Source organism: Moschus berezovskii, chromosome 9, assembly GCF_049115385.1.
Source record: "Moschus berezovskii isolate FMDL1 chromosome 9, NW_MosBer_1.0, whole genome shotgun sequence".
NCBI classification, from domain to species: Eukaryota; Metazoa; Chordata; class Mammalia; order Artiodactyla; family Moschidae; genus Moschus; species Moschus berezovskii.
The window spans coordinates 55,912,526-56,199,658 of NC_142468.1; the positions used below are offsets into that span (position 1 = coordinate 55,912,526).

The following is a 287,133-nucleotide window of genomic DNA, read 5'->3' on the forward strand; positions in this document are numbered from 1 at the left end:
CACATGTCAGACTTCTCCACTGAAAAGTAACTATTTCTCCATTTGTATTTAACAAACATTGGGAAGAAGATACTTTGAGACTACGCAGAAATCCTGGTTCTCTTTAAACTTTCCCCCTCTTATTTTATTATCCATTGGTAGAACTTACTTATAGAAATTATTATTGTGGCAATACAGTGGTTTTAAACGTGAATTTCTATTTCACTCATTCTTTATTTATTAAGTAGAATTCTTTACTTATTAAGTGGAATTCTTCCCTATGAAAGAGTTATCTCCCTGCATTTATCAGTTGCTTTTCATGTGATTATGGACTCATGCTTATTTATTTCATTCTTTAGAATATAATCCAGTGCTATCCTAATCTACTTTTGGTTAAATTTTTCCAGCTCTGACCACTAGGAGTTCTTTGAGATTGACATCTGTGCTCAAAACACTCCCCCCCCCCTTTTTTTTTTGGTGGGGGCTGGACTTCCATACTTTTTGTTATAGGTTCATCTTGTTTGTTCCCCAAGCCTGCTCTGGAATCTGCCACTTCTCCAAGGAACTCTGACTTCTTTCTATGGAGCAGTGTTTAAAAATCAAGATGTGGATAGCAGGTTTGCTCATTGCTCCTAGGATGTCACTGCTCTGCTTCCAGGCCCTTTTCATGCACCACAGAAGAAAGTTAAATGCATATACATTAACCCTTGTGTGCACACACATCTATATTTGTGTATCTGTGTATTTACATGTGTATGTGTATATTATATACACACTAAGAGTTACTAATAATTTTCTGAATTCAATCCAGACACCACAGGATTCAATCTATACTTTTCTCACGTTTAACTTCTTCCTCTTACAGTAAGAAAGCTCTTGTTCTCGACAATACTTTTACTTATTTGTACCCTAGTGTACACAGAAAGCGCTTTCAGAATTGCTAACCCAAATCTCCATGGGAAAATCCCATGTGTATGAGCAATACTTTCTGTCTTTAGCTTTACAGTATTAAGTCAAAAACACAGATTTCCGAAAGTACTTAAGTCAGCTCCTTTCTTCTCAAACCTCCTTCAGTGTAGTTATGTCTGTGGCTCTCAAAAGGAGCTATTTTGCCCCAGGGCACATGTGGCAATGTTTGGAGATATTTTAGATTATCACAACCAGGGATGTGACACTAATATCTAGTGAGTAGAGACCAAGGATGGGCTTCTTTGATGGCTCAGCAGGTAAAGAATTTGTTTGCAATGTAGGAGACACAGGTTCGATCCCTGGGTCAGGAAGATCCCCTAGAGGAGGGTATGGCAGCCCACTCCACTATTCTTGCCTGGACAATTCCATGGACAGAGGAGGCTGGTGGACTGGAATCCATAGGGTCACAGAGAGCTGGATGCAACGGTAGTGAATGAGTACACATAAACACACAGAGGCCAAGAACACTTAAACGGTAATGCCCAGGAGAGCTAAGATAAGAATTATGTGGACTTAAGTGTCATTAACGGAGAAGGCAATGGCATCCCACTCCAGTGTTCTTGCCTGGAGAATCCCAGGGACGGGGGAGCCTGGCGGGCTGCCCTCTATGGGGTCGCACAGAGTTGGACACGACTGAAGCGACTTAGCAGCAGCAGCAGCGTCATTAAACTCAAAAATATATCTTTCTCTTACAGATATCCTTTTAATAGAATCTGGATTTTTTTGTTGTTGTTGTTGTTGCATATTCTAACATCAGGAAGTAGAGAATTTTTATTGATATAATTATATATCTTATTGCATTCATTTCATAGTCTACTAATCTTCATCTGAATTTTCTCATAGTTCTTTAATAAATGAAGATGACAAAAAAAGATACACTTCTTATAGGCCCAAATCTTGAATCTGTAAATTCTTACTTGTTTATTGCCATATTCCAAATGATCTTTACAAATTGCAGTCAGACTGGCATATTTCCAGACAACTTTCCTTTAGCAGAATCTCCAACGTGTTCATGGCCACCCCAGGCTCCCTTGACACAAAGGGAAGTGTGATAGAGGAGAAGTTGAATGGAAAGGGACTGCTTTTAACCAATGGCTGTTAAAGTGTCTTAGTTTTACAAATTTTACAAAAACGTGTGAACGTGCTGTTAGGGCTTCTCCTAAGGCCTTGGATGAGATCTGAGATGAAGGATCGTCAAAGCTTACACTTCATTACTTCCAAAGAATTCTTTTCCACCCAAAAGACAGAGATGGTTACACAAAATCCAGGCTCTCAAGGAGCTTGTGGTCTAGGGAAGAAGGCAGATCCTGTTCAGAGGTGTCTCATAAGGCCCCTGTGTGAGGGTACAGCCCTTCTCTTGCCTGGGTCTCCTGCATTCCAGGCAGATTCTTTACCATCTGAGTCACCAGGGAAGCCTCTATGAAACTCAACCCCTGTGAAATTTTTGTTTCTGACTGCTCCCCATCATCCACCAGCAGACAGCCTCTTCACACTGACCCCTAGGTGGCTCTGGAGGCCAAGGCAAGACCTGCTCCTAAATTTTCTTTTGTCCTTTCATTTTTACACAGGAGTGCAGAGTAGAGTAAGAGCTTGAAAGAAGATAGAGTACATCAAAAATATCATCATCCTAAATACTGTGATTTGAAGTCATTTTTCACTGCCAAGAAAGGGGGAAAAAAACACAGTAGTCATGCCTCTGAAGGCAGTGTTTACTCTTCCAGGGAGAGGCCATATGGGAAAGCTTCTGACAAGACTGTCAAAAGTGTGTTCAGCAATTTAACTAGTAATAATAGTGAAAAACAACAAATAAAGCTTTGAATTAATCCAGCATCTTTCATCTCCACATATCAAAGGGTGTTGCCAATGTTCCTGCTAACGACACGTCTGTGAAACACGGAAGTGGCGGTGGGCACCGTCATTCCCTGGTGACAGATGAAAGAACAGAGAAGCTGAGAAACTCTCCCCTAGTGAATCAGCCAGGGACCCACAGGGGTAGATCAGCTCCTCTCCAAGGAATTAGCAACGCATCCCTGGGCTGTCAGAGCTCTTCCTCTAAGGGATTTGGGTTTGAGAAGGGCCTGAATGTGAGCTCCACAGAGCATCTGTGGAGGGCATTGAACCTCTGTTCTCCAGCATCTGTCGATAAAATGCATGCATGAAGATAGTTCTGTACCTCTGCGGGTGGGTCAGCAAGACGTTTTTTTTAAAGGTCAGCTGTTCATGGATCTGGAAAGGCACTGGCCCCACAGAGCCTACTGTTGGGGAGTTTGTGATACATGGAGCCAGTAAAGGGAAGATACACACATACCCCTCAAACCCCACACTCCAGCCACAGGAAGCTGCTTGCAGTTCCCTCAAGTGCAAAAGCATGAGCTTCTGTGCCTTTGTTTATGCTGTCCCCTCTCCTTTGCTCATCGCCCCCGTGACACTCTGAAGTGTCACTTACTCTATCAAACCATATACACAAACACACCTTTCCTTCCTTTCTGCAGATTCCAGATGCTATACACATCTCTGTCGGGACCCTGTTAACTCTGCTGCAAATACTTGCTTACATGTCTATACTCCCTACCAAATTCTCAGCTCTTTGTTAGGGGGGACGTGTTGTATCTTCGTATGTCCAGTGTCCAGCACGGTGTCAAGCTCATACCAGATGGTCAGTAATGGTTTCTGGAAAGAAACAAGGAAGGACAAGAGGAAGGAGTGACAGGGAAAGAGAGGGAACTAATATCTACTGTGCAGCTAGCATTTGTGTGCAGAGTCCTGTGCCAGACATACATTTGTTCAGTGTTTAGAATGTGCTTTTCGTTTGAGGATTTGTATCTTTTTTCAACTGCAGAATTTTCTGAACTATTAGTTTTTTGAAAACTGCTTTTCTCCTATTCCTTCAACTCCCGGCCTCTGGAAGCCCCTCTGTTAGAGACTCTGTCTGTCCTCCGCGTCTCTTTCCAGTTTCCACATCTTTGTCTGTGTACCACATTCAGGCGACCACCTCAGCGTTACCTCCCAAGTCCCTGATGCTCTCTTGGGCACATCCAGTCCAGGGTCGATCTTGTACCCTGAATATATCTTTATTCCAATTGCTTGGTTTTTTTCACTTCCAGTCCCTAATTTGTTCATTTTCACATACACCTGTTCTTGATTTCTACCTGCCTGTTTTTGTTTCATGATTTCCTGCTGTTTAGGTGTTCTTCCTTCCTCTATATCTTCAAGGATCTCAAACATACTCATTTTATTTTATTTTTTTTTAATTTTTATTTAATAAATGGTACAAAGCACAATGCCAAAAACATTAACAGTTAAAATTTCACCAAATGAAAAAATACTATAGAATACACAGTTGTAAAAAGCTACATTAAGTTATTTTACAACTGCCTCAGGCTGCAAAAAGAAAAAAAAACCCAATGCCATACCTAAGCTTTCCCTCTCTCAAAATAATGCCATTTATGTTATAAACCATGAGCACCCCATCAAAAGACGGGAAATGCTTTTGTTAATTAATATATATACATATATGACCGTATCACTTTGCTATACACCTGAAACAAACACAACACTATAAATGAAATATAGTACAGTATAAAATAAAAATAAGTAACAGACCTTTGGGGCTTTACACTGAGTTAGAGTTCCTATCAGAGGGACAACAGCACCACAGCCGCACTGAATCCTCATGAAGGAGGCACACGAATGACTGGGTTACAAGAGTTACAGGAATGAGAGCTGCTCACTTCCCAGAAACTACAGCTCACAGAAAACCAACAGAGGCACGAGATACAGACCATTCACTTATGAATGTGTAAAACTCAAGAAAGTCCACATTATTTCTACAACATGTTGAAAGTGCTTCAGAATTCACACAATACTAATTTTCTTTTGGTTCCGGTTAAATTTGGTTCTATTAACCAGAACATACTCATTTTAGAGTAATTTTCAAATTGCTCTATTCAGCTTCAATGGGAGTGAATTCTGCTGATTTTTGACCTTGTTGGCTGTCTTTCTCGATATCAGTTTGCTTCATGGGCTTTGGGACTTCTGTTGGTAGGTTCATTTGGAATGTTTCTCTCCTTTCATCCCTCCCTGTCTGGAAGTTGATCAGTTCCCCTCCTAGGACTCCTAGCCCAGAGTCAGCTCTGGTAATGGTGGCTCAGGTTTCCATTTCCAAGGTGATTCTAGGGGTATCACAGATCTAGTCACTGGGCCAGCAATAGCTCCTGAGGTGGTATGGCTTCCTCAGCTTCTTCCCTCTACCCAGGCATTTAGCGCTGCAACATCCTGCATCCCCAAGCAGTAACTAGTTTCTTCTAGTCTTTTCTGAAGAGTTGGCAGTGAGCCCTTCAGTTTTACCCAGTGAGCTCAGGTCTAGTCCCCAGTCATGAGTCTAAAGCTTCTGTCATCTCACAGCAGCTGTACTACAAGCCTCCTCTACCTATTCCCTAGCCCCAGAGCCCAGTAAGTCTAATGTGCTGTTTCTGGCCCACAGAGGTGTTCACCTTATTGAATGTGGCTATATTTGAGTTCTTCTTAAATATTTCATCTCACATTGCAACGTGTTTGATATCAAGGGAACTTTCAAGCATGAACTCCCAACACCGTCTTGACTTCAAGTCCCACTCTAGGCATTTTCACAGGGTCAGTGAGTCCATGAGAAATGATCCCCAGAAGACCAAGATGTACCCAGTCACCTACAGGCTCAGTTCTCCAGGCCTTGGTCCTGGACCAGTGAGAGACAGACCTGGGAACACAGAGCCCTACCCATGAGTGAGCGTCATCTGCAAATAGTCCCCAGCTCTCCTGCCTGTGCACCTCAAGGTGGAGCCAGCTCAGTTCCCCCAGAGAACTCAGCTACAGCATCCACAAAGCAGGAACACAGCATTGGTGCCCACATTGCCCAAGTCTGCCCAAAGGCTCACTCCCCTCACCCTCTTGCCTAGCCTTGTCTGGATTTTGTCAGACTCTCAAAAAAAAAAAAAAAAGATTTCGACTTAATATTATCGCCTTTAGGACTTCTCAGAACAGACCCCAGAGCATGAACTTGAATCTACTACTCCCAGCCTTGGTCCAGACCTCAGGCCTTCTCTCAGATGCATACTATACTCCTCCTGGCTTGGTCCTAGCTGATGCCTTCCCCTGGCAGTTCTCATCCCCATGAAGATGTCTACGCCCAATTACATCGTGTGTGTGTGTAGGGGTGGAAGTTCCCACACATCCAAACAATGCTCCCCACCAGCTGCGTGCATCCGTGCTCAGTTGCTTCAGTTGTGTCTGACTCTATGTGACCCCATGGATGTAGCCCAGTAGTTCCTCTGTCCATGGGATTCTCCAGGTAAGAATACTAGAGGGGTGGCCACGCCTGCCTCCAGGGGATCTTCCCCATTCAGGGATCAAACACTCATCTCCTGAGGCTCCTGCACTGCAGGCGGGTTCTTTACTGCCAAGTCACTGGTGAAGCCTTCCCACCCCCTGGGGGTCCTACAATTCAACTCAGTTCTCACACTGCCTCCCTCCCTGGAGATGGGATTAGATCCCACAGGTGAAGGGTTCATTTCTAACCAAACTGCCCCCACCCTACTTCAGACACCAATCTCAAGTCCAGGTTGTCACCTATACTTCTGAATGACTTTCAGTCTGGTCAAGGGTTCCAATGACCCCCTCCTTGGGTTGGATTAATTTACAAGAGCAGCTCACAGAACTCGAAGAGATACTTTACTTAATAGATTACTGGTTTATTCTAAAAGGATATAACTCAGGAACAACCAGGTGGAAGAGATGCATGGGGCAGGGTATCAGGAAGGGTCACAGAGCTTCCATGCCCCCTCCAGGCACACCACTCTAAACTCCATCTTTGGGGGGGTTATGGAGGCTTCATTACATAGCAGCAATTGATTAAATCACTGGCCTTGGCAATTGAACTCAGTCTCCAGTCCATTTTCCCTCCTCAGAAGTTGGGGGTGGGCTCATAGGGGGGTGGGGACTGAAAGTTCAAGCCCTGTAATCACAAGGTTGGTTCCCCCAGCAACCAGTCCCCATCCTTAGATGCTTTCCAAAAGTCACCTCATTAACATAACAAAAGACACCTTTATGGGCCTCACCACAGACAATTCTAGGGGTTTGGGGAGATTTGTGCCTGCAAAGGCCTCAGAGACCACATATATATACATTTCTTATTACAAATCACAGTATCACACCCAAACATCAGGGACTAGACAAGAGACAGCAACTATGCATGCATGCTAAGTCGCTTCAGTCATGTCCAACTCTTTGTGACCCCATGGACTATAACCCGCCAGGCTCCTCTGTCCAGGGGAATTCTCCATGCAAGAATACTGGAGTGGGTTGCCATATCCTTCTCCAGGAGATCTTCCCAATCCAGGGATCGAACTTGTGTCTCTGACATCTACCTACATTGAAAGGGGCATTCTTTACCACGAGCGCTACCTGGGAAGTCCACATTCATGCATGTTCTCGTGTAATTCTCACCACAGTTTTGATATTGTTACCACTTTTACCTATCATAACTACAATGAGTAATATTTATTTTCTGCTCAGTGTTCCAGGATCTGCACCTACTACCTCACCTGCAGTTTACTTAATCCTTGCAACAATCCTACATTGGCTACTACTATCATCTCCCCATTCTACAGAGACAGAAGCTAAGATTCAGGCTTAGTATTATATCTCTAAGACCCTAGAAATACTAGGTACTGGAACAAAATTTTGAACCCCAGTTCATCTCAACCCAAAGCCCATTCTCTTAGACAAATGCATCTCTGTCCAATCCATCTAAACATTGATCTAAACTCTTTTAGCAATTGACACTATCACTGGTGCCTGCCTTCTAGAAGTGCCTCCTCCTTTATGGGCCTCTAAGAAACTGACCTGCACAGAGTTTCCTCTCACCCTGATCTCTTTCACAGATGCTCCTTGTTCTGCCCACAAACCCTAATGTTCCCCAAACATCCACCTCAATTTCCACATTTTAACATGTTGTGACTTCACTTTCACTTTTCACTTTCATGCATTGGAGAAGGAAATGGCAACCCACTCCAGTGTTCTTGCCTGGAGAATCCCAGGGATGGGGGAGCCTGTCTATGGGGTCACACAGAGTTGGTCACAACTGAAGCGACTTAGCAGCAGCAGCAGCATTCTGAAGAAACCTGTATGCAGGTCAGGAAGCAACAGTTAGAACTGGACATGGAACAACAGGCTGGTTCCAAATAGGAAAAGGCGTACATCAAGGCTGTTTTTTTGTCACCCTGCTTATTTAACTTACATGCAGAGTACATCATGAGAAACGCTGGGCTGGAAGAAGCACAAGCTGGAATCAAGATTGCCGGAAGAAATATCAATAACCTCAGATATGCAGATGATACCACCCTTATGGCAAAAAGTGAAGAAGAACTAAGGAGCCTCTTGATGAAAGTGAAAGAGGAGAGTGAAAAAGTTGGCTTAAAGCTCAACGTTCAGAAAACTAAGATCATGGCATCTGGTCCCATCACTTCATGGCAGATAGATGGGTAACAGTGGAACCAGTGGCTGACTTTATTTTTTGGGTTCCAAAATCACTGTAAATGGTGATTGCAGCTATGAAATTAAAAGACACTTACTCCTTGGAAGGAAAGTTATGACCAACCTAGACAGAATATTGAAAAGCAGAGACATTACTTTGCCAACAAAGGTCCGTCTAGTCCAGGCTATGGTTTTTCCAGTGGTCATGTATGGATGTGAGAGTTGGACTGTGAAGAAAGCTGATCACCGAAGAATTGATGCTTTTGAACTGTGGTGTTGGAGAAGACTCTTGAGAGTCCCTTGGACTGCAAGGAGATCCAACCAGTCCATCTTAAAGATCAGTCCTGGGTGTTCACTGGAAGGACTGATGTTGAAGCTGAAACTCCAATACTTTGGCCACCTGATGTGAAGAGCTGACTCATTGGAAAAGACCCTGATGATGGGAAAGATTAAGGGCAGGAGGAGAAGGGGATGACAGAGGATAAGATGGTTGGATGGCATCACCAACTCAATGGACATGAGTTTGGGTAAACTCTGGGAGTCGGTGATAGACAGGGAGGCCTGGAGTGCTGCGGTTCATGGGGTCGCAAAGAGTCAGACACGACTGAGCGACTGAACCAAACTGATTCTCAACTCATTACCTCTGTTCCTGGCAACACCATCCACCCAGAAGTCAGAGTTGGCCCTACAAAGCCTTGTCACCTCATCTCACAGCCCCTCAGTGAATGTGGCAGATTCTGCCTCCTGAGAGCCCTGAGGCTGTCCTACCTGATATCCCCACCACCTACAGAAGAGAGCCCCAGGCCTCCTCCAGGCGGTCAGGGTCCACTTTTCCATCCCTACCTTTCACTCCCACCATCCACGCCTAGAGCCCTAGCTGGTCTCCATCACTTACCGCTTCCCACATGGGAAGTGGGGCTCTCATGGCCCCAGGTCTTTTCCCTGCTAGTCCCTCCACACAAAGCATCATTATCCCTTGTCCCCCACTTTTAACCCAAACATCCCCTGCTTCATGAAGCCATCCACAAAACCTTTCTCTTGGATTCTGAGCCTTACAGGGCACTGATGTCTCTGCCCTCAACTTCCCAGAGCCTCACCAGGACAGCCTGGTTGGACCTTCCTGTGATCCTTCTGCTCCAACAGCCTACTCCAGGCATCAGCACCCCTCCACGTGGCCAGGGAGCACAAAAACTCCCCCTCCCTTTCTGCCTCCAGCCTGCCCCACTTCTAGCCTTCATTCAAAATTTAGGTAATTAACTGACAACTGGCAACAGATACAAAAAGGCAATTTCTCACCCCAATGGGGGCGTGTAATGTTCCATTCTATTTTTCTAAGGGCAGTGATCAGAAGCCTGTGTGCACAGAAGAGACGCTTTGACAGAGTCATCAACATCTGAAGTCAGCAAGGAGGCTTAAATAAAAGAATTAAGAGAAACAGATCTCAGTTGGAGCTCTACACAGAGGGCTGTGATGCTAAAATTTGCACTTAATAAGGACCACATGGCAGAATCGTTCTATCATAACTAAGAGTGCCACAGAATGATACCGGAGTGAGTCCTCAGTTCCCTAAGGCTGTGTTCCCACCCCACAAACACACAACTCCCCAGACATACCCTATACCTCACACACAACTCCCCACACACCCCAGAATGAATCAGTTTCAAAATTCTGACTGACTGGCCCGCAACAGGTTGCTAAACTGCATCTCCTGCTAATCCCAGTCTACTCCTTAGCAGCACAAATCCAAAAGTTGAAATACTTCAGGTAGAAAAGGCAACCAAAAAAGAAATACAAATGGCTAAAAAACATATTTAAAAATTCAACTGTAGGAGTAACGAAAGAAATACAAATTAAAACATGATATTATTTTTCATCTATCAAATTGGCAAAGCTAAAAGCAATGATCAATGAGGAGAGGATGTCAGTCCCCTCCCAGCTGTGCTGAGTGTAGGTGATGAAGGACACGCCCACACCCCAGGGCAGAAGAAATCTCAGTACCCCTTCAAAGGTCTTCAAGTCAACTCATCTGTCCTTAAAACACTTCACTGTCAGCAGAGCCTTGACAAGCATGAGGTGGGTTGTGTGTATGCTTGGGAAGGGTGAAGAGAGGAGTGGAGGGAATGATACCCCCAACACACATAGACACCCACACTGTCTTACCATGAACAGGGCCATGCTTCATCCCACCTTGCCACACTGATCTGTTAAGGAAGGCATGACCAATTCTGCCTTTATAGGCTTACAATTTAAAAGTGGAGCCAAGATTCATACCCAAATCCATAGAAAATAGGCAAACAGAATTAGATACTGTCAGAGAAGGAAAACTGCTGGGTACTTTCAAAAAAGAGAAGATTACTTCCAACTAGTCCATCAGAGGGAACAGAATTTTGTCAGTGCTATAGGGAGAAAAGTATTGTAGGGGCAAAGGAAAGATTAAGGTCACAGACAAAGACATTTCAATATGCATTAGTTTAATCACTGAGGTCCTTCCCAGCCTTTACATTTTTATGATCTGATACTTTCCCTCCCGTTAGTTGGGTGAGTTCCAAAGACCCCAGAAAATGGATGGACACTGCTAGACACTGTCCTTACACATTGTTGAGATAAGCTTGGTTAATTCTCAAAACAGCTTTAGAATAAGTATCCTTAGATCTGCTTTACAAATAAGGAATGTGAGGCTCAAACAAGAAGACTTGAATTGCCGAAGATCAAGAGCTTGCCAGTGCTTGGAGGTCAGACATGAACTGATGTCCACCTGACTTTGAAACTTCCATCCATTCTTTCTTCTATACCATACAGCCTCACTTCAAGACCACTTTCCTTTTTTAAAAGTAAAGCCCCCAAACTGATCTATAAATTCAATGCCATCTTAATCATATCCCAGTAGGCTTTTGTAGCCAAAATGACAAATTGATCCTAAAATTCATATAATAATTCAAGGGACCCAGAAGAGCCAAAATAATCCTTAAAAAAAAACAAAGTTGAAGAATTCACACTTCACAACTTCAAAATTTCCTACAAAGACACAGTAATCAAAACTGTGTGACATAAAGTGCTGACATAAGAATATACATATAGATCAGTAAAGCAGAATTAAGAATCTAAAAATAATCCCACTCCTAGGCATATACCCTGACGAAACCAGGGTTGAAAAAGACACATATATCCCATTGTTCACTGCAGCACTATTTACAATAGCTAGAACATGGAAGTAACCTAGATGCCAATCAACAGATGAATAGATAAAAAAGTTGTGGTACATATACACAATGGACTATTACACAGCCATAAAAAGGAAAGCATTTGAGTCAATTCTGATGAGGTGAATGAACCTAGAACCTATTATACAGAATGAAGTGAATCAGAAAGAGAAAGATAAATATCATATTCTAAGGCACATATATGGAATCTAGAAAAATGGCCCTGAAGAATTTATTTGCAGCGCAGCAATGGAGAAACAGACATAGAGAACAGACTTATGGACACGGGGAGAGGGGAGGAGAGGGTGAGAAGTGTGGAAAGAGTAACACGGAAACGTACATTACCTTATGTGAAATAGATAGCCAATGGGAATTTGCTGTATGGCTCAGGAAACTCAAACAGGGGCTCTGTATCAACCTAGAGGGGTGAGATGGGGAGGGAGATGGGAAGGAGGTTCAAAAGGGAGGGGATATATGGATAACTATGGCTGATTCATGTTGAGCTTTGACAGAAAACAACAAAATTCTGTAAAGCATCTATCCTTAAATAAAAATTTTTTTTAAAAATCCACACCTTTAAAAGGAAGTTGATTCTTGACAAAGGTGCCAAGACAATTCAAAGGGAGAAAAAAAGATAGACTTTTGAACAAATGGTGATGGACCAACTAGATGCTATGTTGTGCATGGTCGCTCATTCGTGTCTGACTCTTTATGACCCCATGGGCTGTAGTCTGCCAGGTTCCTCTGTCCAGGGGAATTCTCCATGCAAGAATACTAGAGTGGGTTGCCATGCCCTCCTCCAGGGGATCTTTCCAACCTAGGGATTGAATCCAGGTCTCTCGCATTGCAGGTAGATTCCTTGCCTTCTGAGCCACCAGGGAAGCCCATACTCACATGCAAAAGAATGAAGCTGGAACCTTACCTTACATCATATAAAAAGATGACTCAAAATAAATCAATATAAATGTAAGAGCTGAAACTATACAACTCTTAGAAGAAAACATAGGGGTAAATTTCTGTGACCCTCGATTAGGTGAAAGTTTCTTCGTATCTAAAGAACAAGAAACCAAAGAAAAATTAAAAATAAATAAATTTGAATTTTGATAAAAATTAAAAACTTTTGTCTTGCAAAAGATATTTTCCAGAAGGTGAAAAAGACAACCTAGAGAATCTGAGATAATATTTGCAAACTGTATATCTCATATGGGTAGAGTCTCCAGAATATATAAAGAGCTCTTATAATGCAACAATAGAAAGACAAATAACCCAATTTTAAAATGGGCAAAGGATCTGAATGGAAATTTCTCCAAAGAAGAGATACAAATGGCTAATAATTACAGGAAATAGTATTCAATATTGTTAATCATTAGGGAAATGCAGATTGGAATCACAGATACAAAATGGATACCATTCAATACCCATTGGGATGGCTAGAATAAAAAAGGTATGAAACAACAAGTGTTGAGAAGATGATGACAAACTGGAACCCTCATATACAGCCGGTGGGAATCGAAAGTGGTAGGGCTGCTGGGGAAAACAGTCTGGCAGTTCCTCAAAAATTTAAATAGAGAGTTACCATGAAAAGTGAAAGTTAGTCGCATGGTCATGTCCGGCTCTTTATGATCCCAGGGCCTGTAGCCTGCCTGGCTCCTCTGTCCACGGAATTCTCTAGAATATGATCCAGCAATTCTACATACACGTAAACAAACCCAAGACAACTGAAAACAGGTATTCACACAGAAACGTATACATTAATGTTCATAGCAGCATTAATCATAACAGCCAGAATTTAGAAACAACCTAAATGTCTGTCAACCAATGATGGACAGAAAAAAATGTGGTATATCCACATAATGGAATATTATTCAGTCATAAAAAGCAATGGTGTATCAATACATGGTACATGATGAACCTTGAAAACGTAATTTCAAGAAAGAAAAGTCAGTCACACAAAAGCACCTACCTATCATATGATTCCATTTTTATGTAATGTCCAGAATAGATAAACTTAGAGATGCAAAGCAGGAGTTGGGGGGTGGATGCAGAAAACAGGGAATGTTACTCAGTGGGTATAGGGCATCTTTCAGGGATAATGCAATATTCTAAAATGGATCGTGATGACTGTACAACTCTGTGAATATACTAAAAAACACTGATTCATATGCTTTAAATGGATGAATTATACGGTATGTGAGTTATATCTCAATAAAGCCATTTAAAAACAGGCCAAAAAATTCTAAAGTAAAATAGCACATGCTCACTGACAGTTGGAATATAGGGAAAGATGTATCAGAGGACAGAGAAGTCACTCATGATCACCAGAGCTAAGTGTTGCTCATATTTTGGTTTATTTCCTTCCATAATTTATTTTCAATGGTTATGTTAATAGTTGAAATTACAGGTGGACACTGTTTCACCTGAATTGATTTCTTGCCTCAGAATAACCCCTGGTGCTCTTGTCCCTAGACACACAGTCCAACCTTTGTCCCCACCTCTGCCCCACCAGTTCCTGAGGACCATGTTCTAATCTAGGTGATGTCCTCTGACTGGAAGGCCCTTCCCCTGATATCCTGGCTGGAAACTTCCCACTTTTCCCTCACTGCCTGCCCTAAAGTCTCCTCGGTGAAAGTTTTTCCCCGGCGTCTTCAGCATTTGCTTCTATTGGTACTTCTCTCATTGATCATTGTTTATTCCTACCACTGGCTTCTGACCCTAACCTGGGCTCCTCAGGCACAAATTCAGGATTTATTCCCATTAGGAGAGCTGAAAGGAAGGAGAACATTTGTGGGAGAGTCTGGTATGGGGAGGCTGAATCTCCTCTCAAGAGCCCCTCCTTCTTCCTGGCTGACGTCCCTCCAGGCACATGACAGGAGGGCCTGGCAGCCTTAGCCCCAGACACCCCTCCCCACCCTCTAGCTCTTCCTGGATTTTCTGCTCCTGCCCCACCTAGACACTGAACCAGTAGCTGACAGGTTGGCCTCCCCTTTCCCTCTCTCTAAGGCTGATGCCCGGTGAGCACTGGTTTGAGGGACCTAGGAAGAACCCAGACCACAGGCTTAGTGGCCTTACCAACCCCTCAAGTTCCAGGAAAGGGGCCAGGCCAGTCAGACTGAGTCCTTTAGGCACCTTCTTGACCACAGAACTCTGGGTCCAGTGTATTAGCAACAAGAAGTCTACCCTTCTCTCTCAACAGAGATGGAATGTACTCTCAGATCTCAGAACTCAGGAAATAGAGCCCATCTCCTTGTTATCAGTGTAAAAACTCAGCTGAGCTATTTGTGATCTAAATCAAAATAGAACTGTGTCTGGCAAACTCATTTTTCTCAGGCCCCGGCAGCTCCCCAAGATACATTGTCTACTGATGGGAGGGTGAGGGGGGTACAGACAATGGCAACTGCCAGGAGCCATTGATCACTTGTTTTATGTGCAGAATGAATCCTTAATCACTGTCGCTTCAGAAAGAAAGGGGAAATTGAGATGGATTCTCATGTGCCAAAGGCAGGGAGCTTGGTAATTGTAGCTCTTTCATTAAAACTTTGGAGAGTAATAAGTTAGCCAGTGGCTGTGCATCTCTGTCCACAGACCTCAACTTGGCTCATTGCTAAGGAACAACTAGGAGGAGTCCTGAGAGTCACAGGTAACTCTCCTCCTATGAGCCAAGGGGTTCAGAATCTCATAGATCACTGAGACTGGACATCTCAGGCTGGCAATTGAAGACCTACCTAATCACTGGACCCAACTGACCCATCCAATCCTATCCTTTACTGCTCTCTGAGCCTGGTTTCCTAATTTGTATGTGTTAAGTCACTTTAGTTGTTGTCTGACTCTGTGTGACCCTACGGACTGCAGCCTGCCAGCCTCCTCTGTCCATGGAAATCTCCGGGCAAGAATACTGGAGTGCGTTGCCACGCCCTCCTCCAGCAGATCTTCCTGGCCCAGGGATTGAACCTGTGACCCTTACGTCTCCTGCATTGGCGGGCAGGTTCTTTACCACTAGCGCCACCTGGAAAGCCCAAATCTGTACATGAGAGCAAAGCCTTGCACTGCCTCATTCACCTATGCTATATTCTATTCTGCTGCCCCATTTCTTGCAGTAGCTTTTTCTACTAGTGGGGACACTTATTTATGTATTCATTCATTCTGCAAATAATGATCAACAGCTTATTATGGGCTCAAGAGTTAGCAAGAAGAGTCTCAATAAGAGGCAACATCGCCCTTTGGTTCTGGGGAGCAGAAAAATATCACACTCTTTTTATGTATGAAGCCCAAGCTTACATTCAGTACATACACAGATATGCAGCTTCTTTTTACTTTCCGTGAAGGAAGGTCAGAATGATTAAGAAAAAGACGTCTGAAAAGGTTCCTTAGAGGAGAAATAATGAAAAGAAAGTCACTTGTCCACACTGGCTTTCAGTGACTTTCTCCCCTTCTCATCTACCTCACGCGTCAGAACTAATAAACGTGTCTGCCTCCAGGAAACTTTCCCCAGTTGACCCCCATTCCTCTTTTGCCCTCCTCTTTGCTCCCCTCAGGATCTTCATGCAGCTAGTTCACAGCATCAGCCTCTGTGCACCCAGCTATGACTCCGACCCATGGCTCCATCTCCCACACCGGTCTAGAGGATGCACTCAGACAAGACTCTTATCTTCAGTTCAGTTGCTCAGTCGTGTCCGATTCTTTGAGACCCCATGAACTGCAATACGCCAGGCCTCCCTGTCCATCACCAGCTCCCGGAGTTTACCCAAACTTATGTCCATTGAGTTGGTGATGCCATCCAATCATCTCATCCTCTGTCGTCCCCTTCTCCACCCACCCTCAATCTTTCCCAGCATCAGGGTCAATTTTAAACCTTTAAGGCCTAGAAGCATAGCCTACATAGTAGCTGATCAATAAATACTGAACAAATGAATCAATGAGTGACTGACAATTCATATCTCACTTTGCTGTTCTGAAGGTCCAGAAAAGAGGAGTCAAGGGAACCAACATTTATTAAGACCCTCCATGATAATCCACGGCACAGCCTACCTCATGCCCATATTTACCATAACCTTGGAGATTCCAAGGCATAAACTATTACCTCTGTGGAAATGAAGATTAAACAGTATTCCATGCAGCAGTGAACAGAAGCCAGTCCCTGTGGCTCACCAGAGCCTACTAAATTTTAAAAAATTTTCAAGCCAGTTTTTAAACCATTGACAGCTTGAAATCAGCCATGACGAAGTATTCACCATGGAAATTGGCAAACATTATAAATCAAGGCTATTTCTTTCCCCTTTGAGACCTAGTTTACTAGGTTCCATGCCTGGCCAGAGGTCTCCAGGAGAGAGTAGAGTTTTTCCATTGTAACATGTGGCCTGCCTCTCAGTTGCAAGTGGGTGGTCAAAGGGAAATATCCATCTCTGCATCATAGGACTTCATCCAGGATCTCACCTGATACCTCTTGTCTTTCATTGAAATGCCTTCCCTTGCCTTTTAGTTAATTATTGTTAGGGAATGAACAAGGACCCTTGAAATTTGCCCTTTTGAAAACATGGGGTCACCACCACTTTCTAGGAGGCAGAGATCAGATGGGAGATGGGAGAATTCTGGAACTCTTTTCCATAATTGATGCCCCAAAGCCAAAGTCCAACAGGCCTGGCAGTTACCCTCATGGAGAGCACTGGAGAAGCTTCACCGAGGGATTGCAATCATATATTTTTTTCCCTACCTCTCTTGAGAGCATAGGTTCTTTAGAGCAGGGACCAATAGTTTTTGACTTCTGCATTCATCTCTAGAAAGAGCTGTTACAGAGTTGGCACCCAGTGCCTATGTGTATTGAACAACACCCACCTGACAGCTCATCAGGGGACTGTCCCATACTTAACCCAGGTAGTCCAAGCAACGCTCCAGTGGAATTTAACCTACTGAGTCAACCTCAAAACTCAAACAACTCTCTTAATTCCTTGACCCTTTTGCATTTCCCATAAGACTCAAATGAAATTGTAAATGCCTTGAGAACACTCTAGCTGTATGTTCTAAATGCTAAATGTCTTATTAGACAAAGGAGTTTGGGTCTGACTCCGCTAGAATACAGATCTGCTTGGAGAAGCATCAGCAATAGCTGGTGTTTCAGCACGTCACAGTATCATTAGCAGCCAGACAGAGTTATTCAGCACATACCTTTTAATGTCAAGTCTCCGTTTTCTGACTGCTTGACAAGCCAGGGAGGATAAATAAAACAGGCTCCTGGGGCATCTGGTTTTCTCTCACATTAGGTTCCATGATAGGATCCCTGATTTAAGACCAGGATCCAATTGAGAAGCTGTGCTGATAGCACAATAAATACTATGGAAATGTCAGGCCTGAATTGGCGTTCTGTGTTAGTCCAGGACCATGCACTGTGTCATTATTTATATCAAGCAAACTCTTACTTTGGTCTCTAGAAAAGGGCATCATAGGGAGAATTAATATTGAAAATGGAAAGAAAAAGGCATTCATGAGAGCAAGAGTGTTTGTCCTTGTTGGGGAATAAGAGTCAACAGGTAAAACTATTTTCTATGGACGTGTTTAAAATATTCATAAGGGACAGAGAAGTTTCCGCTTTTCCCAGCTGCTTTTGTCACGATCTCTACCTAAAGCCTCTTGCAACTGACATCAGTAAAAAAAAAAAAAAGAATTAAAAGGATTCCTTATCAACAGTGATCAAACAGTCTAGAGGTTTTTTGGGTTTTTTTTTTTTTTTTTGCACAATATTCCAAAATACTTTGAGTCTTTGAAACAAAGATTAGTCATTAAATTATACCAAAATAGAGTTTAATTCTGTCCTTTCATAAGACATTTCACAGAAGTATATTCACAAATTAGAAAAAAAAAAAGATAAGCTAGTTTTTAAAGAACTATATGGCCTCCATATTTTTATTCACCCTTTGGCTGGCTTCCTCTCCTTTTAAAAGTTGCATAACAACCTGTGGGGTACACTGAGAGTCACAGACGCAGGTACTGGGGTGCAGAGAAGTTGAATTAATTACAGGAAGTCTCACAGTCAGCAGGTGCTGAAGCTGGGCTTCCATTCCTCAGTGACTGTCTCCAAGCAAGGGGCTCCCTCATCCTTACTTCCTCCTGCATCCCAGCCCCTGAGACCTCTCAGTCCCAATTGAAGGAACACTAGAGGGACCCTAGAGATGCCCCTCACCTCTTTCTCCCTCAGGGATCCTGCCACTTCCCAGAAAGCCTGGGGTCCACGTCTGTTACCCCAGTTCTTCCTCACAACAACTTTCTACAGTAAGTGGAATCAGAGGCCCCTGATTTGTATAAGGCAAACGAAGCTCACAGGTGTGTGGAGTCACTTCCCAAAGTGAAAGTCGCTCAGTCATGTCTGACTCTTTGCGACCCCATGGACTATACAGTCCATGGAATTCTCTAGGCCAGAATACTGGAGTGGGTAGACTTTCCCTTCTCCAGGGGATCTTCTCAACCCAGGGATCGAACCCAGGTCTCCCACATTGCGGGCGGATTCCTTACCAACTGAGCCACAAGAGGCCACATGCAAATGGCAGAGTCAGGACTCAAACCTACCTTGGGGATTCCAAGTTTCCTCCATTTTTGCACGGTAGTAAAAAGTCCCTGTGCGGGCAGCTTGTGGGGTGGAACGGCTGCTTCTCCACAACTGTACAGTTAGACAGACTATTGGCTCTGGAGGTAAAGGCCCAGGGGCAAATACTGGCTTGAGACCAGGGCAAGTTGCTCAGCCCTGGGTCTGGGTCTGAGTCCCTCATTCCTCAAAAAAGGCAGAAACACCACCTGCCTGGACTGTTGCAAAGCCCTTGGATGACACCCCTGATGCCCCAGCAAGGCTGTGGACAGGCACGGGGGGGGTGGTATGCTCACAGGTCCCTGTCAGATCCCCACCTCCAGCTGGGACCTGGGGTGTGTTTAAAGCAGCAACCAGACGGGAAGCCTCAGCCTGTTAGAGGGAAGAGTGGGCACACACCGGCCCTTCTCACCTGCACAGAGTTTCTTCTGAGGAACCTCATCCAGCTCTGACAACGGGCCTCTCCTCGAAGGAATATCCCAGTCAGAGGCCATCTCTCTAACCAAGGAGAGAAAACAAGGGAGCCAGAGCCAAGCTGACATGGGACATAGGGGCTGGAGATGTAGTCAGCCGTCGCTTGGGGCCTAATTATCCAGCAGTCAAAGCCCTGGTGACATCTGAGATCCCTATCAACCCTGAAATATCTTCCGCTGCCTTCCAAGTCTGAGTTATCTCTCCAGGCATCCAAATTAAACAAGGCACAAACGAGGTGGCTATGGTGGACTCCAAGGGCCATTTTCTAGCAAGCACCCTGTAACTCCCGAGCTCCTAGAGAAAGCTACGGGCTTGGGTCTGCAACAGTGAGGTGCCATCAAGCAGGAAAGACCCAGAGACATAGAACAGGAGCCCAAAGCACATCCAATTAAACTTCCTAAATTAATAGGTGATGAAACTAGGGCTGGGAGAGGGAAGTAAAAATAAAGCACAGCTTAAACGGTGGTGCAGCTAAAGCCAGAGCCCCCAGCCCAGCTTTTCCCTTCTCCATATTGCCTCTTTGGTACTTAGATTCTGCCCTTGGCAGAAGCTCTTCTTCCACTTGGAAGCCATTGCTGGATTTGCCATCACAAAGATGAACTTATGGCTCACTTATACCCTACCATCCTCTGCCCAACATGCCCAATGACTCTTCCATGAGCTACTCAGTAAAGAATAAAATGCCTAGGCCAGCATTCAGGGGTTTCTCCTTTGGTGCAGCTTGATACAGTATTTCTAGCCTGATTCATTCTTCCTCTTCATTCATCCATTCCACAAATATTTATTGAGCAGTAAATTGAAGCAGGCACCAAAGAATAAAGCATTCAAGAATAAACCTCTTTCTGCCCTTGTAAAGCTCCTGTGTGTGTGTGTTAAGTCACTTTAGTGGTGTCTGACTCTAGCGACCCTATTGACTGTAGCCTGTCAGGCTCCTCTGTCCATGGGATTTCCCAGGCAAGAATCCTGAAGCTGGTTGCTCTGCCCTCATCCAGGGGATCATCCTGACTCAGGGACTGAACCCACATCTCTTATATTTCCTGCATTGGCAGACGGGTTCTTTACCATCTGGAAAGAACTAGTGCCATTACTACTGCCAGCTGGGAAGCCCCTTCAAAGTTCGTAATTTAGTATAAGAAACAGCCACATAAACAAAAAAGTACCATTATAATGTATTACGACTCAGAGACAGATACTTGCAGACCCATGAACCCAGAGAAGGAATTCAATCTGAAGAAGGAAGTTATATCTAGGAGAATCTTCCAGGAATAAAGATGCCTGAGTTGAATTTCAAAGTGGGCAATGACCAGTTATCAAGGAAGGACCCGAGAGGCACCACGAGAGGGCATAGCCGAAGCAAAAGCAAGCCATGGAGAATATAAAGCCCACGTCACATTCTTTTTCACCTCTGTGCTTTTGTGACTCAGAATCTAAGAAATCCGCTTCTTCATAAATGGTCACCAGGTAAATGGATGAGGCATGAGAGGAGTTTCAGGAAGGTCGAAGCTGTTGTGACACCAAAGAGTGAGACAGATGGACATGACTACAGGCGAGGCAAGCAGCAGGGCCACAGGCGAGGCTATGGAGGGCTAGGTGTACATTCAGAAAGGCTTACACTTGATCATTCAGGTCAAGAATTTAAAAAAAAATTTTTTTGAAATACAGTTGATCTACAATGTTAATTTCTGCTGTACATTCTTTTTCATACTCTTTTCCATTATCACAGAATACTGAATATGGCTCCCTGTGATACACAGTGGGACCTTGCTGTTTATTCATCCTGTGTGTAATAGTTTGCATCTGCTCATCCCAAAGGTCAAGGATTCTTGAAGCCTGGCCTTCAGGGTCAGAGTCCTTTCCCCTGAAGCTGTTATAAAGTTTTATGCATGAATTCAGTTTTTATCAGATTTCAAAAGGGATTCATGACTAAAGCATGCAAAGGATAATTGGGACAAGGGTTGAAACACATTGGAAGGTTGTAAACCAGAACGGGCCAGGGTGAGATTTATCATTTATATGGATCTTGCTGATTTATGAAAATGGGGTCTATGTCTTTTTCACTGTTGTATTCCTAGTACCTATCACCACGCTTGGCACACGAAAAGTGTGCAATAGGGAGAGTGACGACATTATGGAGGTTAGGCTTGAGGACAAGAACCAGAGGCATGAAATCTCTTCGGGGCTGCTGGCTGCTGAGTGGGGCAAGGGAGAGAGGATGGTTGTTGGTGTAGAGTAAAAATGACATCTTTGAAAATAAGTTTTGGAAGTAAGGAAATGGCAACTCACTCCAGTATTCTTGCCTAGAGAATCCCATGGACGGAGGAGCCTGGTGGGCTACAGTCCATGGAGTCGCAAATAGTCGGACACGACTGAGCGACTTCACTCACTTTGGAAGTAAAATTAATAAGACCTGGGGGAGATCAATCCTGGGTGTTCATTGGAAGGACTGATGCTAAAGCTGAAACTCCAATACTTTGGTCACCTCATGCAAAGAGTTGACTCACTGGAAAAGACTCTGATGCTGGGAGGGATTGGGGGTGGGAGGAGAAGGGGACGACAGAGAATGAGATGGCTGGATGGCATCACTGACTCGATGGACATGAGTTTGAGTGAATTCTGGGAGTTGGTGATGGGCAGGGAGGCCTGGCGTGCTGTGATTCATGGTGTCGCAGAGTCAGACACGACTGAGAGACTGAACTGAACTGAAATTTAATGAATATGGTAATTTAATGAAAACAGATGAGGAAACAGTGTCAGACTATTTTTGGGGGGGCTACAAAATCACTGCAGATGCTGACTGAAGCCATGAAATTAAAAGACACTTACTCCTTGGGAGGAAAGTTATGACCAACCTAGATAGCATATCAAAAACCAGAGACACTACTTTGCCAACAAATGTCCATCTAGTCAAGGCTATGGTTTTTCCCGTGGTCATGTATGGATGTGAGAGTTGGACTGTGAAGAAAGTTGAGCACCAAAGAATTGATGCTTTTGAACTGTGGTGTTGGAGAAGACTCTTGAGAGTCCCTTGGACTGCAAGGAGATCCAACCAGTCCATTCTAGAGGAGATCAGCCCTGGCGGTTCATTGGAAGGACTGATGCTAAAGCTGAAACTCCAATACTTTGGCCACCTCATGCAAAGAGTTGACTCACTGGAAAAGACTCTGATGCTGGGAGGGATTGGGGGCAGGAGGAGAAGGGGACGACAGAGAATGAGATGGCTGGATGGCATCACCAACTCGATGGACATGAGTTTGTGTGAACTCCGGGAGTTGGTGACGGACAGGAGGCCTGGCAAGCTGTGATTCACGGGGTCGCAAAGGGTTGGACACGACTGAGTGACTGAACTGAACTGATAATTTAATGAATATGGTCGGGGGAGAGGGGGCAGGCAGTGAAGGAAACAGAGAACTCAAGGATGACTCCCACTTGTCCAGCTTGAAAACCTAACTAAATGGTGGTGCCATTAACAGAAATCAAGGAAACAGGAAGCGGTGTGTTAGGAATGACTGGTATTTGGTTCTGTTGGGATGTGGCCAGCAGAGGGTGCCTGGGTGTCATCCAAAGGGAGATACAAAGTAGGCAGTGTCCATGAGGCTGGTTTGGTAGTGAGATTTGAGTTGGGGACAGAGTGGTGGAGATCAGGAATATAAAACCATTGAAGCCCTGAGAGTGAGTGAGTTCACACAGGGACACTGTAGAAGGAATAGGGAACAGTCTAAGGACAGAACCTTCTGAAAGAACCAGCATTTGGGAAGTGCAGAGAGGATCAGGGACCTGTAAAAGAAAGAATTTCCACAGGAGATACAACAGAAACAAGGGAAAGAAGCACTTGACAAAGGAGGAAGCATCCAGTTCAGGCTGATTTGCCTGAATTGTCACTGATTTGCCAGTAAAGAGGTTATCAATGCCTTTAAGGAAAGGGATTTCAATGGAGCAGGAGACGTGAAAGTCAAATAGTGTGTGATTTGATGGACAATGAAGAAATGGCTATCATTCAAAGATCACCTCCTTTCACAGAGTTTACATGGCCAGAGGTGGAAGGAATTAGATTATATCAAGAGTGGACCTCAGGATAAAGGATAAATCTTTTTCAGATGAAAAGAACTTGACTTCTTGCTGTATTTCTCTCACTACATTGTAAATTCTTTGAAAGCAAGGACAGCAGTGCTTTTTTTAAAATCCCCCTTCCTGTGATATCTAGTAACATCTGCAGAGAAAATGTGAGTGCTCATTCATTCCTTATTTATTGAGCATCTACTATATGCCAGGCACTGTTCTAGGCACTCAGGCTAAGTCAGAAACCAACAACATAGACTGCCCCTCAGGGTGCTTAATTCTAGGGAAATGGTAGAATTTCCATTTTACATTGAGAGTAGGAAGCAGTGGGCCTCATTGAGAAAGCATGATTTAAACAAAGACCTGATGGGAACAAAGGAATTTGTTTGCCAGGTTGGAATGTTGGAGAATAACGTTCCAGAGAAATGTAGAATGATCAATGACCTCAGTTTACCCAGGACTGAGGGGTTTCCCAGGATGTAAGACTGTCAGAACCAAAAGCCTAAGAAGGAGACCAGTTAAAGGGCCAAGGCAGGAGTATGGGTAATGTGTCCAAGGAGGCCAGTGTGGCTGGAGGACAGGGAATGGGGTTGGCGGTGGGGGGAAGAGGCAGCACAGATGCTCCACAGGCCCTGGAGCCATTCATAGCCCCAGAGCAATGAAGCCCCTATGCGTGTCAGATATGTATACAGAGCCCAGAGAATATTTCCATTAATAAAAACAGGGGGGATACAAGCTGCAAACAAGGATGAAGGGCTGTGATGAACCTCAGGCAAACACACTCACCTTTCTCAGCAACAAAGTAGCAAACCTTAGATTAGGAGGCTTCGCCATTCCCTGGAAAACATCTGGGAAACTAGTTATGAGATGCAGATTCCCAGGCCCCACCCAGGACCTTCTGTGTGGGTGGAGCCGATGAGCAGGTGGAGCAGGTAGCCTGTGCCATAGGAGGGCAAGAATCTGCATTCACTGAGGACAGGTAGAGCCCAGGTGATTCTGTTAGAGAGGACTGACAGAGAAAAGTCTGGGGAACCCTGGCTGGGACTTGAAAACTCCTCCTGTGTCATGTGTCGCTGGACCGTGGGGCCGAGGCAACCTCCCCCACCCCCTTGACCCTGCTGCTCCTGACTCATGGTGCATGTTTGTTTCTCTAGTTTCTGAAGGGAAAAGTGATGTATGACAATTTTCAGAGTTTTTCCAAGAGCTTTCAAACCAAGCCCCACTTCAGAATGGATTTTACCACCGGGTTCTGTAATGGAAATGCTGACCTAATCTTAATTATGAGAGAGAATTTCTCTCAGATGGAAATGTGGTGACCTAGAAGACTCCATTTGCAAGTCCTCCTGACCTGTAAAAGAAGATGCCTGGTGGAATATTTTGGGTAATATATTATGCATCTACTTATCCTATGATCCCCATCTGTGGGCTTTAGCAAGGCAGTATTTTGAAGAAAGGGAGGGAAAAAAAAAAATGTGAACACCAGGCTTGAGAACACTCGCCTGGATCACAGACCAGGGTGAGCTTTCTACTCTGCAGTGTTTTGCATTTCATATGAAGTGAAATCTATTTCAGGTGCTGCTGAAAATGCAGGAAAAGTACCAGGGACTAGAGCCCTAGGAATTAAACTGGCCTCAGTTCAGAGACACGGAGTGGTCTCATACCATCTTTTCTGCATATTCATAATTCACCAATGTGAAGAGGTCTTTGTTACCAAAAAAAAAAAAGAAGAAAGAATGAAACAAAGTTCCTTGGGAAGTGTCATCTCATACAATCCCCTTCACCCCAACCCTGGAGGTTCCCATGTGTTATCAGCATTTGACTTTGTGTTATACACCTGGCAGTCACTTCTTTGTCAAGACAGGGATGGTGTGGGCTGCAAGTGGCATATATTTCTCAGAAACCAAGGCTGCTTCCCCAGAGACTGGGGCAGTATTTGCATATTTAGCTCATGGCTAGGATAACAGGGCAGAGCCCCAGGCAAGGATGGATAGCCACTGTGATTCTATTTCATAGCAGAAAGCATAAACTCCTGAGGCCACGCCCTCCTGAGAGCGAGGAGTCATTAGTACCCATATAGGATGGGCCACAACTGTTCTGAAAGCCCCCAGCTATGTCACCTAAGTAGCATTAAGTCAACCCAAGATTTTTTTTAAGCACACAGTTCAGTGAATTTGGGCAAGTCTATATGTTCACATAACAACATGAGAATGTTGCCATCAGCTCGGCATGTTCCCTCGTGCCGTTTTTTGGTCAATCTCCCCCTCTCCACTGCACCACCATTCTGATATCTATCCCCACGGATGAAAGATGCCCGTTCTAGAACAGTGACGTCAACAGAATCAGGCCGCCTGTGCTCTTGGTGTCAGCTTCTCTCATTCAACATGACGTCTGTAGATTCACCGTGCCTTGGTGTCTGTCAGCCATTGGCTCTGGACCACTTTGTAAATGTTGGGAGCTCACTAGACAATCCCACTGCCCACAGGGGTACTTGCGTTCCTGAGCAAACAAAGCCTTGGCATCCCAGGAGCTTCGAGCATCAAAGCAGCAATTCTTCTAGTTGTGGAGTTCATGGGGATGTGAGGGACCTTGGCTTTCAATGAGTCATTAACTTCCTGCCTCTTCTCCATCCTTCCCCACGGCCGCTCCCCAGTTCTGATGCAGAGCAGGGGTTTCCCAAGCAGCCTCTTGCGATCCCCAAGTAGTTCAGGATCTTGATACATGTGCAGTGAGCAAGGAGGGTAAGAATGTGGAGGAGCTGACGGCGAAAGGTTTTATTAGCTGTGATGAGAAGCCAGTGGTGGGGACCAGGGAGGGTACTGCTTTCGCAGGCCTGCAGAGTCTGTGCTAATTTATCCTTCCTCTCAAATTGCCTCCAAACTTCGGTAATAAGCATGCTGGTAGTTCGCTGATGAAATATATTCTTCCAAAGCAATTTTAAAATAATCGTAGTGTGTGCTAAACCCTTAAGAAAAAAAAAAAGGGAAGAAAGAAAGAGAAAACCCTGCAGCCAAGTCACCCTAGACTGAGCGGCAACGACAGAATTTCATAATTAGGAAATGCAGTGTCATTTCTGAACGTTATTGCACCTTTGAAAAACGGTATCAAACTGAGGCCTGCATATTTGATACCCGATTGATTTCAGATTGCAAGTCAACTGCAGCAAAATAATGAGCTGCCTCTGCCCTGAGCGGCTGAGCTTCAGCTTAGAGGGCCTGGGAGGGAAGGTAGGAAGGGGGACGAAGCCCCAGGGCTCCAAGACCTCTGAAACAAAGCTGGGGGCCACTGGCCTGGCAGGCAGGCAGGACCGCACACTGTCTCCTGTGCTAATTTTTTTGCCCAAGGGGCTGATTTTGAACTCTTCAATTGTGCTTCAATTTTGCTCACCAGGGTTGATATTGGGAATCAGAGGATCAAAGCCCTAGATGAGAATGGCCTGCAGTTCCCCTGCCTCTTATCCAGGGCTGGCCCCAGCCCAGGGAGCCTGGGAGACTGTGTGCACAGCACAATCTCACAGACCCCTAACCCTTCTCCATCACCACCAGGCTCGTCACCCAATACTGGGTACTCCAACATCCATTTGAGTTTCATTCATAAAATGAGAGCATCTTGGACCTGGAAAGGAATAGTGTGTCATTCTTTCCAACACCCTGATCAAAGCTAGACTGTCTCCACAGCATTTCCCAGATCGAGTCCCTCAGGTCCTTATGCTGGGGGCTATAGATTTGTGACGTCACCAATTCATGGCACTCCAGCTGCCAGCAAAGGCCTTGTTCCTTCCACCTCAAATTTGCTTCCTGTTATTCTCACCCACATCACAGCCCTTCAAACATCCAAGGATGATTGGATGTCTGTACGGCACATGTGTTGGTGCCACATGTCTGTAGAGCCTTCCCACTATCGTTGTCCCAGCTATGGGCCTGGGGTTCTCTCTGAAGCCTTGGCTTGACCCTGAGCACAGCCCCCAGTCAACGACACATGCCCCAGAGAACTCACCCGCTAGATGGGATCACTGAGATGTACGTTCTATGCCATTTCCCAGTTTCTCTGCAGAATTAAGCCCCAGGTACCCACAGTGGGAGCTGGCTGGCTGACATCCATCACTGGTTTCCTCACCTGCACTGTCTTCCCTCCCCACTTCCCTCCGTACTTCTCAAATATGGCGCACACACCCAGTGCTTGTTTTATGGTCCATTCCGGGGAACCCAGCTAAAATGATGTTCTATTTAAGTGCTCTTGCTCAGGCTGAATCGCCCTCCTGTTCCACGTGTGATGCTGTTCACAGACCTGCAACTACCCTGGCCAAGCTTCTTGCTGACTATTTCACTTGCAAATTTCTCTCCTACAATATGGAGCTGGGACGGAACACGATGCTCCCAGAACATCTCTCCAATACAGTGCAAGTCCTAGGGTGTCTCATGCTCTGAGCACACACTTCTCTTCCTAGTCTTTCATGATATCACACTCAGGGCTTATAATCATCTCCTGCTTGGTGTGACACTCCCAGCCTTCTGCCTTGAACTGCTAAAATGCCCAGCCTTATTTTACACTGGACTGGATGGCCATGCTCTCTGTCTTTATCCAAAGATTTGATGTAAATGCTAGCTAAGACAGGCTCCAAGACTTGACCCCACAGCACAGTACTAGAGATCTTCAGTTCAGTTCAGTTCAGTCGCTCAGTCGTGTCCGACTCTCTGCGACCCCATGAATCACAGCACACCAGGCCTCCCTGTCCATCACCAACTCCCGGAGTTCACTCAAACTCATGTCCACAGAGTCGGTAATGCCATCCAGCCATCTCATTCTCTGTCGTCCCCTTCTCATCCCACCCCCAACCTTTCCCAGCATCAGAGTCTTTTCCAGTGAGTCAACTCTTCACATGAGGTAGCCAAAGTATTGCAGTTTCAGCTTTAGCATCAGTCCTTCCAATGAACATCCAGGATTGATCTCCTTTAGAATGGACTGGTTGGATCTCCTTGCAGTCCAAGGGACTCTCAAGAGTCTTCTCCAACACCACAGTTTAAAAGCATCAATTCTTCGGCGATCAGCTTTCTTCACAGTCCAACTCTCACATCCATACATGACCACGGGAAAAACCATAGCCTTGACTAGACGGACCTTTATTGGCAAAGTAATGTCTCTGATTTTTAATATGCTATCTAGGTTGGTCATAACTTTCCTTCCAAGGAGTAAGCGTCTTTTAATTTCATGGCTACAATCAATTCATTAACCATATCCTGTGGGAACAGTTCATCAGACTATAACACCTATAACTAATTTTTATCATCAAATCCACATTTTCACTATCGGATACACAGGATATCACAAGAGACTTTGCAAAGGCCCTACCAAAAGCCCAGACCATAGTATCTAAAAGACTAGACAGAGAAAGAGAAATATCATAGGATAGGATATCCCTTATATGTGGAGTCTGAAAAGAAATGATACATTTATTTACAAAACAGAAACAGACTCACAGACTTAGAGAAAAACTAATGATGGCCAGAGTAGGGAGTTTGGGATGGACATGTCCACAAAGCTGTATTTAAAACGGATAACCAACAAGGACCTACAGTAGAGCTCAGGGAATTTGCTCAATGTTATGTGGAAGCCTGGATGGGAAGACAGCTTGGGGGAGGATGGATACATGTAAGTGTGTGACTGAGTCACTCTGCCTTGCAACTGAAACTATCACAACGTTACTAATCGCTATACCGCAATACAAAATAAAAAGCTTGCAAAAATAATACAAAAGCTTGATTTTTACTCATGTCCTCCATGAGTGAAAAAATCTAACAATAAACAAACAAAAGCTAGAAGAAATCCCAGAAAGTTCCACCATGCCACATGTCCTGTCTCCCCTTGTTTTCCCATGCTGCATGGTGTCACCCCCCACCAGCTACTCCAATATCAAAAGTGCTTTTTATATTTTGTTTCCCAGGTTCTGACATGGTTTCATAAATGTTCTCTAGTAGGACAGTAATTGTTAACATAGGAGCCCCAAAGGAACTGACCACGAGGCTAGAGAACAGGGGTCAGCATATTTTTTCTGTGAAGGGCCAGAGAGCAAATATTTCACGTTTGCGGGTTAGACAGTCTCTATCACAACTACTCAACTCCATTTTTCTTGCCCCAAAGCAGCCATCCTCATGCGACGAGTTGACTCATTGGAAAAGACTCTGATGCTGGGAGGGATTGCGGGCAGGAGGAGAAGGGGACGACAAAGAATGAGATGGCTGGATGGCATCACCAACTCGATGGACATGAGTTTGAGTGAACTCTGGGAGTTGGTGATGGACAGGGAGGCCTGGCGTGCTGTGATTCATGGGGTCGCAAAGAGTCGGACACGACTGAGCGACTGAACTGAACTGAACTGAAAGCAGCCATGGACGGTATATAAACAAAGGGCATGGCTGTGTTCCAACAAAACTTTATTTATGGGCACCAAAATTTGAATTTCATATCATTTTCACATATCGCAAAATATTTTTTTCGCAACCATTATAAAATCCATTCTTAGCTCACAGAACATACAGAAATAGCCAGGGGCCTGGATTCAGCCCATGGCCATAGTTTGCCAGCCCTGGTGGAGAGTAAGAAAAGGAACATAAGCTCTACTGATGTCCTGGGTCCTAAATGTCCAGCTGCAGGATCTCAGGCTGACTGTGTCCATGGCCTCTGACTGTGGTTTGCTCCCAGAAGGGATACCAAGGAGAATAAAGAGAGGCAGCCCCGTGCCCACGGCTGGGAGGGCAGGGTGAGGAGTTCCTATGCACAAGTGGGTGATCCATCTCAAACCTGTTACCCCAGGCTACCTCCTCCCTCTGCAACTTTCATTTCTAAATGCTCAGAATTTAGTTTCTGAGCAATTTGGCTTGTAATTTATTTTAGAAATTGGCTAACGATTTATAGCCAGTTATGTTCCCTGCATGAAAAGCTGAATGCTACTCTGCATCCCTCTCATCCCCTCTGGGCTCTCTGTGATCTCTCTGAATTCTCGACAGGAGTTCACCAAGCACATCCCCAGAAAGTTGCAGCAGCCTGAGTCATAATGGGTCTCAGCTGAGGGGCTGGTAGACTTCAAGGTGTGCAGGTCTCTCTCCTTATCTTCAGCCTCAGATTTCTCTCATTTTTTATAACCTGCTTTGTTTATTTGACCAAATGTTGTAGACAACATCTATTCATTAAGAAATCTTCCTATCATTTTTAATGGTTGCATAGTATAGTATTGCACTGTGACAATATCCCATAATTATTCACTTAATATCCTTTTATTAAGATGTTTAGGTTCTCTGCCTGTCTTACTATTATACACAAGGCTTTGCAACAAAATCTTTGGACATATCCGTGATGACTCCCTCAGGAGAAATTCAGGACTGTGTAATATTAGTAAAATGTAATTTAAACAAACAAAAAACGCCCTGTTTCCCAGATCTTCAGTCATTCTTACATACAAGCTGAAGCTGATGGTTTTCAACTCTGACAGTACATCAGAAATAGATGAGTAACTTTCAGCATCTTATGTGGTATCAGATCTCTCTTACACGCTCAGGCTTTCACTATCCAGGTTATAGAGATTCCTCCTCAACCAAGAAGAAAGTGATCTGCATTCTGTTATACTCAGTGCCCCCTCTATCCACCACACACTAATCCTCAGTGTCGCCACCATGTCCTTTCACCCACTCCCCACCTTAGCCTTCCTGGGGTTCATCCTGTGGCCAGGCAGTGTTCTTGAATTTGTCCTTGGCTACATGTTTCTGGTGCTGGTTACTTACCTGTCAATAGGGCTAAGGTATGGTGCCCCATTTTTGGTTCAAACACAAGTCTTGATGTTGCCTGGTTTTTAGATGAGAGTATGGGGTCGAAAAGAGTCAGACACGACTGAGCGACTGAACTGTACTGAACATTTAAATAAATACACTTTGAGGAAAGGCGATTCCGCTCCATATTGTTTGTGGGCCTCATCTAATAGGTTGAAAGCTTTAAGGGCACAGACTGAGGTTCCCTAAAGTAGAAGGAATTCTCCCCCAGGCTGCAATGTATGAACTTTGCCCGAGTTTCCAACCTGCTGCCCTGAAGAATTTGGACTCCGGCCTGCAAAATCAACTCTCATCTGAACTTCCAGTCCGGCTTGTTCTATGGATTTTGGGCTTTCCAAGCCCGCAATCACAGGAGTCAGTTCCTTAAAAGAATTACGTGGATGTGTGTATATAGGTGTGTGAGCAGGTTTGCGTGCACACGTGTCTGTCCTATTTGGAGAACTCTGACTAAGACACTCCTGCTCTCCTTTTCCATGTGGCGGTACTGGCTTCTTTGCGAGCCTTCTCCTCCTCTTTCTTTCTAGGTCACTTACGACTACATAAGCAGAATGGCCGTCAAGAGGCTCCTGCCCTTGCAACCAGGATCACCTTTTAAAAGTTTAGGGAGAAGAATCACCCCTCTTCTCTCTGACACCTTTGCACCAGGTCCTGTATGACTAACATGCCACTCCCTTCTCAGCCTCTCTTCCCTCCTAGATGGACCCCAAGGCTGGGGCCACAGTCTTCAAGATTCTTGTCTTCTACCCCAAATAGACTCCTTCTTGTCCCAATTACCAGTTTTCCTCTTTGCTTTCTCTCCCTTTGGAGATGAAATTGTCAGCAAGGCAAGACAAGACGTTATCCGTTTTTAGCTGCCTGAGACTCCGGCTGATGCCCAGATGGCTGAAGCCTTCCTTCACTCCTGGATCCTGCCTCCATGCCAGCTTTGTGTTAGGCCTTTAAAAAGTATGATCCATAGACTCCGAAAATAGGACTCCTGTTGCTCTCCACCAGCACCCGCCCTCCAGGTTGGGATGCGCATTCCAGTGAAAATTTGCTAGATTCCCACTCCCCTTCTTTGAGTTCTGATTCTATTACTGTTAAACACATTATATGATATTCTTTCCCAGTATTCCATTGCTGAGTCCCAGAATCAGAGGACCCCAAGGTTAGAAGATGTTTTACAGTCATCAGACCCTGGGATTCTATCTCCTTTGTTAAAACCCCATCAAGAGGGACTTCCAGGACTTCCCTGGTAGGCCAGTGGTTAAGAATTCCCCTTCCAAAGCAGGGAACAAGGGTTCAATCCCTGGGCCGGGAAGATTTCACATGCCATGGGGCAACAAAGCCCATGCACCAAAACTACTGAACCCACATGCTACAACTACTGAAGCCTGCACCCCTAGAACCCATGTTCCAAAACAAGAGAAGCCACTGCAACGAGAAGCCCAAGCACAGCAATGAAGCCCGTTCACCGCAACTAGAGAAAGGCCAAGCGCAGCAATGAAGACGCAGTGCAGCCAACATAGATAAATAAATAGTAATATTTTTTTTAAGTAAAGAAAAACCTTAAAAAAAAAAATGGAGAGACTTCCCTTACAGACCAGTGGTTAAGATTCCATGCTTCCAGTGCTACTTCCAAAGCTACTACCGTGCTTCCAATACTTCCATCCCAAGTTGGGGAACTAGTACCACACATGTCATGTGGTGTGGCCAAAAATAAATACATAAAAATAAAGAGCTGTCTTCCACTGGAAATCAGGTTCCACCATCAGCCAAGACATGTTGATCAAAGCCAGTAAAAACTCAACTTTAAAAAACAACACATTAAGAGGTTTGAGCACTTCAGTGACTAGAAATTCACTTTCTGCCATCCTGTTGTGGCCCCTTCCTTTTTTTTTAAAAAAAAAGACTTTTTCTCACCAGGGCTTGACAACAGTGGCACAGCCTAAAGGAGGACAGATAGGGTGCTCACAGTTGGAACAGTCGAGCCAAGGTTTTCAAAATTGGTCTTTTCAACCCTAAAGATGAATAGAGAAGGTAAGAAAAGACTGGAGGGCTTTTTGCATTAACTTCCCCCATAACAAAATCTGGCCAGACTTCCACTTGGCAACACCTATGAAATGTATGTTTCTACTTTGTTACTTTTTTTTTCCACTTTGTCACTCAATCTTTATTTACTGGTATCTCTGAGGTCCTACAGATTTTTCCTAGCTTTCTGCAGCATTAATTTAAATACAAGAATATGGGCAAAGAATTCAGCAAGGATGGTACATTATATAAAAACTCAGGAATAGAGAAAACTGAAATGACTTAACAGATTTTGCCAGATCAAAATGAAAACCTTATTTGAAAAGTAAAAAAATATAGTGAAATAGATTATAATGCTCAAAGTGTTTATATATCTTGCACGAAAAGATCTGTAACACATGTATAATAAAAGTACTTCATAGAAAAACCAGGTAGAGGATATGAACAGAAGAGGAAATTTAAATGGCCAGTAGACACATAAGAAGATGCTCTAATTCATGTCAAAAGGTAACCAAAAACAGTAGAGTGAAAGTGAAGTCGCTCAGTCATGTCCGACTCTTTGTGACTCCATGGACTGTAGCCCGCCAGGCTCCTCCATCCGTGGGATTTTCCAGGCAAGAATACTGCAGTGGGTTGCCATTTCCTTCTCCAGGGGATCTTCCCAACCCAAGGATCGAACCCGGCTCTCCCACACCGCAGGCAGACTCTCTACCGACTGAGCCACCAGGGAAAAACAATACGGATGTTCCTTTAAAAACTAAAAATAGAGCTACCATATGATCCAGCAATCCCACTCCCGGGTATATATTTGGAAAAGGTGCAAACCCTTACTTTCAAAAGATCCGTGCCCCGTAGCTTCCACAGGAGCCCTGTGTATAATAGCCAGGATATGGAAGCAACCCACGTGCCATCAATGGATGACTGGCTTGAGAAGATGTGAGATATACATATATATATTATATTACTATCATATCATATATCATATTACTTAACCATAAAAAAATAAAATATTGCCATGTGTAGCAACATAGATCGATCTAGAGATGATCATACTAAGTAAACCAAAGGCAGACAATTATTATATAACTTATATGAAATCTAAAAAATAATACAAATGAATCTATACACAAAACAGAAACACACTTACAGACATTGAAAACAAACTGATGGTACCAAAGAGGGAAGGGGAGAAGGTATAAATTAAGAATATGGGATTAACAGATACAAGCTACTATACATAAAAATAGATAAGCAATGAAAACTTACTATGTAACACGGAACTACAATGAATATCTTATCATAACCTACAGTGGGAAAACATGAAAAATACACACATACATCTGAATCACTTTGCTGTATACCTGAAACTAGCCCAATATTGTTAATCAACTATGCTTCCATTTTTAAAAAGATCATTGAGATGCATATTCAACAAAATACCAGTTTTCACTCGCAAGTTCAGCAGATCTTTTTGAAAATGATAATTTCCAATAATGTCATGGTCTTAGAGAAACAGAATTGCAAATAGAAATTGGTAGTATCTTTTTGCACATTAATTTTGCAGTATTTATGAAGATAAACTGTAGCTAGATTGTGGTCCAGACACCCCCATGTATAAGAATTTACTCAGCAGAAAGATATGTAAAGATTTTTTTACATATGTAAAAAAGATTTAATAAGACGCTGTAACGGCAAAATGATAATAATAATACCGGAAACAAGTAAATTACCAGTAAGCGAGAGGTAGAAAAATTATGCTGCATTTGCACATTGGAAGGCTAAGCGGAAGTTGAAAGTATCAAGATCAATATTCAACAATCTGGGAAGTAGGACGTCTATATATGCTAAAAACAAAACGAGACAAAAATAGTTGCAGACCAAACATATGTTTGAAAGACGTGTCTGTTATTGACATAAATATATCTGTGTTCTGTGGGGGGAAAATCAGGAAGTTCAAATCCAAAACTACTGCCTGAAATCCTTTTGGACCACGACACTAGATGGCCAGATGAAGGTAGGGGGCTCTCCTATCTAACTTCACAGAATCATACCCACCACCCTGGAAGAGCTGGGGATTACAGGACCTTTTAATTTAGGGTGTTTTTCTCCATTTTTCAAATTATTAAAACATCTTACCACAGTACCTGGCATAACACAGGTGTTCAAAAGAGAGTAGCCATTCTTTTGACCATTATTGTCTCTCATACCAGCACAATTTCATTCTTCTACACCATTCACCTGGTCAGCTGCTATATTCCGAACACTACTGTCTTCTTATATAGTGGTATTTAGTGAGCGGCAAGTGTGAGTTTCTCCCTGAAGACGCTCAGTCTCTGACTTAAGATTTGCTTCCCCTTCTCCATTCCCCTTCTGCAGCACCCATAGAGTTGGTGCATTTTTTTCCCCACGGATCAAAAAGAAAGGGAGGGGGGACAATTGGTTGGATCAATGACTTTGCTAAAGACTTCATGCCGCATCAGCGACGTCATTTAGGAAGACTCCAGGTTACACCAATACTCTCCATTAACACAAGCTCTAACACGAGGAGTCTTGGAGCAACCACCTTTGGGCTCTTGCTTCTGAGGCTTCCTGGGGCACTGGAGGGACCAGCACATTCCAGTTCGCCCAAGGCTTTCCCCATTTTACCGCTGAAAGTTCCACAACATGGCTACCACTTAAGTCCCATGCAACCCTGGCCAGTGAGCTGTCTTTTTGAACATTATGTCTGGCTCTGTGCTCAGCATGGGAGATGGCTACAGAGACAAGCAGTCTCAAACTGTCCAGTGCCCTAAACAACCAGCCCCTTCTAGACGGGATTCCCCTGGTGGAGGCACACGTGACATGCCTTGGAGAGGAACCACAGGGAGGAGACGAACCCTGCCTTCTGAGATCTGATCTTCCCCATGTCCTTGTCCTCCCTGCGCCATTACCTCTTTCTCCTGCTGGCTCAGCTCCTGGGTGCTTCTCCCTCAGCACGTCAGGCCCTTGGAGAATGGTTCCTCCAGTCAAGCCAGCTGCTGCCTGTTAGAGAGAAAAGGAGTCAGGCCCTGGGGGTCACTGCAATGGTCCTAGACTTCTAGGTCTCTTTCTAGCTAGATTCTTTTGAGGGCCACCCTAGGGGCTATGCCTTGGGAAACTGGTCTCTGGGTCCCAGAATTTCAGCAGGCCCAGCCCTGGCTCCTTATCCTCTCCCTGGAAGCCAATTAATTCGTTTGCATGATCCCCCAGGGCTCAAGACTGACTTTCTTTAATAGACACTGTCTCCTCTCTTGGAGACAATCTTCCCAAATGCAACCCTCACCTTCTCCCTGTGTTTGCTGTCCCTCCTCCTTCCCAGGCCTTCCCCGGTGATTCAGAGATAAAGAATCCACCTACAATTCAGGAGGAGCAGGAGACTTGGGTTGGATCCCTGGGTCAGGAAGATCCCCTGGAGAAAGAAATGGCAACCCACTGCAGTGTTCTTGCCTGGAAAATTCCGTGGATAGAGGAGCCTGGTGAGCCACAGTCCATGGCGTTGTGAAGAGTTGGACACGACTGAGCATGCCCGCCCCTTCCCCCACTCATTAGCAGTCATTTTCAGCTCTAGGTATCCTCCCTGCCCCCACCAGTTAAATCTGAGTCACAGGAAAGGGACTCAGGCATAGGTATGATTGAAAGCCCCCCCAGGTGATTTTAATGTTCAGCTAGGGCTGAACTCACAGGCCTAACTCTCTTCTGCTTTGCTGAAGGGTAAACCGCCCAGGTGATGCACCTTGGCTCCTCCTACCTGTTGACTAGATGACTTTGAATGCTGTGTCTTCTCACCTGTAAAATGTGGCGAATGCCAGCATTTTCCACGAAGGGTGATTTGGAGTATTAAACAAAATAATGGAGGTAAAAACACCTAGCATAATGCCTCCGTCCTATACTCTTTAGTATGAACGTGTGTGTAACCCTTTTCTGACAGATGGTCTTGAAAGGGGAGGGAGAATGAGGAGTCTGTGTGTCTTAAGGAGGGAACATCCCATTCAGGAAGAAGGTGAGGGAAGGACTGCAGGCCAGCTTTGCTGATGTCACAAGTTTGGCTCAAGGATGTCATTTGCACTGATTTGCTTTGTCGCTTTTTCAGGTCACCTTCCCTCTCTGCTTCTCTCATTCTTTTTTTATGATTTTTTTTTTGACCCTGTTGCATGCAGGATCTTAATTTCCCAACCAAGGACTGAACCTGGACCCTCTGCAGTGGGAGTGAGGTGTCTTAACCACTGGACCACCAGGGAAAGTCCCAGGTTCTCTCATTCTTGAGGGCAAAAGTATTCCTGAGGTAGAGAAAATAATGAGAAACAATGTATTTTCTAAGGAGAATTATCGGCAGGGCTGTGTTGATGGGCGCTTCTCATTTCTTGCTTGTGAGGTCATTCTTGTGGACAAAGAGAAGAAACCAGAACTTGGCCTGCCAGAGACCCAGAGGCACCAGGCCAGTTCTGAGCTCAGTTTAATTTGACGAGCCACGAATCTTTTTCAATGTCGTCCAACATATTACAGGCACTTGATGAATATTAAACAATAACAATAACAAATCACTGTCCTCCACCTGCAGAGCCCCCTTTCAGCTCCAAAACCAGAACTCGGTCATGCATTTTTGGAAGGAAATCCTGCTTAGCTCCTTGTCCTCCCAACACTCTACCCAGGGCCAGAGAGCTGCTAGGCTACAGTGATTATGTACCATGGCCTTGGCTCACACTGGACAGGGTCCAGCCCCTGCAGAAGTGGGCAGACACCCAGGGAGGACTGAGAAAGAAGCACAGCAATGGCCCCAAGGACTGCCACCCACGACCAGAGACTCTTAGTCCTAAAGTCAGTCCACGAACCCCACCATCAGCCAGAAGGCCTCCTTCTGCACAGAAACCATTTTGCCCTGGCTTCCCCTCCACCCAGGACGGCCAGTTCATTTCATATCACCTGTCAGTTCTGATCTGTCACCATACTTGTCTGGAGAACTGAACCAAGAAGGAAGTTGGTGGTGGGTGGTGATTTCCTGGGAGAGGGCGGCGAGGTGGCTTGGGAAGCCAAGATGCTACAGAGCAGGACCCTGTGGGGCTCCTGGGCACAAAAACCTTTTGAGCTGTTTTGCTGAGACTGGGACTCCCTCCAGGTGTGAGAAGGTAGCGGTTAAAGACGGGTAAGCAGCCCACAAGCATGTAGACCCCAGAGTGTTAGAAACAAAAGGTTGATGATGCTGATTCCCAGTGACCCAACCACAACCAATCAGAAGAATGTCCACAAGCTGATCACGCCCTCTTCGGACCATTACTATGGAACTCCTCACTACCCACTCTAGCTGGGACACATGGTTTTGAGGGTATTAACCCACTGTGGTCCCCTTTGCCTGTCAGAGTAATAAAGCTATTCTTTTCTATTAATACTTCACCCAAAATTAAATCTCTGTTTCTGAGATTTAATTCAGTGTAGGGTACAGAGGCCAGACTCAGCTTCAAGGAAGGCATCTTGCTTGAAGATGAGCATCTTGCTTCTGGTCTGCCTGCACTTTTGCATCTTGCTGAGGTTTGGGTTATGGGCATATATTATCTATTAAAAAAAAAACAACTAAAATTGAAATGCTTTAAAGGCAGGATGGAGAAGTTGCCTTTAAGAGAAATGGGACAGGGAACTGTGCTCTGTTACAAAGTCAGCCACTGTGGAGGGAGGGGCACAAGACAGAGATTCGCTGAATTTTAGGTTCTTCTTCATGGTTAACCAGAAAAAAAAAAAATTCTGGTTGAGTTACAGATGGCAATGTGTGTTTGTCTTAGATCCCACCCCCTCCGTGTGCAGACTTTCAAATCAAGCAGAATCATCACCCATCATTAATGAAAGTATCCCATCTCTGCCCTGTGTTTCTGCTTCTCCCTCTGTGCTCAGGGGAATAAAGGATAGAAGAAATAATCCAAGCAGGGAGATTAAAAAATAAAAGGTTCAGAAGAGGCAGGAAGCAAGGGAAACCAACGTTCAGAGTTTAGAAAATGGAAGAATGTGTCACAAAGGAGCAAAGAAGAAGAAAAAAAGAAAAAGCCTAGTGCCCTAAGGCATCGGCTGCTTGTAGTGAATTCACTGCTCTCCTGTGGACCCAGAACAGTCCTCGTTAGGAACCATCCCGGGCACAGTTGAGAAAATTGTCACTCAGATTATTATCTGTGTTCCGTGGTTCCCAGGAGGGACCCAGTGGAGAGGGGTTACATGAGACCATCCAAATAAGCAAAAGGGGCTCATCCACACAGGACAGACCCAGATTTCCCAAGAAGCAGCGGGGCCACGGTACAGAAGCACAGATAACAGTGATGGAGCTGCCCCCACTCTGATGAATATTTATGTTGTTTTGGGTTTCTTCCAGACCAGAAGCTCCGTGGGGAAATGGCCTTGCTCACCGCAGGTTCCCCCAGCACCAGCCTGGCACGGGGAACACAGGAAGTGCTTAGTAAAGACTCATCAACAGAGATGAGCAGTGGCCCAGCATCAGCAGACCTGAGGAACACTAGGATGGCTGGGGTTACTCAGCTGAGGGAGCCAGAGGAAAACCCATTTTATAGATGCGAGAATGAGGCCAGAGGTAGAGCAGTCTCTCCCCTTCTCCTCCAGCCAGTCAATGAGTACCTGGTAGATGGCCACACATCTTGGTCACAGCTGCATCCTCTAGAGCCAGCCAGGATCTGGCATCTATCTGCCTGTTGTCAGAGGGCCTGTAGGACATGGGGTTCCAGAGAGAAATCCAGGGGGAGGGACACAGCCAGGGTTGTCACCGTGATCTTGGAAGGAGGTGACTGATGCAAACACAGGCAGCATGACCAATGCCAGGGAAGAGCCTCCTGAGGAGTGGCGGGCCCCCCTGGCCCTGCCATGAGCCCCGCCGTACCTGTGTGCTTCCTGGCTGTCGTGTCTCACTCTTTGCGACCCCATAGACTGTATGTAGCCCGCCAGGCTCCTCTTGTCCATGGGATTTTCCAGGCAAGAATACTGGAGTGGGTAGTCTTTCCCTTCTCCAGGGGATCTTCTCGACCCAGGGGTCAAACCCAGTTTTCCTGAATTGCAGGCGGATTCTTTACCAGCTGAGCCACAAGGGAAGCCCATGAGCACCACAGATCTCCCTTTATGCAGACTTTAAGCTCTAGGCACTGCAGAAAATGTGCTTTGGGCTGGGCATGGGTGGGAGAGGCCCCAGGCTTAGGGGCTTCTACCCAGGATGTCAGCACGACCAGTCAACTAGACGGCCAGCACAGGAAACTGAGGAGTCTATGTATTTGGCTGAAGGAAAGGGTGTCACAGAACGTGAGGCCCCAGAAAGCCCTCTGTAAGGCAGCAGGACATGGTCGGGGAGTGGGTTGAGAAGTTTGCTGAGATCAGAGCCAGCCAAGTTCAAAGCCCACCTGAACTTGGCTCCTGGAAGTTGTGCCTTGGCTGTGTAATGAGAACGGACAACCTGGGGACACTCCAGGTGCTCTCACCCGGGGAGACAGGGAGTTGGAGGCAGGCAGGGGACACAGTGGGAAGGCGTGGCTGGACACTGCTGCAAGCCAGCCCCACAGGGTAGATCCTTTCTTCAAGGATTACACTGCCCAGACACACCAGCTGGACACACTGACACTGGCCAGGCCCACTGAGGGAGGCAGCATGGCAATTTTTCTCCCTATTTTACAGATTTGAAAGCTGAGGCCCCAAAGGGTAAGAGAAGCTGTTCGAGGCCTCCTGGCCAGCAAAGAGTAACTGGACACTCAGGCCTGGTCCCTGCCCTCCTGGGGGGTTCTCCCCATCCCTCTGGGACTGGTCCCCTTCATCCTGTCTCCACCTCTGTCCAACAGATACTTTTGGGGTGCACCCCTGGTACCTGGCACTCCCTGCCCATAGGGTCACTCACTGCCCATCAGCCGCTGTGGTCCTGGGCCTAGGCCAGAGGAAAGTCCCGTGGGTCTCAGCTCATAGTCCTTGGGAACCTCCCTGAGGGGAACTGGCCCATCCTCTGGCCAGAGCTTAGGTCCCCCATTCTTGAGCCAGGGAACTCAGGACACAGCTCCCTCCACACACCTTCAGCGCCTGGGGCAGGTATGGCCCCGGGAAGCTCCAGCTCACACATGCACACAGCACCCTATCGGGGGTGCCTTTACCCCACGGGTGCCAGCGTGGGCCTGTGTCCCCATTACCAGGACCTGGAAGGCCACATGGGGCTCCCCGACCTGGGGCTCTCCCAGAAATGTGAGCTCAGCCCAGCTCTCAAGGACAGCCCCTGACGCCCTACCAACCTGGTGACGGGAGAAGGGGCCCTCTGTGTATCTGAAGTTCACACTCTCCTTAGGGAATTTCCGTTTCTGACACAGAAGCGATGCCTCAGGAGGATGTAGGCTCCCAGCCAGGCCACCCAATCACACCTGGGGCCACAGCCCCCTCCCTCACCCTTCACCTAGTTGGCGAGAGCGACAGGGTCATCTCTGAGCTAGCTCTATCACCACCTACCCCTCCCTGATGGCCACCAAGATGGGTCACCTTAGCTCTCCCAACTCCCAGGAGATCCTGTGTCCAGTTCATTGCAGTCCCCCTTAGCTGGACCGTAAGCACATGGAGGATGTCTGTTAAAGAGGATCCCAGGGGACTTCCTGGTGGTCCAGTGGCTAAGATTCCATGTTCCCAATGCAGGGAGCCCAAGTTTGATCCCTGGTCAAGGAACTAGATCTCACATGCTGCACCTAAGACCCGGCACTACTAAATAAATAAAAAGTGAAAGTGTTAGTTGCTCAGTCACGTTTGATTCTTTGCAACCCCATGGACTGTAGCCCACCAGGCTCCTCTGTCCATGGAATTCTCCAAGCAAGAATACTGGAGTTGGTAGCTATTCCCTTTTCCAGAGGAAATAAATAAATACATATATATTTTTAAAAAGAATCCCGGAAAATTTCACGTGACAAAGAAAGGGAAGACTAGTAAGGCTGTGTATTCATTGAGTTCTTTGTACGCACGCGATGAAAAGCCCTTTATGCCCATTGATTTGTCCTGACGACAGTTCACTGATGTGGGGACTGCTCTCATCCACGTACTGGGATGAGAGAACGAAGGGAAGGGCACAGGAAAGAAGAGTCTAGGCCAGATTCACAGCCAGGCAGCGTCGCCCCAGCCTCACATGCTCAGCCGCACGGCACAGCCCTGCTTTTCCTACCAAATAAAGGACCAATTCCCACGGGTCTTTTTCTAAAAATAAGCATGGCTCTGATTCATTTTAATTTGCGTGGCACACAGTAGGTGTTCTCTGAATATCTATAAAAGATTAATAAACAAATGACATAAACATGGACACAAAAGCAAACACTGGAGGAGGGAAGAAGCTAAATATACAGTCTCTGTTCTGAGACTTCAGCAGCAACACCTCCCCCGTTGTGTGTGTGTGTTACAGACGTGTGTGTCTCATACACAAACGCAGGCACACACACAAGTCTATGATCTCAAAGTCGAGAAGATGAATATTAATCACTTCTACAAAAAACATTTGAGACTCCTCCATCCTTCAAGTTGTGCTTGAAAAATGTTCCCACGGTGAATTTCAACATTGCTTCTGCTAATCTTGCTAAGAGGACTAGAGCTAATGGCGCTAAACCTCTGCTGTCTTTATATAGCGGCTTCCGGGCTTGGTGAAACTGCAGGAGGTGAAAGCTCAGGGCTTCTCCGCAGGCCTCCGTGGGATCCGTCCGACTCCTGGCCTCTCCATCTACCTGCGGGAGGCCAGGAGGGCCTGAAGCATCCAGGGACAATGGCTCCCACCTGCACTGTGCAGCTCACAGCCGGCATGCAGGTGGAAGGGGCTTCTATGCTCCCATTGTCTGCGTGCGTGCACGGTGCCTGCATGTCCCAGGGAGTCCAAAGCAGTCCCACATTTAAAGATTCTCTCATTATTCCCTTAAATACAGCCATGCATGTTAGAAACATACATCCAAATTTGGGATTCAGAGATGGATTGTTGCTCTATCTCGGCTGGCCTGTGCACTCTCCTCCCTCCTTACTTTATACACACTTTAGCCTTTAATAAATAATGATTTTAAAATGGGGACAGGGCTTCCCAGGTGGCTCAGTGGTAAAAGAATACAGATTTCCATTCCTAGTCTGGGAAGATCCCACAAACCGCGGAGCAACTAAGTCCATGGGCCACAGTTGTTGGGCCCGTGCTGTAGAGCCTGGGGGCCGCAGATGCTGAAGCCTGTGTTCCCTAGAGCCTGTGCTCCGCCACAAGAGAAGCCACTGCAATGAGGATCCTGAGAACCACACTAGAGAAAAGCCCCAAGCAGCAATGAAGACCGAGAACAGCCAAAAATAAAATAAGTAAAATTTTTAAAAATATGAAAGTGTTAGTTGCTCAGTTGTGTCCAACTCTTTGCCATCCCATGGACTGTAGCCCACCAGGATCCTCTGTCCATGGGGTTCTCCAGGCAAGCATACTGGAGAGGGTTGCCATTTCCTTCTCCAGGGGATCTTCCCAACCCAGGGATCAAACCGGGTTTCCTGAATTGCAGGTGGATTCTTTACAGTCTGAGCCAACAATTTAAAAAAGCTCAGATGGAAGGGAACCCAGAATTCTCCAGGACAGAGCTTGCTCAGCACCCTCCAGGTCAAGGGTCATCAGGTGTGTCTGACTTGGCTACTTGGAGCTCCTTCCAAGGTCCTCTTCTACGGCTTCAGAATCAAGCAGTAGATTGATCTCACTTCTTCCTGACACTGATGTTCTGGAAACAGAGATCCTTCTGCTCCCTTTTTAAGAGGTTTATAAATGTGAAGTCCAGGTTACTCTAAACAAACTCCTAGTTGCTCCATTTTGCTCCCTGTGACGAGACTAGCTTTATGTCCTGACACCGAAAGGCGAGCAAGAAGCTTAAGTCACTCCGCCACCCTGTGGCCACTGAGAGAACTGCACTTTCCACACGGGTCAGAAGCTGGTTCCAAAACAATGAAGCCTCAGAGCCGAAAACAATTTTTTAATCTATCATAGGGATGAGCACCTCATAAAAGGTAGTTATTAATTGGACCAGAAATTGCCTGTTTTCATACAATTATCCATAAATGTTCTTGCGTTAAAAGGGACTGATTCATATCAGTATGGTTAGAAACTACCTCCAGGGTTTGTCCAGTTAACCCTCCTGCCTCAAGGAAGGATGTCCTTCAGCCTTTCCAGGAAAAAGATATCGCTGCCATTTTCTGAAGATGATCTGGAGGGATGTCACAATCTCTTGCTAACGCAATGTTCAGGTCAGAGAAGCAGAGGTTTTCTCTGAAATCAATCCCAAACAAGTACAATCCCTTTCAAATCAGATTATGTGAGTTCAGGTTGGAGTGTCAGCACTTACTTGCTCTGAGCCTTGTTTTTCTCATCTGTGAAGTGGGAGGGCTCCAGAGTCATGCCTAATGGTGGTGTCAAACAACATGCATGCAAAATTATGTTGTAAAGCACGAAATGCAGTGGAAACTAGGCTCCTGGTCATTCTCATCAAATGTTGCAAAGTGGCAGAAGTATTTCACACAGGGGCAGGGGGCTCAAAATTAGGTCCTCAAACACAGAGCCAGGAGAAATAAAGAAGTGGAGAGACATTTATCATATATCCTCCTGTTCATAAAGCACGCAGAGTGGGAGCCCACTTATGAAACAGTGACCTGTTAATTAGAATTCTAAGTCAAGAGTAATCACCCTCACCCACAGCAACACTGGCAGGGGGCAGGGAGACCCAGGGGCTCCGTGACAGAGGACTTGCCCTGATCAGGGAAAACATCTGTTCTTGATTTTCTGGAGTTCTGGTTTCAAATATTCCAGTCTATTGCTCCCAAAAGGACATATGTGTTTGGAGCGGTCTGGCAATTGGGGTGCAGGAAATATAGTCCTCGAAGCCCTGGAATCTGTCATAATTCACCCCTGCAGTGCCCTTCTGAAACAAAGAGACAGACAACTGAAAATGAAAAACCCTCACTGGGGTTTCTGAAATCCCAGTCCTGAAGTGTAGGGCCCTCAGGGTCTCCACCCTCACTGGGGAGTCTGAGGGTGACCTCTTGAGGAAGCAATGGACCCCAGGCTGGACCCAGAATCCTCTCAAGTCTGTAGCTGACCCCAACTGTCTCTTAGGACCAGGACGGGTAAAGACCCCTTCTTGGAGCACAGGCACAGCTGATAGCTGGGCGCCCTCTAGTGGACGATGAGGGGAAGACCGTCTGGAGAGATGCAAAATGAAACCTAACCATCCACAAGCCAAGTTGAGTTTTTCTCCCAAATTTTCTTTCCTCTGCTACAAAATTGCCAGCACACATCTGCTTCCACGTTGACTGGCAAGCAGATTCCGGTCCCACCTATGATCCAGTTCAGGGAACGACCTTCAATTCATAACAAATCACAGAAACCTTGGAAATTTTTCCAAACGGCAGCTCTCTCCACCTCCAAGAAAAACAATGAAGTTGGGTTTGGGGAAGGCTGGCTCCCTTGATGTGTTTCTCACATGGTTCTGCTGGTTCAGGGAACTTTCAAGTCTGGGCATCTAATCCAGGCACAAGCTTTCAAATAGGAGGTCTGAAAACCGAGACAAATAGTGGCTGTTCTTTCTAAAACACATCACTTCATTTGCAAAGCATTTTGGTCTTTTTATTAGTCCCTTTAAAGCATAAAATCCACTCTGCCGCGCACACCCATTCCTGTGAAATAGATTCCAATAATGCTTCAAGCAGACACACTCTTCCTATTTTGTGGGCATGCACAGAAGAAAGCCTACATTTACATGGAAGTTTAAAATTGTCGTCAAAATGGAATTATTTATATAAGTGTTATTAATCTTTGTTTATATTTTTACAATTACTTTTCCCATGGTTTTTCAATACTGATTCAATCAATTAAATGTAATAACAGCATTTGAATATGGATAGTTAACAGGAATATTGGATCAGATAAGAAGATCAAAGACCACTGGGATTTCATTATTAGTCATCTTATACTTGGTTCCTCTGAGCATTGAGCACCTTGTCAGACTCCTACATACATAATCTCGTTTAAACTTCCCAACACCTCCATGAAGCAGGATATTTATTTCCATTTTATTGTTAAGGACACTAAACAGAGCCACTAAATGATCATGCAGGGGTTCACACCACACCCGTCTGGTGGAAAAGCCTGGGATCTTTCCACCCTGCTTTACTGACTCCTCTGTAAGTATTATCACTGCTGGTAAGGACAGCCTACTTCTAAAGTACCCTAAACCAGAGGAAGCTGACTGAATAAAAAATATTTTTGAAGACAAATAGAATTTCAACTCAGAAAAAATCAGATTAAAGATTAAACTAGAAATCAACCACTGAAAACGAAATGAGGAAAAAAAAATTACATGGAGACTAAACTACAAGCTACTAAAAAACCAATGGGTCAACAATGAAATCAAAGAGGAAATTTAAAAATATTTACCTTGAGAAAAATGACAATAAAAATACAAATATACAGAATCTACAGGATGCCGCAAAAGCAATTCTTAGAGGGGAGTACATAGGGATATAGGCCTTCCTCATAAAACAAGATAAATCTCAAATAAACAACTCGACCTGAAAGAATTAGAAAAAGAAGAAAAAGCAAAACCTAAAGTCAACAGAAGGAAGAAAATATTAAAGATTACATAAGAAATAAAATAGAGATTAAAGAAACTAAAAAAAAAATTTAAAAACCAAGAGCTGGTGCTTTGAAAGGATAAACAAAGTTGACAAAGCTCTGGCCAGGCTCACCAAGAAGAAGAGACAGGGGACCCAAATAAACAAAATAAGAAATGAAGGAGAAAGAATAAACAATACTGCAGAAATATAAAATAAATGCTTAGAAGAAAAAGACTGCAGTAATTACATTCAGCAAAATGTTCCCATACAAAGGTCTTTGCTGCTGCTGCTGCTAAGCCACTTCAGTCGTGTCCGACTCTGTGTGACCCCATAGACGGCAGCCCACCAGGCTCCCCCGTCCCTGGGATTCTCCAGGCAGGAACACTGGAGTGGGTTGCCACCTCCTCCTCCAATGTGTGAAAGTGAAAACTGAAAGTGAAGTCGCTCAGTCATGTCTGACTCATAGAGACCCCATGGACTGCAGCCCACCAGGCTCCTCCGTCCATGGGATTTTCTAGGCAAGAGTACTGGAGTGGCTTGCCATTGCCTTGTCTTTAGAAATGTCCTAAATAGTTTCTCCAACCCAAATTACACAAATACACTCAGAAACTTGAAGACCAAAATCAAACGGTACACAAAACAGTGGCACGTAACCCAAGAGGACACAACATCCAAATTCACCAAAAGCACAACTTTTAAATAACAGATTTGAAAACATCAACAAATGCTCTACGCAAAAAGAAGACTTTGGCTTTTCTTTGGAGCACTTACTAAAACATTATAAATAATGTAAAAATAACTTAAAATGATTAATTAAACTTCACCTTTCCTAAAATTAAATGCCTCCAATCTAAGGGCCTGGCTGCTTGATCTGGGAGGAATTTCGTTAGCATTTATAAACTATCAGTGTAACTATCTCTTCAAGAGACACATATGATTATTTTAATTCAAGAAGCCAATTCAGCATTTATAAAAGTTAACTGTCGGCATGCCCATCCCTTTTCTTTTTGTATGAGTAAGACTGTGCTTCCTAATTTAATTCTGAAGTGTATAATTCTTTAGATTAATTATAATTATGCATATATTAATATGTTTATTTTATGGCAATAAATTAAAATAAGGAAACTGTTCTCAAAATTTCAAGAGCAATGAAAATGATGCTCGTTAGATCTGATTTTTTCTTCCTTACTTTGGTGCTTCTCTTGGCCAAATGGCCCCGATAATGGCAAGCCACTCCAGTACTCTTGCCTAGAAAATCCCATAGACAGAGGAGCCTGGTAGGCTGCAGTCCATGGGGTCGCTATGAGTCAGACCTGACTGAGCGACTTCACTTTCACTTTTCACTTTCATACATTGGAGAAGGAAATGGCAACCCATTCCAGTGTTCTTGCCTGGAGAATCCCAGGGATGGGGGAGACTGGTGGGCTGCCGTCTATGGGGTCGCACAGAGTCGGACACGACTGAAGTGACTTAGCAGCAGCAGCAAGCAGAGACTGGTTACCCCTGCATCCCCACCCAGCACAGGATTTAACCCATGGTTGGGACTCAGTTTCTTTATGCACCTATAATAACAACTTCTGGGGTGCAGGTTTGATCCCTAGCAAGGCCTCTAAGTATCACCAAGGACAGACATACCTCCAAGCTCATTGCAATCTGGCAATAAATAAGGGCTTTCAGAACCAAACTGTTTGGTCCCCATCAGGTGGACAGGCTCAGAGAGGTGAGGGCAGCCCCGAGCCCCCTACCCAGGCCTTCCCACTGCACACTGGCACTTCTCTCTTAGGCCTGTGCAGCTGGGGCCTCGAGGCATGCCCACCTCCCAGAAAAGCAGCATCTTCAAGGTAAATCCCAGTAACTCTTCTCTTCTACAATGGCTAACCAGCTGCCACGTTCTCTGAGTGGGGTAGCCCAGGCAAACACAACAAGCAGTGTGATGAGCCTTGCTTCATGTCCAGGTAGGTGAGTGTCTTCTCTTTGGTGGCTGGCAACTGGGAAAGGGGGCAGATTTTAAACAGGGGAATTTCAGGGAACAGAAGTGAAAATCAAAACGTGCAGTGACTTCCCCAGTGGTCCAGTGGTTAAGACTCCAGGCTTCCACTGTGGGGGGCACAGGTTTGATCCCTGACTGGGGAGCTAAGATCCTGCATGCCGTGTGGTATGGTCAAAACATAAAAATAATAATGAATGTCTTTTTTTAAAAAGGGCAATTGAATGCAGGTCATGGAGATTTGTCAGCATCGCCCCTAATCATACCCTCCACCAAGGCCTTGTGTTGGATTGGGTCTCTGGACTGGGACTCCCATTTGGGTGATCAGCCCATGAAGACAAGGATCACTGTGGAAGTAAATGTGCATCATTTCTTTGCACCCTATGTCTTTTGTCCCAGGAAGAATAAAAGACACGGCAAGCTTCCTCATAGAGCAAATGAGGGGAAGATTATCTTTCCACAGGAGGCCACGTTATCCGTGTTTATCTCTGTTTTGACAAAGAAGTTGAATCAAAAGCAAATGTTTCTAGAAGCAACAAGCTAACTACCCAAAGCCTTGGTTTCTTAATTAATTAATCAGCTCAGCCCAAAGACAGACATGTCTGTTTCCAATATGTGGGTTCTGCTTGAAAGAGGTAGATAGTTCCAGTGGAAATGTTTAATCAGTGGCTAAACTGAGATAAACTTGGGGCTGGGCTGCCAATGGAAATACTAATGAAGGTCCGCAGAAGGCCAGACGTTTTCCAGATTTGAATCAGATTCCAGTCAGACCATACCAGATCCAGAAATATTTTCTTATCCAGAAAACCTTCTTAGCATGGATCACTGAAGTGATTCAAGCCAGGCCTGGGCTCTATCAATGAAATTAAAAAGTTAGGGGGAGCTAATTAAGAGGGTAAAGTATCACTTAAATTACCTTTCAAGCATTCTCAATTACCTTGGAAGCAGCAATTGACAACCAATCGCTATATGAGATATGAATCAACTTTTATCTAATTCATTAAAGTGGGTTCCCCAGAGCCTTGGCTAGACCATACCTTGATAGCCTAGTTTAAAGGACTGAACCATTTGTACCTGAAAGTAAAAGAATTGACTTTCCTCAGATGCTGCCTTCGGCACAGTCTGACTTAGCATATTTTTATTTTACAGCCTATCTTCAAGAGAATAGGCATCTCCATTATGTGTAGTAGCAGATATCTTACTTCTTTGCTGAGTTCTCCTGGGCAGGCCCGCCTTCCCTGGGACTGAGTTCCTTGCTCTGAAAAATGAGGGGCCTCATCTCCCAAGTTCATGGGTCCCCTTTGTTGCAGCTGCCATCCCATGTCCCAATCAGACCCAGCCACTTTTTCTGGGAGACCCTCCAATGTCAGAAATGTCTAATGCTGACACCTCCAAATGTTGGAAACCTCTTGGGAAAATCAGTTTCTCCAGAGGAAAAGAATGTCCATTCAGCGTCTGGGGAGCCTGAGGAAAGAAGGGGAAGCAGACGTGGGTCTGCTTCATTAAAATGCTAATTCCCCCTCCACAGCTTCCCTTTTTCATTGTAGCACAAGCTGAGGTCAGGTTCTCCAGAGCAGTAAGTGCCTCAAGCACCACAGCCCTGCACACCTGCTTCCTTCAACGTCCAGAGAAGAGATCAGCCAGCTCTGGGAGCCTAGAGAGACGAGATGGACGGAATCACGCATTTCAAGACTTCCGACATAGTCTCCTCTGTCCAGTTCCACCCCAAACACGGCCTTCTTTCCCCTCTGAGGCTTCCAGTGCTCCTCAGTGCCAGCTCTCACTCTTCTTTGGCATCCTCCAAACCCTCCTGAAACCATCTAAGCAGCGGCTCTATCTGCTTTGCTAAACCAGTTAGTCAGATCTGTCACGTCTCCATCACTGTCATCCCCTGGTAGGTTTGTTCCTTTTTCTTTCCGTTGCCAGTTAGTTACCTGGGTGGGACAGTAAGGAGAGAACCTCCATGCAGGTTTCATCTTGCTTTAAGACATCCCAGGCGTGGGATCCACGGTGTATTTGGTCCTACCCCCTCTTCCCTGCTTTCCCTCCTTGACATTTGCCAAGACCCAGAGTCACTCAATATCTGCTCTCAGCCCCCACTCTCACCAGGAGCGCCCCCACCCTTGCAGGTCTATCTTTTCTTTGGAGTGCATGGGGCTCCCAAAAGACAGAAAGCTCTTCTGTGTTCTGGGCTCCCTTCATCCAGGGATGAGGGTATCCAGCTTCTCCAGCTGTGCTAACAGTCCTCCAGTCCAAATATTATCACGGCCACCAAGCCATGTTTTTCTTCTTTCCCTCTCTCTTTCCTTCCTCCCTCACTTCCTTTTTTTAAAATGTGAAATGTTTTGTGTACATGAAGTGTGGAAAATAATCTTATAAACATTCCTGTCCTTATCACCTGGATTGAACAGATATCAACATTTTGCCATTTTTTGCTAACAATCTCTCTTTTATTTGTGATGGAACAAATCATTGCAGATACACCTGTCTGGGTTCAACTTCCTTTTTCCTGAATGTCATCCCTTAGTGATTTTTTAAAGAAAGGATTCCATTTTTCCCCCTGAAAAATGGGATTATTTAACCCTCATTTTTGAATGATAATTTAGCAGATTAAAGACAACTAGGCACTGGGACTTCCCTGGTGGTCCAGTGGTGAAGACTGTGCTGCCAAGGCAGGTGGCACGGGTTTGATCCCTGGTTAGAGAACTAAGGACCCACATGCTGTACAGTGTGGCCAAAAGATTAAAAAAAAAAAAAAAGACAAACAGGCACACAGTTGGTTTTCTGTCAATAATTTGTAGATACGTCATTGCCTCCAGGGAACCATCATTGAGAATTCTGCTAATTGCTGATCTTGTGTCAGTCATCTTTTTTTTTCTTTCAATTTTTTCTCTTTGTATTTGCACAGTCTCAACTCAATATGTGTTAGGTTTGGATTTATTTTTATTTACCCAGCCCTGGACTCCACCTTATTTCCTACAATTATCAAATCAACTCTTTCTTAAATTCTTCTGGAATGTATCAACCGTTTCTTTATATTTTCCTGCTAGGATTTAGATTAGAATTATGTTAGATATTCTCAGTCCTTTATGGTGCTTAACTTCTGTTTTATATTTTCCATCTCTTTTTCTCTGCTGCACTCCAGGGAATACAATGAGTCAGTTCTAGCTAGCGATTCACTAATTTTTCCTTTAGCTGTATTGTGGCTGCCAACTGATTATTTTTATTTCTGGAAGATTTGGTTCTCATTCTAATTTGCCTCTTCCTTTTTCAAAATAATGTCTTGTTTTTAATCCTTTATATCTATGTAGCCTTTTTTACCGGATATTCTGATTTCTCAGTAATTCAATCCTACTGTTTTGCTGATTTGGTAAATTAACTTGTGCAAATTCATCCGCAGGTAATACTTGCAATCCTTTCTCCAAAGGAAGGACTCCAACAAAATTTCAGATGACGGGGATGGGCAGCAAGGGAATCTTTGAGTGGATGACTGTCTTGGTCTATTTGGATTGCTGTAACAGAAACACCATAAACACGGTGCCTTATAAGCAATAAAGTATTTCTCATAGTTCCATAGTCTGGAAAGCCCAAGACAATGGTGCCTGCAGATCTGTCCAGTGAAAGCCCACCTCTTCACAGGCAAATGGTGCCTTCTTGTGGTGTCCTCACATGCAGGAAGTGGGCAAGGGTTCTCTTAGGGTCTCTTTCATAAGGGCACTAATCTCACTTGTGAGAGCCACACCCTCATGACCTAGTCACCTTCCAAAGGCCCCAACTTGTAATACTATCACCCGTGGGTTACAGTCTCAGTAACTGAACTTTGGATATGAACATAACACATTCAGTCCATTTACAGCATTACCTCCTGGAGGGCCGAGGCAGGCCTGGCATTATGTAATGCCCACATTACACAGCCTGGATGGTCAGACAACTAAAGGGCACTATGAAGGGTAAGGCTCTCAGAGACACAACCAGGATTCCATTTGCAGAGCAACAGGCAGGCTTTAGACTAAGCATTCCTCTTCACAGACCGTCCAGGGGGCTCTCTCTCAGCTCTCAGTTACCAGATCATTCTACACACAACAATCAGCAACACTACTACATACTTCCTCTTCCCTTTCTATTAAAGGCTTTGTGGTTTAAAGAACTCACTGATCATTAAAAATACATATATTTAAGTTCTACAGGGATACTGTGGGAAAGAGGATATAGGAATACCTTCAAGTCACACATCTCACACTCTGATTAACAATGATAAAAACCCATCACTTTTTCCGTATCTATAAAATCCACACAGAGCACAAAAAGGCAGATCTGGTCCAGAGGTCTTACTTTCAAATGAAGAAACTGAGGCTGAGAAAGGTAAAGGGATTGGGCAGGGGAGGGGATCTTTTGATTTTAAATTTATAGTACCACACAAGTTCACTGTTATGTTTAATAAAAGATAAAAGGGAAAACAACAATATTCTCAAGTAAAAGTTATGAGATTCATACATTATAATCATGAGGAAAAGTAGTACAATAATGGGGACATTTTACTTTATGTAAGTTATTACTCTAATAGGTTGGGATCACTTCAGTTCAGTTGCTCAGTCGTGTCCGACTCTTTGCAACCCCATGAATCACAGCACGCCAGGCCTCCCTGTCCATCACCAACTCCCGGAGTTCACTCAAACTCATGTCCACAGAGTCGGTGATGCCATCCAGCCATCTCATTCTCTGTCATCCCCTTCTCCTCCCGCCCCCAATCCTTCCCAGCATCAGAGTCTTTTCCAGTGAGTCAACTCGTCGCATGAGGTGGCCAAAGTATTGGAGTTTCAGCTTTAGCATCAGTCCTTCCAATGAACACCCAGGATTGATCTCCTTTAGAATGGACTGGTTGGATCTCCTTGCAGTCCAAAGGGGACTATACTTATTATTAGAAAGGTAGAAGAAAATATGGGATTGCCCAGGTACCACTCTGCCTAAGTTCTCTCTGGCAACACTCATCCAGATCAGGTACAATATCTAAGAGAGACATGGATTAACTGTTGTATTTAGGGGAGGACCATCAAGATGATGGGATGACCTGAATTTATGTCTAATCAGGGATGGTTTAGGTAAAAGAAATGAGAACTTGAAGACTTATATGACTTACTGAATGAATGGACCTGAGTTCAGCCTTCAATTCTATTACTCAGTGCCTCCACATACAGGCTTCCATTTATAAACAGTCATTGTTTTAAACAATCACGTACTGGGACTTCCCTGGTGGTCCCAATAAATGGGTGGCTAAGATTCCATGCTCCCAGTGCAGGGGGCCTGGGTTTGAACCCTGGTCAGGGAACTAGCAGGCTTTACAGGTGGCTCAGTGATAAAGAATCCATCTGCCAATGCAGGAGACATAAGAGGAGCGGGTTCAATCCCTGGGCTGGAAGATCCCCTGGAGGAGGGCATGGAAACCCACTCCAGTATTCTTGCCTGGAGAATCCAATGGACAGAGGATCCTGGCAGGCTACAGTCCATAAGGTTACAAATAGTCGAACATGACTGAAGTGACTTAGCACACAGCAGACAGACAGTAAATGGTTTCCAAGTCTTCTATTGTAAAAATGAAAATTCTCAGAGTTTAAGGAACATTCTTTCACAGAAAACAAACCTGTATTTCTTCTCTCTGAAATATTAACACATATGTACTGCTGGGGGGAATGCATCTCATGAGAAGGACACCAGCCAGGAGAGGAAAGATTAGTTATAACTGGGCTTTGTCTATATAAAAAGTCATTCTTACTTTCAGGGCCCCAAGGATTGGGACTGAGTTCAACAGACGGAAGCCACAGGAAAGCAGAGTTATGCTTAATGTAAGGACCTTCCAACCACGGACTATTATAATTGTGTGCATTTAAGTACAACTAAAACAAAGACTGCCAAGGGAATTACTTTTTCCAAAAAGTGAATGATAATACTAATTAAAAATTAATCCATTTGACATAAAAGCAAGCATTATTGGTGCTTCTAAAAGAGCTGCATTATAACTCAACATTAATTGATTTGAGTCATTAATTTTAAATAGAAGGGGCGATATATTCTTATTCACCAGTCTGAGTCATGGGTAATCAGTCTTCATGACCTCTACAAAATAGTGTTTTTAATAGTAACCATTCACCATCTGGATTGTAATAATGATCATGCAAAATTTCCACTCTGTTCATTTGGGGTCAGTTCCAAAGGAGCATTTTCTAGGTCTCTAAGCTTTAAACAAAGGAATCTACACAGGCAAGCAGTTATTTCCTGCACAGTCAATAATTCCAGATATATTAAAATGTCATACAGACTTTACAACTAAGTATGACTCCTTTATCTTGGCTTAAAGAAAAAAACAATCTACTACTTACATTACACAGCTGCTGATACTTGAATGACTGCAGAGTCCAGGAAATCTTTAATGAAAAATTTAACTCGGTTAATACTCTAATTCATGCCCCCCTCCCTTTCCTTCCCCACTACTTTTGAAAGTGTGAATCACTCTGAATTGAATGAAGTAAGATTTGATCAGAAGAGTCAAAGTGGGTTAAGAATCTCTAAAAGAGCTCCATAGAGAAGGGAGATGCGTCCTGTTCAAGTGTGGCTTCTTAATTTAAACCCTCAGTAAGTGCATGCTTAACTGATTTACAGCAGCAACCTCTGGTGAAGTGTAAAGTGTGTGTTCACTCCTATCTCAGTGCATGCTATCACCCTTGTTCAGTTGCTCAGCTGTGTCTGACTCTTGGCGACCCCATGGACCACAGCACACCAGGCTTCCCTGTCCTTCACTATCTCCCAGAGTTTGCTCAGACTCATGTCCGTTGAGTCAGTGATGCCGTCCAACCATCTGATCCTCTGTCACCCCCTTCTTCTCCTGCCCTATCTCCTTTATCACCCTAAAGGATCATGTTGGCCTGTTTCATTACCATTCTAATTATTTTTGCACTAGGGGTCAATCCTAAAAACATTTTGTTCACCAGATATTTACTTAATTAACAGAGAAGAGGACAGAAACCATAGTAATGTTTCAATCTCCTATATGATGACACCAATTACTTTGAATTCTTCACCAAAACAATTTCCCAGCAAAACTGAAATGAAACACTGACATGGTCTGAAGAGGGAAGAAAATTCTGTGGTTCTTCGTGGCTTCTCTTGTTTTATGATGTTTCCAAAATTCAGGATGGAGCTTTAATAAACAGATAATTTTGAGGTTATACAGACCTATAATTTATCTGAAATCCTTGGGACCAGATGTATCTCACAATACAGAATTTTTCAAATTTTAGAAAGGCAATATGTTTCATATATCACAGAGCTGGTACACCTCTAAGGAAGTCTAGAGTGGCACCCCATAATCAAATACATTAATTTTACTACAGACAAACTCATTGACATAAATAGAATTAAGACCACAATAGCCTCATATCAGTTCAGTTCAGATTTTGCTGTCAAATGTCTCCACTATAAACTTATAAAAAACCTTTTGGCTTTCAGAGCTTTGTGAATCTAGGTAAGGGATTGAAGGTCTGCAATACGTAAAAAACAAACAAAATGTGTTTCCAAAGGCTTTCTCAGTTCAAAAAGAAACTCAGTGCTGAGAATTAAATTCAAAAACTGTAAGCATAAGTTCTACTACATGCAGTTACTAAGAGAAATGGGCTCCCTCTGGCCCATGGAGTCTCAAATTTCTTTTCAGAGCCAACATACACACACAACACAGAACCCACTTTCATCAGTATTAATTGTCATCCTTGCAGTCATTCTCAACCACAAGGGCTTGCCCCTCAAGGATTTTAATATGAATAATCTCCTCAGTTCAGTCACTGAGTCGTGTCCGACTCTTTGCGGCCCTATGGACTGCAGCACGCCAGGCTTCCCTGTCCATTATCAACTCCCGGAGCTTGCTCAAATTCATGTCCATCGAGTCGGTGATACTACTCAACCATCTCATCCTCTGTCGTCTCCTTTTCCTCCCGCCTTCAATCTTTCCCAGCATCAAGGTCTTTTCCAAAGAGTCAGTTCTTCGCATCTGGTGGCTAAAGTATTGGAGCTTCAGCTTCAGTATCAGTCCTTCCAATGAAAATTCAGGACTGATTTCCTTTAGTATTGACTGGTTGGATCGCCCTGCAGTCCAGGGGACTCTCAAGTGTCTTCTCCAACACCATAGTTCAAAAACATCAATTCTTCAGTGCTCAGCTTTCTAGAATAATCTCCAAATCCTTAAGAATTTCTAGACTAATCACCTACCCCTTAAAAGCCTCTGGTTTGGGGCTTCCTTGGTGGCCCACTAGTAAAGAATTCATCTGCCAGTGCAGGAGACATGGGTACAACCCCTGATCTGGGTGTATTCTACATGCCACCAAGCAACTAAGCCTGTGGGCCTCAACTACTGAGCCTGTGCTCTGGAGCCTGGGAATCGCAGCTATTGAACCCATGTGTCACAACTAAAGAAGCCCGTGTTCCCTAGAGCCTGTGCTCTGCAACGAGAAGCCACCGCAATGAGAAGCCTGCATGCTGCAACTAGAGAAAAGCCCAAGCAGTAACAAAGAGCCAGCACAACCAAAAATAAAAATAAATAAAATTTTATATATTAAAACCAACTTTGGTTTTCTCCCCAGTAAAGAGATGATTCTTCTAGCTATGGCAGTAACTGCAATGCTGTAATTTAACTGGCACTGATACCTGCAGAGTTCTTTAAGAGTTTAATTACTTTAAATCATCAGTATTAACTTTTTTAGTCCCAGTTGTATCTTAGAAATACACATGGAGCCCTGTTAAAAATACAGGTGTCCAGGCAGCACCACATCAATGCACTTAGAGGCCACAGCACCAAAAGGGTGACAGTCCCCTCCCTTACACATAATTCAAAATAAAAACAATACTAAATCATGAAACACATGTAAAGAAGTTCACCCTAGGATCGTTGGTACCACCTTTCTAGATTTCATATATATGCATTAATATCCTAGATCACATTTTTCTTATGAACCTTGAATCTTTTGTCCTTTTTTTCATTTTGATGGCCCCGGTTTTGCTATATTCCTCAGCCAGCACCTGTTCTTCATAGTGGATAACCCAGTACTGTGAAAGCCTTCAGACCTGTAGTCTGAGCTCCCAGTGTGATGGGGTGGAGGGTGGGAGATAAAAAAGAAAAACACAGACACGGACAGACTATGTGGAAGCCTCCCAGACTGCTGAGTGGTCTAAGAAAGGTTCTGTAAATCCACTGAGGAGTCTTCAGGCCAAAGTCGGCTATCAGAGGAGCTCCCTGTCTCCCAGGAGGGGGCAAGCCCCAATATCCTTGCCATCCCCAGTTCGTGACTGATAGAAAGCATGGACACAGCAAATGAAGCGATAAATTCGTAATGTGGCAGCCAGGTCCATGGTCACAGAGGTTCTCTGTATTCTCTAGGCACTGAAGATGCATACCCCCAGGAAAAACCTTCTCCTGCTTAGCATCTTTGAAAGCTCTTGAGAACTATATTCAATATCCTATGACAAACCATAATGGAAAAGAAGAAGAAAAAGAATATATATGTATATATACAAGCTGAGTCACTTTGCCGTACAGCAGACATTAACATGACATTATAATTCAACTATACTTCAATGGTGATGGACAGGGAGGCCTGGCGTGCTGTGATTCATGGGGTCGCAAAGAGTCGGACACGACTCAGCCACTGAACTGAACTGATACTTCAATAAAAATTTTTAAAAAGCTTTCCATAACTATTAATCTAACGTGTCACAAAAAGTAAAAGCAAATATTATTGAATATGAAACACAAACCCACAAGGTTTTCACACCTGCAAACAATGCACCAAATGTTCAATTTCTCTCAGTAGTTCATATGTAAGCAGTTGACTCCCAAAGCATTTTAAAAAACACAAAAGACATTATTACACTTTACTAATGAATTACTTCTCACCCAGGGGATTAAATCAAACAAAAACGGTACAAATATTTGGAAGTTTATTTCTAAGCCAAATGAGATGATGAATTTCTGGGTTTCCGTAAATTAATTTTTCTTAGTTCAATATTTTGTACATGCCATCAATAAAATATAATTTAATATTCAGGATATTGTCAATAGCTGTGATTTTAGAAAAATATAACTAGATATCTCAAATTCCTGATTAAGTCACTTTTAAAGACACAAAATATAAGTACACTTGAATAAACTGCAATTAATAACTGACACAGAAATTCTGCTTAAAAGTTTCCTGACAGAAAAAAAGTGATGTTGAAAAGGCAAAGACCACAATACTGAATCAAATATTTAGGGCATTAGTATACCTTTTGTTTTGGAGCCTACAGTAAGTTTATAACTAGGAAGACTTTTTAAAGTTTTAAGGCCAGTCTTAAAAAATACGAATAAGGATAGTAGAAATATTACCACACATATCAACAAAACAGAGTAAACCAAGTTTGTGCACAACTTCATTTCATTTCAGTGACTTTAAGCAAACGTCATGTTAAAAAACATGAGTAAATTTTAGGATTCATCCACAGAAATGAAAAACTTCTGAGCATTTTTAAAAAAGCTCTTATAGGCAGTGCATCTCTAACCAGCATAAACAAGATGCAGAAAGAACAAAAATGAACTGAGCCTGCTCACTCAAAGGACACATCAATGATTTTCCCACAGTGTTGCTAGATGCCTTATTTTATTCATATATAAAACAACTAGATTTTTCATTCTTCCTACAAAGTATTTAAAATACATTTCTAGGTATGTGTTAAAATTAAATGTTAAGTTATGATGCCCTTAAATATCTTTCAACTAATAAAAAAAAACAAGTTCTAGGTATATAAAAATATTAAATTTTTCATACCTGACTTGAAAAACTTAAAGTGCAATATTTTCATGCATCAGCACATTACAATTGTGCCACATAAGTTCATGTAAATAATACCCAAAACGTCCAGAGAACAGAGTACAGATATTTTAAGGTTTGATTTTCATTCTTCTTTATAGTATAGTGCAAGGAAGAAAAATAAGCACCAGAGCAAGACATGTTTTTATTAGGAGAAAATAATGTTTTCCCAGGAAAAAAAAAAGAAAGAAACATGTCATTTCTCAATGGTTTTTCTTAAGTCAACCACTCAGTTACCAAAAATGTTACATCAGTTCAATTACTGAACAAAATATACAACATTTTGTCCAAAGACACAATTGTCTAAAAAGCTCTCAGAGAACACTAGTCATTCTAAGCTCCTTTCTTATTTTTTATTAGGGATTTTAATTAAAAACAAGTTTATTACCCTTGTTCCACAATTTTAACATTCATGGAAATGTCACTCTGAAGTTTAAGTGGTATTTCTTTAACAGGACCATCAGGCGGCGGTGTAGACATGGACTGCTATCAAACACACAGTCAAACTGGAGCCAAAACTGGGGGGAAATGGAAAACGAATTACTCTAGAAAAAAAATTCCAAAATTAAAGGATTCCTTGAAAAATTCTCTTTAGCAAGATAACGAAGAGTGGTTTACAGACAAGATGGTGATTGGTTTTTCTCCCAGCAGCAGTCCCTGGGATCTGTGATTAAGACAGTACTTGGGGCCTGAGAATTCTCAGTGATGATTGCTTCATCAATTTTTGCTGGTGTCTCATTAACTGTCCTTCCTCAATGGCATGACATGCTCTCTGGAAAACAAAATATTTATCACAAATGGTAAAGACAAGTACAGGCTCACATGGTGGAGAGCTCAAGGGTATGAGCTGTTCACACAGGTCCAAAAGGAAGAATTCACAGTCAGTACGTGTCATGCGAAGACCGGTCTGCCCACAATATTTTATTCCAAGCTTATCTATCCATCCAAAGCTTTAACTTGAAGATCTTTTGGGAAAAGTAATGACTGTTGCTAATTATAACAGATTTTTCTTTTGTCTTGCAGCTAAAAAAAGGAGGGGGCATTCTTCAAACCATTTACCTCTGCTGTGGTGCTATCCCGCAGGTAAATTTTCTGAATGTAGCCTTGATTGGCACTATCTTTTCTTTGGAACAGACCTTGTTTCTGTTTCAAAACAAATAATGATAGAAAAGAAATTATTATGGGGAAGGAAAAAAACCTATAACCTTTAATTGAGCACTTAAATGTCAACTCTATTTTATAATCAGCAGACTAACCAAATACACATATTCAGGTCTGATAAGAAATAAATCATTTTTGGTACAAGGATAGTGACTCCATATGTGAGTTGTTAGAATTTATGAAATTAGATGAGTATACATCTATCTGCAAAAAATGATGGCTTTCTGCAGGCGATGATAAATAGCATACAGAAATACCACTTGATAACTCATCACATCTGACAAATCAAAAACCCTCCCTTTATTTCCTTGACTGATGGATAAAATTTGTACATAATGTGAAATACACTGAGTCAATTCTCACCACTGATGTCAAAGGAAAGTGATAACTGAGAGAACTGTAATATACATGCATACTAACAGGGAAGACAGTCTTTCAGTGGTCTGAAAACTATGTTTCATATACCAAGACACTCTTTCAGTTTTGAAATTCTGCAATGAGGTAAGGCTGAAATACAAAATGGCATGGTTTCATAAGTGGTTCCTCTTACTTATAAACTTCTATGAAAAGAAAGGAAACATAAATTAAAGGATAACAGTACTTACATCTCTAACTATTGAATTTTATAATTCAGTAACCATTTTTCAGATAGTTTCAGTAATAGAGATAACATCATTACTGCTTAGGAAAAAATATAGAAATTACCATTAATTCCTATTTTTTTTAAAGGGTGAAAATAGAATTATATCATATATAAGAAAAATTATACATTACAAAGTAAAATGAGTTTGAGAATTAAGCAAAAGATAGGGTATCATTTTTGCTAATTACGTGCTATACAATTAAAAAGTTTTTCCACAGAAAATGGAGAGGAAAAGACATGAAAGCATTATTATATACTTAAAATGCATTCAGTTCAGTTCAGTCGCTCAGTCGTGTCCGACTCTTTGCAACCCCATGAATCACAGCATGCCAGGCCTCCCTGTCCATCACCAACTCCCGGAGTTCACTCAAATTCATGTCCATCGAGTCGGTGATGCCATCCAGCCATCTCATTCTCTGTCGTCCCCTTCTCCTCCCGCCCCCAATTCTTCTATAAATGCCAAACATTACTATATGTGAGTGTTCTAGACATAATGTTTATAATAATCTCCTTAAATCCTAAAATGGGGACTCTTCCCAGAAGTATTTTATATTATAGCAAAATCATATCCATATGAAGTAAACCAAACAAACAAAAAAAAGCCACTTCTATTCACTTCCATTCTTCTACCAAAAAGGAACCTAACTCTTTCAGTGAACAGGTTTAATATCTCACTCAGTGCAATCAAGGACTGCCAGAAAACGAAGTAGAGAACACAAATTACATTTTCCTTTACTTTTCAGCATATGATAATAATAATAATCCTTCAAATACTTTATGCAGTTAACTGTAAAACAAGAATCAGAAAGCACGCCTGGTTTCTAGTCATTTAATAAATTTTTGGCTCTAAAGGTGTGTGATTCATGTTTTCTTACCTCAACTGATATTTTGAGCACATTTCCATCGACAGTGGGAGACTGTACAAAATCTTCAAATAGATATTGCCAGTCTACGGACATATGGCCTAGGATTTCAACTTCCTTTACACACAAAACCCGCCTATTTTGCAAAAAGAAACAGAAATATATAGGTATTGATAAAGACAGTCAATTATTCTAATATTTCAATCTACTAGATGCCATAGATATTACCTGCTTAGTAAGCAATATAACCTGGCACACTACAAAAATGTATGCTTCACATTAAAAAAAAAAAAAAAAGATAACTGTCAAAGAGGAAACATAGCACAACCAACAGCAGAACTTCAAAAATCCCCCTTCTGCCAATCTTGCAAAATTCAGGAAAGTGTCATTTTTAAAAAACTGAGCAGAAAACTGAAATCATTCTCTTTAAAACACATAAGGAACAGGCTGTACTTTCATCCAGGAAGTAATAAAGGCAGAAGCTCCTGAAAATGTTTTACTTGGAAAATTATTAATTGCTTTTTACTGTCAATCATGTATGCCTTCTAATCAGGAAAGAAATGTCACAAACTTCAAACGTCAGCAAAGATTCATGTTAGGCCTACTAATAAATATCAGGTTTGAACATTTTAATACTGATGTACTATATCACAGAGTGAGCAGCTCATCTTACTCAACAGCAATTAAAAAAAAAAAATCACAGAATCCTTAAAGGGCATCCACACTGATTTCCCAGTGTGTGATTCAGACTAGGTACTGATATAACTATACTTGATTCCAAAGTTTCTGTAACAGCAAAACTAGGAAAGGAGCGCCGTTGAATCTACGAATGTGCACGGTGCTGGAGAAGCAAAGACTCGGCTTTCTACTTGAGATGTATTTATAGGCTAAAAGGGGAAGTGAAATTCACTCTGTCACGTCAGACTCTTTGTGACCCCATGGACTACACAGTCCATGCGATTCTCCACGCCAGAATACTAGAGTGGGTAGACCTTCCCTTCTCCAGGGGATCTCCCCAACCCAGGGATCGAACCCAGGTCTCCTGCGTTGCAGGCAGATTCTTTACCAGCTGAGCCACAAAGGAAGCCCAAGAATACTAATGGAGTGTGTGGAAAATTCTCCTGGCACACAGGAGGGAGGGACTGACTGTTGATAAACTAGGTAGGGTAAGAGCTGATTCTTGAAAGGAGGAAGTCTTCTAGGTAGGAAAGGGAAATTATACTCTAGACAAAGGGAAGACTACAGTAACATATATGGTGGTACAAAAAAGTGGAGGTCTGCAGCTGGAGTACTAGACATATACAGAGGCGAGAAAATTAGCTTGGCGCCAGCTCTTGAAGGTTTTTTCCTTTTTAGGTGGGTGGGGTTGAGGGGGTAGTGGAGGTTGTTAAGAAATTTTGACTTTAATCTACAGATGACAAAAATGATATGATAAATTTTCTTATTGAAGAGTCATGGCCAATGGAGGAGAGATGGGGTAGACAATGAAGCTGGAAAGTGACCATAACAGTCCAATCAGGAAACAGTGAGAGCCTCATTTAAGGTGGTGGCTGTGAGAAGAAGAAAGAGATAGATTCTAGATGTTTAGAAGGTAGGGGTGAAGGAACTCGGTGACTGAAGGGCTAAGGACTGATACAGACCCTGGGCACTGTATCTTTCTGCACAGGTGCCCCTGAAATTGTGGGCGTACTTGGGACTGTGTCGAGCACTGTAGGAAGTGCAGCATTCATTCAGGGCCCCAGCCTACCAAGTGCCTGCAGTGCCTTCAAACACTGCGACAACCTCCAACACCCCTACCCATTCCAAAGTCTTTAGGAGGTGTACTCCGGCGCCCCTACCCCCAGCTTCCTGCCTAGTAGAGAACCAGAAGATAGAGATAAGAGTTAAAGATAACTAATACAAATCACTGCATCAAACGCAATTCACTGTTTTGACTGTCTTAAAATGCTACTCTTGACCATTTTGACAATACTATTGTCCTCCTGCTGCCCTCAACCTCCTTAACTTTTTCCCTCCTGCACCACGTTTCCCGGAGTACAAATCTTGTCTTCTGAATAACACATTCTCTCAGGATGGCCTCTTGGATCTCAACTCCAGATCTTTATCCAAACTCCAAGTATCTACACCTATACCTATTTCTACACATCTCCTTGACCTTTACTTTGATATCTCAAAGCTATGTCAAACTCATTAAGTTCAAAATGGAAACAAGTCATCATCTTTTCCACCAATCTACTGTAGATGGCACTCAAGCCAAAAACCAGTGAAGTCATCTGGTATTCCCTTTTCTTTCATATTCGGTCATCCAACCCTGGTCTCTAAAGGCTGCCCCTTCAGACCTAAGGGAGAGTAACTCACTGTGCTGGTCAGGAATGTTATTTTACTAATTGTCTCCTGAAAATCTCTACAAGTGATCAGATTTGAAATTATTATTTTTCTACTTACAATTTCAAATTACTATGATTTTTCAACTTACTTGAAGAAAAATAGATGTATAATGTACATGTTAATATTCCTACCAAATGCCTAAATCAAACAACTACTAAAATATTACATACAACCCCCAAAAGATAGGTTTCCATTGCTTAGCGTGGAATTACATAAAAAAAATATATAAAAACTACTCTTTAGATTGTTTCATGAATATTTTGACTTAATTAGTGGGCAAATCAGAGGACTAGCTAACTCTCTCTTAGAAACAGTTTGTAGATTTAAGCCTGAATTCTAAAGTTTTCCTTTCTCTCCTTCCCACCTAAATACATTTAAATGCAGTAGTAATAAATATAATATATAAATGTTACCTACTATAAGTGCTTTGCTTTAGTCCTAAAAAATACATAACTTAGAATGTTTTGAAAATTATTTATCTGTAATTAGAATAAGTGATGTAGGGTAGATCTCAGGAAAATAAACTTAGTAGTTTAGTCCAAGTTCTTTTATTGGGAAAAATTATCCACCACTCCCAAGATATTTAGAAAGAAAATGAAACACACAAAGATATAATAACATACTTTTAAAAAGGTATGCTCAACCTCCAAAATATAACCTAGTGAGAAAAAGTAAATTCATCCTCCATAACTGGATGTACAGTTCACATATAAAAGTATCACTACTGCACTGATAAACTCTACTCGATTCTGTCTCTCAGAAGTTGTGTAACTTGGTTAAGCCTCTAAACCATGCTTAGTCTCAGTTTCAGCATCTCCAAAACAAGGTCAGAACAGATGATCTCGAAGGAACCATCCACACCTGAATTTCTGTGATTCTATGATAACGAACAGGGCTTCCCAGGCAGCTCAGGGGTAAAGAATCCACCCACCAATTCAGAAGATGTGGGTTTGATCCCTGGATCAAGAAGATCTCCTGGAGAAGGAAATGGTAACCCACTCCAGTATTCTTGCCTAGGAAATCACACGGACAGAGGAGCCTTGCAGGATACAGTCCATGGGTGACAAAGAATCAGACTCCACTTAGTGACTAAACAACGACAATGAACACTGTGCAGCTGAAGCATGGTTATCTAAATCCACTGTCATTCTCGTCTCCAAAATTCTTATATACAGTTAGCATTTGAAAAGATGTCACTTGAAGTCAGTACCTATTTGTAACCATAAGGCTTGCCTTCTTGTTCCCAGGAATAGCACAGTGGTATCGGTAAGTCTCTCCTTCCAACTTTTTGACATGATTCTGAAAAGAAAAGAAGACTCAAGATTTGTGTTGTAACATGCATCTGAACAGTATTTCCAATACTCTATATTAGTGCCAGTTAGGAAGAAATTATTAAAACCAAAAGCACAATTCTACAGATTGGCACACAAAGCTAGAAAAATGTTCACAGCATTTTTATAAACAAACTTTTCACTGAGCCTTAAAAGTGAAGTAACTATTAAATGCTTACTAAGCAATCTTCTAATAAAATACACTTTGTTGCATGATAATTCTGAAACTTTTAAATAGTTTTACCAGAAATAATCACAAATTTCATTTATATGAACCAACACTAGTATAAAACTGGACATTAACATTCCAGAGGTCCTTAACCTGGGGTCCTTGGAAGCACTTTGGAAGGCCTATGAAATACCATTAAAAAAATACAAAATTTTGAAAATGTGTTTCTGAACTTGTTTCCAGAGGACAGTTCATATTTTTCACCAGATTTTTAAAGGGGTCTGTTATCCTTCTCAAAGGTTAAGAACCACTGATCTACAATAATAAAAATAATAAAATTTCAAGATAACTAATATTGCTGAATATTTGGTCTTATATATTAAACACGCATGAGGAGTACGAGTACGTACTAGAATTATATTCCTGGTAGAAAAGAAAACTTAATGGCAATCTTAACACAAACATGAAGAATTTCTAAGATTTCAAACAGCTGGCACAATTTATTACTGAATACAATTACAAGCATAAAATAATTCAAGTATAAATAGTAGCACATTAAAATACATTTTTTTAACTATCTCAAAACTATTGTGACCTCAATCAACAAACATTAAATATCAATAAAGTTACATTTACAATTAATGCTAATGAAATATTATTGATATTATATATAATGCATAATTAGAAATTAGAAGAGAAAATATATGAAAATATAAAACATAAACATACCTAACAAATAAGATAATAACAATTTATAACCAAGAATACAATATCAACATTATCAAAAGGATAATATAATCAATAATAATCACAAGCAGAGAAAGCACACTTGTTTATTATTTCAATAGTAAAATACACATTTTTTTTTAAAGATCCTTGGTTCCCAGTCATTCTTTGACCAATTACGAAAAGCCATGAACAACAAAGATGACTCCCTAAAGAACAGGGGTCTCAACCTCAGAATGGATTTCAGAGAGAAGTGAAGTGTAACAGTTACTTGTCTCACATCTTCCTCACGTGCATTAACTAATATCTTTTAATATTTATACCTTAATTCCTTCAAAATGAATGTAAATGAATAGAAAATTTAGCATATTTATTTTCAGCCTTGAAATTTAAATATGTTAAAATATTTAGATTTGAGATGAAATGTACAATACTACTCACTTTCCATCTTCTACCATCTTGTATGCATTTTCATTAGTTACAAGCTTTGCACTTTAAAAAATAAAGCTTTTAAAGTATATTTTGCCACCATAACACATTACAGAAACCTAGTTTTCAGCACTTCTGAAACCCACTACACTCTAAGATTCAGTCTCTGTGGCAGATGAGTTTATGAAATATTCACTCTTCCTTCCCAAAAATGCAACTGGAAGAATATAATATTTAGCAAAAGCATTCAATTTTTTCAAGTAAATTTGAAGGAAATAATACAAGAAATGAAAAAGCAACGTGTATAATGATGTTTTTTACATCATTATAGTATCATAGTATCATTAATGTAAAATATATTATACATATATATAGTATCATGGTGTCATTAATGTAAAATAATGATAACAGCTCTAATGTCACGAATTGGGAACAGTCAAATATATGAGGTAAAGTTAGCTCAACAGATGATAATGAAAGAATTAAAAATGAAGCATTTCTAAGAACCAGGAAAAATATAATTAAGACACAAAAGCAAGGAATGCCATTTTAAACATTATATAATCATTAACTATGGGAAGCAAGATGAATATTAAACAAAACCTGGCTACACATATATATATATATACTTCATATATGTCTCTGTGTAAGTACATATATGTGTGTGTGTGGATGGTAATTATCCTGGGAGAAGAGAGGATAAGTAGAAGAGTATATCCTATGAAAACACAGTATATAATTCAGTAACTTTCAAAGCTCACTCTTAAAGAATGCAGAGCAATACTCAGGAGGAAAGAAAAGGGGGTAAATCCAAAGATTCCCAAATTATTCCAAATTATTTAGAATGTACCCTATTACAGCAAGCACTAAGGAGGATATAATTTTACCCTCTAATGCTCTTTAATATTTACACATTTTGTTATACTTGGTCCCTTAAGGACAGACGTCTCATTTCATTTGGATATCCAGCACAGTCTACATAATCAAATACTTTGTTCCTAACTAACTGATTACAGCAAGATAGCAAGGGATGAAACAGCCTAAATTTCTTAACTATCCATGCCTCTTGATGAAAGTGAAAGAGGAGAGTGAAAAGGTTGGCTTGAAGCTCAACATTCAGAAAACAAAGATCATGGCATCTGGTCCCATCGCTTCATGGGAAATAGATGGAAAAACAGTGGAAACAGTGTCAGACTTTATTTTTTTGGGCTCCAAAATCACTGCAGATGCTGATTGCAGCCATGAAATTAAAAGACGTTTGCTCCTTGGAAGGAAAGTTATGACCAACCTAGATAGTATATTAAAAAGCAGAGACATTACTTTGCCAACCAAGGTCCGTCTAGTCAAGGCAATGGTTTTTCCCGTGGTCATGTATGGATGTGAGAGTTGGACTGTGAGGAAGGCTGATCGCCGAAGAATCGATGCTTTTGAACTGTGGTGTTGGAGAAGACTCTTGAGAGTCCCTTATACTGCAAGGAGATCCAACCAGTCCATTCTAAAGGAGATCAATCCTGGGTGTTCATTGGAGGGACTGATGCTAAAGCTGAAACTGCAATACTTTGGCCACCTCATGCGTCGAGTTGACTCACTGGAAAAGACTCTGATGCTGGGAAAGGTTGGGGGCGGGAGGAGAAGGGGACGACCGAGAATGAGATGGCTGGATGGCATCACCGACTCTGTGGACATGAGTTTGAGTGTACTCCGGGAGTTGGTGATGGACAGGGAGGCCTGGCGTGCTGTAATTCATGGGGTCGCGGAGAGTCGGACACGACTGAGCGACTGAACTGAACTGAACTGATCCATGCCTACCCTTGCTACCCATGGAAAAAAGTTACCAAGCTCTTTTGCTAATGTACAATCATTCTATTTCTTCTAGTTCTCATATCTTAACAAAAACTACTGGATCACACACAATGACTATATTTAGCTAAAATAAAGTTTCTTGAAGTTTTGTGCTTACTGACATGCTGTTGGATAAAAGGGAAATCATGAGGAAAAGAACAATGTAAAGAACTACACACAAAAAAGGAAACAATGAAGAAAAAAATTTTCCCAGAAGTTTCATTAAAATTGTATTAATAATATTTCCAGGAAAATTGAAAAATATTACTTTTACCTAAGAAGAAAGAATAATTATTAGTAATGACTTAAGACAAAATCTTGAATTAGTTACTGTGTTTGATTCTCATAAAAACTGTATATGAGGCACCATTTCTGCCAACCTTCAATTATCTCTAGGCACAAGAAAAGTTTGTCAGCTACAATTTTAGGCTAGTCTTTGGATGTCATTCTTCTATTTTAAAGTGCTTGTTTCAAATAGCAAGCTTCCCTGGTGGTTCAGATGGTAAAGAATCTGCTTGCAATGTAGAAGACCTGGGTTCAATCCCTGGGTCAGGAAGATCACCTGGAGAAGGAAATGGCAACCCACTCCAGTATCCTCACCTGGAGAAGTCCATGGACAGAGGAGCCTGATGGGCTACAGTTCATGGGACCACAAATTCTTCTTTAAAGTGCTTGCTTCAAATATGAAGCATTCAATTTATTATTTTGATAACTATAGTTTAAAAATATATAATGCAACTGAATAGTTGTATGTTAACAGCTTCATTCTCTTTAAAAGTAAAACATAATAAATCTAAGTTCATAATTTGTTTTCTGTTTTGGAAGGAAACATGAAAGTTGCTAGATAAGATACTGCTAAATCTAACATTTTTATCAATTATAGAAAAAAAGAGAAATCAAAATATAACATGTTGAAAATTTACTCTAAGGTTGCTAACTTCAAAATCATAGTTTATATATTTTTAAAATTTCCATTAGGATTATGCATCATCTTGAAGGATTTAAAAGCAAAAGAGATTGGTTTTTAAATATAAAGACATCTATCAATTCAAAAGCCACATAAGTAATCTGCTTAATTACATGTTCAACTTCTATTTTAACAACTAATAATTGTGAAATAAGCATAACCAATAAGGGGACTTAATTTTTAAAAAGTACAAATATGAAGGGCTAAGACTGTACATAACATAATTAGAAAATGATTGCAATTTATCTAGCAAGAGTACTGAGAAATTAAAATAGAAAAAGAGGCAAGGGAATACATTCCCAAAATTGATGCGCCAACACTTATTTGAGGTTGAGGGACTGATCCAGAGCAACTGACTGTTGTTTAGTCGTTCAGTTGTGTCTGACTCTTTGTGACCCCACAAACTGTGGCCTGCCAAGCTCCTCTGTCCACAGGATTTCCCAGACAAGAATACTGGAGTGGGTTGCCATTTCCGGGGGATCTTCCCAACACAGGGATTGAACCTGAGTCTCCTGCTTTGGCAGGCAAATTCTTTACCACGGAGCCACCAAGGAAGCCCAGAGCAAGTGATACTTCATTTCTTAAAATATATGCCGCAATCAATAGTTTCATAACTTGAGTAAATTTATGGTGATTTATGAAACACAGTTATGTAATTCTATCGGCAGGACTCATATACATAAAGAACACACAGATTGGACATAAGAATTATTCTTTTTCTTTTTTGCAACTTTACCAGAAATGCATATGAATACCATAAGAAAAGATGAAATTCTTAGGATGATAGTAAAAGTTCAATAAAGTATCCCTGCAACTAAATGTAAAACAAAAGTTGATTTCCTGCATCTTTTCATCTTTTATATTGACCTCTTATTCCTGTACAATATTACCAGGAATATCAGTTTTTATCTGTGGCCAAGCCACTACAATAAAAAGTTCAGAGAGGTAAGAAATGTAAAGATAATTTCATCTAAATGGACTCTCACTCTAAATAAATCAGGACAGTCAATTAATACCACAGTTTGTTTTGATTTTTAAGGATGAAATCAGTAGTAGTATACAAAACATTTACTCCTGTATTTCCAGTTCTTGCTGTGTAGGCAGAAAAAAGAAAGAAAATAAAGTTAGAAGCATGCAGAAAGATAAAATGTAATCACATACTATAAAAACCAAAGGCTAAGAATAATGAAGAGTCATTTTATTTTAAAGTCAAAGTAGAAAAATATTAAAAATTTTATTTTGGAGGAAAGCTAGTCATAAGAGAATAGCATTTTACATATGTGTACATTGTTTACATTACAAAATTAAAACTAAAATATAAGCCAAAAAAAATTCCAAAAAAGTTTCAAGGTTTTAACAAAAGATTATAATTGTACATAATCTTTTTTTCTCTCCTCCAGCTTCTGTTTACCTGAATAAATCTAGATTTACAATACAGGCCAAATAAAGTAATTTGGTTGAGAGAAAAGGAAGCAGCGAAATTCCAATAATTAGCTATAAGCAGAGGACTGAAGTTTAAGAACATAAATGAAAGGCGCTCAACACTAACAGTAATAAAGCCTATGACTACTTTCAACATTATCCTTTCTGCACTAAAAAGCTTTGATCCTGTGCAGAAAAGAAAAAAAATGATGAGTTACTCCTATTTAATACACTATGCTAATAAAATAAAACAAATAAATAATCAAATTCTACCCTGCATACCAATGTTTCCTGTGTAATCTGTAAAGAAGTTCATGAATCAGGAATTTTAGGAACCAGCCATGAAGCTCTGACCGTAGAAATCTTTAAAATTCAATTTCACTCATGACCGTAAAGAACAGAATTTATACCTCAAATATGTCATAGCCCTCAGACTCCTGTCGGTCATAAGGGCGAATGATGCCATCTTCATGGATCAGGCGAGGGGAACGGAGCCTGGACACATCCTCTGTTGATTCTGCCACCCTGTGTAAGTACATATAAGAAAACACATGAGAATCTCTCAAAATAACATAAATGTATTATTGTATTGATTCAACCACTATATTGTGTAACACATGAACCATGAATACTGTGCTGAGTTTCGTCAGACTCTTGTGACCCAGGGACTATAGCCAGCCAGGCTCCTCTGTCCATGGGATTTCCCAAGCAAGAATACTGGAGTGGGTTGCCATTTCCTTATCCAGGGGATCTTCCAAACCCAGGGATCGAACCTGGGTCTCTTGCATTGCAGGCAGATTCTTTACCAACTGAGTTACCAGGGAAGCCCCACTATGTAACATAATATATCAATATTTGATAAACAGTAATGTTAAATAACTTGCCAAAATACTGTGACAAGTATTAAAACCAGGTCAGTTTGACTTCATGTTCCCCCACCTTTTCTTAATAATAAAGGTGGGGAGTAGGCCATCTACTCTTTGTATCCATGGTGTCTAGCACAGTGCCTGGCATATAGTAAGGACCAATAACTGTTCGTCAAATAAAAGAGAAACTGAGCCATAAAAAAAGTCTCTTCTTCCACCTCTCTGGAGGGGCTCTACCTTGTGCACCAGTAAGAGCTCTCAATCAGACTTTCAGGTCCTTAAGGGCAGGCAGAGTATTTAGCATACTTATGTACTCCTAGCAACAATCAGCACATAGACACATGGCCTGTACATGGTGTACATTTAATTACCTCTGAATCCCCTGGAAGGTGCTGCTGGCCATATCTATGATTCCACCAGTTGGACGAGCCACAGCACCCACAAGCCCTTTTCCAATCCCTTTGAAGAATCCAGCAGCTCCTTCCTTTTTGGCACCTTCATAAAACCAGACAATGAAAGTATAAAGATTTTAAAATCAGCAACTTCAAACTCAACAAACGTCTAAGTCAAATACTGAAAGGTTTTACCCAGGAAGTTCCTAGAATTTGACGTTCTAAAGAGGTTAAATTTAATCCTAACCTGTGATAAAACAGTGGTTTTCAAGGTATATTAAAAATGCAAAATTATTAGGCCCCACTCCCAGCCAGTAATCTGCATTTTTACAAACCCCCAAGGTAATCCCAAGGCATACTCAAGTTTTACAACTAGTGATCCAGGAGTTTAGTTAGTAACTATAACCAGAGGACCTAAGAATTGACCAGAAAATATTGTTATTATTATTGACAACCATCAGGAGATTTTTCAAGAAGTGTACTTTTTAAAAAACATAAGAACTTTATAAAAATATAATTCACATTCCATATAATTCACCCATTAAAGTATACAAATAAAACATTTTATAGTATATTCAGTTCAGTTCAGTCGCTCAGTCATGTCCGACTCTTTGCGACCCCATGAATCACAGCACGCCAGGCCTCCCTGTCCATCACCAACTCCCGGAGTTCACTCAAACTCATGTCCATCGAGTCGGTGATGCCATCCAGCCATCTCATTCTCTGTTGTCCCCTTCTCCTCCCGACCCCAATCCTTCCCAGCATCAGAGTCTTTTCCAGTGAGTCAACTCGTCGCATGAGGTGGCCAAAGTATTGGAGTTTCAGCTTTAGCATCAGTCCTTCCAATGAACACCCAGGACTGATCTCCTTTAGAATTAGTATATTCAGAGCTGTGCAACTATCACCATAATCAATTTTAGAAAATTTGCATTATTTCAAAAAGAAAGCCAATGCCTATTAGCAATCATTTCCCATTTTCCCCCAAAACCTTTTCCCAATTCTCTGCAATTTACCTCCTTCCTCCCTACCCTGCAGATCTAGGCAATCACTAACCTACTTTCTATCTGTATGGATTTGCCTATTCTAGTCAAATAGAATCATACAATATGTGGCCTTTTGTGACTGGCTTTTTTTCACTTAAATTCATGCTTTCAAGATTCATTCATCTTGTACTTGTATCAATACGTGACTTCTTTTTATAAATGGATGTTAACCCATTTGTATGGCTTATACCACATTTTGTTTATCCATGCATTAGTTGATAGACATTTGGATTGCTATTACATTCTGGTTATTATGAATAATATTTTTATAAACATTTCTGTACAAGTTTTTGAGCAAACAGAGGCTTTCAATTCCCTTGGGTATATACCTAAGAGCGGAATTGCTGGGTCACATACATAAGCTCTATCTTTATATCCAGTTGTCCTAGTACTGTTTGTTGAAAAGACTATTCTTTTTCTATGGAATTACCTTGGCACCCCTGTTAAAACTCAATCGACCATAACAATAAAGATACATTTCTGAAATCTGAATTCTACTCCACTGATCTATATGTGTATCCGTATGCTAGCAACACCTGTCATAGCTACTTTAACTTTACAGTAACAACAGACTGGTTCCAATAGGAAAAGGAGTGCGTCAAGGCTGTATATTGTCACCTTGCTTATTTAACTTCTATGCAGAGTACATCATGAGGAACTCTGGGCTGGAAGAAGCACAAGCTGGAATCAAGATTGCTGGGAGAAATATCAATAATCTCAGATATGCTGATGACACTACCCTGATGGCAGAAAGTGAAGAGGAACTCAAAAGCCTCTTGATGAAAGTGAAAGAGGAGAGTGAAAAGGTTGGCTTGAAGCTCAACATTCAGAAAACAAAGATCATGGCATCTGGTCCCATCACTTCATGGGAAATAGATGGAAAAACAGTGGAAACAGTGTCAGACTTTGTTTTTTTGGGCTCCAAAATCACTGCAGATGCTGACTGCAGCCATGAAATTAAAAGACGCTTACTCCTTGGAAGGAACGTTATGACCAACCTTGATAATATATTAAAAAGCAGAGACATTACTTTGCCAACAAAGGTCCGTCTAGTCAAGGCAATGGTTTTTCCCGTGGTCATGAATGGATGTGAGAGTTGGACTGTGAAGAAAGCTGATCGCCGAAGAATTGATGCTTTTGAACTGTGGTGTTGGAGAAGACTCTTGAGAGTCCCTTGGACTGCAAGGAGATCCAACCAGTCCATTCTAAGGGAGATCGATCCTGGGTGTTCATTGGAAGGACTGATGTTAAAGCTGAAACTCCAATACTTTGGCCATCTCATGCAACGAGTTGACTCACTGGAAAAGACTCTGATGCTGGGAAAGGTTGGGGGCGGGAGGAGAAGGGGACGACCGAGAATGAGATGGCTGGATGGCATCACCGACTCTGTGGACATGAGTTTGAGTGAACTCTGGGAGTTGGTGATGGACAGGGAGGCCTGGCGTGCTGTGATTCATGGGGTCGCGGAGAGTCGGACACGACTGAGCGACTGAACTGAACTGAAGTTTTAAAATTGGATAGTATAAGTCCTCCAGCTTCATTCTTTTTTTCCCCAGATGTTTTTGGCTATTCAGGGTTCCCCTGAATTCCTGTATAGATTTTAGAATCAGTTCATCAATCTCTGAAAAAAGAAGCTACTGGGATTTTGATAGGGATTGTACTGAATAAAGAATATGCTTTTTTAACTAGGATTAAAAAAAAGTCAGTTGCTATTGAAAGTCCAAGAGAATCTAGTCTAACAATAACATCTATTACTTTTACCATGTATCAACCCTTCTACTTTGTACAGAAAGGAAACATTCTCAACCTACCTTCCACAGGCTTTGTTATTATTCCAGTCACTCCACCAAAGACTCCCTGAGAGAGAAATCACAGATCAAGTCAAGCCTGAATAGAAGGTGCTTAATTTTAAACCAACCACTAGAGGTCTCTACAGACATATAATTACAGGAATAACTTTTTTTTTTTTAAACAAGGACTTGACAGAATATGAGCATATAAGTGAGTTCTCTGATTTTTAAAATATTATCACATAGCACATATTAAATGAAGCACTTTATAGAAGCAGAACTTTGTAACAGAAGAGTAAAGCAGATGAAAATTTTTTACATCTGACTCTGACACCAATCACCAGTTTATGTGTATGCGTGCGTGCTAAGCCACTTCGGTCATGTCCAACTCATTGTGACCCAGTGGACATTAGCCCACTAGGCTCCTCTGCCCATGGGATTGTCTAGTTGATGCAATCTCTTTAAGCCTCAGTTTCCATATCAGTAAAATGAATGAGTTGAGAAAATCAGAGATCTAATTATAAATTCCAATGAAGTTACTCCATAATTTAGTACAAGTGTGGAAAACTGAAAATGAAGGGACCTTTCATGGACAGCAAATAACCTGTCAAATAAAGCGCTTTAGAGGAGACAATACACATTACAAATGACAGGCACAAACACAGCAGTTAACAGTCTACTGAATTAATTTCAAAATTTTAAAAGTAATGTTTGTGCATTCTTTATATACCTTTCAAGTAGTAACTAAAAATAGCTGCATATTACACAGAAAAATAACTGAAGGATGTATACTATACTGAAAAGATTAGATAACTCTAGGAAGAGGAGAGGGATAATTAAAGAGTTACTTTATAGACTTACCTAGGTTCCCATTACTCACTTAAAAAAAATAACTTAGAAGTTCTTATAATTACTCATAAGGAAGATAGTCATATATTACCTGTATAATTGAATGGTGTAGTCCTGAAAAGTAATGAAAGGTAGTTCCTGGTTGATAATACATAACCTGTGCGCCTGCCTTCTATAGAAACGGTTGACTGATGATGACCTGAAGACAGTGACTCCCTCCCTCCAGTTACCTTCACATTCCTCTGCTCCATTTCCCCACCTTCCACACTAGTGCTAATCTGCCATCATTACAGTTTCACTCCAGCCCAAGTACCAAAGTCTAGGCATTGCGGGGGGGGGGGGGGGGGGGCATAGACTGATGGTGATAAAGGCAAAGGAGAACAAAAAAGGAAACAGAAAGTGTGCAATTATCACTACTGTTGCTCTGACAGACTTTTACTCACAAGCAGTGTTCCAAGTGCCACATAACCAGTAAACACGCTAAAGTGTATCTGTAAGTTAGTATTTCTTGAAGATTCGGCAGGAGACTTACAAGCAACAAGCCCTTTCCCCCTCTGGCCAGGCTGTCACCAAAATCTTTAGGCTGTCGACCCATCTCTTCTCTTCTTTTTTGCTGATATTCTTTGTCCATTGTAATTGCTGCCAAACCTTTTCCAACAGAACCGGTGATTCTAGACACAACTCCTGCTGCACCACCTATCAAAAGGCCCAGAGAAGTAAATCACACTGTTTCTTTGAAGAGCATTATCACAATACATAGCATGTGGCTGCTTGAAACTAACAGATGCTTAAAATTCTGTCTCCTATACAAAAAGGCAGATACTGATTGCATTCAGTTCCCACTTAGCAAGAAGATGAATAAAACTATTGCAAGTAGACTGATTAACAAATCTATGACATAAAAAAAAAACCTCAGCAGGTCAGTATCAAATTGTTTTCCATTTAAGTACAAGTGAACACGCCTTTTAGAAGGATTACTATACAACGAAACCCTCTTTTCTGAAATATAGTCATTTATTTTTATAAACAGTGAATTTAATAATAACTTAATAATATAAATGATTATATTTATACACATATAAACACACAAATATGTAATACATACCTACTGTGTGTCCAAAAAGACTTTTTACTCCAATTACTAATCCCTCAGCAAATTCTTCAGGGCCTTGAACAGCACCCTGGTCGAAAATTTAAAAAAAGTTTGTAACTTAAAATTTAAATACGTTTAAGATTTTGAATCTAGTATTTCAGAGTTTCCATGAAGATACAGAATTGCAAACATACATAAACACTGTGGTGACAGTTTTCACCTTCTAATCCAAAAACTGATGGAACACCTATTGTGTCTGAAGATACTTTTACCCCACATGATCTTAGCAAACCCTTTAAGAGGACAAAAACTGGAGAGGAGTAAATCACGGGCTTCAATCAAAATTAGAATTGGCCTTCCAGGACCAAGAGCCATCGGACTGTTAAAGCAAGCCACAATGACAGCAAGACTAACAGCCCACACAGTCTGGGCTCTCTTGTTTTTCCATTTATTCTTTTTGCTTTGTCCTTCTGAAACCCTCACCACATTGGGATTCTGGATCCTTTAAATGGAGGAGAACAGGTTAAAGGAAAGCTTGACTATGAAACAAAGTCAGCTTTCAATGCCCATTAGTTCTCTACACAGTGGTGACACAGTTGTGAAATGTTCTCAGTCTACTTAGCACTCTTCCTAACAACTATATTACACCCTAGAAAATGTAGGCATGCTTTATTACCCAGATACTAGAAGTGCTCAGTTAGTTCTAAAACAACCTTTTACTGTTATCTCTAGTAATTTTACAAATATATAAAATTGATTTACTTGGTATTTGAACATTATTCAGTTCAAAGATACAATTAAAATATGAATTATCTGTCATAAAAAGTAGAACATCCGTTTTTCTCTACTATACTTAAAATAAATAAAAGACCGATACCTGGTAGGGTTCATAGAAAAGAGCTTCAAAGCCTTCAGATAGACCTCTAATTAATCCAAACGGGTTTCCAAGTACATCTAAGCCCAATACAAGGACATACATCTGCTTCAAGAACTACAGGAAAATAAATAAATAAATAAATGAAGTTCTTTGCAACCGCTGTAAGAAAATACATCATGAACCAATGTGGAAAAAGTGGGAAACTGACTAAATTAGGTTGTTAAAGGAAAACTCTGCAGTGACGTTTTACTATGTTCCAGGCATTATGCTCGTACTTTACATGGGACTTTCAAATGGGATAGAACTCAGGTTTGAGGCAAAGTCGGCCTTTTGTCAGTTACATAACCTTGGACAAGTCACGCAGTCTCTATAGGCCCTGCTCTTTTCTTCTGTAAACTGGCAGGTCTATTATACTGACCTTGCATGGTTGAATATACATATTAAATGAATACATATTTCAATAATTGGTACTCATTTTTGTTAATTATCAGTACTGCTATGAACTAAATGGGTTGATAACCAAAACAAAACAAAAAGACAAATGAAAAAATATCCTTTTTTGAACATGTAAAAATCAAGTTTAAACACCATAAGAGTAAAGACCTTTCAGCAGAGGAAAGCAAGAGGAAAGGTACTCGTGCGTGTGTGCTCAGTCGCTTAAGTCATATCCGCTTCTTTGCAACCCCATGGACTGTAGCCCGCCAGGTTCCTCTGCCCATGGAATTTTCCAGGCAAGAATATTGGCGTGAGTTGCCATGCCCTCCTCCAGGGAATCTTCCCAACCCAGGGATAGAACCTGTGTCTCTTCTATCTATGGCATGGGCAGGTGGGTTCTTTACCACTAGCGCCACCTGGGAAGCCCAATGGTCCTCTAGTGCCCCCAAACAGCTACTGTGTCTCTGTGCACAGACTTCAAACCATGGAGTAACAGGCATCATTAAGAGGAACTTCGTTTCCTCGCAATTCTACTGCACTATGCTTAGAAACTATAGTCACTGAAGGAATAAAATATAACAACCCTTAAATCACTATTCTTTTCCAAAGTGGTAAACATATAATTGCCAAAGGAAAACACACTAAAGGAAACTTTTTAAAAGGTTTATATAGTTGGGGGGGATTAAAGAAATAGAAGTTAATCATTCCAGAAAACTACTAAGTAATGAGATCGTGAATTGCATTCAGTTAGGTAAATGTCACACACTACAATCACACATAAATGCTTTGCTTTGATATTTTATGAAGTATCTTCCGTATGAGCTACTGTTAATATGACAGGAAGTTACCTGTTCACTGTAATGTCTAACAACACTCCACATGATTTGATCTCTGTTGTAAAACTGATACCGAATTTCGTAATAAGCAAGTCTGGGAGGAGAAAGAGTCAAAAGTACTAAGATTATCTTTTGAAGAAAAAAAAAAAAGACTTAAAATTTCAGTGATAAATTAATCATTTCTAAGTCACAATTAGGTTTGTACATATAATTTGAGATCTTAAATATTAGGATACCAAAACTATGATAAAAATAGTACATTGTCATGCAAATCTTTCATAAACACATCAAGAGTAAAAAGTTGACCATAATCCCACTACACAGTGAACTTTTTTTAACTTTTTCTTTTCCTCATTTTCCACTTCAAATTCTTTCTTTTCTTTTCTATGCAACTGAAAAATATTAAAACACTCTGTATGCATTTTTTAACTCAACATTTTAGATATTCTTTTAGGTTTTCAAATTTTGATGTAACCATTTTTAATAACATAGCATTCCATCATGTGGATGGGTCAAACAATTTTTTCATGATCAGATATTTCTAAATTTTGATGTTATAATCAGGGTTGCCATGTGTATTCTGAATATAACTTTGGTTGCATTCCAAGATTATTTTCTGACCAAACTCCTACCCAAAATAATTACTGAGTGAAAGACTACAAAAACATTTAAGACTCCATATATATCCCTTTCCACTCATACCTATGATAAAAAAAAAAAATGTCCATTTCTTAGATGCACCTCTCCCTAGTACTAGGATTTCTCATATTTTTAAATCTTTGATAATTTGCTTTAATTTGCATATATTCTTTGATAAATAATAAAGCTAAACATTTCTAATATCTATTAGCCACTGTATCTTCCCTTTTATGAATCAGTCCACATTGTTCTCTGGTACCTATGGCATTCGAAATTTTAGGTTAAACATTAAATTATTAATCTTTTGCTATACTTGTCATATCATCCCAGTTCTTTGTTTTTTAATTATTTTCATTGATTTTAAGAGTCTAATTTTTATGTAGTCAAATTAATTTTTATTTTTCCATCAGGATTTTTTCCATTGCTTTTAAACATAGGAAGGTTTCCTTTTATTTAGAATTTGATAGCATTAATTTCTATTTTTCCTTAGTCTTTCTCTTTCCATTTGGATTTAATTTTTAAGCCTTTGATTCCTATAAAATTTGATAGTGTACAAGGTAAAAATAGTATTAATGAATTTTTTTCTCTGACACTGTTGAATATTCAATAAATATTCATTGAATTTATATATATCTGGCACACACAAATATTCTTATATTAAAGGTAGCAAGGAGATATTATCTATACTTTGCCACAAATTACACTGAAATCTAATCCTACTGCTGCTGCTGCTGCTAAGTCACTTCAGTCGTGTCCGACTCTGTGTGACCCCACAGACGGAAGCCCACCAGGCTCCCCCATCCCTGGGATTCTCCAGGCAAGAACACTGGAGTGGGTTGCCATTTCCTTCTCCAGTGTGTGAAAGTGAAAAGTGAAAGTGAAGTCACTCAGTCATCTCCGACCCTTAGCGACCCCGCAGACTGAAGCCTTACCAGGCTCCTCCATCCATGGGATTTTCTAGGCAAGAGTACTGGAGTGGCTTGCCATTGCCTTCTCCAATCCTACTGCTATATATTTCTAAATATAATTTCACTTAAAACATGGTCCATTTATAACATACTACTAAAATAATTCAATGTTTACGCTATATTCATGTATTATCTAGATGCTGATAACTGAAGAAAATATTAGATCCTTTACCTTGTCTTTATAAGTAAAATAAGTATACCTAAAGAGCATAATTAGAATGGGTCCAAACTATTAAAAGTGTAAGGAGTAAGAATTACCACTTTTCTAAGGTAACTTCTAACACAAATGAAAAGAATGAACATCCAGAAACAGCACCCTGGTATAAAAACCTCCTAACACACTTCAACAGAACTCTTACTTGAATATAAGGTCATCCACATCAGTCAGAGTGGCACCGATGCTTTTCAACAGCAGGTTGACAGAATGAATTGGAATCATTTCCTGTTTCTCTTGGTTTGATTCCTCACCACCAGAGCCCAAAGACAAACTCAAGTGCAACTAAAAGGAAAATAATGTTCAATAAATGAAAACTAAAAACAAAAATATTTACCTACATGGACGCCAAATTGTCCAGACACAAACAAATGTATCTTTCAATTAGAATCCTAAAGAAAACCATTATTTGTTACTCTATATATTACACAGAACAGCTCTGATCCTCAAATTTACTTTCTAATAAAATACAAATCAATCTTTCCCCAAAACTGAACTATAATTTTATTCAAACTTTATAAATAACATTGTGTTCATACAGAGGAAACCAAAAAAAAAAAAAAAACACTTTGCAAAAACAGCATAATCATTTTAAGAGGAAAAACATGTCAACTGGCCTACCAGCAGTCTAACTCAAAATAATGGATAATCATTTCTACCAAATAAATAACTTTTAGTAACAATTAACAAGAATAACTGCAGTATAATTACACGATAACAACAAGTAACAATAGCACGACAATTATGGCAACACTTTAGCAAGTTCCAAATAAATGGTTAAAAGAATAATAAAGTTTTCAGCTTCCACAACCCCTTCAACTCAGGACTCAACCATGAGATTTTCACATTTCTATTTAGCTGCTTCTACTTTGGGCTGCATCATCATTAGTACGACAATGCCAGAAGACACAGGCAGAAGGTAATTCAATGTGTGTTAAGTAAAGCAGATAACTCTGCCTTCTCATTCTGCCAATTCTCTAGGCATTCTCTCTCATCAACAGAGAGCTCAATAGAGGGGACTTGCGGAAAAGCCAGGAAAGCCTGGTTGTTCAATTTTTTCCCTCATGTGGACTTTTGTCCATCTGCAGACTTAGAGAGGGCTGGGATCCATGAAAGGCAATCTTAGGTGAAAAGAGATCCAGCCTCTTCCTAGGGCAAAGTCACCATAGAGTAAGAAAATGACCATGATAGTCATGATTTTAGTTATTCAACTTTAGGGGACAATTCCCAGTGCGCCCAAAAACGTTATTTAGTCATTCAGTCAAATCCAACTGTTTGTGACTGAACAGACTGCAACCTGGGATTCCCCAGGCAAGAATACTGCAGTGGGTTGCCATTTGCTTCTCCAGGGGACCTTCCCGACACAGGAATTGAACCCGTGTCTCCTGCTTGGCAGGAGGATTTTTACCACTGAGTCACAATATGTATAGGTAAAGTATAAATGTTTAATACCCCATATAAATTATAAACCCCATGAAGTCATTTTATATCTTCAACAGCAACTTCAATAGTAGGTCTTCAGTTAATAATTTGTTGACATATTGTCCAATCTCATAAAGAACTGATTTTCATTTAATAATGAAAAAGAAATTGTGTATAACTCACCACATAAAACAATATCAATTTTGAACCTAACACTATCAATATGTTTGATATCACCAAACTAACGTATCAATTTAAAATAATAATTTCATTTTATAAATCTATTCACTTAGCTGAATGGATTGGTGAATGCAACCGACAATAATGTGCTGTCAATGGTTTTTGAGAATGTAAAGGATCATCAATATTTTTAAAGAGTTACTTAATTGTAAATCTGGCCCATTACACAAGTTTAGAGCTTTATGGCTGATAGCATTTGTGGATTCTCTAAGCAGTCACCTTTCCCTAGAAAAGCTAAAAAGAATAACAAAAGGAGACAAGGAAATGGGTTCATAAAGGACAAAATCAGGCAAGTGAAAGGTATCCAATTTTCCACTCCCCTAGTTACAATCAAATTTTGGAAGGGTGAAAAATACCACATCAACAGTGTAACAGCAACTTCAGCGTTTTCACATTCTGGTTAGGACACCCATTATAGCTTTCTATTCAGACAGTGAGGAGTTACAAAGTGCAACCACAACATTAAATGTTGGTGAGCACTTCTTTGCTTAATTAAGAAATGCTTTTGTCAGCTTCTTCCTTGAAGAAAGGGGTTATTAATTCAAGACTAGAGATCATGCTCTGGTGGTTTCTCTGTGGGAATTGTGGCTATACATATGTTACAGAGAACTGTCTTAATTATTTCAATTAATCACACAAAATTCCCCTCCAAATATTAGATACAACAAATTAAAACCCACATTTGTATACAGATCCTTTAAAAGTTCTACAATACTTCTGTCAAATTTTCAAAGTAATAATTACGACAAACCTTTATAGGAGAAATATGGAAATGTTCAAAGAAACTAAGAATGGATGTATCAGTCACTGAGGTCCCCACTAATTCTGTGTTTATTGCATCAGAGTCTTCCCGGATTAACTCTGTCTGAAAAAAATTAATCAAGATTTTCTATTTTAATTTTTTTCTACAACAATTATTGAAAAGAATGGTTGATCTTTCATAATATTCCCAAGAAATAAAAATTATTACCCATTTTCTTTCAGCTTCAGGGTCAGTTGTTGGGGTAAACAGCGCAGTAATAGCTCCTAGAAACCCTTGATCAACTTTTAAGGCCATTTCCTGAATGAGAACCATAAAATACCTAAGGGGAAAAAAATATTTTTAATAGAAAAAGCTTTTTTAAGGATGAAAAAGACATTTTATCAAACCTTGTAATTTTCCATGTTAAAACTTTGATTTTGGCCAAAAACCACAGCAAGATCTTGTTCCATTTTCTCTAAAACAAGGGTTATGTTAGCAAGATCGAAGTTTATTTAGACTAAGATCTTTTTTTTTTTTAATTAAAGTAAAAGTTTCAATAGGGGTAATACTGCTATATTAACACTTAGCATTTAAAGTTCCAAATTCTCTATTTACCATGTTATGGAAGATATAAGAACAATGATGATGTAGCATATATTATCTAATTTTTAAAGTCCACAGGAGTTAAAGAACACACCTCACAAACACATCATTTATGTTTCACTATTTTATATTCTAACAGAAGTTACAAAGGGGAGAAGTGGTTGAAGGAAATTTACACTTTAAAATATACAGAGGCTATTATTAAAATAAGTTTCAACATAGAAAATCATTTGACCATGAAGTAGACTGGTATGTTCAGGTGGAAATAATTTCCATGCAAAAGTCACTTCCAAAACATAATGTATTTTCAAAGTAGATTATCATTTTAAATTCCTTTAGATGAACAAGGGTATCTTTACTTACTTGAACTGTAAGACTTTACTGTACTCATTAAATCTTGTGATGATGCTCACATCAATGAAAGGTTTGGGCTCTAAAAGGAAGAAAGAAAACAGGAAAAAGGCAATCAAGCTTTCGAATAGGTCAAAATGATATCTATTCAACTTTTATATACAGGGTATATCTCAACTTAATTTTTTCTTACCTGAATCCAAAGCAATAGATTTTGGAGGGGCCACAGGATGAAATACAACAGGGAACACTGTACCTGGTAACTGACTATCAACCTAAAGAAAAGAAAACTGATTCAGCAGTACTTAATTTAAACTTCTGTTTCAGAGATGTATTACAGAAGATGCCACTAATCACATTATAAATAATATCTGTATTTGTATGTTCTACTATTAAAAACTTCACTTTAAATCTAAATTTCTTATATATCTCACCAAGGGCAAGTTTCCACATACAGGAATACATAAACATTCTCATAACTGCACTAGAACTGTGGAGCATGAACACCATTAATAGAAATATTTTTATCAATGGATCATGTGAGATTTCAACTATCTATAATTTAAATAAAAATGTAAGTGAAGACTGCGTATGAAATTACAGGTTAGGTATTAAGAGAAAGAGAACAAAAATGTCCTAAAAATGTCCTAAAAAGTAGTAATCCATAGTTAAAAACAAGAGATGGAGGGAGGCAGGAAGGAAAAGCAAACAGTTTGATAAAAACAGCCTCCAATAAAGCCCTAATAATTCCCATATAGAATAATAAAAGAAAGTCTTAATTTGGGATGACAAATTCAAAGAAATATTAAAAATAACAATTTGTGTAAGAAAACATATGACCAAATTAAAGTCTCAATGGTCATTTAGCCTTGGATAATGAGTATGGTAAATATACAGGATATGTGAAAGAAGGAGAATAACTTATAAACAAAAAAGAAAGATATCAATTCTGATGTATGATTTTTGTTGTTGTTCAGTGGCTAGGTCATGTCCAACTCTTTTCGATGTTATAGACTGTAGCACACCAGACTTCCCTGTCCTTCACCATCTCCCAGAGCTTGCTCAAACTCATGTCCATCAAGGCGGTGATGCCATCCAACCATCTCATCCTCTGTCGTCCCCTTCTCCTCCTGTCTTCAATCTTTCCCAGCATCAGGGTCTTTTCCAATGAGTCAGCTCTTTGCATCAGGTGGCCAAAGTACTAGAGCTTCAGCTTCAGCATTAGTCCTTCCAATGAATATTCAGGGTTGATTTCCTTTAGGACTGACTGGTTTGATCTCCTTGCAGTCTCTCAAGAGTCTCTCAACTCCAAAACCACAGTTCAGTACCATCAGTTCTTCAGTGCTCAGCTTCCTTTATAGTCCAACTGTCACTTCCATACATGACTACTGGAAAAACCATAGCTTTGACTATATGGACCTTTGTCAGTAAAGTAATGTCTCTGCTTTTTAATATGCTGTCTCAGTTTGTCATAGATTTTCTTTCAAGGAGCAATCGTCAATTTCAGGGCTGTTGTCACCATCTACAGTGATTTTGGAGCCCAAGAAAATAAAGGCTGTTACTGTTTCCATTGTTTCCCCACCTATTTGCCATGAAGTGATGGGACTAGATGCCATGATGTCAGTTTCCTGAATGCTGACTTTTAAGCCAGTTTTTATACTCTCCTCTTTCACCTTCGTCAAGAGGCTCCTTAGTTTCTCTTTGCTTTCTGCCATAAGGGTTGTGCCATCTGCATATCTGAGGTTATTGATATTTCTCCCAGCAATCTGGATTCCAGCTTGTGTGTCATCCAGCTCACCACTTCATATGATGTACTCTGCATATAAGTTAAATAAGCAGGGTGACAATATACAACCTTGACATACTCCTTTCCCAATTTGGAACCAGTCCATTGTACCAGGTCTGGTTCTAACTGTTGCTTCTTGACCTGCATACAGATTTCTCAGGAGGTAAGTAAGGTGGTCTGGTATTCCCATCTCTTTAAGAATTTTCCACATTTTCTTGTTATCCACACAAAGGCTTTGGCGTAGTCAATAAAACAGAAATAGATGTTTGTCTAGAATTCTCTTGCTTTTTCCATGATCCAAAGATGTTAGCAATTTAATCTGTGGTTCCTCTGCCTTTTCTAAATCCAGCTTGAACATCTAGGAGTTCTGGGTTCATGTACTGTTGAAGCCTGGCTTAGAGAATTTTGAGCATTACTCTGCTAGCATGTGAAATGAGTGCAATTGTGCAGTAGTTTGAGCAGTGTCTGGGATTGGAATGAAAACTAACCTTTTCCAGTCCTGTGGCCATTGCTGAGTTTTCCAAATTTGTTGGCATATTGAGTGCAGTACTTTCACAGCATCATCTTTTAGGACTTGAAACAGCTCAAGGAATTCCATCAAGGTGATGGAATTCCATCACCTCCACTAGCTTTGTTCATAGTGATGCTCCCTAAGACCCAGTTGACTTCGGACCCCAGGATGTCTGGCTCTAGGTGAGTGATCACACCATCATGGTTATCTGGGTCAAGGAGATCTTTTTTGTATAGTTCTGTGTATTCTTGTATTCCACCTTTTCTTAATATCTTCTGCTTCTGTTAGGTCCATACCATTTAGTCCTTTACTGTGCCCATCTTTGCATGAAACGTTCCCTTCAGTTCAGCTCAGTTCACTCAGTCCTGTCCAACTCTTTGTGACTCCATGGACTGCAGCAAGTCAAGCCTCCCTCTCCATCCCCAACTCCCAGAGCTTACTCAAACTCATGTCCATTGAATCAGTGATGCCATCCAACCATCTCATCCTCTGTCGTCCCCTTCTCCTCCCACCTCCAATCTTTCCCAGAATGAGGGTCTTTTCAAATGAGTCAGTTCTTCTCATCAGGTGGCCAAAGTATTAGAGTTTCAGCTTCAGCATCAGTCCTTCCAACAAATATTCAGGATTGATTTCCTTTAGGATGGATTGGTTTGATCTCCTTGAAGTCCAAGGGACTCTCAAGAGTCTTCTCCAACACCACAACTCAAAAGCATCAATTCTTCGGTGCTCAGCTTTCAACTCTCACATCCCTCCATGACTACTGGAAAAACCATAGCTTTGACTAGATGAATCTTTGTTCCCTTGGTATCTCTAATTTTCTTGAAGAGATCTCTAAATCTTTCCCATTCTGTTGTTTTCCTCTGTATCTTTGCATTGTTCATTTAGGAAGGCTTTCTTATCTCTCCTTGCTATTCTTTGGAATTCTACATTCTGTTGGATATATCTTTCCTTTTCTCCTTTGCCTTTCGCTTCTCTTCTCAGCTATTTGTAAGGGCTTCTCAGACAACCATTTGGCCTTTTTGCATTTCTTTTTCTTGGGTATGGTTTTGATCACCACCTCCTGTACAATGTTACGAACCTCCATCCATCATTCTTCAGGCACTCTATCAGATCTAATCCCTTGACAGAACCTTGTGAAAAAAAAAAATTCAGACCCAAGATTCCCAAACTGATTAGATATACCCATTGAATAGGATGACAGTATTACCTGAAGCCAATACAATCTGGCCCTTAAACTTCTTTGATGAGGGGATTGCTTATATTCAACTTGAATTCCTGATAAAAAATGTCGCCTTATAGAGCACCGAGAAGGGAGGCGCATTTCCATTGGGTCCTTACCAAAATTCACCTGGGAAAAAACCAGACGTGCTTGTGATGAACTGGTATTAGCAGTGTAGACCATTTTAAATATCCACTTACTCACAAACTGAAAAAGAAAAATACTCATTTCTACATCTAATCCAAAGATCTACCTTAAGATGATCTACAGCTGACATGTTTGAAGCAGAATCATCACATAACTAAGGTTTTGCAGAAAATAAATTTTCAGTGATATAAACTGTACTTAAAGAAAATAAGCCATGTTTTTAATTTTTTTAAAAACCTCCATGAGTGAGTGTGTGATAGTTGCTCAGTTGAGTCCAACTCTTTGCGACCCCATGGACTGTATGTAGCCTGCCAGGCTCCTCTGTCCATGGAATTCTCCAGGCAGGAATACTGGAGTGGGTTACCATTTCCTTCTCCAAAAAACCTCAACAGTAATGAATAATTCCAGATAACACTTATGCTTTGTTTTAACAAAGTTAAACAGTGAATAGTCAATAGCTTACTTATGTCTGACACTAACTGAATAGTGCTCCTTCATTTCAGCATGACCAACATTTACAGGGATGAGGGTGGGGTGGGAAGCAGGTATGGTGATAATGCAAATGTAACCATCAGAGGCAAAGAGCAACCCACACTGCATGACTGAAACTTCAGTCAAGCTTCTGGGCTCTTCCTGAAGCAAAAGTGACTTTCAGTTTTAATAATGTAGGGCCCTGTGTGGAGCACATGTTTATTTGTGGACATCCACGCATGTCCTACAATCATTTACATTTAATGAATTTAATTGGGCAAGTTTTTTTATACGGTTTTCATCACTGAGATATACAATTCTGCCAGCCTTTAGCAATATATTGATATCATTCAGAATAGAAGTTTCAATAAGTAATGTTGATTTCTCCATAATCTTCCTAAAAACAAGTTACATGAAACTATCTGCTTTGCAAATAGAGGAAATTATAGAAATGCAGATAAGAAACATATTTAAATAATGTTGTACAGTATATGATGAACAGTATATTTTAATTTAAAATGTGCTAATAAATTTTCTTAGTCATATTAATCCTGCTAACAAATTAGTTTCTGCATACATATATTTACTTGAATAGCAAAATTTCATTTACTACCACCACTGGCAACATAATACATAAATAAGAAAAAAAACAAATTTGGTGTACCTCAAAATTATCATCTAGTTTAATCCAGCCAAGGTCTCTTGATTCTAGATATTTCTTATAGGACTTTTCCAATAAAATTATTTGCTTTTGACTAAATGGCTTCCACTTCTGTTTTGGTTTCATCTCCCAAACAACACCAGAACTAAAATAATTCACAAAGAAAATTAATTAAATTAAATGCATAATTTAGGTTGTGGAATTTTCATTCAACTCCAAATTGTCGCAACTGTCAACTCCTATGAAAATCACATTTATGCAAGAGATTTTAAACACCAAAATATATCTATGTTTTATATAAAAGTGCATAAGGAAAAGAGGCAGGGGATATGTTTTCGTATCACACACTGACATCAATGAACTATGAAATTGGCAAAATTTTTTCATATGGGGATATTAGGCAAAAACAATCAAGATGGAAGACCTAAATATCAAACATAAAACTACAACATTCCTAGATAAAACAGAGGAGAAAATCTAAGTGACCTTGGGTTTGGTGGTGACTTTTACAATACATCACTAAAAGCACAATCCGTGAAAGAAAAAAACAGATGTGGGACTTTCCTGAAATTGAAAATTTCTGCTCTGTGAAAGACACTGTTAAAAGAATGAAAAGGCTGGGAGAAAATATTTGTATAACATACAACTGATAAAAGACTGATACAGTAAGTCCCCTACATACAAACCTTTAAGTTTGCAAAGATATGAACAGGTGTTCACATGTCCAATCACATAAGTTAGTTTATGTGTCTGGTATACAATGTCACAAGTGTGCATCTTCTACAAGTGGCTGTGCTTATGAGTACAGTAAAGGTGTAGCACTGTATGGAGTACAGTATCTCTATTTCAAGCCCAAGATGTCCAGAAGCAAACATAAAAGCAGTGGTAATGCAGCTGGTACACAAGAAATGCCAGATGTTGTACTGTACTACTGTACTTTTCAAGGTACTGTACTGCAAGATTAAAAATATTTTATTTTTTGTTTGTTTTTTATGTACTATTTGTGTGAAAAGTATTATAAACCTATTACAGTGCAGTACTATATCGCTAACTGTGTTAGTTGTGTACCTAAGCAAACTTTGTTGGACTTAAGAACAAATTGGATTTATGAACATGCTCTTGGAACAGAACTTGTTTGTATGCAGGGGACTTATTGTACCCAAAGTATGCAAAGAACTCTTATAACACAATAGCAAAAAATATTAAATTGGGCAAAAGATCTGAACTTCATCAAATGAGGTTCAAATGACAAAAAAGCATATGAAAAGATGTTCAATATCATATGTAATTAGGTAACTGCAAATTAAAACAAACAGAGATCACTACAAATCTATTAGAATAGCCAAAATCTGCAACACTGACAATACTAAATGCTGGCAAGGATGTGGAACAACAGGAATCTCTCATTCATTCATGGCATGGTTACCAAATGGTGAGCCACTTCTCACAAAATCAAACTGCCAGGTGCTGCACAAAGAGCATTACATATATGACCTCTGTGTTTTGCTTAATTTTGAACTTCACCAAAACATTATTATCGATAGACCCTATACTGGTTATACCTGATAATTATTTCCCTCAACAGCCTCCAAAGAAGAATGGGTCTTTCACCACAGTCAGTGTGATTGAAAAACCAACATAGATAAATTCAAATATTTTTCTTAAATAAGTATAAGCAGAATCAGATAAAAGAACTGGTCCCATCATTATTAAAATGTTCTAAATTATTAAAACGTTCACCCAATATGATCATGTACCCAGGTTAAAATACTGCCTGCATGAAACTTTTTTCCAATTTAAGTGACTCATTGTTTTTGGCTTCCCCAACCCACACCAGTTTCTCCAGCCTCTACAGCACCACAGAATGTGTTCATACTTTTGTTGCTTTTTTTTTTTTTTAGTGTTTTTGTAATTCATTTTAAAAATACATACAAACAACAAGGAAAGAAACAAACCTCTTCTCCCACCAACTAATGAGTGTTGTCATAAGGGCAAAGACATTATTTTATCTTAGGGGCTTTTCAACTAGCAGTAAAAGCAGCTGTTCAGTAAGCTTTGCTGAAAGGTATGTGCAGTTATCAAATTCAAAACAGGTATTTGTCTACTCTCATCAAACTTGATGTTATGAACTTAATGCCTTTTAAAGCTTTCTGATACCTTATCTTTCTTCTCCCATACCTGGTTATCCCAATATATGAAACTTCCTGCTTGGTTTCATTGTTGACCAGTGAAAGCCCAAGACTATGTAGAGAAAAAGTTATTTCATGATTGGCCTGCTCCATTTCTTCTGCCTGCAGAGCTTTGGAAACCAAGGCAACATCATCAGTGAAAAGCAAGACTCTCTGGCGCCCATCGAGAAATGATACCCAGTGTATCTGGATGTTTGCATCATAGGGAAACTGTCCACATTCATCCTGTGGGAAAGAGAGACTTCATATTACAACCACATCAGTAAGCTTTTATTACATAAGGTTGAACTGCAGTAGCTAAGAAAGCATGACTATAAATCAGAAAACCATCAAAATAATATAAATTAAAGTTATAATGTGTTTTGAAACATCCTCACCAATTTTTTCAAACAGTAACAGATCAATAGTGCTTATTTTTTTAAAACCTTAGTTTAAGTTACCTAGTTAGGCTCAAAGGGTACTCAGCAGGAATAAGAACCTCCTTCAAAAGCACGAATGGCATAAGATGCTTACTTGTCTCCCAGAAGGAGAACAGAATGGTTTAAAACTTTACTGCAAATGTAATCTCAGGTAAAATTAGGTTTTAATACTTTATAATGCTGCAAGTATTTATATAAATCACACTGTTAAACAGTCAAACTATGGTGATCATAGTATTAAAGGTATTAACTTTCACTAAGAAGAGCCTTCTTAGCTGACAGTCTTTTATAGCATTTAAAAATATTAGGCTTGATTTGGTGCATCTCTTCAGAGATTCAAATACGATTTTTTTTTCATTCTGGACTTAACATAAATAAAACAACAGTTCATTTCAACAGGCAGTATAAGTATCTAATATGTGCTTTTCATTTCATGCCTTCTTGAAACACAAAAGCCAAAAACAAAGGATGTCACCAAAAGCACAGAAATGGTTTGTATTTGCTGTTCTCTGAAACTTATCTACAGCTTTTAACATATATCAAGGTGGACTGCCCAATTTTTTTACTCTAACATGATTAAATATTATAAATGTTTCAGAGCTACCTACTAAGGAAGGTGAATTTTCTCCTTGTAAACTACAAAATTTGATATGTATCTTGGTTCAATCTTAGTTATCATTCAAATGCTCTCTAGTCCTATTTGTTTTTAATCTATCAGATCTGTTAAAAATTAAATAAGGTATATTAAAATATCCTCAGGCAACAATGTTTCAGTTGACTTCCAACATTTTCGGTTACACATTTTGATGCAATGCTATTCACTGCATGAAGGTTTATGGCTATCATGCCTTCTTTGTCACATTATCATGTTCTACATAATGATTTTTGCTTTGAATCATAGTTAAATTGTTTTTTACTTTTGTTTACTTGTTAAATCTTTCATCTCTTCATGATTTTAACTTTCTGTGTTAGTTCAGTTAAAGCAGATCTCATGTAAATAACATCTGGTTAGAAACTACTTTTTAACTTAATCTGAATGTGATCTTTTAATAGGAGAATTTAAGCCATTTTCATTTACTGACATGCTTGATGGGAAGCATGGTTTAGTGGGAAAAGTCCAAGGACTATGAAGTCAAGAAGTTCTGGTTTTGAATTCTATCCAGCAGTTCTAAGTTATAAACATAAGAATTTATGATACTATATAATAAGCATTAACATATGATATATTTAACAAAATGTACTGACGTTTGCCACTTACTATATACTTCCTTAGGCTTCTTTCTCTTACTGAAAGAGCAAACTTTTCTTTATTTTCATTTTCTCAATTGTTTTACAATTCTTTTATTACTCACTTTGCTTCTATTAATTGGTATCCTCTTAAAAAATCATCTTTGATCTATATTTCTGTAATTAAAATTTAGGGTTAAATGGTGTTAATATATTATGTTCAGAACATACTTTTCCCTGCTCCCCTTTCATTTTATTTCGTTGTCTTTGTCTTTTATTTCACCAACTTTCTCCTATCAAAGCTGTCGTATGTTTATAACTTTGGGAATCTCAGGCATACATTCCAAAAATTTTCTCTGGTCCTTCTGCTGTAAAAATATTTTCAGAGTGTAATCAGCTTCTGAATCTTTAGGATCATGCTACAGTTTTCTCCTGAACTATTTTTTCGTAAACTCCATGTTGGTTTATTTTTCCTATTTATTCACACTTAATGAGGAAAGTGCTTTACAGTACTGTGGGGATTTTCTCTGAATTCCCTTTTCATGTACACCTAAGCCTCAGCAGAATTCCCTTCTCAGATCAGCCAGGACACAAGGAAATGGCTAACTGTCTTGTTTCTAGCTTAATTTTCATAACCTGGCAGATTACCAGTTGACTAAGGCACAATAATCTATTTCTTACTGTCTGGTTCTCTAACACCGAATAGAACAGAAACATTTAAAACCACAAGCCTGTGAATACACTACTGCCAGGATTCTTTATGATTCTGCCTTAATTTATAGACCTTGACACAGTCCTTCAGGATGGCAATACCATTCTTTCTCCAGTATCTGTCTACTGCCTTATGGGAGTTGTGGTTGCTGAGGAGCACGAAATGTGAGTAGAAAGAAAATATCACCAGCATAGTACAGGGACCCCTGGTCAAGCAAGCATGTCTCTGAGCCAGAGACCTCACTGTAACAGGGAACTTATGCTCCTCTCTACCACTTACAACCCTTGAGGGTTTCTCCGTTGTAAAAAGTAAAGCATAAGCAGGCAACAGAGCTCCATCAAATTGTCATGGCGAAAATCCCTCCAAGAATCTCATAACCATCAGTCTGATTTTTCAAAAGTCTATCTCTTTTATGGGTATTTCAAAGAGAATATAACAGAGGATAATTCAGTCACTCTTGGCCAATTATTATTTTAAATAACCAAGAAAGCTTTTATTACAACTCTCATTATCAGACAGTGGAATATGACACTGTATGAACTTTTCAGCATAGAATATAATCCTACAGAAACTAGGTCCTCAGGGAGGACCAGTGTCTCTATTGGAGGGAGGCTGGCAGATGAATTCTTTTACTTTTATGAGTATTTATTTATTTGGTTGCACTGGTTCTTAGTTGCGGCATATGAGATTTTAATCTTTGTTGCGGCAGGCGAGATCTTGAGTTAAGGCATGTGAACTCTTAACTGTATGTGGGATCTAGTTCTCTGACCAGGGATCGAACCCAAGCACCCTGCATTGAGACCATGGAGTCTTAGCCACTAGACCACCACGGAAGTTCCTGGCAGATGAATTCTTAAGCCCTTCCCAAAGTCGAAGTGTCTACGAAATAACATGTTTAATTAATTTCACTACCTAAATAGTATTTCAGTAAGTAATTCATTATATTTCTTAGATGGATAATTTACTATTGTCATATTCCTTTAATTAAAAAACCATATGGCTTTGATAGGGAAAACATGCCTTAAAAAATCTTACAGCTAACAGTGGTATGCAAAATAAAGCTCTTTTTCACTTAGCCTCAAAACTCCTTCCTTATAAAAAAAAAAGTAAATAAAAAAGTACTGGTCTTAGGCAAGCTGAAACAGGCCTATTTTTTTAAAATGCAAATAAAGTATTTTGACTGATCTAGGACAAAATATTGGTGTGAACTATTTAATAACTAAAGCCCCAAAGCAACTTATTTCAAAATACTTGCAATTCATTTTTAGTTCAATAAAGAAAAAGATGACAGTGTGAAGCTAACTTGTCTACTTCCTTTGTTATCAAGGACTTCCCTGGTGGCTCAAATGGTAAAGAATCTGCTGCACTGCAGGAGGCCTGGGTTCGATCCCTGGGTAGGGAAGATCCCCTGAAGGAGGGCATGGCAACCCACTCCAGTTTTCTTCCCTGGAGAATCCCATGCACAGAGGAGCCTGGCAGGTTACAGTCAATAGGGTCGCAAAGAGTCAGACACGACTGAGCAACTAACACAGCACACTTCATATGATACCCATTCACATCAGATGATACCTTTAACAGATCCTGTTCCCCAACATTTGCTGCATAACTCCATTTAAGCTTTCTGGTACCAGTGGGATCTTCCCAGGCAAAGAGTCGAACTTGTCTTGGCAGCAATACCATTTCTTCCTTTGACCCACTGAAACACAAGCAACAGAGGGAAGATTGAAATACCCTGGCCTTGAGAAACCTAGACCTCTGGTTTATTGAGCAGGGGACTGGCACAAACATGTTATAAAACTGCCTTTGTTAATAAAACACAACTCTGCCTAAAAATAAGTACCCTAATATGTCCAAATAACGAACGATTTTGAAGCTTGAGGGAAAAGAATATTGCTCTTTCTGAAGCTGCAGTATACTCTGAACTGATCCAGGTAAGATGGCACTAACAAAATTCATGAAGGTAAACAGACTGGTACCTCAGAATTCGTCTATAGAAAAGGTTGTGAATAGTAAACTTTTTAGCAGCAGAGAACTTTACTTGGTACTCAAATTTGAGATTTTAATCAAAAGCAATGCATAAGAAGTAAGAGTCTCAGAAGAAAGAAACAACAGGTCTGTACCACTGCTACTCCAAGTGCGGTCTCTGGGCCAGCAGCATTAGCATCACCTCGAGGCTTGCTGGATAGTACAATATTCTGGGACCCACCTAAAACCAACTAAATCAGAACCTGCATTTTTACAGGATTTCTAGGAGATCTTAATACTGATATTTACGTTTAAGGAATACTGGTCTAGATAATACAAGAGACTTTGCAGAAAACTAAAACAAAACAAAAAGTAACCCATTTAGGGTTTAATCTATACTTTCAAATCTCTCAGCAGATTCAAGCCATGAGAGTTAAGAGTATGTTAAATCTGGAAAGCATTAATTTTTTACAATTTATTTATTTATCTTTGGCTGTGCTGGGTCTTCACTGCTGTCTGAGGGCTTTCTCCAGTTGCAGTGAGTAGCGGATACTCTGCTGCAGTATGCGGACTTCTCATTGTGGTGGCTTCTCCTGTTGTGGAGTTCAGGCTCTAGAGTGCTTAGGCTTCAGTAGTGGCGGCCCTTGGTCTCACAAGTTGTGGAACATGAGCTCTGTTGCTCTGAGGCATGAGGGATCTTTCCAGACCAGGGATCGAACCCACGTCTCCTGCATTGGAGATGGACTCTTAACCTCTGGATGACCAGGGAAGTCCCAGCAAGGCATTATTTTTTATATATTTATATACGTGTGTGTGTATACATATATATAATGGGTATTATTATTTTATATTATATATACATACATAAAAATAATGCCCTGAAGATTTATAATAATCCTTTGCAAATATATTATTACATATTTTAAGAATCTAAAGCTGCCTGTTTAATTGACATCACCCAAGCTAAACAACAACAGACAAGGACAACAAAATTCCTGTCAGTCTGGACTACAATACATTCAATATCACTATTTAATCTTCCACTTAAATCTGTCTTCAGCCCTCTGCCCTCCTGTTTAATATTCTACTATCCTACAAAAAAAATACTATTTATAGAGAGAGGTTCATTGAGCATCACGAGACCACAAAAGAACGGTACTGCTTAAACAAGTTCACAGTTCCCTGTATGCAATTCTGAAATGTAAAAAGCTTCAAAATTCCAAATATTTTTCTCCTAAGTTTGGTGTCCAAACTCATGTGGCAGCAAAACTGAACTGAACTGATGGGAAACTATTAGCACTATCATTTATCTCACTTATTATGAATGTCTACATGTTTTGCTGCAAGAATACTAATGTGTTGATTACAGAGTACTGCGTCAGAACTTGCTAGGGCTATTAGCAATACGCATCCCTATTACCTTTCTAAAATCTGAAAAACACACAGAAGGTGAAACATATCTAGATCGAAGTATTTCCGAGAAGGAACTGTGGACCAGTGGGCTGCCCTGGTGGCCCAGTTGGTAAAGAATCAGCCTGCCAATGCAGGAGACACACAAGACCCAGGTTCGATCGCTGGATCAGGAAGATCCCCTCCCGAAAGAAATGGCTATCCATTCCAGTATTCTTGCCTCAGAAATCCCAAGGACAGAGGAGCTGGCAGGCCACAGTCCACAGAGTCGCAAGATTTGAACACAACTTAGCAGCTAAACCACTGAAAACAAATTGGATTTTCTAAGAACGCTTTTTATTTCATACCTCTGTTGATATGTGAGGACGTCCCATGGTGTGTGGTTTATTATTAGGGCAGGTGCACATCCCTCATGATAGTCAGAAAAGCTGACAACAGTTGAATGCGGAGCAGTATCTACATCCACCAAGATACCCCCATTCTGTTGCAGAAAACAGGAGTATGTTTGAAGTATTGGTTTAAACTGCACATGCTACATTTAGAATTTCAATCACTTATACAGATATTAAAAAGCCTCTTTTCTTAAATTCCTACAGAAAATCACATTGGCTCTCATCTCTTTCACACACATGTACAGCATTATATATTGTTAGAGTTAGTATACCTTCAATTAATTATCAGGATATTTTACAGCATCTTAATAAAATATTGTAAAGCAAACTTTAAAAATCAAAGATATTTTATTTTAAAAACAGGAAAACTTACCAGATCTTCCAAGCTCAATAAAGTGCCATTATCCTGTTGGTTATAAAAGAATGGCCTGGAGGAACCCTCACAGTTCACCACTCTCACACAAAGTTTGCCTGAAAATTTCTCAGGCCAAAATGGAAGGTTCTGAAAACATGAAAGTCAAATATCAGTCTCAAAACAATACTGTGGCAAATAAAACAGTGGCTAATAAAGTTTTAAGTTCTAACTCAGATCATAACTCAATTATCACTGTTTCTTAAAATAGCTCCTTTACATTTCATATTGAGATTATTGACAATATAATGATTATTTATGAAGCCAAATAAATTCCATCAGAAGAACAGATGTATTAGTCTTTTCATACTGACAGAATAATTACAATATGAGGAACTGAAGGGCTATTAAGAACATCTCAAATATCTTAAATATTTAAAAATTATAATATTTGCATTTGCTTTTATGAACTGCACTATGAATTCTTTCAGAGTATCTTGTCCTAGATAAACCACAAGGCAACTGAAGGCAGAGGAACTTGCTGGCACTCCTGCACTATCCTCCTATAGCTGTTTGATCTTAATCTTGACCTTTTTGAGCCTCAGTTTCCTTATCTGTAAAACTGAGATTTTAGTTCATAAAACAAAAGTTCCTCACCCATGACACAATACTGGGCGAATTCTATTTCTGAAAAGATACTACTACTATCAAACTCACATCAAAGATAAAAAGATAAGGAACACTTATTTGCTGTCAAGTCTATGGAGATCATTCTAAGTGCCTTGGAAAGCCGATGCCTCTTAGAGGTCTAACTTTGTATTTTAAGTGGAGCCCTTCCTCTTAAACTTTTTGCTAAGCAATTTTAAAGATAATTTTAGAATTCTTTTTAGATGTACAGAAAAGCAGTCCTAGCCTTAAGTCAGCTGGTTTGGTTGAAAACTCAGGCAAATTCAAGCACCAATGCTTGTCATTGCACCTGCCCCCTTCCCCACTTTCCTTATTCTCTTCACTTCACCTCTTGTTGACTCTGCAAAGTTTTGTTCAAATACCAGCTCTTCTATGAAACATTTTCTTTTGATCTAGGCCACAATGATCTCAACCTCCAATAACCTTACTGACCTAAAAAAAAAACCTGAGATTCAATTTCCTTCTCTGTAAAGTAAGGTGGTTGAGTTTTGGGGATTTTTTTCAAGGAAACTTCCAGTTCATCTATTCAGAGATTCTATAACCACCTATCAGTCAATTAAGTTCAGTCGTTCAGTCGAGTTAGACTCTTTGTGACCTCATGAACCGCAGCATGCCAGGCTTCCCTGTCCATCACCAAGTCCCAGCGCTTGCTCAACTCATGTCCATTGAGTCAGTGATGCCATCCAACCATCTCATCCTCTGTCGTCCCCTACACCTCCTGCCTTCAATAGTTCCCAGCATCACGGTCTTTTCCAATATGTCAATTCTTCACATCAGGTAGCCAAAGTATTGGAGCTTCAGCTTAAGTACTTCCAATGAATATTCAGGACTGATTTCCTTTAGGATTGACTGGTTGGATCGCCTTGCAGTCCAAGGGACTCTCAAGAGTCTTCTCCAACACCACAGTTCAAAAGCATCAATTCTTTGGCGCTCAGCTTCCTTTACGGTCCAACTCACATCCATACACGACTAGTGGAAAAACCATAGCTTTAACTAGATGAACTTGTTAGCAAAGTAACGTCTCTGCTTTTTAATATGCTTTCTAGGTTGGTCACAGCTTTTCTTCCAAGGAGCAAGCGTCTTTTAATTTCATGGCTGCAATCAGCATCTGCAGTGACTTTTTATCCCCCCAAAATAAAGTCTGTCACTGTTGCCATTGTTTCCCCCTCTATTTGCCATGAAGTGATAGGACCAGATGCCATGATCTTAGTTTTAGGAATGCTGAGTTTTAAGCCAACTTTTTCACTCTCCTCTTTCACTTTCATCAAGAGGCTCTTTAGTTCTTCTTCACTTTCTGCCATAAGGGTGGTGTCATCTGCATGTCTGAGGTTATTGACATTTCTCCTGGCAATCTTGATTCCAGCTTGTGCTTCATCCAGCCTGGTGTTTCACATGATGTACTCTGCATATAAGTTAAATAGGCAGGGTGACAATATACAGCCTTGATGTACTCCTTTTCCAATCTGGAAACAGTCTGTTGTTCCACGTCCAGTTCTAACTGTTGCTTCGTCAAGTGGGCCTTAGGAAGCATCACTAGGAACAAAGCTAGTGGAGGTGATGGAGTTTTAGATGAGCTATTTCAAATACTAAAAGATGATGCTATGAAAGTGCTGCACTCAATATGTCAGCAAATTTGGAAAACTCAACAGTGGCCACAGGACTGGAAAAGGTCAGTTTTCATTCCAACCCTAAAGAAAGGCCATGCCAAAGAATGTTCAAACTACCGTACAATTGCACTCATCTCACACGCTAGCAAAGTAATGCTAAAAATTCTCCAAGTCAAGCTTCAACAGTACATGAACCATGAACTTCCAGACATTTCATGTGGATTTAGAAAAGGCATAGGAACCAGAGATCAAATTGCCAACATCCGCTGGATCACCCAAAAAGCAAGAGAGTTCCAGAAAAACATCTACTTCTGCTTCATTTGCTATGCCAAAGGCTTTGACTGTGTGGATCACAACAAACTGGAAAATTCTTCAAGAGATGGGAGTACCAGACCACTTAACCTGCCTCCAGTAGCTTGCCATATATTATCTTCTTCTCTAAGTATTAATATAAGAGAGTCTTAAGCCTTCCAAGATTGGATGCTTCTTGAATATAAAGACATTATCTTGACTACTGACAGAATAGTACATTATTTTAATGTACATTTTACAGTACATATCCACATTTATACACATAGGAAGAACCATAAAATGAGTGTTAATAGTCTAGACTAGTGATAAACATTATCAACAATTTTTTCTTCTTTTTAACATATGCTTATAGTATGAAAGGAAAGTCTTTCAAAGCTGGCTGTCATAGTTTAACACACAAATATGGTAGCAAAGTGATTATGACAGAGAGATATACAATTATTACTTACATGTCAATATTTACTTGTACATTTTAGGAGCCAGTTATTTTAAAGGAAAATTATTACCTCTGAAGAAGCAATATAGTTCCATTTATTAGTTGGCAGTGAGCCATCAGATGCAATTTCACCAACTTCTAGTTCTAATGATGACTTGTTTTCAATGGTATAAAAGGGAGTCAAAGTAACTATTCGTGTAAGATTAAAACTGCTCATTTTGATGCTGACACCAACCTGTGGAAAGGAAACAAACAAGTTTATCATTTCCCAGTACTTTATACAGCTTGAAACACACACAGCTATTCACTCACAGTCTTCTTAAAGTATTTTAAAATAGGATTTCTTAAATAAAGTGACTAAAAAGAACCATATTCCATGACTGATTATCTTCTCACTAAGAAGAAAAATTCCAGTTCCTTAGTCTGGGACCAGCAGAAACCAATTCAAGAAAAGTCAATCAGTAATTTAACTAATGATGACTTGTAATAACAAACTTAGTTTTTAAAAATCCTTTGTTTTTTAACATTCCAAAATAAATTGTTTTAAAATCAGTGTACAGTTTCTTTTGCTGCTTTATTCTCTCTGCTATCAATAAAATGAAATAAAAACTTCAAAGATGTAATAAAACAAGTTAACTAGTATCAGATTATTCAAATTGTTGCAGTGAAATTTAAGATTTAAGATATTTTGGCAGGGAGTGGTATGGAATGTGGATTCTAGTATATTCTGAATATTTACCAAATTCCTTCCTTAAATGGATTCAATGCACTCTTAAACTCTGACAAATTCAGGCTTTGCTTTGATACTAACTGTACTAGAAATTAGTAGACAGACATAATGCAATAGTGAAATGGCAAGCCACTCCAGTGTTCTTGCCTGGAGAATCCCAGGGACGGGGGAGCCTGGTGGGCTGACGTCTATGGGGTCACACAGAGTCAGACACGACTGAGGTGACTTAGCAGCAGCAGCAGCAGACATCCTCCATGTAATACTCTGAATTCACTTTTCTGTACCCCTGAGGATTTCCAGCTTATTTAGTGAAGAAAATGTGAATTAAATCAGAGGTAAATAAGCAAGCAAAACCTTACCAGGTATTCCATGTTGTTGGCAGGACACTTCACACATCCATAACTTCCCACTGTATCCAATGAAAAACCACTGGACCACGAACTAGTTGAAATTTTTAATTGTACCTACACCAGAGAACACAGACAATCATACAAGAAATCTAAAACACTGCATTAATTTTATTTGATGGATAGGTGCTAGACCACTAGAAATCTATTTAAGAACATGAGACAAAGAAAAGTATTATCAAAGGCATGCTGCAAATGGGTAAGAGAACCACAGGAACTCTAGGGGACAATATAATAAAAACAGAGCTCTAAACTTCCCTTTGTATTTACCTCTGCAATGAGTATAATGAATTTAAAGATGTATACCAATGAGACCTTCTGCTACTTAGGAAGGAATTAAAATGTAAAGTGATATTTTCCAGTGTTAGGTTTTTGATATAGAGCTAATGAATTCTTAAACTTTTAGCACACACAGGGAATTTATGCTTTTATTATTCAGCAAACAATGAAAAGTGTTGTGACAAGCAGAATGGAAGACACAATACCTGTCCTCAATAAGCTTCCAACTAAACAGAGACAGGAAATATACAGTAATAATTATAATGCAAGATTTAATGTGATAACAGCCACATGCTGCTGCTGCTAAGTCACTTCAGTCGTGTCCGACTCTGTGTGACCCCATAGACGGCAGCCCACCAGGCTCCCCCGTCCCTGGGATTCTCCAGGCAAGAACACTGGAGTGGGCTGCCATTTCCTTCTCCAACAGCCACATAAGAGAAATAAAATCCTATCAAACTGACAGGATAAAAACCTTACTTAAGGCTATGGGAAAAGGTAAAGTTTTACAGAAGAGATCTAATTCTGCTCCTATATTAACGTCCATCTACCCAGCAGATGATAAAAACCTGAGTACAACTGAAAGTCAGACACATAAACAGGTACAATATCAAGCATTAATCAAAACTTTATGACAGAGGTTCTCAAAGTATGGTCTCAGGCCCTATTCAGACCTACCGAACTGCACGATGGGGGCCTGGCTCAGCAGTCCGTTTTCAAAGCCCTCCATGTGACTCTGCTGCACACTGAGACTGAGACGCACTGCTCTAACAGAACATGCATGGGATATCTAGCTCTGCTTTAGGTGATCAGAAGATCTTTCACACATGTCAGGCTGGAGCCGAATGTCAAAGCATGAACGGTGATAACCAAAAAACAAGACGCAGACAGGGAAAGCGTAGGGCAAAAGACATTCTAAGCAGGTGCAGCTACACAAAAGCCCAGAGGTAAGCAATGTCAAGATGGGAGTTTGCAAAGGAAAGAAGCAACCAGAGCAAAAAGGATCAGATCAGGCCTTAGGCTTTGTTTTTCTCTCGAAGGCCCGCCTTAATCCTCCATACATATGAGGCTCAGTTAAAATAAACCAAATTCAACTGCTCTCTCTCTTTTGAAATGCCACTGCATCACTGGTAACCTACATAAAGTCAAGCTTTCCACTTGACACTATGTCAAGAACAGAAGTAATTCTAGGGGCACTGGAGAAAAAGATACCTCAGCCTTGGGACAATATTGTTATTAGTTCCTAATACCCTACTTAATCATGTATTCCTTAAAAGTAATCTTGGATCTAACGCATGCCAATGACACTGAACAATTTGTTTTATCGACAAAAACGCACCTTATTTTTACTAAAAATGTTCTTCTTCTTGAAAGAGAATAAAACAATATCCCTAAAATCAGCTGGGTGTTTCACATGCATATCTTCTGCACGATACTGGAGAACCCGAGAAGTCTTGTTGATTAGCCAGTAGGGACTGAAAATGGAGAGCTCCATCTGGCTGCCAATTCGCTTGACATGTATTGACAGGTCAACTGTCAATGTTTCTGCGGAGTCAGAAGAAAAACATACAAGGAAGAATTCGGGAAGTGTATTGCATATACGGAAATGTCCATTCCAGTTTTTGCCCTGATATTTCACCAGAACTAATTCCATTATTTCTCCACTGATTCGCGAATGTAGAACATTGGCTGTACTGCCTTCGGTCAGCTCATGAGTTTCTGCTGTTCCCTAAAAACAAGCAAAAACTAAATTTGCTTACCAGTTTAAAAAAAATCTCTGCAATAACTTCCCTATCTTATACAAATACTAAATTACCTACCAGATTCACATTAACTGAGAAGTCTTCAAGGTACCATCTTTACATATTATGAATATCCAACAATTACTAAGGACTTAAATGAGAACACTGTATCATAGCCAAAGGCAGAAATTGTCATTCAGCCATCAGCAGGCCAACGGCTGTTAGTTTTGAGAAAAAGTCAGACCCATGTCAAGAATCTAAGGCTGGATTAAAGAACACTGACTATTTCCATTAAGAGATATGTCATTACACGAGCCACATAACAGCCTGGGCTTCAGCGTCACCCTTTATTCACATTCTACACTTAATGGTTCTCACACAAATAAAACAAGGAAAGTGATGTCAAACTATTCTGACAAGCTATCTAAGGTGGAGGAACTACTTTAAAAATGAGTAATGGCAATATAATAAACCAGGCTTCCTTACCGACAGCTTCTCTTGTATAAATACTACTTGAAAATGAAAGTGAAGTAGCTCAGTTGTGTCCAACTCTTTGCAACCCCATGGACTGTAGCCTGCCAGGCTCCTCCGCCCATGGGATTTTTTTCAGGCAAGAATACTGGAGTGGGTTGCCATTTCCTTCTCCAAGGGATCTTCCTGACCCACGGATCAAACCTGGGTCTCCTGTGCTGCAGGCAGACTCTTTACTGTCTAAGCAAGAGCTTACTAAATAAATACTACTTAGTTCATCTAATTAATTTTAGTCTCCACAAGTCAAGGGTGGCTTCTTGTCACATAACAAGGGTGGCTTCTTGTCACATGAAGAAAATTAATTTAGGTCCAAACACTCTTCAGATTTTTGTATTCTGAAATGTTGTGGCATGAACAAATTTAAAAGCATTTACTATACGTCACTGGAGAAGGCAATGGCAACCCACTCCAGTACTGTTGCCTGGAAAATCCCATGGATGGAGGAGCCTGGGAGGCTTCAGTCCATGGGGTCGCAAAGAGTCGGACATGACTGAGCGACTTCACTTTCACTTTTCCCTTTCATGCATTGGAGAAGGGAATGGCAACCCACTCCAGTGTTCTTGCCTGGAGAATCCCAGGGACGGCGGAGCCTGGTGGGCTGCTGTCTATGGGCTCGCACAGAGTCGGACACGACTGAAGTGACTTAGCAGCAGCATCATACGTCATTACTAGAAAACGTTCCCTAATACTTCTTAGGACAGACAGTAATTATTTTTGGTTCATCTTGAACCAAATAATCATCACTTTAAAATAAATTTGAACTAAATAATCATCACTTTAAAAAACTTTAAAATTAACTTCATAATAAATTAAGATGAAGTATTTTCTCACTGGTGCTTTCCTGTACTTTAGGTAAGAGAATTATACTTAGATAATAAAGAGATTATTATAATTATTAATTTATAGCAGATGCAGCAGAGTTCAGTGGTGAAGAACAAGGAATCACGTTGCTTTGGTTCAAATCTCAGTTCTACCATTTATTAGATGTGGGATTCTGAGTCTGTCACTTAACCCCCTGGTGACTCAGTTTCCTCATCTGTAAAATGGGTCAAATAATAGCAACTTCTTCAGGAAGATATTGTATGGACTAAATAACGCACGTAAAATACATGAACTAGTGGCTGGCACAAAGTAGATGCTATGCCAAATTTTGCTATTATTATTTCTATTAAAGCATTACAAGTATGTGATGTAAAATACTGACCTCAACAAAAATACTATTTAAAAAGAAAAGAATTCACTCCATGCAATAATAAAAGTCAAACAAAATGCAAAACAGGGGGCATATATGTATACTTATGATGCATGTTGATGTATGGCAGAAACCAATACAATATTGTAAAGCAACAATGCTTCAATTAAAAATAAATAAATTTTTTTAAAAATGCAAAAGACATACCTCAAGTAAATATCTTAGAGAATATGGGAGAAAATTTCGCAAGGTGACAGTAGGGTAAAGGTGAATGATGTAAGCTGGATCCCAGTCTTCCCCCTGTGCACTTATATAGCTCAATTCATCAGGCACAGCAACTGTGTTGACTATGAGAGGTAAGAAGTTCATTTCAGTTGACGGACACTGCAGCATGCATCTGACTTCTTTGCTCCGATGAAGCTCTTCCTTCCAGGAAATGTAAGTGGTGGATTCTTTGTACTGATTCTCTAAGATACCAGCTGGCTGAATGAACAACTGACACCTAAAGAAGAAAACAGTGGGAAAAAATTTTTTATTGAGAACTTAAGAAAAAGAATTCAATTGACTCTTCTTGAAGACTCTACAAGACAAGTACTCCTATTTCTATTTCTATAGATAAGAAAAACAAAGCTAAGAAAAGTTAAGAAACTTGCCCAAAGTCACACAGCTGACTCATGGAGGCACCTTCTGAGAAAAACTACTCTGTAAAAAATGACAACTAAAAAAAAGTTAATTTCAAATACAAAGACAATCTAATAAGTCTCATAAAATTCTGAAACATCAAATACACAATGAAAAAGTTTCATTTAGCAAATTCAATAATAATATAAATATATTTCTCCATATGTCTTAAAATTAGATTTTATAGATCTTTAGATAGTAAGAATTATTGTTATTGTAGAATACAGATGTTTTACTTTTTTTCTAGAATACAGATGCTAATTCACAGAATTTAAAATATATACAATGAATCTTTCATAGTTTCATATATTCAAGGAAGTATCTACCTATATGAATCTAAAGGAACATGGAACTCCTCTTCAGGTCTGGCTATTCCAATGCGCTCTAACAGCTTCACATTCTTAACATATTTATAGATGATGAAAGCAATAGAAAAATGGTTTTTAATCTGTTGGACAAAAAACATACAAGTTGTTTAAAAAGATGTAGACATTCAAAAAAAAAACTGTGAGCTGTACACAATTACATTTAGATCTAAAAATTTTCAAGCCCAAAACTGGAAGATATTTTTATGGTAATTGATAATTTTTATTTATTTAAGTGTTATATATCTGAAACTTGCTGTTAAATGGAAGCTAGAATTATTAGGATATTCACATGTTCACATATTACATGCTGAATTTTAGTATATATTATAATCTTTCAAATATGTATTAATCTTTGAAGACTTCAGCCATAATATTTTCTTCATTATAACCTTTTCCCAAAGTACTATATGACTAAACACAAAAGGATAGCAAAGGAAAAATGAGGTAAATAAATATGGTACAGTTCTTCCTTAACTTCAGGGTAATACAGGTAGGACCTAATAGCTAACAGAGAAAACAATGACCAGAAGTTGAAATCCTTTCATTTTCATCTAATTTTATACGTAAGAAGAAATGCTCTTTTGCTGACCATAGGCTGAAATCTATTATAACGCACAGAAAAAGAAAAATCAAGTCTTAAAAGTGAAAAAAATATTTATACAAATTAACATGCTAAATTATTTTTTCTGGGGAGATCATTTCAACATTCCTTCACACATACTTGAAAAATGCAACACAAAGAGAATGGAATGTAATCTTCTTTGACCACCAGTTATTACTACAATACTCCTCAGTTTTGAATCTTCCAAGGAATAGACAAAAAGTTTCATTAATTTTAAACCCAGGAGACAACAATAGTTGACTTTAAACTAACAAGACTATTTTATGAGATATTTAAAATGAAGAATGTTACAAAAGTAAGTTGGACAGGAAACAGCAGTCAATTTAAACTATTATTTCTGAAAATCATTAATGACCTATAATAAAATGAAGTTTTATTATATTCCCATGGTCAGCCAAGTGATTTAATATTTCTTGATATACTAAAAGGAACACAATTCACTTAATTTATTACCTGGAGAGGAGAACGAAGGGTAATTACTTTATTCCCTTCAGTTGCGTCAATTTGTACCACGAGTGAGTCAAAATGACTGGTATTAGGATTCCATACATTATACAGCCGCCGTCCAGGTCTGGCAATTGGGACTTTGGTCACTTCTGTATATCCATGAGGTGCTAAGGCAAAGCATTCCAAATACTAATTTACGTAAACTTATAAGACAGAATCACCAGCAGCACCTCAAAATAACAACAATAATAACAACAAATGTAGTCTTCCTCATGACTACAAATAATGACTACACAAAATTCTTGTCTAAGACACAGGAGCTAACAAAGACAGTAAACTATTTATTGTTATAACATTTTCTGACTCCAAACGATTTCTCCTGAGGTGGAGGTTTTGTATGTATTAAAACAAACAAGACCCAGTTCGTTCCTTATTTTCCCAACTCTATATAACAATAAAAATCATCTTGTTTTCTAAAATGGTGATAATTACTGTCAACATTCTGAGACATCTGAATATAGTTACTTTCACTCCTCACTGAACTCCCGTCCTTTCTGAAGCATACGACATACTGCACTATTTAAGCATATAGAGATAATTTAGTTCTTTAAGGTAATTTTCAAATTAATCAAGTTTAATTTTCTCAAGTTTAGAGAAAGAAAACAAAAGTTCATCAACTATTTGTTTCAAGCCTTTAGAAATCTGCAGCAAAATATTTTTCCATATTTTACCAAAAATAAGCTAATATCAGTACTTCTAAAGATGCCCTTAAAAATAAAATAATACAGCATACCAAAGGTCAAGGAGAAGAGGGAGCTCTCTTGACGGCTGAGTATAGACAGTTTCCCCTGACGTGAAGGTTCCATAGTGGCATATTCCAATTCCAGAATCTGGCTGGCATCAACATCACACACATCACTTTTCTCAGGGCAGCCCATAACTCTGAGATTATGATTGGGCTGCACCTTAATGGGAATACCTACAGAATTTGTTACTGTGAAAGGAGCCCTGTCTTTTAAAGAGTAGTCAAAAGTAGAAGCAGTGCCCTCTGAAAAACCCTGAAAAGGAACACAACATCACAATTAAATGAAAACTATAAGTTTTTTCAAAAACTAAATTATGACTATGTGTTTTTTAGAAACTAATGCTGATGACACACAAAAATAACACACACATTTCAATTTAAATTCCATTTGACATATTACAACCAAGAACTAAACATACTTTTGCTAAATTGTTGAAAACATTAAGACAGCTTTTGGATATTGTTATATTCATTGTATCTCCTGAAGAAATATCAACTTCTGTTTGTGGCTCAGGAAGTGCAGTAAAATCATCTCCTGGCATCAAAGTTTTATCTTGGACTGGATTCTTCTTTACCTACGAGGGTAAATATATAACAAATTTATCAGCCAATGAATAATAAAATTAAAATACTCTTGATAGAGTTAAATTCCTCTAACTTCGTCACTTAATATCAAGGCTCCTCAAAATTCTCAAACATATTCAGTGCTTCACCTTGACTTTAGCACAGATCAACATTCTTTCAGTGTGTAATCCACATGTAGGGAAATGTTTAGAACTGTGCCATGGAAGCACTCCAAGTAAGTTATGACAGTTGTCTCCTGTCTATCCTCTACAGAAAGCTAGTTACCTAGTGTCACCTGACTAACTGGTCATTTTATGCTGATGAACACTCTAAGAGGACACTGAAATCTAAAGTGATCTGCACTGGAAGTAACACCTGGAATTTTTTCTACTTTTTACCAGTAATACCTATAAATAAGTAATACAGCAAGCTTCCAATCAGTCATCAGACTCCATCACAGCTCTTATTCTAAAGGCATTTCAAAAATCTTATGAAACTTTGTCAGCCCACCTACACCAAAGAAGGCTAAGTAAGAAATATTATTTCTACTTTACTGAGAGGAAATTGGGACATAGGTTAAGTGACTGCTCATCTTTAAAACAAGAAATTGCTGAACCAATTTCAATGCCTCACACTTGAGTCAGGCTGCCCCACAGAGATGTGACGGGATCATTTGCAAAGGGTATAAAAGTATGTTCCTGTTAATCTAGAAAGACGGGCTTCAGTATCTAGGACTCTGAAGGGTTTTCAAGAAGTACCATAAACAGGTAACATAAAGAATTCATGAACCAGAAGAGCAGTTCTTGAGTCTTTCGGTGTCTTAAGATGATTGAGGATCCTAAAGAGATTCATTTACGTGGGTTATTATCTATCAATACGTACTCTATGAGAAACTAGAACTGTTGTTGCTACTCAGTCACTCGGTCATGTCCGACTCTTTGTGACCCCAGGGACTGTACTATACTAGTCTTCCCTGCCCTTCACTGTCTCCTGGAGTTTGCTCACACTCATGTCAATTGATTCTAAAAAAACTAAAAACTGAGAAATTTTTAAATATTCACTTAAAACTAACAATTAGATGTTAACAAATAATATTTTAATGAAAAATAACTTAAAAATACATAGTGAGAAGAGCATTGACAAATCTCTTTAGTGCAAACCTTAGGAGAAGACTGGTGGATAGTCAAAATGGATAATCGGCAAGGACCTACTGTATAGCACATGGAACTTGACTCAGTGTTATGTGGCAGCTTGGATGGGAGGGGAGTTTGAGGGAGAATGGATACACGTACGCATATGGCTGAGTCCCTTTGCTGTTCACCTGAAATTATCACAACATTGTTAACTGGCTATACCCCAATACAAAATAAAAAGTTAAAAAAAACAGAAGACAGGTGGTCTCTCATTTCTAATTCTGTATACAATCTGTTACAAAATTACAAGTTCTTTGGAAAATTCCACTGTTTGCTTATGAGAGAATGAGAACAAAAATGATATACAATGACTGGATATTATTATGAAAAGAATTTTGATCCCAGTATCCTCTAAAAGGGTCTCAAGGATCCTGGACTACATCTTAAGAATCTCTGAACCTTTTAAAAGAATATACATAAATAAATGTACACAATGATATTTTATGATTTCCTTACAGCAAGGCTTAAATTCCATGGTCTATTCTCCTCCACTCTCTCAATCAGTGGCTCCCAAACAGCATGGGTCTCATTGTAATAATGAACCTGGAAAGGCACAGAATTAACAGAATTATAATGAGTCTTTAACCACATATTTCCATAACCAGTACAGAAATACTAAGTAATGTCATATGTCAATAACCATTTTAAAAACATACCTAAAGACACAAAAAATATACATAAAGAGGGTACATTTTATTCTACTCTCTTACTTGGCTTCATAAACAAATTATATAGCAAAAGAACCCTTTAAAAATGATGGCCAAATAAACAGTATTATATATCAACAAATTAAATATTAGACTGTATTATCTGTTCATATGTATACTTGCTATGATCATGTACACAAAAATAGCTCTCTTCTTAATTCATCAGTTGTACTTTTAAGAAGTTGCCTCAGGAAGGTGGTCATTAATGTGGTCATACCTCTAATGTCATGTCAGCAGAAGCAGCCATTAGGGAAGTCCAATTTTTAATATTTCCTGAAAACTTAGACTCTGCCAATAATAAAGGTACAGTTCGATGCCCAAGGCCACATTCTAAGGTAACTTGTACTGACTGGACAACGACAGCACAATTTTCCTCTATCAACTGATTTTCAACGTCTGTGAAACTTTCTGTTAATTCTGTGCCCATGTCAACACCAAGAAACCAAGAGTTGCAATCACTAATAGATTTGATGTCCCAAAGATTTTCCGTTTCCTTAGATGTATCTTTGGATTCATCTTCTTTTGTCTTTGGGGACATAGCAGCCATTATTGTCATCACAGTATTAAGAATTATGGGTGAAATCTTTAAAAAAAGAAAGCAGAAAAAAATTCAGAGCAAATTCTTTCCCAGATGAGAAGAATGAATACATAATACAAAAAATTTTAAGTAACTAATTAAAATTTTAAATATATCACCTTCATCACTAAGGAAAACAAAAGAGCACACACAAAATCACACATCCAGTCAACTGACCTCAAACCAGTGATTTCTGCTCAAGTTGTTCTAGAATTAAGTAACTAACATGCATGTCAACTGTCGAAATCTAAAGTTAAATCAATTAATTCAGAGGCAAACAGTGTTATGTGAAGAGAAAAATACAGGAAAGCAACTGAATTTTTCAACCAGTTGCATTAACTAAACCAAACTGTGTGATCCTCACCAAGATAATACACACATGGTTTTCATTGGTCTCACTGAAATAGGAAACCTGAGAATCAGGATGGAACCTCTTTCACACTAAGACATGAAAATTCCACCTCCTACTATCTTTGGATAGTTTCTTTGCTCACCTCTTCATTCGAATCACTGTGCCTTAGTTCTTATGTCTTCCATGTCTGGTGAACACCAGCTCAGCCCACCCTCCACATGATTTTTCTAAAACCCAAATCTGAACATGTCATTCCTATGTTTAATAAAATTTCAACCACTCCCCCTCGCTTTTAGGATAAGATTCAAACTCTCTTTAAGTTAAGGACACAAATCTCTTTGTGACCTGATGCCTCAACAATTAGTTACCCATGACTTTCCAAAGTTTGAGCAGTAAGTTAAGTGGATTGCTTCAATGTTCACTTCTTACAATCCTTACTTATTTAATATGCTAAAGAAATATGATTACATCACCAAAAGAAGGATCCAGTATGTAGTGCTTCCCAAACTTATCTGTCAACCAAATCCTTTTTTTCCTTGCCTTGTTAATGTAGCCTATAACTAGTGTTCTCAGTCCCAACTCCATTATACCATTCTCCCCAGACATATGGGATCACCCCTTCAAGACCTTAAAGGATTTTTCAAACCTGCACCTTTATATAAATATATATATACATATTTATATATATATACATATTTTTTTTTGGTAAAGTGATATACAAAGACATGGAAAAACAATCCCTCAGCATCATAACCCAGTGTCTCAGACAAAGTGCATATAAATTCAAGTTTTCTCCCCATTTTTAGTAGTATAATTCTCAACAAAATACAACATAAGACCAACTACACTGAGAGAAAACTAAACTGTTATTTACATGGTAATTCAAATGACATTATTTTAAACCTTGGCTTATTCACTGTTTGCTATTTACCTAAATAATAAAGCTACTATCAGAATTGCTATTAACCACCTCAATTTTGTGTCCCTTGGACAGAGAGAGAAACAGATTTTAGAAAGTGTCCTGTACTTTTCATTTGTAATTGACCAAGAGGTCATACTTAGAGAATGTGAAAGGCACTGGAGAACAGGTTGGTTTTTCAATACTTCAAATGTAAGAGATAAAAAAATTCTAATACTTTATGTCTAGCATACACGTCATTAAAATATTTTGTAACACATATGAAACATTTAATCACATAAATATTAAATTCAACCAAACAGCACCCCAAACAAAAGCCTAAAAATAACACTGTAAATAAAATAACAGCAACTTCATTTTTCCATCCTTCCCTTCTCTTTCCACTTCATCTGTTCTTCCGGCCTAAGTCCAATCTCCAATACACAAGCAAATATACTAGATAAAAATTATCCTGACCATCTGTATACATTTAAAAGTATAGTTCACCCTGAACAACATGGATCTGAACCACGAGGGTCCGCTTAAATATGCCAATTTTTAACAGTAAACACTATGGGACTACACTATCAGCATCTGGTTCCATCTGAAGATTTAGAACCTCAGACACGGAAAATCTGAGGAACTGCATATACCGAGGCCTGACTATAACATTCAGTTCAGTTCAGTTGCTCAGTCGTATCTGACTGTTTGTGACCCCGTGGACTGCAGCACGCCAGGCCTCCCTGTCCATCACCAACTCCTGGAGTTTACTCAAACTCATGTCCATCGAGTCAGTGATGCCATCCAACCATCGCATCCTCTGTCGTCCCCTTCTCCTCCCACCTTCAATCTTTCCCAACATCAGGGTCTTTGACTATAAAGTTAAGCACTCCTAATCCCCGCATTGCTCAAGGGGCAACTGCAGTCTTCCAAAGAAAACAGAAACAAATATTTGCACTAAAGAAAAATGGATTAGGGGTATTTATTGATACTAAATACGTGACTAGCATAGTGCTCTAAACATGAGACAAATCAAAAGAAAAATAAAAATTTATTTTCACCCAAATAACACGATAGGCACTAACCTTAATTATAAATTCTTCAACTTTAATATCTATATTTTCTTTTCCTGATGTCTGTGTACATTTTTTCATAAATAGAGAACAGGGCTGTAAGACCTATAAACAGATAAATGAAATTTACTTAAGGACATGTCTTACTTAATTTGAGATCTTTCAGTTCAGTTCACTTTAGTCGCTCAGTCATGTCCGACTCTTTGCGACCCCATGAATCACAGCACACCAGGCCTCCCTGTCCATCACCTACTCCCGGAGTTCACTCAAACTCATGTACATCGAGTCGGTGATGCCATCGAGCCATCTCATTCTCTGTCGTCCCCTTCTCCTCCTGTCCCCAATCCCTCCCAGCATCAGAGTCTTTTCTAGTGAGTCAACTCGTCGCATGAGGTGGCCAAAGTATTGGAGTTTCAGCTTTAGCATCAGTCCTTCCAATGAACACCCAAGACTGATCTCCTTTAGAATGGACTGGTTGAGATCTTTAACTATAGCCTATTACTAAAAGCGAAAAGGCAAATTAAATTATCTGAAAACCTCTCATGAGGGCTCCTCCAAACCATGGCAAGTCTATGATCACAGTAAAGGACTTTCAGCAGTTGTGATGAATTCCTTCATGCCAAATTCTTAAGTAGTAATGCACACTTACTAGCAGAAGTCTAAAATATCTTTTCAATGAAAGTCGTTCAGTCATGTCCGACTCTTTGTGACCCCATGGACTGTAGCCACCAGGATCCTCTGTCTATGGCATTCTCCAGGCTAGAATACTGGAGTGGGCAGATGTTCCCTTCTCCAGGGGATCTTCCCAACCCAGGAATCGAACCCAGGTGTCCTGCATTGCAGGAAGATTCTTTACAGTATGAGCCACTAGGGAAGCCCAAAATATCTTTTAAATGATGCCCTGCATAAAATACACTTTAAAGATATCTATAAAAATGAGCTAAGCAAGGTCTTACATTTGCAAAGAGGTAAATGAAAAAATGAAAAAGGTATTTCATTGTAATTTTTATGATCACAAAATCACTTGAAATTGTTATTCTAAATAAACAGTTCTGTTAACATTTTAATTAAAAAAGACTATGTGGTAAGGTAGGTAAATGAACAGTTTCCCAATGATTAACAACAGGTCAGTCTTGAATTTCCTGTAATGTCCTTATTAGAATAGATTGCAAATCTTCAAATTCAATGATTTATTAAAACTATGAGGCCTATATTGTTAAATATCATTAAAGAAACAAATAAAATGCATCTGAACTCAATGAGCGAATTAATATTAAACAGCTTTCATTTTTAAAAAATTAGAATGAGCTTTAAATAGAAATGATTAATATAAACTTTCCATGACATGTCAAGACGATCCTGCTTAAGAATGTTTCATGATAAAGCACAGATTAAGCTCAGCAGTGTATTTCTTTACACAAGTCACTTTATCCATCAATTTTTCTGTAAACTTAAAATAACACTGCAAATAAGTCACATTATATAATGATGCTCTTTAACATAAAATAATCAATTTAATATTAAAAACCAAATGGTGTGGTAGTTAATTCATTTAACCAAAATCACATTTTTCAACAATAATGTGAAAGCACCACTGAGGTTAATTTGTAATAAAGAAAAACAATCTCTGTTGGGCATGTGACTCCAACAAATGTTTGGTTCATTCAACCATTCAGTCATTCGTTAGATATATAGTAGTGAATAAAAGCAACAGTTGAAAAGGAATATTGATTTGTACTAAAATTCAAATACTGTTCAGCAAAAGATGGTATAATGAAAATTAGTTTGGAGGTAGTCTATAGTTCTGTCACTACAAACATGGGTAAATCATTTAACATCTTCGGAATTCAACATCTTTATCTGTATAATCTCAAGCTGGAGTAAATACAGAGCTCTCATATTCAAGGATTCTATGAATCAACCATTTCTGCCATCCTTCAATTTAAGTTTAGGATATAAAGTCATTCTTACTGTGGTAATATTTTTTCCTCTCTTTTCTCTGAGAAAAGGGCAAGCAAGCACTTTAAGATCCCCCACAGAAGCTGTCATTATCTGTTCAAGTTTGGATGTTGATAGAAAGAAGTCACACTGGAACGAGGCTGTTAGAGCAGGAGCGTCAGCCTTTGTCAGGTTGGCAACAAAAACCACTTCTGGATCCGTGATCTTGGCGTTTAAAGTCATATTTGGTCTTAGAGAGTCATCTGAAGAAACATAAATGGGAACCATAAAAGTTCTAGTAAAGCAAATCTTGTCACTTGTGTATAGGTTATCTCTAAGTTTCTAAATTGCTTCTAATATCCAGTTGTTAGGGATATGGTGAAAGTAACAATATAAATAACTGATTGCTTAGGACTAACAATAAATAAGTATTAACTAATGCTGATTATGCTATAAGACTTTGACCTAACAGAAATAATCTTGTTTTGAAGTTCTTTTTGTTGTAATTATTGTGTATGTGCAATGCATGTATACACATCTTAGTGTGCAATATGCTGCAAGAGCAGGGAAGGGAAAACAGGTGAGGGGAACATCAGGAAGAGGACAGCAGACCTGCTAAAAGCACGCAGACCGTTTTACTTGTTTACTTTGATTTTACCCTAATGTATATAGTCAGTGTCATACAATCTATAGTTTAAATACATTACATGTATATATGAATATAGAGATATCATATGCCTACTGTTTAAGAAAGGTAAATGGAAAAATAAAATTCTGACCTTGCCAGTGAACAGCAGTTTTCCAATACTGCTCAACTGCACATTAGAGAGAAAAATGCATGATCTTAGCCAATCACAATTTAACAGAGAAAAGAAATGTTAATGGCAGAGCTGGAACCAGAGCAGAGGCTTCTTGGCCCCTGATCCAGTACATATTTCTATTCCTGTTGTTCAGTCGCTAAGTTGTGTCTGGCTCTCTTTGACACCACAGACTGTAGCCCGCCAGGCTTCTCTGTCCATACAATTTCCCAGGCAAAATACTGGAGTGGGTTACCATTTCCTTCTCTAGGGGTCTATCTCTCTCTCAAAAATTGATGCTTACTAAGGTTTTTCTTCTGAACATATTTAAATTTGAAAGAGTAATTTTACATTCTTAAACTCTCCATTTCTCTTTTTCCTGTTTGCAATTCTGGTAAAATATAAGACAAGTTATCATCTGTGACAGATACATTCTGCTAACCTTTCTCCATCTTGACTTTTGCTAAGGCAGTCTGTCTCAGTGGAATCTGTGATTCTTTAGTCATATTTTCTGGACTCTGAGGTACAGCCTTGATAAAGAAATCTGCCACAGTCATCAGAAACTCCACACTGGCACATACATACAGCTTGTCAAGAACAGCATCAATATGACTTTCATTTTTGCCTTGTTGGTAACTTATGTCAATCATAGAACTGTTGTTCTCTTGACCATTCTTCTTATCAATCATTCTGAAAAAAATTTATGTACATTCATTATTTTATTCCTGCTAAAACACTTAAAAAGATGGAAAATTTTCTAAGTATCTTTTAACAGCTCTTCTTTCACCTTTCAGTTTCCAACCTGTATAGAAAACAGATCAGTGTTAACGGCAGTCTAATTAGCTCATCAGCAACCAAGACAGGGTGTCCTAATCTCCACAGCCATGGCTCACGGTAGTAAGTAATCATAAGAGCATTTTATAATTATAATGCAATACTAGAAAGACAAATCAATGGCCACTGAAAGGAAGTTTGGCAATTAACAAAACACATTATTGTAGCCCCACAAAACTTAAAAGACAACCTCTTTATTTTATAAAACAAAACCTCCTTGAAGGAATTTATGTCCAAAGATCATCCTATACAACTGACTCCCAAGTTAGTCCATGTAATTCAAATCTGGCAGTGTTCAGCAAGGGTCTACAATGACAGTTTCCACATAGCTCAAGCATGCTGCAAAAAGCAGGTTATGAAACAGAAGCATGGTCTTTATCACCCTTGCCTAGACTGCTATGCCAAGACACAAAGTTTGCAGACTAGAAAAGCTGTATGCATGAAAGCACTCTTCCCTCATTTATTCATCTCTTAGAAAGACAAAGGGCTCACAAAGGACTCAAGCAGCAGAACAGTTTTTATCCAAAAATAATCAAGAACAAAAATATTATGTATATCATTATTTGTGAAAGGAATAAAAATATACTTAGGCCACTGAAGTTGCATATCTTTCACGTTGCAGTAGGGTGATATGAATTACTCTTTCAAAAATGAGTTGATAAATGTGAAAATTAGGAATTCCATTTCTGTTAAAACATTTTTTAATCCTGTAGGGTCTTTTCTTTAAATTTAAGTATAGTTGATCTACTAAAACTTTTAAAGAAATTTTACAGAACTGTTTTAAAATATATATACAAAATAAATAAGACAAAAGAAAGATCCATAAATTGAAGGCTTTTTTGAAAAAAGATTCTGCCTACTGAAAACAATTTACAAAAATGTACCACTAATGAACCACACACGTGGATTTCACTAATAAAATTCTTACATTTTCTTAGTTCCCACTTTTAGGACAATATTATTAAACTTCCCTTTAATTCAAACATAAAAGCAACTGAACCTGAAATTAGCACTATTTCTTGAAGTACTTCAAACTGAAATATGACCAAAGACCTACGTTGATAATCCTAAGGAACAGAATCCCAAAAATGATGATCAAAAGATCCCTTCTGACAATCTGAAGCCAAGCAATCAATGCCTGGTACACAACAATGCCAAGCGCAACGTCAACCTTTTATATGTGCAGTAAATTGAGAAATGACAAACCTTGATGTTGCTCTCTCAATTCCTTCTCTGAGATCATCAAGAGTGCAGGTCTTAAGTTTAATACTGACATTCATTGAGCCATCCTTAAACATCTTCCCAGAAGAGGCCATAAGATGTAGCCTGAGTTCACCGAGCCGGAAACTATCATTATGAAATGCAAGTTTGGATCCCTGCGGTGTATTTTTCAAGCAAAAGAATCAATTATCTTCAGGTGTTATGTAATTAGTTTTAAACATATTTCTTAACTCAGAGATTAAAAGCAAATTTTTAAAGTATGGGTATTAAAATGGAACAAAGAATAATATGCATGTTTGTGACTGTATATGCACATGCAAATAAATACCTAAGTGTGTGTGCTCATATTCAACAAGGGTTAATACATAAAATTTTCTGATTTACAGTTCAATGCAAAAAGAAAATCAGGAAACTATCAATCACTCTAACTTATAAATATTTAATGAGTTCTTCTATACAACAATCTGTGATAGGAACTAAAGGCTTTATGAGAAAGGATAAAGCACGGTACATGATCTTAGTAAGCTTATATTCTAATTGAAAAAAATAAAACGGAAATTTATTACAAGGAACATCCCAAGGAGATGCTATAATTTGTAAATAATTAAAAAATGATACATTGTCACTTATTTATTCATACTTACATCTTCCCATATTCCACAAAGAATATTAAGAGATTAGCTAAAGAATAAAAACAGCAAAAGCTCATAGGGTCAAAGAGATAATTGTGGGCTGGGAAAAGTTCATGAAGAACATGAGAACTAACTGAACTTCAGACACTGATTGGAATCAGGCAAAGAGGGGTAAAAGGCAATCAAGATGGAAAAAGAACTGAGCAAACAATTCAAGATGCTCTGGGGAACCAAGGTACAGGCTGGCATCTTAGGCTTGACTATTTCAATAAAAGAAAAGTAGGGAAAGAAGTCTGGAAAGAAACGTGGAGGCCTAACTGTGGTCTCAAACCCTCAAGATTTAAACTTTAAGGAAAAAGGACCTCAATAGGTATTCCACCATAACACATAGCTCAAATTTCTGTAGGTGTGCTGGCTGCAGTCCATGGGGTCGCTACTAGTCAGATATGACTGAGAGACTTCACTTCCACTTTTCATTTTCACGCGTTGGAGAAGGAAATGGCAACCCACTCCAGTGTTCTTGCCTGGAGAATCCCAGGGATGGCGGAGCCTCGTGGGCTGCCGTCTATGGGGTCGCACAGAGTCGGACGCGACTGAAGCGACTTAGAAGCAGCAGCAGCTGAGACACTAAAAGAACAAAACCCAACCAACCAAGCCAAAAAAAAAAAAAAAAAAACACAGAGACAGAAAATCTTTGGGGAAGTAGAATTTTCAGTTTCAAAGTAATTGCTCACTACAGACCAGTGAGTGTATTGATATAAGGGTGCTGCTGATGGGCAGTTCTTGGCACCATGGTGGAACTGCCTAGCTTCTCTTACTCAAAAGAGTACAATGCATGTATATGGGTCAGAAAGAAAGTATTATTGGAAACTTGCAATGCCTTTAATTTATAAAAATATAGATAATTCACAAACTTGTGATCTGGAACTATTAACAGAAATGACCAATGACACATCTACTAATCACAATATAATAGAGTTTCTGGTACGGTTACTGATGTAGACAATTTGGAGGCACTGAGTACGTCAAGGCTGTATATTGTCACCCTGCTTATTTAACTTATATGCAGAGTACATCATGAGGAACGCTGGGCTAGAGGAAGCACAAGCTGGAATCAAGACTGCCAGGAGAAATATCAATAACTTCAGATATGCAGATGACACCACCCTTATGGCAGAAAGTGAAGAGGAACTAAAGAGCCTCTTGATGAAAGTGAAAGAGGAGAGTGACAAAGTTGGCTTAAAACTCAACATTCAGAAAACTAAGATCATGACATCTGGTCCCATCACTTCATGGGAAATAGATGGGAAAACGGTGGCTGACTTTATTTTTGGCGGCTCCAAAATCACTGCAGATGGTCATTGCAGCCATGAAATTAAAAGACGCTTATTCCTTGGAAGGAAAGTTATGACCAACTTAGCATATTAAAAAGCAGAGACATTACTGTGCCAACAAAGGTCTGTCTAGTCAATGCCATGGTTTTTCCAGTGGTCAAGTATGGATGTGAGAGTTGGACTATAAAGAAAGCTGAGCACAGAAGAATGGATGCTTTTGAACTATGGTGTTGGAGAAGACTCTTGAGAGTCCCTTGGACTGCAAGGAGATCCAACCAGTCCATCCTAAGGGAAATCAGTCCTGAATATTCATTGGAAGGACTGATGATCAAGCTGAAACTCCAATACTTTGGCCACCTGATGCCAAGGGCTGACTCATTTGAAAAGACCCTGATGCAGGGAAAGATTGAGGCCAGGAGGAGAAGGGGACAACAGAGGATGAGACGGTTGGATGGCATCACCGACTCAATGCACATGAGTTTCGGTGGACTCCGGGAGTTGGTGATGGACAGGGAGGCCTGGCAAGCTGCGGTTCATGGGGTCACAAAGAGTCGGACATGAGTGAGCGACAAAACTGAACTGAACTGAATGTTCTTTTTTAATAAGTTATAATTCACATAATGTAACACTGAATGTTTTCTAAGTAGAATCGGTTCAGTTCAGTTCAGTTCAGTCACTCAGTCGTGTCCGACTCTCTGCGACCCCATGAATCACAGCACGCCAGGCCTCCCTGTCCATCACCAACTCCCGGAGTACACTCAAACTCATGTCCACAGAGTCGGTGATGCCATCCAGCCATCTCATTCTCCATAGTCCCCTTCTCCGAATGGGAATCTGTAAATGGCTACATGACACTGAAGAACCTGAACTTGTGCCAATGTGTAAGCTGAATGACAACAAACAAGGAAGACACTGCAGTACTGCATGAGCTAAGAAGCCTCAAATAATGCAGCAGTGAGAACTTCCAGGAAAGAACAGAAGTTCACCCAAACTGACAGTACTTGGTGTCCAAATGAATAAAGAATGTCAACAAAGAAGGAAGTAAAAGAAAACAAGATTGTAAGTCTGGGCAGCCAGTAGAATCAGTTCAGTTCAGTTCAGTCGCTCAGTCGTGTCTGACTCTCCGCAACCCCATGAATCACAGCACGCCAGGCCTCCCTGTCCATCACCAACTCCCAGAGTTCACTCAAACTCATGTCCATCGAGTCGGTGATGCCATCCAGCCATCTCATCCTCTGTCATCCCCTTCTCCTCCTGCCCCCAAATCCCGCCCAGCATCAGACTCTTTTCCAGTGAGTCAACTCGTCCCATGAGGGGGCCAAAGTATTGGAGTTTCAGCTTTAGCATCAGTCCTTCTAATGAACACCCAGGACTGTTCTCCTTTAGAATGGACTGGTTGGATCTCCTTGCAGTCCAAGGGACTCTCAAGAGTCTTCTCCAGCACCACAGTTCAAAAGCATCAATTCTTCACCAATCAGCTTTCTTCACAGTCCAACTCTCACATCCATACATGACCACGGGAAAAACCATAGCCTTGACTAGACGGACCTTGGTTGGCAAAGTAATGTCTCTGCTTTTTAATATGCTGGCTAGGTTGGTCATAACTTTCCTTCCAAGGAGCAAGCGTCTTCTAATTTCATGGCTGCAGTCAGCATCTGCAGTGATTTTGGAGCCCAAAAAAAAAAGGCTGACACTGTTTCCACTGTTTCCCCCTCTATTTCCCATTTAGTGATGGGACCAGATGCCATGATCTTTGTTTTCTGAATGTTGAGCTTCAAGCCAACCTTTTCACTCTCCTCTTTCACTTTCATCAAGAGGCTTTTGAGTTCCTCTTCACTTTCTGCCATAAGCGTGGTGTCATCTGCATATCTGAGGTTAATGATATTTCTCCCAGCAATTTTGACTCCAGCTTGTGCTTCTTCCAGCCCAGCGTTCCTCATGATGTACTCTGCATATAAGTTAAATAAGCAAGGTGACAATATACAACCTTGACGTACTCCTTTTCCTATTTGAAACCAGTCTGTTGTTCCATGTCCAGTTCTGACTGTTGCTTCCTGACCTGCATACAGGTTTCTCAAGAGGCAGGTCAGGTGGTCTGGTATTCCCATCTCTTTCAGAATTTTCCACAGTTTATTGTGATCCACATAGTCAAAGGCTTTGTCATAGTCAATGAAGCAGAAATAGATGTTTTTCTGGAACTCTCTTGCTTTCTCCATGATCCAGCGGATGTTGGATCAAATCCCTTATGATTATGTGGAAGTGAGAAATAGATTTAAGGGACTAGATCTGATAGATAGAGTGCCTGATGAACTCTGGACAGAGGTTCGTGACATTGTACAGGAGACAGGAACCAAGACCATCCCCATGGGAAAGAAATGCAAAAAAGCAAAATGGCTGTCTGAGGAGGCCTTACAAATAGCTGTGAAAAGAAGAGAAGAAAAAAAGCAAAGGAGAAAAGGAAAGATATAAGCATCTGAATGCAGAGTTCCAAAGAATAGCAAGGAGAGATAAGAAAGCCTTCCTCAGTGATCAATGCAAAGAAATAGAGGAAAACAACAGAATAGGAAAAACAAGTGATCTCTTCAAGAAAATTAGAGATTCCAAGGGAACATTTCATGCAAAGATGGGCTCGATAAAGGACAGAAATGGTACGGACCTAACAGAGGCAGAAGATATTAAGAAGAGGTGGCAAGAATACACAGAAGAACTGTACAAAAAAGATCTTCATGACCAAGATAATCACGATAACGTGATCACTGACCTAGAGCCAGACATCTTGGAATGTGAAGTCAAGTGGGCCTTAGAAAGCATCACTACGAACAAAGCTAGTGGAGGTGAGGGAATTCCAGTGGAGCTATTTCAAATCTTGAAAGCTGATGCTGTGAAAGTGCTGCACTCAATATGCCAGCAGATTTGGAAAACTCAGCAGTGGCCACAGGACTGGAAAAGGTCAGTCTTCATCCCAATCCCAAAGAAAGGGAATGCCAAATAATGCTCAAACTACCACACAATTGCACTCATCTCACACGCTAGTAAAGTCATGCTCAAAATTCTCCAAGCCAGGCTTCAGCAATATGTGAACCATGAACTCCCAGATGTTCAAGCAGGTTTTAGAAAAGGCAGAGGCACCAGAGATCAAATTGCCAACATCCGCTGGATCACGGAGAAAGCCAATAGAATAACAGTACCTTAATCGAAACGAAGACTATATTTAACTGTTCATTTTGCATTACATCATTTTCTGATCTTTTATTTACATTAACATTAAACATTAGAAATTAAGGCTGTCACCTCACACCAGTCAGAATGGCCACCATTAAAATGTCTACAAATATCAAACTGCTGGAAAGGGTATGGAGAAAAGGAAACCCTTCTGCACTGTTGGTGGGAGTATAAACTGGTGCACCCACTATGGAATATAGTATGGAAGTTCCTTAGAAATTTAAAAGTAGAGTTGCCACATGATCTGGCAATCACACACCTAGGCACAGAGCCAGACAGAAATACACTTGAAAAGATACAAGCACCCCTATGTTCATACAGCACTATTCACAATAGCCAAGATAAGGAAACAACCAGTGAATGGATAAAGAAGACATGGTACATATATACAATGGAATATGATTCAGCCATAAAAAGGATGAAATAATGCCATTTGCAGCAACATGGATAGAACTAGAGATTATCATACTAAGTAAGTCAGAAAGACAAATACCTTATAATATCATTTATGTGTGGAATCATAAAGTGTGACACAAATGAACATATCTACAAAACAAAAACAGACTCACAGACGTAGAGAACAGACCTGTGGCTGCCAAGGATTGGGAGTTTGGGATGAGTAGATGCAAACTATTATACATAGGATGGATAAACAACAAGGTCCTACTGTATATCACAGGGAACTATATTCAATATCTTATGACACACCATAATGAAAAAGAATATAAAAAATGAATATATGTATAACTGAATCACTAGGCTATGTAGCAGAAATGAATACAATACTGTAAGTCAACTATATTTCAATAAAATTTGAAAAACAATAATTAATGTTGTCTATTGCACAAATGACAGATACTTGTTCAAGGTTCAACAGTAATAATATATGAACACTGTGTAACTCTTAGAAAACAATACGAAACATAACAAAACACATACATGGACATAACCAATGGATAAAATACTTACAATACTGATTATTATGGGTATTATTATATCCTATGCATGAGTATTATGATGATACTAATTAACTGATATAATAAAAAACATTTATTAAAAAACATTATATAAAAAAGCTTTCTAAAAAAAATCAGTGACACATTAATGTGGTTCAAATCATAATGGCACTAGACCTTGGTTCCTCAATTCACTCATCAGTATCCTTAACATATTATCTACTAAATAAAAAGTTTATTCAAGAAAAACTTAATTAATGCTTATATATCATGGATAATCATAAATTTTAAAATAACCCTCTAAAGTTTCAAAGCCACTAAATTATTTTCCTTAGTTAAACATGCATGTATATATAACTATGTAATAAAACTGTACATATAGCTAATTATCCACAAATAAAATATTTCTCCCAGAGCTAGGTCTAAATATTTTAGTACTGATATTACTTGGAAAAAAGTAAAAAGTTTTCCTGAGCCTAGAAAGATTAAAAACACTAACAAAGTGCAGAGAGCAAGACCAATGCATACTCTGGAGGCCAAATAGAATTTAACACATATCAATCTTGAGAAGAAGAATCACATCAAAAAAATGACAATATTCTAAAACTGAATATCAAGAGCTAAGGACTTTCTCCTAGATATAGACATTAACTACATACCTGGCTGGTATCATTGTTATAAAGTACAATAGAAAGAGATTCAAAGTGAAAGTCAAACTGGAGAGTGACACTCTGGTCCAAAGCAAGCTTTGAGTCTGTCAGATCTTCTTGCTCTGATGGTTCAAATATAAATATGAAAATTAGTAAGCTTTTAAGTATGTATATGACTTTATACATATTTTGAAAGCTAGGATAATAATTTATTATTCTAAATTTATATGATACTTTCAAGAATTATTTAAATCATGATGAAACAATTAACAAAAATGGCAATATATTCCATAAATATTTAGTACAGGGCAAAATGTACACAGACTATCTACATTAAAAATAAAAAGATGGCCTGGCAAAGAGCATTAAGACAACTTTTTTTAAAAAGCCCTACAAATGCAAGACTACTTCATTGTAGTTTATAATTATTAAAGCATTTCACTTAACTGGTTACAGGCCATTCTCAAGAGATTATGAAACTGGAGGCAGAGAAAAGTAAAATACTTTGCCCAAGAACAGACAGCTAGTCAGTAAAAGATCCTCTGCTAGTGTAGTTCGCGTCTCACTATCTTTAATTACCTATGTCATCCAATACATTAACTTTGATAGAACAGAATATAACTTAAAAGCAGAGCTGAAGAGACCTCAAATATAATGTGGGACAGGGAGTCTCTGGAATTTTGAGGTGAAAGAGACTTCAAGAAGTAATGCAGTCTTATCCCTCATCCTTAGACAGAAACTTTTTAGGCAAAGAATACATAATGCTTTCAATCCTGCTTACAAAGTGATTCTGCGATCTCTTGTGGAGATGGATTCTATTCTTTTGGTCATTTATAAGAAAGTCTATTCTTACATGTTACTGCAAGAACAAACACAGCATAACTTTAACTACATTAAGTCTTCTCCAAGCTGGAAAACGCTAGGCTTTTTCTCTTTACCTTTCCCGAAAATAAGTTACATTCCCCTCTTCATTATCTCTGTAGTTTTCCCATCAGAACTTTTTTTGTTTTCCCAAGTACCACATTAACTATACAGTTTGAGCCAGGGACACAAACTGACCACAGCTGAACATAGTGAGACTGTTAACCACATAAAGCTTGCCTGCTACCGTTTATTCATCCGTACAGTACATAGTTCCTGTCTAACTACAGCAACAGCCTACTTATCTAGCATCTGTCTGCAGGGCGGCATGAACTCAGCCTGGGGAGAGATGCAGGGAGGCCTCACTAGACTCATATAGTGCTCCTAACTATCCTGAACCAAAAACCTTATTTTGCACACTGCTCTAGGCATTTGTTTTATGACTTCAAAACCAGACCTAACTATAGGAGAAGCACTGCAGGCTTAGTATTATTTACTGGCAGCTTAATGGACCACTGCCATAACGAATAGTCGATGACTTAAGCATGATAAAAGCAGCAGTCTGGGGTCATTTATTAAATGGACAAGGAAGACTCCATCTCACTTTAGCCATGAAAACACTAACTTATTCACAGTCTAAAATAAGACATGATATTCACATAACAATTTTAAATGATGAAAAACAGTGAAATTATAAAATTATTCTATATACTTGGCCAAGAAAGCAAAAAGAAACCTTGTATGTTAGAAAAATTATCTTTTAAAAATGGCTGAATTTAAAAGGTTCAGTGACTTTGAAAGATAACAATTTTAATAATCTGGAGAATTCCCTTATGTATTCCCTTATGTATAGCCTTGACTAGACGGACCTCTGTTGGCAAAGTAATGTCTCTGCTTTTTAATATGCTTTCTAGGTTGGTCATAACTTTCCTTCCAAGGAGTAAGCGTCTTTTATTTCATGGCTGCAGTCACCATCTGCAGTGATTTTGGAGCCCAAAAAATTAAAGTCAGCCACTGTTTCCCCATCTATTTCCCATGAAGTGATGGGACCAGATACCATGATCTTCGTTTTCTGAATGTTGAGCTTTAAGCCAATGTTTTCACTCTCCTCTTTCACTTTCATCAAGAGGCTTTTGAGTTCCTCTTCACTTTCTGCCATAAGGGTGGTGTCATCTGCATATTTGAGGTTACTGATATTTCTCCCGGCAATCTTGATTCTAGCTTGTGCTTCTTCCAGCCCAGCGTTTCTCATGATGTACTCTGCATATAAATTAAATAAGCAGGGTGACAATATACAGCCTTGATGCACTCTTTTTCCTATTTGGAACCAGTCTGTTGTTCCATATCCAGTTCTAACTGTTGTTTCCTGACTTACATACAGGTTTTCTAAAAGGCAGGTCAGGTGGTCTGAATTTCCCATCTCTTGCAGAATTTTCCACAGTTTATTGTGATCCACACAGTCAAAGGCTTTGGCATAGTCAATGAAGCAGAAAGAGACGTTTTTCTGGAACTCTCTTGCTTTTTCCAAGATCCAGCGAATGTTGGCAATTTGATCTCTGTTTCCTCTGTCTTTTCTAAAACCAGCTTGAACATCTGGGAGTTCATGGTTCACATATTGCTGAAGCCTGGCTTGGAGAATGTTGAGCATTATTTCACTAGCATGTGCGATGAGTGCAATTGTGCGGTAGTTTGAGCATTCTTTGGCATTGCCTTTGGGATTGGAATGAAAACTGACCTTTTCCAGTCCTGTGGCCACTGCTGAGTTTTCCAAATTTGCTGACATATTGAGTGCAGTACTTTCACAGCATCAGCTTTTAGGATTTGAAATAGCTCAACTGGAATTCAATTACCTCCACTAGCTTTGTTCATAGTGATACTATCTCAATGCCGCTTGAATTGGGCAAATTCAACTTTCACAAATAAAGGGCAAGCATGCATCATGCAGGCAACAAGAGGTGGGCCCTCCTTTTAGAGCAATGAGCCCACTTCCTTCCCCTGGGAGCTTCAAGGCAGTCTCAGCCCCTTCTGATCTTCCACAGTAAATAATACAGCACTAGATCAGTTCACACCACATTACGCTGGACAATTAAAAAACCCACTAAATATAAATATGGAATTAACATCTAATTCTTCTCAACAATCAAAGCAAAAATCTCCATCTATTTATACCTATGAAGTGGTCAGGTCTACTGGAAATGTCTTGTCTGACTCTCACAGCCTCCTGGGTAGACTGCGTGGGGCTTGGCTGTGAAGAAGCTTCTCCAAGATTCTCCAGCAAAATTTTCATTAAAACTGTTAAGTCGTCTCTACTAAGAGCAACCTAGAAACCAACAACAGGTTACTGTTAATATAAAATAATAAAATGATGCAAAATATCTATGTCTTAACTTACGGTCTGTCCAATTAACTTCATCTAACTAAAAAAAAACAAGCGAGCTGGGACCGTAAATAGCAGGATGAAAGTATTTTATCTTGGATAGTACTAGACATTACTCCTGCGTGCAAACACGTTTTTGCTTCCACTCATATCCACGTCCCTGCTTCCAGTACGCCACTCCTCCTGCCTTAACTGTTAGGGTTACCGTAACTCATTTTGTTCTGGACCTGGGTTCCTCTCCCCTCTCCCGAGCTCCTCATCTCCATTCTGCTTCTCTCTCTTCTCATCCAGTACCAGCGTCCTCCTCCACACTGCTTACTCTCCCCCAAACTCAAAATAGGAAGACTGCTGTTCAGTTTCCAGTCTCCATCAAGAAGGGAAAAAGATGCGCTCCTGTAATGTAGTCTAATTCTCAGTACATGCGTGTCTGCATATACTTAAATCATTTAACCTGTCAAGATGATGCCTCCTAGAACAGTAACAAACGCATCTGCACAGAATTGTTAAAAGCCAAACACAGGCCAAGATGAGCATCTTGCTAATCTCCAACCTTTATAAAAAGGGGATATGTGACAAAAAGAAAAAAAAAAAGCAAGAGATTTTGAGTCAAGTAGATATGTGTCAACTATACCACTGTCAAGCTGCGCTGTTGGCTAAGTTTCTTAGCCTCCTTAACTCATTTCTTAATCTTTAAAATAGGAATAACATCATCTTCCTAATCGGTGGCTGCAGAACAACATGAAGCTGCTAGAATAAACAAAGATGCTACTGGCTGCTAAGACCCATTAAACTTTTTCATCCTTCCCTCTTTTGTGCATTTCCCCTACACATATTGGGGCTTTCCCGGTGGCTCAGAGGTAAAGAATCTGCCTGTCAATGCAGGAGATTCAGCTTCGATCCCTGAGTCAGGAAGATCCCCTGGAGAAGGAAATGGCAACCCAATCCAGTATTCTTGCCTGGGGAATCCCATGGACAAAGGAGCCAGGTGGGCTACAGTCCACAGGGTTGCAAGAGTCAGACATGACTTAGCAACTAAATATCAGTAATAATCTACACCTAGTAACAGTGGTCCAAAAGGCCTTTTTGAAGTACCTAAACCCAAATCCAAACAGGTGCATTCACAGCACCTTTTCTTGTGAACACCGCAGTACCCTGTCCCCCTCAAATTGTGCCCCTATCACCAAGGACAACACCTGATTCCCAGCCTAAATGAAAGTGTGGCAATATTTTAGCATGAGATGACGACCAGGGATTTCTTTTTTGCTCCAAGTCCCAGTCCTTAGAAAACAGACATCACTTTAACACCCCAGAACTTCTTTCTATATTCCTTCCCACTTGTGCTACCAACTGAGATATCACAGCCTCCCGAAGAACAGCTAACTTCACCACCTCCTAGTATTTGAAAAGGATCCAATGTTAGTTCTGGGATCTAATCTGAGCAAGGGAGAATTTAAGAGAAGAGTACTATATCCTAGAATAGAAAAGTCAATACTCTCAATAAACACATGCTCTTATGTATTTACTCATACGATGGACAGGGATCTCTCATTCCTATGACAAGCCTCAATTTCAACATCCTCACTAGTAGAACTCGGCTCCTTTGACCCTTCTTGCTTTATCTTAGAACCAACTCTGAAACAGTCACAGGTATCAGAACCTGCTGCACGACCGAATCTCCACGCATCTTCCACACGTCCTGTTTAGTCACTCCCCCTGTCCTTATTTCCTGCTGCTTGGTTTCTGCAGTTTCACACACAGGCACACAAGAGTCCCAAGGTTCTGAAACTTTGGCGACCATCTTTGACTAGTACCATCTCTTCCTGTGAGCCTACCTACGACCTGCTAACTACAATATTAAAAATACTGCTGTTTATATGCTTACCAACCAAACATAGTCACCTACTGAAAATGTCTGCTTTTCTAATTAAAAGAGTGTTTCTATACATTAAAAATACTATTTAAGGTGCTTTGGATGTGGTATCTAAATACTACTTTACGGGGACTTGCCTGGAGGTTCCATACTTAAGATTCTATACTTCCAATGCAGGGGGCACAGATTCAGTCCTTGGCTGAGGAACTAGGATCCCGCATGCCATGTAGCATGGTCAAAAAATTTTTTTACATAAAATTTAAAATATCACTTTTCTAATTTGTCTTAAAACTTGAACAGAATCTTCTAAAATTACTAATAATAATCTCAGTAGACTCCCTAGCGTTCAACCTCAGAGTTCTTGCTGGCTTCACCAAATATCCAACGAATAAGAAATAAAGAAAAGTGTGAAAAATTACGACACCTTCATTTTCAGCTAACAAAGCATTCCCTTCTAAACGTTTTATCACTTCTGATGTACACCGGAACTACACTGTGATCAGTGATGAAAGCCTAGCTAGCGAGCAATTATTTCACACATATACTTGCCTGCGTAGGCTTTAGTCTTCCGTTTACCTCCATTCCCGGGATTTGCGAATACCATGACGCTGCTAAATTTCGCTGTATGTTTAAAAGCATGTTGACTGGCTTTAAAATTTCAATGTCATGTTGTGGTAAGTCAGCCTGCAAAACTGCTCTGAAAGATAATTAAGAATTTATTTTATATTTCTAAAATCTACACTTTAAAATGAAGACTATCATCATATGTGTACCAGTTTCCACACAACATTTTTCCAAACACTAAAGGCCGCTATCAATTCTTTTAGAACATACTTCTTTTCACAAATTAGCCAGTATAAGTTTACAAAGCAGAGCTACACAAGATAAAGTCCATGCAATGCTGATTTCAAAGAAACAAACTGCGTGAGTATAACTACTGCACTATTTACTATCTTTCCCAAAGACTAGTAATAGCTACTAACCAATGTGGAGAGTCGGACACGACTGAGCGACTGAACTGAACTGAACTGAATGTCATACAAACAAATGTTACATCCTCCTAAAACATCTCTGAAGGACAAAGAAAGTGATGCTGTACTAAGCCCTTAGGTTTATGGTATTAGTACTTCTCCAAACTCAAAGGGAAAAGCTCACCAAACCTAGAAGTTAAACAAGCATATTGTAATAGTCATTTCTAGCCTGCCAGCCAATGAATATTTGAACCACCAAATAATTTACTCTTGTCATCCAACAGAGCCAACACTTTCCCATTTTGATTTGATAATCCATTAGATATCTTACTGAGAATTCCTAAATGTGACATGCTTTGGAAATGAGAAATAAATCTTAAATTTTATTATATTTTTAAGAAGCCTTTGTCCATGTACAGCTATGTACAAAGTAAATAAATAAATATCTAAATTAAGTATTAACCATAATCTTATAATAAGAAATTTTTATAGAGTAAAAAAACACATCATAAATTTAGTAAGACAAAGTATAGATTCTATGAGGTCTATCACTATCAACCACTAACCAAAAACCAATGGCCAAAGTTTCATGATTAGAAGAAATAAGGAATATGAACCATGAACCACTACAGTGTTTTACCCTGGCAATGATTCTATGAAAATTCTATTTCTAGTAATACATAGCTGGGGCTTCCCTGGTGGCTACGTGATGAATAATCCACCTAAAATGCAGGAGATGCAGGTAACTCCTGGGTAAGGAAGATTCCCTGTAGAAAGAAATGGCAACCCACTCCAGTATTTTTGTCTGGGAAATCCCATGGAGAGAGGAGCCTGGTGGGCTATAGCCAGGGGATGGAAAACGAGTCGGACACAACTTAGCGACTAAACAATATGCATTTGGATTATATATTTATACCTGGACAGCTTTAGCTGAGTGAGTTGGATGTCCATTTTATCAATGACGGGGGGGAGAGAATGATGTCCCCTAGAAACTACATTAAATCGGTTTTCAACTGTGATTAAACCCAGATCTGCTATAACAGCATTAGGTGATACTGAAGACTGAGGAATGATAATAACTGGTGCTTTCAAGTTGATATCCATCAAAAGGCGGAAACTCTTTTCGGCCAAGTCTTTCATGCTGGAAGCAGCTCTTTCTGCAGCCTGGGCCGTAGCTGAGCTCAAAGCTTCTTTGGCAGTTTGAAAATTGTTGAGGAAGTTCTGTGGGAAAATACTGGTATTTAGAGTTCCCCCCAAAACAGGGATTTATTTTTTAAAGGAAAAACTTTAAAAAAGAGAAGCTAAATAAAAGAGGTGATGTAAAAGAGATGTTATTTATGACCATGTACGTGAAATAAAGTTTAGAAAGATACACTCTGAGATATTAACGTGAACAAGAGTCCCTTCACTTTATGTATTTCAGAATTATTTGTTTATTGACAAATTTTTGTACCAATTCTTTTGTGTGTGAAAATAAAAATGTTTATTGAGGACTTGTTAAATGCTTTACATGTTTTTGTTTGTTTTTAAATTTATTTATTTCAATTGGAGAATAATTACTTTACAATATTGTGGTGGTTTTTACCATACATCAACATGAAACCTCCCTTTCATTCATTTAAAACCTCCCTTTTACTCATGAATGTCGGCCATTTTAACCCAAATTTACATAAAAAGATGGAGGAGAAAGCTTTACGGCTTCCAAAAGAGCTTTAAATCTGTACCTCTAGGTCATCGGAATAAAGTCTAGTTTTAGAAACTAAGGTTTTGCCTACTTATTTCTGAAGATTCTTTTCTTAAGTGTACTTCAACATGAGCAAAGGTGCTTAAGTGTTTACAATCTTGCTGTCACTAACAAGAGTCAAAAATTATTTATTTAGAGCAAGATACCATTCATCTCAATTTCAACTAAAAACAGAGACTTTTGCCAATAGAGAAAAGAACTGGAAGCAATATTCTTGATGCACATCCATTAATAACACAGATGGCTTATTTAGTTGTTTATTTAACTAACACCCCTCCAAATAAAATTACTTTTCAGAAAAATAAAACATAATGGTTTACATAGAAATGTGAGATTTGAAAGCTTTGATTAACAGTCCTGCTAAAAGAAAGGCATAGACAAAATAAACTCTTCACTTCATGAAACTTACATGGAAATAATTAAAAGAATTTTACGGCCTTGTTGATGATAATTATAATCAAAGTTGTTAAGTTCCAGTATTAGCCCCTCCAATGCCTAACGATCTCCTTAAAGGATTCTTTTAGCTAAACATCTTTTAAGGTTATCTCTCAAAACAACTAAAACTGAAAGGCTGTAACTGAAACATCAGAAAGTATTTTCAAACTATGTAACTATGTTAAAGTTAATGAATGATCCTTCAGAGTTGGTTCAAACCAATGATAGCAAAAACTCATTTAGTTATCCATCAGGTAAAGGATTCCCTTAACTGTAATAATCTATTCAGCATTTGGGAGTTTATCACACAACCCTATTTAATAAAGATTTTGACTATCTAGATTCAGATACACAGGCAAAGATATTTAGGCTTCAATGAGAAATAAATGTATTTTTAAAATAAACTTACCAAAAGAGACATGAAGAATTTATGAACATATACAATCTGAATACAACCCACTTTGAGACTAAGTCTGCCATCTACTTTAGACATATCAGCATAGGCCTTGCCTTCCGTGGCATCTGGATAAAGAGTCATTTCGAACCTAAAGACTTCATCTCCCAAAATAGAGACAGCCTAGAAGTATTAAATTAACTCGTTATTACATCAAAAGAGTTGTATCACTGTATTACAAGGTTTCTTATTACAGAGTCCTTGACACATAGAGAAGCATCATTTATATCCAAGCTTCAACAAAATACTAGTTAAAAGCACTGAACCTGACAATAACATTTTCCTAAATCTATAAGAAAAAGGTTTATCAATGGAGATATCAATCACTTAATTGGTCAAAAACACTTTTAACACATCATCTAGTCTACATACAATGTGAAAGCAGACAATGACCATATTCACGGCCAATTCCCAACAAATTGCCCGACACATGACAGATACTACACATACCCTGAACAAATGATTAAAGACATCTCCAGACACACACACACACAAAATAAATTTCAATATTGAAACATATATTATTAATTACCTTTTTGTGAATGGATGCTAAATCAACATTCGTAACTATGATATCCTTAAGTCTCGCAAACATGTCGGTTTGCTTTGGCCTCACAGAGACAGAGGCGTCCATTCCTGTGGGAAACACAACAATTTTAACCTAATCCAACTGAACTAATTCAGTGTTATTTAAATTCAATAATATACTACCAAGATAAAGAACAGATAAAATTACTATTAGACATATGTAAAGTAACAACTTAGTTTTAATAGTTTTTTAAAAAAATTTTGGCTGTGCCATGTGGTATGTCAGATCTCAGTTCTCCAGCCAGGGATCAAACCAGCTCCTCCTGCACTAGAAGCATAGAATCTAACCACTGGACCACCAGAGAAGTTCCAAAGGTAACAACTACTATGTATGAGATACCTAATAAATATTATAATATCTTTAAGTGCCGGAAGCATATCACCCATAAAATTTGTGGAAAATTTAAAACAAAAGTAACCAAATTTCAAAGACAATTAATCACAGGTCTCCAAACACAAGTAGCCTGGGCATTAACATGATCAGAATCGGTCATTTAGGACAACACCTAACATATGTTGAACCATCATTTTATAAACATTATATAAACAACTAAGAATAAATATAATTTGATGAATAAATAATATTCTTTCTACAATAAACTTTATCCAAAACACAATTTCTCTCCAAAAAATGTTTGTCATTTTCATGATTTCATGATTTCTAAAAGCATGATTTTTAAAAACACTTCTCAAAGTGAATCAGAGAATGGCTACAGCTCAGCCCCAATAATGATCCTAGATCATTACCACGCTACCCATAAACATATCCTTAGTAGTATTTGCTGAATGGAACTGATTTTCTAACTCCTATTAACTGCTTATTATGCTTATTGTGTACATGACAGGCATTTTTCTTAATATACGCAAATATGCAAACTTAATTCTCACAACAATTCCATGAATAATTATTATAACAATGTCCATTTTATAGAAGAGGAAACTCAGGCATGGAAATATAAATTAACTTGCTTAAGGTCAACCAGTAAGTTTTAGAGCCAAAATTTGAAGCTTGACAGGCTGTTTCAGAATTCATGGTATAATCCGAACTCATCTTTCTATCAGGCTGATGATGAGTAAAGCTTAGAAAATTTCTTTTAGAAACCTCTTTTATTGATGTTATATAAGTACAAAAGGCAAGGGCAATAGGACAATGACATTTTCTTTACTCAGTGAGATGTTATGCTATTCATTTCTCAGAAAATGAAAACAGAACACAAGACTAAATCTTAGAATTACTCTGAAAAAAATTTTAAAATATAAGAAATGTCTTATATCAGTTATGAATCATAACAAATTTACTTCTAACATTTCAAAGCATATCTCTGAAAAGTTTGCAGGAGTCTTCAATATAAATAAACCCAAAGATGACTCAAGATCATCTAGGGGGGTGGGATGGTGGGGGGAGGTTCAAGAGGGAGGGGATATATGTATACATATGGTTCAGATGGTAAAGAATCTGCCTGCCAACGCAAGAGACCCAGATTCAATCTGTGAGTTGGGAAGATCCTCTGGAGAAGGAAATGGCAACCCACTCCAGTATTCTTGCCTGGGAAATTCCATGGACACAAGAGCCTGGCAGGCTACAGTCCAGGGGGTCGCAAAGAGTCCGATGTAACTAAGCAACAAACACACTCATTTTTATAGCTCATTCACTTTTTTTTTTTTAATGACTGTGCTGGGTCTTCACTGCTGCACCCAGGCTTTTTTCTAGTTGCGCTGACCAGGGGCTACTCTTCTTAGCAATGCTAGGGCTTCTCATTGTAGTGGCTTCTCTTGTTGCAAAGCACAGGCTCTAGAGTGCACGGGCTTCAGCAGTTCTGGTGCAACGGCTCACCAGTTGTGGTTCCCGGGCTCCAGAGTACAGGCTCAACAGTTGTGGTGCATGGCTTAGTTGCTCCACAGCATGTGGTGGATTCCTGGAACAGGGGTTGAACCCGTGTCTCTTGCACTGGCAGGCTAATTCTTTACCACTGAGTCACCAGGGAAGCCTACTGATTCACTTTTTTGTACAGCAGAAACTAACACAACATTGTAAAGCAACTATACTCCAATAAAATATTTTAAAAATAAATAAATAGGGCTTCCCTGGTGGTTCAGCAGTAAAAAATCTGCCTGTAATGCAGGAGATGTGTGCAGGAAACACGGGTTTGATCCCTGGTTCAGGAAGATCCCCTAGAGAAAGAAATGGCAACCCACTCTAGTATTCTTGCCTGGGTAATCCCATGGACAGAGGAGCCTAGCGGGCTACCGTCCGTGAGGTCCCAAAAGAGTCAGACACAACTTAGCAACTAAACAACAAATACATAATAAAGTTTACCATTTAAAAAATAAATAAATGGAAAGTCATATCATGTTAATGAATGAGAAAACTCAGTATCATTAACATAAAATTCTCCCTAAATTGGTACAGATGCACTATAATCCCAATTAAACTACTACAAGGCTAAGAAAAAAAAAATACTACAAAGCTCTTTGTTAAAATTGGCTGCTGTCCTTGAAGTCACTAAGTCAAGTTCAACTCTTTGTGACCCCATAGACTGCTGCACACCAGATTCCTCTGTCCTACACTATCTCTTGGAGTTTGCTCAAATTCATGTCCACTGAGTCGTTGATGCTATCTAACCATCTCATCCTCTGCCATCTCCTATTCTTTTTGCCTTCAATCTTTCCCAGCATCAGCGTCTTTTCCAGTGAGTCGGCTCTTTGCATCAGGTGGTCAAAATATTGGAGCTTCAGCTTCAGCATCAGTCCTTCCAATGAATATTCAGGGTTGATTTCCTTTAGAACGGACTGGTTTGATCTCCCTGCAATCCAAGGAACTCTCAAGAGTCTTCTTCAACACCACCATTTGAAAGCATCAATTCTTCAGCACTCAGCTTTCTTCATGGTCTAACTCTCACAACTGTGAAGTTGGAAAGCTAATGGTAAAATTTATATGGAAATGCAAAGAATGTGGAATAACCAATCAGATGAGGGGGAAAATATAATTTTACTCTTACTGAAATCTTGGGAAAAAAAAAGACAAGCCATGAGAAATCTACCATACAACAAGCTCATTCTTCCTGAAGATCTAAAGAAACAAAAATACCTACACCAAGGAATAACTACTTACCATGTATTCTAATATCTGCAATGTTACACTTCTGATCACAGACAAAAACATTAAATGCATTTAATTTAGCAGTGACTTTTAAATCAAACACATCATCTTGAGAAGAGTTGCTGGATACTGAAAAGTAACAAAATCCTTGTGATCAGCAAAATGTAAAGATGATATAGCACATAAAATAATCTCAAATTCACTAAAAGTACAATATGAACTGTGAAGAAAGAACCAAAAAGGTCTCCATTAAGATTATATTTAATTAATATTATTTTAAAATCAGTTTTCAAATGCCAATCAGACAAAAACTAGCATTTTTCCATCCAAATTAAAAATAAAGGCAACCTTTATTAGCACCTGGTAAGTACAATTTTGTTAGATGGAAAACTTTACTATAACTTTTCTCATAGGAAAAAAAGAAAAATCCCTATAATAGAATTCTAGGATTCCATTAGAGATAAATTTTGATTTGGAACTTCTTTTCACATCATATATTAGATCAAAGAAAAATATTTCATGAAAAACTGAAATGGTGAATTAGTAAAAATATGTATTATTAACTATGACACATATAATACATGTTATTAACTATACAGCCAATTTCTCTAGATTGTATTCTGTTTCTCCATGAAGAATCCTAAGATAAAGTCTGTAAGAAATGAACATAAAGAGCTAAAGTTAAGGAACAAAAAGTTACTTTATAACACGTATTTGTGTCTATGTACCTGTGTCTAAGAATCACAATCAAATGGATTCCCTCCAAGTCCTGATTGATAAATATAAAATATAATTTCCTAGAGATGTGTCTTGACTGACGGAAACAATGTTTCTTATAAAACTATAAAAGTATGGGGTTATCAGTCCTTAATCACCAAGATGATAAAGGAGGTTTTTTTTTTTCCCTTAAATTTTTTTTTTCTTTTTATTTTTCCCCTTAAAATTTAAAGCAACATAATCAAACCATAAAAAACAGCTACACAGCATAACTAGAATATTGTTTCTCTGGATTAGGATTTCTTTATAGTTTATTGTGAGCTTAAATATTCCCTGTATCAGATCTAATATTACTTAACAGCTTTATACTTTAAAGATGCCAGTAATATAGATATAATGCAAACAGATAATGGTCTGAAAATTAAATGACAATATGTTAGATACTCACATCATATGATATGAAAGAAAAATAATTAAAATAATATTTGACTTAAAAATAGGCACATGTTCATTCAGGCTATACTACATCTAATATTTTCAGGGCACAAGTCATGGCATGTGCCCATATCTCTATGTGACTTAAATACAGTTTTGGTTTGAAACCAAAGTGAGTCTGTCTCTTCCATGAGATTATTCCTTTTGTGTCTTGCGAAGCTTAAACCTGTTGAGTACCAGGTAGCTTTAACTGACTGAAATGGGCCTTTGTTACTATGCATCGCTGTGATCATACTTTAATTTCTTCCTTTCTCGCTTTCACTAGAGTGAAGGCTATGGGCACATCAACGCAAGGCAAGGCAGTGAAATCAAATATAAATACATGATTAATATTAAACACTTATTTAAAATCTCTCACTAAATTTATATCAATACCCTAAGAGTAAAATCCGCTTTCTTTTGAAACCAACATAATCTGTTAAAGCACCGGAAACATTAAGGTGCTAAGTGGTCATCTTAGCTTAAAAATACAAGTTATTCAGTTCAGTTCGGTTATTACATATGATTATTAAAGTTCAGGTAGAAAGTATGAGACCGTGACTCAAAAGTTAATACCAGTTTTGGCAATGATACTTCTCGACTCCCCCATAAGTGGTTTCAGCTCCGAGTCCTTCTTAGAAGGTTCAGAGGATGGAACAGCAGAGGACAAAAAATCCATGAAGGACAGTAAAGCTTCCAAATGAAGAACTAAGTCTAAAGATGAAAATGAAACCTAAGATAATGAACAATTAGAGAGGCAAATTTCAGATATGGAAACATATTTATGACAAACTTCAACATATACAAGTAGCCCAAGAATAATTCAACCAAGGACCTTTTTTATTTGAGAAAGAATTCACTATTTGTTAATCCTTTACCAGACAATAAACTACAACTGCCAACTTCTACACATGACCATACTTCTAACCTCAAGAGAACTTGATAGGTTTTAAGTAACGATTTAGGAAGTATTATCAGCCTTAGTTCAGTCCCCTTACAGATGGTTCCAAGAGCAATGTCTGTACTGAGCCATACTTTCTGCCTGACCCTTAATTTTTTTTCTAATCCTAAAGTCAGTTAACAATTCAAGTTCTTGATGCTTCCATTAATAGGACGTCAAATAAGAGTTGTGAATAAAATTCCCTTAAAAATGTATTATTTTGTCCTCAACAAGGAATCATTCATTTGTACCTTGGAAACAAATAGTCTTTTAGGAAATCAAATAAAGTCTTGTAATAATTTTATCTCAGCTCCATATTCATTTCTTCCATCTACAAGATTAGATCTATTATTATTACCACTCTTACTCTAATTTTAGAACTCACAATCTCACAGCTAAAGATGGCTTTGAAGCTATATTTAATCATTAACATATACCCTAGCCTTATAGTGAGTTAGAAAAGACATACCTTAAGTGTTTGTTTGGTATTGTCATGAGTAGTTTTAAATTCTGGTCCATCAATGTCTGCCTACAAATAATGGAGGATTAAATCACCAGGTTGGAAACAATAAAAATTCATACATTGCAAAATATATATACATATAGTCTTTACTTTTCAAAGCATGCTATGAAAACACTATAAACATATTTTTAAAAGCAAAGAAGAATATGCCAAAAACATGACCACATAAGTAATTTTCACATTCTGTAAAAGCAAAAACCCAAACTAGGAGGAAATGATACAGGCACGGAAAATGCTAGTGCATCTGGATTATATTTTGCTTCAAATTACAATGGAACTTTGTGTACTTCCACTTATTCAAAAACATACAATTAACTCTGAAGGTTACTGAAATGATCCAAGACTGTCAGACACTTGCATAATGCCCTATAAACAACCAGTTTTAGAATAAAAAATTTTAGGGGAAAAAACTGAGATATTAAATATGGGGGAACTATATAAGTTCATACAGTCAAATATTAAAGAATTTTAGAAATGAAACTAGGTACCTTTGTCAATAACATTTTCAGAAGGGGTTCATCTGTTACATTAGAAGAGTTAATAATGTGAAGAGGTCCTCCTTTAGAGTCTAAAAGAGAAAGAGAGATCATTAAGTCTTTTAGATATTTCAAATATATTAAAAACACATCAGCCAGATACACAACATATGTATTTCTAAAACCTCAAGAGTTGGGTGGTGCAGTGGATAAGAATCCACCTGCCAATGTAGAGAACACGGATTCCATCCCTGGTCCGGGAAGATTCCACAATGCTGTAGGGCAACTAAGCCTGTGCGCCCTAGGGCACTTGAGCTACAACTACTGAGCCTATGTGCCTCAACTACTGAAGCCTGTGTGCTCAAGAGCCCGCATTCCACAACTACTGAGTCTGCGGGCTGCAATTACTGAAGCCCTTGAACCTAGAGGCTGTGCTCTGCAACAGGAGAAGCCACCGCAACAAGAAGTCCCATGCACCAGAGCAAAGAGGAGCCCCAGCTCACCCCAACTAGAGAAAGCACATGCAAAGCAATGTAGACCCAGCGCAGACAAAAATAAATAATGAAAATAAATTTGTAAAGAATTCAAGAATTGTATGCTAAAAATGGTGACTTTTACTATATGTATCATATCTCAGCAAAACTGGCTTTGAAATAAAATCCAAGATACTCCACAAAGACAAAAAACCAGCACTAGCCAATTAAAAATGATATAATATTTGGTACAACTGGTATTACTTATTTCAACAAATAAGAATATATTAAAGGACAAAGCTATAAAATACTTAAACTAGGGATTATTCTCAATACAAGTCTGCTTTACTTAAAGTGACCCCATAGAATCCCAACGGACTTTAAATACCCATATTAACTTCAAAAGTTACTTTGATGCAATTTAGGAAATGAATTTGAAAGGTTGAAGAGACTACAAAAGAATGCTAAATTTTTTCCTCTATATATTTCTGTATTGCTTGTTATTTTTTACAAGTATATATTAATATTATTAAACACAAAAAACACTGCTGTAATTTAAAAATCAAACAAAAAATTTACTTTCTAGTAAACTAACTTGCCTTTCAAAAAGGGTCCCTGGGCTCTATACCTGAGTATCGTACTTGGGTTATGATTTCCTAATATGTCAGTTCAGAGAGAACAGTTATAATATAATGTTGCCTTTTACAAGTTCTGAAGTGTTTTGTATAGACACTGGAGACACAGGCCTCATTCTTCTTTTAGATATATTCTACTTTGTGCTAAATATTTAAATATAGACTTATTTTGTGATCAATTACTACACAGAAAATAAATTTTTAATTTTTAAATATCAGATTACTTTCTATTAAATGTAATAAATTTAAATTAATTAAATAATTATGGTGACATTAATAGATATGCCTAAAGTGTATAAAAAGGTAGGGACCTCTGCCTATTAATGTATAATTTACAAAGACTATACCTCATACTTACCAGTGAACTCAAAGCATCGCATACTAATCTTTTTTAAATAAGCTTCAGCAGTCAGGTCATAGGCTTTAACTCTAGCTTCCAGTCCAAGCTGCAGGACATTTAGTTCATGTAAAGGCCTTCCCTTCTTTTCTGCTTTTTCCATCAAAGTAATCACAACCTAGAAAAAGATACTGGTATTACCATAAACTATTTCACTAATATACAATGAAGATATGTTAACAATTTAATAACCATCCAGAGTGATATAATAAAAATTCACCCAATGTAAAGATGTGCACTTCTGTGTGTCTGGAAATTGCCTAGGGTTATTTACTTTGGTGGCTCACTTATCTATTCAGACTTTTAAAGCACAGCCAATATATTCTAGTGGATTTCAAGACAGCTGTGAAAAAAAAAAAAGTGGTTCTGCCTAATTCCCAGAAGTCCTACTCTGATGGATGGTGTCAGACCAAAGTCTGAGATATACAGTCAATTTTTAAACTACTCCTAAGGCAAGGTTTCTCAACCTTGGCACCAATGACATCTGGGGCTGGTTCATCCTCTCCAGGGAGGAGCAGTCCCAAGCACTACAGGCTGCTCTGTGGCATCACCAGCCTCTACGCACTGGCTGCCAGTAGCCCTCTCTCTTTGGATGGCAACAACCAAAAATCTCTCCAGATGATGCCTATTATCAGCAAATTGCTTCCTCCCACCCTAATCACTGTCCTAGCAAAGACAACTGTAATTACATGTATCACAAATTATATTAAAAAGGATTTATGGGTTTTTCTATGTACATATGTTAATGAAGCCCATTTGCAAATAGACTGATTCATCTATCAACGTTTCGATTATCAAAGCTTAAAACTCTTCAATGACTCTTAATATCACCAGAAAAACAGCAGAGGTTTAACATTAAGGAAGTTTGTTTCAAAGCATATATTTCAGATTTTAAAAGTAGCATTTATTTGTTTAAAAATTTATTATGCTTAACTCAGAGACAGAATATAACCTCTCACAACTATTTAACGATGAAGGGATTTTTAGAGGCAATGTTTTTCTTCCAAGTCCCTCTATGTGTGACACTTTCCCACATATAAACATGTTTATGTCTGGTTCCTCTCTCTACCCTGTCCCAGTGCCCTTCCTGAATCCTGTTTCTCAGACTCCATTTTATTACTCTTTAAAAACACAACCCAAATCTCACTTCCTCCAGGAAATCTTCCCTGATCCTCTCAGACTGCTTAGATGCCCTCTTCCTACTATGAGGGCACCAAGGACGGAAACCATCTGCCTTGGTCAGGCATGATGATAACCGCTTGCCTGAACTGTCTCACAACAGAAGGTCCAATAAGGATAACAGAGTGTCCCCAAAACCTAATGGAGAGAATTCGGGATAAAAGCGGATCAAAGGAGGGAGGAGATGCCAGAGAAAGAACGCGGAAGAATTCAGGCAGGGCCAAAAGGAGGAGGAAGGAGACAATACGTCCAGCCAACCTCCCAGAAGCCCTCACACTGCTATCGACACTGGCCGAGTCATGTGTGCACCATCAGGAAGGTCCTGAGTCACCAAACGTCTCTGGTGAGCAAGATGACTGGCAGAGATAACCCAGAAACTAACCCCATTACCATAAACCCGAGACTGGGGACCATGTGACGGAACAATTCTCCTAGGTTCCCTCATCCGACTGCTCTTGGTCCAGGCACCCCTTCCCAATAAAGTCTCTTGTGATGTCAGGATATGTGTCTTCTCAGACAATATATTACTGGGTGTCAAACAAGAGCCCACTCTGGAACCCAGGAAACCCCATCCTGTAACACTACCATCACTGCCACAAGCTCCCTAGGTACACTGTTAGTGGGAATTACAAAACTGTAATTAGTGGGAATGTAATTTAATGGGAATATTACAAAAATGTTACTAGTTTTCTTGTTTGAGTTGACTCTATGCCTTTTACCTTTGTTTCCTTAGCACTCAGCCCATGCAATGAGTATCTGTTACATGTGTGAATACAGAAGAGGAAAATTCATTTACTCTTTCCTTAAGAATCGGCAGATGGACAGCAGATTAAAAATAAGATAACATCTTTTAAATTTATACACATTTTATTCTATTGTATTAATGGTTTCTAAAATTTGCAAAGAATTTTCTCAATCCTTTTCCTGTCTTTCCTACGCAAAATCCAAAGCAAGACACATTCCATCTGTCCTAAAATCATTTGAAAAGTGTGTTAGAGGGCATACTACCATTTTTTCTATGAAATATTTATCTTCCAAATATAACTCATCTTTAACAAACTCTCAAATTTATAAACATTATGCTGCTGCTGCTGCTGCTGCTAAGTCACTTCAGTCGTGTCCGACTCTGTGTGACCCCATAGACGGAAGCCCACCAGGCTCCCCCGTCCCTGGGATTCTCCAGGCAAGAACACTGGAGTGGGTTGCCATTTCCTTCTCCAATGTGTCAGTCGTGTCCGACCCTTAGTGACCCCACGGACTGCAGCCTACCAGGCTCCTCCATCCAAATATCCATTATTTATTCACCTCATTTTATAAAAACAGATGAAAATTACATACCTCTTTAATTTCAAAATTCAACAGCATATTAATGATGTTTACAGATTTTATTTCTTCCACTCCAGTTGTTGAAGTATCTTGAGAAACATGCACATCTTGTTTTAATGTAGAGATTTCAAGTGGTTCTTTAATTTCACCTAAAGATGTTTAAAAGAAATTCATTTACCTCTGTTCACACATTTCCTACATGAATACTCAGTGAGGACTTAGACAAGTACTCCAGACTTGGTGCAAGCATTCAAAATCTACAAATCAGAATTATACAGCCCCAGCCCTTGGAGAGCTCACAGTTTAGTAGAAGATACATATATACACATACATATATAGTACAAACAAAATAAGCAGGCTTCGACTAGTCACATTAAATAGACAAACGTTGACAGAATCTACGTAAGTGGATAGAAACCACATAACTAGGCAAGACACTGCTATGAGGAGGTCAAGAAAGTCTTAATAGGAGAGTTATCATTCAAGCAGAACTGAAGGATCTCCTCAAACAGAGGAGACATTCTAAGAATAAAATAAGAGGTAGCAGAAAATCACAGAGAAAGAACACATCGGGACAGGTTTTGCAAACAGAATGGAGTTTGGTATGGTTAAATCATGAGGAGAATAACAAAAATGAAGGTTTGATAAGAAAAAAAGCAGGGGAAAGTTGAAGTTTCTTATGCCATACCAAGAACCAAAAGTAAAACCAAATGACTATGGTTGTCCTGAAATTCATACCCTGAAACACAACAAAATTTGCTTTCCAAACCGTAACACACAACACTAATAACAGCTATCACTTGCTAAGTACTTACCTCTATGTAGGATGCTGTGCTAACAGTTGTACATAGACTACTAGCACAGTTAACTCTCATAACAATACTTTGAGGTAAAAACTTTATTGTTCTCACTTCCCAGATGAGCAAACTGAGGTCCCAACAAACTCAGTACCTTGTCTAGTGCTTTCCATGTGGAAAACCACTGCTGTTAATTATTACCTTTGAGAAAGCAATACACAGGGCAAGGTTTCTTAACTATCACCTTATTTTAGCACTGTTTCAGGCATAGTATGATCCAGGGGAAATAATTCTGGCAAATATTTTGCTTTTAGAAAACGATTCCTAGAATAGGCAAAGATTTCTTAAATAGAAAAAAAAAAGTCCTGATCATTTAAAAAATATGTATTACAGTTCATTAAAAGTAAATAATTCTATTAAACACAAGGCCCATTAAAATTGTAAAAAGGTAAACCAAAGATAGAAGACATTTCTACACATATACTAACATGTATACATATAGCAAATGTAACCAGCAAAGGGTTCCTATCCAGAATGAATAAATAATTCCCATACACCAATTAGGAAAAAGACCACACCTTAATAAAAATGGTCAACAGACTTGAATGTGTGCTTAGTCGCTCAGTCGTATTCGACTCTTTGCAACCCCATGGACTGTAGCCTGCCAGGCTAGCCTGTCCATAGAATTTTCCAGGCAACAATTCTGGAGTGGGTTTGCCATTTCGTTCTTCAGGGGATCTTCTCGACCCAGGGATCGAACCTGCATCTCTTTTGTCTCCTGCATTGGCAGGTGGATTCTTTACCACTGAGCCACCTAGGAAGCCCCCATACTACACTTGATCTTCTCAAGGCTGAGAAGACTTGAATGATCATGTCAAAAAAAAAGAATATCCAAATAACCAATAAGCGTATGAAAAGATCCTCAATTTCATTAGTTACCAAGGAATAAATAAAAACCATAGAGATACCACTATAGAACCAACAGAACAGCTAAATTTTACAAGACTGACAATGGCCTTCCTGGTAAGAATGTGAAAAAACTGGGACTCTCATACATAACTGGTAGCAAAGTAAATTGATTCAACTACTTGGAAAACTGTTCAGTATAACCTGGCATAAGTTACTGAAGCTAAATGTAAGCTAACATATAACCCATATACCACTGTAATTCTACTCTTAGTTGTATGTTCAAAATAAAAAAAGTAATATAACTGTACCAAAATATTGTGCAATAACTTTCATAGCAATTTTACTCATGATAGTCAAAAACTGGAAACAGGAATAAAAGGAACAAACTAGTGCTAGATATTTCAACAGACGAATCCCACAAACAAAATGTCGAATGAAAGAAGCCAAAAAAGAAAGAGTAATTTTTGTATGATTCCACTTATATGAAATTCAAAAAGAGGGAAAACTACTCTATGGTATTACAAACCAGAATGGCAGTAAATTCTGGGTGGATCTTAGGGGAGGGTGGGAGCCATAGATAAACAAGTTCACTGAATGGTACACTTTACTTTATGTATTAACATAGTTTGTTCATTGTGTGTGTGTGTTTGTTGTTGTTGTTACTGTTGTTTTTGAGATAAAACTGACTTAAATTATTGAACCCAAATCCAAAGCTGCTACTCTGTGACAACCCAGAGGGGACAGGGCGGGAAGGAAGGTGGGAGGGGGTGCAGGAGGGAGGGGACACATGTATGCCTACGGCCAATTCATGTTGATGTACGGCAATAACCATCACAATATTGTAAAGTGACTATCCTCTAAGTAAAATTTTAAAATATTGTATTAGTTTTAGGTTTTAAAAAAAAAAAATCTTGAAAATCTAAAAAAAATACAGTGGTATACCATTTTTCACTCAGCAAATTGGCAAAAAAATTTTAAATCTGATCATATGCTGTGTTAGAAAAGGCACAGGAAAACAACCTGATGGGAGTTCAAAACATTCATACTCATTTTGCGTATAAGTTCTATGAGGTTCAACTGTCAAAACAATAAGTGAAATTAGATTTTATTACATGTACTAATTAAATTATTATTTTAACAAAAACTAAATGGCAAGCCACTCCAGTACTCTTGCCTGGAAAATCCCATGGATGGAGGAGCCTGGTGGGCTGCAGTCCATGGGGTTGCTAGGGGTTGGACACGACTGAGCGACTTCACTTTCACACATTGGAGAAGGAAATGGCAACCCACTCCAGTGTTCTTGCCTGGAGAATCCCAGGGACAGGGGAGCCTGGTGGACTTCCATCTATGGGGTCACACAGAGTCGGACACGACTGAAGTGACTTAGCAGCAGCAGCAGCAAATACTCTTTTATCCAGTAGTCCTGGTATTTTCCCAACAGATAAACATGTACTTGTAAAAGTGTATGCACTAGAATAATTAATGCAACATAATAAAAGTGAAAGACTGAAGTAAACCTGACATGTCCATTAATAGGGACTTTATAAATTATGATACTTCAACAGAATTTAATACCAAGCATCCATTAAAAAGAATGAGTTTGATCTATATATAGCATATATACAGATATGGAGTGAACACCAAGATACTCTATGTATGTGTACATGCTGCTAAGTCATGTCAGTTGTGTCCTACTCTTTGTACCCCCATGAACTGTAGCCTGCCAGGCTCCTCCGTCCATGGGATTCTCCAGGCATGAATATTGGAGTGGGTTACCATGCCTTCCTTTAGGGTATGTGTATATACATAATATAAAACAGCTTAGAAAATAAATCTGGTAGTTACTTTGCCTCAAGTGAAAGGACCACTGTATCTAATAATTTAAATTCTCTTGCCTTTATATTGCAGTACAATTTTTTCAGTATCTTCGTTTAGTGGTAATTTATCAACCACCTCAGTTTTTACACCTTTATTACCATACCAGTGTGTGCATGTTCAGTTATGTCTGACTCTTTGAGACCCCAGGGACTACAGCCTACCAGGTTCCTCTGACCATGGGATTTTCCAGGCAAGAATACTGGATTGGGTTGCCATTTCCTTCTCCAGGGGATCTTCCCAACCCAGGGATCAAACCTACGTCTCCTGCATTGTCAGGTGGATTCTTTACCACTGAGCCTCCAGGAAAGCTCCAGGTATATTACTACTAAATCTTATTTAAAAGTCAGATCAAGTATGCTACATAGCATACTGTCAACTTAAATTTTTTCTTTCCTGTATGTGCAAATTCAAAACTTACTCCAGGAATTCACCACTGATCTGAAACCCTTCTTTCTGGCCTCCTCCTAACTCACGCAACTTAGAAATAACTGACAGTTTGCTTAACTTAAATGGAAACTGTCGTTTTATTCAATAGTATCTTATTTATTTTCTTGGTAATACAAATCACAGTTGTAAATATGTATTCATTTACTTCATTTTCATTGTTTATCTACCCTACTAAATTGTAAATAACATATATTATGCCACCTATTGTCAGCCTCTTACCTGTCTCCTGTATTCTTGGTTTTATTTTATTCAAATCTTCAGGAGCCTCACCAAGATTTTCTGCTAGTATTCTAAATAAAAGATTAAGATCTTCTTGATTTAGATTAACCTGTGAAATACAATGTTCCAAGAAAAGATAATTTCATTTTTAATGAAATAATTCTAATACAGAAAATAAATCCTTAGTAACAAGACACTAAGAACCAAATAATCTTAATGCTGACTAAAATATTATATAATCACTATACACTCAAGTATTTCACTACTTATTTTATGTTAAAAATCTCATTTTCAAAGATAAGACAGTGTCTGAGAAAAACAATATGACTTATGAGTCAGTATTAGCTTCATCTACTTAATCAATATGATTCTCAGTGAAAGTTAATAATGATTAAAGAAATCAGATCGCCTTTTTTTGGAAGAAATTAATTTTGGAACTTAAGTGCTACCAAGCACACATAAGCGCTATTTTTTAAACAATAACAATTTCAATGTAATAGAAAGGGTATCTTCAATATAAAAAACAGGGTTCATTCAATGCTATACTTATGGGTACTTAGATATCCCTAAAATAAAAGGTTGTGTATATAATATATAGAAGAAATAGAATTATAATATACTGATACTAATAATTTACCAGTAGATCTCTGCTAATGTGTACATATAACAAATTTAAAAGCTAAAGAACACTTAACTAAAGATTAGTTAGTTCAGTCGCTCAGTCATGTCCGACTCTTTGCGACCCCATGAATCACAGCACCCCAGGCCTCCCTGTCCATCACCAACTCCCGGAGTTCACTCAAACTCATGTCCATTGAGTCAGTGATGCCATCCAGCCATCTCACTCTCTGTCGTCCCCTTCTCCTCCCGCCCCCTATCTTAAATTCTACTAAAAACAACGAGATATTCTTGGACAATATCACACTGAAATATTTCTTATAACAATCAGTAAAAAAAAAAGTCCACATTTCATTTGGATTTATAATGAGAAAATCTTCAGTCTCAACTTTCAATAACAAGTTTTTTTCCACTCATATACTCACATTCATTGACTCAAGATGTCCTTTAATTTCCACAACAGGCACCTTGTGGTACCAAGATGCAGCTAGATTCCGATTTACAAAAAACTCCAAGTTAATGGGGTGCAACAGCTGAATATCAGGATGGGAGATTCCTGGCTGGATCACTGTCCTAATGGGAAATATAATTGATATATATGCATAAACATAGGGGCAAATGCAACATATCATTAAAAAAAATAAAGTCCAAAGTTGTTGCTCTAAATGCTGATTTGAAACACAATGCTGTTTTAGTGTTTTCTAAACTTGATTTTGCTAAAGCTGAAACTTCAATACTTTGGCCACCTCATGCGACGAGTTGACTCACTGGAAAAGACTCTGATGCTGGGAAAGGTTGGGGGCGGGAGGAGAAGGGGACGACCGAGAATGAGATGGCTGGATGGTATCACCGACTCTGTGGACATGAGTTTGAGTGAATTCCAGGAGTTGGTGATGGACAGGGAGGCCTGGGGTGCTGTGATTCATGGGGTCGCAGAGAGTCGGACACGACTGAGCGACTGAACTGAACTGAAACTTGATTTATAGTTAATCTACAAAGCACCAGCATGAACAGATTAAAATACAGCTGACTTTTGAACAACACAATCCATCGCAAAGCGTCGGACACGACTGAGCGACTTCACTTTCATTTTCACTTTTGAACAACACGAGGCAGCCGGGGGGCTAGTGGTGACAACCCTCCATGCAATCATGTAACTTATACTTTGCCCTCCATATTTTGGTTCCACTGTATATGCAGTTCCTCCACAACTGTGGTTTCAAACAACCATGGACTGTTAATACTGCATTATTTACCACTGGGGAAAAAATCTGCTTATAAGCAGAATTATGCAGTTCAAACCCATGCTGTTCAAGGGTCAACTGTATATGATATACAATTAGCCTTTAAGAAAACTTTTTTTTTAAACAGAAGATAGATGACAATAATTTATAAAAAGAAACTGATATCACTGACAATATGGGAGAATTATCAATACAGTTGTTCAAGGACTCATACATACACTGGTACAGAGATTAGAGAAAAAAATGGCAAGACGAAAAGCAAGCTATTTCTAAGTTTATAAAGCTCTTCACCAGGATTCTTTTCTTGCCTTATAATCATTCCTTTTTTACTCAAGATAGTTAAACATCCTTGGATGGGGTAGAAAATGATTTTAAAATGAATGGACACACTTTCAAATGTCCTCTGGTGTAGCCCAAGATCACATCATAATGTACACAGCATTCCTGCCAAAAATGTATAAGCTCAATTAAATCATGAGGAATCAGACAAAACTGAGACTCATTCCATGAAACAACTAGACTATACTCTTCAAAACTATCATCATCATGAAAAACAAAGAAAAGCTAAAGAAGTATTACAGACCAAATGTCTATCAGTACAGAAATCCCCCTCACTAGTACAAAATACAATTTAATGCCACATGTTACCATGGACTGAAGGGGAAATTCTTGGCCCAACTGGTAAAATCTGAATATTGAATGCATGTGCTATGTGCTCTGCCCATGGGATTTCCCAGGCAAGAATATTGGAGTGGGCTGTCATGCCCTCCTCCAGGGGATCTTCATGACTCAGGGACTGAACCTGCAACTCCTGCACTGCAGGTGGATTCTTTACCGCTGAGACAGCAGGGAAGCCCTATTGAACCCATATTGGATAATATATTATATCCATGTTAAACTTCCAGAATTTGCTAACTGCGGTGATTATGTAAGATTAAAGTCCTTGCTCTTAGAGACACATGCTAAAGTATATAGGGGCAAAGGATAAGATATCTATTCTCAAATAGTTTAGCAAAAAATGTTTTAACTTCCAGTTATGAAATAAACCTTGAGGACATAACGTATAAGATGGTGACTATAATTAATATTACTATATTGTATATTTGCAAGTTGCTAAGAGAGCAGATCTTGAAAGTTCTCATAACAACAAAAAATTTCTGGAATATGTGTGTTGACAAATGTTAACTAGACTTACTGTGGTGACCATTTTGTAACACATACAGATATCAAATTGCTATGCTGCATATCTGAAACTAATATAATCTGTCAATTATATCTCAATAAAAATAAAATTTTTAATTTTAAAATATTTTTAAAAATAATAAGTATATATACAGAATTAAAGCAAAGGTAAACAATTGGTGAATCTAGGTGAAGGATTATATGTGAACTCACAGTACTATTTTTGCAATTTGTCTGCAGGCTTGAGATTTTTCAAATTAAAAAGTTGATTTAAAGGACTTCCCTTGTGGTCCAGTGGTTAAGAATGCAGGTTCATTGCATGAACCCCTGAAATGGGACATGGGTTCAATGCCTGGTCAGGGAACTAGGATCCCACATGCCTTGGAGCAACTAAGCCCATGCACCGCAAACAGAGAGCCTACACACTCCAAAGAAAATACCACATGATGCAACAAAGAACCCACATGACACAACTAAGACCCAACACAGCCAAATAAATAAATAAATATTTTAAAATAACTGATTTAAGATACTGTTCTGTACAACAGAAGTATGTTGACTGTGAATTTCAACAGTCATAAAACTTCATAGACAATATTAAATAACACTTGAATACATAATTATTGAAAGAGCATTACCTAGAAAGCTTCAGTTCTGTTAGCTGCACATCCATTCTATCAATCACTGGAGGGTCTGAGTAGTTTTCACCAGATACCAGACTGAACTGATTCTGAACTCTGATTAACCCAAGATCAACCACTACTGCATTGGTGGAAATGGAAGACTGTGGGATGACTATAACTGGTGCTTTCAAATCAATATTGATGGAAACACGAAAGCTCCTCTGGGCAAAATCTTTCACACTTGTGGCGGCCTTTTCTGCAGCCTGAGCAGTAGCTGCACTCAGAGCCTCTTTTGCTGTCTGGAAATTGTTCAGGAAGTTCTGGAGACACAAAGTAAAAGGAGAAATTCAAACAGGAGGATAAGCACATCATTTCTAACACCATCTTCTTTTTGTTTATGTGCTAATGTTTTCCCAATAAGTAACTTTCAGTTGAGTTCTATTTTTTTAAAGTTAGAAAAGAATTACTGACTATCCACCCATATGCATGAGCTACGTGACAACAGCTAATTATAAATAGAGTTATATGGCTGAGAAACAGAGAAAAAAAATTATAAGAGATTTTGCATTTGAGAATTTAGATTCACTATGTTCCAGCAAAAACAATTCCAGCTGTAGGCACTGCTAGACATAAATCATTAAATAATTTTAACTGTTAAAGAGAGGTTTTGACCTCTACATTAATCCATAAATAACATCAATAATCAAATCAATGCATATCCTAAAATTCAAAGTTTTAAGATTGCAATCATAATTATCAGACTTGTTTAAGTACTTCTAAGTCAAAAAAATCTACAAATAAATGGTGATTTTACCAGAAGTGACATGAGGAATTTATGGAGATAAACAATCTGAATACAGCCAACACTGAGTGATACCACACCATCCACCTTGGACATGTCAGTATAGGAATCCCCCTCAGTGGCATCTGGATACAAATCCAAGTTAAAATGAAAGACCTCATTTCCCATTATTGACACAGCCTGAAAAGCAGAAATGTGGATGAACAGTGACAATGACAAAATTAAATCCCTACTGAAAAGTGTTTACAATCATTGTAGAAACATTTTTCTATCAAAATATATTTCATTAGCATTAAAAAAATAAAATATATATTAAAATAAAATCTCTCATTCACAAAAAATATTAATGATTTACTGTCACCTACTTTTTTATGAACTGTCTTAGGATCAACATCTGTGACAATAATATTTTCCAATCTGGCAAACAGTGACTGCTTTCTTGACTGAAGAGAAAGGGAAGAATCGAGTCCTAAAAAGAAGGGTATTATTTTAATGTCTATAGATACCATAATAAGATCTTAAGATTTTTCTTCTATTGCATAAATTTATTTTGTAGGTGATATTTCTATAAATTTAGCAATGTCTGAACTCCCAATTGCAAAGTGCAATATTAGATATTTTTGGTTTTATAAACAATGAAGCATATAAATTCTTTAAAAAATAATTATTTGAACTTTCAACCTTGGGAAGAAACTACATCTAGTGCAAATAGATTATCTTAGGATTTTAGTAAATTCTTTATACCTTATATCCAGTCATTTACATGGAGACTATAAAAGTTTCATGAATCAACTTCAGATTAGTAGATGCACTGCCAGCTCAGAAAGAACAAAGAAAAAGCCTAGTTTTCTGGATTTTAAGTTCTACAAGAATTGTATTACACGTATTCTTTACCTTTACCAGATCACAATGAGCTTGTAAAGAGAGTCAGAGAAAAAAGCTAGACTCATTTTAGCAGCTTTTGCCTAAACGAACATAATGGGCTCTAAGGATTTGTTCTTCATAAGGTTGCTTTGTATTTGTACCAAGCTAGGAAGGAACCTTGATAGTATATTGAAAAGCAGGGACATTACTTTGCCAACAAAGGTCCATCTAGTCAAACCTATGGTTTTTCCCGTGGTCATGTATGGATGTGAGAGTTGGACTGTGAAGAAAGCTGATCACCGAAGAATTGATGCTTTTGAACTGTGGTGTTGGAGAAGACTCTTGAGAGTCCCTTGGACTGCACGGAGATCCAACCAGTCCATTCTAAAGGAGATCAGTCCTGGGTGTTCATTGGAAGGACTGATGCTAAAGCTGAAACTGCAATACTTTGGCCACCTCATGCGACGAGTTGACTCACTGGAAAAGACTCTGATGCTAGGAAAGGTTGGGGGCAGGAGAAGGGGATGACAGAGAATGAGATGGCTGGATGGCATCACCAACTCTGTGGACATGAGTTTGAGTGAACTCCGGGAGTTGGTGATGGACAGGGAGGCCTGGCGTGCTGTGATTCATGGGGTCGCGGAGAGTAGGACACGACTGAGCGACTGAACTGAACTGACTGAACTGAAAGGAAGGAAATGGTAACCCACTCCAGTATTTTTGCCTGGAGAATCCCATGGATGGAGAAGCCTGGTAGACTACAGTCCACGGGGTCGCAAAGAGTCGGACACAACTGAGCGACTGAACAGAACAAAACAGAACGGAAAGCATATTCACAGACCTTAAACTGAATTCTGGGTTGACACTTAGCTCAGCTCATCAAGAGCATCCCTACATTGACATGAGTATTCCTTTCACCTCTGAGACAACTCGTGTGTGTGCGTGCTCAGTTACTCAGCCGTGTCTGATCTTTGTGACCCCATGGACTGCAGTGCACCGGGCTCCTCTGTCCATGGGATTCTCCAGGCTAGAATACTGGAGAGGGTTGCCATTTCCTTCTCCAGAGACAACTCTCAAAAAGGTCCAAATCACCAGTATATGTGGTTCAGCTCTTGAAGAGTTAAAAAGAAAGTATGCAGTCCAAATAAGCCAGTTTTCAAAGCTCAGAGGCTTCCGTTTGTGTATATGGTTTAGCACTGCAAAAGAAATCTTATCTTTTCAATGATTTTCAATATCATGAGAACTTTTACCTTGAATCTTGATTTCAGCAATATTGTTCTTCTCATCGCAAACAACAACACAGAAAGCATTCAATTTGGCAAACAGCCTGAAGTGAATAATGTCACTGTCTTTAGAGGATACAATCACTGCAAATAAACAAAGCAATTCTATCACAATCCTATTCTAGGATTACATATTCTATGAAGGGTTCTTCCCTATATTAAGTGTTCTGCTTAAAATAATTACAGAATTCTCAAGTTCTTAAAGATTTCAAAACACTTTTTCGCTTTATATATTCTGTAGTTTGCATTTGCAATAGTGAGGTGTTACTTTTATAATGTAAAAGAAAAAAACATTTAAATAAATAGAAGGACACTGAAACTCAAGGAAGCTAAATAATGTGCCTATGGTCCCATAGTTTACATAGCAGAGTCAGGATTTGAACTGAGTTCCTTCTGATTCAAAAGCCAGGCTCTTTTCCAATTCAATGATATCCTTGTACCCTGGCCCTCCTGTCTGTGGATCTTGATTTCCTTATCGGCAAAATGTTAGATACGATTAATCCTCTAAGGAGCCCATTCAGGAACCACTAAGAGAGGAGGAAGAGCTCAAAATCAATAAAGGTTTTCTTCCCTCAGTACCTTCATAAAGGCACTGACCATCAACAACAAAATAAGAACAAAAACAGACATTAAAAAAAAAAACAATATTAATCATTTATCTAACATATCAGGCACCCACAGAAGATTTAGTTTGAAGAAAAGAACAAAGGAAGGGAAATGGCATGCAAATGACTAACTAGATGGTCTCTAAGATTTCCCATTTGGCTCTACAATTCTACAACCCTTTCTAACAAGAAACAAACCATGTTTTTCATACCCTTCTGCAGAGCTGAATTTTTTTGTTGCTTTTCAGTAGAAACCTGTATGTCCTTGGTATCACTTATGTTTTGGCCATCTGATGGAATAATGGTTGTCAGGTAGTTAATAGAAGAGAGAAGAGCTTGTGTATGCAGCAACAGATTTAAAGATGAAAAAGCCACCTAGAAATATTTTAGAAAGAAAATTACTTTCCCGGGCCAGCTGTACCAGTAGTCTCCATATGATTAATGCAAAAAGCTCCTAACTAGGTTTGCATCACTGCTTTATACTGCTTGGAAGGAAGGAAGAGGAAAGGAAGACTTACAACCCACAGTCCTTAAACAGGGATGATATGCAGAATAAATTACACTTAATATATTTTGGGGATCAAGGTAATCTAATTACTCCACTCCCCAAGCCTAATTATCATAGAGCATATAATCTGCCAGTAATGGTCATTCTAATATTCCACATATACATGGCTGTTTTGAATCTTCAAAGACTGTTTATTATGATTATATAAAATATAAGTTAGCACAAGATACTCCAGAATCACCATGTGCTACCCCTATGTCAAGAAATTATTTTAAATGTGATATGCATGAGATTTAAATATAAAAATGCAATTAAGAGTGACTCCAGTCACTGATCTACCACAATTATGATCTTATCATTAAAAAAAAGAATACATAACTCATAGGAAAAAATATATTTTTTAAAACAATAACTCCAGAAAGCTAAAATAGAACACAAACTAATTTAAAGACTATATGATTTTCTAAAAGCAAATTAATTGTTTTTTAATTTATTTGGCTCTACCAGGTCTTAGTTGCAGCAGGCAGAAGATCTAGCTCCCTGACCAGGGATCAAACTCAACCCCCCGCATTGGGAACAAGGAGTCTTAACGACTGGACCATCAGGAAAATCCCAAAGTGAAATTTAAAAAAAAAAAAAAATTCACTTTTTATTCAAAAGAATTTGTCTTCATTGCTTGAAAACACTAAATGGACATAAAACTTATTAAAAGGAAAAATCATTATTTAATAGATTCTCCCACGTCACCAAGATATAATCTGAAACTTGTTTCTCTCATTTTCTCTTTAATGTTTCCTAAAACAACATTTTGCCTCTTCTTCCTCTGTGACTACCTTAGTGTGGCTCCAGAGTACTCAATATCTCTCCTTGCATTTCACATTCTTTCTGAGCCCTGCATTAAATGACAGTGTCTGGTTTGTTCAGGATCCTGTCGGTTCTTTGTCAATTAAAGTTCCCCTTCTACAGCATTCCCTCCTTTAGAAATCATCTGAATGTGATACAGTAAGTTAAAATAAGAGCATTATTATCCTGAATCATAAACACAGAGTATGAAAGACATTTATGAGGTTTAATTTATAACTTCTAATGGTTCCTCAAAGGATACTTAACACTTCCAGAGTAGGTTATTTCCAAATAGGATAATAGAATTTCTCACCTTAAATGTTTGTTCAGTTTTTTCAAAGGTAGTTTGAAAACTGGGTCCATTCTTATCAACCTAAAAAAAAAAAAAAGTTCTAAAGAAGGAATTAAGACCAAAGTAACCAAATCATTTACTTATAATCATTATTTATATTCAGTTACAACTGTATTTTTAAATACATTATATATTTAATTTTATTATCATTATTTTAAAGTTACATCCAAATCTATTTATTATAAGAGTACAAATTTGTCCTCCTCCTTTAAACAGAGGAGAACATGGCATCATTCACTTTTGGGAAACGGCTAGGGATCAGAATGATAAACTATGAAGGCTAGAAGGTTTCAAGGTAGTCTAGCCCATCTTTAGAAAGTGAAAGAAAGTAAAAGTCGCTCAGTCGTGTCTGACTCTTTGCAACCCCATGGTCTATACAGTCCATGGAATTCTCCAGGACAGAATACTGGAGTGGGTAGCCTTTTCCCTCTCCAAGGGATCTTCCCAACCCAGGGATCGAACCCAGGTCTCCCACACTGCAGGTGGATTTTTTACCAGTTGAGCCACAAGGGAAGCCCAAGAATACTAAAGTGCGTAGCCTATCCTTTATCCAGGGGATCTTCCCAACCCAGGGATTGGACCGAGGTCTCCTGCATTGCAGGAGGATTCTTTACCAGCTGAGTCACAAAGGAAGGCCAGCCCATCTGTTACCTAATGTTTAAATCCCATTAGAAAGTCTTCAACAAGTCTATTTTAGGATATCTCCAGGAAAAGAAATCTCATTTTCTTAGAACTCCAAACTTTAGAGAACTTTGATTTAATGAGGTCTTCACACTGAATCAAAAACCCATCTCCCATCATAATTACCAACTGGTTCAAGTTCTGTCCCTCGGGAATACATAAATTCAAAGTTTTACCTCCTGTAAGAAGCCTTCTGGCTAGATCAGTATCTCTGCCTCCCCACGCCCACAGCGCTTTGTGTTTTTCTTTATTAAAGAATCAAACACATATTTTAATTGTTGTTAACCTATCTCCCTACTGGTCTACATATTCCTTAAGAACAGAGAATGTTTTACATCTCTGTATCCCAAATGCGTAACAAAATCTGACACAAAAGACATTCAATAAATAGTTATTGAATGATCAAACAAATAAACTAATCTTGAATGAAACAAAATGCCATCAGTTCCTGCAGCATTCTTCATATAACATACTTTTGAGTCACTTCCAAACACCCTGGCAGTTCTCTACTCAGTCAAATCCAATTTGACTGCATCCCTTCTGAGATAGGATATACCCAGCCAAATGTCACCTACACAAGCAATGAATGGAGGTGGATGAATGTGACCCCGAAGATAGAACTTATTTCATCCCAGGCTTCCATCTTTGTCGACAAGAAGTCTGGCTTTGTAAAATCCTAGTCCTGTACTTGAGTGAAAGAGAAAGAAGGTGTACAAATGGAAAGAGAAACAGTAGATATCCCTGTGATTCAAAGCTATGACACAAAACAACAGCCTTTAATAATCTACTCTCATCTTTTCTCTCCCAGAGGATAGTTTAGAGTATTAAAATAAATATATAAACATTCTATGACCCTTACCTTAACGTACTCCACTTTTAAAAGATCTAACCCAGGTTTGTCAGAAGAGCTAATCAAGTGAAGTGGCTTCTTTTTAGATCCTGGATTAAAGAAAAAGAAAAAAAAAAAAGTATTTCAAATAAACTGCTAACAGGTACTACCAGATATCCTCTATACCCTCATGGAGATATACCAGTCACTGCCTCCAGAAGCCAGGGAGGGAGACGTGATTTATCCACTTTTATCCATCTTTTATTATTTGCAGTCTTATAACTCCTGTTTATGATAGCTTAGAATTTCCACTGGAATAATCTTCTCTAAGGGAAACAACAGCCTAGGAAATTACTGTGGATTCATTCCTTCATTCCTCAAACATCCAAGGAGTACACAAGATGTACCCTGGAACGAATAAACCATAAAAGCTACTGAGAGAATTAATTTTATGTCCCATCATTTTAATTTTTATAACCTGATGCTGTTTCTGATATACAAACACAACTGAATTGAAAGAAGAAGGATTTCAATATTATAAGACCAGAGATAAATTCCAAGTTTTGCCCATTCATAAAATGCATAATCTTGAGTAAGCCACTTAATCTCTATTTAACCTTCTGTGTTTGTAAAATGGGATACGCCCTATATAATGGGGATTTATGTGGACTCTCTGAGGCAGAAGATCATAGTAGTTAAGAATATACACCCAAGGCCAGATTTCTAGGGTTTTAATCATGTTTAAGTCACTAACTAGCAGTGTGATCTTGGGTAAATTATGTAACCAATTTACAACTTCATTTCCTCTTGTGTAAGCTAGACATAATACCATTGCCTATCTCATAGCATTGTTATAGGGTTAAATGAGTTAATATTTATAAGATGCTTAGAACACTTCTAGCTATCATTTATTATAATTACTAAATAAATATAAGTGTTTCATATACTCAAAAGTGATACTAAAGCTGTTATTGTCTATTATTTTTATTTTTATGGCTATTACCTTGAATTTCATGGTAATCCAAGCTGATTTTCTTTAAATAAGATACCGCAGTTAAATCAAATGTTCTCATTGTAGCCTCTGTTCCTAACTGAGTAACATTAAACACTAGAATTGTATCTTCTTCCTTCTGTTGTTTGGTAAATTCCAGAATCACCTAAAACAATCAGGATAGCCAAAGAAAGTACTTTGAATCATACTTAGAAACAAAAAATCCTTCTTTATATATATCATCGAGACAATAGTAGAAATTTTGCTTATACTCTTCTATTACTATCAAGCTATTTACCATGGTTGGATGCTATCATCTTAAACTCTATAATTGAGAATATAACTACATCTATCTAGAAATTGTGATGAAATTTTACAACCTTATTGATTTACTCTTTTAATTTAGTAAAAATAGAACTATATGAATTCTTCCTTAATACGATTTTCTAAAACCTATACCTCAAAACTAAAAGTCATGTTTGGTGATAAAAGAATCATCACCATTAATGTAAAAAGTAAGACAAGGATGTTTACTATTACACTACTATTCAGATTTACTGCAGAAATGGCAGTATATTTAGCCAACAAAAATAAAACATATATGTTTTTAAAAACATGCAAGTTCTTTGATCTCCATCAAGAGATGGAGGTCTTTGTCTCCTCCCTTAGAATTTGGGCAGGGTTATAACTGCTTCAATCAATAGAGTTACAGAGTACTATAAGGATTTCCAAAGTCAAAAAGGCCATGAAACATCAACCTAGGGTTTCTCATTCTGGGGGAAGCTAGTTGCCAGATAAAAAGTTCAGCTACCCTGAAGTTGCCATGCTCAGGAGGCCAAGAGTTGGCACTGTGGTCAACAATCCCAGCTGAGCCCCCAATCAAGATCCAGGATCAACTGCCAGCCTCATGAATGAGCCATCACTGAGGCCCTCTGAGTGTTCATTCAGGTCACTGCGACTCCAGTCAAATCTGACTAAAAGCACATGAAAGACTACATGCAAAAATTACTAAATGGGCTCTTCCAGAATTCCCAACCCACAAAACTATTAGCAAGATAAAATAATTGTTTTGGGCTACTACATGTTGGGAAAACCCATAAGCCAGCCATAGTAACTAGAATAATACAAATGCCAGAGGAAAAAAAGCAAAAACTATTATTATCAGCCGTGATATAAACATATATCTAAGAAAAATCAGAGTGTCAACTGAAAAACAGAAACAGTAAAACAGTCCTGTAAGAGAATTCAATACACAATTGAGATACAAAAATAAATTTCAAATAAATCAGTAATTTAAATGAAAGCATTCAAATCATATAATAATAAAATCACGGGTAAATATTTTTGTTATTGTTTAGCTGCTCAGTCGTGTCCAATTCTTTGTGACCCCATGGATTGCAACACACCAGGCTTCCCCTTCCTACACTACCTCCCAGAGTTTGCTCAAACTCATATCTATTGAGGCAATGATGCCACCCAACCATCTCATCCTCTGTCTCCCCCTTCTCCTCCTGCACTAAATCTTTACAGCATCAGGGTCTTTTGCAATGAGTCAGCTCTTCACATCAAGTGGCCAAAGTACCACAGCTCCAGTTTCAGCATCAGTCCTTCAAATGAATATTCCAATGAATATTCAGGAAGTGAATATTTCTTTGAGGATTGACTGGTTTAAAGCATCAATTCTGTGGTGCTTAGCCTTCCTTATGGTCCAACTCTCACGTCCATACATGGCTACTGGAAAAACCAGAGCTTTGACTAGATGGACCTTTGTCAGCAAAGTGATATTTCTGCTTGTTCAATACACTGTCAAGTTTTGTCATAGCTTTTCTTCCAAGGAGCAAGCATCTTTTAATTTCATGGCTGCATTCACTGTCCACACTGATTCTGGAGCCTAGGAACATGGGCTGATTCTATTATTGTTCTACCATCCATTTGCCATGAAGTGATGGGACAGCGGAGAAGGCAATGGCAAGCCACTCCAGTACTCTTGCCTAGAAAATCCGATGGATGGAGGAGCCTGGTAGGCTGCAGTCCGTGGGGTCGCTAAGGGTAGGACAGGACTGAGCGACTTCACTTTCACTTTTACACACTGGAGAAGGAAATGGCAGCCCACTCCGGTGTTCTTGCCTGGAGAATCCCAGGGACAGGGGAGCCTGGTGGGCTTCCGTCTATGGGGTCACACAGAGTCGGACACAATTGAAGTGCCTCAGCAGCAGCAGCAGCGGCAGATGGAAGCAGATGCCATGATCTTAGCTTTCTGAATGCTGAGTTTTAAACCAGGTTTTCATTTTCTTCTTTCACCTTCATCAAGGAGGTCTTTAGCTCCTCTTTACTTTCTGTCATTAGGGTGATATCATCTGCGTATCTGAGGTCATTAATATTTCTCCCAGCAATCTTGATTCCAGGTTGTGCTTCCTCCAGCCCAGCATTTCTCATGATGTACTCTATATATAAGTTAAATAAGCAGGGTGAAAACATACAGCCTTGACGTACTCCTTTCCTGATTTCGAACCAGTCCATTGTTCTAAACAATGGCTTCCCTGGTGGCTCAGAGGTTAAAGCCTCTGCCTGCAATGGAGGAGACCTGGGTTCGATCCCTGAGTCGGGAAGATCCCCTGGAGAAGGAAATGGCAACCCACTCCAGTATTCTTGCCTGGAGAATCCCATGGACGGAGGAACCTGGTGGGCTACAGTCCACGGGGTCCCAAAGAGTCGGACACGACTGAGCGACTTCACCTTCACTTTCCATTATTCCATGTTCATGCTGCTTCTTGACCTGAATACAGGTTTCTCGGGAGCCAGGTAAGGTGGTCTGGTATTCCCATCTCTTGAAGAATTTTCCAGTTTGTTGTGATCCACTCATTCAAAGGCTTTAGCATAGTCAATGAAGCAGAAATAGATGTTTTTCTGGAATTCCCTTGCTTTTTCTATGATCCAACAAATGCTGGCAATTTGCTCTCTGGTTCCTCTGCCTTTTCTACATCTAGCTTGTACATCTGGAAGTTCTTGGTTCACATACTGTTGAAGCCTAGCTTGAAGGATTTTGAGTATGACCCTGCTGGCATGTGAAAAGAGCACAACTGTGAGGTAGTCTGGACATTCTTTGGCATTGCCCTTCTTTGGGACTGAAATGCTAAACTCCCTAAAGCTAGAATATGAAGGAAAAAATTAGATAAATTTCACTATATAAATATTTAAAAATTTGGAATGGCAAAAAAAAAAAAGGTCAAATTGGGAAAAATATTTCAAATAGCACTACTATTTTTTCTTAATGATTTTGATTGCTTATCACTTTAGTTCATTAACTCAGTACTTTAAAAAATATTTATTGAGCTTCATCTCCCATGTATAAGAGAGTGCCAGACAATTAGAACATCAAAATAACCAGGACAGACAAGGTCCCTGTCTTCATGAAAATTACATTTTAGGGATGTTAGGGGAAAGCAAAGGTTACTCTGCTGTGTTAGGTGGTCAGGCCTTTCTAGCAAGTTAGCATTTCTGAAGGAAGTAAAGAATCAAGTCATACAGGAAAAGAGTTTTTCCAGGCAAAGGAAACAGCAAGCACAAAGAATGTGTGCTGGTGCACATAAGAAACAAAAAAAGCAAGCATAAGCTCCACATGGCAAGAAATTTGCTCACTGCTGTAGCTCTATTATTTAAAATGATGCCTGGTATCATTTGTTGACATTGATAAATATTTATCGAAGGAATGAATGAAATGTGGCTAGAGCAGAATGAGCAAGGCAGAAGAGAACTGCAGATGAAGCCAAAGAAGTCACATGGTGTGACTTGTAGATCATGTAAAACACTGTAGTCATGGGAAGAATTTTGCCCTTTACTGTGAGTGAGATGGAAAGCCTCTATCGGGTTATGAGCAAAGCAATGGCATGATCTGACTTTCCCTGTGCAGAGAACAGAGTACACAATAGAAGCAGAGAGACAGTTAAGAGCCTTCTGCAATAGTCCAAGCAAGAGATGATGATGACTCGGATTCTGCAGAAGCAATGGAACAGAAGGGAAATCATTTGAGAATCTTATGAAGGTAAAGTCAAGGGGTTTTCTAATATGTTAGATGGAAATATGATGGACAGGTAATTCAAAGAAGGCTGAACATGGAGAACACATCTTTCTTTAAACAAATTCCAATAATACTCAGGTATAAAACAGTCACTAAGAAACACCTCCTTTTTACACCTTTTCTGTTTTATTCCAAAGCAACAGATTTTCATTTAAAATTCCTTAGTACATAAAAAGCAAAGAGGCAAAAACGAAAAACTATAATCTCAGCGTGCAGAGAGGAACACTATCATTTATTTTAAAAAGGTGTGTTTGCATGTGTTTAATTTCTAAATAGAATTATATCCTTGGAACTGTAACCTCTTTTTTCTCCCCAAATAAAAATATGCTATGAACATCGCTCCAAGTCAATGTTTCCTTTTATTATTACATAACTTAATGACTATAAAAACAATATTGCAAATGTAGGTTACTTACATTTTTCTAAATTATAAGCATGAAAATAAACTATATTATTTAGATTAAAAGTTGAAAAACCTGAAGTAAATATGTAAATATGTCACAGAAATTTTCTACACAAAAGAAAATCCTAATCGAGAGTCTACAGCTTTACCACAATAGATCAGATATACTGTAGATCACACATATCAGTTTTTACAAAATAACATTTTACTTTCTTAGAACTATGTGTGTGTATGTGTGTGTATACACACATGCATGTGTGTGTGGCAGTAGGAAAGATAGAATACCACATTTTAAATATATTGAATGTTTGGGTTTAGCATGAGACCATTTATAAGGACAGCAGTAACAAAAATATATTTATGGACAACCAAATACACATACCTCTTTAACTTCAAACTTTAGTAGAAGATTAATGAGCTCCTCATTTGGGACCTCAGGAACTTTTTTTACATCTGACGCTTTCGTACTTTTACTAGGCTGTATGTCTCCATCCTCAGCATCAAAATACTCATCATCAGATTCTAAAGGAAGAAAACTGACTTGAGAGAATATCCATCGAAAACTGCGTAAAACACTCAAACTGAAATAGCTCAAAAGTAAACTTCATTTATTAGACAAAACCTTTATATTCAGAATCATAATACAGCTTCTTTCTAAGTCCCACAAAGTAACTCAACCTGGAATGGGATAATCATATATAAAATCAAATCGTCTTTCTATTTCCTTCTTCAACATTCTGATTGCTTTTCAATTCCGCTTATTCATTCACTTTTCAATAAAATATTTATTGGGTATCATCTATTACATATCAGTCTGTACTAGCCACTAAGGATACCAGAGTGACCAGAACAGACATTATCCTTGCCTTCATTAAGTTTACATTCCAGTTCTAAATCAAAAAAGATGAATTAGACCAGAGATAAAGAAAAGACTCAAGTAGAGATCAGGACCAAAAAAAAAAGGAGCTTATTTAGAATCTTAAACACTATCAACCACACTCTCATAGAAACAAAGAAACTCAGCCATAAATAAAAATAAATGATTTAAAATCTCACTGTTGGTTAGTAGCAAAACTAGAAATAAAACCAGTCAAATACTACAACACTTTCACAATTCTTGTATTTTGCTGAAATTGCATTTCAATATACTAATTCATAGAATTGTGTTTAATAAAGAACATTTTACTCTCCTTACCTGATTCAACGCCATCCAGCAACAAGGGCGTACCAAGGAGGCCTTTTGTTCTAGTTGATATAATAGGAATTGAGGATACCTAGCAAATAATACAAAAAGTTTTCTAAAAATACTAATTTACAAATATACATAAATGAGATAAATACTTAAAAAGTAATAGAAGTGAGTGAGAGCTGGAAAGACACATATACAGCACACAAATCTTCCAGCAAAGCCCACTTTCAGTTCAGTTCAGTTCAGTTCTGTTCAGTCGCTCAGTCGTGTCCGACTCTTTGCGACCCCATGAGTCACAGCACGCCAGGCCTCTCTGTCCATCACCAACTCCCGGAGTTCACTCAAACTCATGTCCATCGAGACGGTGATGCCATCCAGCCATCTCATTCTCTGTCATCCCCTTCTCCTCCCGCCCCCAACCCCTCCCAGCATCAGAGTCTTTTCCAGTGAGTCAACTCGTCTCATGAGGTGGCCAAAGTATTGGAGCTTCAGTTTTAGCATCAGTCCTTCCAATGAACACCCAGGATTGATCTCCTTTAGAATGGACTGGTTGGATCTCCTTGCAGTCCCAGGGACTCTCAAGAGTCTTCTCCAGCACCACAGTTCAAAAGCATCAAATCTTTGGTGATCAGCTTTCTTCACAATCCAACTCTCACATCCATACATGACCACGGGAAAAACCATAGCCTTGACTAGACAGACACACTTTACAATCAACTCAGTCCATTCTAAAGGAGATCAATCCTGGATGTTCATTGGAGGGACTGATGCTAAAGCTGAAACTGCAATACTTTGGCCACCTCATGCGACGAGTTGACTCACTGGAAAAGACTCTGATGCTGGGAAAGGTTGGGGGCAGGAGGAGAAGGGGACGACGGAGAATGAGATGGCTGGATGGCATCACCGACTCTGTGGACATGAGTTTGAGTGTACTCCGGGAGTTGGTGATGGACAGGGAGGCCTGGCGTGCTGTGATTCATGGGGTCGTGGAGAGTCGGAACGACTGAGCGACTGAACTGAACTGAACTGAAATAATGGTTGGCTGGAGTTTACTTATTATTAAGACTACCACTTTCATTCAAAAGGGCAGAATCATATACTAGTAGGTAAATTTGCCTATTATTGTGTCGTTCAGTTGCTGTCTGTTACAATATTAACCCTACATCTTTTTCAAGGTTTCTGGAAAATAGTATCAATATTAGTTGGCTATCTCAAATTTCATTTCAAAATACATGGAAGCCCAAAATATATTTCATGTTATAAAGATCAATTCCAAGTAAAGTGATCTAGGACTTTTAAGTCTAACACACACGAAAACTTTATAATGATCATTATGTTTTAAAACATCTTAAAGAAGATTTCTATGTCTCTAGTTCAGTTCAGTCTCTCAGTCATGTCCGACTCTTTGCGACCCCATGGACTGCAGTACACCAGACTTCCCTGTCCATCTCCAAATCCCGGAGCTTACTTAAACTCATGTCCATCAAGTCGGTCATGCCATCCAACCATCTCATCCTCTGTCATCCCCTTCTCCTGCCCTCAATCTTTCCCAGAATCAGGGTCTATTGAAATGAGTCAGTTCTTCTCATCAGGTGGCCAAAGTATTGAAGTTTCAGCTTCAGCATCAGTCCTTCCAATGAATATTCAGGACTCATTTCCTTTAGGATGGATTGGTTGGATCGCCGTGCTGTCCAAGGGACTCTCAAGAACCTTCTCCAACACCACAGTTGAAAAGCATCAATTCTTCAGTGCTCAGCTTTCTTTATAGTCCATCACTCACATCCATACATGACTACTGGAAAAACATAGTTTTGACTAGATGGACCTTTGTTGACAAAGTAATGTCTCTGCTTTTTAATATGCTGTCTAGGTTGGTCATAAGCTTCTTTTAATTTTATGGCTGCAATCCATCATCTACAGTGATTCTGGAGTGCAAAACGATAAAGTCGGTCACTGTTTCCACTGTTTCCCCACCTATTTGCCATGAAGTGATGGGACCAGATGCCATGATCTAAGTTTTCTGAATGTTGAGTTTTAAGCCAACTTTTTCTCTCTCCTCTTTCACTTTCATCAAGAGGCTTGCTAGTTTTTCTTCGCTTTCTGCCATTAAGGGTGGTGTCATCTGCATATCTGAGGTTATTGATATTTCTCCCGGCAATCTTGATTCCAGCTTCTGCTTCATCAAGTCTAGCACTTCTCATGATGTACTCTGCATATAAGTTAAATAATCAGGGTGACAATATACAGCCTTGACATACTCCTTTCCCAATTTGGAAACAGTCTGTTGTTCCATGTCCAGTTCTAACTGTTGCCTCTTGACCTGCATACAGATTTCTCAGGAAGCAGGTCAGATGGTCTGGTATTCCCACCTCTTTCAGAATTTTCCATAGTTTGTTGTGATCCACACAGTCAAAAGCGGACATCGTCAATAAAGCAGAAGTAGATATTTTTCTGGAACTCTCTTGCTTTTTTGATGACCCAACGGATGCTGGCAATTTGATCTCTGGCTCCTCTGCCTTTTCAGGATCTAGCTTGAACATCTGGAAGTTCACGGTTCACATATTGCTGAAGCCTGGCTTGGAGAATTTTGAGCATTACTTTACTAGCATGTGAGAAGAGTGCAATTGTGCAGTAATTTGAGCATTCTTTGGCATTACCTTTCTTTGGGATTGGAATGAAAACTGACCTTTTCCAGTCCTGTGGCCACTGCTGAGTTTTCCAAATTTGCTGGCATATTGAGTGTAGCACTTTCACAGCATCATCTTTTACAATTTAAAATAGCTCAACTGGAATTCCATCACCTCCATTAGCTTTGTTCCTAGTGATGTTTCCTAAGGCCTACTTGACTTCACAGTCCAAGATATCTGGCTCTAGGTGAGTGATCACACCATCATGATTATCTTGGTCATGAAGATCTTTTTTGTACAGTTCCTCTGTGTATTGTTGCCACCTCTTCTTAAGAGAAGCAGAAGATATACCATTTCTGTCCTTTATTGACCGATTTTTGCATGAAATGTTCCCTTGGAATCTCTAATTTTTCTGAAGCGATCTCTAGTCTTTCCCATTCTATTGTTTTCCTCTGTTTCTTTGCACTGATCACTGAGGAAGGCTTTATCTTTCCCTGCTATTCTTTGGAATGCTGCATTCAAATAGGTATACCTTTCCTTTTCTCCTTTGCCTTTCATGTCTTTTCTTTTTTCAGCAATTTGTAAGCCCTCCTCAGACAACCATGTCTGGTTTCTATATCTACTTTTACTTAAAACACATTTCCTAAAAGTGAAAAACATTTTTCCTTTCATTTATGTATTTTTGTTTCTGTTATTCCCTATAAGAGACTTTATACCATCACTCCAAAACAGTAGCAAGTATAGGCTAGTCTTTATTATTTATTTACTCAGTGTACAGAATCAACTACAATCAACCTCAAAAATGCATCACATAAATGAAACTGGCTGTAAACGATATTGAAAAACAAAACAGCTTACAAAAAGATGAAAAAAACTCACCATATATAAGGATGTAAAGATATTTAGAATTTTTATTATCTCCATTTACCTGTTTCTCTGGAGACTGTGCAGATGATTTCTGTGGCAAGGGTATACTGTTAATCAAACATAGCACATCTTTCATCTTCTGGTCAGAAATTCTCACGTGCATCAAAGGAAGCCCGCCGGATACTTTAAATCTAAAAACATAATTAATTAAACTCTAAGGTGTCAAGGTCCAACTTCTGTATACTATGGAAGAGGGAAGGGAGTGGAGAGATTACCTTGTGGGGTCAAAGTTACCTTGGATATGTTTTAATCTAATTACATTAATGTCTCAACACTGTTAGGGAATAGGAAGTTCTATGTAAGCCAAGTTTTGTATCCTTCTTAAGCAGTCAAACTTTCTTAAGGAAAACTTATTTTTCAGGAAGATACTGTGAACACAAATTGTTTATGTTTTAAAACCTAAAACACTGTATATAACTTATTTGCTGGTGTTAAAGATTTGTCATTCTAAACATCAAAGAATACCCACCCCATCATTCTCTACCTCCTCACCTTCCTTTAATTAATTTTATAGCATTTGTTAGGAGGAGCCTGGTAGGCTGCAGTCCATGGGGTCGCTAAGGGTCAGACACGACTGAGCGACTTCACTTTCACTTTTCACTTTCACACATTGGAGAAGGAAATGGCAACCCACTCCAGTGTTCTTGCCTGGAGAATCCCAGGGAAGGGGGAGCCTGGTGGGCTTCCGTCTATGGGGTCACACAGAGTCGGACACGACTGAAGTGACTTAGCAGCAGCAGCAGCACCTGACATAGTATTAAACTTCCCCACAGAAAGAAAACTCCAGGCCCAAGAGGTTTCACTGGCAAGTTCTACCAAACGTTTAAAGAGGAAAAAAACACCAATTCTACACAGCTTCCCTCCCTGAGGCCTGATACACTGATACCAAAACAAGAAACTAAAAGCACAGGTCAACAGCCCTCATTAACAGAGATGTAAGGTTTTAAAACTTCACGACAAAATTTTAGCAAGCAATTTCAACATTTTAAAAGAATAATACATTACTACTAAAACAGGTTTATCTAGTAATGCATGGCTGGTTTAACATCCAACTGATAAAGAGTACCAATGAACTAATGATACACCCAAAAATCTCAAATCAATTATAATGAAAAAACAAAAAAAGAACTGAAATTGTATGATTTTACTTTTATAAAACTGTAGAAAACTCCAACAAACTGGGAGTGTCAGAAAGCAGATCAGTGTTTCCTGGAGACGAAGAAGGGATCAGTGTTTCCTGGGGAGAGAAGCTGGCAGGAAGGGATATGAGGGAGAGAATACAAAGCAGCACAAAGACTTCTGAGGATGACCGTCTTGACTATGGAGATGGTTTCATAGAAAAACACTTACATCAAAACTTATCAAAATGTACGTTTCAAACAGATGCAGCTTACTGAATGTCGATAATACTTCAATAAGACTGTTCTTAAAGAGGCAACAAAAATATATCATAATTATTTACTTAAATTCAAAATTCAGTTTCTACTTTCCATTCCCTTAGATTATTCTCAAGATTTCTATGGCTTCATAATCAAAACTTCTTGCAATTTTTAAAGATTTTCTTTTTTAATATAGAACCTTGAATTTGATCCATCCAAAAACACATAGTATACATAGATGGGCTGCCGTCTGATGGGGTCACACAGAGTTGGACACGACTGAAGTGACTTAGCAGCAGCAGCAGACGCTAACACAACATTGTAAAGCAACCATACTCCAATAAAAATTAATAAAAAAAAAAAAAACAGGGATACCAACTTTTACAGGATGTGAAAGAAGCCCAAATGCTTCTGAAATAAGAGAGGTGATATATAATTCAAATAAACATTTTCTTAAAAATGTATTTCTGCTATAAGATAATCATTATTTTTTGTGCCCTTGAGAAACCTAGCTGTGGTTTCTTAAAATTCAGTAACTGATGCAGAACTATTTCACCTTGTTGATTTTATAATATAAAGGTAACTCATACATTACCTCGCCATTCTAATGTCTTTTTCCACCATTGCTTTGGCCAACTCAACATGAATATCCATGGGTTGCAATATATGCATAGTAGATGGATGCTGAAATCGACACTCCTTCCAGTTTTCATCTTTAAAAAATGTTTAGTTAAATGACTATTTTTATTTATTAAATAATTATTTTTAGATTATCAGATGCTCTATGGAAAACTGATCAGAAATAATTTACAAATATATTCAATCATACTGACTTTTACTTCTTTCAACATACAAGTTAAATGACCTATATTTTTTAATTGAAAAAAGTCAAACACTATGATATAAAAATAATTCTAAATATTTATTTGAATTTTTTTTAATAACATCTTACATTTTAAAGCTAACAGAGAAAAAAATCTAGGAATTTACTGCCTTTGATTCCAGAATTAGAGATCAAGGCTGGGGAGCTGCAGGAAAAGAAAAAGGAGAAAATGAGGCGGGGGGGAGAAAAAAAAAAAGAGGTTTCTGGCAATTATTCTAAAGGAAAAATGAGTTTTATCAAGCAAGATTTTATGACAAGAAAAGTATAATAGTCACTTCTCTTCCAAATAAGAAGACAGACTTCCAATGATTAACAGAACCCTACACATATCTTAATTGATGGCAATAAATAAACTTCTTTTATTGCTTATAATTCAAACAATTACTATTAAGTACATACAAGAGAAAAGGCAGCTTTAATGGTCTATACAGGTAACTTCTCTTCAAGAAATTAATATTCGGGTTCAATCTATAAGACTAAGTAGAGCATTATGTATTTATATTTTAATAAATCTCAGCAGTCCCACTATAGTATATACTCTGTACACAGAAGCCATGTCCTTTCCTCCAATGACCTTCCACAGAGTGATATATACTCAAGGATATTTTACAAATATTTATTGCTTCCAGATACTAAAGAAGTATAGAGAACCAGCAATCTTCATTCAAGCAGTAGAAAACACTAAAGCTTTTGGAAATTAAGTTCACTACCTTTAAAGATTATACCCATACTTCTCAAGTATCAAATGTAATACTACTCAAAATAAAGACTAGGCTGATAGTAAAATATTTTAGAAATGAAGGCAGCAAGGGGAAACAACACTGAGACATCCCAAACACACTGGGATAGAGGAATGTGAGCTAAATGCAACTTCTATTTTGTGTGTTATGGGAGTTTTACGTCACATTAAAAAGAAAAATTCGGCAGTGACTGGACTTGGATACAAACAGTACTAAGTACCCGAAGATGAACAACCACCATCTCTATTTGGAATTGTGACAAAGGGGCTCTTTTTGGTTCTCTTAAGTGACCAGCAGCATACATGTTCAAAATGTCATCAGGGATGATATACATCTGAACAGACATATCTGTTTACGAAAGCTATTCAACATAATTTCAAGATCCTGAAAACTGAGCAACAGTTTACCTGTTCTTGCAAAGAGTAGCTGCACATTTTTTATTTCAACATCAAACTTGTCATATGCCTTATCCATTATTTCTTCCAGAGATGAATTACTAGTCTTCTGCAAACCTTGATTTTTACTGTTAAGCTAAAATGGAGAGAAAACTTAATTTTTTAACAGAAAAATCTATATATCAACATATGTTGTTTTCTTAAAGCCTAAATAAAATTAAAATATTTCTCTTAATGAATTCACATTTTGCTTCAGTTTCTGATAGTTATTAGCAAATATTTTATTTGGAATATACTATATCAGCATACGTCTCTATTATGTTTGGATAACAGGTACTCAGCATGCTGACATTAATTAGAAGATGAGTTACAACAACTCTCTCTCAATCTGTCTAAACATGCAACAATTCCTGGCTCTCAAAAGTTGTCACCACTTGTGGCTCAAGTTCCTACAATTCATCTTAAACTCTCCACCATAAAACAGGAGGTTTTATTCCTTCCTCTCCCCACTACGTAAATGAATAATTAGACCATTAGAATTCAGCTCCAATCTCAACTTCCTTTTCCCTCTTCCCAAAGGAATCAAGGATCAATTCAGGACAATAGTTTTTGAAATCTTCCCTTTTTCTCAGAAGATTGGAATACTGGGAGGTTCAACATCCAAGCCCTTGGAGTTCTCTTATTCTAATAGTTGTTGTCAGTGATTTAACAAATATATAATCATATTTGCATGGGCTTCCCTGGTGGCTCAGAGGTTAAAGCGTCTGCCTCCAATGCGGGAGACCCGGGTTCGATCCCTGGGTCGGGAAGATCCCCTGGAGAAGGAAATGGTAACCCACTCCAGTATTCTTGCCTGGAGAATCCCATGGACGGAGAAGCCTGGTAGGCTACAGTCCACGGGGTCGCAAAGAGTCGGACACGACTGAGCGACGGAACAGAACAGAATCATGTTTGCATAATTTTCTATTCTCAAGATATATAAATGAACAAATAAAACTATGTAATTAGATTTTAGAAACCTAGGAACGCTTGAAAACTAGAAGTGCATCTTTCTAATTAGGAAAAGACAGCAGTAACCCAGCCTTCAATATCAAATCATTCACCATTTCAGAAAATGTAAGGTATTTTTTTTGAATAGCCATAAAATACATATAAACTACACAATCTATGTTAACCGTGACAAAATGCTTAACAAGAAGTCTAGGTTTAGTTTAAGTGAACTTTCAGAGAAAAACAGCAAATTGTCAGACAGTTAGCTACTAAGCTGAGCAAACATGGGCAGGCAGAAATGTATACACACCTACCCGAAAGGTACCAAAATCTAGGATGAGAAGATCTGACTTTTCATGGTGGAAACCGGTCTGTGGAACTATTAGATAAGAAGGCTTAAGATTTATCCTTAAATCAAGAACTTTTCGGGTTTCAATAATATGTGTAAGTCCTACAAGAAGAAAATGAAATGATGAAAAACAAAATTTAAATACATTAATATAATCATATTAATAACAAGAAAAAGAATATCACTTGAAAAGTATGTTGGTGAAGTTCTTTTCACAGATTAGGTCCTCCACTTGGCGTGTAAGTTTAAATTACATGTGATCAATGGGAAACAATCACACTGCATAATACAATAAACCTAACACACCTAGTATTTTAGTCAGAGATTAAAAAATTCGTTATTTCTTTAGTTAAGTGGGCTTCCCTGATAGCTCAGGTGGTAAAGAATCCGACTGCAATGCAGGAGACCCGGGTTCAATTCCTGGGTCGGAAGAAGGGATAGGTTACCCACTCCAGTATTCTTGGGCTTCCCTTGTGGCTCAGCTGGTAAAGAATCTGCCTGCAATGTAAGAGAGCTGAGTTCAATCCCGAGGATGGAAGGATCCCTTGGAGAAGGGAAAGGCTACAGTACACCCACTGCAGTATTCTGGACTGGAGAATTCCATGGACTGTACAGTTCACAGGGTCACAAAGAGTGAGATACGACTAAGCGACTTTCACTTTTCACTTTAGTTAAGTAACCAGATATAGTAGGTAACTTGAATTTAGAGGTAATGATGCACACAAGTATGTATCTCTAAAACTCAATTCACACACAGCATGGTGAACAGTCGCTTAAGAACTAAGACAGGGAACTTTTACATTTCAAGTTTACTCTGCAGCACAGGTTCCTAAATTGAACAGCTGACAGAATCATCTATGCCCCATATCATTCTCTTTCTCACCCAGTCTGGCAGGTATACTCAAGAAAGAGCTACCTACACTATTTCTAATTTTACATTAGAAGAGAAAAAATTTTTGAGAGTTGAGATGTTGCTTCTGCATCAAATTCTTTACCTGTAGCAGTTCTCTCTTTAATTTCCTCCAGCTTCATCAATGTAGCTGATGTTATTTGTTCAAGATCCAATCCCCTATCTGACTGAAAGAATTCAACCACTGCATTGATGGTTTTCTGTAAAATCATTGAAAACATAAGCAAGTTATACACAGCATTTTCCATATTACAAATTTTAAAGTTACAGTTTAATTCTAATCAAATCTGGCTCTGAACTGAGACAGCACTTCCAAAGATAAGCTACCCTCCTACATCTCCTTCTGGAGGGAAAGAGAACCTGAAAAAAGGTATAGGCCATTTAAGTTTATTGAGAAGGCAACAAAGGTGTACATATCACTAAAGTGACCTTAAGTATGTTTGGTGGTATCATGTTGATGTAGCAATGGGGTATTACTTCTAGTCTTAGCCACCAGGATATATACCGCAATTGGATTCCCCTGTGCTCTAAAATTTAGAAAGGAAATAAGAAAACTGTTCTGCCCTTAACTACATCTAAAACTTCAACTTAAAATTCAGACATTTTGCAAGAAAGAATGAGTACTGGGGACTGGATGTACAACAGTGCAAATGTACTTAACACTTCTGAACTATACACTTAAAAAATGACTAAGATGGTAAATTATATGTTCAGTTCAGTTCAGTTCAGTTCAGTCGCTCAGTCGTGTCCAACTCTCCGCGACCCCATGAATCACAGCACGCCAGGCCTCCCTGTCCATCACCAACTCCCGGAGTACACTCAAACTCATGTCCACAGAGTCGGTGATGCCATCCAGCCATCTCATTCTCCGTTGTCCCCTTCTCCTCCCGCCCCCAACCTTTCCCAGCATCAGAGTCTTTTCCAGTGAGTCAACTCGTCGCATGAAGTGGCCAAGGTATTGCAGTTTCAGCTTTAGCATCAGTCCCTCCAATGAACATCCAGGATTGATCTCCTTTAGAATGGACTGGTTTTAACACAATTTAAATTTTTTAAAAAATCGGAGAAAACAGTAAGTTCTGCCTCTTACCCACACTGTGAATTTATTTCCATAACTATACAGTAAAAATGAGTCAGAGATCTTAAAACACAAAGTGGGCCAACCTACAAGTGATGGAATAATGAACCACAACCTTCCACGTTTTGGCCAGCTCAAGATGAATTAAGAGAGTCTAAATAAAGATAGAGCTACAGATACAGAACTGTATCCAGCCTTTTCAATAACACAGAAATGACAATGCTTTTTTTCTCATGTGATCAGTATCTAAAATTCTTTTAGTTGCTCCTCAAGTTCCTTAAATTGGTTACAAACACTGAGGAGAAAGGGAGAATAAGCAAAAAGAAACTGGAGTAGAAAGTCAGTATATAATTATTTGTGAGTAGTTAGTTGGTGTAAAAGGCATAGACTTCTTTAAGAATATATTACGATTAAAAAAAAAATTTAACACAAGCATAGGTAGTATACCTTACAGTAGAAAAAAAAAAAACTGTAGTATATTAAAAATCAAAATTAACTGCTGGGACTTCCCTGGTAGTCCAGTGGTTAAGACTCCAGCTCCCAGTGCAGGGACTCTGGTCTGATCCCCGCATGCCACGGAGCAGATAGGCTCACACGTCACAACGAAGATTCCACATGCCGCAACTAAGACCCAACGCAGCCAAATAAATAAATATAAAAAACTAAACACATACTGCCCTTTAAACAAGAAAAAAGTATCACTGAACGGAGCTGCTAGGTAAATAAAGGTTAAATATGAAAAAGGAAAAACAAGAAACCGTATGTCAGAAGCTTAAGATGTGTTTGATTAAGATCCACTTTCTCCTTGTACTCACAGCATCGTAGATGACCTCCACAGGCTGAGACTGGACAACCAGAGTCTGGTCAGCAGTACTGCTCTCTGGATTGGTTTCAAATTCAATTTTAAGCAAGGATGATGCAGTATCGCCAATTGAAGCCACAAGTGATGGTATAATATCTTGTTGTCTCAGACCTGTTATATACCAGTGTTCTAATTTTGCTTCCACTCTACAATCCAATGAGGAAAAAAGAAGTATTACAAATAAGATCCTTTGCAATATAACAGTTTGAAGTACAAATGTCCCTTTAAAATAAAACTCCTTTGAGAATCAGGACCATGTCTATCATCCAGAGTTGAAGTCCAAACTCCTTAGCCTGGCATTTAACTACCCACGGAATCTGGGATTCTTTTTATCCTGATTTGGTTTATTTTTTTTGTTCTCCTAATCCTCATGAAAAACCCACTCTGGCTAGCTTCACAACACTGCAGAACTGTCACATGAATACATGCTATACTTAACTTATGGAATTCATCTCCCTATTTCACATAACCCTAAAGCTGTCCTCCCTCATCCCTGCTTCTGCTGGTCCTTCCAATCAGTTAAGCTAAGTACCAGTTCTTTGAGACCATTTATTCCCTTCGACAACTGAGTTTGTATAGCATTAATCCTAAGGTATTTGACATTATAGCTCCTTATTACTTCCAAGCTCTGAAATACCAAGTTGGCCAAAAAGTTCATTTGGAGTTTTCCATAATGCGTGCATGCAAAGTCACTTCAGTCATGTCCGACTCTATGCAACCCTATGGACAGTAACCTGCCAGGCTCCTCTGTCCATGGGATTCTCCAGGCAAGAATACTGGAGTGGGTTGCCTTGACCTCTTCCAGGGGATCTTCCTCACCCAGGGGTCAAACCCACATCTCTTATGCCTCCTGCATTGGCAGGCAGGCTCTTTACCACTTTGCCAGCACCACCTGGGAAACCCGAAATATCTTAAGGAAAAATTCAAACAAACCTTTTGGCCAATCCAATTATTATACAGATTTTAAGTTAACCTTCTGTGTTTCTTCTCATATCCACTATACCATAAACACCTTGAAAACAAAAAGTTACTGTTCTTATAGTCTTCATAGTAACAAATCTATGAACTGAACAGTATACAAGAAATATTTGTGAAGGAAAGAAACAAGAGGAGAATAAACAATGAGCTTCTCACATAGTTTCATAACAAAACAAACTCAAATAAAATGACCATACTCACATGCTAAAGGAAAAAAACAGAGAGGGATTACTATTAATCAATTTTTTTATGCTAACTACACTATATTTTTTTGGCCTGAAGTCACACCTAGAAATAAAAATTGAAATAATACATTTTTAAAACTTACTTAAGTGCCTGTGCTCCTGGTCGCTGAGATACTTGGGTGCCAAGACCAATTATCTGAATTTTCAGTATTTCTGGAATATTTCTATTTTCTCTTATTGTAATTGAGGTGCTTACTAACTTCAGTGCCATTATATAAGCAACATACTAAATGAAAAAAATGAATGAAAATGGTTAAATTTTAAGAAATTACTTTAATAATTTATTCAAATTTCAAATTGTTAAATTATAAAATGATCTAAAAAACAACATGGTTGGTCTTAGCATCACTATGTTCACCGTGTTAAAAAAAAAGTACATTAGAAAACCCAATAATACAAAATTGTCTGCTTAAACAGGGCATTTACAAAAGATTCAAAATTAATTTCTCTTAGTTTTTAAGGTAATAAAAACTGAAATGATAAAATATTTTGTGGCCCAAATATTCAATTCGGCAGCTTTCACTAAAGTAAATTAATTCAGATCAATCATCTAGCTCAAAAACTGAACAAAATTCAAAGAACATCTGCTTAATGACTTTGGAGAGTTAATAAGACATGGAGAAAAATAAATCCTGCTCCCAATATTGATAGGTCAAGACTAAAGGTAGGACAGATAACCAGAAAGATGATTCTCATCAAACCACACAAGAAGAGAAGAAGGAACACTGAATCTATAGAAGAGTCAGAAAATGACTGACAAAATGTAAATAGTAAATCTTTATCTATCAGTAGTTACTTTAAAAGTAAATGAATTAAATTTTCCAATCAAAAGACAGGAACTGGCAAATTGAATTTAAAAAAAAAAAAGATACAATGGTATACTGCCTACAAGAGACTCACTTTAGCTTTAAGGCCACACACAGACAGAGTGAAGAGATGCAGAAAGATATTTCAAGCAAACGTTAACCAAAAAAACAGGACAGCTATACCTACACCATAAAAAAAAATAGACTTTAAGTTAAAAATGGTCAGAAAAGACAAAGAAGGTCATTATATAATGATAAAGGGGTCAAACTATCAAGAAGAGGTAACAATTATAAATATATCGTGTACCCACTGGAGCTAAATGTATAAGTCATATACTAACAGAACCAAAAGAAATAGACAGCAATATAATATTAACTGGGGACTTCAATACTCCATTCTCAACAAGGGAGAGATCATCCAGATAGAAACAATGAGGAAACGATGGATATGAATAACACTACAAGCCAAATGGACTTCTCAGACATACATAGAATGTTCCACCAAATAGCAACAGAATATTCTTCTGGAATACATGGAACATTTTCTAGGACAGATCATACATTCAACCACAAAAAAAAAAAAAACTCGAAATATTCAAGAAAGTACACTTTATATCAAGTATCTTCCAACCACAATGAAATGAAACTAAAAGTCAATAATAAGAACACTACAAAATTCACAAATACATGGAAATTAAACAACACACTCGTGGATATACTCCTGGATCAAGAAAGAAATCAAAATGGAAAACAAAAACTATTATGAGACAACAAAAATGGGAATACAACATACCAAACTTACTGGATGCAGCAAAAGCAGTTTTAAGAGCAAAGTTTATAGTGATGAATGCCTACATCAAGAAAAAAGAAAGATCTCAAGTAAACAACCTAGTTTCACACCTTAAAGAATTATGAAAGAACAAACGAGGCCCAAAGTTAGAAGAAGAAAGGAAATCATAAAGATTACAGCAGAAATAAATGAAATAGAGGATACAATAGAAAAATAAAAACACAATGGAGATTAACAAAACTAAGAATTGGTTCTTTGAAAAGAAAAGCAGAACTGACAAACTTTACATAGACTAACAACAAAAAAAGACAACACATAAATAAAACGATAAATTAAAGAAGAGACATAAAAACTGATATCATAAAAATACCAAAGATCCTAAGTGATTACTATGAACAGCTATCCACCAACAAATTGGAAGATCTAGAAGAAAGTGATAAATACTGAGAATCATATAATCATGAAGAAACAGAAAATCTGAATAAACCAATGATGAAGGAGATTGAATGAATAATCAAAGAAAGAAAGGAAGTGAAGTCGCTCAGTCATGTATGACTCTTTGAGACCCCATGGACTGTAGCCTACCAGGCTCCTCTGTCCATGGAATTTTCCAGGCAAGAGCACTGGAGTGGGTAAAAATACCATACACCATAATCAATTAGGATTCCTCTCAAGGATGTGAAGTTAGTCCAACAAATGAAAATATCTTAAGTAACACATCACATCTGCATATCTGAGGTTATTGATAAGCAGATGTGATGTGTTATATAAGTTATTTTAATACTTGATGAAAGTGAAAGAGGAGAGTGAAAAGGTTGGCTTGAAGCTCAACATTCAGAAAACAACGATCATGGCATCCGGTCCCATCACTTCATGGGAAATAAATGGAAAAACAGTGGAAACAGTGTCAGGCTTTATTTTTTGGGGCTCCAAAATCACTGCAGATGCTGATTGCAGCCATGAAATTAAAAGACGCTTACTCCTTGGAAGGAAAGTTATGACCAACCTAGATAGTATATAAAAAAGCAGAGACATTACTTTGCCAACCAAGGTCCGTCTAGTCAAGGCCATGGTTTTTCCCATGGTCATGTATGGATGTGAGAGTTGGACTGTGAAGAAAGCTGATCGCCGAAGAATTGATGCTTTTGAACTGTGGTGCTGGAGAAGACTCTTGAGAGTCCCTTGCACTGCAAGGAGATCCAACCAGTCCATTCTAAAGGAGATCAATCCTGGGTGTTCATTGGAAGGACTGATGCTAAAGCTGAAACTGCAATACTCTGGCCACCTCATGTGACGAGCTGACTCACTGGAAAAGACTCTGATGCTGGGAGGGATTGGGGGCGGGAGGAGACGGGGACGACAGAGAATGAGATGGCTGGATGGCATCACTGACTCTGTGGACATGAGTTTGAGTGAACTCCAGGAGTTGGTGATAGACAGGGAGGCCTGGCGTGCTGTGATTCATGGGGTCGCAAAGAGTCAGACACGACTGAGCGACTGAACTGAACTGACTGAACACATCACATGAATAAAAGGATAAAAATCACATGACTATTTCAATAGATTTAAAAAAAAAAGAGCATTTGACACAATTCTACACCCATTCAAAATAAGAACTCTCAAGAAATTTGATATAGAAAGAATGAACCTCAGCATGACAAGCCCACAGCTAATATCATACTCAATGTTGAAAGGTAAAAAGTTCTTGCTCTAAGATTATGAATAAGATAAGGGTGCCCACGCTCACCACTACTATTAAACATAGTATCTGATATGATAGCAAGAGCAATCGGGCAAGAAAAAGAAACAAAATGTATACAAATCAGAAAGGAAGAAGGAAAAATTCCTGTCTTTGCACATGGTATCATTTTACATAGAGAAAATCCTTGATTCCATCAAAAAAAGAACTAATGAAAAAATTCAGTAAACTTGCAGGATACAAAATTAACAAGTGAAAATCAGTTGTGTTTCTATACACTAATGAGTTATTTGAGAAAAGAATTTTAAGTGATCCCATTTACAACAGCAAAAAGTCAATAAAATACTTAGGAATAAACTTAACCAAAGAGGTGAAAGATCTCTACACGAAAACTAAAAGATAGTCATGAACGAAACTAAAGAAAACATAAACAGAAAAGCTATGTCTTATTTATGGACTCTTAAAATGTACATACTACCCAAGGTAATCTATAGATTCAACTCAATCTCTACATGACTGCAATGGCATTTGCATGGAACTACAAAAGACCCTGAATAGCAAAAGCAATCTTGAGGGGAAAAAAAAAAACAAAGCTAGAGACATGACATGTCCTAATTTCAAACTATATTACAAAGCTACAGAAATCAAAACAGTATGGTGCTAGCATTAGAATAGGCACACAAACCAATAGAACTTAATCAAGAGCACAGACATAAATTCATACACATATGGTCTATTAATATTTGACAAAATAATCAAGAATACTCAATAGGGCAAAGATTTTCTTTATTAAATGGTACAAAAACCTGGATATTCATGTGCAAAAGAATGAAATTGGTCCCCTATCTTACACCACTCACAAAAAATAACTAGAAATGGATTAATTACTTAAATGTAAGACCTGAAACTATAACTCCTAGAAGAAAACATAGAGAAAAAGCTCCTTGATGGCAATCTTGACAATGATTCAATGGATATAACACTGAGCAGAAGGAAGAGAAGCAAAAATAAACAAGCAGGACAATATCAAACTAAAAAGCTTCTGCACAGAAAAAAAAATCACAAAATGAAAATGCTATCAACAAAATAGGAGAAAATATTTGCATACCACATACCTGATAAGGGGTTCATAAGAAAACTACAAAAGGAACTCATATAACTCATATAACAGCAAAAGGACAAATAATCCAATTAAGCAACAGAGATACATTATATGTCACAGGGAAATATAGTCATTATTTTCTAAGAACTTTAAATGGAGGCTAATCTACAAAAATATTAAATCACTATGATGTACACCTGAAACTAACATAACAGTGTAAATCAACTATACTTCAATTTAAAAAGATTAAGCAATAGCTTTATATGGAGGAAAATACAATCAATGTACTTTACAGAAAAAAAAGACATGAGGTATCCCTCATACCTCTTAGAATGGCTATCATTCTATGCCAGTTTACATTCCCACCCTTGTAGACTGTGTGTGGGAATGTAAACTGGTACTGTTGTTGTTTAGTCACTAAGTCGTGTCCAACCCTTTTGTGACCTCACAAAAGGTAGCCCACCAGGCTGCTCTGTCCATGGGATTTCCCAGGCAAGAACACTAGAGTGGGTTGCCATTTCCTTCTCCAGAGGATCTTCCCAACCCAAGGATCAAATCTGAGTCTCCTGCACTGGTAGGAGGATTCCTTACCACTGAGCCACCTGGGAAGCCCACAAATTGGTGTCATCAGTATAAAAACCAATAAGGAGGTTTCTAAAAAATTAAATAGAGAAGTATCACATGATCCAGCAATTCCACATCTGGATATATACCTGAAGGAAATAAAATCAATATCCCAAAGAGATATGTGCACCCCCATGTTCATTGCAGCATTATTCACAACAGCCAAGACACTGCAACAGCCTAAGTTTCCAAGGACAGATGAAAAAATAAAGAAAATGTGGTGTGGATATACATGATGGTATATTCAGTTCAGTTCAGTCGCTCAGTCGTGTCCGACTCTCCACGACCCCATGAATCACAGCACGCCAGGCCTCCCTGTCCATCACCAACTCCCAGAGTTCACTCAAACTCATGTCCACAGAGTCGGTGATGCCATCCAGCCATCTCATTCTCGGTCGTCCCCTTCTCCTCCCGCCCCCAACCCCTCCCAGCATCAGACTCTTTTCCAGTGAGTCAACTCTTTGCATGAGGTGGCCAAAGTATTGGAGTTTCAGCTTTAGCATCAGTCCTTCCAATGAACACCCAGGATTGATCTCCTTTAGAATGGACTGGTTGGATCTCCTTGCAGTTCAAGGGACTCTCAAGAGTCTTCTCCAACACCACAGTTCAAAAGCATCAATTCTTCGGCCATCAGCTTTTTTCACAGTCTAACTCTCACATCCATACATGACCACGGGAAAAACCATTGCCTTGACTAGACGGACCTTGGTTGGCAAAGTAATGTCTCTGCTTTTCAATACACTATCAAGGTTGGTCATAACTTTCCTTCCAAGGAGTAAGCGTCTTTTAATTTCATGGCTGCAATCAGCATCTGCAGTGATTTTGGAGCCCCAAAAAATAAAGTCTGACACTGTTTCCACTGTTTTTCCATCTATTTCCCATGAAGTGATGGGACCAGATGCCATGATCTTTGTTTTCTGAATGTTGAGCTTCAAGCCAACCTTTTCACTCTCCTCTTTCACTTTCATCAAGAGGGTTTTGAGTTCCTCTTCACTTTCTGCCATAAGGGTAGTGTCATCTGCATATCTGAGGTTATTGATATTTCTCCCAGCAATCTTGATTCCAGCTGGTGCTTCTTCCAGCCCAGCGTTCCTCATGATATACTCTGCATAGAAGTTAAATAAGCAAGGTGACAATATACAGCCTTGACGTACTCCTTTTCCTATTTGAAACCAGTCTGTTGTTCCATGTACAGTTCTGACTGTTGCTTCTAGACCAGCATACAGGTTTCTCGAGAGGCATGTCAGGTGGTCTGGTATTCCCATCTCTTTCAGAATGTTCCACAGTTTATTGTGATCCACACAGTCAAAGGCTTTGGCATAGTCAATGAATTATATATTACTTATACATGGTATATATATATAATATATATAATGGTATATTACTTAGCCATAAAAAAGGCAGAAAATCCTGCAACAACATGAATGTAGCTTGAAGACATTATGCTAAGTCAGTCAGTTATATGTGAAACCTAAAAAGATAAGACTCACAGAAACAGAGAATAGACTAGCGGTTACTAGGAACAGGGAGCAGGGTTTTGGGGAAATACATGGAGGCAGTCAAAGCTACAAACTTCCAGTTATAAGATGAATAATTTCTAGGGATGTCGTGTAATTTAATGTAACAAATACATAAAAGACTTCTACAAATCATCAAGAAAAAGACAACCCAATAAGAAACAAGAGACTCAAAAGCCACTTCACAAAAGAAGATATACAAAAAAGTGAAAAACCTCTTCAGTTATCCAAGAAATAGAAATTAAAACCACAATGAAATACTACATACTCTCCATTTAGATTGGATAAATTTAAAGGACTGATAATGATAAGAGTTGGTAAAGACGTGGACTAATGAGAATCCTCATATACTATTGATAGAAATGTTTTCCACATTGGAAAAGTATATAGCAGAATCTATTAAAGTTAAATATACTCATATCCTATGATACAGCAATTCCATTACAAAGGACATAATGAGGAGAAAACCTCATATGCCCACGAAAAGACATTTACAAGCAGTTAACAGCATAACAACCAAAAAACAGGAACAACCCAAATGCCAATCAACAAAAAGTATGAATTAAGTGGTATTTCCAAATGAAAATACCTACGCAGCAATGAAAATGAGCAAAATACAACCACTCAAAGAACAGAGATAGATCTCATAATAATGCCCTATCTATTGCAAGGTCCATAAATTAACCTTGATGGTAATTACACAGTTGTGCTTTATGACAAATCCAATCAGCAACACATTTTGATTTTGCTCACTCTTTCATACAGGAGTTATATTTCACACACACAAGAAAGATAAAATTCTAAAAGACTTAATTACCTCTGCAATAAGTACTTTTTATCAGGTTATTCTCACACTCATTAAAGCAAGTAAATTGAAAGTTGGAGACAGTTTTAAATGGTTAAGGTCTGACTGAAACATTTAACAAACAGTAAAGCAAAACTTTCACACTGTGGTGCTGGAATAGCATTACCAACTCAATGGACATGAATTTGAGCAAATTCTGGGAAGTAGAGGAGGACAGAGGAGCCTGGTGTGCTGCAGACCATGAGGTGGCAAACAGTCGGACATGACTTAGTAACTGAACAACAACAAAGCAGAAACAAACTGCAACATATTTTTATCAGCTACTCTAAAAATCAATAACTTGTTTAATCCAATTCAAGATAATACAGAAAAATGAGACCACCTGAATAATTACCACCTAAATAATTACCTGCTTGGGTAAAGTTAGGTTGTGGGTGCTCTCACTATAACCAATAGCCGTGAAGAGCTTATCTTTTTCCTCTGGTGTCATAAGGTCATCAATAGCTATAAAAAGACAATATTTTAAGAAATCAACTGCTTCAGTCTTACAGAGACTGTGAATAAAATCAAACCAAGTTAACAGGTGGCCTAAATTTATAGACACAAACACTGAAGCAAAAGCAGCAAAGTAATTTCCTCTAGTATACTATGCTGACTTGTTAAACATCATGTATTTTGCTTATTTAGGTCAAGAAAATGCAGATATAACATTAAGGCAATTCATGTGTCACACTGCAATTTTACAATTTCCTAAGTATTTTAAAAATTAAGTGAAACATCTAATTAAATATCCATGTAAAAAGCAACAATAAAGAATGCTACAGGTGAGATTTCTGAATTTCAACTTTCAAATTTTTACACAAATGACTTTTCTCAAAAATTCAAAGCTTCTTTTTAAATAAACATGGAAATGTTCCATTTTTATATATCTGCCTATAAGTTTACTATACTGAGCTACTTTTACTTCAAAATTATTACAAAACAAAATTCAACTAACTAGCTAATGCAAAATTTATATATTTTTTCCTTATCAGCGTGCAATAAGTCATACGACTTGGAACTTACTTTCAGGAATCAAAGATTCTTCATCTTTTTTCTTTGATTCCTTCTTACTCCAAAACCCACTAAACCAGCCTCCACGTTTCTCGGCTGTGTCAGTAGACTTTTTCTTCAATTTTTGCCCTGATCGAATCACCTAAAAAGTAAAAATTAAAAAATTTAATTAAAGAATAAATGCCCTCTTCACTTTCACAGGTCCAGGCAGGTAAGAACAGTGGTTACATTTTTTTTAACACTACATTAAGTTAAAAGCAGTCAATACAGCTAGTTCCTTCTGAACTGATTCTCAGCATTATCTGGTTAATACAATCTCACTATTAATTACTTTCCACATGTACTGACAGCTTGCTGATGAAGTTGCATTTTGTGAGTGATTCAGATAAGGTTTCAAGTAAAATTCTTCTGAGCAATGTGTTTTCTAAATTTATAAGGTAAGAAGTCAAGAGAACAGCAGGTTTTTAAAATGAAAAGTTCCCTGAAAGGAAGATACGTGATCTCAAAAATAAAATTTAACAATCCTATTTCATGATTCATACACACTGTTGACTTGCTAACTATGAACATAGTTTGGGGACAGAATATAAATAAAATTAGAAAGTGCTCAAATCTCATTTCATCCTCTTTCTCAACAAATCTTGGTTTATCTGCTGCTCCTTGTCTTCACCCCTTTTTAAATTCATCTGTAAAATACAGATGAGTAACTCAAGAGTGGAAAACGAAAGGATAAAAAGAATAAAGGGGTTAAGTAATTTAGACTCTATCTTCTCATTCCCTGAATAAGTAAATAATTTTCCCACTTTAAATTTAAAATATTTTAAATTGGTAGTGAATTGGTAACATACTGAAAGCTTCAGTGTATACCAAAAAGTAAAATAATCCAAAAGAGACGTTAAAGAGCTGAATTATATAGTAAAGAGAATAGTTTGATTAACAACTCAATTTAAACTAAGCTATCTTTGACAATTAGATATTATATAGGGAAACAGGTCTATATCCGTCCACAAAATCTTTGATGGTCTCAGTTATATCTCAGTTGTAACTATCTTTTGTCAAGCTTAATCCATCTTCAAGAGTCAGAAATGTAATGGGTAAAAAATATATATAGCTGGCTGGTTTGTTTTCTATATGAAACAATATTTCATTTCTTTGTTCTCCTAGCATAGATTAGTATGCATTTTTATTTTTCACAGTAAAATATATCTATATGAGACCAAAAATAACTTTTACAATCACTGTGTATAAAACCTGATATGAAGAGGGATGCAGATCCCTTTCACTTTTTCCTTTTAAATACCACCTCTGTTGCCTTCACTTCCCTCCCTTATCTAGCTAAGGGGCCAAGGTAAATAACTTCAGCCAATTCTCAGCCTACATTATAAACTCTCTGGCCCTGCAGATTTTCTATTATAACGAAAAAGCATTAATTTTGGATGAATCTAATCGTCATCTCTTCATCTACATCCCACCCTTCTTTAGCTACAACAACTAATAATTTATCTTCTTCCTTCAATTTTCAAGCAACTGGTAAGTGTTATTAAGAATATCCAATTAAATTGAAGCCACTTAATTTAAGGAGGATTGGAATTAACTGTTTCTTCTGGAAAAACTACTCCTCTAATTCACAGGAACAATCCACAGCAGTAGCAAATACCTTTTAAAATAGTCAGACACTCTCAGACCCACCTTGGGGAATTTGCCCTTAAAAAAATTAGAAATGCTTCAGTAAATGTAATGACAAGGCTACTCACTGTAGTGTCGTTTATAACTAAATATAACCAGGAGGAAATTGTGAAGCAAATTCTAGTACACGAACAGAATGGAACACTAGTCGGTTATTCAAAATTATGTTGGATAAACAATTCTATGGAATACTATATAAAACAGAACACAGAATTTTTTTAAAAAGAAACAAGTGTTAGTCACTCAGTCATGTCCGACTCTCTGCAACTCCATAGACTGTAGCTCATCAGGCTCCTCTGTCCATGGAATTCTCTAGGCAAGAATACTGGAGTGGGTTGCCATTCCCTTCTTCAAGGATCTTCCCTACTCAGGGATTGAACCCAGGTTTCCTGCATTGCAGACAGTTTCTTTACCATCTGAGCCACAAAAGTAACTTAGAAAACCTTTCCTTGACTCCACAATGCCCACCAGTTGCCACACTTTATCTTGTTTTCCACTTACAATGAAGTATCAGGACTGCCTGTGCTTACTCTCTCCAATTCCTCATCTTCCACTTTCTCTCATTCCTATCAAATTTCTACCTATAATACCCTATAAAATTTGCTCTTTAAATGGTTTCTTTATGGCTAAATAAAATGATGAACTTTCAGTTTAGTATGAAACTGATCTAAATGAAAGCAGCAAAAGTTTAGAGACCTGAAGCAGGATATAAATCATCTGCACGAGTCTCAAACTCCTATATTACTCATGTGCAAAACAGACTCAAACCATCACACCAAAGGCTGAAAGAACTGAACTGAGATTTAAACCACTATCCACAGAAGGCAAAACACAACTTAAAATCAAAACCAAACCAGACTGTGTGTTAATACAAAATATCAAACATTTTCCAAAGGACACACAGTATAATAATCACATCATCCAGAATACAATCCAAAATTACCTGACAAACAAAAACAAAACAAAGAAAAAAAGAAAAATGTGACCATTTCTCAAGGGAAAAGGTCTACAGATGCCAATAGTCATATAATCAAGACACTTAAACTAACAAAGAGTCACTGTATCCACGTTACATGAGATAAACAGAAATACATTAGAAATTACTAAAAAGACTGAAATTTTCAGTAGAGAAATGGAAACTATAGAAAGGAATTCAATAAGAAATTTAGACCTGGAGATACAATATCTGAAATTAAAAAATGAAGATGGGTTCAACAGTAAAATGGAGATGACAGAGGGAAAAGTAAGCTTGAAAACAGATTAAGAGAAACTATCCAATCAGAAGAGAGGAAAAAAGATTAAAGGAAAAAAATGAACAAGACCTCAAGAACTTGTGGTCACATACATCTTTGTGTTGTGTGTATATATATATAATATACACATTTGAAATTTGGAGACCAAGAAGGAAAGAAGGAAGAAATAGGAATTAAAAAATTATTTGAAGAAATAATGGCTGAAACATCCCAAATTTGATAAATCCTCAGTCCTCATTTCAGTTGACCAATGAGATGCATCTGTCACAGCTGATCACTCCCTGTTCCCTGACATCCTTTCTTCACTTGACTTTGAGGTTATTACAGTCATAGAGCTTTCAGCCCACCTCTCTGGCAACTCCTCCATGGTAGCCAAGGCTCTCACTTCTCTGACCTATAAACAATACAAAGACTTTGGGTCTTTGGACTCCAGGTACTCTAACTCAGGTGATCTCATCCAGTGCCATGGCTTTTTAAATAACATCTATGTGCTGACCCCTTCTAAATGTGTACATATATCCAGCACAGACCTCTCTTCCAAACTCCACATTCACGCATCCAACTGCACACTCCCTATCTCCAAGTTAATGTATGATAGCTTAAACTATCAGTCCCAGAAAGAAATCCTGATCTTCTCCCATCTCACCCAAGCATGTTCCATCCAGTCTTCCCCATCCCATTTCACAGCAACTCCATCCTTCCCAACTGCTCCAAGCCAAAATCCCTATAGTCACTTCCAACTTCTCTTTCATAAAACCCATATCTAATTAGATGAGAAATACTGGCTCTATCTTCAAAATATTTCCAGAGTTTGAACCTTTCTCATCATCTCCACTGCCACTATTCTCAGCCAAACTTCTATTATCTCTCACCTCAAATATTTCAATAGCATCCTAATTGTCCTCCCTGTTTTCATCCTTGCTGTCCCTCTTCGGGCTTTTGTTTCAAAGGAGCAGTCAGAGTAAGTTTAAAAACCTACAGTGGACTGTATCATTCTGTTCTCAAAATGGCTCCTCAATTCAGAATATAAGCCCAAATCCACACAACTGCTTAAAACACTTTACACAACCTGACATCCGCCCCGATACTGACAAGCACCTCTCCCACTCCTCCACCACCTTACTTCTCTGACCTCATTAACCACAGCCACCAGTGTCTCCTCTTTCACCGCTCTCCTTAGTTCCCTGAATGAGTCATATGTGCTCCTAGCCAAAACCTTTCAGCTTGCTCTACTTCTGCCTGGTATACTTTTCCTCAGTTATCTTTCTGGTTGATGCCCTCATGTTCCTCAGCAGCTGAAATGCACCTTAGAAGAGCCAAACTCATTGGAAAAGCCCCTGATGCTGGGAAAGATCGAAGGCAGGAGGAGAAGGCAGTGACAGAGGGTGAGATGGCTGGATGGCATCACCAATGAAAATCAGACATGGAATGGGCTAACTCTGGGAGGTGGTGAGGGGAAGGGAGCCCTGGTATGCTGCAGTACCTGGGGTCGCAAAGAGTCAAACGTGACTGCGCGCCTGAACAACAACAAAGCCGATGAACAGTGCTGTGACAGTTTCAGGTGAACAGCAACGGACTCAGCGATACATACATATGTATACATTCTCCCCCAAACTTCCCTGGCATCCAGGCTGCTACATAACATTGAGCAGAATTCCATCTGCTATACAGTAGGTCCTTATTGGTGATCCATTTTTAAATACAGCACTGTGCACATGTTCATCACAATCTCCCTATCTCTTAATTACCAAAAAAGTTATGTTACAGAATAATAGAAATGAGGAGAAGTTACCAAGTAAGGTACGTCAGTAATTATTACTACAAAGAGACTGTAAATACTGAAAATATTACAAAGAGACTGAATCTAATTTTAGAAAAAAAGAAAAGGAAGGAAGGAAGAGAAGAAGAGAGAAGGAGGGAAAAAAGAAGACGGGTGAAGGAAGAGAAGGAAGAGGAAATAAAGGGAAAGAAATAGGGGCTACAAAGCCTAAGTAACTAGGTACATATGCATGAGAGAAAAACTAGAAGCCTACATATCAAAATGTTAACACCTGCATACTGTGTTGCTAGGACGTTTGACTTTTACTTACTTTCTTTTGGGGAATTAGCAAAAATTTTGTTATAAAATTAGAAATTTTTCCCCTTCATACTACTGAGGTTTTTTTTCCCCCAATACTCCAATTTTATTTTTTTCCTGAGACTGAGCCATGAAAACTCAACCTTTATTCTCATTTAAGTAAATCTAAACAACTCTCTGTGCAACTTAAATTCTTGATTCCAGTTTAAAGGAGTAGTATAAACCCATTTAAAATATAAAATCAGCTAATAAAAATGATTACCTCAACTTGTGCTTGTTGCCTTGCTAAAATTATGTTAAAAACATCGAGTATCTTCTCCAAGTCCTATAAAACAAAGGGACACTTGTAAACAAAGAAAATGGTCATTAAACAAATTTTTTTCATCTATATTTCTAGGCTTATTCCAGTCCATGAACAAACAGTATTTGTGATCTAACAAAAGTGTAAGTATAAATGTGAACAGATATTTGGCTTTTACATTTTGCAATGAGAACAGTTTTGCAAAAAAGTAAATCCTCGTTAAATATGAAAGTAAGAATTTTAATGAAACCACAACAATACAGAGACAGCCATACATACAAATGGAAACAAAAATATTTAAGAAGGGGACCTGTTTTACATATTAGCCTTATGGTTGTTACTTTGGACTCCGTCTTCTCTATGTTTTTACAATCATTATACTAAAGGCACCTTAATAAAATACAAAATTTAAGAATGTAAAATTTTTCAAATCAAGTATGCTAAAGTAGAAACTGACTTGGGGAATTTATGTAAGGGGAATCTAATATGTACTGGGTGACCTGTTTGTCAGATGTTCTATCTGTTATTTCATGCAATTCCCACAACAGTATAAGATACATACTATCTCCCTTTTATACATGAGAATAACAGATCTAAGATGTTGAGAAAATTGACGCTTTTTCTAATATGTAATACTAGTGTTGTCATATATTTCAGAACAACAATTAATTCTTTACACTATGAATATGTGGCAAAATTAGTGATATAATCAAGACCAGATGATATTCAGCAAAGTATATATTTAGTACAGTGTTTTTCTCTATTTCAAAAGAGGGTAACTAAGACTCCTATCTTAAGGAATAAGAACTATTTTTTTACAAATACTTTGAAGTCTTTTAAAAAAAAGCCACTAACAAAACAAACAATACATATTAAGCTAATAATAATTACATATTTAAACAGCTCTGATACTGATTTTCTAAATATTATTATTATAAAAATTAAACACATTTCTCCAAATAGTTTATAGTAGGCTGATATTAGGAAGGTACCTTTAAAGGGAAAGAACAGGTAAAAACACTGCATTTTCCATACAGTACTCGCAAAAAGAACTCAGTATTGTTCCTCCTAAAATTGTCTTTCAATTTATATCTAGAAAAATTAATACTTAAGGATGATTTAACAAATAACAGCTTCCCAATACATGCAAGATATACCTGAATTTGTTTCTGTATTTCTTCTGGGACTTTAGTCTGGATTAGCTTATTTTTATAGGCACTTTTATAACTCTTGAGCAATTGCCTGTGTTTTTTTATGTTACTCCATGACCACATTCGTGTATACCTTCTTATATGAACTTCAAGAACAGAATCAATTGCGTATTTCCACCTGCAAATCAAATTTTGTTAATGCACATTGGAATACGAAGGTTTAAAAGAGCAGGAAAATAGCATTGACATTTTACAGCTACACTGTTACTTTTTTTGTTCTTATTAACTGTATTCTTACAAAGGTTCAGCCATAACATTTCAGTTCCCCAATACTTCAATTCTCTGACCTAAATACATTATGAAACAAGCAAACCATTAGGAAGAGGATATGTCAAAGCAAAATAATAAAGACACAAAATGACATGCTGTGTGAAATTAATAGTATCCCAATATATTTGTGACACTGAGTTCACAAGCATGACTGAAGGGCAACATGATCAAAAAAATGTTGAAAATCTTGAATGCTAAGAATTTAATCTAGGAGCAAGAGTACAAGAGAATGTGTTTATTAAAAAAAAGTAACAAGGACATAATATAAAAGATATCCCTCCAATGTCTATTAAAAAAAAAGTGGCTTCATTACATGTCTTTAAAGGTCTGTTAGCTCTGAGAGTTCCTAATCATATGATTACATAAAATATTTTTTAAAAATTCTAACTTACCATTGTCGACCATTGGTATGAAGTGGTAAATAAGGCTTATATTTTCTGTAAGGAGCATTTCTAACCATGTAATCCACTGACTCCAAAAGGTCAATCATACTTAAGTACTATTAAAACAAAAACCAAGTTACATCTGTTACATCACAACATGGATAAACATCAAATTTTATTATATTTTCTGCCTAGTGAGACTTCAAATTATCTGAACGATGAATACCATAGTTGCTTGGTAATTCAATAATACATTTCATCAAATTTAAGAAACCACAATTTGAAAGGTAATATTAAGCACTGCCGATTAAACGTCATACCACCAATAATAATATACATCCTATTTTCAAATATATTAAAGTGTGAAATAAATGTAAATCTTAGAACCAATGAAATACGGTATCTGCAACTACTGACATGAAACCCGCTTAGTGCTAAAACTAAACATATTTTCCTCTGGACCATCATTTCAAGCAGTGGCAACCTATAAGCTAAGTTTCCAAATTGCTCCAGGAAATTACTGTATAACTAAAGCAAGATAAAATTATTTAACCACCAATACAAAACAGCTCAAATGGAGGAAAACACACATATACCCACACAAGAAGATAGAGAAAGGAGAGGTCTAACCTAAGAGTTACCAGTACTTAACACGTGGATAGCATGAACCTAAATGTATTTGTAAGTGTAAAACATACCCCAAATTTTGAAGACTTAGGAAAAAATAAATGGATATAAAATATTGTAACAATTTTTAATTACATGTTGAAATGATAATATTTTGGGTACGTTAAGTTAAATAAAATATTATTAATTTTAGTAGTTAATTTCCTCTTTTCTTACCTTGCTAATGTATTTACTAGAAAATTTAAATTACACATATGACTTGCATTATACGTGTACTGGACTGCACTGGGCTAAAAGTAAGATTAACTATAAACCCCTCATCCTCCTTTCACTTCCAGTTCTCCAGATTAGTTACCGAAACTCCTTAGGCATATAACCAGACTTGAGAAACAAGCAAAGGAAAAAAAACTGCCAACACAGTTGTTCTAAAAATTAAGTAAACAATATTTAATGTAAGAGTGTCTGCTATTAAAATCTGAGGAAGGAAAATAAAACCATTAAAGCCTTCCATCAAGCACTGGGAATTAAATGGAATCATGTCATACACTATAATTTGGTAGGATTCTCCACCAATAAGGTAAAAATCAGAAAACATGAAAGAAAACTATTTCTTATATTTGGTATTTACTGTCTTTTAAAAATATACATATAATCTATTTTTAGGAGTCAAAACTCTACAATAACAAACCAAAAGAACCACCAGAGCAGTGAAGAAGGAATAGTCACAGAGGACAAAAGCTGTTGAGATTCAAGGCTGGTCAAAGCTGTAAGTATTTAAATGAATCTTACCTGAGGTTTGGTCAGTTCAATAGCAATATTTTGTACTTCTATGTTCCAATCAAGTTTAGGTGTTTTGAGCTCTGTTTCTGCATAAGGATTCATGTAGAGTTTTGCAGAGGCTGATATTGGCTGGAAAACTTACACAACATGGGAAGACATAAGATGTGTTTATATGCCCTTACCTATGAACAACTGTAAATAATTATGAGAACACTGTTATCCTGAAAGTAAAAAAAAATGATCAAAAATAATTTTTAAAAATGTTAAAAAAAAGAAAATCACCACCAAAAACTATTTAAGCATCTATTTATCTACATAATAAGAATTCCCAAACTCAATGGTAAAAGTGGAATCTCCAAGGAAGAAGATGGTGTTCTATGCTTCTAAGTAAGAAATGCACAAAATATACACAGTCTAATCTTGATTATTTAAAGTCTGTGTAAAACTATGTTTCTCTTCCTTGCTGCAAGATATTTAATGATTTTATTATTAATTAAAAATACTAATACAAGGGTATGGATAAATTCAGAGATTGAGACTGACACATATACTCATTACTATACTATATAAAACAGATAACTAATAAGGACCTACTGTATAGCACAGGGAACTCTGCTCAATACTCTGTAATGGTTTATATGGGAAAAGAATCTAAAAAACGTGGTAATATATATATATAACTGATTCACTTTGCTGTATACATGAAACTAACAAAACATTGTAAATCAACTATACTCCGATAAAAATTTTTAAAAAATAATCATTATTGCCTGATATGGCCCCACAAAAAATACCAATACAAGACAGGAAACAAAACTTGATTAATTTTCATCTTATTTAATCATAGCTAGAATTTAGGAACAGAATCATGAATAAAATTCATATTACCCAGAAAAAAATTGCCTACTACTTTATAATTTTCAAAATGATTATTACATATATAGTTTTAGACTCAAAAGACGACAATATTCTTGAAGTTAAGAAGTAGTATAAAAACGAGTATAAGGGAATATGACAGAGCAAAGTAATGTAATAAATTATAATTTTGAACAGTATTAAAACTATATAAATTGTGATATCTTATAGTATTTATAATATGCATAAGACTATATAAAAATTTTTAACTTATTTAGAGGTTATTTGTAATTGAAACATGCCCAAGAATAAAGCTGCAGGTTTTTCTGAACAAGTTCTATCATGAATGAAACTAAATGCTCTCACAAACTAACAGCATCTGAAAGAAAGCTTTGCCATCATTAAATAGACATGCTTGGGGACATAAAGAGAAAGTGCCAACTCTCCATTTTAAGGCAGTTAGCTATAAAAGAATAAAAATAAAACAATAGTGACCCAGGGGAGTATGGTATATAGAAGAACATGGGCATAAAAACTGAGAAGAAACATAAAGAGGTACACTAAATGTATACAAAAGAATAGCAGAGAAAATGAAAGGGATAAATAATATACAGGCAGCTTTGTTAGAGATCTACTTAAAAATAAACAAAGGTGAGGCTGCCAAGAAACAGAAAAGATCTCTGGAGAAATTCAAATCAAAACAACAGTGAGTTTACTCTCCATATCTGTCAGAATGACTACCATCAAAAAGTTTACAAATAACAAACGTTGGGAGAGAATGTGAAGAAAAGGGAATCCTTGTGCATTGTCAATGGGAAATGTAAACTGGTGCAGTCACTATTGAAAATAGTACTGAGGTTCCTTAAAAAACTAAAAATAGAACTACCGTATGACCCAGCAATTCCACTTCTGGGTATATATATCCTGAAAAAATAAAAACACTAATTTGAAAAGACACATGCACCCCAATGTTCACAGCAGCACTATTTACAACAGCCAAGACATTCCAGCTACCCAAATGCCCATCAAGAGAGGAATAGATTAAAATATGGTACGTATATACAATGGAATATTACTCAGCCATAAAAAAGAATGAAATACTGCCATATGTAGCAATATGGATGAACTTCGAATATTATGCTTAGTGAAATAAGACAAAGACAAATATTATACTTTGGCCACCTCATGCAACGAGTTGACTCACTGGAAAAAGACTCTGATGCTGGGAAAGGTTGGGGGCAGGAGGAGAAGGGGACGACGGAGAATGAGATGGCTGGATGGCATCACCGACTCTATGGACATGAGTTTGAGTGTACTCCGGGAGTTGGTGATGGACAGGGAGGCCTGGCGTGCTGTGATTCATGGGGTCGCGGAGAGTCGGACACGACTGAGCAACTGAACTGAACTTATAAAAGGAATCTAAAATATAACACAAATGACTGAATATGCAAAACAGACACAGACTCACAGATGTAGAAAATAAAATTGTGGCTACCAAAGAGGAGAAGGGACAAATTAGGGTATGTGATTAACAGGTACAATCCACAACACATAAAACAGATAAGCAATAAGGATTTACTGGATAGCACAGGGAATTAGACCCAATATCTTATAAAAATCCATAATGGAATATAATCTGTAAAAACACATTATCTGTACTTTGTATACCTGAAACTAACATAATACTATAAATCAACTATGTGCATACATGCATGCATGCTCAGTCATGTCAACTCTTTGCAATCCCATGGACTGTACCCCACCAGATTCCTCTGTCCATGGAATTTCCCAGGCAAGAACACTGGAGAGGGTTGCCATTTCCTGCTCCAAGGGATCTTCCTGATCCAGGGATCGAACCTGCAACTCCTACATCTCTTGCATTGGGAGGCAGATTTTTTACCACTGTGCCACCTGGGAGGCTACAATCATCTATACTTCATTTTTTAAAAATCTCTGGAGTAGTTTGTCTTAACACTACAATACTGACATGTTCAAGGTAACCTGAATATCAAGACCTCAGAGATTTCTTTATTAAACAAAGAAAAGAAAAGAAAATCTAATTCCTAAAACAAAGTAGACATAACATGATAGGGAAAAGAACATGGAGGTCAAGGGGGTTGGCTGTTGGGAGTGAACTACCACAGTGCCCTTCTCTCTCACTCTCCAGTGGTGTAAGTGTTACAATCTATTTCCAAATACTAAAACATATGCCGAATATGCTGTGTCATGACACTAACATATAAAATTAAAACTTTCTCTTTGTCAAAATAACATTCTCAGAAAAAGTATATTAAAATAAAGTATTTAATTCCATGTTTCCTATAACATACATTAAACTTTTACCATTACTTACTGTATTGATGGTTTGGGGGTATATTGTTACTTGTAAGAATTTCACTCTTCAGCTGATCCTAAATAAAAAATTTGAATGATATGAGAATGAAAAAGAAAATGCATACATTCTCAGCACCCCTGACACACACACACACACATAAAATATGGTTCCAAATCAATATCTTTATTTCCAACTTTGTAATTATTAGTCCATAAGAAAAACACACTGAGCACTATTTACAGATATATTTCTTTAAATATTACTTCAGTAGATAATTTTTATAAATTCTAAGTACCTAGAAACAACATAAGACTGTTCCACTCTGACTTAAAATGTATATAACGTGTACACACACACGTTCATAAATTAGGATCTCAATCACTTTCCAGACAAAGGCAAATTAACCATTACAGAATCTTTCTGAGAAATAAAAGACAGAATCTTGGAATTAATTTAGTTCAGAAAATTCAACTGTTCTTCTAAGTAAATAAACATGACTAAGACTGCTTAGCTTTAAGACATGACTTAGCATGCTTAGTTTTGAATCAATCATTCACTATGATGCATCACTGTAAATGCTTAAAACATATGCTACGGATGCATTTTTTAAAATCTAATAGGTATCTTCTTTCTTTACAATCCTCTTCAAGTACTCATCTCATATGAAACTTCACAATGCAACCAGAATGCTATTAAAATGAGTGTGAAAAACCATAAATCCAGTTTTAATTTGATAGTATAGGTTCTCGTCTTACTCACTGTCAAGTGAAAGATGTCACAAAGACCTTCAAAAACAAAAGTGCTATTTTTAAGACAGAGTCCATTCCAAAAACTGTGTTGCACACTTCTGACTTAGTTACAACTTAAGCAAAAGACCAGTATCTTGTCCTCATTAGAGACCTCGTATGTAAAATGAATCTCAGGAGTACAGTCAGCTATTCAGGGGACAAACGGAAATTACCAAGATCTGTTCCCTTGATCCCTGGTAAGACATGATGCAGTTAACATTCCAGTAGGCACTGAGACTATCAAGTCGTACCAGCTGTAAAAGAAAAAGTGGAAAAGATCAGGCAACTAACAAATTGAAGTTATGTATCAATGTTACAAGAACATTCTCATGCTCACTATACCAATACCAAAATCATCCAATTGTCATTGTGAACTTTTAAAGGGAAGAAGATAATGCAAAAGTGGAGGAAAACGTATATATGTTATTCAGAGACTTTATTATTAATCTGGGCTTCCTTAGTGGCTCAAATGGTAAAAAAAAAATCTGCCTGCAACCCAGGAGACCTAGGTTCAATTTGAGGGTCAGGAAGATCTCCTGGAGAAGGAAATGGCTATCCACTCCATTATTCTTGCCTGGACAATTCCATGGACAGAGGAGCCTGGCGGACTACAGTCCATACGGTCCACAGATTCAGACATGACTAAGCGACTAACACTTATTAATCCAGCATTTGCTGAATTGTGCTTGCAGGAACACTGTTCCCAAGGGGATTTACTCATTCAACGATCAAATATTTATTGAGAATTTAGTATTTAACAGACTCTGTAAGTATTTCAATGAATAAGAAAGACATGATTCCTCCAATGAATACAAATGGTTGTTTCAAAGGAAGGGTGAAGGGAAGAGGATTCTATGATCAACAAAGGTGGAGAAAGGTACATACAAAATATCCCTTTGGAAGATTCGAAGTGTTTATTAGCATATTTAAAGTATTGTGAAATCCTGGAGTTTAAAACAAAATAAAATACATCTGTCTAACTATAAACAGCTTTCTGTTTTAGTCAGTAATCTTACTTGACCAGAGAATATTTTTTCAACAAATCTAATATTATCTAAATTATCTAATGCCCCATCAAATACAATTTGGGAAATACTAATTTTATCCAGTTTCTTTATATTCAAGGTGAAGAATCTAAACCTCAGAATAGGTAAGTGATTTTAAAAGGTAACATAGTAAGTAGCTGAGCCAAAACTAAACCCTAAACTTTCAACTCCCATTCCAATGGTATATTCTGCTCTGTCAAGGTTTCTTGAAGAAAATACATTAAATGTTTGTACTTAGGAATATAACTAGATTAAAAAGTCTAGTCTAATACCTTGTATATAATTTTTTCTGCTTCATTTAATATGCACGGTGTCCAGTGTTTGTTTGCAGTCTAAAACAAAACAAAACAAAAAGAATAACTGTGAAATGAAGTATATGTATCACAAAACAGTGCTCTAATAACCATAACAAAATAACTTAGAAATAACAAGACATCTAGTTAACACCAGCTAATGTGAGTTACTTGTTTTTCACATACATATATTACAAAATCAAAGGAACAGTGAAAAAGAGAATTGAGGAGGTTCTAATTTAATTGAGTTCATTCATCCAGAAAATAATTTACTGAGCTATTTTGTGTCTGAGAGTGGGTATGAACAACAAAAAAAAAAGAGCTAGCTAGGCAGTAGTTAGATGTGGCTGAGTGGAGTGAAAGGAGGTTAAGGAGAGGCTTTTTAATTTTAATATAAAGGAGAGACTTAAATGTGCTTAAATGGTTAGAAGACAGAGGTGGGCAGGGAAAAAGAGTTGAAGATTTAGGAAAGAAAAGGAAATTGACAGAAATAAGGAAGAAAGGACAAAAGGTAGAAGAGAATAGAAGAGAAGGAGAGAAAGTCGGGAAAAGGCTCCTAAGGACATGGGAGAGGATGGGATCCAGTCAGAGGTGGGGAGATTATCTAAGATTTAAGAGTTAGTTTGCATTTGAAAAGATGGAAAAAAGGAAAGATACAGATACAGAAAAAGGTGAGTCTGCTATTATTGTTGTTACAATAGTCAATGGAGTAGTTGAAGCAGAAATTGAGCCAATGTGCCAAATACTTTATTCAAACTATTTAATTAAATCATCACAAAAACACTAAAATACAGGTACTATTGTATCAATGAATGGAGGTTGGATAGAAGGAAACCAACATGGTAACCAGAACAGTAAGGTGTCACAGGTGCTTTGATAAAATATAAAGAGGAGTATTAAAAAAAAAAAAAGGAATAGTAAATTCTAAGAGTGAAGTTAAAAAAGAGAGAGAGAGAGAGAAACAGTCATATCTCAAGGAAATATTAAAACCTGAATAGAATCACCAGGCAGTTTAAGGGAAAAGAGTAACACAGGCAAAGAAAACCATATGAAAAATCTGAGGAAAGATACAGAGGATCAAACAAGAGTACACACTAGGGAAACGACTATACATCATCCTTATGCCCCAGTACTCCTGTTACCAGTCAATGCAAAGTAAGTCACATGACTATTTTGTGTTTTTCATTCGGTCTGCTAGAAGCTCAATATTAAATACTGACCTTTCTTATGAGTAATATTGTTAGTGTCATTTTTCTGGAACGGTTATGCCTCTACCTTCCAGAACACAGATTCTGGTTCTTCAAAAGTATGACAGTATTATTTCTTTTTTATTGAAAGCTACTTCAAATTTATTTTGGAGACAAGCAGAGGATAAATAGTGCATTGAACACTAGATTCCTTGACTCCCTTTCTTTTGTTTCTCCAATACCTGTTAATTTTTTTTCCTTTGATCTTCAACTGATGTATATCTCTACTTCTCTGTATGCATGTATCATTCTTAAGGAATCCATGGAACAAAGACCTTTTTCTGTTTAATAGACTACTTCTCTTTCCTTTTTCCTTCGTCTTCTTTCCCTCCTAAGGCCCTCTTCACATAACTAATCAAAAGGCAAAAATATACCCAATGTGATTTACTGCTCACTGTCCTTAACTTTAAAACATGTTTCCTACCACTTAGTTGTCCACAATAGAAAACAAAAAAAATGGCCAACCAGGATATACCCACTCTATATACTAAGAACCGTAAAAGAAAAAACAAACTGCATTGTAAAATACTTAATCGAAATAAATTATCTTATGTACATTTCAATATAATAAACACATATATACATACATATAAACAGATACACATGTACAAGTTATTTAGAAATTATACCATGGATAAGAACTTGACTCTATGGAAATCTATCTTCCCCTAATTTACTACACATTTAAGATACAGCTTTTAAGACTTTCCAAACACTTGTTCTTAATATTTTTATATTTGCTAAATTCAAAGAAATCAAAATAATTAGAGAATATAATAAAAGTATCGCTAAAATTGTAAATTTCTTGAAAAGCTGTAGAAAGGTTACACATAAAAACAAAACAGCTCTTTGCAGCAATAGCTGATTTTAGGAAATTCACCCTGAGAATAATATTTTACAGATTCCACAGAAATTTTAAATAAGGCCAACTTTACCAATAGACTAAGTTCTCCCAGTGTGACACCAAATGAAAGAGGCCGCTTTGGATCTGATATCTATCAAAGAAAAAAAGTGACATTAAAATACACTCATAGTGAGGGTAAATCCATCTTACACTCTACAACAGGCAACATAAGACAATGAATTTACAGTTATGTTACACAACACAAATGGATTTGTGGAGAAGAAAGGGAAGGAAGGCACTACCATGGCTGAGATTTTCCATAGTTTGCAGGCATGACACTAACATGATACTTTCCCAGTGGAACTATTTTTTTACTAGAAGTGAGAACACTCACTAACTAGGACTGAACAGATTCCTGTCCAGGTAGTTTAAAAGAGACAATCTCTTTATGTACACCACTCAAGATGTTCTCCATAGATAAGTAAAACAAGGAGTTGCAGATAAAACAGTGCCACTAAATTATTTTTAAAAGATTTTCACATTTAGAAATGTGAACTGTCTCTTTACACCTTTAATTTCCAATGACATTTCAAAAAAATGTTTGTTAGAAGATGCTCAAGATCCTTAATATTTAATTTCCTCAACCCCTTAACCCAAAATCTGCCATTATTAAACTGATCTATTTCTCATCTTCAATATCTAAGTAATATTTATACACAGTGCTTAAACTGTGCCATTGTGTGTATGATGACTTTGTTTTTGACATCTCAGAGATGTACAAAACTTAGTGTTTTTTGGTCACGAAAGAAAATAGAGAAACTAGAGACAAGAGAAAAATCATATAATGTTCTAAATCGTCCATCAGGGACTTGAGTCACATACACCCTTCTCAAACAGGAAAACCATGATCTGGTATAGCTATAAAGCATGAGTTTTGAGCTTTGTTTTTAAAATCAGATATATTACGGTTTGTGGCAAAATATATTTCCTTTATTCCCATATTCATCTTTTCAGGCCTATGGATATCAAGCTCAAAATAACTTGCAGCTATTTCAGAAGGAACTTTAATAAAACACAACTCCTCAGCTGCTAATGCACTACGCACAAATTACTGCTCTCATACAAAGAATATCTTTATAATAAATTACACTCCCCCTACCCTTATTTCTATATTTTTAACTATCCTTCCACACACAATAATTAAGGTAATCACACCGAAAGAGGCAAGATACAAGGAAGATCCCTTTGTGCTTTTAATTTTTTCTGTAGATTATTTTAATATATTTTGTCACTGACACCAACTTAAATGTAATTGATATTCCTTGTCCCACTCGTGTGCATCTCTGAATTTTTTCATTAAAGAGAAAGAAATAACATACCTTTCAAATTGTACTTGTTCAGTAGAAAAGCTTAGTTTAGGTTTAAGCTGAAAGTGGGAGGGAGGGTCAAGAGGGAAGGGACACAGATATACCTATGGCTGATTCATGTTGATGTTTGGCAGAAACCAACACAATATTGTAAAGCAATTATCCTTCAATTAAAAATTTAAAAATTTTTAAAGCTGAGATTATTATTCAACAACATACCACTGGCTTTAAGAATAATTCTTTTACTTCCATGACAAGTTGAGTTCTAAGTTTGTTTTAAACAAGGCAATTTATGAGTTAGGCTTTTTAGACGTTTGTTTGTAAAATTCTGTCTACTGGACTTTCCAGGTGCCTCAGCAGTAAAGAATTCACCTGCCAATGCAGGAGACGTGAGATCCATCCCTGATCCAGGAAGATCCCACATGCTATGGAGCAACTAAGCCTGTGTGCCACAACTACTGAGCCTGTGCACTAGAGCCAGGAGCCGCAACTACTGAGCCCATGTGCTGCAACTACTGAAGCCTGCACACCCCAGAGCCCACGCTCCACAGCAAGAGATGCCACTGCAATGAGAAGCCCAAGCACGCAACTAGAGAGTAGCCTCTGCTCACCACAACTAGAGAAAAGCCTGTGCAGCAATGAAGACTCAACACAGCCAAAAAAAAAATTTCAGTCTAATGATGAGCTAGGTTTTTCAGACATTTGTTTGTTAGCAAAATTCAGTCTAACGACTATAGAAAACCAAAACATAAAGTTAGTATAAGACGGAGATGGTATATCTTGAAAAACTACAAGTGTATCTTACTGAATATGAACTGAAAAGAAGGACTTATCAGGAAAGTAAAATAAAATCCCTATATGGCAGTATGACTTTAAACGTAATCTAAACTTAAAGCAAACTAAAAACAGAAAGCAAACTCATTTTTGGAAAAGATGAAAAGCATTTCCAATTTGTTATGTAAATGAAAAAATTGAAGGCTTTTCATTTATGCTTCAAACTTCAAGACAAAGCAATGCATATTAAGTTAAAATATTGATTATGTTTTAATTAAAATTAATCAAATAGCTCGGAGAAGGCAATGGCAAGCCACTCCAGTACTCTTGCCTAGAAAATCCCATGGACGGAGGAGCCTGGTAGGCTGCAGTCCATGGGGTCGCTACAAGTCAGACATGACTGAGCGACTTCACTTTCACTTTTCACTTTCACACATTGGAGAAGGAAATGGCAACCCACTCCAGTGTTCTTGCCTGGAGAATCCCAGGGACAGGGGAGCCTGGTGGGCTGCCGTCTATGGGGTCACACAGAGTCGGACACGACTGAAGTGACTTAGCAGCAGCAGCTTAGCAGCAATCAAATAGCTCTTAATCAACCAACATTAAGCTTTTAGTAAAGTGGTTTCTAAACACTGCTCCATGTGTATGTGAGTAGCTGTGTGTGCTAAAATCCTGTGTGGTAGAATGTAAAGGACATGAGACTAGCAGCCAAGTGACCTGGGATTTAGTTCCCTTTCTACCAACCACCATTGCAACCGATTACTTCATTACCTCTGGGAACCAATTTTTTTGCCTTTATAAAAAAAAAAAAAAACACAGTAGTTCCTTAAAGCTTTATCAGTCTAAGTCTTTAAACAAAATTCAAAATAAATAATAAAGGAAAATCCAAAAATCTCTTAAATTAGCTTTAGAAAGAAACATATGATGGTTTATGACATATTTACACATTTAATGAAAAAAGCTTAATGCTAGTAAGGAGACATGGTAGTGTACTAATCAGGAAAAACTTAATCTGGGATTTAAAACTGCCATGGATGGGCGAATCAATAATTAATAATAATTAATGTCATAAAACACACAATTACTAACTTATACCAAGTAAACTACTTACATCATCTTCATATTTAATGTGAATGTCTGTGATTTTTACTTGTACATTTTTAATTACTTGAGTTGCCAATTTTTCCAAAAATGTATCCTTTTTGGCTTCTTTCGGTTTATCTATAAAAAATAGAAAAATACAAGTTCAAGAGTTGAAATTATCACATAATTCATAATCAATGATCAAAGGATAGCTAAAGTACTACTTAACGGGAATTACAACCTATTCCTTGCTTTTAGATTTTAATATGTATTTCCAACTTAAAACTTATTTTCAGCCACGATATCAACAGGGAAATCCCTAATACTTATTTTGAAGTTACATCATAATCTAACATTTATTTTACCTTTGAAGACAGAAATCAAGTGGCAATGTGTATAAACAACACATGGCATAAAAACCACTTTTACCTACCTTTTGAGCGATCGAGACCTTTAAAAGGTTTCTTAAAATGTTTTTTGTGCTTTTTACGTTTACGTCCTTCTCAGTGGAAGCATTTTAGTGAGAAAAGGATAAAATTCAAGTTAGCAGACTAGAGGACAGAAAAGAAAACAAGAGACTTCTTCTTCCTGACAGCAAATTCTGGTACAATTCACCTTATTTTATTCTAAACTGACCTGTTACTTCAATACAGGCAGAAATTCACAAACCCAAAAAGTCTAGAATAACCTTCTGTAATAAAGAAAATAACTTGGCAGGTGCAATTACACAAAAATTGAGTAAAATATCTGTACACAGTGCCCATTAGAATATTTATGACTGCTTATAAACTTTAATTTTTAATTACAACATTGCCAAAATATTGGAAATGTAATAATGACAGAATATGTATGGTAGGAGCACAAATGAAATGAATGGGTAGGTTGCTGACAGATGACTTCCTTTGAATGATACACCTCACAAAGACAGGATTCTTTACAGTCTTGAGGATACAAAGAATACAACAAGGCAAAAAAAAAATGTACACAGAATTTTACATTTAGCTTAATAATTCCTTTAGCATATCTTTTATTTGGCACTGCCTTGTAGCATGGCATTAACCCAAACCTATCTTACCCAACTTGTAAATCTTTACATTCAACTGCCTACTACACATCAAATCCAGTCCTCACTCTTGGGGCAGCCTCTGTATGGTCTCCCCTGCCTCCAACCTCCACTCTTTCCTCTGATCTAACCTCCTCTGACCTAATACTACCAGATTCACATCTTCCAAAATACTATATTCACAGCCTGTTAATCCCTGCTCAAAATTTCTTTGTAGCCTACCAAATAAAAAGAGAAAGCGTTTGCATGACACAGAGGTTCTTAGATCCAGTCCCTATCTCCCCGTCCTGTTCTATCTTCTACCACCCATCCTTCCACTGGACACTTCAAGAAGACTACTGCTACTTTCCAAAACAAGCAATAACTTTAAAAAAAAAAAAAAACTTTTCATTTTGTCCTGGGGTATAGCTGATTAATGATGTTGTGACTGTTTCAGGTGAAGAGAGAAGGGACTCAGCCATACATACACAAGTGTCCATTCTCCCCTAAATTCCCCTCCCATCCTGGATGCCACGTAACACTAAGCAGAGTTCCATGTGTACAAGCTTAACTTTCTAATGCCATAATGCCTCTACACAGAGTAGATTCCCTGAACTTAGTTTGCTCTCCCTGAAATTCTTCAGGCAAATTCCTAGGAGGCTTTCAAATCTCAGGTTCAGCACTACTGCTTCTTCAACTCTTCCAAGAATCTCCAAGGCCAGCCACCTGGGTACCTTATACAGACTTCCACCAAGCAATGAATACACTGTATTTGAAGTATCTGCACAACTGGTTTGTTTCTAGTCAGGAGGAGTCCTTCATTAGGACAAGAATTATCATAATATCTAGGCACAAAAGCACATGGTATGGGTCAACTGAATCAAACTTATCTATTTGGACATTAAAATATACAGGCTCAATTAATGTTATAGAGAATATACTGAAGCTTGAAATTTTAAATTTGTTCTTCCTTGATATTTTAAAGCAAGTTATCCTGCCACTACAAGAACTAAGAATCAAATTATCAAGTCCTGGATTTTAAGCATAAGACCCTAAGTTTTAAGAAGAAAAGATTTACTAAACCTGTAACAAAACCAGGACTTTGCTATTACCAGGAGTTCCTGTCACAGCGATGGTTCCCTAAATCTTGTTCATTTACAAATTAAACATTCAGCAAAGTTCTCAGAGAAATACTATTTGAAAAGAAATAGCTAAGAAAGCCAGAGAAGCCCTGAAAACCATCCCACTTAGGGAGAAAGTTTTAGGAGACAGGATTCAGCTGCCTGGGTTTAGAGTCTAGAATAACTCGCTCTTCTCATCTGACCTCCTAGTATCCTTCTGGTTTCACATTTGTCCTAGTACCTTGTTCTGTCTTTGATCTCAATGTTAGATGCACCATGTTTCAAATGGTTTCAAAATCTAATCTGAGTACTACAGAGTCTTCATTTAATCTGATGGATAATAAATGTATGATCCCCAGTCACTTTCTAAAGCAGTTCTAAAATGTTTTGGTCTTCGGGTCCCTTTAATACACTTAAAATTTAAGAACCTTAACCAGCTTTTCATTAAGGTGGGTTATAGATACTGATATTTACCACGTTGTAAATCAACACTGAAAAGCTCTTTAATAGTTATTAACTTATTAAATAACCCATTATGCAATAGCACAGGTAATGTGTATTTATGAAAAATAACTATGTTTTCTGAACAAAAACTTGTAATGAGAAGACTGACACAGTTGTACAGTCACACATCTCCTTAATGTCTGGTTTAGTAGGAGACTGCTGGATACAAATACCTGCTTTTGCCTTTGCTCTTTTAGAATCTATTGTTTAGATTGGAGTATGTGAGGAAAATCTGACCTAATTACAGAAATGTAATAGGAAACAGGAGGAACATCTTCATCTTTTGCATATGAACATCTTTTCATGTAATTATGGATACTACATCAAACTCAACTAGTGATAGTTTCTTAAAGCTGCACCCTGGAATCTGAAACTATCAGTGAATTTTTCGTCTAAATTAAAGCTGGTCTACCGTGCACTTTAATACATTCATAATATTTTGCCACACTTTGATAATACAGAAATACTCTTTCATTGAATTATACAGATCTTACAAATGTGGAGTCACTTTTTTAATATAAAAAAATCACATTGTTAATACCACCAAAAATCTTATCAGAAAAGTCTTTGAGTATGGGAAGCTGTGAAGCTCAAAGTGGCAAACACAAATTTCCCAAAATTCTAATTTTTGTTCAAAAGCTCAAATCTTATTGCTGGTAACAAACACTGTCAGTTCTTTTTGCTTCAAGCTATGTTGTTGAAACGTCTATCAAACACCCAAATCTGAGTAATAATAGTCTGTCAGCCATTCTTTGAAGTAAAATGGCTTTCCATGAAAAAAGCAACTAGTTCCACTGAAAACCCAAACAACTGCACAAGTATTTTCCCTTGAGACAATTATCCTGCTTCAGTCTCAGTTCAGTTTAGTCGCTCAGTCGTGTCCGACTCTCCAGGACCCCATGAATCACAGCACACCAGGCCTCCCTGTCCATCACCAACTCCCGGAGTACACTCAAACTCATGTGCACAGAGTCGGTGATGCCATCCAGCCATCTCATTCTCCGTCGTCCCCTTCTCCTACCGCCCCCAACCTTTCCCAGCATCAGAGTCTTTTCCAGTGAGTCAACTCGTCGCATGAGGTGGCCAAAGTATTGCAGTTTCAGCTTTAGCATCAGTCCCTCCAATGAACATCCAGGATTGATCTCCTTTAGAATGGACTGGTTGGATCTCCTTGCAGTATAAGGGACTCTCAAGAGTCTTCTCCAACACAATATGTATGCTTCCTCTTTTGTCACAAAACAACAAAGACACGTATACTCAAGTGCTGTAATCTATTAAAATTAAATGGTTTCTATTTCATCAATGATTTTCTTAAGCAAAATTGCTGCTTCTTCCATTCTACTTTGGTTTTTACTGTGAGTGACTGGCAGGGAACAATATAATAGCTACTGGCAGTAGAGTTTGGTGCCACTGCCTTAAATCATGCTAAGGCAGCCAGCAATCTTACACAACATTGCTTTTGCACCATCAGTACCAATGTCAATACAGTGGAAAAAAAATTAATGTCTTAGAATTATTATGAAAATAGTTTTGACTTTTTGAAAATCATTGCTCCAGAAAAAAAAAATTTAATGAGTAAATATACACTCTCAAAGAATCAGACACAACCGAGCGACTGAACAACAATGCACACTCAGAAACTGAAAAAACGAAAGCATTATGAAGAACACATTAAGTCCTGGGCAACTAAACAAAAGACATCTTCAACAAAATTAACTATTCTCATTTCAGAATCATCAAATTCTAGGCCAAGTTTAGTTTTTTGTTTTTTTTTTAAATCCAGGCTAATACACATTTTCGGGATAAAAAGAAACTCTGAATCATGAAGTTTTACTTTACAGTGACCTCTGTCTGTTTTGCTTTGTTTTTTAAGCACTGTTGTCCAATGATTTTTTTACATATTTAAATAGGCCACTAGAACTCATTTGTATCCTGGAGGCAGGTTGCACTTAGTAAGATCAGAAAACACTGCCCCTGGCAGACTACAGAAAGTTGGTTCAATTACAACCCACAAAATTGGACAGTGAACCATAAGTTATCTTTTATATTAAAAAAAGTGACTCTAAGACAAAGAGTTAGTCACTCTTACTCAAGAGGCAGATTTGTTCAAAGAGAAACTCCTTTCAGGGTAATTTCATTCATGCTATGAAATTTGCCATGCAACTCATTCTTCCATTTGTCATAATGAACCTAAAAATTAAAGAAGTTTCTAGCAGCAAAAGTAATTCTATCATAATGCTTATTGTTGTTTATATCTTGAGATAGAGATGCCATTTGCTTGCCACTCAATCAAAACAAATTTTAAGTGTTACTAAGTTAATATAACAAGTTCCTGAATAGTTACAGATAAATATATTTAAAATATTTCAATATATTAAAAATATTTTAATATTAAATATTAGAAAATATTTAAATATTGTTTAAAATATTAGAAATTATTATATTAATGTGCTTGGTAAACTTCCTAAGATACAAAAAAACCCTACTATAAATCCTGAAACAGTCAGCCTTCAAATCTGCCTTTTTTGTGAGGCTGTCCAGGACAGTAGTCTACACGTGCTGCCAAAGCTACTTTACAGATGAAGCAAATCAGGGAGGATAGGAGAAGAAAGTCAGGGAAACATCTTTTATCAAGGTCCTAAATAAAGTCTCACTCAAAAAAGAAAGGTTCCATTTTATTGCTTTTTACAAGTTTGAAAACCACTGCTACAGAAGAGAAATCATTTAATTGAAAAACTACTATACTATAGAACAAAGTCAAAAAGGCAGTTCCAGATTTGGAAGTTATCCACAGATCAAACTGTAAACTGCATAAGGGCAGTGTACTGGGTCTGCTTCACCCCCATGAACACTGAGCATCCATCACAGTCTTCCTACGAGAAGACATTAAGCATTTGGTGAGTGAATAAATGGCTGCAGAAGGTGGAAGAAAGGAACGACAGTGAAGGGGAAAAACATGAATTACATTTCCATATTTTCTAAAAGGATGACATGCCATATAAACTCCATTAAAAGCACAAGCATGAATAAGAATATAATTTTGTATGTAGCTCAGTATAATTAACCATGCATACCCACCAGGCTTTATGTCCTTGTACACAAAGCTTTCCAAGCCATATATGAACTCCCCTGAATGTGCGCCTGCATCCGCATGGCAGCAGTAACCAAAATGCAAAGCATTTTAAGACATCTTTAATTTCACATGTAAAATATGTCTGAGCTTAGTTCAAAGAATTAGGCATCATATAACAGAATAAGTAAAATCCAGTGACATTAAAACAACTTACTTCTATGGGAATATTCTCAAGTGACACTATTTCCATTCTTTCAACACACAGGCTTTGTTTTCATACATTAAAACAAAAACTCTTAATAATTAAAATCATAACAATTAATAATTTCAAGTTAAGCAAAACAGACAAATATCAATTATGGCTAATGTCTCATTCAGTTCAGTTCAGTTCAGTCGCTCAGTCGTGTCTGACTCTTTGCGACCCCATGAATCACAGCACGCCAGGCCTCCCTGTCTATCACCAGCTTCCGGAGTTCACTCAAACTCATGTCCATCAAGTCGGTGATGCCATCCAGCCATCTCATCCTCTGTCGTCCCCTTCTCCTCCCGCCCCCAATCCTTCCCAGCATCAGAGTCTTTTTCAATGAGTCAACTCGTCGAAGAGAGCAAAAATCTGCTATTTTGGTTCCCTTTCGGCCCACCATTTGTTCATTTTCAGAATGAAACATTGCTGCAATATTTATGCTAATTTTAGGGTTAGCTGAAATTAATTCATCTTACTTTAGTATCATGTTTCCTTCAAGACACACTGTCTGAATCCTTTCTATTCATTCTTGTTAGTGATGGTTAGGTAGCACCATCTTCCATTTTGCTCCCCAAATCCAGCTTAGAAACCACTACCTAAAACACAGCCATGATCACATCACCCTCCAGATTTTTAAAGAAAAAGTAACTTACTGACTTTCTCACTATCAATCAAAGTCCATTATAACGCAGTCAAGAGCCAGACTGAGTTCAAATTCTAGCTCTATCATTTTCTAACAGCATAACCGAGAACAAGCTATTTAACTTCCAGCTTTCTCAACTATAAAATGGGAACAATAAAAGCCTTTATATATCATAGAATTATAACTATTAAATGAGTCAGCTGATATTAACCACTTTGAAGAGTGACCCACAAACAGTAAATTCTCAATAAATGTTGGCTGCTATCATTATCATCATCACCATCACGGTATTCAAATTTCTCAAAACTGATATAAACTTAGCTTTCCAACTCCTCTCAAGCTACCCTATCAAAGTCCCAAATTCTTAGCAGTTCCCCATACACGCTCTACACTATTTCATTTCACTATTGCCTTAACCTAGAATGCCCTCTCTCCCTGCTGCATCAGTTCAGTTCAGTTCAGTCACTCAGTCGTGTCCAACTCTTTACGACCCCATGAATCACAGCACGCCAGGCCTCCCTGTCCATCACCAACTCCCGGAGTTCACTCAAACTCATGTCCATCGAGCTGGTGATGCCATCCAGCCATCTCATTCTCTGTCGTCCCCGTCTCCTCCCACCCCCAACTCTTCCTAGCATCAGACTCTTTTCCAGTGAGTCAACTCGTCGCATGAGGTGGCCAAAGTATTGGAGTTTCAGCTTTAGCATCAGTCCTTCCAATGAACACCCAGGATTGATCTCCTTTAGAATGGACTGGTTGGATCTCCTTGCAGTCTACTCAGCTGAAACACAGACCTTCAGGGTGTCCGCCCTGATCTCTGACTAAACATGATAAGCCCTTTATGAACTTCTGTAATACTCTAACTACATCTCATTAATGAGACTCAACACCCTCTCCTGTCTATTACTATACATGAGGTCTCTGACAGTAGGCTACAGGAATTTTCTCACTTTTGTGTTTACAACAATATGTTGAACAGACTGGCAGCAGACTTCTCAAAAGTACCTGGAAGTTAAAAGATTTTTACCCCTAAAATTCTAATTTTAAACTCAATATTCTATTCCCAGCCAAATCAAACAAGTGTGGAAGTAAATTACAAAACTTTCAGACTTGAAAGGATCTTTAAAATTATATCCAGTGCATCCTTTCTTAAAAGCTATCAGAAATGCTTCAGCTAAACAAAGGAACAAAGTAAGAAAAGGCAAGGGACTCAATGAATTAAAAACAGAAGAGCAGTGAAGATCAGTTCTAGGATGACAATTATACAGCAGAACTAAAACAAAACAAAATACAACACAACCAAAAAAACTGCTCTTCAAGAGGGAAAGGGGGACGGGGAGAGGACAACAGATGTGTTTGGGCAATTGGAAAATAACACTGAGAGCCATAGGACTGATAGATTTCATGTGGCACACAAAAGAACTTAAGGTAAATTTAAATAGAAGGAAAGAAGCATTTACAAATTTAAGAAAGAAAAACAAAAGGCTGATGCAGAGGAAATATAATCACAGAATATTATCTGGCCCATCCAGTGAACAGTAATTATTTTGTCATAGTAATGTAAATTTTGACTCATAACTGGCCAAAAATTACGATATGGCTGTATTATGAGAAGATAAAGGAACTAAGGATGAAGGAAGATGGTAAAACTATCCTTCCTTGACTACTGTGCAAGGAAATACAAGATAGTGCCTTACATTAATAAATTAGACAACCAGAGAATGTTTATATTTCTAAAATGATAGCTCCCTCTAAGGAGTGAGTCAAAAGGGTAGAGAAGGGTGAAACAAGAAACTGACACTTTTCATAAATCTTTTTGGAAAAAATATTTAATTTCAGAGTTAATGTTAACTCTAAAATTTTAAGAGTTTTTGATAAATTAATATTTTAAAATATAGAATCTATATAGCATTTGAAAATCTTTTGACTTTACTAGGAATTTATTATTTCCCTTTACTTTACAATAGCTTTTCCAAAAAAATAAATTTACTACAATTAAATAAAAGAAAAATATCAAGAAGTTTATTTTGACAGTTAAGCAAGCTCTCTAGAAATGAACTTAGAGTTATATTTCAATTTTCTTTTTTTCCCACATAACAGTGGGCAGGCACTCTATTTTATCAAATGAAACAAACTTGAGTAAAAGTATGTCTTTAAAGCAGATCAGATTAAGACTCTATTTTCATTTTTATCAACTGCTGCTTATAGTTAAATCATTCCCTCTCCTTACCTCTGAGTCTCTATACATAAGCGACAGTGCTTTTGTGCTTTCAAAATCAAGAAATAAGTAGGAAAATAATAAGTATAAAAAACAAAGTCTAGTAATCAAGTCAAAACTGTTAATTAAAAATAGTGAAATGGAAAGCACATAAAGGCCAGGGTTGTCTTTAATCATTCACATGAACAACATTATATGAAGACAGGGTCTATATTCATATAAACTAGAGAAAGTACTTACATGAAGTCAAAAATGACTAAATGTATTTCTTAATAACTGAGAAAAAAAATCTCTATCAACATATTTCCCAACTTCTGAATTTATCTCTTTTATACTTGGAGCATATTGTTGACAAAGCTAATATAATAATGTTAAGGAAACAGAGTTTCAATTTCTGAATCTTGGTTCCATCCTAACAAAAACTAAACTTATCATCCAAGAAGCTACAATATAATGATTATTTATAAGCCTAACAGCCCCATTTACACAAGCTTAGTACTATAGATGTTGATCCTCTATAGATTTATCAAATCATCCTTAAAAGTCTCTGCCAGAACCAAAAATAAGTTTCCTAAGTATTAACAACCTAGTCACTCCAGTACTCTTGCCTGGAAAATTCCACGGATGGAGGAACCTGGTGGGCTGCAGTCCATAGGGTCGCAAAGAGTCAGACAGGACTGACCGACTTCACTTTCACTTTTCACTTTCATGCACTGGAGAAGGAAATGGCAACCCACTCCAGTGTTCTTGCCTGGAGAGTCCCAGGGACAGCAGAGCCTGGTGGGCTGCCATGTATGGGGTCGCACAGAGTCGGACACGACTGAAGCGACTTCGTAGCAGCAGCAGCAGTCAAAATTCACAAGCACTTAATACAAAATGTACAGCACGTTATCATTTTGCTGATTAAGCTGTCAACTACTAAAGCGGAGAGAGTATATACTATGTTTTCTCTTATAGTTCACTGGAAACACTAAAATATTTTGAAAGCAATCACAGTTATTTCAATTCCGAAAAAAATGAGTTTGAGGTTTGTTTCTCAAGAGGGAAAATATAACTTAATTATATATATTATAAATTAAAAGTATATAATTACATGTAACAGCAATATATCCAAGCATATATAAATATACCAATTGATGACTACATATAATTATATGTATGTGTATTAACAAACAGATTTAGTCTGAACTGATTTAAGAAACAAATTAAATTCTAGTGCTCTCTAAGCCTTTTTCCTCATTTTAATAAAACTATTTCTAATTAACCAATACTGAATAAAAAGAAATATTCACACTGAATTGGCATAAAACAAAACCACGACCACTTTGCTTTGTTTGGCACATAAAAGTGACAGAAATTAAGAAAATTGTTTTCATGGAAATACAGATCCTTAAGTTTCAGCAGAAATATAAGATATGGTTAAAAATGAAAAGAGAAAGGAAAAAAAAGTTTAGACTGTTAAAATTTTATACCATTAAAACAGCCTCTGTATCTGAAATATTTTAGTTCTTTTCTGTAAAAGAATCAGTAATTCTGAATAAGGGAAAAACATTCAGGGAAAAAAGAGAATCACTGACAAAGAATTTTAATAAACAAGCTATTTTTAAGAGAGATTTCTCTTGATTTAATTAAATATCAGCAGCTTAAGCATCTTATTATAATATCTAAATGCAATTTCTATCATTTCTAACATTGTCCATATCTTTTAAGAGAGACCAAAGAGAAATGCCTTAGGCATTTCTAGTACCATCTTCTTCCATCATAGAAATACATAAACATGCTACCAAATGATGTAAAATGCTATTAATTCTCATACCCCAATTGGCAATCAGAGTATGATTTGACTTGAAAGAGAAAAACAAACTTGGAAAGGCTTGGAAATGCCTTCAACTCACCATCCTACAGACTACTCTGTTTTATCCTATCCTTATTCTTGCTCCACAAACCAAATTAAAATAGTCACCAGATTTATTTTTAGATGAAAACAAAATATTAAAATTTAAGATGTTAAAATGTTGAAATCTGAAAAACCAATTTTTAAAAAATATCCCATATAATATGAAAAGATATAGCAAGGAAAAGAATTACAGCACCATTCCCTCTAAACATTACTTCACTATGTTAATATGCTGAACTTTATTATCTTTCAACAACAAAGATGAAAATGCAGACAAAGAAACCATTGGCCTTTGGCAAAAACAAACAGGACTACAAGAACTCAAAAGAATGTGGGAAGTCTCCATAAAGTAGCATAGTAGAAATGACTGATTAAGAAAAGTAAGAAAATTTAACTGGCAGTGAGGTAAAATAATCACAATGGCAATGATTCCTAAATGTGAGCCATTAAAATCTTTACAATCAATATTATGAGATATGATATTAAAAGAAGATTTTTTGGAACAACAGCTTATGAACGCTTATGAAAGAATCCTCTTTACAGAGTTTTAAATGTATCGAAAACATAGGTGTATGTACATTTATCTAAAACATAAACATTTTGTACCTTTCTCTGCTGCTTTTTGAAGGGCTTCTTCAATTCGGGATAACTCTCTCTGTTTAATATCTTGCAAGGATTTTTCTTCCTTCTCAGCATCATATTTAATACCTAAAAATATATATAGTTAATTCACACATCAAGAAAGGCAATAATAAGAAAAGTTCAGCCTCATTATAATAGTGTGTATATGTGTAACAGGTAATTTTTATAAGCAAAAAACATTTATATTCTTTAGATTGCTTTTACAGAAAGTTTACCTAAATGATTCCTATCTACTTACAAAGTTCACATCAAAAGGAAAAGGAAGGAAGGAAAGGAATTAAAGGGAGAAAGAATACAGGAAAAAGGATGACTGGGGGGAAAGGGTGAGTAGGAAGGGAAAAGGGAAAAAGAAAGAGAAGGAAGAAAATACATCAAAAAATTTCCAGTTATTATATCTCAGTGGTAAAATTTTGAGTAACTACAAAAAACATGTAATATCCAATATCAGCTGGCATCAATGTAAGATTGATTTTAAAAAAGACTCTGAGAAAATAATTCAGGAATATGTATCAACAATCATAAAATACATAAAATCATATCCTTTTAATTTAGTAATCTCATTTCTGATCATGTACCTAAGGAAAAAACACAAAATGAGAAAGATATCTATAAGAAGGATGAGTTTATCATGTTCACTGTAACAGCAAAAACCAGTTGGCAGTCCATAATAAAATATCATATAGCCTTTCAAAATTGTCACGATCACCATGGAAACTGTGGTATTCATATTTCATCAAAAATAACCCTTTTGCACTGCTGGTGGGAATGTAAACTGATACAGCCCCTATGGAAGACACTATGGAGATGCCTCAAAAAAACTGGGAGTAGAATTACAGTATAACCCAGCAATCCCACTACTTGGCATATACCCTGAGGAAACCAAAATTGGAAAAGGCACATGTACCCCAATATTCACTACAGCACTATTTAGCTAAGACAGGGAAGCAACCTAGATGTCCATGATTAGATGAATGGATAAAGAAGCTATGGTATATAAATACAGTGGAATATTACTCAGCCATAACAAGGAACACATTTGAGTTAGTTCTAATGAGATGGATGAACCTACAGCCTGTAATACAGAGGGAAGTCAGAAAGAGAAAAACAAATACCTTATATTAATACATATATATGGAATCTAGAAAGATGGTACTGATGAACCTATTTTCAGAGCAACAATAGATATGCAGGCATAGAGAACAGACCTACAGACGTGGGTGGGGAAAAGCAGAGGGTGGGATGAACGGAGTGTATCTGTATGAAGCAGATACACTACCATGTGTAAAATAGATAACCAATGGGAATTTTCTGTGTGACTCAGGGAACTCAAACCAGCACTCTGTAACAACCTAGAGGGGTGGGAGGTGGGAGAGAGGTTAAAAAGGGAGAGGACACATGTATACCTATGGCTGACTCATGCTGATGGATGGCAGCAGCCAACACAACATTGTGAAGCAATTTTCCTCCAATTAAAAACAAGTTAAGTTTGGAAAAAATATATAGACACATACTAAGCAAAGAAGTCAGATCCATGTTACATATATAATGTGATAAATGCTATGTTAAATCAAGCATGTAAACAGTAAAGACTGGAAAACAAAGTATGAAAATAAAAACTGTCTTATGGTTGATAAAACAAGTAACTTTTCCCTAAAATATCTAAATTTTCTTAACATTATACTGATCTCAAACTGAAAAAAAACATTAAGAATGAAAGATACTACTTTTAAAAACATCACGACTTTAAAACATTCATTAAAAATTAAAATACTATAATGTATAATGAGAAAATTACCTACTTTATACACACTTTTGAAAGAACATTCACTCAAAACCAGAAACAACAAAATGGGGAAAAAAATTTTCCAATCTGTAGATTAACATGACAGTATATTTTTAAAAATTTATTTACTTTCATTCTCAAAAGTAAATCTGTCTAATGCATCTCAACAGAAGACTGAGTCATAAAATAATTATTCACAGAGAATTATAATAAATTTCACAAATGATTGAAATTACTCTTTCCAACAACAGTATAAAATATTTTATATAAAATGTGGCTATATATGTATACGTAAAATGCATGGATGTGTGTACATATTGAATATGATTAGTTTATTTAAATTATGTTCTGTTTTACTAAACATATTAAAATATTTAACCAAAGTAACAATTTAATTTTACTATGACTTTACTGAATAGTTATAACCTAAAATAACTTACTTGCTCCTGGGACAACAAGCAGGTATAATCCCTCTAGAGTTGCAACAACAGCTTCACCATAAAGGTTCTTCCAAGGAATCTTCAAAGTTAATTTATCTAAACAAACATGATTTTAACTCTCTTATTTGAATGCTCAAGAAAATGTACATTTCTCACTTTCCATTAAGAGAAAAAGTATACAAAGCCCTTCAGATACAGAATGAACATCACTCAGGAGAAACATCTTTTCCATATTATATTACTATTAGAAATAACTATTCACATTGTGCTTTACATTTTTCAAACTTTTTGATAACTAGTATTTCATTTAATATTCCCAAACTGTAAGAAAAATGAGGCAACTATTACTTTGGTTTTGAAAAAAAGAAAACTCAGTCCTAGGCAGGTTTAATTATTTGCTGAGGTCCACTCACGTCATCAATGGAACCAGAATTGATGGTCTAAATACGGTACATGCTGTTCTAGTCACACCTGCAACCTCATCTCTACAGCATCAGTGTAAAAGAGTATCTGTTCAAGATCCCAGGAATTGAACCAGCAACACAGATTAGAGCACCAAAGGAAAAGACCTTTGACAGTATGCTAAATTACTACAACTAGAAGAGGCCAACCCTAAAGGCAAGGTATACTGTTTTATGATTATCAGTATTATAAAGTGACAGGCAGTTCAGACTAGTTATATTCCAAATATCTACTTATAAATCACATGAAAGGCAGAACACATCTTCTCTGTTAGAAACAATGGTATTAATATCAAGTCCTTCAGAGACTGGCCTACAGAAACTTTCTCACCCATAATGTAAATGAACTACCTTAAGTGTCACGAAGCCAAGTTTGGAGTTTTACGGGAAAAAGCTACGCAAAGTAGGAGAGAGAAGACAAAAAGGGCATATCTTCAGCTAAATTTTGAAATGGGCAAAAATCTGTCTTTGATATCTTTCCACACTATTATTTCTTTACTCTCTTCCCAATCACTAGTATGTCCTCTTTTCAGGTCTCCAGGCAACAAATGTCCCAATCTGCCCTCAACTGTATCAGAGCTGCTGCTACTGCTAAGTCACTTCAGTCGTGTCTGACTCTGTGCGACCCCATAGACGGCAGCCCACCAGGCTCCCCCGTCCTTGGGATTCTCCAGGCAAGAACACTGGAGTGGGTTGCCATTTCCGTCTCCAATGTGTGAAAGTGAAAAGTGAAAGTGAAGTCGCTCAGTGATGTCTGACTTGTAGCGACCCCATGGACTGCAGCCTACCAGGCTCCTCCAACCATGGGATTTTCTAGGCAAGAGTACTGGAGTGGCTTGCCATTGCCTTCTCCATGTATCAGAGCAATTCTACCCAAACCTTTTTACCCCTACAGTTTTCCATGTTCCAAAATTAAATACCTTCTCTCATCACAATTTAAAAAACAATGACCGTATAAAAGCTATAGTTCTCTCAGTACTGCTGATCAGACACTTAAGACAAAAGAATCTGATTCAACAAAGTCATGCTAATATGTGAGTGACTGAACTACTAACACCATCAGAATCACTAGCACTTTTAAATCAAGATGCTGAAAGCTCAAAGAATTGTTGAACAGGATAAAAAACTGAAGAGGAAATAAAATAATGTAAGGGAGGATATTTTGCTTCACCTGGATGGCTATGGAGGCAAGCCAGTTTTGGCTAGGAATCTCTTACCGAGGTTAAAATCCAGAATTATTTCTCCTTCTAGATTTTTACTTTTCTCCAGCTTGTAACCCTGATGAAGTCCTTAAACGGTTCCTACTTCAGAGGAGCTTAGAGGTAAGGGCAGTACACTTCTGGGTCATTTCTAAGTCTATTGATTTTATAGTGAGCACCACCTATACTTATAATAGATAGTGTTTTATTTGTAATTATCTCATCAACTCCTAAAAATTGATTTGATTGCCTTCTGGGTGAGCATGAGATTGAAAAAGTGGGAAATGCTTCTTTAATATACCAAAAATAAATTATCTGTTCTCTAAGCTTTTTTTCTCTCCTTTTATCATATTCATTATCCTCCCATCCTTGACTGTTCTGTATTTTACTGAAATTAAGTTCCACTGCCTTCCTTTTATAAATCAGGAAATTTTAAAAATTTTTAAGTAAAAGCGGGATCCACAAACATATCTAGCTCTTAGAAAATCAAAACATCCTTGGTGTACTTAGCCATACTAACTCTACAGGTTAGGTGTAATATTTTAAGCTAACAGTAATTTAACAACTGTTAATTTTAAGTTAACAGTAATATAAGTGCCTGATAAACCTCAAAACAGAGATAAGTATAAAGAAAATATGCTTTGCATCCTTATATGCAAAGTGTCTCTCCTAACTCAGTGAGTAACCTGGAAGAAAGCCATTAAATTCCTATAATACTTTAAAAGCAAAGAAAATAAATTCAGAACCATAGAAAACCTCTTCCAAAATACAAATTTTGTTGTAATAATACAATGAATAACATGTAAGTTATTTAGGCAAATATAACTCACCTATTAACCTGGATATGAGGCTGCAAAAATATTTTGTCCCAATTTTAGATCTCTCTAGTATCTTTGAGGACAAAGATACAATATTTACCCTTGCTTCTCCCACAGCTACGTATCTCAAAGGTAAAAGACTGAATGAATAGCTATAACTTCACTGGAGGATTTCAATCAAGCATGCAGGGCTACAACAATACATCCACAATACTGCTAAACAAGGCTCTCTGTAACAGACAAACAAAAAATATAATGTTTTGCCCTAGCAATATTTTCAATCTAAGGGAGTATCTCTTGTTTCAAGAGGAAAAAAAAAAAAGAATTTACATTAAAATGTTTTAATTTATATAAAAGGAACACATATTTATGAAGTAACACAGATTCACAGAAGTATTCAAGTAACTATTAAAAAGATGCTAGGACAGTAAAAGACAAAGCCTTCCCTGGATACAAAATATTGAATGAAGAGGAAAGCGATGTGGTGAAGTAGCAGGGTAAAGGGAGGAAAGGAAGGATGGTGGCATAAGTGAAGATTCTAAAGTAAGAGTAACTCATCTAGAGTTGTAATTTATAGTTTTTAAAAAGTAAAAACCAGGCAGCATGGACGAGTTGAAAGGACTTGCTATATTAAAATTCCTATTGAAAAATTTCTCCAACAAAGATGTATGCTTAGTTATGGATGATCTTAGTGTAAGAGTTTAGCTACACAGACTTTCAACTTAACAGAACATTTCCTTTATATACCACATTGCTAAACAATATATCAAGTGAAATGGCTGAATAAAATATAAGGGAAATTAGCTATACTTAAATTCTCTTTAGTCAATCCTAAAGAAAAATCAACCCTGACTATTCACTGAAAGGACGGATGCTGAAGCTGAAGCTCCAATACTTTGGCCACCTGATGCAAAGAGCTGACTTGTTAGAAAAAACCCTGATGCCGGGAAAAATTGAAGGCAAAAGGAGAAGAGGGCGGCAGAGGATGAGATGGTTAGACAGCATTACCAACTCAACAGCCATGAGTCTAAGCACACTCCAACAGATAGTGAAGCAAGGGAAGCTTGGGGTCCTGCAGTCCATGGGGTTGCAAAGAATTGGACACAACTTAGCAACTGAGTTCTGAGTGAGGCTTCTCTGGTGGCTCAGAGGTTAAAGCGTCTACCTCCAATGCAGGAGACCGGGATTCGATCCCTGGGTCGGGAAGATCCCCTGGAGAAGGAAATGGCAACCCACTCCAGTATTCTTGCCTGGAGAATCCCATGCACAGAGGAGCCTGGTAGGCCTACAGTCCACGAGTCACAATAGGACACAACTGACCGACTTCACTTTCACTTTTCACTTTCAGCAACTGAACAACAAATTCTCTTTACTAGAGTCTTCAAATTATACTACTTTGAAATTAAAGAAAAAAAAATTTGAATATCAACTTTGAAAATGAAGATACTTTCCTGTGGTGGAACCAAAGCCTGAAAAATATCACTGCAGTTCAAATGTCCTTCTAGTTTAGAAGGTAATTTTCTACACTTTGCTCAAAAACTTCCATACATATACTAGGTATAGTATACATTAGGCTCAGAACTCAGAAAGCTCTAATCAACATAAGTCAAAAACCTATCACATTTTGTTCAAGCTAAGAAAGATGTCTGAGATTAAATAACAGGAAAAATAAAAAACTAAAAGGATGAAGAATAACTCAAATGAAGAGTGGTGAAGTACTTACCAATCTGGCCAGCCTTGACTTTAAAAGGAACATCCAATTCACTCTTCAGAAGGAAGAAAAAAAAATTAAACAACATCTTAAACTATTAAATGCCCCCAAATCATCTTTGTAATAATTATTTAAATACACAATCATCTCTAAGGAAAATAAAGTTTTTACATCTGAGTAACTCATAAAGGGTATGTTTCACAGGTGAAAAAATGTTTTTATTAACTTACACTTGACTTTTAAGAAAGAATTCATAAGAGAAGCAAAATATAAACAAGAACAATAGAAAAAGAGTTTACAGTTAAAGAACATTCCATTTTCCAAGAGATACTATTTCAATCATAAGGAAAAAAATTATTTTTCTAAATCTTCAATCTCAGATTTTCCTAGAATAAATCATTAAACAAATAATCACTTCATCTGGTACCTGGTACCAGGTACCCAGTAACCAGGGTTTCAAAGAGCTTATCAAATTAACTGGGTAGCCACTCAAGTACTACTGCCTAGAAAATCCCATGGATGGAGGAGCCTGGTAGGCTGCAGTCCGTGAGGTCGCTAAGGGTCAGACACGACTGAGCGACTTCACTTTCACTTTTCACTTTCACACATTGGAGAAGGAAATGGCAACCCACTCCAGTGTTCTTGCCTGGAGAATCCCAGGGACGGGGGAAGCCTGGTGGGCTTCCGTCTATGGGGTCGCACAGAGTCGGACACGACTGAAGTGACTTAGCAGCAGCAGCAACATAGTAAAGAATCTGCCTGGAATTCAGGAGATTCTGGGTTCAATCCCTGGTTTGGGAAGATCCCCTGGAGAAGGGAATGGCTACCCATTCCATTATTCTTGCCTGGGGAATTCCATCGACAGAAGAGCCTGGTGGGCTACAGTTCACAGTGTTGCAAAGAGTCAGACAGGACTGAGCAACAAACATTTTTACTTTCAACATCAGTTCAGTTCAGTTCAGTCGCTCAGTCATGTCCGACTCTTTGCAACCCCATGAATCACAGCACGCCAGGCCTCCCTGTCCATCACCAACTCCCGGAGTTCACTCAAAATATTCACCAAGTCGGCGATGCCATCCAGCCATTTCATCCTCTGTTGTCCCCTTTTCCTCCTGCCCCCAGTCCCTCCCAGCATCAGAGTCTTTTCCAGTGAGTCAACTCTTCGCATGAGGTGGCCAAAGTTTATATAAAAAAAAAAAAAAAACTTACCAGAGCATTTTCTTTTATCTGTAGATTATCCAAGGCCACATTACCTTTAAAAAAAAAAGACAAAAAATGTAAAGTTAATACACCAATTAGTATCAGTATACCCTGTCTTAATGCAATACCAATACTATGCTAAATGTTAAGAAGTAAGCAAAGCAAACTTCAAGTATTTAAGAAGCTAAGGTAAAAAAGAGTTGTTCTATATAGACAAGAAGTATTAGTTATGGCATACTTTAGGTGAGCCTGATGCAAAAGAAATTATAAAATATCTAAACTGGCTAACATTTAAATAGACAATGAGAAAGAAACTGATGCCTTTCAGACTAAAGAACTTTACAACTGAAAATATCTATATATCCATCATTTTGAATGATTAAGCCAAAACCTTAAAAGAAGGAAATAAAGAGGTTACTATTCAGTTCAGTTCAGTTCAGTCGCTCAGTCGTGTCCGACTCTCCGTGACCCCATGAATCACAGCACGCCAGGCCTCCCTGTCCATCACCAACTCTCGGAGTTCACCCAAACCCATGTCCACAGAGTCGGTGATGCCATCCAGCCATCTCATTCTCTGTCGTCCCCTTCTCCTGCCCCCAACCTTTCCCAGCATCAGTCTTTTCCAGTGAGTCAACTGGTCGCATGAAGTGGCCAAAGTATTGCAGTTTCAGCTTTAGCATCAGTCCATTAGAACAGATCAATTATCCTGTAACCCAGGATCTTTTCCTTAAACATAATGTCAGTGAATAATTTCTATAAGAATACAGTGCTGGTCTTTTAAAACTTCAAAGATCCTACTTTCCCAGTAATTGTTTATGGCTCTACTATTCTCTCATTAGTCCAACTTTTTAAAAGTTTATTCAGATATTAAGTTATAAAAACGAAAGCCATAATGACACTATTGCATGACTCAAATTTTAAACACTGCACCTACACGTTCATACAGAATAAGTAAATATTCTTTTTTACATAAAAATATAAGCCAAAAAAAAAGTTTTCATTTCATGTAAATTCTCTGCTGCTGCTGCTGCTGCTGCTAAGTCACTTCAGTCGTGTCTGACTCTGTGCAACCCCACAGACGGCAGCCCACCATGCTCCCCCTTCCATGGGATTCTCCAGGCAAGAACACTGGAACAGGTTGCCATTTCCTTCTCCAATGCATGAAAGTGAAAAGTGAAAGTGAAGTTCTAAAATGCAAGTCCAACATGAAATACAAGTATAAATTATTCAAGTATAAATCATGCATTTTCTTAATTACTCATGACACATTTCTTTTTTTTTTTTTTTTCTTTTCAAAAAATACTATGCTTCCTATGCTCTCTCAAAACATTTCTCAATCAAGTAGTTTCTTCCTGGTGGTATTCTAAAGAGAATTAAAAAGTATATTCAACTCTATTATGCCACTGCTAAGAGATTCGCTTTTCCCCAGATCTCAGATTTATTCAAGCAAACATTTATTAAGCACCTACTCTGAGTCATATGCTGGAAAGAGAGAGAACAACAACCCTGCTGGTGAGAAGTTCACAGCCTAGCAAAGAAGAGCAAATTTCTAAAATTTGGAAAATATTTCTATTGACATCCCAAAAGAATAGTGCATAAGATGCAAGGGAGGAACCACCTAGTTCTGCCAAGGGAGATTAAGAACTTCACACAAAAGTTCAGGCTAGAAGACTGAAGAAATATTTATTGGGTGGATAAGAAAAGAGAGCAAAGGGCTTCCCTGGTGGCTCCGCAGTAAAGAATCTGCCTGCCAATGCAGGAGACACAGGTTTGATTCCTGGGTCCGCAAGATCCCCCGGAGTAGGAAAGAGCAATCTGCTCCAGTATGCTTGCCTAGGAAATACCATGAACAGAGAAGCCTGGTGGGGGCTGCAAGAGTCAGACAGACAAGACTTAACAACTAAACCACCACCAAAAAAGGAGGCAACAGACATCTCGGAGTAAGATGGATTTCAGAACACACATGTGGGTTTCTGCAGCTGGATGTGAGAATGGGAAATAAAGCCAGGAAGGTTGGCAAGAGCTAGGCTAACCAAGAGTCTTTGGATGAAAAGTTCAGACTGGTTACAAGAGAGAGATGAAATATGTACAACAGGGATGACAAAATCTGAGCTAGAACCATCATTCTATTGTTCTAAGAAACGGATCTGTCCAAATAATTTAGCTAAAGATAGTGCAATATTGGTTACAAAAGCAGAAAGGACTGATGGGAGGGAGGGAAGGTAGTGGGGAGGACCTAAAGAACTACAACTCCAGGAAGACAGCATACATAATAATAACCTATAACAGAGCAACAAAGTATAGACAGACATGGGAACACACTCATAAAACAGTGAGGTTTAAAATAAGGGTAAAGAATGCCCACAGTGATCTATATATTTAAAATTATATATACGCACATATACATAGATAACAAACAACTCTAACACTAGACACCATAATAATCACAGCTGTTATTGCCATATAATAAAGTTCATCTTTTTATATATGCATATTGTAAATTTTCTATAATAAACTTAAAAGCTGCAAGAAAATGAAAGTAGGAGGTAGAAGCCTCACAAATGGGAAGAAAATACTACAGCATAATAACAGGAGGAAAATTTCTACAATATACTGAAGAGAAATTAAAACCTGAAGTAGGCAATAACTTCAGGGTCGAAGAGACAGATGAAAAAATTATTTTGGGGCTAGAACTGACAAGATGTCATCACTGACCAAACATATGAATAATATAGTAGTCGTGGAAAACTGACATGTGTTTGAGAATTATGAAAAAAAATCTTTAAAAAGTATTATATGCATAAATATTACATAAAGTGGGAGAACATTCTTGGACTTAGTTCTGTCAGATGACGAATTACAAAAAATTACAACTGGGAATTCTATTTGAGTCAAAAGAAGTGATGCGCACAGAAGCTAGTGCACATGTGAAGCTGTACATACCAGTTTAACAAGACCTAAGACTTCTAGGGAGGCTTATAAACTTGCTCGTGCATTTTGCTTGTTCTTCCCCTTGATTTTCAACTAGAGGGTCAAGGGTCACCAGGAATGCTCTCAAGTAACCTGCGGCAGATATGAAGCATTTTCTAACGATTGTTAAGGCACTAACATATGTAAAAATACAAGTGCTCTCATAAAAAGCACACTTTCTACCACAGTGGCACTGCGGTTCTTTAATGAAGTGATAGATGCTATTTAAAATGTGAAATAGTAAAGCAAAGAGTCGGACACGACTGAGCGACTGAACTGAACTGAAAGCTACCAATATGGCTAACAGAGCTGAACAAGTACATTTAGAAACGCAGATTAGAGAAAGGTAATAGTGTTTATTGCTAGGAGGTAGAATTAAGGATTTTTTAATTCATGTTCTTCAGTATTTTCTAGTTTTTGCAATAAACAGATATTACTTTTATGTTAATACTATTAAATCACAATATGAAGTGGGGAAACAAGGTAAACTCTAATGTCAATAGGACCTTAATATGTTTTATATAAATTCCTCCTATATTTACTATTTACTATCTACAGAAACATTAAAAAAAGATCTATTTCTACTACTTAAGACTCTAGCAATCAAATGCATACTACCTCTCTGGAAAAAATGTAAATGTTATCTAACAAATAGTAACCATAATAATGATAATAAGAATGATACATTCTTTAAATTATTTGCGCTGAAGGAGGAGTCACTACTCCTAACACAAAGAAAAGGGGAGGAGCAGCAGCATATTTCTGATTAACACCAGGGTGAAAGTGCATTCATTCACTCAACCGGTAGACGAGTGCCTTATCTAAGTAAGGCACTGTGCTCTTAGTGTACTCTCCCACTAAAATGCATGCTTTTCTGCAGATACAGAATATCAGCCACTTTATATTTAACTGACTGCTGAGGAAAAAGTTAAGATTTAGTTTTCTATAATTCTATACACATGCAAGTACCTTTAACAGCTATAATCTGATCACCCAGGGCTAAGAACACAGAGGTCAGAGGAAGTTCCTGAAAACCCAGAGGAAGGGTAAATATTTGTGTCTAATCTTTAACAACCCCCCCAAAAAAGGGAGGAAAGAAAGACTAATAATTGGAGATGGATAAACTTAACTCTCGCGTCTGCGAGAAATTAAAAAAGCCATGAAATTAAAAGATGCTTACTCCTTGGAAGGAAAGTTATGACCAACCTAGGTAGCATATTCAAAAGCAGAGACATTACTTTGCCAACCTAGGTCCGTCTAGTCAAGGCTATGGTTTTTCCCGTGGTCATGTATGGATGTGAGAGTTGGACTGTGAAGAAAGCTGAGCGCCGAAGAATTAATGCTTTTGAACTGTGGTGCTGGAGAAGACTTTTCAGAGTCCCTTGGACAGCAAGGAGATCCAACCAGTCCATTCTAAAGGAGATCAATCCTGGGTGTTCATTGAAGGACTGATGCTAAAGCTGAAACTGCAATACTTTGGCCACCTCATGTGACGAGTTGACTCACTGGAAAAGACTCTGATGCTGGGAGGGATTGGGGGCAGGAGGAGAAGGAGACGACAGAGAATGAGATGGCTGGATGGCATCACCGACTCTATGGACATGATTTTGAGTGACCTCCGGGAGTTGGTGATGGACAGGGAGGCCTGGCGTGCTGTGATTCATGGGGTCGCAGAGTCGGACACGACTGAGCGACTGAACTGAACTGAAACTTAACTCTGCCAGCGAGGAAGGCACTAAAGCCAATCCCACAATCAGGTGTGTCTAATCCCACAAATTTCTAAGGAGACCAAGGTGAGAAAGAAGAAAAGAGGTTCTGTGAAGTGATTTCTTTCTATGATGGATTGCCAAGTCTGAAGGATGAAAGCAAAAGTTAGTCTGGCTTCAGAAGACAAGGTTTCTGATTTTGATCCTATATGATGAAAGTAAATGATGGTCCACCAGCTACCCAGGCCTCTCAATACACTACATGATGAAAGAAATGAAAGTAAATCATGAATAAACAGAAACATTCTGGATGAGCACACACGACTAGAGTGTCACATATAAACTTTCAAAGCTAATCTTGAAGGAAATTTTAAAGAAGCATCTTAAAAGAGTAAATCCTCAATCAAAATTTAATTTAATAATCTTTATGAATGAACCAGAGGAGGGTAATGAAAGTAAATCCATTAAATTAGCAAATGAAACCAAGGAGGCAGAGTTGGAGCCAGCTCAGAAAAACTTCAAAAGACTGCTAAATTATAGAAAATAACAAAGATGGTACATTTGTGAATAAAAATCAAATGCCACTGATATAATGTGGAGCAAGTCCGCCTCAGTCCAAGAATAGCTTTTAAAATACATAATGGCCTACAGAATAAATGTAAGAAATTCAGTGCTGATGTCAAATACCTCCAGTCAGAAATAATCTGAACTTTCACAGAAGTTTCACTACACTATTCTTATGGCACTTAACACTCAGGTACATAAATCCCCAACCTAATTTCAAACTCATTGATTCTCCTCATAGAAGGCACTCAGTAAACACTGACTCGGTTAATTAGAGTGCTGTGTGTGTGTTAGTTGCTTAGTTGGGTCCAACTCTTTGCAACCCCATGGACCGTAGCCCACCAGGCTCCTCTATCCATGGGATTTCCCAGGCAAGAACACTGGAGTGGGTTGCCATTTGTACTAAAATAGAAATGACTACATTAAGAACATAAATCTTCCTATATTATTGATAGAAAACACTCTCAGATCTACTACATTACTTGATCCTCACAGCCTCCTGGGTGTAAAAGGAGGCCAGATGTAAAAACAAACCAGGGTTTAGAGGTTAAATGACTGGCCTAAGAACACTATGTGAACATAGTAAGTGGCGCAGCCAGGGCTCAAATCTCCTGATGCCCCATGCTGTATTAAAAACATTACACTATCTCCCAAAGAGCTCAGATAGGTTAGAGAATCTGATAATTCTATCTTCCTTGGGAAAAAAACAAACAAACATGTAAGAACTGGACCCCGCATTGAGAGGCCTGGATAGCCAGGGCCATTTTTGGTTTTGGGCCATTTTTGGGTTTTTCTTTTTAGAAGAATTTCTTTAGAAACCCAAAACCAAAAAGAGTAACTCAAATCAGTATTACTAGCAAAGACATAACCAGAAAGGAAAGGAAAGTCAAGCTTTATGTTAAGAAAAAGAAATGTGTCTCCGTGGAAAACACAGAAGCAGGAGATAGCACTGCACAGGGTCATTTTAGTACTTTTTTAAAATCTATATTTTTCTAAAAACAAAAGAAATTCATAAATTATGATTTACAACTTTTTAGGACCATGAAGACCTTAAAACCTAATCTGCTTTCACTTTAAACATGAAGAAATCTTTTAAAGAGACTGAGTGGTTTATACAACGTTATACAGTTAATATGTAGTAGCTTCCCAGGTGGCTTAGCAGTAAAGAACCTGCCCACCAATGCAGGAGATGCCTGCCAAGCAGGAACTGCAGGTTCGATCCCTGGGTCAGGAAGATCCCCTGAAAAGGAAATGGCAACCCACTCCAATATTCTTGCCTGGGAAATACCATGGACAGAGGAGCCTGGTGGGCTACAGTCCAAGGGGTGGCAAAGAGTCGGATATGACTTAGCAACTAAACAGCAGTAGCAGCAGTGCTCAGAATAGAATCTATGTCTCCCGACTCCCTGGTCAATGTTCTTAATATAAAACACACAGTCAAATGCAAAACTGAGATTAAAAACAAAAAATCAACCAATAAACAAAAATGCCCTCATCCAGGAAACTAGCTTTGCATACTATAAAATGGTGAAAAAAGAATATGTGGTACTATGCACTTTTTATTTAGGATTTCCGTTGCTTATCTGTAACATAAACACTCATTATTTATTTGAAAGTATATATAAATATTCAAACACATTGATTTCCCAAGGACGTGAGCTAAAGGAAGTGAAAGTGTTAGTCACTCATTCGTGTCCAACTCTTTACGATCGATCACATGGCTCCTCTATCCATGGAATTCTCCAGGCAAGAATACTGGAATGGGTAGCCATTCCCTTCTCGAGGAGATCTTCCCAACCCAGGGATCAAACTTGGGTCTTCTGCATTGCAGGTAGATTCTTTACCATCTGAGCCACCAGGGAAGCCCTAAGCTAAAGTAAATGAATGAACATTTCTAAAATAAATCAAATTATTTTGATAACTATTGCTTTAGTAAAAATACTTAATAAAATATTATATCAACTCATTTCAGTTGAATCCAGCTATTTAACCCAAATTACCTCATCTAGAGTCCTTTTAATAGGAGTTCACAGTAACTTTGTCTTGGGAGGGGAAGCTGGGGGAAGGAGAAGAAACAACTGACTCTACTCTCCCATTTCCCTATTGAAACAGGAAGTCTCAGCAAAGAAAGTTGGAAAGCGGCCATGTCACCAATGAACTTTCTCCTTTTCAAATACATTTCAGGGCTCTGATAAGAGTAAGCAGTGTGGCAGTGCCCCTTCGCAGAATGGTTACCCAAGTACCAACCTCTAGCTCTATTTGTAGAAAGGGGTGAAGTTTTATCATATTATTCAAGTTTGTGGAAAGTTGTTTTTAATAAAATTTTAAAGCACTGTTTTAAATAATGATATTTAAATGCCTAAGTATGTTACGATACTGAACTTTTTTCTTGTTTACATGTGACAGGACAAGCTCATGAGAAGTGTGGCTTTCACTAGGCTAAGTATTGCCTGGGAGGAGAGAATAAAAAAAATTCCTCAACAGGTTTAGAAATACTTAGATATTGCTATGTTTTATGGATTAAGGTTAGAAAGAAGCAAAGAGGCCTGGTTTTTCAAGCTGCCCATCAGCTACTTGTTAAGACAATGTGATATATAGATTTGGATTTGCAAATATCAGCATGAGGCTGGAACTTCACTCTTCCTGTCATACTTCATGTCTATGACTCTGCTCAACAGTAGTGAATGAAGAACAAAAAGGTAAGCATGATTTGACTAACATTTCTCACCATGAAAGGAAAGCAAGTGGGAGTCCTTAATGAAGGAGCACACGTGGATCTGGCCTTGTTCAAGTCACGAAAGTTCAAAGACAGGAGAAACGACCTTGCCTCGCCTTCTCATTTACAGATAAGAAGCTAGTAGTCACTGAGCAGTGACTTGCTAAAAACCAATGAACCAGGCAGTACTGGACATGTAATTAGATCCGTTTACTCTTCCCTTACGCTGCTCAGCTCCAAGAACATCTGGCAGCTGATGGGAAAGTCTCAAGGGTGGAGTGAAGGACAACAGAGTAATCAGCACAGGCTTGGCCTGGTTTGCCGAGTTAAAACTCTGAGGGCACTCCACCTGGCTCCTAATCCTACTGGTGGCCAGCAGGTCACCACAGCCACCTCCTGCATCCAACTCTTCACAGCCTCTATGTATACTGTACCTATCAAACGGAAGCGAGAGCAGCAGAATTCTGAATGGAGATTTTCTGATGACTTTTCATGGCAAGTCACCTTGAAAAATCAAACTGAAAAAGGTTCTACATTGCCACAATCCTGCTTAAACCAAATTGCAAAAGATCTGGTGTTTCAACATACCTTTTCAAATATGTTACTCTTAAAACAATTAATTTCTGGACATGCCTCAAATAGCTAAAGGCTGTGCAACTTATCTCCTGGTACCAGTTTACGGGGAACAAAAACCTAGATAAACCTTCCCACTTACATAGGCAGCAACATGCCCACCAGGCACTTCTCTGAACCTTTGAAAATCTGACTTACAAAATACCTGGCAGGTAGTATAAGTACTTTAAGTGTAAATTCAAATGCAAATAGTTTTTTTCTTTTAAGAACAATCTTTGGAAATGTGGTATTAGCTCTACACAAAAGTATTACACTGAAGAATGTGAAAACCTTAGAGGTCATACTTATGAAAATATACGCATAGCTCACTTTACTGCACTTCACTTTACTGAGCTTCACAGGTACGGTTTTCTACAAATTTTTTTACAAATTGAAGGTTTGTGGCAATCCTGTCAAGCAAGCCTACCGGTGCCATTTTTCCAACAGTATTTACTCACTTCATGTCTCTGTGTCACATTTTGGTAATTCTTGTAATATATCAAATTCTTCTTTATTATTTGCTATAGTGATCAGTGATTTTTTTATGAACCTACTGCAAAAAAGATCATGATTCACTGAAGGCTCAGATAATGGGTAGCATTTTTTAGCAATAAAGTATTTTAAATTAAGTATGAACATTTTTTGACATAATGCTATTGTACACTTGAAAGACTATTAATGAATGTTCCAAACATTAACTTTAATAAGCACTAGAAAACCAGAAAGTTCATGTGACTTGCTTTATTTTGATATTCACTTTATTGCAGTGGTCTGGAACCAAACTCTCAATATTTCTCAAGGTATTCATATAAAATAAAAACAAGCAGGCTGTTTTCCATCATTTGGCTAGGTTTGTGTATCATCACCATTACTATCAGTATTAACAATTTAACAATTATAATTACAAAAAATTTTTCACATGATTTACCTTACAAACACAGTGTTATTTCCCCATTTTAAAAGGGAGATAAGGAAACTAAGGCTTAAAGAATTAAAATGTTTCTCCTATATCCCACAGAGAGTAAATAAGTTTTCATTTTTCTACCACAGCAAGAATTTTTAAAAAATCATTATGAGTAAATCACTTTTAAAAATACAGAGGAACTGCTTGGCATTTAAAAAAGAATATAAGAATAAAAACAGAAGGAGATGACAAAGCTTTTATGTGTGTGTGTGTGTTGCAATTTAAGGCAATATTCACAATAAACTTTCAGATTCTAGGCCTTCCAATAATTCTCCCCATCCTTCTCACTTTAATTTTTTGTTTATTGTGAATTTCATTGGGAATGCCTATATATGTATGATTATATACACAGCAAATTTTTCAAATTATATCAACACACCATTTTGATTTCTAAAACTCCTTCCTGATACCATCCAAGCAAAGATTATGCATTTTTACTGACATGCTACCAAGTCACTTTTTAAAACTTCTGTTTCTTTCTTAAGTTAAAAATTTCATGAAGCATATAATTCCTCTAAGTAACTTTTAACTTCCTACTACAACCAGTGGTCATGTATGGATGTGAGAGTTGGACTGTGAAGAAAGCTGAGCGCCGAAGAATTGATGCCTTTGAACTGTAGTGTTGGAGAAGACTCTTGAGAGTCCCTTGGACTGCAAGGAGATCCAACCAGTCCATTCTAAAGGAGATCAGTCCTGGGTGTTCATTGGAAGGACTGATGCTAAAGCTGAAACTCCAATACTTTGGCCACCTCATGCAAAGAGTTGACTCATTGGAAAAGACCCTGATGCTGGGAGGGATTGGGGGCAGGAGGAGAAGGGGACGACAGAGGATGATATGGCTGGATGGCATCACCAACTCAATGGACACGAGTTTGAGTGAACTCCGGGAGTTGGTGATGGACGGAGGCCTGGCATGCTGCGATTCATGGGGTCGCAAAGAGTCGGACATAACTGAGCACCTGAACTGAACTTAACAACCTATTCAACACCATAAGGTCTACTATAAATGCAAAATACAATCTCAATATTCCCCTTGTAGGGTTTCTCAACCAACATTTTGGGCTGAGTACTACAGTCCATGGGGTCACAAAGTATCAGACATGACTTAGTGACTAAACAACAACTTTTTGCTGTGGGAAGCTGTCCTGAGCATTGTAGAACATAACAGTCTTTAGGTGTTCACCCAGGAAATACCAAAAGCACACATCTCCCCACAGCGTGACAATCAAAAGTGTCTCAGATATGCAAATATTCTCTTAGAAGCAAAGTCATTCCTCGTTGAAAACCATTGCCATAGATTAGTCAAAGAAGTATCAATTTATCCCTTATTTGAAAAGAATAGTAGGTCAGCTGTGCGAAATGTTTGCAGACCAAATCTTCCCTTTCTCAACATATGAAAATTTAAGAAAAAAACTAAAAGGTCAAACTCTGACTTATAAACCTATCTGCTAAACCAAACAGTTTTCAAGTAATTATTATATAAAATTTTAAATTCTTTATAAAGCTTGTCAATGTCAAAGATGTCATAAATATCAGCTGTTTTCTTAATAATAACTTAATAATAATCTCATTTGTTTTACTATAAAAAGTGTAAGATAGATTTATTCAAAGAACAGAAATCACCAACTCACAGTTTTGCCTATTTTAATGAGAGTATTAGCATTATAAACAAAATATTTGAGCAACAGTTCTAAAAGCTCATAACTTATTGCTTTCTTTATGCTTATCACAAAAGGCAGCAAAACTTTATACAAGTTTAGCTGTGGTCTGATAAATCTGAATGGACTTCCATCAGGAGCATTTCCTAAAAGAAATGGGTTTATTTGCTCAGGGCCTATTATAAAGTTGATGCTGGCCATGGGCATAACGCACAAGTACCAAGTCACTTCAGTTGTGTCCAACCCTGTGTGACCCTATGGACTGTAGCCTGCAAGGCTCCTCTGTACATGGGGTTCTCCAGGCAAGAATACTGGAGTAGGTAACCATTCCTTTCTCCAAGGGATCTTTCTCACCCAGGGATTGAACCTGGGTCTCCCACATCATAGGCCAACTCTTTACCATCTGAGCCACCATGGAAGCTCAAAAAGAAATGGAATAAATTCTAATGGTATATTTTATTTAACCCAATATATCCAAATATTATTTCACCACGTGATCAATATAAAAAACTGCTGAGATATTACACTTTCTCCTACTGAGTATTTTCAAAACTTGCTGTGTACTTTGTACATCTGGCACAACTTATTTTGCACTAACTACACTGCAAGTGTTCTTATATTGGCTACATTACAGGACAGCTACAACAACTTGCTGACTGAATTAACAGCAGTTACATCCATTTGGCATCACCGACTCAATGGACATGAGTTAAAGTAAACTCCGGGAGTTGGTGATGGACAGGGAAGCCTGACGTGCTGTAGTCCACCGGGTTGCAAAGAGTCGGACATGACTGAGCGACTGAACTGAACATCCATTTGAATACTACTTTAGATTTCCCTTCAAAGCTGACAAAATTCCCAAAAATCTTCTGTAGAGTGAGGAAGTATCCCCAGTGTCCCCAGAGCTTTTCAGGTGAATGGTGCAAACAAGCTTTCTGAAGATGGAGAAGCACATTACAGCCTACTGCTATACACAACCTCTAGCATGGAAGCGTTGGTGTCAGTTCTTCAGTGTGCAACCAGTTCAGTTCAGTCGCTCAGTCAGGTCCCACTCTTTGCGACCCCCATGGAACCACAGCACGCCAGGCCTCCCTGTCCATCGCCAAGTCCCAGTCAGTCAGTCAGTCAGTTCAGTCGCTCAGTCGTGTCCGACTCTCCGCGACCCCATGAATCACAGCACGCCAGGCCCCCCTGTCCATCACCAACTCCCGGAGTACACTCAAGTCCCAGAGTCACCTAATTGATGATGCTGTAGCTCGTGGTTTGAATTTCTCACTGTTGCTCCAAAACAAAATTGAAACTCCTCTTCTTATTAAGAGGAAAATCAATCCTAAGGTAAGTAGTCACTTTCTCAGTAGCTGAGAGTATTATGAGTTAAGAATTTCTACCGACGAGCCTTTCCTAATGATCTTCCCCTACTTGCCAATCGTTTCCCAAACCCTTTAGAGAAAAGCCAGTTCCTGACAACTATCAACTGCCAGAAAAGATAACTGCGAAACACAATGTGCTGTTTCTCCTTCCTTGATGCCACTTGGGCGAGTGTGACCACGCAGCCAGCCTCGCTCCACCTGGAGTGAGAACAGGAAGGGTTCTGTGGAGTCGAAGGGGCCAGGCCGAGGGAAGGCAGCGGTCCCCCAAGGTGGGCAGGTGGGACCGGGCAGGGACTTCGGACTCAGGGACCGAAAGCTGGGAATCTCCGCGAGGTGGGCACGATCCAACCGCCCCTCTCCAGCCCCTGCGAGCACCCAGGACCCCGTGGCGGTGGAGGCGGGCACAGGCCTCCCCACGCCCCGCACCTGCGTCCCAGGGAGGGGGCCCCACCGAGCGCCCTCCCCGGAGGCGGAGCCTCAGACGGCAAAAGGAGCTCGGCCCGGGCTGGAGCCGGGAGGGGAGCAGCCTGCGGCTGGGGCCCCTAGGCCAGCGTCTGCACCCCCCAGCAACCCGCGGTCGCGCCCTCTCGCTTACCGCCCCAGATCCCCAGCTTCAGCTGGGACTTGTTCAGGTTCTCCACATAGTCCCCCAGGAAGCGGTTCAGCAGGTCCGCGACCACCGACTCCAGCACCATGGTGGGACCGAGGCACAGGAGAGGGAGGAGCCGGAACCTACCGGCGCGGCTGAGGGCGGCGACCAGCGCTGCGAATGACAGCCCCCCGGGCGCCGACCCGCCCCCGCGCCGCGCTGCGCCGCGCGTGATCGGGCTGTGCGCAGGCGCGCCGCCGCCCGGAGCTGGAGCTTCGGGGGCGCGTCGCAAACTCGTGACCCCCTGGCCGCAGGCCGCCAGGGCACCTGACAGCGGGCGGAGCGGCGGAGAAGCTGCTTCGGGGCTTGCCTCAGCGGCCAGCATCAGAGGAAAGAGATGTTAGAGACAGAAAAGGGAGGCAGGAGTTACTGAGCATGGGGACATCTTTGTGGCCTCTCTGCTTCCTCTGAGTCGCCTTCTTTTGACTTGAGGACCGTAGAGCTTCGTCGTCCGGGTGGGAAGCAGCTGTGCGGCGCCGGGGCCGACCGAATGGCTACCCGGCCCTTCCCAGGCCTCCATCCCACACTGAGCAGCCTCATAAGTAACCATCCGTTGAGGAGGGGAAAATAGGAGACCCTGCACCCTCGTTCTGCTACACATCAGCTGCACCTGGCACCAGCTCTCTGCCTCCTTTTGCTTCCGGAAAACACACTTCAGTAATTTGCAAGTGGGAGGAGGGGAAACTGAACTGCATCATAAGATGGCAGAATGGGAACTCAGTATGCATTTCGTTAACTCGTTCTTTTACTCCCTTCTGTGCCTGATTGGCTCTTAGTTAATTCAGGAGTCATTTCTTAATTACATACTAAGTCAAGGAAATAAAGAACAAAACGACGTAGTACTTCCTTTTTTTTCCCTGTAAGTGTAGGTTAGCTGTTAACTTTCGGGTGTGCCAAGACTTTTTGAAAGTGAGGCTTTTATAATTCAAGGACTTTTAGTAAAATTTAGCCATTCATTGACAAGTCAATTTTCTTTAGCGAACAAGACATTTTTTAAAATTTATTTCAAAAAAACTGTTGAGATAGTTTACAAACATAAACCTGAGCGATAATGGTATTATTTGTGGACACATGTTTATTAAATGCTTCGCTGCACTTGTCTGAAAAACTATGTATGAATTGCTCTTAACTTCTATGGACATTGTGTAACCCCCAGATTCAAATGTTGAAATTCTTTTTATTTCATTGAAGGAGAATTGCTTTACAGAATTTTGTTGTTTTCTGTCAAACATCAACATGCAAATGTTGAAATTCTAACCTCTACTGTCATAGTATTAGGAAGTGGGGCCTTTGGGAGGTAATTAGGTCACTAGATAATTAAGTAGAGCCCTCATGGATGGGATTAGTACCCCTATGAAAGAGACCCCAGAGAGCTCCCTCACCCCTTCTGCCATGTGAACATACAACAAGAAGACTGACATCTATGAACCAGGAAGTGGGCCCTCACTAGGCTGAATCAACTGGCACCTTGATCTTGAACTTCTAACTTAAAGATCTGTGAAAATTGTATTATTTTTAAACCACCCAGCCTGTGGTATTCTGTAATAGCAGCCTGAACAGACTAATAAGAGGATCAAAAAGAAAAAACATTCCTTAAATACAAAGGTCACTGGAGAAGAAAGTCAAAATATCTAGAACTAGTGTTGTGTAAAATGGATGTAAAAGAATCAACACTAAGCAGTACTGATGCTATCAATAACCACCTTCATCCTTCACTCCAGCCCACAGAAAATAAAACCTTAAACGTTTGTTTTTCCTAGCTTAGTCACCCTGACAAAATACCTAGGATGTATTTTGAAGCACTTCATACTATCCACAACCAATTAACAGCCAAACATGTCTCTTCTGCTTTTGCTTATTTCCTAAATTCTCTTTATATCTCATCCAAACTACACAATCACCCACTAACCTGTTCCAAACTTGTTTCTAATCTGCTCCCAAACACCCCTCTCCCCTTGTACATACACACCAACTAGGCACTGGGAAGAATGAAAAAAAAAGGTGTATAGATAGATCTGTATCGATATCCATACATTGTTACTGAGATGGGCGTGCACCAGAAAAAGTTGAGAAACAATGCAAGGATATACGAATAACTGTGCAAGAGGATAAAAGAGATGTCACAAGCTGAAGAGTGTGGTCAAGGAAATGGAACAGAAGGGGAAATTTGCTGGGAGAAGTGGGCAATACTAATCCTTGCCTAACAATAACTTCTTGTACGTTTATGGTTCTTTACACTTTTGCAAGAATGTCACATAATGCATATGCTTACCTTCATAAGCATGATTCCATTTTATTAATACTTCTACAGTTGTACCTCATGAGCTATCATTCCAGTATTATGCCAAGGTATACATTTTCAAGTAATCCTCACAAAAGATCTGCAACACAAGTAATGCAGATAATAGTACTGTCTTCATTTATAGGAAAATAAACATCAGTGATTTACATAAAATTAAATGATTTACATAAAACTACACAGCAGGTATTTCTTTCCCTTAGCTCCCTGAGCAATGCCACTTTTTCTCTTTTAATAAGCAGAGTCAAATCACCGCTAGGCTAGTAATAATTCTCAGAGATCTTGTTTTGAAAGGGTACTGACAGAATGGAAAAGCTCAGAGTAGAAAAATTCAGCTCAGAATTGTCAGTACAAATAATGCTATTACCATACAGGATAAAAAGCTTTTAAGTTTTAATATTTTACTTTTTAAGTATATTTTGAGGAATTGGTTATTATGTGCACAGAGTAATGCTCCAAATTTCATATACTTCTTGAAAAAATTCTAATCCAAAACAAACCATAACTAATGAAAGAAACATCATTAGCCCCGTAACACACTATACCAAAAGGAATCTGGACACACAGGTTAACTAAAACACATAAGTATTCTATTAATTATAGCTCTTATATTCATTCTGGCTTCAGAACAATGAGAAGTTTAACAAAGACAATCACAAACCTACACTGCAAGGAGGGATTTAGCAATAAAAACTGATTAGCAAAATATTTTTATGTTTTTTTAAAGTCAAAATTAAAGACACTTTAGAAATTGATGACTTATGCTTAAAGACTGAAAATTAAGAAATTGTAGTGTCACACTACTACCTCCTACCCACACCCCATTCCTCCTAGTCCTCGACTCCGTTTAGAAAAACAAAGGTATTTGGCGGAAAGGAAATGGGGGAGAAAGCTAGAGAATAAGAATGGTACTGTGGTTTTTCAGAAAAGGTTAGAAGTTTAACTGGGAGAAGGCTTGTGAGAGGATTGCAGAATGTCAGAGAAGAGATCAAATATCATCTGGTTAATCCAACCCCTTCCTTTGGCAAATGGAGACACTGACAGCAAGAGAGAATTCAGGGACTAGCCAAAGTCCCTCAGGAAGTTACTATCAGAGCTAAAATCCAAGTGTCCCAATTCCCTGGTCTGTGTACTTTGAATTACTTCACACTCTAATTCCGTTGAACAAGATGAGTAAGTCAGAACACTAGTATTTTATTTGGTTACAAACTTTCTTCTTCTTGCTTTCCTTGACATCTATATGTTATCTTGCAGGTCTGCTTTATTTTTTAATATTTATTTATTTGGCTGAGCCGGGCCTTAACTGTGGCACACAGAATCATTAATTTTCACGGCAGCATGTGGGATATTTAGCTGCGGCATGTGGAATCTAGTTCCCTGACCAAGGATTGAACCTGGGCCCCCTGCATTGGGAGCATGGAGTCTTAGTCACTGGACCACCAGGAAAGTTCAAGGTCTGCTTTAAATGATCTGTCTTCTTCTACTCCAAGAGCACCTCTGACCTCGATGGTGAGTGATCTAGTTATGCTTGCTTTGGAGAATTGTTTTCCAGCTCCATCACTGAATGTTCCCATAGCTGTGAGCTCGGATAATGACAGTCTTCCTCTGAATAGATTTGGGTGTTGCACGAACAGAGCCTCATCCTGTTAAACAAACTACCTGAGTACTGCATGGATCATGCGTCCGAGGTAAGTAAAACATTAGGCTTAATGTGGTCACAGGGGACTAGCCATGCAAGGGCATGTTTCTACTGTTTTCAAGACATCTTATATAGGAAATGTTTCCAAGGTGTTATTGAAGAAGGTGATTTATTAATAAAAACCAAGCAAATCTACTTGGCTTGGCCAGAAAGAGAAATGTTTTTAAGGGAATCCATGTGTGAATCACCTAATCCTTAACCAAGCAGATTCATATAATAATAACTGCTAAGTGATAGCCAACATTTAGTATGTACCAGGTGTTTCATGCATTTAACCCTCACAATGATCATGTGTTGTAGGCCTTGTAACTGCCATTATACAACTTCAACTCAGAGAAGTTAATTAACTTGCCCACAGTTCCATAGTTAAAAAGCTGCATAATATTTGAACCGAGGATGGATAACTCCAAGGTCTATGTTTCTTTACCCCTAATTCATCTCTCTTTCCACAAGACAGCTTTGCTTAACCACTTCTCAGACAGTTTGTCAGATTGTGAGCCTCACTATTTTAATCCAGGGCTCTCTGGGCTCTCATTTGCAGAGCTAACAGCATCTTGCCTCCTGAGAAAAGATGAGTCAAAACACAATCATGTGACCCTTGAGTGTATAACTGGTAAACATTCTCCCATAGGTTTAACAGTGACCCAAGGCAAAAAAAAAAGATACCCCACATCCAAGGATAGAGGAAAAGCTGTAACGTGACATTAGAAGGGGAGCTGTTGCTGCTGCTAAATCGTTTCAGTTGTGTCCAACTCTGTGGGACCCCATAGACGGCAGCCCACCAGGCTCTGCCGTCCCTGGGATTCTCCAGGCAAGAACACTGGAGTGGGTTGCCATTTCCTTCTCCAATGCATGAAAGGGAAAAGTGAAAGTGAAGTTGCTCAGTCATGTCCAACTCTTCGCAACTCCATGGACTGCAGCCTACCAGGCTCCTCCATCCATGGGATTTTCCAGGCAAGGGTACTGGAGAGGGTTGCCATTGCCTTCTCCAGAAGGGGAGCAATCATGTTAAAATCAAACCTCATACCCTCCAGAGATGCTTAGAGTGCACAAGCAAAACCTGGTGTGCACCAGGAAACAGGAGAAAGGAGTAGTGACCCCCACAAGAGATTTTGAGTGTTGGAGGGTCTCCTGCAGAGGTATGGGTCAACAATGGCCTGCCGCAGGGCCAGAAGCACAGAAGACCTAAGAGGCACTGCCTAAGTCCTCTTGGAGGAGGTCATCATTAGCCCTACCATAGAGATTGCATGCAATGTGGGAGACCTGGGTTCAATCCCTGGGTTGGGAAGATCCCCTGGAGTAGGGCATGGCAACCCACTCCAGTATTCTTGCCTGCATAATACCCATGGACAGAGGAGCCTGTCAGGCTATGTAGGGTCCATGGGGTCAAAAAGAGTCGGACACAACTGAGCGACTAAGCACATAAAGACTGCATGCTCAAGTTCTGGGCCACCTCAGGTCAGACTACAGTGAGGGAGCACAGTACCACCCATCAGCAGCAAGTTGGATTAAAGATTTACTGAGAATGGCCTTGTCTACCAGAGCAAGACCCAGTTTTCCCCAGCCAATCTCTCCCGTCGGAAGCTTGCACTAGCCTCTTATTCTCATTCATCAGAGGGCAGACAGAAAAAGCAAGAACTGCAATAGCACGGCCTCCAGAGTGGAAACCACAATCAAGGAAAACTAACCAAAATGATCACATGAATCACAGCCTTGTGTAACTCAATGAAGCTATGAGTCACACCGTGCAGGGTCACCCAAGACAGACGGGACATGGTGGAGAGTTCTGACAAAACGTGGTCCATTGGAAGGGAATGGCAAACCACTTCAGAAGTCTTGCCTTGAGAACCCCATGAACAGTATGAAAAGGCAAAAAGATATGAAACTGAAAGATGAGCCCACCAGGTCAGTAGGTGCCCAGTGTGCTAATGGGAAAGAATGGAGACACAGCTCCAAAAAGAATGAAGAGGCTGAGCCAAAGTGGAAAGGACACCCAGTTGTGGATGTGTCTGGTGATGAAGGGCTTCCCTGATAGCTCAGTTGGTAAAGAATCTGCCTGTAGTGTGGGACACCTGGGTTCAATTCCTGGGTTGGGAAGATCCCCTGGAGAAGGGAAAGGCTACCCACTCCAATACTCTACCCTGGAGAATTCCATGGACAGTACAGTCCATGGGGTTGCAAAGAGTCAGACATGACGGAGAGACTTTCCCTTTCACTGGTGGTGAAAGTATATTCTGATGCTGTAAAGAACAATATTGCATAGGAACCTGGAATGTTAGGTCCATGAATCAAGGTAAGTTGAATGTGGTCAACAGGAAATGGCACAAGTGAATAGCTACATTTTAGGAATCAGCGAACTAAAATGGACTGGAATGGGCGAATTTAACTCAGATGACCACTGTATCTACTACTGTGGGCAAGAATCACTTAGAAGGAATGGAGTACCCCTCATACTCAACAAAAGAATCTGAAATGCAGTACTTGAGGGCAATCTCAAAAGTGACAGGATGATCTCTGTTTGTTTCCAAGGCAAACTATTCAATATCACAGTAATCCAAGGCTATGACCCAACTGCTGATGCTGAAGAAGCTGAAGTCCAACAGGTCTATGAAGAACTACAAGACTTTCTGAAACTAACACCCAAAAGAGATGTCCTTTTCATTATAGGGTACTGGAATGCAAAAGTAGGAAGTCAAGAAATACCTGAAGTAACAGGTAGGTTTGGCCTTGGAGTACGAAATTAAGCAGGCAAACGCTAACAGACTTTTGCCGAGAGAATGCACTGGTCATAGCAAGCACCCACTTCCAACAACACAATAGGGGAATCTACACATGGACATCACCAGATGGTCAATACCAAAATCAGAATGATTATACTCTTTGAAATCAAATATGGAGAACTCTATACAGTCAGCAAAAACAAGACTGGGAGCAGACTGTGGCTCAGATCATGAGCTCCTTATTGTAAAATTCAGACTTAAATTGAAGAAAGTAGGAAAAATCACTAGACCATTCAGGTATGACCTACATCAAATGCCTTATAATTATACAGTAGAAGTGACAAATAGATTCAACAGAAGAACTATGCAAAAAAAGATCTTAATGACCCAGATAACCATGATGGTGTGATCACTCACCTAGAACCAGTCATCCTGGAGTGTGAAGTCAAGTGAGTCTTAGGAAGCATCACTACGAACAAAGCTAGTGGAGGTGATGGAATTCCAGTTGAGCTATTTCAAATCCTAAAAGATGATGCTGTGAAAGTGCTGCCCTCAATATGCCAGCAAATTTGGAAAACTCAACAGTGGCCACAGAACTGAAAAAGGTCAGTTTTCATTCCAGTCCCAAAGAAGGGCAATGCCAAAGAATGTTCAAACTACCGCACAATTGTACTCATTTCATATGCTAGCAAAGTAATACTCAAAATTCTCCAAGCCAAGCTTCAGTAGTACGTGAATTGAGAACTTCCAGATATTCAAGCTGGATTTAGAACCAGAGATCAAATTACCAACATCTGCTGAATTCCAGAAAAACATCTACTTCTGCCTCATTGACTATGCTAAAGCCTTTGACTGTGTGGATCCCAACCCACTGGAGAAAATTTGAGAGATGGGAATTCCAGACCACTTTATCTGCCTCCTGCAAAACTTGCAGGTCAAGAAGCAACAGTCAGAACTGGACATGGGACAACGGACCTGTTCAAATTGGGAAAAGAATATGTCAAGGGAGTATATTGTCACCCTGCTTATTTAACTTATGTGCAGAGTACATCATGAGAGATGCCATGCTGGATGAAGCAGAAGCTGGAATCAAGATTGCTGGGAGAAATGTCAATAATGTCAGATATGCAGATGGCATCACCCTTATGGCAGAAAACGAAGAGGAACTAAACAGTCTCTTGATGAAGGTAAAAGAGGAGAGTGAAAAATCTGGCTTAAAACTCAACATTCAAAAAACTAAGATCATGGCACCTGGTCCCATCACTTCATGTCAAATAGATGGGGAAACAATGGAAACAGTGACAGACTGTTTTCTTGGGTTCCAAAATCACTGCAGATAGTGACTTTAGCCACAAAATTAAAAGGCAATTGCTCCTTGGAAGAAAAACTATGACAAACCTAGACAGCATATTAAAAAGTAGAGACATTATTTTGCCAACAAAGGTCTATATAGTCAAAGCTATGATTTTTCCAGTAGTCATGCATGGATGTGAGAGTTGGACCGTAAAGAAGGCTGAGCACTGAAGAATTGATGCTTTTGAACTGTGGTGTTGGAGAAGACTCTTGAGAGTCCCTTGGACTGCAAGGAGATCCAACAAGTCAATCCTGAAGGAAATCAGTCCTGAATATTCACTGAAAGAACTGATGCTGAGCTGAAACTCCAGTTCTTTGGCCACCTGATGTGAAGCGCTGACTCATTAGAAAAGACCCTGATGCTGGGAAAGATTGAGGTCAGGAGCAAAAGGGGATGACAGAGGACGAGATGGTTGGATGGCATCAGCAACTCAATGGACATGAGTTTGAGCAAGCTCTGGGAGATAGTGAAGGACGGGGAAGCCTGGCATGCTGCAGTCCATGGGGTCGCAGAGTTAGACATTACCGAGTGAGTGATCAACAACAGTGGATAGAGGTTCATAACATTCTACAGGAGGCAGTGATCAAAACCGTTCCCAAGAAAAAGAAATGCAAGAAGGCACAATGGTTGTCTGAGGAGGCCTTACAAATAGCTGAGAAAAGAAGAGAAGCCAAAAGCAAAGGAGAAAAAGATATATCTCTCTGAATGCCGAGCTCCAAAGAATAGCAAGGATAGATAAGAAAGCCTTCTTAAGTGAACAATGTAAAGAAACAGAGGAACAAAATGGAATAGGAAAGACTAGAGATCTCTTCAAGAAAATTAAAGATACCAAGGGAATGTTTATTGCAAAGATGGGCACAATAAAGGATAGAAATGGTAAGGACATAACAGAAGCATAAGAGATTAAGAAGATGTGGCAAGAATACTCAACAGAATTATACAAGAAAGGTCTTAATGATCCAAATAACCATGATGGTATGGCCACTCACCTAGAGCCAGACATCTTGGAGTGTGAAGTCAAGTGACCTTACTTTGGCCACCTTATGTGAAGAGCCAACTCATTGGGTAAGACCCTGCTGCTAGGAAAGATTGAAGGCAGGAGGAGAAGGGGACAACAGAGGATGAGATGGTTGGATGGCATCACCGCTCCAGTGGATATGAGTTTGAGCAAACTCAGGCAAATAGTGAAGGACAGGGAAGCCTGGCGTGCTGCAGTCTATGGGGTCGCAAAGGGTCGGACATGACCTAGCCACTGAACAACAACAAGAAGAAATTTGGCCAGGAGTGGGGCTCACGTAAAGACAAAGAAGTAGGTAGTCAAGGGCATGGCAAACTCAAGGACGTACCAACCCTGCCCCCAGGCTAGATATATAAACAGTGTTCAATAGTCTCTTCTCATTTCTGCCTCAGCCAGGCAAAGTTCAAATGCCACCCTCATTATTTCATTCCTCTTCTGACAGAAGTACACAGCTAATAGGATCTTGGATGCATACAGTAAATATCACTTTGAATGAATAAATGGACTGATGAACATTTGCTTTCCTCTGTACTAACAATAGATATCTGACATTTTGTATATCAGGCTCTATGCTAAACTTTTCATCTTCATTATCTTATTGTATGGGCTTCCCTGATGGCTCAGTGGAAAAGAGTCCTCCTGCAAAGCAGGAGACACAGGAGACGCTGGTTCAATCCCTGGATAGGGAAGTTCCCTGGGAGAAGGAAATGGCAACTCACTCCAGTATTCTTGCCTGGGAAATCCCACGGACAGAGGAGCCTTCAAGGTTACTGTCCATGGCATTGCAGAAAGTTGGCTATAACTTAGCGAATAAACAAGAACAAGAACAATAGATCAGTTCAGTTCAGTTCAGTTGCTCAGTCGTGTCCGACTCTTCGCGACCCCATGAATCACAGCACGCCAGGCCTCCCTGTCCATCACCAACTCCCGGAGCTCACTCAAACTCATGTCCATCGAGTCGGTGATGCCATCCAGCCATCTCATTCTCGATCGTCTCCTTCTTCTCCCACCCCCAACCTTTCCCATCATCAGAGTCTTTTCCAGTGAGTCAACTCGTCGCATGAGGTGGCCAAAGTATTGCAGTTTCAGCTTTAGCATCAGTCCCTCCAATGAACATCCAGGATCGATCTCCCTTAGAATGGACTGGTTGGATCTCCTTGCGGTACAAGGGACTCTCAAGAGTCTTCTCCAACACCACAGTTCAAAAGCATCAATTCTTCGGCGATCAGCTTTCTTCACAGTCCAACTCTCACATCCATACATGACCACGGGAAAAACCATAGCCTTGACTAGACGGACCTTGGTTGGCAAAGTAATGTCTCTGCTTTTTAATATATTATCAAGGTTGGTCATAACTTTCCTTCCAAGGAGTAAGCGTCTTTTAATTTCATGGCTGCAATCAGCATCTGCAGTGATTTTGGAGCCCAAAAAAATAAAGTCTGACACTGTTTCCACTGTTTTTCCATCTATTTTCCATGAAGTGATGGGACCAGATGCCATGATCTTTGTTTTCTGAATGTTGAGCTTCAAGCCAATCTTTTCACTCTCCTCTTTCACTTTCATCAAGAGGCTTTTGAGTTCCTCTTCACTTTCTGCCATAAGGGTAGTGTCATCTGCATATCTGAGATTATTGATATTTCTCCCAGCAATCTTGATTCCAGCTTGTGCTTCTTCCAGCCCAGCGCTCCTCATGATGTACTCTGCAGAGAAGTTAAATAAGCAAGGTGACAATATACAGCCTTGACGCACTCCTTTTCCTATTTGGAACCAGTCTGTTGTTCCATGTACAGTTCTGACTGTTGCTTCCTGACCTGCATACAGGTTTCTCAAGAGGCAGGTCAGGTGGTCTGGGATTCCCATCTCTTTCAGAATGTTCCACAGTTTATTGTGATCCACACAGTCAAAGGCTTTGGCATAGTCAATGAAGCAGAAATAGATGCTCTTCTGGAACTTTCTTGCTTTCTCCATGATCCAGCAGATGTTGGCAATTTGATCTCTGGTTCCTCTGCCTTTCCTAAAACCTGCTTGAAAATCTGGAAGTTCACAGTTCACATATTGCTGAAGCCTGGTTTGGAGAATTTTGAGCATGACTTTACTAGCATGTGAGATGAGTGCAATTGTGCGGTAGTTTGAGCATTCTTTGGCATTCCCTTTCTTTGGGATTGGAATGAAGACTGACCTTTTCTTATTACTACCAGAAGGGGCAAGGGAGTTCTCCTGGATATCCTTTTTAAGGTCACTAATCCCATTACCCTCTGATGGAGAAGAATAAGCAGCTTATGGAAGCTTCCTGATGGGAGAGATTGACTGAGAGGGAAACTGGGTCTTCTTCTGATGGGCGGGGCCGTGCTCAATAAATCCTTAATTTTCTATCAATGGGTGGGGCTGTGTTCACTCCCTGTTATTTGACCTGAGGCCAAACTATGGTGGAAGTAATAAAGATAATGGTGACCTCCTTAGAAAGGTCTCATGCTACACTTAGTGCCCCCAACCCTGCAGCAAGCCACCGCCGACCCACGCCTCCGCTGGAGACTCCTGGACACTCACGGGCAAGTCTGGGTCAGTCTCCTGTGGGTCACTGCTCCTTTCTTCTGGGTCCTGGTGTGCACAAGATTTTATTTGTGCCCTCCAAGAGTCTGTTTCCCAGTCCTGTGTAAGTTCTGGTCGCTCTATGGTGGGGTTATTGGGACCTCTTCCAAGAAGGCTTATGACATACCAAGGTTTACTGCACCCAGAGCCCCTGCCCCTGCAGCAGTCCAATGCTGATCCTTACCTCTGCAGGAGACGCTCACACAGCTCTGCCTCAGTCTCTGTGGGGTCTCTGGGTCCTGGTGAGCACAAGGTTTGCTTGAGCCCTCTGAGTGTCTCTGGTGGTATGGGATTTGATTCTAAACACTATTTTGCCCCTCCTACTGTCTTTCTGGGGCTTCTCCTTTGCCCTTGGACATGGGGTATCTCCTCAAAGTCACTTCAGTGCCACACAGCCACCTTGTCTAACTCAGTGAAACTATGAGCCATGCTGTGTAGGGCCACCCAAGATGGATGGGTCATGGTGGAGAGTTCGACAAAATGTGGTCCACTGGAGAAGGGACTGGCAAACCACTTCAGTATTCTTGCCTTGAGAACCCCATGAACAGTATGAAAAGGCAAAAAGGATACGGAAAGATGGACTCCCCAGGTCAGTAGGTCCCCAGTATGCTCCTTGAGATCAGTGGAGAAGTAACTCCAGAAAGTATGAAGAGATAGAGCCAAAGCAAAAACAATACCCAGCTGTAGATGTGACTGGTGATGGAAGTAAAGTTCAATGCTGTAAAGAGCAATATTGCATAGGAACCTGGAATGTTAGGTCCATGAATCAAGGCAAATTAGAAGTGGTCAAACAGGAGATGGCAAGAGTGAACATCAACATTTTAGGAATCAGCAAACTAAAATGGACTGGAATGGGTGAATTTAATTCAGATGACCATTATATCTACTACTGTGGGCAAGAATCCCTTCGAAGAAATGGAGTAGCCATCATAGTCAACAAAAGAGTCTGAAATGCAGTGCTTGGATGCAATCTCAAAAATGACAGGATGATCTCTGTTTGTTTCCAAGGCAAACCATTCAATATCATAGTAATCCAAGTCTATGCCCCAACCAGTAATGCTGAAGAAGTTGAAGTTGAACTGTTCTATGAAGACCTACAAGACCTTCTAGAACTAACACCCCAAAATTTGATGTCCTTTTCATTATAGGGGACTGGAATGCAAAAGTAGGAAGTCAAGAAACACCGGGAGTAACAGGCAAATTTGGCTTTGGAGTACAGCATGAAGTAGGGCAAAGGCTAATAGAGTTTTGCAAAAAGAATGCACTGGTCATAGCAAACACCCACTTCCAACAACACAAGAGACGACTCTACACATGGACATCACCAGATGCTCAGTATGGAAATCAGACTGTTTATATTCCTTGCAGCTGAAAATCGGAGAAGGCAATGGCAAGCCACTCCAGTACTCTTGCCTAGAAAATCCCATGGATGGAGGAGCCTGGTAGGCTGCAGTCTGTGGGGTCGCTAAGGGTCGGACACGACTGAGCGACTTCACTTTCACTTTTCACTTTCCACTTTCACACATTGGAGAAGGAAATGGCAACCCACTCCAGTGTTCTTGCCTGGAGAATCCCAGGGACGGGGGACCCTGGTGGGCTTCCGTCTATGGGGTCACACAGAGTTGGACACGACTGAAGTGACTTAGCAGCAGCAGCTGAAAATGGAGAAGATCTAAGTCAGCAAAAACAAGACCAGGAGCTGACTGTGGCTCAGATCATGAACTCCTTATTGCCAAATTCAGACTTAAATTGAAGAATGTAGGGGAAACCACTAGACCATTCAGGTATGACCTAAATTAAATCCCTTACGATTATACAGTGGAAGTGAGAAATAGATTCAAGGGACTAGATCTGATAGAGTGCCTGAAGAACTATGGATGGAGATTTGTGATATTGTACAGGAGGCAGTGATCAAGACCATCCCCAAGAAAAAGAAATGCAAAAAGGCAAAATGGTTGTCTGAGGAGGTCTTACAAATAGCTATGAAAAGAAGAGAAGTGAAAGGCAGGAGAAAAGGAAAGAGATACCCATTTGAATGCAGAGTCCCAAAGAATAGCAAGGAGAGATAAGAAAGCCTTCCTCAGTGATCAGTGCAAAGAAATAGAGGGAAACAATAGAATGGAAAAGACTAGAGATCTCTTCAAGAAAATTACCAAGGGAAATTTTCATGCAAAGATGGGCATACTAAAGGACAGAAATGGTATGGACCTAATAGAAGCAGAACACATTAAGAAGAGGTGGCAAGAATACACAGAACTATACAAAAAAGATGTTCATGACCCAGATAATCATGATGGTGTGATCACTCACCTAGAGCCAGACATCCTGGAGTGCGAAGTCAAGTGGGCCTTAGGAAGCATCGCTACAAACAAAGCTAGTGGAGGTGATGGAATTCCAGTTTAGCTGTTTCAAATCCTAAAAGATGATGCTGTGAAAGTGCTGCACTCAATATGCCAGCAAATTTGGAAAACTCAAGTGGCCACAGGACTGAAAAAGGTCAGTTTTCATTCCAATCCCAAAGAAAGACAGTGCCAAAGAATGCTTAAACTACTGCACAATTGCACTCATCTCACGTGCTAGCAAAGTAATGCTCAAAATTCTCCAAGCCAGGCTTCAATAGTACTTGAACTGAGAACTTCCAGATATTCAAGTTGGATTTAGAAAAGGCAGAGGTACCAGAAATCAAATTGCCAACATCCAGTGGATCATCGGAAAAGCAAGAGAGTTACAGAAAAATGTGTATTTCAGCTTTATTGACTATGCCAAAGTCTTTGACTCTGTGGAGCGCAACAAACTGTGGAAAATTCTTAAAGAGATGGGAATATCAGACCACCTGACCTGTCTCCTGAGATATCTGTATGCAGGTCAAGAAGCAACAGTTAGAACTGGACATGGAACAACAGACTGGTTGCAAATCGGGAAAGGAGTAGGTCAAGGCTGTATATTGTCACCCTGCTTATTTAACTTAGATGCAGAGCATATCATGAGAAACGCTGGGCTGGATGAAGCACAAGCTGGAATCAAGATTGCCAGGAGAAATATCAATAACCTCAGATAAGCAGATGACACCACTCTTAGAGCAGAAAGTGAAAAACTAAAGAGCCTCTTGATGAAAGTGAAAGAGGAGTGTGAAAAAGTTGACTTAAAATTCAACATTCAGAAAACTAAGATCAGGACACCTGGTCCCATCACTTCATGGCAAATAGATGGGGAAACACTGGAAAGAGTGAAAGACTTTATTTTGGGGGGAATCCCAAATCACTGCAGATGGTGACTGTAACCATGAAATTGAAAGATCCTTGCTCTTTGGAAGAAAAGTTATGACCAACCTAGACAGCATATTAAAAAGCAGAGACATTACTTTACCAACAAAGGTCCATCTAGTCAAAGGTTTGGTTTTTCCAGTAGTCATGTATGGATGTGAGATTTAGACTATAAAGAAAGTTGAGCACTGAAAAATTGATGCTTTTGAACTGGTATTGGAGAAGACTCTTGAGAATCCCTTGGACTGCAAGGAGATCCAACCAGTCAATCCTAAAGGAAATGAGTCCTGAATATTCATTGGAAGGACTGATGCTGAAGCTGAAACTCCAATACTTTGGCCACCTGATGTGAAGAACCAACTCATTGGAAAAGACCCTGATGTTAGGAAAGATAGAAGGCGGGAGGAGAAGGGGCCGACAGAGGATAAGATGGTTGGATGGCATGACCAACTCAATGGACATGAGTTTGAGTAATCTCCGGGAGTTGGTGACAGACAGGGGAGCCTGGCATGCTGCAGTCCATGGGGTCATAAAGTCAGACATGACTGAGAGACTGAACTGAATCTTAAGCATAAATAGCATGTTGCTGTTTAGTTGTTAAGTCTGACTCTTTTGCTTTGTCTGACTCTTTTGTGAGTTGTCTGATTCTTTTCTTAGTTGTCTTGTTAGTTGTCTGACTCTTTTGAGACCCCATGAACTGTCAGACTCCTCTGTCCATGGGATTTCCAGGCAAGAATACTGGAGTGGGTTGCCATTTCCTTCTCCAGGAGACCTTCTGACCTAAGGATGGTACCTGCATCTCCTGCTTTGCAGGCAGATTCTTTTCCACTGAGCCACCAAGGAAGCCCAGAAATAACATACACCCAAACAAAACACCTCAGATCTCTTTCAACCTAAGCTGGCTGGAAGAAGGTTGCTTAGAAAGTGAACTTAGGGCAGTTTTCAAAAGGAAGGAAAAGATCTCTCAGGTGAGCACAGTCTAGAAAGGCCAGATGTGGTTAGGGTGCCTCCAAAGGATGGGTCCAACAGCCCAGCTGTATGCAGGAATATAATTTCCCAATTTAAAAATCAGCACACAAGGTTTAAGAAGTGAGTTGTTATTTTTTAAATTGAGGTATAAGATACATAATCTTATATCTAATCTTAAATGCATGATAGATTATCTTTTTACATATGAATACAACCCAGTAACCCCACCCAGATCAAGATGCAGAATATTTCCAGCAACCTATAAGGTTCCCTGTACACACAGTGGTTTGTAGTCAACAAAAGAAAATTATTTAAAATCAGAACAGAAAGCCAGAAGGCAGGTAGGGAACTTTGAAACCTGGGCAGACTAAAGGCTGGATTTGGGGTCGGGGGGGGGGGTGAATATTAACTAAGAATGAGACAAACTCGACTTTTGTATCCTCTTCATGGTGGGTATAGAGAGCTTCTGTGATTCAATTCAGTATGCCCATTGATCCTCACAATGACTTTGCCATATAGTAAAGACTGAGCCCTCTTTGCACATAAGTCAACAGAAGCACCCCCATTCAGAACTGAATGTCTAGAATTTGCACTGCGGATCCAGCCACGTGGCAGAATGAAAGTTGGAAGGATTTGCTTCAGGTTACCTAGCAGTGCAAATCCAGCCCGCCCACTGGCGGGCTTCCCAGGCCTCAGGTATAAAGTTTCAGGCCGATTGCCTTTAAACTTTACTGAACCCCGCAGCAGGAACTTTGATCTCCCCAGAGGCCGTCCACTTCTACAGTTTGGTGCCCCAGGCAGAACGGTGCAGAGACCTATATGACGCTGGACCCCAGGTATATTAAGAGAGGCCATAGCCTTGCTTAACTCTCCCAGGGACTCGTCTGAGGCTCTTTGAGCTTGAAAGCGGGGAGCAAGCCGAACATCCTAGAAAGGATAATAATTATTTTAAATCTCTCTGAGGATTAGAATGCAATAATCCAAGGATTCAGGAAACCATTGCACAAGAACAGTGCCTCTTGGCACCAAGGACAACGCGAGGCAAACATGTTGAAAAGCTCTGCCTTAGAACAGCGAGGGCAGGTCTAGATTAAGGCAACAAACCCAAAGTGTACACCACTGAGGAATCGAGAAGACATCAGAGAAACACGAAAATATCTGCAATAGCAGCGTGACGGGCAGTTTGCCTGGTTCCAAAGGAGGCAGGAAGAGGCACCCCGTAAGTAGAAGAGACCGGAGACCGGAGCTCCTGCGCCCTGCAGAGCTCACTCTGAGATCCGTGTGTGCTTGTGCGTTGCAGGATGACCAGCTCCAGCAGAGCTTCCTCAGGAACCGGCACCTGCAGCCTGATGTGGTGCCTGAAGCGGCTCCGCTTGGGACCCGAGCGCCTCCTGCGGGGCAGAAACCAGCTTTACCAGGATGGAGCCAGCCGAGCTAAGGCCCTCACGCCCGCCGGGTGCACAAACGTGCTCACCCCGGACCGCATCCCCGAGTTCTGCATCCCCCCGCGACTCGCGCCCTGCCCGACTCTGACTGCAATCCGAGACTCCTGGGGCGAACAAGCAGGGACTGACGACGGCGCGGGGCGCACGGACTGGGACCCGCGCTCGCAGGCCGCACTCTCGCTGCCGCACCTGCCCCGGGCGCGCACGACCTACGGCTTCTGCGCGCTGCTCGAGAGCCCGCACACCCGCCGCAGGGAGTCGCTCTTCCTCGGGGGCCCGGGCGCCGCCGCGCTCCCGCCCGCGCCCCGTCCCCGGGCCCACACCTACGGGGGCAGCGGCGGAGACGCCCCCCTCACGCCCCGGGCGAGAGCGCGCATTGCGCCCCCCGAGGCCCGCAGTGGCTCCCTCCTGCACACGCTCGGCCCCGGGCCCCGCTGCCGCCGCTACCTGCGCGCTTCCGAGGAGCTGCTGCGCCGCGTGCTGCGGGCCCAGAGGAGCCGAGGCTTGGCCCGCGCCTGCTCTGTTTCCAGCCAGGACGGAGACGACGAGGACAAGGACGAGGGCCCCTCCGGCTCCGGGTCCGCGGCGCGGGCCCCCAGCGCGTCCCCTTCGCCAACTCCCAACCCGTGTCCCGAGCGCTTGCAGGCCGAGGGCACCGTAACTCTGGGCCGTGCCGGGGGCGCCTGCGCCTGGCCGCTGAGTACAGTAGGGCCAGCGGGCGCCTCCGTGTCCGGGTGCTCCGTGCCGAGGGCCCGGCTGGAGGGGTTGCCGAGCCCCGCGCCCCGGTCGGCTGCCGGATCAGCTTCGTCCTGAAGCCGCGAGGCGCCGTGGTCCGGCGGAGCCGCAGGGCCGTCTTGGAGCAGGACTTGTGCTTGGACGGGCTCTCGGAGGACGAGGTGCGCCGACTGGCCGTGCGCGTCAAGGCCGAGAACCGCGGCCGCGGCCTGGAGCGGGGCCGCCTGCTGGGCCAGGGCGAACTGCTGCTGGGCCCCCTCCTGCTCCTCTGAGGGCGCGCTCTGCCGCGGGGCCTCTCGGACACTGGCAGCCGCTTTGTACAAAATAAATGTGCTTTCATTCTTCTCCTCAGGCCTTTGTTTACTCAGGTCCAGTATTGGCAGAGATGATATTGGATTAATTACCATGATAAAGGATGCTATATTTTGTGTTGTTGTTCAGTCGCTAAATAGTGTTGCAGTCTTTGCGACCTCACGACTGTAGCACTCCAGGCTTCCCTGTCCTTCATTATCTCCCGGAGTTTGCTCAAACTCATGTCCATTGAGTCAATGATGCCACTCAACCATCTCATCTTCTGTCAGCCCCTTCTCCTTCTGCCCTCAATCTTTCTCAGCACCAGGGTCTTTCCCACTGAGTTGGCTCTTTGCATCATGTGGCCAAAGTATTAGAGTTTCAGCTTCAGCATTGGTGCTTTAAATGAATATTCAGGGTTGATTTTCTTCAGGATTGATTAGTTTGATCTCATTGCTGTCCAAGGGACTCTCAAGAGTGTTCTCCAGCACGACAATTCAAAAGCCTCAACTTTTTGGCGCTCAGCCTTTATGATCCAACTCTCACATCCATACATGGCTATTGGAAAAACCACAGCTTTGGCTATGAGGGGGCGTCCCTGGTAGTTCAAGCTGTGAAGAATCTGCCTGCAATGGATCAGGAAGATCCCCTGAAGAAGGTAATGGCACCCCCCAGTATCCTTGCCTGGGGAATTCCACAGACAAAAGAGCCTGCAGGCTACAGTCCAAGGGGTTGCAGAATAGACAAAACTGTGACTAACACACACGCACACTTGTCTGTGTGGATATTTTGTGCAGATACTGTCAACATTCTTTTTGAGTAAACAGTATGGAGTTTTGCAGTGGTGTTTCCCAGTGTGGATAACCAATGGCATTTCCTGTGTTACCCAGGGTCTTATTGAGAGATAATGAATCACAAGAAGTATTAAAGATAGACGGTTTCCTGCTGGTCTGTTTGCTCCAATATCCTCATTTTGAAGTTTGTTCATTCCACAACATCCATTGAGACTATCTTAGAACATGAATTACTTTTGAAGCATTGTTTTAGACCTTGATCAAGAAAATGAGATGGAGAGAGAGAAACTGACTTGTTAAAGGTCAACAGTGAACTATTAGTAGGAACTCCAATCTCATACTCTTGGCTACATCTTGGAAAAACATAGGAAGAATTGAAACCATTTTAATATTCTGAGCTTAAATAATAATTGTAATAGTTTTACAAATATCAACTTATTTAATTCTTAAAACAACCTTAAAAACTGGTAGGGCTATATCCCCATTTTACAGATGAGAGTATGGAGGTACAGAATAAAGACAAGCAGAATTTGCACCTAAGTTATCAGTATTTTCCTCATTAAGCTGTATAAGCAACGCTACAATGTCTGAAAGGCTTATCTTACTAGTGTTGTGAAACTGCAACTTATATCTGAAATTGTTGACTCTGAGGCTGAGGTCTCCTCACATTTCTCACCCTCCAGTAGAAAAGCAAATACATTAAAATGAGTGATTTATCATCTCAAGCAACTGACATCAGGCATTGAGATGAGCTAGGTCTCCGATTGACTGAGGTGGAAACTAAGGACCTCGGAGTCATAGAAAAAAGGGGTACTAGTCTTATTGGCACCAGGTGTGCTAATGTGCTAGGGCAGAGTCAAGAGTACCTATAATGGTATTCTCCTCCTCTGGCTTCTGACAGTAATAATTGGTTTGTCTGGTGGTTTAGTCACTTGGGCTTCTCTGGTGGCTCAGCTGATAAAAGAATCCACCTGCAAGGTGGGAGACTTGGGCTCGATCGCTGAGTTGGGAGGATCCCCTAGATAAGGAAATGGTTACCCACTCCAGTAGTTTGGCCTGGCGAATTCTATGGACAGTGTAGGCCATGGGGTCGCAAGGAGTTGGACATGACTGAGCAAACTTCACTTTTTTTTTTTAAGTCACTAAGTTGTGTCTGACTCTTGTAACCCCATGGACTGTAGCCCACCAGGCTCCTCTGTCCACGAAATTTTCCAGGCAAGAATATTGGAGTGGATTGCCACTTCTTTCTCCAAGGGACCTTCCCAACCCAGGGAGCGAACCCACATTTCCTGCATTATGGGCAGATTCTTTACCACTGAGCCACCAGGGAAGCCCAATAATAGGTTTACTATGTTTTAAAGGATGATTTCCTTTATCCCTCAAATTCATTGCCAGCCAGGCATATTACTTCCTTTCTTATACATATAGGAGGAAAATGGATCCTAAATGAGGGCTGAAAATATTTAAACATGTGGTGTACTGTTAAATATGACTACATTATCAGTCTGGGTTTGGAAATGGTTTCTGCTTTTACTAAGCTGCTGACAGTTTTATCCATTGGTGCTCATGAAAAATGCTATTTAGAAAAGGGTTTCTCTTTTAATAATAGCTCAGGCATAAACTGAAGATGTGTTATTATGATAGATATTTATAATGACATTCACTGAACAAATGTGAAGAGTGTGAATTCATTGACTGTCAAAATCAGTCACATCTGGAAGCTCAAAGTGATTGACTGACTAAATGATCGACGACATCACGGTAGTTCATATCTTTGACACGTTCTTTTATCTATTCACAGTCACTGTTCCCTTGGTCTTCAAACCAATGCTTTAAGAAAAAAAAATATATATATATGGCTTCCTTGGTGGCTCAGACAGTGAAGAATTAACCTGCAATGAAGGAGACCCAGGTATATAATATATATAAAACCTTCTTAATCATTTAGAATTTTGGTACAGTGACTGAGTTTACATATGCAGTACTTTAAAAGGAAAATATTAATAAATGGAAACTGAGAACAACCTGGGCATTTACAATACCATCATTTTTTTTAAATACAAACAAATTTCATTGATGGCTCAAATCATAAAATTTATTCCAGCAAATACTATAACCACAATTGTCACTAGGTTATATACAAGTAACAATTTGAGGACAGAAGTGTAATTTTATTAAGAAGGTAAATCAGTGAAAATCAGGGACCTAAGTTTTCCATGAAATAACAGTTTGGGAATACCCAAAAAGAATCTCCATTAATGTTAAGTCACAGTTGATTAAATAATATAATAGCCTAATCAAAAAGATTTTAAATGACTTAAATAGAATCATTAATCATAAAACCATGTAATGTTAAAGTTGAAAAAAATGCTGAGAATCATTTTGTACAAATTCATGTATCAAAGAAGAGGACCAGAGAGGCAAATTGTCGATTGCCCTATATTATACAATTAGTAAAAGAGCTAGTCACACAATTCTGTCTTCATTTTGCTCTTGGGCCAGTGTTTCCAAGAAAGGAAAAATACTTCTGCATAAATTATTTTACAAAAATGTGAATTTTTTGCATTTGAGGAATCTTATTTAGAGTGTATTTTTGTGAGGCCATCAGTCTTTCTAGGGGCAAACTTGGTTTGTATTTTGCTGCCCTCTAGTGGATCCCTCGAGTGTTCTGGCAGTGGGTCTGTCTTCTTCCTATTGGATCATTTCAACCAATCCAATGCCAGAACACAATGACCTTGAAGAGGTGTGCTAATACCAGATGACCAGAAGAGTCACATCACAAAAATAACTAAATATAGCTATCTGAACATCAGTTCAGTTCAGTTCAGTTCAGTCGCTCAGTCGTGTCCTACTCTTTGCGACCCCATGAATCACAGCACACCAGGCCTCCCTGTCCATTATCAACTCCCAGAGTTCACTCAAACTCATGTCCGTCGAGTCAGTGATGCCATCCAGCCATCTCATTCTCTGTCATCCCCTTCTCCTCCTGCCCCCAATCCCTCCCAGCATCAGAGTCTTTTCCAGTGAGTCAACTCTTCGCATCAGGTGGCCAAAGTATTGGAGTTTCAGCTTTAGCATCAGTCCTTCCAATGAACACCCAGGACTGATCTCCTTTAGAATGGACTGGTTGGATCTCCTTGCTGTCCAAGGGACTCTCAATAGTCTTCTCCAGCACCACAGTTCAAAAGCATCAATTCTTCGGTGATCAGCTTTCTTCACAGTCCAACTCTCACATCCATACATGACCATGGGACAAACCATAGCCTTGACTAGACGGACCTTGGTTGGCAAAGTAATGTAAAAGGTGCCAAAATATTTTAGATTAAAAAAAAAAAAGACTTTCCCAGTAATAATGAAGCTGGGTGTGTGTGGCAACAGTTTGTTGGTTGCAGAAAACTGCTTTAAGAGTTCTCATGTTTCCAGTTGAGCTTGAGGTACCCATATCTTTCCCGTGAATGACACAGCACAATCCTGTCTCTTTGTGGTTTACTATCTGAACATATTTTAAAAAAAAACCTGTACAACAATGGGAAATATGTCCATTTAAATAGAATTAAGTGCAAATTTAAAATCAAATCAACATTTTAGTCACTTAGCCTTGCTAAGACAATGCATTCTACATCTAAAATATTAGCTTTAATATGACTGAAACATGCCTAGAATATTGTTTCTTTAGAATCTAATTTTCTTTTACCCAGACTTCAACAATTCTCCCTAAATCCATCCCCAGGACCTAGGTAAAAATTACTCTTTTAGTCAAAGATATTTGTGAGACAGAGCAAGAAGTGGGTACTATGTGATCCCTATGACATTAAAGTAATAAAAATATATAAGTGGATAAAAAGGTACCTTAGAGGTCCATTTAGAACATCTATCACGTTCAAGTATTTCAGTTTCAGCTTTAGCATCAGTCCCTCCAATGAACATCCAGGATTGATCTCCTTTAGAATGGACTGGTTGGATCTCCTTGCAGTATAAGGGACTCTCAAGAGTCTTCTCCAACACCACAGTTCAAGAGCATCGATTCTTCGGCGATCAGCCTTCTTCACAGTCCAACTCTCACATCCATACATGACCATGGGAAAAACCATTGCCTTGACTAGATGGACCTTGGTTGACAAAGTAATGTCTCTGCTTTTTAATATACTATCAAGGTTGGTCATAACTTTCCTTCCAAGGAGCAAGCGTCTTTTAATTTCATGGCTGCAATCAGCATCTGCAGTGATTTTGGAGCCCAAAAAAATAAAGTCTGACACTGTTTCCACTGTTTTTCCATCTATTTCCCATGAAGTGATGGGACCAGATGCCATGATCTTTGTTTTCTGAATGTTGAGCTTCAAGCCAACCTTTTCACTCTCCTCTTTCACTTTCATCAAGAGGCTTTTGAGTTCCTCTTCACTTTCTGCCATAAGGGTGGTGTCATCTGCATATCTGAGGTTATTGATATTTCTCCCAGCAATCTTGATTCCAGCTTGTGCTTCTTCCAGCAATACTTTGGCCACCTCATGCAACGAGTTGACTCACTGGAAAAGACTCTGATGCTGGGAAAGGTTGGGGGCGGGAGGAGAAGGGGACGACGGAGAATGAGATGGCTGGATGGCATCACCAACTCTGTGGACATGAGTTTGAGTGTACTCCGGGAGTTGGTGATGGACACGGAGGCCTGGCGTGCTGTGATTCATGGGGTCACGGAGAGTCGGACACGACTGAGCGACTGATCTGATCTGATCTGATCTGACCATGTTCAAGATGCTACATTTGTAGATGTAAATAAGACACAAAAGATCCTTGCTCATAGGAAATTAAGTTTCCAAAGCCAGGGGAAGAGATAGACAATAAGCAAATAATTTTAGTAGTGTTTAAGAAAATTAAATGTGCTAATGGTGAAGAGTGTGACTAGGGTGAAAGCGTACCTTAGATTGGATGGTTAAGAAAGGCCTGTATAGTGACACTGAGCCTTTTATGGTCACATACATATTACTATCATATTTTAATCCAATGTCCTGATCTGTGTACTTCCTGACCTCCCAGGGGATCTGACAAGTGTTTTCCTAGGAATTCTGCTAGCAAGTTATCCCTAGTGAGAAATACTTCCTGTGGGGTTCAGCATTGTAATATAGGAGATCTGCCTCCAAGCTTATTAGTTCAACAGATGAAACTGACTTGAGGCAGCCAATAGGGTTTATAAACCCACTTTTCACTACAGTGCATAATTTAGCATGGCAAAATCCCATAGCTAAGGATTTATTATGGTGCCATGAATAGTCTGGCATTAATTTGAGAGGATTACAAACCCTGGTCAGATTAGGCCTTCAGGATATTAGGAAGCAAATAGCAACATGATTTTTTTCTGCAATGTTATAATTTTCAAACAAAAATTTTAAAATATTTATTTATTTTCATTTATTTGGCTGCATGAGTCTTAGTTGCTGCATGTGGGATTTAGTTCCCTGACCAGGAATTTAACCCAGGCTCCCTTGCATTGGAAGCATGGCATCTTAGACACTGGACCACCAGGGAAGTTGGAATCTTAGCCACTGGACCACTAAGGAAGTACTTCAGGCAAATTTTTATACTTGTATGCTTAAATCTTCTCATAGACAGTTTGGGCTAGTTACTCATAGTGTACCTGGGGTAGATGCTGTAATCTGGCTCCTTCAACACACAATCCAAACCCTTATTGCTTTAATTTCTGTGCTATAGAGGCTAGAGAACAAAAAGTTGCCTTCCCAGGCCCCTTTTCAGCTAAGGGCAGCCAAGCAACTCACTATGGCCAATGAAAGCTGGGGAGAAGTCAGCAGATGGTGTCTCTGCCCCTTCCCTCTCCCTGCTGGGGCACACGGTACCTGAGAAATGGTAGACATCATGAAGGACAGTCAAATAACCTTTGTTGTTGCTATTCAGTCACTCGGTGGCGTCCGACTCTTTATGACTCCATGGACTGTAGCATGCCAGGCTTCCCTATCCTTCATCATCTCCCAGAGCTTGTTCAAACTCATATCCACTGAGTTCCTGATGCCATCCAACCATCTCATCCTCAGTCATCCCCTTCTCCTGCCTTCAATCTTTCCCAGCATCGGGGTCTTTTCCAATGAGTCAGTTCTTTGCATCAGGTGACCAAAGTATTGGAAATTCAGCTTCAGCATCAGGCCTTCCAATGAATATTCAGGATTGATTTCCTTAGGAATGACTGGTTAATCTCCTTGCAGTCCAAGGGACTCTCAAGAGTCTTCTCCAACACCACAGTCTGAAAACATCAATTCTTTGGCACTCAGCTTTCTTTATGGTCCAATTCTCACATCCATACATGACTACTGGAAAAATTACAGCTTTGGCTAGACAGACCTTTGTTGGCAAAGTAATGTCTCTGCTTTTTAATATTCTGTCTAGGTTGGTCATAACTTTTCTTCCAAGGAGTAAGCATCTTTTAATTTCATGGCTACAATCACCTTCTGCAGTGATTTTGGAGCCCCAAAAAATAAAGTCTGTACCTGTTTCCATTGTTTCCCCATCTATTTACCATGAAGTGATGGGACCGTATGCCATGATCTTTGTTTTTTGCATGTTGAGTTTTAAGCCAACTTTTTCACTCTTCTCTTTCACTTTCAGCAAGAGGCTCTTTAGTTCTTCTTCACTTTCTGCCATAAGGGTGGTGTCATCTGTCTATCTGAGGTTACTGATATTTCTCTCAGCAATCTTGATTCCAACTTGTGCTTCATCCAGCCCAGCATTTCACATGATGTACTCTGTATAGCAGTTAAATAAACAGGGTGACAATATACAGCCTTGACATACTCCTTTCCCTATTTGTAACCAGTCTGTTGTTTCATGTCTGGTTCCAACTGTTGCTTCTTGAACTTTTTTGTATAGTTCTTCTCTGTATTCTTGCCACCTCTTCTTAATATCTTCTGCTTCTATTAGGTCCATACCATTTCTGTTCTTTATTGTGTCTATCGTTTCATGAAATGTTCCCCTGGTATCTCTAATTTTCTTGAAGAGATATCTAGTCTTTCCCAAATGATCTTGGTTCCCCAATAACATCACCAATCCTCTATGCTAGCTCTGGACAGCCTAAACCCAAAGTTCCTGTTTATGAGACAAATACATCTTTTACCTGTTTCAATCTTAACTGATACAGTCAATATCCATTTCACAGAGAAGGACATTTCTATTCAGAAGAATTTAAAAAGTTTCATGAGGTCTTGCACTAAGTAAATCATAAATTTAATTACAGACCTCTCAGACCTCCATGCTCACTGTTTTTTTTCACATCTCATCAGCTTTCCTCATGTAAGCTATTAAAAAATTTTTAAGCACAATTGGCATACAATAAATGGCACTTGTTTCAAGCATACAATTTCATGAGTTTTGACATACACATACATCCATGAAATCAACACCAAAATCAAGATAATGAACACAATCCTGATTCCTAATAGCTTCTTTACGCTCCTTTGTAATCCCTTTCTCCTGCCCTCTCACCTCCCCTCTCCGGGAACCATCTGCTTTCTTCACTACAAATCAGTTTATAAAATTCTATGTAAATAGAGAAATTATATACTTGGAGTCAGTGGGAGGATTGCCTTCTTTCACGTAGCATTAGTATTTTGAGGTATATCCATATTTTTTCCATATCAATAGTGTGTTTCTTTATATTGCTAAATGAAGAGCTATTGAATGGATAAACCACAACTCTTTTATTTATTCACCTGTTTGTATCTATTTTCTATTCCTCGTACTTTTGTTTTTTTAACCCCTTTCCTTCTTTTTCTGCACTGTTTGGTTTTAACTGAGCATTTTATAGGATTTCATTTTCTCTTCTCCCTCTTCATATCAATTATATTTCTTTTAAAAATTTCTTTAGTGGTTGCCTTGTTGCTTGCAGTATGCATTTACAACTATCTGTGTGTGTGTTAGTCATTTAGTTGTGTCTGATTCCTTGCAACCCCATGGACTGTAGCCTGCCAGGATCCTCTGTCCATGATATTTCCCAGGCAAGAATACTGAAGTGAGTTGCCAGTTGTTTCTCCAGGGGATCTTCCCAACCCAGGGATTGAACCTGGGTCTCCTGTATTGCAGGCAGATTCTTTACCATTTGAGCCACCAGGGAAGCAGCTAGAGAAAAGTTGACCCCCAGATGGATAAACAGCAAGGCCCTACTGTATAGCACAGGGAACTATATTCAATATCCGGTGAAAAACCATAATGGAAAATGAATATATATAATCACTTTACTGTAAAGCAGAAATTATCATAACCTTGTAAATCAACTATACTTCAATAGAATAATTTTTTTTAAAAAAAGAAAATCTGACCCCATTTAGGAAGCTAGACTTCCAGAATCAGCATTCACCTATTAATGGAGATTTAGATTATTTCTAGCTTTTTACTATTCCAAATAAAGCTACTATGACTAGTCATGTACAAGATTTTGTGTGAGCATACACTTTCATTTCTCTTGGGTAAATACCTAGAGTGGATCATCATATAAGAAAGTGACAAAATGGTTATACCATTTAACTTTCCCACCAACATGTCTGTTTGCCCTACATCCTCACCAAAGCTTGCACATATAAAGATCTTTTGAAGGAAACACATATTCAAAGGTTCTATATATACATTTTTACATTTTAAAAAGTTTCTATTCTGTTGCTTATGTATTGTTATAACCATGTACCTCAGTCCCCTCAAGAATTTTGATGACAGATTTACTTTAATAATTAAAATGTAGCATTAATAATTAGGCAAAGGTCTCAATTAGGGAAGAATTTCAAAGTAATGCAACCATTATTATCTTGGTATAACATATCTATAAAATATCTGGGTGCATTAAAAGAATCCTAGAACATCAGAATTTTTTAAATATTCAATGACAATTCCTTTCAAGTTTCATGAATCACTGAACTTCTTTCCCAAAGCCAATAATTTAGTCGTTTAAAACAATTCAGATAAAAGAGATTTATCATAGATCAGGATCAAATTTTTTGAGAGTCAGTTAAAGGAAATAATTATATCACTAGAGAAAAGTCTGAATATATGTAGCTTAGAGACATTCTTACTTTTCTGGTAAGTAGGTTAATAGAAATCATCTTTGTCAAGGGATCGACAATCTCTTCTTTCCTTTCTGTATCACCCTGAAGCTGGGGGAGCAGAAATATGAGCTATCTGGTGCCATCAGAGCTAGAACACAGATGCAGGACCAATTTCTGACAGTCATTAGTCCAAGGTGCCACTCCAACAAATCTGGGCCTGGAGACTGCAATAACTCTCCAAGTGTTGGTAACTGACAGTACATTCATTTTTTGAAAGAGGAGTTCATGTTCAAAGTCAGAGGGCATGGATTCCATATCTCAGCTGATGTTTACTATCCATGTCTCTTGGTCACGTCAATTAGCTTTTCTAAATGTCATTTCTTCGTTAGAAGAGACGTAATAATGTTACCTACCACATAGGATTTGTGTAAAGATTAAAGGAGATAATGAATTCAATGTCCTCTGCACAGGGCCTGTTATGTAGAACCACTCAGTAAATAGTAGTTCTATTTTTGGTTTCTTCATAATGGATGACGTTTCTGGACTTTCGCCCCAAGCTTCTGGAATGTTCAATAGTTGCTTATCCTGTAGCTGGAACCTGACTAGATAAGTTATACTCATATTGATCATTTGAGGAACAATGCAAATTGCCAAAGCAAATGTTACAAATAATAGTGCTCTAGACAAGGATTCTTAAAAAGGGGAATTGAGAAATGAGAAAAGCTCTGACTTTTACTTAATACTGATGTTCCAGACATTATACTAGAGACACAATCAGTGTTAGATATCTTTGTGCCACTGCCAAGTGATAAAAAGACCTTTTAACAGCCAGGTCGTGGAAGCAACCTAGATGTCCATTGACAGATGAATGGATAAAATGTGGTACCATATATGCAATGGAATATTAGTCAACCAGAAAAGGAATGAAATTGGATCATTTGTAGTGATGTGAATGAATTAGACGCTGTCATGCAGAATGAAGTAAGTCAGAAAGAGACAAATATTGTCTATTAATTCATATATGTGGAATCCAGAAAAAATGCTACTGGTGAACCTATTTGCAGGGCAGGAATAGATATGGAGACGTAGAGAATAGACTTGTGGATGTGGGGCAGTGGGAAGAAGGAGAGGCTGGTATGAAGTAAGAGAGCAGCACTGACATATATGCAATACCATGTGTAAAGTAAATAGCTAGCGGGAAGCTGCTGTATAGCACAGGGAGCTCAGTACTCTGTGACAATCTAGGGAGGTGGGAAGGGCGGGGTGGGAGGGAGGCTCAAGAGGGAGAGGATATATGTATACTTACAACTGATTCACATTGTTGTACAACAGAATATAGCACAACCTTGTAAAACAATTATACTCCATTAAAAAAAATAGATTCTGATGCCCAGAAAAGATGCATTTCATACGGCTGGTAAAAGGAAAGACACTGATTTGGAACTGAGTACATATGACCACTTCATGGGGTCACAAAGAGTCGGATGCGACTGAGCGACTAAACAACAACATATGACCATACAGCCTCTACTAGACTTGGGGTACCCAAGAGGTGGATTGGATTTGGGTTTAAAGAGAAAAGAGAGAAGGGCAACCTGAAAAAGGAACTAAGTTTTGAATCCAAGATAACTAAACTCTGTTCTGGAAACACTGCTTCTTAAATCCCCAACAGCCCCTGGGAGCATCTTTGGTGACCATATTCCACCTGTGGAGAACTTTGGCTTGCTAACGTCCTGGCACGTAAGTTAGCTAAAACATAGATACCACTTTGCCTTGCAACAATTAGCAGAGAGCAGCTCATCCTATGTTAGCAGTCAAGATTTATTCACTCATATATCATGTCACCCATGGACAACATTATTCTCCATCTTTTAAAAATATTTTATTGCATGGTTAACTATGTACTCAGCAGTAGGTTCTAAGTATGAGCTTTTCTGAATAAAAGGACAAATCAAAGGTTTTCACTTAAGAAAAAATGACTGATTTTGAACCAAGACAGATGTATTACTTTTTATGCTATATAACTCATTTCTCTAAGCTTGGGATTGAGGCTTGAGTGTTCTTTATTGGACCAAGGCCCTGAAATGGACAAGTATTTACCATCCTTAAACATTTTAAAACATTTGACATTTTTGTTTTAATTTGTATTGGAGTATAACTGATTTACAATGTTGTGTTACTTTCTGCTGTGCAGTGAAGTGTATAAATTATACATATACATATATCTACTCTTTTTAAGATTCTTTTCCCATATAGGTCATTACAAAGTAGAGTTCCATGCTATACAGTAGGTCCTCATTAGTTACCTATTTTGTACATAGTAGCAAAACACTTTCAAATGTCAATTTAAATAAAGAAGAAGGTAAGTCTGGAAGATAATAGAATTTAGATCAACTTAGAAAAATTGCTCAGTGTCCTCATTTTATAGATGAAAAAAGTGAGATCAAACAGTGAAAGGATTTTACAGAATCATATTTTCAGGTAGTGACATATCTTGACTCCCAATTTAGAACCCCTTCTCCCTTCATCTGCCATAATACTAACTACACTGGTAGACTGTTAAGTTTTTGTATTATTAAATAACATTTAAACAAATGATCACCATCAAAACACAACCACAGTTCTGCTGACCACTGCCAAGGACAGACCCTCTAGTCATCTGTTGCAATCCAAGGAGGCCAGTCCACATGGCAGGAAATACTGAGTTTCCACTGAGTCAGGGATCTCCATTGTGTTCTTCTGCACTGGCTTTTGGAACTCAAGTAAAGGCCCTTTCATTTTGGATGAAATTGATCTTGATAGATCGGACCTAGACTGGTCCTTGGAGAGAGATCAAGCCCTGAGTCTTTGGAGTGGGAGCACTGACTCCAAGACCCTAGACTACCAGAGAACTAATCCTAGGGAGTATCAAATAGTGAGAACTCAGACAAAGGAAACCACTTAAATACAAGACCTGGCATCATGCAACCACCAGTAACACCTTGTGCAGGATGCCTCATCTAAACATAAAACAAAAATACAAATCCAATCATAGCAGTCAGGATTACCACCTCACTCAGCCTTGTCCATCAGAGGAAAAATAGACAAACAAAGAAAAAATCAGCATAAATCTCACCCTATACGAAGCTTACACAAACCACTGGACCAACCTTAGGAGGGCAGAAACCAAAAGGAAGAAAGAATTCAACCTTGAAGCCCAGGAAACAGAGACCTCAAACACAATAAGTTAAATAATGAAAAGGTAGAGAAATACTACATAAATAAAGGAACAAACTAGAAACACAGAAGTCCAAATAAATGAAGAGGAAATAGGCAAACTCCCTGAAAAAGAATTCAGAATAATGATAGTAAAGATGATCAAAAAGCTTGAAATCAAAATGGAGAAAACACAAAAATCAATTAACAAAGACCTAGAAGAATTGAATAAACATACAGAGACAAGCAACACAGTTACTGGAATTAAAAATACTCTAGAAGGAATCAATAGCAGAATATCTGAAGCAGAGCAATGAATCAGTGAGTTGGAATATAAAATGGTGGAAATAACTTTTAAAGAGCAGAATAAAGTAAAAAGAATGAAAAGAACTGAGGATAGTCTCAAAGACCTCTGGGACAATATCAAATGTATCAACATTTGAATTATAGGGGTCCCAGGAGAAGAAGAGAAAAAGAAAGGGTATGAGAAAATTTTTGAAGAGACTATAGTTGAAAATTTCCCCAACATGGAAAAGGAAATAGTAAATCAAGTCCAAGAGGCACAAAGAGTCCCATACAGGATAAACCCGAGGAGAAACATGCCAAGACACATACTAATCAAACTAAAAAAGACTAAACACAAAGAATATTAAAAGCAGCAAGGGAAAAGCAACAAGTAACATACAAGGGAAACCCCATACAACTAACAACTAATCTTTCAGCAGAAACTCTGCAGGCCAGAAGGGAATGGCAGGATATATTTAAAGTACTAAAAGGGAAAAATCTACAACCGAGATTACAGTACCCAGCAAGGATCTCATTCAAAATTGAAGGAGAAATAAAAAGCTTTTCAGACAAGCAAAAGTTAAAAGAATTCTGTACCACCAAACCAGCTTTACAACAAATGTTAAAGGGTCTTACATAGTCAATAAATACAAGAAAAGAAAAAAGATCTACAAAGTCAACCCCAAACATTTAAGAAAATGGCAATAGGAATATATATATATATATATATATCAATAATTCTGGGTGTACAACCGGGGCATCTTATATATATATATATATATATATATATATATATATATCAATAATTAATTTAAAAGTAAATGGATTAAATGCTTCAACCAAAAGACACAGACTGGTTGAATGGACACAAAAACAAGACCCATATATATGCTGTCTACAAGAAACCCTCTTCAAACCTCAAGACACATATAGAATGAAAGCGAGAGGATAGAAAAATAAATTCCATGCAAATAGGAAGCAAAAGAAAGCTGGAGTAGTAATCCTCATATCAGATAAAATAGACCTTAAAATAAAGATTACAAGAGATAAGAAAGGACACTACATAATGATCAAGGGATCAATCCAAGAGAAAGACATAACAATTGTAAGTATCTACGCACCCAACATAGGAGCATCTCAATACATAAAACAAACACTATAACAGACATAAAAGGGAGTGTGTTCCTAAGATGGCGGAGGAATAGGATGGGGAGACCACTTTCTCCCCCACAAATTCATCAACAGGACATTTGAACGCTGAGTAAATTCCACAAAACAACTTCTGAATGCTGGCAGAGGACATCAGGCATCTAGAAAAGCAGCCCATTGTCATTGAAAGGAGGTAGGAAAAAATATAAACGATAAAAAGAGAGACAAAAGAGGTAGGGACAGAGATCGCTCTTGGGAAGGGAGTATTAAAAATAATAGAAGTTTCCAAACACCAGGAAACACTCTCACTGCTAAGTCTGTGGTGAGCCTTGGAACCTCAGAGGGCAACATAACCGGGAGGAAAAATAAATAAAACCCACAGATTACTTTCCCAACAGTAACCCCCAAGCGAACAAGCAGCACAGATGCCCACATCTGCCACTAGCAAGCAGGGGCTGGGCAGAGAGGTGCGGGCTGTGGGCTCCATTGCTTAGAGTAAGGACCGGGCTTGAATGCCCCTAAGGCAATCTGAGGGAACTAACTTGAGATAGCAAACCAGACTGTGGGATAGCTATCCCGTGAAAAGCCCTAACCTAAGACACCACCAGGCTCACTCACAGAACAAAGGACTGAGCAGAGCTAGCCGGATGAGGACCGGCCCATCCCCCGCCAGAGACAGGCAGGGGAGGGCAGCCAGAGCCAGAAGGGGCAATCGCGGCCCCAGAGAGGCATCATCTACCAAACTGCAAGCAGGCTTCATTGCTAACCAAGACTTCTTGGGATTCTGCACAGTCGACATCCACCAAGAGGGTCGCAGCCAGAGATCAGCTCCCCAGAAGAGACACATGGCACACCTGAGAAGATGCGCCGGTTGTACACCCAGAAAACCGAGCGGCAGGGATGGGGGAGGCAATAAGTTGCAGCGACGGTGCTCGCTAAGCACCTGGTCATCTGAGCTGCTTGGACCTGGGAAGGGCACAAAACACAGGCCCAACTGAGTCTGAGCCTTTGTGGAGTACCCGAGTACCTGAACCTGAGTGGCTTAGACCTGGGAAGTGTACACAACCCAGGTCCAGCCTCAGACAGCTCTTGGCAGAGGAACCTAGAGCCTAAGCAGTGTAGACAGGGAAAGCACACACGCCGTGAGCAGGGGGAGGGGGGGACCCAGTGTGGCTGAGACACTACAAGCACACACCAGTGTTGTTTACAGTGTTCCTCCCTCCCCACAGCATGACTAGACAAGTGAGCCTAAAAAAGTGTCCACCACTTCCCCCTTGTGTCAGGGAAAGGTGAAAATTAGACACTGAAGAGATCAGCAAAAAGAAGAATCTAAAACAAACAGAGGGAACTGCCTTGGAAGTGACAGGTGCAATAGATTAAAACCCTGTAGTTAGCACCAACTACATAGGAAGGGGCCTATAGATCTTGAGAAGTATAAGCTGGATCAAGCAACTAACTGAAAATGAATTGACCCCACACTGTCCACAACAACACCAGAGAAAGTCCTAGATATATTTTTACTATTCAGTTCAGTTCAGTTCAGTCGCTCAGTCGTGTCCAACTCTCCACGACCCCATGAATCACAGCACGCCAGGCCTCCCTGTCCATCACCAACTCCCGGAGTTCACTCAAACTCATGTCCACAGAGTCGGTGATGCCATCCAGCCATCTCATTCTCGGTCATCCCCTTCTCCTCCTGCCCCCAACCTTTCCCAGCATCAGAGTCTTTTCCAGTGAGTCGTTTTTTAAATTAAAAAATTAGTTTTAAGTCCTCTATTACTCCTTTAATTTTAATTTTTATAACCTACTATTACTTTGCAAAAAAAGACCCTATTTTTAAAGCAAACTTCATATATATATATATGTTATAATTTTTGTGACTTTGTGTTTTTCTTTAATATTGTATTTTTAAGAATCCAATCTCTACTCTAGATTTTTAATCTTTGTGTTTTGGTATTTGTTATCAACTTTGTACCTTTAAGAACCCAATCTTCAGTACCCATACTTACTTGGGAGTGAGATCCCTGGCGTGATTGCTCTCTCCCCCTTTTGACTCTCCTTTTTTGCCATCATGTCGTCTCTCTCTTCCCCTCCCCCTTCTCTTCTCTGCCCAACTCTGTGAATCTCTTTGTGTGTTCCGGGCTGTGGAGAACACTTAGGGAACTGCATACTGGCTGGATCTGTCTCGCTCCTTTTGATTCCCCGCTTCATCCCCCTGGCCACCTCTGTCTCCCTCCTCCCTCTTCTCTTCTCTGTATAACACGTGAACATCTCTGAGGGGTCCAGACCGGGGAGTGCACATAGGGACGTGATTACTGGCCAGCTTGCTCTCTCCCCCTTTGACTGCCCCTCTTCTCCTCCTGGCCACCTCTGTCTCCCTCCTCCCTCTTCTCTTCTCCATGTAAGTCTGTGAACCTCTCCAGGTGTCCCTCACTGTGGAGAAACTTTTCATCTTTAACCTAGATGTTTTGTCATTGGTGCTGTATAGATGGAGAAGTCTTGAGGCTACGGTAAGAATAAGACTGAAAACCAGAGGCAGGAGGCTTAAGTCCAAATCCTGAGAACACCAGAGAACTCCTGAATCCAGGGAACATTAATCGAAGGAGCTCATCAAACGCCTCCATACCTACACTGAAACCAAACACCACCCAAGAGCCAACAAGTTCCAGAGCAAGACATACCACGCAAATTCTCCAGCAACACAGGAACATAGCCCTGAGACTCAACATACAGGCTGACCAAAGTCACACTAAAGTCACTGACATCTCATAACTCATTACTGGACACTTCATTGCACTTCAGAGAGACGAAATCCAGCTTCACCCATGAGAACACTGACAGAAGCTTCCCTAACCAGGAAACCTTGACAAGCCACCTGTCTAAACCCTCCCACAGTGAGGAAACTCCACAAAAAAGAGAACTCCACAAACTGCCAGAATACAGAAAGCCCTCCCCAAACAAAGCAACATAAACAAGACGAAAAGGCAGAAAAATACCCAGCAGGTAAAGGAACAGGATAAATGCCCACCAAACCAAACAAAAGAGGAAGAGATAGGGAAACTGCCTGATAAAGAATTCCGAATAATGATAGTGAAATGATCCAAAATCTTTAAAACAAAATGGAGTTACAGATAAATAGCTTGGAGACAAGGATTGAAAAGATGCAAGAAAGGTTTAACAAGGACCTAGAAGAAATAAAAGAGTCAGTATATAATGAATAATGCAATAAATGAGATAAAAAAAAAACACTCTGGAGGGAACCAACAGTAGAATAAAGGAGGCAGAAGATAGGATAAGTGAGGTAGAAGATAGAATGGTAGAAATAAATGAAACAGAGAGGAAAAAAGAAATATGAATTAAAAGAAATGAGGACAACCTCAGAGACCTCTGGGAAAATGATAAACGCCCCAACATTTGAATCATAGGAGTCCCAGAAGAAGAAGACAAAAAGAAAGACCATGAGAAAATACTTAAGGAGATGATAGCTGAAAACTTCCCTAAAATGGGAAAGGAAATAGTCACCCAAGTCCAAGAAACCCAGAGAATCCCAAACAGGATAAACCCAAAGCAAAACTCCCCAGTTCAGTTCAGTTCAGTTGCTCAGTCGTGTCCGACTCTTTGCGACCCCATGAGTCACAGTATGCCAGGCCTCCGTGTCCATCACCAACTCCCGGAGTTCACTCAAACTCATGTCCACAGAGTCGGTGATGCCATCCAGCCATCTCATTCTCTGTCATCCCCGTCTCCTCCTACCCCCAATCCCTCCCAGCATCAGACTCTTTTCCAGTGAGTCAACTCGTCGCATGAGGTGGCCAAAGTATTGGAGTTTCAGCTTTAGCATCAGTCCTTCCAATGAACATCCAGGATTGATCTCCTCCAGAATGGACTGGTTGGATCTCCTTGCAGTCCAAGGGACTCTCAAGAGTCTTCTCCAGCACCACAGTTCAAAAGCATCAATTCTTCGGCCATCAGCTTTCTTCACAGTCCAACTCTCACATCCATACATGATCAAGGGAAAAACCATAGCCTTGACTAGACGGACCTTGGTTGGCAAAGTAATGTCTCTGCTTTTTAATATGCTATCTCCAAGACACATATTAATCAAATGAACAAAGATCAAAGACAAAGAACAAATATAAAATGCAGCAAGGGAAAAATAACAAACAACACACAAGGGGATTCCCATAAGGATAACAGCTGATCTTTCAACAGAAACTCTTCAGGCCAGGAGGGAATGGCAGGACTTAAAGCGATGAAAGAAAATAACCTACAGCCCAGATTACAGTCCCCAGCAAGGATCTCATTCAAATATGAAGGAGAAATCAAAAGCTTTACAGACAAGCAAAAGCTGAGAGAATTCAGCATCACCAAACCAGCTCTCCAACAAATACTAAAGGATCTTCTCTACACAGGAAACACAGAAAGGCTGTATAAACTCAAACCCAAAACAATAAAGTAAATGGCAATGGGATCATACTTATCAATAATTACCTTAAATGTAAATGGGTTGAATGCCCCAACCAAAAGACAAAGACTGGCTGGATGGATACAAAAACAAGACCCCCATATATGTTGTCTACAGGAGACCCACCTCAAATTGAGGGACACATACAGACTGAAAGTGAAGGGCTGGAAAAAGATATTCCACGCAAATAGAGACCGAAAGAAAGCAGGAGTAGCAATACTCATATCAGACAAAATAGACTTTAACACAAAGGCTGTGAAAAGAGACAAAGAAGGACACTACATAATGATTAAAGGATAAATCCAAGAAGATATAATAATTATAAATATATATGCACCCGACCTAAGAGCACCACAATATGTAAGACAAATGCTAACAAGTATGAAAGTGGAAATTAACAATAACACAATAATAGTAGTAGTAGTAGTAAAGTCGCTCAGTCGTGTCCGACTCTTTGCAACCCCGTGGACGGTAGCCTACCAGGTTTCTCCGTCCATGGAATTCTCCAGGCAAGAATTTTGGAGTGGGTTGCCATTTCCTTCTCCAGGGGATCTTCCCGACCCAGGGATTGAACCGGGTCTCCCACATTGGAGGCAGATGCTTTAACCTCTGAGCCACCAGGGAAGCCCACACAATAATAGTGGGAGACTTTAATACCCAACTCACACCTATGGATAGATCAACTAAACCGAAAATTAACAAGGAAACACAAACTTTAAATGATACAATAGACCAGTTAGACCTAATTGATATCTATAGGACAGTTCAGTCAATTCAGTTGCTCAGTCATGTCCGACACTTTGTGACGCCATGAATCACAGCACGCCAGGCCTCCTTGTCCATCACCAGCTCCTGGAGTTCACTCAAACTCGTGTCCATCGAGTTGGTGGTGCCATCCATCCATCTTATTCTCTGTCGTCCCCATCTCCTCCCACCCCCAATCCCTCCCAGCATCAGAGTCTTTTCCAGTGAGTCAACTCTTCACATGAGATGGCCAAAGTATTGGAGTTTCAGCTTTAGCATCAGTCCTTCCAATGAACACCAAGGATTGATCTCTTCCAGAATGGACTGGTTGGATCTCCTTGCAGTCCAAGGGACTCTCAAGAGTCTTCTCCAGCACCACAGTTCAAAAGCATCAATTCTTCGGCCATCAGCTTTCTTCACAGTCCAACTCTCACATCCATACATGACCACGGGAAAAACCATAGCCTTGACTAGATGGACCTTGGTTGGCAAAATAATGTCTCTGCTTTTTAATATGCTATCTATGTTGGTCAGAAGTTTCCTCCCAAGGAGTAAGCGTCTTTTAATTTCATGGCTGCAATCAGCATCTGCAGTGATTTTGGAGCCCCCAAAGATAAAGTCTGACACTGCTTCCACTGTTTCCCCATCTATTTCCCATGAAGTGATGGGACCAGATGCCATGATCTTTCTTTTCTGAATGTTGAGCTTCAAGCCAACCTTTTCACTCTCCTCTTTCACTTTCATCAAGAGGCTTTTGAGTTCCTCTTCACTTTCTGCCATAAGGGTAGTGTCATCTGCATATCTGAGATTATTGATATTTCTCCCAGCAATCTTGATTCCAGCTGGTGCTTCTTCCAGCCCAGCATTCCTCATGAAGTACTCTGCATATAAGTTAAATAAGCAAGGTGACAATATGCAACCTTGACGTACTCCTTTTCCTATTTGGAACCAGTCTGTTGTTCCATGTCCAGTTCTAACTGTTGCTTCCTGACCTGCATACAGGTTTCTCAAGAGGCAGGTCAGGTGGTCTGGTATTCCCATTTCTTTCAGAATGTTCCACAGTTTATTGTGATCCACACAGTCAAAGGCTTTGACATAGTCAATGAAGCAGAAATAGATGTTTTTCTGAAACTCTCTTACTTTCTCCATGATCCAGCGGATGTTGGCAATTTGATCTCTGGTGCCTCTGCTTTTTCTAAAACCTGCTTGAACATCTGGGAGTTCACGGTTTACATACTGCTGAAGCCTGGCTTGGAGAATTTTGAGCATGACTTTACTAGTGTGTGAGATGAGTGTAATTGTGCGGTAGTTTGAGCATTCTTTGGCATTGCCTTTCTTTGGGATTGGAATGAAGACTAACCTTTTCCAGTCCTGTGGCCACTGCTGAGTTTTCCAAATTTGCTGGCATGTTGAGTGCAACACTTTCACAGCATCATCTTTCAGGATTTGAAATAGCTCAATTGGAATTCCATCACCTCCACTAGCTTTGTTCGTAGTGATGCTCTCTAAGGACCACTTGACTTCACATTCCAAGATGTCCGTTTCACCCCAAAACAACGACTTTCACCTTTTTTCTCGAGCACACATGGAAGTGTCTCCAGGATAGATCACATCCTGGGCCATAAATCTAGCCTTGGTAAATTCAAAAAAATTGAAATCATTCCAAGCATCTTTTCTGACCACAATGCAATAAGATTAGATCTCAATTACAGGAGAAAAACTATTAAAAATTCCAACACATGGAGGCTGAACAACACGCTGCTGAATAACCAACAAATTGCAGAAGAAATCAAAATTTGGATAGAAGCGAATGAAAATGAAAACACAACAATCCAAAACCTGTGGGACACTGTAAAAGCAGTGCTAAGTGGAAGGTTCATAGCAATACAGGCATACCTCAAGAAACAAGAAAAAACTCAAATAAATAATCTAACTCTACACCTAAAGCAATGTCACGAACCTCCGTCCATAGTTCATCAAGCAATCTATCTATCAGATCTAGTCCCTTAAACCTATTTCTCATTTCCACTGTATAATCATAAGGTATTTGATTTAGGTCATATCTGAATGGTCTAGTGGTTTGCCCCACTTTCTTCGATTTAGGTCTGAACTTGGCAATAAGGAGTTCATGATCTGAGCCATAGTCAGTTCCCAGTCTTGTTTTTGCTAACTGTACAGAGCTTCTTCATCTTTGGCTGCAAAGAATATAATCAACCTGATTTCAGTGTTGATCGTCTGGTGATGTCCATGTGTAGAGTCTTCTCTTGTGTTGTTGAAAGAGGGTGTTTGCTATGACCAGTGTGTTCTCTTGGCAAAACTCTATTAGCCTTTGCCCTGCTTCATTCTGTGCTCCAAGGCCAAAGTTGCCTGTTACTCCAGGTATTCCTTGACTTCCTACTTTTGCATTCCAGTCGCGAGAGACGCTGGCTCTGGCGGTGCAGATGTGAGAGACGCTGGCTCCGGCGGGGTGCAACGGACCAAGCGCAGAAGCATGGCGGAGAGGAGCTACCCCACCCCCAAGGTCAGGGCGGTTGCTGAGAGGAGCTGTCCCATGTCCAAGAGGTGGTGGCTGCGCAGGCACAGGAGGGCCGAGAGGAGCTACTCCATGTTCAAGGTCAGGAGGGGTGGCCTTGAGGAGATATCCCTCGTCCACGGTAAGGTACAGCGGCTGCACTTTGCTGGAGCAGCTGTGAAGAGATTTTCCATGACCAAGGTAAGAGAAACCCAAATAAGATGGTAGTTATTGCAAGGGGGCAGCAGAGGGCAGACACACTGAAATCATAATCACAGAAAACTAGTTGATCTGATCATATGGACCACAGCCCTGTCTAACTCGATGAAACTAAGCCATGCTGTGTGGGGCCACCCAAGACAGACGGGTCATGGTGGAGAGCTCTGACAGAATGTGGTCCACTGGAGAAGGGAACGGCAAACCACTTCAGTATACTTGCCTTGAGAACCCCATGAACAGTATCAAAAGACAAAATGATAGGATACTGAATGAGGAATTCCCCAGGTCGGTAGGTGCCCCAGTATGCTACTGGAGATCAGTGGAGAAATAACTTCAGAAAGAATGAAGGGATGGAGCCAAAGCGAAACAAACACCCAGTTGTGGATGTGACTGGTGATAGAAGCAAGGTCCGGTGCTGTAAAGAGCAATATTGCATAGGAACCTGGAATGTTAGGTCCATGAATCAAGGCAAATTGGAAGTGGTCAAACAGGAGATGACAAGAGTGAACGTTGAAATTCTAGGAATCAGTGAACTAAAATGGACTGGAATGGGTGAATTTAACTCAGATGACCATTATATCTACTACTGTGGGCAGGAATCCCTTAGAAGAAATGGAGTAGTCATCATAGTCAAGAAAAGAGACCGAAATGCAGTACTTGGATGCAATCTCAAAAGCAACAGAATGATCTCTGTTTGTTTCCAAGGCAAACCATTCAATATTACAGTATCCAAGTCTATGCCCCAACCAGTAATGCTGAAGAAGCCAAAGTTGAACAGTTCTATGAAGACCTACAAGACCTTTTAGAAACAACACCCAAAAATGATGTCCTTTTCATTATAGGGGACTGGAATGCAAAAGTGGGAAGTCAATAAACACCTGCAGTAACAGGCAAATTTGGCCTTGGAGCACGGAATGAAGCAGGGCAAAGGCTAACAGAGTTTTGCCAAGAGAACGCACTGGTCATAGCAAACACACTCTTCCAAAAACACAAGAGAAGACTCTACACATGGACATCACCAGATGGTCAACACTGAAATCAGATTGATTATATTCTTTGCAGCCAAAGATGGAGAAGCTCTATACAGTTAGCAAAAACAAGACCAGGAGCTGACTATGGCTCAGATCATGAACTCCTTATTGCCAAATTCAGACTTAAATTGAAGAAAGTAGGGAAAACCACTAGACCATTCAGATATGACCTAGATCAAATCCCTTGTGATTATACAGTGGAAGTAAGAAATAGATTTAAGGGACTAGATCTGATAGATAGAATGTCTGATGAACCCTTGACAGAGGTTCGTGACATTGTACAGGAGACAGGGACCAAGACCATCCCCATGGAAAAGAAATGCAAAAAAGCAAAATGGCTGTCTGAGGAGGCCTTACAAATAGCTGTGAAAAAAGATATACCCATTTGAATGCTGAGTTCCAAAGAATAACAAGGAGAGATAAGAAAGCCTTCCCCAGCAATCAATGCAAAGAAATAGAGGAAAACAACAGAATAGGAAAAACAAGAGATCTCTTCAAGAAAATTAGAGATATCAAGGGAACATTTCATACAAAGATGGGCTCGATAAAGGACAGAAACGGTATGGAACTAACAGAAGCAGAAGATATTAAGAAGAGGTGGCAAGAATACACAGAAGAACTGTACAGAATAGATCTTCACAACGAAGATAATCATGATGGCGTGATCACTCACCTGGAGCCAGACATCTTGGAATGTGAAGTCAAGTGGGCCTTAGAGAGCATCACTACGAACAAAGCTAGTGGAGGTGATGGAATTCCAGTTGAGCTATTTCAAATCCTAAAAGAGGATGCTGTGAAAGGGCTGCATTCAATATGCCAGCAAATTTGGAAAACTCAACAGTGGCCACAGGACTGGAAAAGGTCAGTCTTCATTCCAATTCCAAAGAAAGGCAATGCCAAAGAATGCTCAAACTACCCTACAACTGTATTCATCTCACACACTAGTAAAGTCATGCTCAAAATTCTCCAAGCCAGGCTTCAGCAATACGTGAACTGTGAACTTCCAGATGTTCAAGCAGGTTTTAGAAAAGGCAGAGGCACCAGAGATCAAATTGCCAACATCCACTGGATCATGGAGAAAGCAAGAGAGTTCCAAAAAAACATCTATTTCTGCTTCATTGACTATGCCAAAGCCTTTGACTGTGTGGATCACAACAAACTGTGAAAAATTCTGAAAGAGATGGGAATACCAGACCACCTGACCTGCCTCTTGAGAAACCTGTATGCAGGTCAGGAAGCAACAGTTAGAACTGGACATGGAACAACAGACTGGTTCCAAATAGGAAAAGGAGTACGTCAAGGTTGCATATTGTCACCCTGCTTATTTAACTTATCTGCAGAGTACATCATGAGAAACGCTGGGCTGGAAGAAGCACCAGCTGGAATCAAGATTGCCGGGAGAAATATCAATAATCTCAGATATGCAGATGACACCACCCTTATGGCAGAAAGTGAAGAGGAACTCAAAAGCCTCTTGTTGAAAGTGAAAGAGGAGAGTGAAAAGGTTGGCTTGAAGCTCAACATTCAGAAAACTAAGATCATGGCATCTGGTCCCATCACTTCATGGGAAATAGATGGGGAAACAGTGGAAACAGTGTCAGACTGGTGCACTGGGATGACCCAGAGGGATGGTATGGGGAGGGAGGTGGGAGGGGTGTTCGGGATGGGGAACACATGTACACCCATGCCGGATTCATGTCAATGTATGGCAAAGCCAATACAATATTGTAAAGTAATTAGCCTCCAATTAAAATAAACAAATTTATATTTAAAAAATACCAAAATAAAAGGAAAAATTGACAGTAACACAATAATAGTAGGAGATATTAACACCCCACTCAAAAAGAGAAAATTAATAAGAAAACAGAAGTCTTAAATGATACATTAGATAAGATGGACCTCATTGATATCTTCAGGACATTCCATCCAAATGCAGAAGAATACACCTTCTTCTCAAGTGCACATGGAACATTCTCCAGGGTAGACCACATCTTGGGTCACAAAAACCAAACCTCAGTAAGTTTAAGAAAATTGATATCTTTCAATCATCTTCTCCAGCCACAACGCTATGAGACTAGATATCAATTACAAGGAAAAAACTGTAAGAAACACAGACACATGGAGATTAAGCAACACATTTCTAAATAACCAACAGGTTACTGAAGAAATCAAAAGGGAGATCAGAACATTTCTGGAAACAAATGACAATGAAAGTATGACAACTCAAAACCTATGGGATGCAGCAAAAGCAGTTCTAAGAGGGACATTTCAATACAATCCTACCTCAAGAAACAAGAAAAACATTGAATAGACAACCTAACTTTACACCTAAAACAACTGGAAAAAAAAGAACAAAAAGCCCCAGAATTAGTAGAAGGAAAGAAATCATAAAGATCTGAGCAGAAATAAATGAAAAAGAAATGAAAGAAACTATAATAAAGATTAATAAAACTAAAAGCTGATTCTTTGAGAAGATGACAAGCCTTTAGCCAGACGAAAGGCCTGTCAAGAAAAAGAAAAAATAAATAAAGATAAAAGAATTTAATAAACAAAATTAGAAATGAAAAAGGAGAGGTTACAACAGACAGTGCAGAAATACAAAGGATTACAAGAGACTGTTATGAACAACTACATGGCAATAAAATGGATAACCTGGAAGAAATGGAGAGATTCTTAGAAAAGTTCAGTTTTCTAAGACTGAACCAGCAAGAAATAGAAATTATGAACAACCCAATTACAAGCACTGAAATTGAAGCTGTGATCAAAAATCTTCCCCAAAACAAAAGTCCAGGACCAGATGGCTTCAGAGGAGAATTTTAGAGAAGAGCTAATGCCTATCCTTCTAAAACTCTTGAAAAATTGCAGAGGAAGGAAGACTTCTAAACTCGTTCTACGAGGCCACAATCACCCTGATACCAAAACCAGACAAAGACAACACAGAAAAGAAAACTACAGGCCAACATCACTGATGAACATCGATGCAAAAATCCTCAACAAAATTTTAGCAAACAGAATTCAGCAACACATTAAAAAGCTCATACACCATGATCAAGTTGGGTTTATTCCAAGAATGCAAGGATTCTTCAATATATTCAAATCAATCAATGTGATACACTGTATTAACAAACTGAAAGATAAAAATCATTAGATCATCTCAATAGAGGCAGAAAAAGCCTTTGACAAAATTGAGCACCCATTTATGATTAAAACTCTCTGAAAAACTATAGTGGGTGGCCATTCCCTTCTTCAGGGGATCTTCCCAACCCAGGGATCGAACCCAGTTCTCCCTCATTGCAGGCAGATTCTTTATCAGCTGAGCCACCAGGGATAAGGACATTTATGATTAAAACTCTCTGAAAAACAGGCATAGAAGGAACCTACCTCAACATAGTAAAGGCCATATATGATAAGCCTAGAGCAAACATTATTTTCAATGGTGAAAAACTGAAAGCATTCCCCCTAAGATCAGGAACAAGACAAGGGTGTCCACTTTCACCACTATTATTCAACATAGTTCTGGAAGTCCTAGCTACAGCAATCAGAGAAGAAAAAGAAATAAAAGAATCCAGATTGGAAAAGAAGAAGTAAAGCTCTCACTGTTTGCAGATGACATGATACTGTACATAGAAATCCCTAAAGATAGTAGCAGAAAATTACTAGAGCTAATCAGTGAATTTGGCAAAATTGCAGGATACAAAATCAATACACAGATATCACTTGCATTTCTATATACTAACAATGAAAACTCAGAAATATAAATTAAGGAATCAATCCCATTCACCATTGCAACAAAAAGAATCAAATATCTAGCAATAAACTTACCCAAGAAGACGAAAGAACTGTACACAGAAAATTATAAGACACTAATGAAAAAAATCAAAGATGACATAAACAAGTGGAGAAATATTCCATGTTCCTGGGTAGAAAAAAATCAATATTGTGAAAATGACTATATTACCAAACACAATCATTGAATCAGATTCAATGAAACCCCTATCAAATTATCAATGGCATTTTTCACAGAACAAAAACAAAAAATTTCACAATTCATATGGAAACACAAAAGACCCCAATAGCCAAAGCAGTCTTGAGAAAGAAGAATGGAGCTGTAGAAATCAATCTTCCTGACTTCAGATTATAATACAAAGCTATGGTCATCAAGACAGTATGGTACTGGCACAAAAACAGAAATAAAGACCAATGGAACAAGATAGAAAGCCCAGAAATAAACCCATGCACCTATGGGTAACTTATTTTTGACAAAGGAGGCAAGAATATACAATGGGGCAAAGACAGCCTCTTCAATAAATGGTGCTGGGAAAACTGGACAGTGACATGTAAAAGAATGAAATTAGAATACCTCCTAACACCATAAACAAAGATAAACTCAAAACGGATTAAAGAACTAAATGTAAGACCAGAAGCTATAAAACTCTTAGAGGAAAACATAGGCAGAACACTCTCTGACATGAATCACAGCAAGATCCTCTGTGACCCACCTCCTAGAGTAATGGAAATAAAAACAAAGTAAACAAGTGGGACATGATTAAACTTAAAAGCTTTTGCACAACAAAGGAAACTCTAAGCAAGGTGAAAAGACAACCCTCAGAATGGGAGAAAATAATAGCAAATGAAACAACTGACAACCAGAAAAACAAACAACCCAATCAAAAAGTGGGAAAAAGATCTAAACAGACATCTCTCCAAAGAAGACATACAGATGACTAATAAACACATGGAAAAATGTTCAATGTTGCTCATTATTAGAGAAATGAAAATCAAAATTACAATGAGATATCACTTTACACCAGTCAGAATGGCCATCATCAAAAAGTCTACAAACAATAAATCCTGGAGTGGATGTGGAGAAAAGGGAACGCTCTTGCACTGTTGATGGGAATGTAAATTGATACAACTGTTATGGAAGATGGTAAGGAGATTCCTTCAGTTCATTTCAGTCCCTCAGTCCCTCTTTGCGACCCCATGAATCACAGCACGCCAGGCCTCCCTGTCCATCACCAACTCCCAGAGATCACTCAAACTCACCTCCATCGAGTCGGTGATGCCATCCAGCCATCTCATTCTCTGTTGTCCCCGTCTCCTCCCGCCCCAAATCCCCCCTAGCATCAGACTCTTTTCCAGTGAGACAACTCGTTGCATGAGGTGGCCAAAGTATTGGAGTTTCAGCTTTAGCATCAGTCCTTCCAATGAACATCCAGGATTGATCTCCTTTAGAATGGACTGGTTGGACCTCCTTGCAGTACAAGGGACTCTCAAGAGTCTTCTCCAGCACCACAGTTCAAAAGCATCAATTCTTCCGCCATCAGCTTTCTTCACAGTCCAACTCTCACATCCATACATGACCACTGGAAAAACCATAGCCTTGACTAGATGGACCTTGGTTGGCAAAGTGATGTCTCTGCTTTTTAATATGCTGTCTAGATTGGTCATAAATTTCCTTCCAAGGAGTAAGCGTCTTTTAATTTCATGGCTGCAATGATCATCTGCAGTGATTTTGGAGCCCCCAAAAATGAAGTCTGACACTGTTTTCACTGTTTCCCCATCTATTTCCCATGAAGTAATGGGACCAGATGCCATGATCTTAGTTTTCTGAATGTTGAGCTTCAAGCCAACCTTT

At 39.0% G+C, this 287,133-nt stretch overlaps 2 protein-coding genes across 2 annotated transcripts; one reads left to right on the forward strand and one right to left on the reverse strand.

The window, feature by feature from the left end:
- Positions 1–59,141: 59,141 nt before the first annotated feature.
- VPS13C (vacuolar protein sorting 13 homolog C) lies at positions 59,142–240,304 on the reverse strand. The gene is made up of 83 exons (XM_055437136.2): positions 239,634–240,304; positions 226,488–226,531; positions 225,291–225,333; positions 221,090–221,185; positions 218,831–218,932; positions 207,511–207,620; positions 204,350–204,409; positions 202,147–202,206; positions 201,002–201,082; positions 200,059–200,116; positions 196,860–196,987; positions 195,453–195,559; positions 194,737–194,908; positions 193,541–193,603; positions 188,275–188,404; positions 187,619–187,713; positions 179,950–180,092; positions 178,597–178,789; positions 176,792–176,906; positions 175,762–175,898; positions 174,470–174,593; positions 173,035–173,152; positions 171,062–171,191; positions 167,513–167,591; positions 166,700–166,839; positions 161,849–162,002; positions 160,876–160,955; positions 159,297–159,356; positions 157,845–158,007; positions 156,995–157,111; positions 155,246–155,349; positions 154,893–155,060; positions 154,094–154,398; positions 151,455–151,602; positions 150,412–150,520; positions 146,174–146,310; positions 143,618–143,774; positions 142,164–142,243; positions 141,622–141,681; positions 140,789–140,945; positions 139,034–139,150; positions 135,866–135,969; positions 135,289–135,456; positions 133,617–133,921; positions 132,279–132,426; positions 129,652–129,802; positions 126,631–126,743; positions 119,813–119,982; positions 118,215–118,462; positions 117,009–117,238; positions 115,050–115,142; positions 112,355–112,720; positions 111,887–111,973; positions 110,093–110,248; positions 109,662–109,926; positions 108,875–109,035; positions 107,758–107,879; positions 106,958–107,252; positions 104,625–105,014; positions 102,962–103,066; positions 101,943–102,107; positions 98,852–98,980; positions 98,434–98,567; positions 96,281–96,407; positions 92,343–92,578; positions 90,168–90,309; positions 88,874–89,014; positions 85,563–85,644; positions 85,382–85,451; positions 84,644–84,755; positions 84,425–84,538; positions 82,157–82,296; positions 80,203–80,284; positions 78,920–79,033; positions 78,055–78,130; positions 77,482–77,645; positions 76,122–76,167; positions 73,247–73,370; positions 72,420–72,534; positions 66,334–66,422; positions 62,748–62,871; positions 61,128–61,211; positions 59,142–60,840 (listed from the first exon to the last, which is right to left on the reverse strand). The coding sequence occupies exons 1-83, from the start codon at positions 240,010–240,012 to the stop codon at positions 60,739–60,741; spliced, it is 11,412 nt and encodes a 3,803-aa protein (XP_055293111.2). The 5' UTR covers positions 240,013–240,304; the 3' UTR covers positions 59,142–60,738.
- Positions 240,305–256,376: 16,072 nt separating this feature from the next.
- LOC129563076 (C2 calcium-dependent domain-containing protein 4A) lies at positions 256,377–258,135 on the forward strand. The gene is given in 2 exon segments (XM_088840297.1): positions 256,377–257,722; positions 257,725–258,135. Coding segments are annotated over 2 exon segments (1,149 nt in total). The 5' UTR covers positions 256,377–256,899; the 3' UTR covers positions 258,051–258,135.
- Positions 258,136–287,133: the final 28,998 nt, after the last annotated feature.

Bases quoted from the DNA above. Each gene is read 5' to 3' on its own strand.
- VPS13C (XM_055437136.2), bottom strand. From the start codon at position 240,012: ATGCTGGCCGCTGAGGCAAGCCCCGAAGCAGCTTCTCCGCCGCTCCGC. The intron at 188,405-193,540 runs GTAATCATTTTT...TTTACTTTTTAG, and splicing joins GGCAACAAGCACAAGTTGAG to GTGATTCGATCAGGGCAAAA. The intron at 141,682-142,163 runs GTACCTAGTTTC...CATTATTTGTAG, and splicing joins TGAAAATGTTATTGACAAAG to GCAGACATTGATGGACCAGA.